At 40.8% G+C, this 250,894-nt stretch overlaps 3 protein-coding genes across 43 annotated transcripts in view; all 3 read right to left on the reverse strand.

The window, feature by feature from the left end:
• The window catches only part of AKAIN1 (A-kinase anchor inhibitor 1), a 17,370-nt gene extending 10,557 nt beyond the window's left edge, over nt 1-6,813 (reverse strand). Inside the window, exon 1 of the mRNA XM_040071312.2 lies at nt 6,690-6,813. Within this exon, the coding sequence (XP_039927246.1) occupies nt 6,690-6,705 (16 nt within the window). The 5' untranslated portion in view covers nt 6,706-6,813. The remainder of the gene's footprint in view (nt 1-6,689) is intronic.
• A 10,170-nt stretch (nt 6,814-16,983) lies between these two features.
• ZBTB14 (zinc finger and BTB domain containing 14) lies at nt 16,984-23,519 on the reverse strand. Of its 2 annotated transcripts, none has more exons than XM_040085731.2 (3): nt 23,471-23,519; nt 21,273-21,341; nt 16,984-20,860 (listed from the first exon to the last, which is right to left on the reverse strand). In XM_040085731.2, the coding sequence occupies exons 2-3, from the start codon at nt 21,273-21,275 to the stop codon at nt 19,517-19,519; spliced, it is 1,347 nt and encodes a 448-aa protein (XP_039941665.1). In that variant the 5' UTR covers nt 21,276-21,341; nt 23,471-23,519; the 3' UTR covers nt 16,984-19,516. The 2 variants fall into 2 exon arrangements, with proteins under 2 accessions (XP_039941665.1, XP_039941673.1); XM_040085739.2 differs by lacking the exon at nt 23,471-23,519 and adding an exon at nt 22,688-22,806.
• Nucleotides 23,520-53,625: 30,106 nt separating this feature from the next.
• EPB41L3 (erythrocyte membrane protein band 4.1 like 3) lies at nt 53,626-198,132 on the reverse strand. Of its 40 annotated transcripts, none has more exons than XM_058422092.1 (27): nt 197,966-198,125; nt 119,952-120,154; nt 114,986-115,183; nt 95,448-95,552; nt 93,153-93,195; nt 90,349-90,424; nt 88,645-88,863; nt 88,258-88,345; nt 84,598-84,750; nt 82,460-82,557; nt 80,951-81,126; nt 78,619-78,839; nt 74,557-75,123; nt 70,444-70,497; nt 68,515-68,565; nt 68,297-68,362; nt 67,634-67,825; nt 64,316-64,390; nt 63,757-63,858; nt 62,269-62,847; nt 61,625-61,747; nt 60,708-61,100; nt 59,532-59,663; nt 58,997-59,095; nt 57,848-57,928; nt 57,465-57,581; nt 53,626-56,229 (listed from the first exon to the last, which is right to left on the reverse strand). In XM_058422092.1, exons 3-26 carry the CDS (start codon nt 115,037-115,039, stop codon nt 57,471-57,473), a joined length of 3,858 nt encoding a protein of 1,285 aa, XP_058278075.1. In that variant the 5' UTR covers nt 115,040-115,183; nt 119,952-120,154; nt 197,966-198,125; the 3' UTR covers nt 53,626-56,229; nt 57,465-57,470. The 40 variants fall into 40 exon arrangements, with proteins under 40 accessions (XP_058278075.1, XP_039927927.1, XP_039927936.1 ...); XM_040071993.1 differs by lacking the exon at nt 197,966-198,125 and adding an exon at nt 151,309-151,411 and having other exon boundaries at nt 62,269-62,997; nt 68,530-68,565; nt 119,952-120,175; XM_040072002.2 differs by lacking the exon at nt 197,966-198,125 and adding an exon at nt 150,407-150,529 and having other exon boundaries at nt 62,269-62,997; nt 68,530-68,565; nt 119,952-120,175.
• Nucleotides 198,133-250,894: the final 52,762 nt, after the last annotated feature.

Genomic DNA, 250,894 nt, shown 5'->3' on the forward strand with positions numbered 1-250,894 from the left:
CTTTTGAACTCTGTCAAGCTTGGTGCCATGACCACTTCCCTGGGGAGCTGTACCAGTGCCCAGACACCCCCTGGGTGAAAAACCTTTTTCTAATATCCAGCTTAAGCCTCCCTGGACACAGCTTCAAGCTGTGGCATATACATATACACTTAAACACACAAAGTCGTGATAGAAAGTAAATCAAAACTTATATAAATCTAAAAGGAACCTTGAAAGAGCAAAACTCTTTTTTTGTATTTTTTATTTCATAGCTGTAATCTTGACAGAAATTTTCTACAAGATGACATCACATGCTGTTTTCCACTTCTGAAACTGATTCTCTGTCTTCCCAGAGAAATATTTTCTGCTCTATTTAGAAAACTTACTTCAAGACAAAATGTAATGTCAATCTGCAAGTATTTAACAGAAGTGTTAATGGATATGCAACCCTCTGTAGTGATAAATCATGAGGGGATTCACTGCCCAAAGACAGAAAATGCATGGTTATTTTATCAAATACACATGCTGCAAAAGTGAAGAAAATGCAAGTAATCCACTGGAGGTTATGTCTGCCTCACCATTAGAGAAATACCTGAGTGGAATATGGCTCAATTTACTTCTTCATTAAAAAAAAAAAAAAAAAAAAAAAAAAAAAAAAAAAAAACCACAAACACAAAACCAACAACAACAACAAAACAAACAACCACCAAAAAAAAAAACAACAAACAAACCCACCACAACCCAAAGAAACCACACCTCTCTTGAAGAAGGAAGACAGCATCTCAGCATCTTCTGGATAAACAACTACAGGCTTTGCAAGGGCAGGGGCAGACAACAGTTACACAGGCATCACCTGTCCTGACTTCCCTGCCGAGGCACTCTGAAGGAACCTGAAGCATTTTAGGACTATTCAGGCCAGTTTTTTATTTCTGCTAACATCAGTAAAGACTCTGTTCCAACTGACATGCACTAAAGTTGTGTAGAATCTTTCAAGTTATTATGTAAAAACCACAATGCAGATGGCCAACTAGTAGTCCAAAATTTCACAAAGCTTATAAATAAATTTAAATGCATTGCTTGCAAATAAGTTTTGCTTAACCTATTATCTGTACAATGTATTATGTCCTTAACAAAATCTTTAATAGACAAGATTGGAGGCATAGAAATAAATCTACCTTTCACTATATTTTACAGTAAGGGCATTTATTTCCATTAGCACAATGAAACTTAAAAGATTGGAATCATACTATTTATGTCTATGACAAGTAAAAGAGATCAATTCACCTGCAAGACTGATGACTTGGAGGGACAAACTCTAGAGGTCAGTGTAAGTAATTCTTTTTATACATTCAGGATTTGACTTTCCTGCTCAATAAAGAGTTCCAGTAAGGATGTTAATAAAGACTGTATCACTTATTACCACTATCCCCCAACTCGGAACATTTCCTTCTATATAGGCCATACACAGCCATTGTGGCAACAGAATTATTCTCACATCTAACCTGAATAGGATTCAATCCAGTGACAGTGAAGTGAAAGGTGCCAGCCTCACTTATTCAAAGCTTCAGTTCTGTTAAAAATAATTTGAAAAGATAAATTCTGTGCCATTTTTAAACATTATATTGATTCGTACTTTAAAGAAAGATTGCACCTAGGACTGATGATTATTTTCTTAACTTGCTAATTTCATCACATTTCAGAATGTCTGTGAACTAAATTTCTTTCACCTAACTAATGAGGTCTGCTAGTGGAGTTTCACAGCAGGGGAAAGATCAATGTGTCACTGGGAAAAGGTCAGCACAAGAAACATTTTTCCTCAGCAAAAGTGAGTAAGGAATTTCCTCCTATATGATTTCTTCCCACCAGGTGGAAAACACTTTGAATACTGTTAAGAGCTGTAAATGTATTCAGACACTTTTGGGCAGCAAATGGCCTCCACACTCACTACCAGCCATAACAAATACTGAACAAAACCTCCATTATATCAGACTGCATGAGGTTGTCAAACAGTTTTGTTTTTCACTTTCAGATCATGTCTTACACATGGACTTTATCGACATTAACCTATCAAATAAGAATCCTACATGTATGTACTTCTACATTTTTTTATTTGAGATTTTTTTGGGGGGGAAGTGCAGAACTTAGAGAATTAGCAGAATGTAGCACAGCAGTTAATAAGGATAAGGACTGTTTCCTGCCTTGTTCTCATGGATGAAAGATGCTTCATAACTGAGTGCCAGAGTACCACAGTTGGCACAAACATGGGAGATATCCCACAAGATTCTTTCAAAGAAGTAAAGTTATTGATAGCAATTTTTGCATGCATGAACAAGCCTTTCATTACTGCCTTGATCTGGGCATTGTGGTCAGGAATCTGCAATAGTACTTGTAACATTATAATCAAAAGCAGAAAAATTATGGCAAGAAATGTCACGTCTTCACATTCTGTAACACAACAGGTTGTTGCTATCCCAGCTTTTCCACTGGAGAATATCAGGACTATTCAGACCAGGAAGCACATCTGTTTCAGTATGCAGCTGCTATGTCTTCAATTGCAGTGTAATGAGATTCCTAAAATGTTTGGTACAGGATGCGTTTCTGATCTTCAGTGTCATTATACATGTCTGCTATATTGCTCCCAGCTTAAAAATGTTAAGAACAGCTGTGCTGATGAAAAGCTCATTGAAAACCTACTGGTGTTGCTGTTGCATGAAAAAGGTGCTGAGCTGTGAATATTCCTTCTTCTCTAATGTCTATCTGTAAACCTTGTGTTCACACATTTTTTTAACACAAAAATATTGATACAAAAATTAATTCTATATTTTCCTCCTTCTTTTAGGATATAGGGAATGGAGTAGAGTATCTGAGTTTCTAGTTACAGGGAAACTGTCAGGTAAGAGGAATTCTTCAAATTACACTGACAAATAAAAAGATTCACCTGAAAGATGAAATCACACAATTCAAAGTAGGCACAAGATTAAGAAAGGGAGTGTTTGACCTGAAACAATTGTCAATGTAAATATTCCAACCTTTCTTGAGGTATTCAGTTCAAAATGGATTCCTTTCTAAAATAAACTATGCCAAAAACCAACCAACCAAACATACCAAAAAGCCCCCATAAAACAACCAAATCTTTGTACTGGATGAAACAATTATGGCCTACAATGATGAAACTCTATTATTTGGTTATTTTATTTACAGTTTTACAGAGTAAGAGTAGTGTAAAATTCTCAAAATATACTAAAATGATCACTGAAATTATAGTCTAGGGAGATTTGCTTAGAAAACCCCTTAGGCCTTTGCCCTTATATGTATGTACTGACATAGCACAGCCATGGCCTGCATTTTTAAAATTAGTTTGGGAATAAAGTTAGAAACTTACTAAGAATGTCTGAGCTGCCTAAGACATAAGTGTTTGAGTGATTTGTGCAAAAACGCATCATAAAAAAATTCTTGAAGCATGAAAACCACCTTTGCATTGTGTGTCTTCAGACATATCAGAAGTAAAGAGTTGTGGGGGGGTGTTTTTGGTTGGTTGGTTGTTATTGTTTTTTTTTAATCTTTGCACTAAGAAAATATTTTGGGACTGAAAATAAGCAAGGAATATGCCCAAGGTAATCTTCTTGGAAAAGTAAGTGAAAGTCTGCAAAAATGTTGTTTGATTAGTAACATTTAAAGTTACTGTTAAATCTTGTAAATGCTGATATTGGAGGTGATCACATATTTGTAAACTAATGATGTAAGTAAAAAACCTAATTTTTACTAATGTGTTAGAACAAATAAATGTTTTAATACCTCTTCATTTCCTACCTCACAGAAGCATATATTTAATCTGTGGAATTATTCATAGTTACCAATATTTTATAGGCTAATCTGGCATTGATATTTCTTAAAATTCTGTAATATACTACCTTCTAAAGAAAATTTAAGAAAAACTTTGTAAAAATATCTGCCAATTCAAAATTATGACTTTTCTCATTTTTTTGATCTAATCCTTGAAATTTTACACTATAACACATTTTTATCTACTTCTCAAACTGCCTAAAGTATTTCAGTTCAGGAAAAGTAGAGAAGCTAAACCTTGTAACACCTAGCTTTTATGAATTTCATGTATCATTCCCCCACCCCAAGGGCACCACAACATGTGTGAATTATCCAGGAAGAATGAGTGCCCAGACATCTCATAGAATTGGGACTGCATTTCCTATACATCAGCATATCACCCATCAATCAGCCCAAGACAGTGCAATGAAACCCTAGCCAAATTAAACCAAGTAAGGTAAAAATGTACTCTTAGTTGATTTTCTGGAAGTCTCAATGTTAATTTTAAGTGGGATGGAAGAATATGAATAAATGAAGAGAATGAAGAATACCTTTTTGCATACCTACAAATGTCTAAAATGAGCCAGGAGGTCAAATTTTGGCATGAAATACTGGCCATTTTATAATATCTATCTATCTATCTATCTATCTATCTATCTATCTATCTATCTATCTGTCTATCTGTCTATCTATCTATCTCAGTAATATCCAGGTTTCTTTGGAGGTTGTTTTTGTGCTGGTTTGTTGTGTTATTTTATTCAACATAGGAGATACAAGTTTTAGGGAGCCGAAGATTAACAGGAAAGTATGTATTCAGTAAACAGTCAGTAGGCTTCACCTCTTTAAAAGTTAAACTTGATAAGCTGGTTCTACTAAACAGTTTATAAAAATAGCTCATTAATTCAGAGTTCTGAAATAACACATCCAAGACCTTAATAAAAGGACCATCATCTTATTCCCGTGCAAAATCTTATCTTTGTTGTCAGGTAAACAACTTCCATAATTTTTGTTTCTGGAAAAGAATTTCCTCTTGATTGTTGTTTTGTTGGGTTTTTTGTTCTATCCCATCCTGGAAGTTTATCATTTTGACCATAACCATTTATAGTTAGATAAATCTTTTACTTCCTCTCCCCTCACACCCCAACAAATAAATGGGACAGAAAATGAGGTCATTCATCACAGTGAGATAAAATCAGAAAGTTGACTAAAGAAATTAAACTCATTTTTTTAGTAAACTTATAGTATTTTTATATCATATGGCCTTAAGTACTGTGAAGATGCTAAAGATGCATAATTTTTTTATTATTATTATTATTTTAAATATCTAGAGAAGAGATAATGCCAGGGCAGAGCTATCTGCAGGGAAGAAAAGCAATAAAAAAATTTGATCTGCTCAGGCTTGCTTTGTCAGAACACAATAGATTGTTTTATCATCTCTTTTACAAATTCCCATTTAATTTCTGTATTTATTTTATGGCAACATTTGCAAGGAGACCATGAGCTTTTCTTTGAGTAAAGGAAAACTGAAGAATGACTACATTAAACAGTTTTGGACAGGGGATCTTTTTTCTGTCTATGGATTAGAGTTGTGAAAAGAACAATTCATGCAGTTATTAATGAGCTTTGGGATCTGTTCTTTGTCAGCCTTTGGAGAAAAAATGTGCATATTTTCATTATTTTAGTGATAATCTCTTCCTGCAGTAGTCCAGTCCCACAGAGCATTTCAAAAACTTGTACAGTTAATGGCGACAGTCTGACAGACAAAAGGAGTTCAGGAAAGAGCCACTAATGTTGAAAGGTGTATTACAAAAAGCAGTGGATCATTCTATTAAGATAAATAACTTGGCCCCAATTTCAGAACCCGATATAAACATGAACATATGAAATTAGAAAGCAACCAGGCAGTTAAATAGACAAAACTAACAAGACTGTTGAAAAGAGGTAGTATTTTTTTTTTTTCCAAAAAATGAGACTCAATTTGGTTAGTAAAGTCAGTCAGCTTTTGGATTCTTACCCTTTCAGAGACTGGATATAGAATTTCAAGGAAGATAAAACTTCTGTTAGCTTTGCAAAGCAAACGTATTAATAGTTATTCATTGTCAAGCTGCAGCATTTACTTTCCCTTTTCTATTGACCCACTATTTTACTGAAAGTTATACATCTTTAATGAAGTTATTTTAAAGTCATGCCCCTACAGAAGGTATTACGCATGACTTACATTTACACCCAGGAGCTACTGGGCCTGTCATCCTTGTCATCCCTTTCTGAACAACCACCTGCCTATTTGCAAGGAGAATATACCACATCCAACAAAAATTTGCAGTAGTTTTGCCTCTTTTATGGGTTAATGCAAAAGTATGCACTAGAGATTCTGCACCCTTATACAGTGAGATCTCACTTTAGAAATGAACTGCTGAAATCTTCAATTTTGTTCCAGTAAAAAACTGGACTGAACAAACTTTCTGTTCCTTTTCATTCAAATATTTATTTTCTTTTGAGGGGGAGGAAAGAGAAAATTAAATCTGTAAATCATCTCCATGAGTTTCAGGGATGGTCATATTGGCAGCCACTGGTGTGGGTGCAGAAGGGGAGTCACTGCAAGGCCACATCCCCCTTCATGACCCTTTAGTTCAGTCTGACAGGCACAGCACCCTGCACACTTGTATAGGAGGCTCCAGTTACTGATGAGAACCACAGGAGTGACCCTCATAACCTTTGGATGCACAGCAAAAGAAATCCTAAGCTCAACCACCTTCTTTGAACCTACCTGCCTCTGTCTGCTGGCAGCTCTGCCTCACCCCTCACCCCCTCCCCGCAGCAGCTCTCCGGCACGGCCGGGGCCTTCCTGCGAGGCTACCCGGCTAGGATCGGGATGCAGCTGCCCTTACCTGGAGCGAACACCATGGTGCCGCCCGGGAGGCACGGCTCAGCACCTCGGACAGCTCCCGGCCCCGCGGGGATCAGCACCTCAGACAGCGCCCGGCCCCGCTGGATCAGCACCTCAGACAGCGCCCGGCCCCGCTGGATCAGCACATCGGACAGCGCCCGTCCCGCCGGGCTCAGCACCACGGACAGCGCCCGGCCCCGCACGGCGGCGGAGGCGGCCGCGGTCCCTCCCTCCACAATGCGGCGGGGCGGGGAGGGGGCCGGGGCGCCCGCACGGACACACACACACACACCCACATACACACACTCTCTCTCTCTACCACGGAACCATCATTGCCACAACTCCTTACCCTGCAGTCTCAGCAGGGGGAAGGGCAAAAAGAGAAACACCGATCTGTCTGGCAGGGAGACTGGCTAATTGTTCCTAATTACTTCTCGACAACAATCCCGCTGCCTGACATTTTGGGGTGTGCTTCTTTCACTGCAAACTGACAGCACTGGTAATAGGCTCCAGTGACACTGTACTTTGTCACAGCATTTTCACTTCCAAAAGCTCAAATGCTGAGGAATTTATACTCTGATTTCACAGGCCCGTTAGCCCAGCTGTACCCAACAGCAGCACTTTAAGAGGCAACATGAATCTTTCGGCATATAAAAGATGACATCAAGGTAAAACAGTCAAGAAAATAATAAATAGTAATAAAATAAAGATGATGAGGGTCAACAGCAGAAGACTATTCAAAATTTCCTACCACCTTTTATGTTTTAGATTTAATTTACTTTTGTTTGTACAACCCATAGTCAGATTTCCTGTGGACCCTGAACTTCTACAGCAGAAGTGAGAAACACACAGCCAGATGGGACAAGGTTTACAGAAACTAACTCTCCTCTTTAAGCATAACTTGCAAGAGGAATTTTGAAAAACATCATCAGTCCAAATTATAGAAAGTATATTTTTTTTTTAAAAAAAATACATAAATATTTGCATGTAAATGTTTGCAATATGCAATATGTTTTCAAATCACATTTTCATAACCTAAAATATTCTTACACGCTTATTTCATTCTTTTTATAGTCAAGCCTTTGACAAACATAGAATTCTCCAATTGACCTGGGATACTTGAAGTCTCAAAATAAGGCCTTATTCTTAAAGTATGGGTACAGAAAAGCACTGACCTCCTTAAATAATATTGCTTAGACACTTCAAGCAAGAACTCAAGAATGGCATCACTGTCAAAATCAAACTAATCATCTGGTAGTAGGGTGTGGTGTGGTTTTCGGTTTGTTTTCTCTTTTTTTTGGGTGGTATTTTGTTTTTTTTCTGGATATTCCTTTTATTCCCCTTAGCAATTTCAGCTTCTTTATTACTATTTGTTTCCCTCTCCTGTCTTCTATTTCAGGGATTCTGTTTGATTTCTCTGAGATGGCAACTGAATGAACACCCCTGGTTGCTCAGGAATGGTGTTTCCTTTAAGAATGTGACTTCAAAAGTCTCTATTCTAACCTTTCCTCACCTATCATTATTCTCATTCACCTTAACTATAGGAGCTATTGGGAAGAACTCAATTAAAAGTATTTTTAGTAAAAGTACCCCACACAAAATATAGAAATGAATGCAATCAGCAATATTCAGCATCCTTAAGAGAAAAGTGAAGGATACCCCATAATCTTTGGAAAATCATGACTGATCTATAATTTGGAAAGACTGCAAGAAAACTTACACTGGTATTTTTATGATATATCTGTTACATGGCCCTTAATGCTTGATTTGTGTGTTCAAGGGAGAGTTATTCATCATAAAAAACAGGTATTAAAGCACTTCTCAAAAAAAAAAAAAAAAATCTATTGGATGTATTTCTACTATACATTCTCAAAAGAAATTATATAGTTGTTTCTAAGGGATTGTGTCTTGAGATGGTGGAACAGCTTGCTAAAAGATTTTCAAAACAATAAATATGATTCAGTGATATCAAAGTAACTTGCAAAGTAACCTGCAAAATTCTAGGTAGGTATATGCAACTTGGTAACAGAACTAACATAATTTTGCAGAAAGAATACATAATAAGAAAGAAAGAAAGAAAGAAAGAAAGAAAGAAAGAAAGAAAGAAAGAAAGAAAGAAAGAAAGAAAGAAAGAAAGAAAGAAAGAAAGAAAGAAAGATGTTAATGAACATCCTTTGTTAAACTGCTATCTCTGTTTAATCTGATAAATAAATTAAACCCATCACATTTTATTCTAGAGTTTTCAGTTTTCTTGCTCAAATTAAAAGCTAACAGCAAGTAATGTTTTCTGCTAGAGGAAAAAATATTATCAAAAATCTTTTTGAGCTTCTTTTTGTCATAAAGTTAATTTCTGGATTTCGGACTAGGTCACAGCTTAAAAAAAAATCACTGAAATAACTATACAGGACAAAGGTTTATACTGAACTGTCATGCCTCAAAAAGAGTGTGTAGTTAATGCAGTACAACTGCCAAAACAAAGAGTTTTTCATTCATTCAAAAAGCAAAGCTTTTTCATTCAACTTCAGATAAGTGGAAAACAACACTAGTTATGCCTACTTATTAAAAAAAAAAAAAAAAAAAAAAAAAAAAAAAAAAAAACCAAAAAACCCACAAACAAACAAACAAACAAAAAAAACCCCTTGAGAATGAAGCATATTGGTAAAAGGGAGGTTATATCATTAAAACACAAGACATTTAAAGATGTTCCATCAATGTATGAAATAGGAAGCATGAAAACACTTACAAAAACATCTGTATATATTTTTATGAGTAATTATACAGTCAGTGCCTTGTGTATCATTTAAATTCTTAATGTTTCATTGAGGAATTACTGATTTCCATATAACATCAGTGGACATAAAAATTCTTTGGTATGTATCTTCAAATACCTTTTTGAAGAAGTCTTGGCTTACTTATAAACTACTTAGTTAAAAACTTGAACACTTTTTAAACAGACAACTAACATTTTTAGACAGTTACAAAAATCATGTGGATTGATGTCACTTTAAATCATCCATCCTATTCATAATTCTGTGGATTTAGATCTGAAGTAAGCCCTTTATTCTAATGGAGCTGAGATCAACTACTTGGTTACCTAAGTTCAGAATCTTAGTAAATATCTATTCAGGAAGGAGCCCTTTCCAAGGTTTCAATGTCTTGTTAACGAGAACATACAGCTAATATTTTACAGGTAGTAATTTAAACTCTTTTTTTGAAAGAATCATTCAAAACTAATCACCTAGATATAAATGAACACATTCTATAATAAAATTAATATAAAGAGATAATCAAGATTTCATACGTTTTACATCAAATGCCAGTATTATATTTTGTAAATTTTTTCCCCCAACTTTGAGAACTAATTATCTCTGACCCTTTTTCTTTATTTCCTACCGCACTTGCACATTAAAAATAAAATCTACTTTTTTTTGGGACGGAAAAGCAATATGATTAGGAAGCTGCTTGAACTAGTTGATGTCTTTTGCTAAATTGGCTAAAGATCATAATGGTTTTCAAAAAGTGATTACTGCCACTGTAATCTTATGGTTAAGCTTAATATTAAAATTCTTTACTAGCCAAGATGCAATATATTATATCTGAAACTGGAAGGAAGCTGTTTAGTGGAAATTGTGATTGGGTGTCATCAAGAAATATCTAAACATTAGATAAGTATCTGAAATGTCAAACTGCAATCTGTACAGCAGGAATCATAATAGTCAGGATCCTAGATTCAGAAATCTAACATTAAATACCTCTCAGATTAATATACCTCTAACAGAAAGAAGGAGAGAATAAACAGAGAAGACAGAAAAGAAAAATAAAAATAGACACAACTGCCATTCTTCTGAAAAGAATAATTAAATGAAAAGCCAGTTCCCTTTCTGTGAGTGTGTCAGAGGAATAGCGGTGTACAGATTTCCAGCAGCTCAAGAGATGACACCATGAAAGCCAGAAGCAAGAACATGCAAAATTTCCCAAGACCGTAAAAAGTGAATACTATTAAAGTGTGGCCAATAGTATTTTAATTCATTATTCTATTCATTTTTCTTAATTAATGTGATAAACTACATAGTAGTGCAGGGGTGTGATTGAATAAATTTTAGACAGTCTAGGAGAAATGGCTGTACAATTTTGTGGTGGTTTTTTGTTTTGTTTTTTGGGGTTCTTCAAAGTATCACAAAGCATCCACTCCAGGACTTCTCTCAGCCTGTAAAGATATCCAAAACCACCCACGTCCACCTAAGCAATATTTCTAAATGATTATACTGCCACCCGCACAACATCTGAATGCCTTGCACGCACTAATGATTATCTTCCAATAGTCCCACAAAAGTAAATTGGTATCTTTCTGTTATAGATATGAGTCTAAATTAGAAAAGTTGAAACCAAAACGTAATCAACAAGAAACAAAGACCTAGATAAACTTAGGAGGTTTAAATAAAAGATTCAATGACTCACCTAAAATATTGCTATATACACAACTGTGCAGTAGAGCCAAAGTAATCGCTGTTCCCACCTGCTACACCTCTGCTGGTTGTCAGTCCCTTCGCCAAGACAGATGAATGAGTCACAGTCGAAAATTTAGTCTTTCCATCACGCAGGAATTCTTTTATACAGCAAGTAATTCAGTCCAGTCAAGTCCTTGGCTAATGACTTTGGATCTAGCAGGGACACTCTGAAACACAGGCAGAGGTTTTAAAGGACCTCACAAACAACCACTGTCTCCCGACATGGACCAGGCCATATCTGGCCATTCTGCACCATACTGCATAGGATAAGCTGGAAGTCTCCTTCAAGGGTAATTCTCAACTTCAAACCTTTTCTGTTCCTATCAGCACAGCAATCATTACACTAAAAATGAATATTTTTGTATGTGTCTTTATCTTTTCTATAAAAACTCTTCTAAGACTCTGATTGTGCCACAGCTTATTGGTGTGTGTAACCTGACACACAAGTCATAAAATTCGGCCTTTTACTCAAGTTTTCAAGAAACTTAAATGGAGAGAAGCATTTATGAGCCATGGCAGAACAGCAAGCCTATGAGCTAAGGAGAAGAAAAGTCAGCTTTAGCATGAATGAGGAGTTCCAAACTTGGGGGAAAAAAACCACTGTTAGAGTCCTCAATCAATCAGTTATATATTTTGAGGAAAGTAAACTTAAATATTAAACCACATGCTTAATTTAATGCTCAAAGAAAAGAAAAAAGGACTGTAAAATGTAAACACCAAAGCCATAATTTGAATGTACTACTAAATGGCTTAGATTGTTCAAGAACCGAGAATGGAGAAATTATACTGAATTAGAGCAATATGAAATACAAATGCAGCTTCATAACTTGTCCTATAAAGTCAAAAAAATAGGGATTTCATCATGCATGGCTAAAAATTAAGCAATGTGGAGAAATAAGATAAAAATATGAATTTTAAACGAAGTTTGAAGACATCAATTTTGATACAAAAGAAAGGATTTAATACAGTAGAGTTCTAAAACTTTAGATTAGGTTAGCAAGATTCTCAGAGCATAATCCATGTCCATCTGGAAAGTATCTATAAAAGGACAATCCTATGCTGGTAGATTTTATCACATCCATCAAATCAGAGTTCCTGTCTGACTCCATTTAATGTATCCTTAAAACGATAGGAGATCTACAAGAAAGTCACACAACTGGATGAAAGTTAATAATTAAGTTGAAATATGAAACCTATACTTCATATTGAAAACATCAACTAAGACTCTTAAAATGGGTAATTATTCACTTCAATTAAAACATTTGTGTCTAACATACCTCTGTTTATGATGGCAGCAATGACAGTTTAAAGTAAGCATTTCTCATGTATTTCAGGGTTGGTTTTTTTGTGCAGACTGAACTGCAAAGCTCAAGCATAAGCAAACTTGTCAGGCTCTTTAAAAATTCTAAGTTTTAATTGTTACTATATGTAGAGTTGTAGATTACTGTCAGTCTAGTAACCAAACACAGTAATGCTCAGACCTTTAACTCCTCTGAAATACAAAAGGGTAGAGCTGCTCCTTCCTACTTTCCAAGTGGACAGTTGAATTCTTTGCCGTTATTTGATCTCAGATAAAAACATCCAGAAACACAAATAGAATACGCATACACAAAAGTTTTTAAAAATCAGCTCTTTCCAATACAAGCAGTCAAAGAGATCATACTGCTTTTTAGGAGTATAAGATTTCCTGTACAGTCCAGAAAAGTTAGAGATTGAAAGCTTACACCAGCATTACAAAGTTTATGTCTCCAAATCCTGGTATAAATTCTGTTTTATACTTAAAGAACAAGAATATAGGGGCCATGCTTGTTTTAAGAATTATTGAAGAATTTGGAAGAATTTGGATGAATTAGTAAAATTTCAAAATCAGTAATAGCTGTAAAAAGGCACCTTGTAAAATCACATGCGATTAGTTCAAATGGGAAAAAAAAAAAATCTTGTTAAAAGTATAGAGAACCATGAGAAATACCAACAAACATAACTCATTTCCAAGGAAGAATTTTTAACTGAAAGAAGGCAACTCTTAACAAGGAATGGCTTCTGGCATCTCAGCTACACAACACAAGAATTACATTTAAAACTCATTAATGTCAAGTAACAAGTGGAAATATAAGAAAACCTACAATTTTTATATCCAGGCCCTCAAACAGATTCATATTTATAGGTGGAAATAAATCAAAATCACTAATTTGAAAATTTTAGGTTTGCCACAGAACCCTAAACTCTAAAGGTAGAAAATGAAATTAAGATAAAAGCAGTCTAGCTGACATCACCTAATGAAATACAGAATCTGTCCCTATACTTTGAATATGTATTCTCTGCCTTAACTAAAAAGAGTGATTATTTTTCTTTACCCAGCACAGTATCTAGAACAGATCAAAAATAGAAGTAATAACTATGAAGTGAATATTGTTTACTTCTAATACTCGCAAAAATTAACATATGTTGAAAAAAATTTTTTTCATCCTTTTGGGATTCCAGTTCTGTCCTTCAGTGAACTAAATACCTATTGTCTTTTATTAAGAACCCTTTTCCCTTAACTTGAGCAATTTCCACCATTCAAGACTGTGTAGAACTGTTGGATAAGAGGCAAACAGGAGCTGATTTATTTAACAACAAAAAACAAAGAGAAAAATAGCCCCCACAACTTCAACTCCCAAATTTCATTCTCCTGAAAAAGCAGAAATGACAAAGACCGATCACCCTCTTCAAACTTCCACAAGTCTACCAGCAGTGGATATTGCAAAGAAATGGTGTCTGATCCCTTCTGTTGCCTGGCTGCATCTCACAAACACTGTGCAACATGTGCTGTGCTTCATCACCTTGTATTTAATGTGGTGCCAAAGTTCCTTCTCCTAACTCCTGCTACTGCTCCTGCCATGTACTTTGGATCAAACCTAATGAAATGGTTCAATAAGGCAGGTCAATTTAAAACTAACTCAAGTCTTAAGCACTGAATTGCTTTCTTATGTAAAATCACTCCACTGGCTTCCTCTAAAGCTACAAAAGCCACTAAATCTGAGGCAAATAAGAGGAAGGAAATGGGTGCAAAAGGCAGCATGAAGAAAGGAAAAGGGAAAATGAGATCACCCCTTTTAGCAATAATTTGCAGTTTCACTATGGCAGTCAAAACACAAAGCTGCTGTCTCAGGAGGCTGTTCCACAATAGCTTAAGTTGCTCCAAACTGAGGCTGTTCTTCCACTGACCCTAGTGGAAGTCCCACCAGTGGAGTTAGTGGAGCTCCACTATACTCCATTCTCCTGTCTGAGCAATTTGCAGTGCCACTACAGTGCTTTGTTCCTGTAAGCACTACTTGTGGTCCCCTCTACCTTGGGAAAAAAATTGATTTTTTACTAGTGAAGAATGAAAACTTAGAAGCTTGGTCTTTAGAATATTTTAAAAGATAAAAATACTTTGTGTTGCTTGCATATACAGATTACTTAAATGCATAGAAGGCCATTGGGAGGAGGTCAGAAAACTGCCAATGTAGGGTACACGTGGTTTTGGTTATTGTTTTTAACAGAATGGGTTTATATCAGAAAATACATTTTTCTAAACATAAAAATTGTCATGCCTTGGTGGAAAAAGTGAAGAAGAGCTCTCATGTTTTCATGATTTCATAAAGATGATCTATATTAAATGCATGATCTTTATGGATTTATTTTACTTCTGAATGAAAATACAACTTTAAATCTATTTATTGCATAATGTGTTTCATGTATTTACTGTCTTTTATACTTCTTTAAAATCAAAAAGAAAATACTTTCAAAATTCCGATTCAGTAAGAATTCTAATTTCTTGGTAGTACCATTTGTTTTACAAACTCATGCTCTCAAACTATAGACTTACCAAAAAAAAAAAAAAAAAAAAAGGTCATGGAAGGAATCTGAGATACAGGTATCCAGAAATTCTGCTTTAGACATTGTTTTTGATACCCCTATACCAAACAGATCAGATGTAGTACATCTTTATTCAAATGGTCCACATGTTTTTCAGGTTTACCTATAAAAAATTAGATGCTTAGCTACTAAACAGTAGAAGTACCAGTAAATTTTTAAAAAATGTTTTAACCAGATTCAAAAATATTATTTCTATTTTAAAGAGTTGCAGCGCTGTTCATATTTGAAACTGAAGCTCACCAAGTTTCAGAGTTCTATAAATATCTAAATGAGCAAGGCATGCAAATAAAAATAACATAGAAGGACAGTGGAGAGAAAAACACTGGAAAACATATCAATACTGCATAAATCACTATTTTTAACTATTCTATTATTTCTTGCGTTACATTTAAAAATACTTCCTGAGAATAAGTGTCTCAACTCTTATGACACATATTTAACAAATCTATTCATGGAAATCCTCCATCTGCTCTGAAGTGAATAAGAATGTTACTATAATTGTTTTAGATCTATATGAAGACAAATGACAGACCAACTGCTGTAATGGAATTTTTAATGAAGTGTTCACATTTCTGGCTGACTGGGCGCACTAGTGTGATCTACGAACAAACTGAAAAAGATGAAAATTCCTTAGATCTGTCTACCTTTCAGGCAGAATTATTCTGTTCTGCACCTATCTGTAAATGTTTACATTCAGGAAAGTCATCAGTCACAAGCTGTAGATGATGTAGTCTCTTTCATAAATGCTCTGTCTCCTCTATAAAACTACAGATGTCTGTATTAATACTTAATAAAAGATAACCTGCCACTAAAAGTATACTCTAACCTTAGGGTAGATTTTCTGATATAATCTGATCTTTTATTCTGTATTTCACACAACTCTATTAATTAAAAAGAATCCTTACTTAATGGAATCATGAAAACAATCTCTGTTTCAAAAAACTGAGGCTGGATCTTCAAAGGGACTCCAGTTTGCCTACCTAAATGACAAGATTTTGAGGAGTATTTAGCATTCTGTAGCTTACTGGAACAAATAGAAGCTGACCTCAAACTTTTGCTACTGAAGTGAGCATAAGGAATTTCTTTTCACAAAACAACCTTTAAAACTGATAGCCAGGTCTAAACCTCTCTAAAAGATTAAAGCAGAAAAACAAAACTACAAGTACTCACCAATTGTGAGTTGCTTCATTTTCTAATATTTTTAAAAATATAGATAAGAATAGTATGTAAAAGAAGGGCTGGGGAGTGGAGAAAGGCTGAAAGGTATCCTTTCCTGAACTTCTAGTTTCCAAACAGAGTTATGCAAATAATCAGCAGCATACCCACGATTAGGATGAGAAATTAAGCAGATGTCATAGTTCCAAATTTGTTTTGTTCCTTTTTTTCTTAAAAAAAATCCAAACAAAAAAATCTTCTAAGAAATGTTAGACTAGTCTGGCCCCAATAGAACCAACAGCAAAATTTCCATTAATTGGACAGAAATCTGTCTCCGACTCTAAGAAGTTGCCATTCTTGTCCAAGCAAAAATAAAAAATGCGCCCATTCCTCAATCAACACAGCTCATAGATTACAGTTTATCACTCTGGAAAAACCTTGTGGGCTTGGAGTTGATGCATGCCTTCTTTTGTGCATGGTTTCTTTTGGCACAGACAGGAGACATGGGAGCAGTAGTGTTGTAAGATGCAGACAAATTTACCTGAACTTCACAGACACACCCCCACAATATGCAGGCTAACACTCCTTCAGAATATAGATGTTTGGAAAACATTAACAAGGACATGTATACAGCTAAGGATACTGCCATGCCTCCACACTTGTAAACTTTACAGTTATAAGCTGTAACAAAAGTAGAACTTACTCTGATGTAACACACAATGTTCTCACACTTACAGCTGCGAGTCTTCTAATGTAAACCTGCTTTTCTATAACAATTTCCAATTCACAGCCTGACTACTTGTGCTCAAAAGTCAGGAGCAACTTTCTTTAACTGTAATACCTGAGTTCGATCTTTCCACTCCAGTGTCTGCTGTCCCAGTGAACTCCATTTTAACTTATTATTTTCCAAACAAAAATCTCAATGAGGCTGTTCTTGAGAGGTTATTGAGTTTATCCCTCAGCTTCAAGACAGAATTAACCATATTTAAACCACTCCTAATAGATGTTTGTCTAACCCGTTCTTGAATGTCACCACTACTGGAGATTGCAGTACCTCTCCAGGTATTCTCTTAGTGATTCATTATTAAAATACTTTATTTTTTTTTTTTTTCTAACATAATTGTTTACTGCTGTAATTTAAGCTCATGGCTTCTTGCATTCTTCATAGCAAACTTTGAGAAAATTTACTTTCTTCACATTTTACACTTTTGAACTCTTATCACAACAGATCTGTTTTGTATAGTCTTATCAACCCAAATTTACCTAGGAAGAAGTGCACACAATTTCAGATAAGAAAACATAGCAAGACTAATATATTTAGAAAAAAAAAAGTAGATCCTATTTTGGACCTACTATCTTTATATCTATGATCATATACAGTAAAACATTATAACAATGGTCATTTATCATGTTCCTCAAGAGAACCAATAAAATGCAATGAATACACATCCTCTGATGTTGCACAGGTACAAAATGTATAGTTTGTTTACAAACTAATATTACTGAATGTAAAATGAAGCAACATTTTAAAAAAATATATTGGTAAGGGTCCAAAGTTTACATTTTCTAAAATATTAAAGTCACGTTTTATTTACAGACCAGCGTTTGAACAATTACTGGCATTATAAGATAACTGCTTAATCTGATGAATACATGAATAAAATGATGCTGTAAAAAAAATGTAAACCGAATAAAAAACCCTCAATAATTGAAGTTCCATATAACAGTTCCAAAAACACTATTTTAAATTTCTATTTATAAAAGCAAGATGTGATCTACCACACAGTAACTTATCAGAAACTGGTCTAACACTTTGATATGCTATAGGTATCGCAAGTGACCAATGTCATCAACCATGTGCCCAAGAGTGTGTTTTTTGCCCATTCCAACTTCAAATGAAGTTTTCACAACAGTTGTAGTATTTACAAATTTAAAATAAAGGCTCAATATATCTTTGGATTATATTGCCACTGTAATTGTATCTTCTCTTGATGACTAGAAGTAGCAGACTGCAATCCAAAGACTACTTATTTTGTTGACTCTGTGAGTTAACTATTGTTATCAGCATGTACCCCAACTGGTCTTGGAGAAAAAAAACCCAACAGACCAAGCACTCAATAGACAACAGTCACCCAGGATCAATTATGACAGAACTCACTCACTGAAGTCTCCCTCTTGATGAGGGGTGGTGTGCCAAAAGGTGGAAGCTTTTAAGCTGGAACAGGACCTATGAGCTGTATGACCAGCCATGACACAAACCCCAGCTGAGCGGGCAGGTATGTGGCACCCATGGCTGCAGCCTCGGGAGTCTGACAGTGACACCTGGTCACCTGCTGGTGCAGATACTCCTCTGCCTTCCCTGTGCTGGGTTAGCTGACCTGAAAGCTGCATAATAAAAAAACATCTCAGGCTGTATTAGCTTTTACTGATTTTTACTGGGTTTGAGTAAGGAGCATGTCTCTCTATGCTGCACCCTTTTTTCTTTGTGGCCCAGTCCCACCTCTGGGGCCCTGCATAAAAGTGAACATAAAAACAAACAGGGCAGACATTTTTGCCCACAGAAGGGACTGGTGAATGCCATGACACTTCTGCTCTGCCAGGCAGAATCCCCGTGAATAATGCAGTTTTTTCAAGAATGCAAATATTTCATTAAAACTTGCCATTTTTATAAAAATAGGAAGCTATCTGAGGGAATGGAATAAGAAGCAATTTCATTTTGATTATCATCCTCCTTTACACGCTGTTGTACCAACCTACATTAGGTGAAAAAAGGAAGAACTAAAAAGCTTAGGGACTCAATGTATGCTTCTCAAAAAACTGTAGGTGTAACACCTCAGAATTATGAAAACCAAATCCTTTCTTTCCATGTTTGTGATTTTTGAGATCTCAGCATTTTCAAACATAACTTACGGATTCTCACTGATTGCAATGTTTACATTGTATTCTGTATTCCATACTGGATGAAGCAAAGTATCAGCCAGTGATGATCCCTGTTTTACAGAGAACTTGATCACATTCTTGAATTAAAGCAGTTATTAGTGCATTATACTGCTAATGACAACAAAACTGTTTCACATTCTAAGAATACCAATCTCTGAAGTGTTTTAAAATACCTAACCAAGCGATGCTATATATTCCTATGTAACATTCAAGTCCTCTAAAAATATGCTTTCTTGAAAAGATCCTCAGTCTAAATGTATATCAATGACAATTTTGTTCCATTCCATTTCTTATATTATTTCTGATAAAGTTCCTGCTTTATTTTTCAACTACAGGCTATAGTTTCTAATTGCTGCTCTGCTTCAGCAGCCATGGCTGCTGCCTGCAACTGCTCTGTTTCACTCTGGATGGAATTGGCTGCTGTAACTTGCTTTCTTTCACTGTGCATATTGTTCTCATGCCTTTTTAGGTCAGATGCCTTAGCAAATGCTTTAGTGCAGGAACTACAGACAAAAGGTTTCTCTCCTCGGTGCCTTCTTTCGTGGTCTTTGAGGTGGGACTTGTGCTTGAAAGCTTTATCACACATATGGCATGCAAATGGCCTCTCATTACTGTGAACTCTTTCATGCTTTTTTAGGTCTGGTGCACGAATAAAAGACTTCCCACACACCTCACAACTGTAAGGCTTGTAACCTGTGTGTATTTTTAAGTGTTCTTTCAAATGAGCTTGTGTGGTGAAGCCCTTTGTACACATTTCACAAACAAATGGTCTGTCTGCAGTGTGTAGTTTTTCATGTTTTCTCAAACGTGCTTCATCAGAAAAGGTCTTGCCACAAGCCTGACATACAATGTGTTCTCTGTGACCATAAAGCAAGTACTCAAACTTCATATCCCCAGCTGCTGTCGTCCATCCTGGTGTCTGTTCATCTTTCACTTCACTTATGCCATCATTAAATGTGAGTGCCTGAGGGGTCTGAGATCCTAAGTCTTTAGATTCCGTTGTTTCCATAGGCTCTACTTCTTGGCCGTAGCAGTTTACCTTTCGAACTTCTTCACTTCCCAACTCTTTCAGAATTGCCTCTTGTACTCTCAGGGTAGTGGTTGGTGATTTACCATCTTCCTGACTTGGCGGGGTGCCTTCCACTGTCACATCTGATGGACTGTCATCATGATCTCCAATCTCTTCCACCTCATCATCTTGGGTATCATTGGGTTCCCCCATAGAACGGTTCATTTTTAGACAGTACTTGCTCTTGGACTGTGTGTTTTCTTCAGGACTAGATACATCACGTTTTTGAGAGCAGAGTTTATCAAGAAACCGAATACCAAGGATCTGGCCCGAAGACATCATCAAGTTTACATCCTCTTTTTTAACAGAAATCTTTGCAGTATACATGTAATTGAGAACTTCCTCAAAAATATCAGAACGAAGAAAATCTATTTCTATTACTGATGAACTATCAACTTCAAGTTTTTTGAAAAGCTTTTTGAAGTAGGTACTGCAGGCAGCAAGCACGCACCTATGGGCTCTGAACTTAACATCTTCAACCACAATAGCGATGTCACAAAATTCTCCTTCCAAACGTTGCTCATTCAGTGTTTTCAGGAACACAGTTTTGTGATCGTCGTCATTATATTTAATGGTTTCAGACATACTGATGAAAAACTCCTGTAAATTAACAGGAAAAGTTTGTAGCTTTTATAAAGCAGTCTAAATCACAAAATCCTAAGAGATGAAGTAATTTCCATCATTTAAAAAAACCCCAACTTATTTTTGCATAAAATGAGAACAAAAAGCCTGATAGACTGTAAAAGCACTAATCTGAAACTTATTTTAAATTTGTGAATACATAAAGGACTTTCCTTAGGTTAAACAATTTACAATTATTCAAATCTTTATTGATTCAGTGAGAAAAAATTGAATACTTTCTCTTTAAAACTTCAATTCTCAGTCACTGTATAATCCAACTCAAAATCATTATTATAGCTACAGGAAATGTTAACACTAAAAATTGTGTAAGAAATACTCTAAATTAGTCAGCACAACAAACTAAATTTGAAATATCGAATGTAAGCCTTACCATGAACAATGCAGGAAGTTTTCAAAGCAAATGACTATTAAATTAATCTCAGAACGGGCCACCTTCAGCCTGAAAGATGGGAAAACAATAAAATTTCAAGAAATTGTAAGATCTATTCCAAAAATTATTTTCAAATTGAGTGTAAAAAACCACAGCATTTTCTATTATTTAAAGTTTGATAAAATACACTGTTAAAATACCCAGTTATTTTTTAAGAGCTACTACAGACAACTGTAGAGGACAACTCCACATTTTTACTTTCCTATGGCTACTGCACTTCCCTGGTTCCACTTCCACGATACTTAACTTTGCACTAAATCTAAAGGTCTGAAAAACCTCCCCAGGAATCACCACAATTAATACATAAGCAACTCATGAAGAAGGTGATCAGTCTTCTGCTGAACCAGAGAGCTGAGTAAGCCTAGCAGAGGCAAGCAGACCAAGCAACCCAAAGCACAGCAGACAAGGAACAGGGATGGCTGCGCATCCAGGACCAGGGAAAGAGACAAGTATACTGACTTTCCAAACTATGGAGATACCAGAAAACAGAAGGATAATGCAAGACACATAATTTCAAATTATTCAGTCCTGACAGGCATTTAATTGTGCTGAAGCAGGAAGCACAGCAGAGAGGAGGGAAATTTAATATTTGGCTTGGAACAAATTTTGTGCCACCTGGCACAGATCTCCTGGGAGTTTCTTCCCTAAATTCTAATTTGTCCTTAACCACATATAAAACAGAAGCAGATGACAGGTATGATGACAGCTTTGCAAGTCTTGGTGCTGTGTATTTTGCATGGCATGGGAACACCTGGCTCCCTACAAATACCTCTGCATCTCTGGAACCTCTGCTAAAGTGTCCCCGGCAAAAAACAAAATAACAAAACAAAACAAACAAACAAACACAGAAAGAGACACGCAAAATTCTCTTCTTAGTCCAAAATAATCAAATTTTAAAGTGGCCAGATAGTTTGTTTGTAAATATTTGAAATACACAAAAGGAAACAAAACCGGAAAGCAATACTGTATGTATTTATGGGCTGTCTGAGTCTCCTGGCCCGGGAAAATGTATCGGTCCAGCATTAAAGATGGTAGGACAACTATCTCCACGGGACCTTTTAAGAGTTCTTTGCAAGATGTGAAAAATACTTGCTTTTTAAGCAAGCAGCAAAATGTTACCGCTAATAATCTAGCAGCAATTGCACCGTCCTGTTAAACACCATGCAATTTTACTGAGATTCCGTCGACACTAAGAGAGAACTAATGATAGAAGTAGTCGGCTGAAAACAGGGCTTGCGGAGTACACAGGGGAGTGTAACCGGCAAAGAATAAAGTTAGTCCTTTGCGAATGGAGCAGGGCAGGCACTGGCCCAGAGCGCTTCCAGCTCTGATTTAAGAAAGCTCTGGTTACTTACTCCACTAGGGAGTTCAGCACACTTTTTACACGGCCGCTACCACCGCAATGGCCGTAGGGAGCTGTGTTCGCGACTGTGACTGCTCGGGACGCGCTCCGCGCCTCCCCGCGCCGGCTCTCGCGGCCGCCGTGCCCGTGACCGCGGAGGCGCACGCCCGCTCCACGCACCCGCGGGCGCGGCGCGGGCGGGTTCCCGGCGGGGACCGGCCCGGCCCCTGCCGCGCCGCCCGCGCTCCCGGCCCGGCGTCGGGGGCGCCCGCGAGCGCCAGGCGGCGGCTCTCCGGAGCGAGCCCGGCGCTCTCGCCGCGCCGCCTCACGGGGCCGCGCGGGGACGGCGCCCCGCTCCCTGCTTCCGTCCGTGCCCTCCTTCTCTCCCTCCCCCGCTCCAACGGTCCTCGCGCGGCTCCCGCCGCCTGGACGCGGCCGCGCGCCCCTTTGTTGCACGCCCCGGCGTGCGCATCCGCCGCTGGACGCGTCTTCCTCCTCCTCCTCCTCCTCCTCCCCCTCCCGCTGGCCCTCCCCTCGCCCGCGGGAGGCAGGCGCGCGGCGGCGCCGGGGCTGCTGGCGGCGGGCGCGCCCGCGGCAGCGCCATCTCACCCAGCGCGCGCTGCCGGGGCTGTAACGGCGGCGGCGAGCGGGGGCGGGATGGCACGGGCAGGGGGAGGGGGAGGAGGGGAGGAGGGAGGAGGCGTGCGCGGGAGGGCGCGCGCGCGCAGCGCAGCGGCGGCCCGGCCGCGGCGCGGGAGGGGTGCGGGGCGGGAAGGGGGAAAGGGCTCGCGCTTACCTGCCGCCCGCGCGCGCGGAGCCGCGCTTCCCGGGGGAGCGCGGGGGGGCCGCCGCTGCCGCCGCGCGGGAGGGGGACGGGGGAAGGGAGGGGAAGGAGGGAGGGAGTGGGGGGGAATTTGGGGAGGGGGTCTTGGGGGGGGGGGACCCAGCGCGCGTCTCTCCGGCCGTCACCGCCGCCTCCTGCACGAGCACTCCAGTGCGCGCGCGCGCGCGCTCGGGGTGGAGGGGGGGGGGCGCGGGGGGTGCGTGCATGCGCGGTGCGAGCAGAGGGCGCGCCTGTGCCCGGGGAGCGCGGCGGAGGAGGAGGAGGAGGAGGCCGGGGCGGCGGGGAGGGGGGGAGCGAGGCCCGCGGCGAGCCAGTTCCCGTCGCCCTTCCCCCGTCTCGGGGGACGCGCTGCGCGGCGGGCCGCTCGGGCGGCTCGGGCCGCGGGGACGCGCGGGCCGCAGCCGTTCCCGCCGCGCCGCGGGCACCCGCTCCGCCCCGCCGCGCCTGCGCCCGGCGCGTGTGCGAGCCCGGCGCGCGGGCACCGCCTCCCCCCGCCAGGCGGCGCACGGCGGCGAGCGCGGCGCGGGCTCGGCCCCGAGCCGGGTGCGGCGGGACCGGCGCGGCCGTTGGGCGGCGCTCGGGGGCGCGCCCGCGCGTGTCCGCGGAGGGGCGGCGGTGGCGGGAGGTGCGGGAGCCGTCCCTGATGCGTCCCTTGCCTGCCGGCGAGAGCGGAACAGCTCTACCCACCCGGATACTCCTGCTCTCCCTTGTGCAAATGCTTGGGGGGCTTGAGTTTTGTAAGGCATAACGCGATCGCTAGGAAGGAATAAAGGCTTTTATTGCAGTGCTCGTCTCCCACCTCCGAGTTCTTTTCCAAAAAACTTCTCACGAAGTGCTACCCTGATGGCACAGCTTTCACTGGAATAGTTTGTATATAAATAAAGCTTTAAAGTGTTTCTGCTAGTGTGAAATGCGGCGGGTCTGCCTGGGAAAAAAAAAAAAAAAAAAAAAGAAAAATCTCGGTAAGTTCTGGTGTTCGAAAGTACAGTGAATTAAAGAAGTCATTGGAATAGTGAAGTCATCTCCTGGGTGTAACAAACTGATCTTTTTCATTGGGTTGATGACTTCTTCCCCTTCCTGGGCTATTTTCTGAGAGGTTTCTGTGCAATGCTCTGACATACGCAGTGAATTTTGGTCTAGCTGGATCACTTTGTTTTGCTATCTTTTATTTTTTTTTTTCCCAACCCCTATTAGATATAATTAAATTAATTCCCTGTTTTGCCTGGGCAGTCAAAACTTCCAGGCTTGTTTTTGTAGTAACATCCGTGATTCACATTCAGAAGGCAGGATTAACTGTCTGAAATAGGACAAGAAGTGATGGGTTCAGACTGAGAAGGGGGGATTTGGGTTGAATATAGGGAGGACATTCTTCCTTGTGAGAGTGGTGAGGCACTGGAACAGGTTGCCCAGAGAAGCTGCGGATGCCCCAGTCCTGGAAGTGTTCAAGGCCAAGTTGGATGGGGCTCTAAGCAGCCTGGTCTAGTGAAAGGTATCCCTCCTCATGGCAGGGGAGGTTGGAACTAGGAGATCTTTAAGTTCCCTTCCAACCCAAACCATTCAATGATTGTGTGAAGTCTTTGAAGTACTCCTGAATCCTGTACAAGAATTCTCTCCACTGTGGAAGGAGCCTCCCTTTTATAATTTCACAATGTGCTATTTCTTTCTTTGGCAGTGTCCCAAACGCTCCTGCAATAGCCTTATTGCTCCTGATAAACACGTAGCTGCTGGTTTTTCACACTGACCAGCAAATGATGCCTCTTCATTTTGTTAATACTCTCTCTTCCTTCTCTACTTGTACCTGACAGAGTGTGGATATGCCTAACTTTTAAGACCAGGTTCTGCTGTGAGTAATCAGAATTAAACTAGTAATGGAAAAAAGAACCTGTGCCTTACAAAAGGTATGGATATCCATTTTTTCTCTCTGCTTTTCTGTGTCTTAGGCTACTGCTGCATGTGTGTTTCTGCATGTTTCAAATTGTATCATTAGTTGCTCCCACTGAGTTACTAAAATAGAGGAAGCATATGTTCAATATCCAGACTCGGTGCCTATGGATTATGGAGAATTAAAAATAAATAAATAAATAACTATATCACTGTTACTATCTAACTGTGTGTGGTGGATGCCTGGTGCCCACCAAAGTCAGGGTCAGCTGGACAGAGAAGAGAAGGTATATTAAAAGGCACATGTGCTGGGATATAAGGGCAGGGGGAGATCACTCACAAATTACGGTTATGGGCAAAACAATATCAACTTGAGGAAATTATTTTAATTTATTACCAGTCAAATCAAAGTCCCCCACCTCTCCTTTCTTCCAGGCTTAACTTCACTCCCAATTTCTCTCTTCTCTTCCTCCTCCTCCCTGCCAACTGCATAGGGGAGTGGGAAATAGAGAATGGGGTCAGTGATCCATTCATCACACATTGTCTCTGCTGCTCCTTCCTTCTCAGGAAGAGAACTCCTCCAACTTCCCCTGTTTCAGCATGGGATCCCTTCCACAGGTGACAGCCCTCGATAAACTTCTTCAACATGAGTGCTTCCCATGAGCTGCAGTTCTTTACAAACTGCTCCAGTGTGGGACTCTTCTTATGGAATGCAGTCATTTATGTACAGACAGATCACATGTGGGTCTCTTAGAGGGTCACAAGTCCTATGAGCAAACCTACTTCAGTGCGGGCTCCTCTCTCCATGTCTCTACAACTGCCAAAAGACTGCTCCAGTGCAGGTTTCCCACATGGTCACAGCTTCATTTGGGCTTCTTCCAGCTCCGGTTTTGGGTTCTTCATGGGCTGCCGGTGAATATTTGCTGCACCATGAGCTTCCATGGGCTGCAGGGCAACCAACTGTGTCATCATGGGCTGCCCCATGGGCTACAGGGGAATCTCTGCTCCAGTGCTGAGCACCTCCTTCCCCTTCATCTACCTTGGTGTCTGCATGACTGCTTCCTTCATGTATCTCCCTCATATCTCTCTGTTGCACAGTTTTTGCCCCTGCTTCTGAAGTATGTTATCCCAGAGGCACTACCACCTTCAGTGACGGGCTGAGCCTCGGCCAGCAGTGGATCTGTCTTGGATTCTTCTGACATTGGTTCTGTCAGACACAGGGGAAGCTTCTAGTGCTTTTCACAGAAGTCACCTCTGTTTTCACCTACACTACTAAAACTTGTCACACAAACCCAGTAGAGTATGTAATATTTTTCATTACAAATGAATGTTGCACTAGGTTTTGAAAATAAGAGATGAAAGGTAAATGTCACAAAAATTCTGGATGAAAAGACCTGAGATTAAAAACATGAATAATTGAAGGTCAAGAATAAGAATAAAACCCTTCACATCTCCACTTGCATGTCTGTCGGCTAATATGTGTAGTCATGTCAGTTGCCAAAATCAAGTGCTTTTTCAATTTACTGGAGAATACCCTTCTGCAGAAAAAGTATTTGAATCATGTATCTGACTGAAACACTCTTCCTATTAAATTATCCTGTACCCAGGTAGAACAGATTAACATTTAGGCTTTGAAGTAGTTTTGCCATTTTCCTATCTGATAAATTAGACTGTAGATGCTGTGGATATGTTGAATCAACAGGCTGTTTCCAGAGTGTTTGGATTGCAGGGATATCTGTAAGGGAAAAGAGGCTTTTGTAGGATGTGCTAGTTTTGTTTAGAAAATTGTGTAGCAGGAGTAAAGAATGACAAGTGCCACTTCATGTAACCGTGCATGAGGCATTGGAGATGGCACACAAGGAAGAATTAAGTTTTGCATCTAAGACTTTATAAGTGATGACTGGTGTAAAATATGTATTAAGTGCCAGAGGATTCCTGCATGTTTGAAATGATTAGGTTTATAAAGTCTGTGAGTTCCAAATGACAATAGAAGCATTGTGATATTATGGCCAGTTTTCATGTGTTGAGATTGCTTCTTGGCCTTGCACAATTGACCATTGTACAAAGACACCAATTTTCCCTGTGTCAGATTTCTTGTCAAGCGTGCACAAAAGAAGGTGAAGATACAAACTATCTAATATTTGTGAAAGGGAATCGCAGACCTTGTTAGCATATTCCCGTGTGTCAGCAAGGACAGCAAAGCCTCCTGAGAGCGTAAGTGAATGTGCTAGGACAGAGCAGGGAAGTCAGGGAGCAGATGCTCCTTGCAGTGTGTGTTTCCCATAGCAACCTGGCAAATTTCCCGGCAGAAATTTGCGTGTGAGTTAGTCATGGTTTTGCATCACTTGCTCGTGCCTGTGTTTTCAAGTATCCCCACGAAAGAGGAAATGGTAGAGACAGCTGGGGAGGAGGGGAGCATAGATGATGGAGGTTGGTGGCACAGCTCCTGGCTAAGCTGTACAAACGGATGGTGAGAGGCCACAGCACCCTCCAAATGACTGAGCAGCACTTGGAGTTTGCAGTTTGCACCAATGCCTGAAGGGACACAAGTCCTCTTGAGAGAACCTGATCTGTAAAACCTTTCTTAATACTGTTGCATTCTAAGTAGAAGAGCATTTCTATGATAGAATTTTCTTACCAATTCATTCTACCACTACTACTATGTGTGTTTATCTACAGTCATGTATAGTAATATCTGGAGACAGATGATGGCCAAGAATTGTGGTGGGTAAAAAGATGTGGCTGTACGAAGATGGCAGTTCACACTCTGTGCATGCACAAGACATCCCATAGCCTAGTCAGGTCTAGCTGTAATTTGCATAATTAAACATTCCCCATTAGTGTCCCTGTTAATATCCTCTCTGTCTCTGTGTCCCATCCCTATTCCCCCTTCCCCTTTTATGGGGTACTTATTTTTTCATGTTTTGGGGTTTGGACTATATTTCTTTACTGTTTTTATCTATTTCTCCCCTCTATCTCACTCATCCTCCTAATTTTCCATTTTTTTTTTCTTTTTCTTTCTTTTTCTTTTTCTTTCTTTCTCATTGTCAATTACCTTACTCTTAACAATTCTTGACTTTGCTGACACCCTTATTTGATTAGGACCATATGAACAGTGAGTAAAAAAAGGATGGATGCCATTTCTCAATGCCAAGTGCCAGAAGCATGTCACAAAGTTTCACTTTCTCTTCTTTCCCCATGGCATTCTCTCTGTGTTTCCTTGCTTTTTTGTCCTTGTCTTCTTGCCTGATTCAGTTGTGAATCTATATTGTAGTGCTGAATCTAAGAAAGGCTACAGGTAGAGACTTCAGGGAGTAGCAGCGTCTACTGTTATTCATAGCACCCAACAGAAAGAGAACACTGAACAGATGTGAGAGGTCCCAGAGAAGAAAGGAGGGGGATATATATTTATATATATATTATCATCCTAGTTAAAGATGGTATAAAATGGACAAAAGCCTAAAATTGCACATTCATTCTTAACCTGGGTCTTTCTTGACTTTTAAGGGTGTAATACATAGGAGGAATGGAAAGCTTTTTGGTGAATTAATTAATACTCACTTGGCAAGAGCTGTATCTGTGCTTGATTCTTGCTTGCATTACAGACCTGCCAGCAGTATAGCATACTACTAAGAAACAGCCAGTCCACAAGTGTATAACAGCTTCCTCGTGCCTGATCTATCAAAAAAGAACAATTTTCTCATTCACAAGTCAGGTACCATTTTTATTTACAGAGTACATATACAACCTGGTTCTATATGGTGTTTTCAGCCATGTTTCATGTTTGTCAGAGTCTGTCAGTATGCAGTTAATAGGAGATGCTACCATTCTGTGAATTATTTCTGTGTTGTCCAGTTTGTTTGTGTAAATAGGGCACACAAAGTTTTTTGGATGAATTATCTGCTGGCATGAGAATGGGCAGAGCAGAGCAATTTAACTCTTTTTGAGCTGGAGTTGTGGTTGCCAAGATATCTTGTAGCTCATCATGGCTATGCAAAAATGATTTTCATTCACATTTGAATTTTAATGATAGAAAAATTTAGGGTGGAAGAAGCCTCTAAGATCACTGAGTCCCATTGTTAAGCCAGCATGGCCAAGTCCACCACTAAACCATGTCTCTAATGTAATACCTACATGTCTTTTAAATACCTTCAGGATGGTGATTCAACCAGCTCCCTGGGCAGCCTGTTCCAGTACTTGACGACCCTTTTACTGAAGACATTTTTCCTAATGATAGAATCATTTGGACATGGCATAGTCTGCATTTTCTGAAAGGAGCTAAGCTTGCCAAATGCAAACAAGTACTATTTACTGTGATTTATTTATTTTGTAAAAAACCCAAGCCTTTATCTTGTGTTTGAATATTGGAAACAGTTCCTCATAATTATGGATAGACTATAATTGAAAAATCAGTCATCTCACAGCTACAGCCCTCAGTCCTCTCCAACCTTATTCTTTGTCAACCACATGGTTTTTTTAAACAGTTAGATGTTTATTGTTTAGAGCAAGAACAACCCCTTTAATTCCCCATTGCTATGTTTGTTAGTCAACGCTCTGTAAAAAAAGTAAAATCAGTATCTAATGTGATAGTTTCACATCACTGAATGACCAATATTCCTGCATTCATAAGCCTCACCCAAAATGCCATCAGCAGAAAGGAATCAGGCTCCTCCTAGGAGACAGCTTGCCTGCTTCTAGGTGGTACAACTGCTTGCTTCACTAGTTCATTGCAGGCACTTATCTGCTGACATTTTCCCGAGCAGTAGAACATAGTTTGGCATTCAGATCCTTAAAGAGAGGTGGAAAGTTTCATTACAGTGAGCATGCTGTGTGGCTTTATGTGTGACGTTTTATGTGAGGGCTATTGGGTTTACTGCGCATTTGCTAATGCCCACAGACTTTCACACTTTAAAAGCGTGAATTTTAGAATGGAGAGAACTTCTAATATTTTAGTTGGTACATGTCAAGCCTTCATCAGCCCCTTCCTCCAAGGAGATCAGAAAGATTTTATACTATTAACGGCTGCATTTTCAATTTCACTATTGAATCTGAATATTTGCAGAAAGCATGGAAACTATTTTATGATAATGAAAGTAGAATTCAGAAGTTGTCTCATCTAACAGATAAGTCATTAAAGATCACTGGAATAACACATCATCAAAAACCCCCAAATGCACCATAACCACAGAAAACCATGTGAACTGAACTGTACTCTGGCTAGAAGCAAAAAACCCCCAACCTTTCTGTGCACTGTTGAACAAATTAAATTTAATTAATTGTAACCTATTCAAGAATAAAAAATATTTAGGTAATGGAAGAAGTGTTTGATTAATTTTAAGGGAATAAATCAACCCAGAAAGCTAAAATAGTTATCCTGTTGTCATACAACCTTAAGGAATTAAGGCTTTTCAGTTCCATGGACAAACACACTTCCTTCATTACCACATTACCAACTACTAAAAGTGCAGAATATGACATAGAATATTTGGTGTCCACTTCTCTTCCCTGAACCGACTTTTTTATATTGAAGTTTGCAATAGCTGTCTAGGAGAAAGAATTAATTTTTTCTGTAATATCAGTTCTTTGAACTAGCTTCCTTCTAATGGCAGGAATACATACAGTAATAGCAAGCACAGAGAGAGAAACTGAAGTTCTTCTGCTGCTTACTCTTGGTTATAACCTTTTCCTTTACAAAGAACAAGCCTTACACATCGCCTTCAGCAACTCTGAGATGTGACTCATTTGTAGTAGCAATAAGACTGTTTTAGATATCACTTTTTGCTGATGTTTTTTGCCACATGGTTGTAGGAATGCTGCAGAAGGTGGAATCTTGTTTAGCAGCCTTAAATGCAGAGAATAAAGCAGAAGTAGGAGGATGAAATCTAAGGTTGGACTGGCACAGATCTAGTGAAGGCAACAGCACTAGCAGGGTCCCCCTGGCTTAGGGTGGTCTGAACATCCTTGGGTGAAGCATCAGTGTTCCTACAATGGACCCTACCTTAGAACAGTGGCAGGTGGCAAAGCGTTCTCCTTGCTATCAGCTCAACTTCTACTACTAGTGGCAGCAAGCCTTGTTGTTGTGTAATTTTTTTTCCTGTATTTATTGTTTTGCAGAATGTAACAGATATCATAAAATAGAATTAGTCTCATAAATCTAGTAGGTCTGTATCTGTCCCAAAAAGGCTTAATAGCTTTTGCCCAAGAAAAAGAATAGATATAGATAAATTAGACATAGATGATATAGATATAGATATAGATATAGATATAGATATAGATATAGATATAGATATAGATATAGATATAGATAGATATAGATATAGATAGATATAGATATAGATATAAATATCTGGGTAAGCTGAGGCAGGTGTGTATGGTTTTGGTTTGGACTTGTGATGGGTATGAGTCTCTCATTTCCTGTTGAAATACAACATATTTCTGGTTCCCATGTTCTGAAGAGAATGGGGAGGGAAAAAAAAAGAAGCTTCAAAATTGTTTGGAGGGCTGCAGGAAGTGTTTTAGAATAAGAGACTTCAGAACCATAAGTTGTTTAGCTTCCTCAATGAGTATGCATTAGGATGACTTGATTACAGAAACTAAGATACTTAAAGGAGGGAAAATACTGAGTGAATAAAGGGGTCTTTAGTCCAGAGACTTGAAACTACATTGTCTGTGTTTGGAAGCTGTGACCATGAAACCATTCAGATAAGCATTTATTTTTAAACAGAAGTAACGATTAACTGTTGGAATAAAAGAAAGAAAGAAAGAAAGAAAGAAAGAAAGAAAGAAAGAAAGAAAGAAAGAAAGAAAGAAAGAAAGAAAGAAAGAAAGAAAGAAAGAAAGAAAGAAAGAAAGAAAGAAAGAAAGAAAGAAAGAAAGAAAACTAATGGATTCTTCATCTCTCAAAATCCTCAAGTGAAAAAATGGATGCCTTTCAAAGTTATGCTTAGTCACACGCTAGTTAATTGGCTCAAAGTAACATTTTCAGCAAGTCACATTGTGTCCTGCTTTATATAGGAGGTCAAATTAGATGGTTATAGTAGTTCCTTTTGGCTTGCCAGAAATACTGCAACTGCCACAAGCCTGCATTAAAAGAAAACCAGTGCTTTGAAGTTAAGCACTCCACAGATAAAGAAGGAAGAATTAAGGTTACTTTAGTAATCTTCACTATGATCCTCTGTGTATTTGCATTATGATGCAGTCTTAACTGCTCAGATTACCAAAGTTCTAATCCTAAATTTCTAGAAACCAGATTATTCTTTTGCTTGATCTATAGAAACAACTCCTTCCTCTTTTATGTGGGTCAGCCCTTAGAAGGGGTGCAATGAACAAATAATTGTATAAAGGTCTGGTGGAATGAAAAGCACTTTGAACCAATGTCAAGTTAATGAGAATACGTGGTCTTCAAGGAGAGAGGATACCCCATTAGGCCATCAAAAAGCCTGTTCTGAAAGGCAGCACAGTTATGGAGAGGGCATGATCTTGAATATTAAGAACAATTATTCTGTTCATAAACCCAGATACAGGACATTGGTTGCTGCCCAGTTGCAGAACACAGGGAGGATTTTATTTCGTATATTTATGCGTGTTACCTGAGGTGCATCCAAACATCTTGAGACTACCACAGTCCTGTTAGGAAAAGGAATGAAGCTGGGAAAATTGCTGCCTAGCAATTTGTTTGAGCTCATTCTTCTCATAGTCAGTAGGAATATTGCCCCTCACTAGGGAAGCAGATGTGGGCCCATAATTTGTAATGCAATGCATAGATAAAACTGGCTTATCGAATAACATTGATTTTTGAACACATCACATACAGAAAAAAATTATAAAATTTAAGTTGATGAAAATGCATAGAGCTACAAAATTATCTTTTAAACACATTGAAAAATATCCCTCTCTGTGGCTCTGTACGTTATAAGGGATTTAGGAAACAAATTTACCAAATTAAAGTAGAAGTGTAAGTACATTTTTAGGGGAGAAGTGAAAGGGGTTTTTAAATTATAACGTTGCCTGCCTTTCTCTTATAGTAGTCTCAAGAATATTAAAAACTTGTACATTAGAGTATAAGAGAAAAATATAAGCCTACATTTTGGGATATTTTTTTAAGTGTACTCTTCTATTTTTCAGGAGCTTTTCAAATGCCATAGTGTTCGGGGATCACATCCAACACCCACTATAGTACCTAGAATGGCTCCCATTGATTCCCATGGGAGACACTGTCAAGCAGTGTTAAAGATAGGACTGAACACATCCTAGGACTCTTCAGATGTAATGGAATTGTATCATGATAAATCCAAAGCTATTACTGTAAATCACCAGTCTCATTTCTTAGGAGATGAAAAAAAACCTCTAGCTCTCCATTTAGTTTCATGAGAGTTTGGAAAAATGAAAATCCTGTATTTGAATCAGTATAAGTATTATTACTGTCTTGTCTGCTTTATTAGGACTTGATTTTGCAAAAGCAGAATTTAATTTATTGCCTCAATGTATTGAGGCTACTTGTATCCTCATGTGCTACACAGTGTGATCAATGGGGAATAAAGACAATTATTTTACTGAATCCTATTAGTTTTACTGTTTAAAACAAAAGCAATCCCCTGTCAGCTAGTCTGGATCTCCTTCCATGTTCCTTATTAGTGTAAGCTTCTTCTCTATATCATGTAGCTAATTGTTTGCCCAAAAGAATAGATATCCTGTTATCTTTTTGGACCTCATGATACTTCAATATGAAGGGATGTTAACTGTTGGTTATGTGATATGGTGGCTACAGAGAAACCTTTGCTGGTATGCAGGTATATGAACTGTAGATAAGAATGATTTTCATCATCTCAGAAACACCAGCTTTACTTAAGGTCAGAAATGAGTGTCAAATTAACTGAAAACTGTAGGTAGGATAGCTAAGGGGAAATAGTTGCCAATCACTTTCTTTGTATATACCAGCCATTTCCCTTTAAATAATCTCCTGAAAACATACAAATTAAAGGCTGTGACTTTGAATTGAAAAAATATCCAGAAGAAAAAGAGGCGTCTGTTAAAAATAATAAATTTCAACCATTATCAATACATCAGTTTTGCAATCTTCAACAAATTGCCTTGCCACAGTTTTATAAATTGCTAAGAGATCCAAAGGTAAGTATATCAAAGCAATGATGTGCTGGAAGTACTAACCTAACACAATTTAAACAGCATTTCCCTTTTCTCCTTGGCTACTCAGCATCTTCCAGAGGCTTGGAAGAGTCCACAGTATTTGCTGAACTACAAAAAAAATCATATGTAGCTATGAGAAAATAATTTGTAGTGGCCAACAAAACACTTTCTTCCACAGTCAGTATGGACTATGGTGACAGATATGACAGGTGCCCACAAGCAATGACGTGCAATAGTTTAAGTTCTCTCCTCTTTGTGGAGACCTATTCATTTTGCCTTTAGGACTGCATCCTTTGTGTCAATTCAGACATGGAATTACCAGAACAGGAGTATTCCAAGCAAAGGGACAAGGGTTTGGAGCTTTGTTGTTGTTATGTTTGCTGGTTTAGTTTTTGTTATGGTTTGGGATTTTTTTGTTGTTACCGTTGTCATTGGCCTTTTTGTTTTGTTTAATAGTCTGGTATTACCAGAGCATACTCTATCAATTCCTTTTTTTTCATCTAGTTTCCTATGAGCTCTAGTGTCAAAATCCCTAATAATTTGGCTGTCTGAAGCTCAGATCTGCCTGTGTTTCTATATTGACTCTAAGCACAGCACTCTTCAGTGGCATTTCAGAGCACCATACATAGCTGTAGGTTGACTTTGCTACTGTTACAGAAGCTTGAAAATAACCCAATACACTGTAGTTTATAATGTTTAATCTATGGCAAAATAATCTGCCCTTGACTTCTGAGATAATAGCTTAGATGCCTTCAACTAAGGGACAAGATCCCCAGGGACAACATATGTCCTTAGGAACATGGGTAAACACAGTTAACAAAATAAAAACTGTAAGGACTAGAACATAAAAAAATATAGTGCAACAGGTGTGGCTAACAATTTCATTTGCAGCTTGCCTGCTGCAGCAAGAAGTTATAGCACTGATGAGTGCTTCTGGCTGAGGCAGGAAACCTATGGATCTTCCAGTCTGAAGGGTTTGTATAAAAGTGGTTGGAAAACTGGAAAAAAATCCATGGGATGTAGCTACTGCACTCTAGAATGGTAACTGGCTGTGACGTGCTGCTGCTCCTAGTGCAATGATGTACAGCTGAACTTGGTCTGAGAGCAACACTCATTGTTCAGCCACAGGATTATTAAAATTTCTGCCAAAACAAGCTATTCTTATCAGCTTCTTTTATCAAGATTCTTTCAACTGCTTGAGTACCTAGTGCTGTGCATGTGTGTGTTTTTCAAACTGAATTCAACTGCACATGGATTTTGCAGCTACATTCAGGTCTGTGCTTCAGTACCATACAAGTTGCAGGAGGTACAGGAAGCATAACCTGCAATAAATTACAGGTTTGTGTGAATTATTAGTCCCATGGAAATAAGTAGAAGTTACATTTGCCTAGTTTGAACAATTTATGTTTTATAACTGCAGTCTGTTAGAGTCTTTTTCACAGAGCACATATAAATATTTCCCGCAGCTGTGCCTGCCAAATTACTTGGAGCAAGTGAACATTGCTCAGTCTCAGTATGAAGAGATTAATAACAATCATACCTTATGCTCATCCCAAATATTACTCATTCTGCTTTACCTCATACATACTTGGGACTTAAATGCCCAGTGACATCTCAGCCAAAACTGTGAGTGATACAACTACAGCCTGTGGTGGTAATACAAGAAGTCTTTCTGTTTGAAATGTGCTATGACTTTAAAATAAAGTAGGGTTACATTAATCCCTTATAGTATATTTTCAGCAGAATTTAGAAGCTTACACTCTGATTACCTTATGAATTGGCAACTTCAATAACCTGCATTTACTATTCTGTCTGCATTTATTCACAGAATTCAAGGTGGATGGCAAAGCATCCATTTCTGCTTTCTATCTTCTGCAGTCTTCCTTCATGTTTTATTTTTATATGAAAGCAGTCAGATGGTCTCATAAATGTGTAAGAGAAACATATCTAAAATAAGAACCTCTTCTTAGAAAACCCTAGAAGAGTTTCACAACTAAGTCACCAACCATCCAACTATGATACCAATGAAGATACAGCAACTTCTCAAATACTTTGCATAAATACCATAATAGGCACGCACAGTTCAGGAACAATTCTTACAGCCCCTTCTTGGTGCCAGTATCTGTATGTAATGTAGGACAAATGGGGAAGGGATGGAGAGGATAGAGAACAATTTTGACCATATTAATATGGTGGCTTTGCCTACTGTCTGACAAAAAATCCGAGATAGTCCAATTTACAGAAAGTAATGTTGCCAGGCTGGATCATCCTTTAATGATAGATGCCAGGTAGGTGAGGTCAATGGAAAGGCTAGAGTGCTTTAAAATAGAATCTGTCCCTTCATAGACTTTTCCTTCTCAATTATCATCACTCCTTAAATCAAAGGCAATTAGCCATTGTGGATGTTCCTACGTGTTGGGGGGAGATATGTGCAAATAAAGCAGGTGTGTGGCACACTGCTGTTGCATATTGACTCTCATTCTCTGAATTTACCATAGTAAAAACATAATTTTCCACATGCTGTCCATCATGGCACCACTCACTGAAATTATAATTGGGGTTATTTGAGCACGTTTTAAGCTGGAGGTGTTTCATAACTGCAGCATTTTCCAGACTTTCTCTTGTGTTAATAAGGTGTATTGTTATCAACAGAAGTAAACCTTAGTTCTTTTTGTTGGCCTTAAGTGCATACACTTACAAGTTTTCCCAGCTGTTATAATGACAACAAGCTAGTTTCCATACACATTGACACAAAACAAAGTGCTAGAATAACTCTTGCCTCAAATACAGCTATATGAGAGAAAATAGCTGGGTTTTTTACTTAAACCATGACACCATTCTGTGATTTTCTCCCATCAGTGCCTATGAAACCAGTCCTAGCATGCACTAGAAGTTTCTTAGGCTGTACAATTGGTACTTTAACAGTACAAGCCCTGATTTCAGAGGTGTCTTTCAAACAGATTGAAACACAGCAGGAGTGAGAGTGAAATGACAGCAGCTATAAACTTTGCCTCTTATATTGACATAGATTCTGTAGATGTCATTCATTTCAGTGGCAGAAGACCCTCTATTTAGACATGACATCCACATATATATGAGATCCACAAAAGATTCCAGAAATCATCATTTCACTTTTAACCCACTTTCACCCTTGGGATGGCAAATGCGTTTCAGGAGATATTGTAACACACATAATCTGCACTCAGCTGTGTTGTAACTCTGTCCAAATCCAAATTAAGAAAAAAATAGTAGCAAATTCTTTTGTTTGTTTTAAGATCACCAAATATAAGTGCTATACAATTCTCAGAGATTCTCTTTTGCTAACATAGTTACTATCATGTTTCAGAAGAGCTGAAATAGCCTTTGTTAGCCCTCTAGCTTGAAAAGCTCATGTGTAGCTGTGTATTAAAAAGAAAAGAAAAAGTAAATTTATTAGCTTAAGAGCATACAGCTTGGTATAGAGCAGGTTAATCTCAGAATATTAGAATCACAGAGTATCTTGCATTGAAAGGGACCCAGAGATATCACCAAAGTCCTGCTTCTGGCCCTGCACAGGACCACCCCAAAAATCAAAAATCACACCCTGTTCCTGAGAGCATTGTCCAAATGGTTTCTGAACTCTGTCAGGCTTAGTGCTATGACCACTTCCCTGACAAACTGCTCCAGTGCTCAACCACCCTCTGGGTGAAGATCCTGTCCCTCTGCTTCCCCTTGTGAGATGTTGTAGACTGCAATGAGATCTCACCTCAGTGTCTTCTTCTCCAGACTGAACAGAACAAGTGACTTCATAAGGCTTCCCCTGGAGACCCTTCACCCACTTCACGGCCCTTCTTTGGATGCTCTGAGATAGCTTTATGTCTTCTTCATATTGTGGTGCCCAAGACTGCCTGTGATACTCAGGAAAAGGCTGCTAATGATCACAATATTTAAGTGTTTCATGCACTGCATAAGTCAGAGCATCTGTTAGAGTTTTGGGTCGGTATGTTGTCTATTAGCTTTCTACACCAAGTGTTAACTATATATGTTCACAAGTTTTGCTGTGACAGTTAAAAGAGCCACAGGATTATGTATTCTCAATACAGAGGCTAAATATATCATAACAGCCTTAGGCATTGCAGGGTGCTTTGATTCAGCAATATTCTGTTGCTGTCCTCTAACACACTGTTAAAACTTTTTGCTTGCTCATTTTGCAGGAGCAATTTAACCATGAACCCTGCTCAGCTGATTACTTTGCTTTTCCTGAACATACAATATGTTTCTCATAGGAGTTTCATGTAAGCAGTAAATCAAGTAAGATTTGGGTGCCTTTTTTCCCTCTCATAAGATCAGAAAGACAAGAGAGAGGATGCAACAGCTTTTATTTCCAGTCTTCTTATTTTCAGATACTCTCATCTTCTCTGACTTTAAGAGCACTTGATCTCACCTGACCCTTCTCTTGTCTCCTGGGTACCTGATATGCGGACCCTACAGAGCATTGACTTTAATTTTGACTTACTCTTCTCTGTTGAATATCTCCTCCTCTTCTCAAGGCCCCTCATGCTCAGATGTCAGTGACCTCCTTGTTGATGGATGATTATAATCGCCCATTTCCTCATGCTTATAAGCTTATCTAAAAACTCCCCACAAGGATGATTACTGATTTTGTGTCTTCCTTGAATAAAACTCTGTGGTCTTTGGCTCCATTCCACCTTGGTACAGTTTAGTTTCTTGCTTCATTGACACCCACAATCATGTCCTGCCACTAGTCCAGCCATCAAAACTTGCATCTTAATTTCTTAGTTTACCTTAGGTTTTCTCTCAGTCTTTGTGGGACTATTTTGAGTTTGTTTTGGAAATTCACTGTAAACATGAATAAAGTGTTTCTCTTGTCTTTTTAAAAAGTTCCCCTTTTAAAACTCTTTATAGTAGACAGGTGTCATGGGTTAGTACTGTTTGGTTTTTTAGTTATAAAAGAATGTAAAATAATTCTCCAGGTCAGGACCTGGGAATTGCTTTGGAAGAGATAGGGAGCTATCAGAGAGTTAGTTGGAATATTGGCATCTGTTTTAACCACTGAGAATTACTAGCTGCGGCTTTGGGAAGTACCATATAAACCCCCTCGATTTCCTGTAGGTGGGCTTTTGTCTTCTTCCTTTGGCCCGAGAGAGACAGGTAACATCGAGCTGGGCCTGCTGCTCCCCCCTTTTTGGAGGAGCTGGCCTGAGGCCTGGCCGGATTCCATCGGCTCCCGGGTGAGGGGGGAAGGAGAGGTTGATGTTTTACAACAACTACTTCCTCCAAAATTCCCTGGAGCAGGGAGAGATCTCTGCCGGGCCCCTGATAAGAGCTATGGGCACCATTTGGGCCAAGGCCACCCCAATTTACACTGAGGGGTGGGCCGAGGAGGCATTTATGATACTGCCTGGTTTTTTTTTTTGAGATTCCGGACTGCCTGAGTGCTCCGATCTCTGACGTTTCTGTGAGTTCTTCCTCCCTCATCAGCGTGGCCTTGAATATCTAACACCACGAACTACAGAGACAAAGACTCTGGGCAGATTTAACTCTTTCCTGGCAACATGAAGCTTCCAGAGCTCAGCCCTTCTATGAGAGAGTAAGAAAGGACAGAGTGAATATTAAAAAACAGCATGAAGTCAGTAGAGCAAGGGTGAAAAGACTATTGGGACAGAGGGTTGAAGAGTTGGTTGTTCTATTCTTACTTGAGCCATGGAAATGAACTCTGTTTTTAGATAATTCCTTTAAATCATGGGAAAGATATGCATTTGGGGATATGATTGTTTTAATTTGTGTGTAGATTTGAGCAAAAGTGTTTGTGATGAACTAAGTAATATCTTATAAGATGCTTGGATAGAGATAAGGATGAGAAGCCCCCTGCACCAGTGAAGAAGCAAGAAGATATCTCTGTACCTTGAAGTGAAAAATCCTTTGCTTTGGAGTTATTCATCTTTAAAAGGTGGCACCCCAGTATGCAAAAGTCTAAGACCCATGACCCATAAGCAGCTTGGGAAACTGCTCCTGGGAGGGTCACAAAGGCAGGTTTCTCCGGGCAATTGTTTTTGTGACCGTTTAAAACCCACAAGAGAACTGTTCTAAGCTGTCAGTGGGATCCATGACACTAGAAGATACCCTTCTCCTAATGAACTGATGAAAAACTATTGTCAGATAGTGAAACTGACTGAAAATTACAAGTTTTTCTCTTTATGTTGTTTTGTAAGAAAGTGAACAGTTTGTAAGGGGAGGGAAAAGGGTTTTTGAAGTTTCATTCCATTTTAGAGTTTTTTTCCAACTTCTTTTTTTCTATTCTTTTAGTGTATGTTAATAAACTACTTGTTAATTTTAAGGTTGAGCCTGCTTTGTTTTTCTCCTAGTCTCTCTCTCACAAAGAGAGTAAGTACCAAGACCAAAATGTAGTGAACGTGAAACCACTACAACAGGCCATGTGCACTGGGATCCTTTATCCCTCACATCCCTTTCTATTCACCTAGCAGTCTTTACCCAGTCCTCTCTTGCACTGACTAAAAGGTGTTTAGTGGAAGAATCCACATTCCCGTTCTGTATGTGTTCTGTATCTTGCAAGATGAAGCTGTGGACCGTGAATGGGGATTCAAGACAGTATAGTAAAACAAACTACATATATACTGTACTGATGATGAACTTAGTTGTTATTAGTTCCTCTCTTTTTGCAGAGTGTCAGTGTGAAATAAGTCAGCAAACATCATGCCAGATATACAACCTGTGTTCAATACACTGGCTTAAACCTAGAGGTGTAGTCAGGAGCTTCTAGATTGTATATTTACAGTTTCCCATGGAAGAAAAAAATATTAATAAAGTTAAGGCATATTTGCCTCATGACTTACCTTCATATGGTAAAATAAACCTCACCAGTTTGGGTCCTGAAAGATCTGTGGTTCATAGGTGTCTATTTTCATTGCTGTAATTATGAGGCTGATCTGATATTGTAGTTCTAGTGATTTACTTTGATTTCTAGTGATTTTACTGCCAGATATTGGATGGAAAAATCCTGTTTGAAGGAATATCAATCATCTGAAGTAAAATTCTGAGGGAAGATTATACTTCAGAAAGATACTATACAGTTTCCTGCAACATTTAAAGATATATGGTTTTAAAAGGCAAGAGGAGTCTAAGAGATAGTTTGAGTTCCTGCTAACAGTGGAATGTATATATTCTGTATAAAGTTTACTAAAATCCCAAAAGGTTGTATCTAGAAATGGGGAGACCTTGCAGAGTTCTATTTGTTGTCCCAACAAAACTTGTCACAGGAGAATTCCTTCCTCTTTTCTCATCTGGCTTCAAATCAGACTCCAAATCTTGTAGTAACAAAAGCAGCGTATCTAGCAAATGCTGTTCACAAATTTGGTTGCTAGAGTGCAAACATACAGTAAATGTTCTGTCCCAGATTACTCCTCCTGCTTTCAGTACAACCTGGTAAATTGGTAAATCTGCTATACATCTGTTGTTTGCTCTAGCCTTCTTTTAGGGTTACATCCTTCAGACCCAACTGTTGGGGTTATTTTGACTCCTAGATCCTGGGGTATACAGACCTTCTTTTCCACATTAAATCTCTTTCAAGAGACAAATATTTTTGTTTACCTGTGTGATATAGGCAGATGCTTTATTTCCTTCCAGGTCTGTCACAACTCTTTCCCTGTCTGGCACTGTATAAAGGAATATACACTGTAAAAAAGAATATGCACTGTAGAAAAGAATATGCATACTTTAATTCTCATATTACACATTTCCCTATCTTGAGACAACATCTCCCAGTGAGATATCCTCTCATATGTTGGAGGCTGTGCCTTCCCATTGCCATTGCCATGCTTAATTCACTTGCACTTGCATTGGAACAAAGATATGGAAACTAATATCAAGTCAAAATGACAGGCTTCCCTGTCATTTGCTAAGGCTGATCTGAGAAGTACCTGATAATATTATTTCAAACGTAAAGAGAAAGAAGTAAAGGAATTGCTGTTAAAGTTTTGGTTGTACTGTCATCTACAAAAGAAAGATCTTGACAAGCCATGCTGATGACCAGCCTAATATACAAAATGGACATGTGGAGGGAGGGATCTGTCCCTGAATGACAGCAGATTGTTGTTGAGAAGTGGATGGGTGTGTCTTTCCCAGTGAAGCAAAAGTACAAACTGAGGAAAGGTACTGACCTTCTTTTCACCTTTGCTGTGTTGGAGCTAAGCACAGGTTTCTCACTGTTGAAGTCACTTTCATGTGAATTTGAGAGGGATGTCTGTTTCTGCACATCAAGTGACTGACCTCAGTCTGAAAGAAGTTCCTATTTCAGATGTTGAAGGAAATATTCAACTTATTCTGCATCAGCCATGAGATTAATTTTACCATAATATTTGAAATAGGATATATTAAATACAGATTGACAATTGTTTTCTGATGGCAATGATACTAATACGCACTGCATTTGTGAACTTCTGCTCATCAGTCACAGCAGCAGGGTACAGAGAACTATGAATTTGTAAGGAATTTGGAAGTAATAGTTGTTGAAAAATTGATATAGACATATTGCAGCTATCATTTGGTAAAAATAAAAATAGAAATTAGTAGAGGAGGGTGTTATATTTTATAGGTTTCAACTTCTTTTTAGGTAGCTATTTTATGCATTTCTGTTCTACTAACAGAAAGATTAGTGCTCAGTCATATCCACAAAAGGGACTGGGACCCAGTACACGGGTGTTTATAATGTAGACAGATCCTAGCCCTGACTGCCATCATAGCAGGCTCTCAGCAGGCCATGGGGATTGGCTGACAAGTAAGTGGGCGTGAGGGAAGTTTCTCTGCCACCTTGCATGGATATGGATGTCTATGAAAATTTCTGTCATCAAGGTAATAGGGATATTGTATTTGTTGAATCCAAAAGACTTGCTAAGGTCAGATCTTCAGGTCTTGTGAGGGTCTTGTGTCACTTTTTTGTACCAGGAAGACGACAGTAAAGCTCAACAGGAAGTGTGGCTGTGACTTCATCCCAGAGAAAATGACCAAGATGAAGCTGAAAGCTTTGTTAGAAGAAGGATGAGAGCTAAGGGGCCCATAATGCATAGCAGTGAGAAACGCTGCAGAACACCTGGGGATGATATAGGAAGCAGAAGGAGAACCAGAAGAGGCAGGTTTCTCCCCTGTGTAGTTCTAGATTAGTTCCAGTGTAACAGGGCAGGAAAGGCTGGCAAGGAGACTGCTGAAAATCAGCTAGAAAAGGCACCACCAGGTCCAAAAGACACCATCAGTTCCACTGCTCTCAAATACCACATCTTCTGAGGACAATGGCTTGCTCCTGTCAGAATCAAAGCCTGAATGGGATTGTGACTTCTATATATCAGTGTATTCTCAAGAAAATCAAGAGGGAAATTCTGCTGTCTTTGTTTATTTATTCTTCCTCTGGGAGAGAAATGGGTGCAGAGACATCTATATTAGCAGGTCTTAGATATTACTGTTGACTGAAAAGATAATTATTTCTCTCTCCAATAGCAGAACAGTGCCAGAGGTGGGTGAGTTTTAATTGTTGGTGCTAACACAGTTGGTGTTAGCTAACACAGTTTTAATTGTTGGTGCTAACACATCAATTTTGACAAAAGCTTTACCAATTGACTCATAACACATCTATTTGCCAGAGTAGCTGAGCACACAAGACTTCTTAGACCAAGCAGAAATTTTGAGGTGAACATCATTATCAAATTATGTACAACTGAAATCAGCTCACTTGGGAGTCTGTCTCAGCAATAGCTGCTTTGCATAATTTCATGTAGGTACAGAGATATTACTGGTTTAGTGTTGAAATACTTCAGTTTTGTTCACAAAATTTGCAGTTACCTGCCTGTTTTTGAAGGAGAAAATACAAATGCAAATATTACTGCATAATGAAATCCCTTCAAATTTTTTGTTTATGACAGAGCCATCAGCACTATCTTTGCAGCAACTGTGATACAGACTCTTTTCCCTAGTTTCTCCCTGCACATGTTAAAAATATCATCAAATAACAACACTTGTTGGTATCTAAAGACATGACTAGAGATATGTTTCAATATTATATAACCTGAGGATATGCTGTGGAATTTAGCAACATTATGGAGATAGCCTTTTCTGTTCTTATCTCTGTTCATCAAGATCTTAAAGTAAAGGTGAAATATGCCTGTTTCAGATGGTGGATGGATATTAGTCCATCACTATTTCTACTCCTTTTGGAGACAGTAATGTTAGTAATTTATGACTGCAAGGAACACTAATGGTGCATTTTACAGGATACATGCTAACAGAAGAGATATGTTGTCTTGCATATCTGAACTTTTTGCTACACCTGTGGTACATTTTGTCTATTTTTTTACCAAGCATCACTTAGACAAATAGGTTGTGTTACCTTCACAGAAATTCTGCTTTAGCACTGTCTGCCCTACCACATTTTCCTAAAAAAAACAAACAAGTTTTTTACAAAACCCACATAGCAATATGGTTGTTCCGTATCACCATCTGCTGCAACACTACTCACTTATTTTACTTGCACATACCTGGAAGTTTTCTTTATTCCACACGATCATTCTCTTATGAGTAGCCATAAGATTTTTCTTCCCCTTTGCTACCATTGTTTTTGCCTTGAAGAAGTAAAAAATTAATGCTGTAAACACAGCATAGAGTTTGACATGACAGCAAAGTTTTTTACTGAGATTCAGGCATAAGATGCAGCTTTCTTGATCCTGAGCTATTACCAATTACCTTGTCTTTTAGTCACATCATCTTCCCCAGGCTCAAAAATAAGTTCCATCATACATAGAGAAGGAATTGATTTTTCCACCATACCATGTCAACAATACTGATGTTTTGATGGAATTTTGGTAAGGCTTTTGGTGGGATCTTTTCACATCACTGTGAAAGGCAGGTTTTTAGTTTTGGCCAGATTAGTTTTGACAAAAAAACCCAAACTTGTTCCAAATCACTAGAGCAATGGAATTTGGCCTGCCACAGCACCAGGTGGCTTCCTTAACTTTACTGCAGGGTCAGTTGTTGCTGAGATGATCATGACAAAGAATGACACTGTAAAAGTTTAGAAGGCTTCTTTATTATGGCCACATGTTGTCTTTTTTACAGGTTTTACAAACTTCAAGGGTAACTTCTAATTGGTTAATATTTGTTAATCATTCTATTGGTTAGTAAAAGGCATTTGACTTATTTATTAAATCTATCTATTCTTGGATTGTTTACGTATTTTGTTTACTGATTCTCATGAGATAAATCCCTTGTTATTACAGGTGCACTAATGTCCTAGGGTAACTTTATGATGCTTGTATCCCCAATCGTCTGTTCTGTTTGTGCTGTATATTGAGTCCTGTGCCTTTAAGACTGGTTCTAAGAGCAAGGAGAAGTGCGGAGTTTGTTTTGAGAAAACTGCCCGACTCCTCCACATTCTTCTGCGGACGGGGTGTTCCGCGGAGGCTTGGAGAGACTGCAGGACAGAGATTTTTTTGTTGTTGTTTTTAGTTAGTTTCAGCTAGCCAGGGCAGAGAAGTTCCTTGGACTGTTTTTTTTCCTTTTTCTTGGAACCGTTTAAACCTGCTCTGGACTGAAAACCCAGGGGAGCACTGGGGGCTGCACCTGCGGCCCACCGGGGCCTGGACCTCGGCATTTTCCAGCAGCGCCGGAGGGACTGGGACTGAGGAGAGACTGAGAGAGAGCCGAGCTGCACCCATGGCAAGGACTTTCTCAATTTGCCATCTCACTTCAGAAGGAGAGGTTTTATTGTTTCATATTATTCATTCTTTATACTTGTATGCACTTCATGTGTTTAGTAAAATAGTGTTTTCCACTTTTCTCCAAAGAGGGTTTTTTTTCCGGACCGGTTGGAGGGAGGGGCCACTTGGGTTTGTGTGGTGGTGCAGAACTGTTTTATTAGATTTTTGTAAGAAGTTTATGTTATGGTTCGTTTCACTGTATCCTCAATTCTGTATCCCTTTTGTGTTGTCTGTATAATAAGGTGTTTTGTGTCAATCATCCCATACCTCTCATGACATGTAACATCCCCTCTGCCCCAACCCCCCTCTCTGGGGCAGCTTGTCTATCACTCCCGGGGTCCCTCCCAGATTGTGAAATCTCTGGAAAAGGGCTTCAGGTGATAGGTAGCCTGGGGGAAAATCCTTTGGCTCTGGATTTTAGTGGTCTGAAGCTTGGGGGTGGGCACACCTTGTTACCCCCTGAATCCCCTGATTTGTTGTCTTGTTGTATCCTCCCTGGGACCCTCCCCCGCTTATAGGGGGTAGGAGGGAGGAAGAGGCTCTCTCAGCCGCTGGGTTCTCAGCCTGGAAGCTCTCAGCCGCTGGGTTCTCAGCCTGGAAGCTCTCAGCCGCTCGCCTCGGAGCTTGGAGATCTCTGCTAATAAACATCTTTTAACCTGCTAAGCTGAGAGCCAGCCTTTTCTGCTGCTGTTGACTGTCACCTTTGGGTCCAGCTGCTAAGCCGAGAAGCCAAAACAAACTGGAAACTTTGTGTCTGTGTTGACCCGAGCTAGCTGGGGGTCAGCTCCCACCTGGAGCGGGGACGCAACCGGACACAGGTTTGCTTCCTTAGAGGGATCCTATACAGGGGTTTTCTCCCAAATTTGTCCCAAACCAGGACATACTTCTAACTGGTGCCCAACGTGGGGCTGTGTTTCCACCCCTGGGGCAATCGGTTCCAGGTGTACTGCACTCCCCTCCATGTGAAGGCAAACTGAGGCCTGCATTCTGCAGCCAGAGGAATGGAGAAAAATGCATTAGCAATGTCAATTGTGGCGTACCACTTTGCTGCCTTGGACTCCAGCTCGTACTGGAGTTCCAGCATGTCCGGCACAGCAGCACTCAATGGTGGAGTCACTTCGTTCAAGGCACGGTAGTCCACAGTCAATCTCCATTCTCCGTCAGGCTTGCGCACAGGCCAGATGGGGCTGTTGAAGGGTGAGTGGGTTTTGCTGACCACCCCTTGGCTCTCCAGCTCACGGATCATCTTGCGGATGGGGATCACAGCATCTTGAGTTGTTCTGTACTGTCGGCGATGCACTATTGAAGTGGCAATTGGCACTTGTTGCTCTTCCACCCTCAGAAGACCTACAGCAGATGGGTTTTACTCTTAGAATAGATTGTTGTGTTAATGGAACTTCTCATTCTCAAAACAGCTTTATGTAGGGACTTACAGATTACTTGTTAGCTACACTTAGAAGAAATGACAGGCTAGCTTTTTATCCTATTCCTACAAATTGTCAATAGGAGATTAACATACTTCACTGGAGAAACTGGAATCAGCTTCTCACATTATACATATATTTCAGGAAAAACAAGAATGTATAATGACAAAATTTGGGTAGGTAGCCAGTTGAACCTACTGTTGTCACAGCATCCATTAACTTTAGCTGCTGGGGTGATTGATGTACTTGACAACACAGATGGAACATGCAGGTTGCCAGCCAAGGTTTCTGTCACCCACAAGGCTATGGCAGAGCCTGTGCTTTGCCTGCCTCTGTTCTGCTATGCCATCTTCCTCCTGCAGCATTAAATGCACTGAAGGAGAGCTTAGTAACATGGCTGAATAAATGCTGTTGATGCACCATTTCAGTACAAATGCGCTGATGCATGTAATCAGTGAGTTGATACCTGACTTGCTCAGCCTGTGCCACAGCAGCCTGGCTCACATGGATCAGAACATTTCACTGTATTCCTAAGATTTATATAAGGATCATGTGTACTAGAATTGGAGGAAAGAGTCCTGTTCCTCAGCCCTTGCTCTGAGCAGATCAGGTAGAATCCAGCTGCAGTTCAGAGACTACGAGGCTGGGCTCCTGTGAAGATTCCCATTTGGTCATGGGCATTTTTATCAGTGGAAATAAAACAGGGGGTTTATTCCAGATGAGTTTAGGTGTCAACATAGCAATGATGTTACCTCTTTATTCTTATACACTAACAAATATCAAATTTCCTGGGGGTGTCTCCATTTTGCCTTCACACATGTTTTAATATGGTAGTACACATTAGACAGAGCTGTTTCTACTGAAAAGTGCTGCAGCTGTAAATATCCACAAATTGCTTGAAGAGAAGCAATACTAACCTTACTTTCAATAAGTTAGACAGAAGTATGATGTCTTGGGTTGCAATGCAAGATGTAACCAAAATATGTATTCTACTGCCATCTGTTGAAACTGGTTGGGGAGGTGTATTCTTCATCTCTTCCACAACCCACCCTCCCTCCAGGGGATATCTTCTGTTAATGGGCCATTGAGGCTCAGTGCATGACTGAGAAAATGACATCATCCCATTACAAGATGCTCCACCCAGTGGGAAGACCCAAACATTCCTACCTGGATAAAAACTGAGAGTCAGAACACCAAGGCAGCCTGTTTCCACCGGATTCCTAGAGGAAGACCAGACCCATCTCACCGCCACTGGACCTTCAGAAGAAAACTACACCCTTCTACAAGATCATCTCTGCTTCAACAGAACCACGTCTGTCACTCCAGGAGGACTTAATTGGACTGCTACCAACACCCTGACCAACAGGGTGTCAGGTTGTATTCTGAATCTGTCAGTGTTTTCTTTTTCTTCTTGTTTGTCTTTTTTTTTTTTTTTTTTTTTTTTTTTTTTTTTTTTTTTCTTCTACATTTTTATTTTTAATATTCCTAGTAAAGGACTGTTATTCCTATTCGTATATCTTTGCCTGAAAACCCCTTAATTTCAAAATTATAATAATTCGGAGGGAGGGGGTTTACATTCTCCATTCCAAGGGAAGCTCCAGCACCTGTCTTCCTGAACCAAGGCATATGGGCTGGCTGAATCCATGTTCCTGGGGAAGATCACAGCAAGGCAATGTAAATAAAGACTATATACATACTAGGAGCTCCAAAGATTTCCACAGAAAAGTGGAGTGAAACAAGGAGTGAAACTCTTTGCTAAAAGAGTGGATGGAGAGTCAGAAGGACCTAAGTGAGCACAGAGAGGAGAACAGGATTGAGACAGAAAACTGGGGAATGTGTCTACAGAGAGGGCAAGTCATGGAGGACAACAGAAAAGTACTGGTCCTGAGTCTGGAGAAGAGCTGCTGTACTGTGGTGGGAGAAAACCAGGCTGGCCTCCAGAGTGGGAGAGAGCTGTTTCAGATAATGTCAACAATAGATGTGAAATTAAGATTTGGTGGCGACCAGAGCAGATATTTTTACCACAAGAGGAACTAAAAATTTAGGAAATAAAACTGATACTGTGAGGAGAAAGATCCCTTGGGATGCAATCATGAGGATGTGTTGAGGCTGTCAGGAGTTGAAGTAGAGAAAAATACTTCCATGGCTGTGAAAAGGGCAAGTTGAGAATAAAGGGGAAGTAGAGCGGCTGGTAATAGTCATTCTCCTTGTTAATTCTGCATGTTAATCATGCTCTCCTTGGAAGGTATGGGCAGGAGCCCATGGAGAAAGAAGCAGAAGAAACAGGCAGCACATGGATTGTCTTCTTGGGGGGTGGGATTTATTTTAATAGAAGAGTGTAGTTTAATACTGTTAGAGAAAAGAATGTTTATTGTAAGGAAGGCAAACAATCTATAGCATTTCCATCATGCATGCTTTTCAGTGACGGGTCAGAAAGATGAGCAGAGAAAGCAGGGATGGGGTTTGAAAGGTCTGAAAGCAGATGATAACTCGTCAAAGCTAATGGACCAGAAAACATGAAAGGTCCAAATGTCAATGTGAGGGAAAATGAGCAAATGTTGAAAGAGATCTGATGAAGGTTGAAGAGGGAGAAAGTGGCTATAAAATAATATCAGAGACTGCTGCTTGATAAAATCACTTATGGGAAAAACACCAGTGATGAGAAGAATGAACCAAGACTGAAATTTGTAGAGAGATATGAAAGCAAAGAAATACACACTTAAGGGTTGGATGTATCATCATTGTAGGAGTTGAAGTGATTATGGATGAGCAGGGAAGACTTCAGGACACAGACTTAACAAGACTTTAAAGAAGGTTGATAGGCGTGATAAGATGTAACAGCAAAATGAATAGAAAGAGAAGCATCAGATGCAGTTTGCTCAAAAGCTGGGAGAAAATTTGGAAGAAGAAAAGATGCAGAGAGAAGCCTGACAGATCAAACACAGATGGGTTAAGGTCGAGAATATGAAAGTAAGCAAGAAGGAAAAAAAAAAAGAATTTTAAATAACTGGGAAGTAGTGGGATAACTATTACGGGCTGTCTTCCCAGAGTAGGCAGAAGGGTCCTCATCACAAGAACCATATCACACAGGTATTCAAGTCAGTTGTTTATTTCTATGATATCAGGCCACATGTTGCAGTGTTTTATTGTTGTTCCATTTTATAGAATGATACGACAAAAGGACCTGTACTGATATCTCATCTAATTGCAGGAAAAAAAATCTTGTTACCTGTCAGTCACCAGATGGCATTTTGAATGGAAAGAAAGAAACCAAAACAAAAATCTATTGTTTAATGTATATTAAAGGATGATTTAATCAAAATACTCTTAGAACAAATAATGTTCTGTGGAAATGTGTGTGTTTTTCAGTCTGGTAGCTTAGAATTTAGGAGCTCTAAAGATGAGTGGTTAAACTGTCACCACCTCTATGACTATATAAAATGATTCACATCTATTTAAATGGTATATTGATTAGAGATTGGACTATAGGAATATAAATGCCTTTAGAAGCCCTCATATGCCAAATGTTTGACCAGAAAATCAATATGTCTGAGAAATAGCCTCCTAAATCCACTGAGAAAGGACATCTGGGCTAGCAACACTCTTAAGAAAACATCATATTAGCTGGATTCCTCCTACTGGAAAAGGCTTTGAAAGTTCTTAATTATTTGCTTTGTATACTCAGACATATTGCTTTGTTTCTTTGCATTTTTGTACAATATATGATAACACCTTTCTCTTTAATGTGCTTTCTCTAATCTTGTATCTTTTACACTATAGCCACCCAGGATTACCCACCAAATAACACATACCTGGAACTTTACATGTGTACTGTAAGGCAAGGCTTGTCAAATGCCCTCTGGGATGTAATTCAGGCAGCTCCAAAGCTGCACATATTCTGGATCTGCTTTTTTGCAGTTCCTGTTAGTTGACATTGCCCAAGCTTTTGTTATGCACAGAAGTTAAAAATCATGGTACACCTCACCACAGCAGACAGCAAAGATACTTCTAGAAAATGGAAAAGAAATTCCTAGTCAATTCTGGACCAAAAAAACCCTCACCCCACCCAAGAATAAAAAGTTTGTAATTTAAGTTTTGTAGTAGAGAAAGTAGAGCTGTTTGACTGTAGAGATAGAAATCTAATGTATTTAAAAATGAAAACAATTTCCAGTGTCAGAACTCTTCCTCATTTTTCTTTTCCCTTTTATGTCACTGTAGTCATGCTCAAAGACAGGCCATTAATACTACTTTTACAGTGAGTGATGGTCATTTCAGCTGCGAGGGTGAAGTCACTGATTTATGGAGGTTATAGCTGAATTTGGGAACATGAGATGATGGAAGAAAGTTGACTGACTTTTTTTGGTCTAATTTGAGCCTATTGGTTTCCCTTTAAACAAGGATTTTTGAAATTCTGTTCCAGGAGCCTTTACAGAAACAATTAGTTCCAGCTGAGGAGCAGGACTGATGTTGGAGTCAGAAAAAAGGGTGGAGGTGGAAACAAATGGCATAAACTAGACTAATGTACAGTCTGAACAGGGGCTAATAGTATTCCAAGGTAATAGATTAATCTGGACATAGTTAATGAATACAGAGACTTATGGAAAATATTTTTATGGAAAAACTAACAACAATATGCCCCATTGTTTATCTATATGTAAATCCTTGAGATGGAACTAAAAAAAGATGCATAAGTAATTATAGTCACTTTAAGTATGACTGAGTTTTAATTAGGAAGGCTGGTATTTTTTGTTGCTCTGAGGCACTGGAGCAACCACGGGCAGACTTTGCTGATGCGGCATAACAGTAGTGACAAAAGACACAGCAACCCAGTACATGCAGTGTAAGATTGATATAGCCTTTGGAATCCATAGATTTAAGAAAAGTGCTTAATTTTCTTTCCTTAAAAATAATATAAGCAGTGGAGTTAGTGTTTCTCATAGCCGTCCACTTGTCTACCCATTGTCCATCATAGCACCTCAAACCACTACTGTACCTTGGGATCTATATAGGACTGCAGGAGATCTCAGCATTGCCTCAGGCATGTCACAAACCTTTCATAACTAGGAAACATTATTAAACATAATGATTTGATTCCTGGTTCTGAAGAACCTCGACCATTATTGTTACGGTATAAAAAAGGGGAATGTATTTCTTTATCTCATTCTTACAACCTCTGAAGAGGGAAGATGTAGAGGTGAAGTTTGTAAATGGGTTTTCTGATCTTAACTGACAGAACTATTTTGGTGTCAGGAAACAAACCTGCAGCAAGACTCGCCAGTGTGATTGCCAAACTGAAGCCTGGACTCAATGTTGAATTTATATGCCATGAAGAACTATTTATGAGGAACTATGATTTTAGCAGATACAAATTGTTGTGCAGATGAAGCACATCATCTCACCAGCTGCCTAAATCTGCTCTGGGAAGAAATAAGGCTAAGCTGTTAAACCCTTACTTTGATCTATTACATGGATTTAGAAGCTCATTAAATGTTTTTTTATATTTTCTTCAGCACAGAAACACCATTACTTGCCATTTGTGATGAGACCGCCTCAAAAAACTTCAGGGGCATAAATGTTAAGGGATTCCAAGCAGCCTTAAAAAATGTCAGTGTGATGTATTCACTCTTTCTGTATGTGTAACGGTCACAATTGCTGTAGTCACTTGCTATGCCCATTCTTGGCTGATGTGCAAAGCCCTTACCACAATGGCGCAGCATACTCAGGATTGAAGCTGGGATTCCAGCTGTAGCAAGTAAGGCTGTCTCCTGTGTTGGTGGTGTCTATGTTGGCAATGCTGCCCACAAGTAATACATTACCTGGTGGTTTGTTTTCCAGGCTGGTTTATGTCAAGAAGCCAGACAAGGACCAACAATAAATGAGAAGAGACAGAGACAAAAGATCGTTGGTAGAAACAGGCAGGTGCTCTTTATTTCATGTGGCACAGCATTAGGCAGACAACCCAAGAAACAGTTTCTAACAAAAGCCAAAGCTATCACTTCCAGGAACCATCCCCCAAACAAGGGTCTACTACCAACAGCAGCACTGAGATGTCCTTGCCTATCCACTCTCATCTCCTCATAGCTTATATGCGCTTAGGCGGTATCTTAGTGGCGAGTGTCCTTTCCAAGGAGACTAACTTTTTACAATGCAATATCTTTAGACAGGATACATACTGTGCAGGATCACCAGAGTACAATCTCCTCAAGCCATGCTAAAATATAATGCTAACTCTGGAGGGAAGGCTGTGCGATCGTGTCTCTCTGAGGTAATACGATGCTGTTTCTCAGCTGACAACATGAGGGGCACCTGAGGGAGGGTCAATATGGCTTCAGAGTCTAGTTTTAAACTCCTGATGCGGTAGTGAGGACCTGGTGTGCCATCGGCCGAGACAGGGCGAGGATCTCCTCCACCCATGACCACCTCTGGGCACCAGCAGCACCAGAGAGCTGAGCCTACTGTCACTCAGGGGGATGAGAATAGCGATGGTCTTGGACTAGGACGAGGAGGAGAGGGCCATCAAACATCACAACAGACCGTCAGCTTTGCATCGGTCATTAGGAGAGAGGTAACAATGATGGCAGTGTGGGGAGGGGTTACATCATTAGCACTCTGGATTTAAAGGCATGAAGAATGGCTGGTGGAAGGAAGATGTTTTGGAGACTAAGGGCAAAGCTTTAGAAGCCTTGGGATATTACTTTTAATTGTTATCTACAGGTTATTCTCTCTATATATACTATTTTTTTTTTCTAAATTATGAAAATAAACATTTATTAACAAGTCACTGGGTCAAATCCTGCTCCCCACTGAAGGCAAATCTGTTGACTTCAATGGGAAGGAGCCCCGTGTAAACAATGAAGGGCAAATTTGGCCCTTTATGTCCTGAAAAGTCTGCTTGTACCCATTGTCTTTCAATCTTGCAAGGAAATACAGATTGAAGGGTGAACTAATCGTTACAAATTTCTCTTAAACTACCAGGGGAGTGTGAATGAGATGTGGCAAAGGAGAAAAAAAAGAAAAAAAAAAAAAAAAAGGAACCAATAAATAATACTGCTTTAACAAGAATTTTATCCGTGTTTCAGAGCCAAAGTACAAAAAGAGAGTGGATCTGGATCAAGCGCTACTGGCCGTTACTTCCAAAACAACAACAAAATTCTTCATTTAGCTTCGGTGAAATGTTACACAACCAGAGAAAACAGAAGGAACCAAACAGTCCTTTTCCTTTGCAAACATCATGTGCCCAAAGGTGAACACTCATCCCTTTGGATTCTCTGCTAATTCCCACTGTCTGCACAGTGCAGTGTCAGCCACTGAAGACAAAACACATCTAGTGTGCACATGAGTAAAACCTGTGGCATCTTACAAACATAACATTTTGACGTTTTGAATACTAAAAACCACTAGGTGCTTTTAGACACAGAACAATACGATTTCAGATGCATTTACCACTTTTATTTCACTATGCAGAAACATACATTCACCATGTGTTGTGATGCAGCTGACAGTGTAATGGACGCTATCCCTTCCGTGGGTATTAGAGCTGGACACTAGCGAGTTTTCAGTGGACGTTCTGTACAGGTTAAGGCTTGACGCAGAACTAGATAGTAAATGCTGACCAGATTCTCAAACAGATTTTTTTTTTTCCTCTGAGAACAAAAGGGAAATCAATAGAAAACCATCACGGTTATTTCAGATTAATAATTTTCTAAAGCTGCAAACTAAGTAAAATACAGATTTTTTTTTTTTTTTCTCCAAAATAACTACATATAATTTACAAGGTTAGGATCTGTGAAGGGTGACTGGAAGCTGACTCTGAACAATGCTGACAAAAATCATTAAAGTTAATATACTAAAATCATTACTACCTCATAAGGTATTCAGTCAGGTATACAAAGCACACTTTGTAAGCATTTAAATGTTTTGATAAGAGTAAAGGTTCATCATTGTTTATCGGGCAGTAATAAAATCAGATGAAACAAATATAAGATTCAAGTTGTTTACTGAATAAACTGTGTTATTGGCACATCTAATGTGTGATAAAACATTATACACAGTACCTATACAGCTTCTAGCATTTTGGGGGTAATCTTCATTTACAATATCTGTAAACAAAAGGCTTGCCACCTAACAAATTTTAATTTGTTTAGACTTTCAGAAACTGTGAAAGGCATGAACTGTTTATGTGTTACATGAGATCACTGTTTATATTGTTTATGAACGTGCAGGTAAAGCTGAAAACTTAGACATTTTAAGAAAATTAAAAATGCTGCTTTTCTGTAATTTTATTGTTGCTTCATGCAATATTGTTTAACTGCTGCTGATTCAGATTGCTTTCTATGGGAAGGTATCTCTGCCAGTTTCTTTATTAACGGTCAAGATCAATTCTTCTGTACTGAAATTTTCCATAGACAGATACAAGTCAGTCAGGTTGGAACTGAGACTCCGTGTAGGCTCTTGTATTCCTACTGGTATGCATGTCTGGATTCATATTCATTCTAGGTTATTCCTGCAGGAAAGAGAACTGAGTTCATTATTCAAAGCAACTACTCTCTTGCAAAAGAGATTTTGTCAATTTGTTCGTATGAGAAAAGCTGTTTGAAAATGGCATCATCCCAGTATAAGCAACTTGGACCAAATCCAAAGTCCACTGACACCAATGGAAAGAGTTAGTGATATCAATAGACTTTTAAGCAAGCCACATTGAGCTGTCTCTGAAACAATTAGCAGAATACCACAATAATCACAGCTACTCACTCCTTAGTGACTGGTTCCATCTTCCAAATAAATAACTGACACTGAAATTCAGTTTTCTTTAGGGTCTGTATATCCAAAAGCAGGAGAGCCAAAGAGCTTCAAAAGGTGTTGTGCATTATACTCTGTTACTTACACCAAGTGCTAGGGAATACACATTGTTTCAAGAATAAAATGCTGCTATCGATTCAACAAATCCGACAAGCAGCTTTTTCTTCCCCTTCTGCATACAGCATTCAAAGCAATTTATGCAATGGTGCTGGCGTTAAGAGCTTTTGCATAGCAGGTTAGTATGCGTGACATGTTTCTGCACACAGAATAAATATAGGAATATTGAGACCTCTGTTTAGCCAGCCACTATTGGAGAGCATGCCTTAGCTGAGAAAAAGCTCGACGCAAGGAAAGCTGCATTATCATCTCATCCTGATAAACAATGCTGCTTTAAAACATTGAGTGTTCTTTCAAGTACAAGAAAGCCAAGACACCCAAATACTGACAAACTAATTCACTGCGTTCAAAAGCAAGTTGGACAATATCTTTGCAAGTTGGGAATTGAAGCATAACTTTTAACATATCTGCACAAGACATTTAAAAAGCAGCTGTAGGTTTTTCCCTTGGCATTTTTAAACCAAAATGCACACCTTTAAGAACAAATTGTTTTTGTTCTTAAATGACACAAAAGCAGACAACAGATTTTTTTATGACTTCAGAAGTAGAAAATTAGACTATAACAAAGCATGGACAATGAGGACTTTTCAGAGAGACAACAAAAGCAAATGAGTAGTTTCTCTTTCTCCAGCTGGCACTGTTTAATGAAGGCAGATATCTAGAGCTGAATATGGTTTACTTTCAAATATCAGAACTGATAACCAGCAGCTTGAAAGGGCCAGTGAGAGAAAGTGAAGAGTTAAAGGTGAAATATGGTAGGAAAACAACATCTGCAACATGCCAGCCCAGTAAATGCCTAGGAAAATCATCTGGTCCTCTTACCTGTGGTCAATCCTCCCCATCTTCTGGTGTGATTTCTGTCTCTTTATGTACCACTACTTTGGTCACTGACATGTCAGGGTGCTGCTCTTTGGCTTCTTTAATTGCCTGAGCCAGCGCCTATCCCAAGGAAACCACAGAAGGGCAAAAACAAAAAGGAGGTGGAACATGCATGATCAGTAGCAAGGTGGAGAGATTCATGACATATTACACAATTTACAAATGAAGAAAATGATTAAAATATGAAATATACCATCACTGAATTAACTACTATTCCAGCTTAATTTAAGGCATGCCAGTATGAATAATATCTGTCAAAGCAATTTTTAGCAATGTTCTATTTGGCAGTCTTCAGGGTATGCTTTTTAGCCGTTTGTAGACTTTACCTGATCATGATCAATATCGGCATCTCCTGTGATGACTATTCGTTTTTCAATTCTTGTCTCTGAGATGCCTCCTTTCACAGTCTAGATGAGAGGGACAAAAACGCGTGTCAGCAATTTAGCTCAGAGTGCTACTACTCATCCCCAGAATGATCAGGGCAGGAACCCTCTCATGACTGGACCAGAATGGCTCAAGCAGCTTGGACAGAGGGGACAGCCCTAGACTGCAAGTGAGCAGCTCTGGAGTTGGCCTGATTGCTCTGAATGGACTAATGACCTCCAGATGTCCTTCCAACACAGGGAATTTTATAACTCTAGTTAATCTGCACATGCATCAAGAGAGATGCTTGTATGTCAAAAATGGCAAACTTGGCCCATGAAAAACAGAATGGGAATACAGACAGCCCATATTCAGACCTATTTAAGTCCAATTGCTTGCTTCAGAATGGCATACGGGGTGGTGTGGCCTTTGTATGGCTCATCTACTAACGGGGGACTTCACTGAAGAAAGACGGAATCCTGTTCCCAGTGAATATTGGTAGAAGAGCTGTCACAGCACTTAAGAGGGTTTCTACTCGGGGAGGAACTGTTATTTAAGTGCTACCTCAGAACCTGGAAGACACAGCATGGTTTGTCTGTGCAGGTGAGCTTTAGGTCTGGCTGTGGGCAAGCTGGGTACCACCCAGGAATACAGCCAAGGTGTTGGAGCTGACTGAATTACCTGTTACAGCTACAGGATATAGATCCACTATGTGCTTTCAACACCATGTAGTGCTAATTATCTCAGGGCTGAAAGGCACAGTCATGTCAATGGAGCCTCATGTTCAGACAAGCTACCATGTGGTACCAATGTGGATAAACTCCTTCCAGTTCTAAGGTAGTATTTGCAGCTAAATCAAGTGTCTCTGTACAGCAAGGTTCTGTGCTTGCATAGACATAGGTTTAGGATTCATGTCAAGTCATTGGATGATGCATTAATCAACTCAGCATAGCCAAAGACAGGTGAATAAAGACAAGTATTTATGGTAAATTTATAAAATTTTGTCAAGAGAGTATCAGAATGTGTTCCCTTTTTAAAATAAATCATAGAAGCAAAGCTAAGATAGCATACACCTTGGTGAAAAAGGAGCTCCCTGTTTTCTGAGGACTCACTTTGGTGATATGTGTAGTAGTTGTAGTGCTGGTGGTTTCAGATGTGATAGTTTGTGCACTCATCAATACACCTGGTTCAGAGTCAGCACCGCAATCCACCTAGAAACCAGAAGAGAAAACTAGTCACTGAAAAAATGCTCCTGAGCACAGAGAGGCAAGAACTGGACTGTTAAACTTCCCTATTTCTACAGTTCTTCATAAACTGAGTATCTTACGTTAGGGACAAATGCTATTTGGGTGACCATGTGTTCGGTATTTCTCTGTGCATCTGGAAGCTGTCCTTCCCCTCTGGAAGCACAGGAGAGAAGATGGCGCTTTTAAATTGCAGTTTCATCAATGTTATTGAAAAGCCCTACACCAGGATGTGAGAGTGACCCTCAGGTAAGTTATTCTTATGTACATGCTCTTCATGCTAATATTAATACTTGAACAACTTAGAAAAGTTTACACTAAAGCACACACTTTAAGATGGGTGAAGAAATGGGTTCCTTAAAGGCACATTAAATTAGACCAGGTCTTTTGCAGAATTTCTTACCTGAGAAGACTCATATGTAATGGTTTTTGTTTCTGTATGGACTACTGGCACTTCCTTTGTTGAAATTTCAAGGGTTTCACCACCAGCAGGTACACTGCTGAAACTTATAGTCTCAGTCTTCACAACTGGTGACTGTGTGAACAAAAAAGAAGGATTTGGAACATTTAGCAAAGCTTATGGATTTCTCAGAATAATTTTTTTTTTTTTTTTTTTTTTTTTTTTTTTTTTTGCATGGGGCAAAGAAAGAATAACTAAAAAGTGCTCTGCATTTAACAAAAGAAAAAAAAAAGAGAGAGAGAGAGAAAATTCTCTTAATTATAGTGGCACATTCATGTATATAATGATGGTGACATTCAGCACTTCCCTGGATTTTACGAAAACAAAAGCCAAAATGTTCTAAATACTACAAGAGGTTCCCTGTGAACATCAGGAAACATTTTTTCACTGTGAGAGTGACTGAACACTGGCTGCCCAAGGATATAGTGGAGTGTCCTTCCCTGAAGATACTCAGAAGAAGGTCTCTGGACATGATCCTGGGCAGCAACTCACTCTGGATGTCTCTGCCTGATCAGGGATCAGAGCAGATGACCTCCAGAGGGCCCTTCCAGCCACAGTTATTCTGAGAATCTGTGATTCTACATTTTGTTAAAATGGCAAGAAAATAAATTCTGTACAGGTTTAGTCTTTTCATCTCTTGGGAAACAACCCTGCACAAAACAGCTCTTGAAATTCTACTAATGGGACTAAGATAAGGAACCTGGTCTGTTTAAGACACAGTACAATTATTTATAATTGCACCAAGCATGGAAAAAGCAATCTGTTTTCTGTCTTTGAGGACATGTGAACTTTGCCAACCTCGATGGACTTTCCCAAATAGAATGCCAGCTGATCCTGTTATCTGTTGGGTAAAATGCCATGAAATTTGGTATTTCTCTGTTGCATGAAAAGCAGTTTCAAGTAAAACATACATGGCATTTTTCTAATGATGGAAACCAGCAGAAAGCCTTGCAGGTGACATGCAAGGAGGAAACAAGAGGAGAAAAAAACCCCACTAATTGTAAAAGTACAATCATACAAGCTGGGCACGGCTTACTTTCAATGAAAGGAATTAACTTAGCCCACTATCGCTTACATTCACAATTCAGCACAGACATGACCAATTTAACAACAAGTTACCTCAAAATGAGGTTTTCTTTCCAAAGACTCTGAAAGTTGGACTGTTGTTCTGTGCTCCTCCGCCTGCTCACACGAAGCAGCGGCAGCGACTCCTTCCTGTTTGGTTAGGGCTTTCCCAGCCTCCTCCCTTTTTTCCTCCTTCGCCCCCTCAGTCCCAGCAGAGCCCTCCTTCCCTTTCACGGCAGCAGCCGCCGCCGCCGCTGCCTCAGCCTGGGCATCCAGTGTAAGTCCGGCCACTTTAGCAGGATCCCCGCCTGCATGCACCTCCATCCCATGTCTCTCCTTGACAACTACTGTCTCCTGTACAACCTTCTGCACTGTATCCTGATCCAGCTGAACTGCTTGCTTCATGTCACTGGAACTTGTCTCCTGAGATGTCGTTGTGTCTATTCTCTGCAGGGAAGGAAGAAAAAAAAAAACCCTCAGCATGAGAAGCAGACAACACTATTCGCAGTAGCTCCCAAGCTTAATGTACTGTGAACACAAATTTTAAAAAATGGGCATTATATTTTGCCAAGTTCTCTCTCCCACACTGCATGGATTTTCGTTCTCAGGATGTTACCAGTATAGCAGAAATGGAAAACAAAGCAAGAATCAAAAATTTTAAAAGTGAAGAGAAATTTCAGTGTCGGTGTCCTTCTCATTGGTATTTTTGTGTGAGCTTTAAAAAGGCAAAATACAGCACCCTGCAAAATGACCAAAATAAAATGAGATGAAAGAAAACCTGGTTGTTGCTTGCCCCCCACTTTTTGGTAAAGGTTCTGTTGTGGTCCATTGCCGTTGTAACAAAGGAAAACACACATGAATACATGCCTTAGTTATACAGTTCCATATTGTGCAAAACCCCACAAAACAATGCAAAAGCAAAAGTAATTGGTGTGTGGTTATGACATCGATGGAGGGAATCAAGCAGCCACCTGAGCCCAGCTATGGGAAGTAGAAGTAACCCCTCCTATGAACTCAGTCGGTTTTCTGGCGGATTCTATTAAAGTGAAGATATCTGAACCATCCAAGGTTTTTTCACTGGTGGACTGTTTAGTCTAAATAGACAAAGAAATGTAGAGTCATGCAGAGAAAAAAGGCAGACCCATATGCACAGACATATTAATTGCCAAAACCAGAGGCAGAGACAGAGGAAAAGGAGAGAGGGTTGCAGGGGCAGGGAGAGGCTGGAAACAGGAAAAGAATGGGAAAATAAATCAGAGCGAATTCATAATGGCTGTAGTAAGCAACAGTTACAAAGCGTAGTTGTTAGCATTGGCATTTTGCTGGTTCAAGCAAACCTTTTCTTTTTTTTTTTTTTTCCTTTTATTAACAAGCCACAGCAGCAATACTGAATTTCAGTACATAAACCAGAAAGGTTGAAAGCCTTATATAATGTCTGCTTCAGACTGTGAGACGGATTCAAAGTATGAGAGAAAAAAAATAAGCTGGGTTGGCTGCTGTCAACATAAAGCCAAGCAGCAAGAGAACCGAAAGCTAGGGTGGTGTGAAGGGATTGCCTAAAAGAGGTCATGCTTTTATCTTTAAATCGTGGCATGAAGTCAAAGCCACTTGTTACCACTACTTTTGATGCAGACGACTCAGTAACATAGTGAGCAGTAGCAATGGTAAATGGCTGTTCTCTGGAATATCTCCACTCAGACAGGCTCTTATCTGTCCGGGCAAACGCCCCTGCTTTTACAGCTTCTCCGCCAAGATGCTTTTCTGCTTTGCCAAGCTGTAAGCTTTCCAGTGTACCAAGTAACTGCAAATCCTGGTCCATCCTTAGTGTCTTTTTCAAACTCTCCTCTTCAGGACTTTGCAACTGAGATTCTGCTTCCTTTATGGGTGTCAGAGAGTCAGACAGCTTTCTTCTGGAGCTCTGCACGTCGGATCCTCGCCTGGCATTCTCATCAGTGGCAGGCTTGAGGATTTCATACTTGGCTACTATTGGAACGATTTTCACAGATTCTTGCTCTTTCCTTCCCATTTTTTGCAAAGTTTCTACTGAAGGCTGTACTGCTTTCTCGCCTTCTTTAGCTTTACTTGTCATGGTTACAATTTTCCCAGATATGGTATCATAGGACTTTCCTAGGGTGAACATTTTCTGCTTATTCTCCTCATTGGATTGTATTTCACTTTCCAAGTCCTCAAAGCTCTGCATTAGAACGGTACTGGATTTTAATATCTGAGGTGGAAATGCACTTTTACTGCTCACAGTCACTATTTTGTATGCCAGATTTTTTTCCGATTCACCATCATCTACCTCAGAGGGTATTTTGTCTATAATAACCCAATCCTCAGTGCCCTATATTTGAGATATAAAAGCTAAATTAGAATATCTGCAGGTTTATCTGTACTTCAGGAGCACTAAATTATGAAGACTTTTAAGAAATCCTGTTGCTTCTTTTGAAGGCATATAGTAACTTTTAGCATTGTACCTCTTAGAGCAGTTATCAAGCAAATAAATAGAATCACCTTAGGCAAAATATGATTTCTTTGCATATTCTCTCTCTTCAGAGGTCCATATAACATGGACCCCAAAATATTACTTTTGCCACACTATTTCTGTATTTGTTTGAAGCAAAATAGCGTGTCAGTGCATAATTATAATGGTGATTGGAATCAAGCTGGGGTTAAAAATCACATACTGCAGTGGTTTACAAAGCTACAGTCAAAAACAGATTACAAAAATAGGGCAAATAAACCCATTCAACCGTACCCCAGTTGTTACAAACATTCTGTTAATGATATTTTAGAATAGTACGCTTCTGTATGTAGCCTGCCCTGAATTTCCTTGTTTTGTTAGAAGAACATGAAAAATATCAACGCCCTTCAGGATTGTTTAAATGGAGAAACACAACACAGCAAACTGTATAAACTAAGCATACTACTAAAAATTCTGAATGAAACTTAATTGCAGCATCTTTTTTCCTCCTCATGCAAATGTGATATGTGATTTGCTTTGACTATGCAATCAGCATCCAGTTATTCGACTTTAAGACCATAACTTGTGTATTTAACTAAGCAAATGATGCAGTTTAAAATTGAATGAATTAAAAATAACCTCTAGGGATGATGGGATACTTTTCTGGATAATGATTTGATGAGAAGTAACCAAAGTGCCAGCAGATTCTCCTTCCTGCAGCTTCTTCTCTATCACACTTGGCTAATAGAAAAACCAATAAAAATATAAAGTTCACCATCACTCAGCATAATCTAAATTCACTTGACAATATAAAGGAAACTCATTCTCGTGACAGAAGTGCCCCATTCACCGTAACGTTCTCAGTGAGGTTTATGCTGGAAATGCATGCAAACAACATTCAAAGAGCACCGTGCAAGTAAATGTCTAACTGGCAGAGAAATCAGTTTCCATTAGGAAGCCATAAGCTCTGGAGAGGGCTCATTCCTCAGAATTTGATCTCCAGATTATAGCTCTGTCTGAAACTTATGAAATAATAATAATAATAATAATAATAATAATAATAATAATAATAATAATTAAAAAAAAAAAAGAAGAAGAAGAAGAAAAGGGAGGGCTTGGAAAGGAAAAAAGATAATAAAATAATAAATAATTGCCATCCTTTCTGACTGCATTTCAGTGAAGTATTGTTTGTTTTTACCTGCATTTCAAGGAGTGTAGTACCTCCCTTCTGCAAAAATATGAGTTTTTCTGATTTTTCTGTTTCTTCTTTGGTCTAATGTTGGGGAATAAATGGTTTTAGTAAATGGAGGGTATAAAGCCCACTATACAGTAGCTCATATTTCTCTACTCTACATCACATGGAAAATTAGGAAACAGAACTAAAGAGAATAATTTCACAGCACAGAGGTTTCCAATAAGAAGTGAAATCAGTGTCTCTCTATGGTGAATGCAAAGGATACATGAGTGTAGAAACTGTATGCACAAGTGCAGCACAAACCCCACTAAACTGAGTAACACCCACGTGTGGATGAGAGCTGCGTTTGTTTCATTTCAGCTGGGACTGATGCCAGCTTACACAGCTTCCACCAATAGCCCAGCACAAGCCCCTCCACCTTCTCTCTGGGCAAGGCTCGCTCCTGAGTCTGCAGCCCTCTCTGCTGAAGCAGGCAGAAGGTGTGCTCAGCTAAGATTTCAGCTCTCCCTCTTTCCCTGGGAGAAGTTGGTATTAGAAGTCTTACGAGCACTTTTCCTACAGAAGGAGCTAACTGTTGTTCTATTATGCTATTCTATGTTCTATTATGTAGTGTGACACCAAAATCTCCTCACTTCTATCCCATCAAGCATTTTCCCAATGCTATGAGAATAGTAAGTACTATGTATCTTGGACAACTGGGGAAATTTTAAATGTTGGTAAGACTCAGTTTCCCAAGGCTTTTGAGTCCACCTTCTGGGCTGGCCACTGATGTCATTTGGCCAGAGAAAGTAAGCCCCTACAGAACAAAATGTGTTTCTTGCCAATCCTTTCTAGTGATTTCAGTAACTACTATACTCAATAGATATGCCAATGGAAGTCCTATGACTGGCATGATAAAATGGTACATATAATCAAGAGGAAAGATAGAAATTTAAAGAGAAATATGAAACTAGAAAGGGATAAATATCTCAAGTCTCTGACTGCAATGAGATGCACAACACCTTTATTCCTAAAGTGTTGGTTTCATCCAGTCCAGGTCAGATTAAACATTATCAAAGACTTTGTCAATATGATGGCTTTCATGTCCCACAGCTATCTGGCCACCATCATGGAAGATACTTAAAACTGTATTCTTTATCACTAAGGAAAATCAAAACATTTCCCCATCTGTTCTAAGAAACCAAGTGGTGACTAGACAGCCTTAAAATCACACTGGCCAAACACTCAGGTGAAACATGCTCGAAGATCATGTTTTGAAGATATACTTTCTCTTCTGTTCTTGTTTTATTATAAGAAGGGGCTACAGGCAACAGCATTGAACATATTTTTAAAGTGGATATGCCAAAAGAAATGTGTAACTTCTTTGACTAGCAGAAGGCACTACACAATCTTGACTGCGCTGCATTTCTTAGTAGACATCAAGGTGCTGATTTTGACCTATGGATGGCTTCAGCTTTTTCCTGAAAAAATTCCCCTCTCATCCGGACATGTGAACTGAAACCATCTCACTTACTGGGAGCAAAGGAATGGCAAGGTGTTATCTACAGCAGAAGTCACCTCAGAGTAAGGATCTGATATCTCAAGCCTGCTCTTAATTTTCCACAGAAATGCCTTCATTTGGATGAGGTTCTGTGAAACAGATGTAGATTACTTAGATGCATGTAAGGTATACATGCATCTAAGTAACTGGACATTGCTTTTGAGCAAGTCGTCTTCTACTAGCAAGAGAAGAGATACCAGATAATTCTTGCCCTTTTCTTACTTTGCTACCTCTTGTGTGTTTTAATTAAAACTTTTTCTCTAAATTCCTAAAGTAATAAAGATATTAAGCAAACAGGGTAGTGCTAAGTTTGCTTCCCCTGCAATCCTCTAATTCAGGCACAGATAGCCATCCTTTCCAACAGTTCCTCACATCTTTATTAAGATAAATGCATCCTATTCATTGTACTTACATTTTTTAGAAGGATAAACCTTTATTTTCAACTACAATCAAACCAACCTGTTTGTAGGGTCTGTTATGATTCCTGAAAAAGGCAGTAGGAACAACGCTAAAACTTCTTTGTGTTTCCTTCAAAAGGGAAGCTTTGAGCACTGAACCTGCTTTTTTAGGTATTTTAATCCAACGTGAAGGCCACACTAATACACATTTGGTGCTTGCATCAGCCACTGGGTATAATGTGGGAGAGGAGGAGGTGAGAGCCCTCTCCTTGGCAATATCCCTTTCTCTATGAGGAGAAGCTGACATTACTACCTGCATGCCTCCAGGGGTGCCCTTCCCCAGAGCTGTGGGTCTGCAACACCAACCTCTGAGGTGAGAAAGCAGAAAACTCTTTCAATTTACACTTTCCAGACAATTTTTACAGAGTTCCTTACAACATTACATCAGTGCTGTGGGCACTGAAAAAAAAAAAAAAAATCTCATGATCATTTATTGTTCTTTAATACTAAAACCAAGAGGTATCCATAAAGATAATTCCTGTGAGACAGAAACCAGATATCCATTCATAACAGAATAAAAAAAATCAACTTCCAAGCAGACCACACAAGCTTATTTCTTTTTGCTCCATTGGACTTAAGCCAAGATACTGCACTATGTATTTTATTGCAACGCAAATGTTGTCTTGCTACCCCTACATCTTCTTATTTACCTACAGATGAAGTAAACACCAGCCTTTAAACTGGCAAGTTTCTTACAAGCACTTCAAGACTGCACAGTGAGCAAGATTTTTCACACATGCACACTGCATGAAAAAGCAGATACTTAGTAATCTGCATTGGGTCTCCAATGACAGTATCCAGCAACCATGAAGCCACCAGCAGGTCCCTTATGGAACTGGTCAAGAAGGTCTAATTATCATAATTATTTCTTCCCTGTCTTCTAAGACTGAGAGTTCTGGCCCTTGTTCTGTATTTTCGTTTCAAACTTGGCACCACAGCCCCCACCCATCTCACTACACCACTGCTCCCAACCAGTCACCATTGTTTAAATTTTCTCTCCATCACTTTCATGGTCTCTTTCATGCATGGCTGGACTTCCTAAAGCTCACCGAACCTGCCTGTATTTTGTACCCTCAAAGAGACCCAGTTCTGCCACATGGCTTCCAGGGAATTTAATTCTCTATATACACATATATTTATATATGTATATATTTATGGTATCTGCTCTTGCCTCCATCTTTGCTGCTAGAGCCTGACTCCTGAGAAAAGGGAGTGCCTGCAAGCAGGGACTGGCCTCTAACTATGGCCTCTAATCTACTGAGAGCTGCTATAAGTAAAAATACATAGACATATACACAAGGAAGCCTTTCAGCTCACGCTGACCTCTTCAGGCACTAGTGGTTCAATCATAGGAGCATCCTCCTGCCTTGCTGCAAGCCGAACGGGAGATGTGGAAAGCCTCTTCTCCCACTCATTAGACACAGTCGTTTCTGTGGAGGTTTCCAAGAAGGTGCGTTTCAACTCGCTTATATTGGTCTGATGTTTCATCAGATCTTCCTGGGTTTTGTCTAGATCCTAGACAGTTTTAAAAGAATAGAGCAGTTTGTGATACATCCTAAGCCAACCAAACTTTAGAGCCAAAACACACAACTTGGTTAGTTTAGAGGGAAGTAACAGCTCAGGGAGCCGGGGAGCACAGCACTAACACAACACTCTGTGAAAATGTGGCATTTTGAAAGAGAACAGCATAGCATATCTCGTACAAGTGAGTCTAAATACACTCTTAAAGAGCCTATCCATATTGCTGTAATTTGCACCTGATAAAGAGGCTCCAAACAAACATACATATGCGCGTGGAGGCACACACATATAGGCACACGCATATATCGATATTGATAGTACAAGTTAGAGGAATCACCATAATCTGAGAGAAAAAATAATCTATTAGCAGGTGGGAGTACACAGTTCATGCATCATAGTGCAGATCCACAGTTTACCACTAAAACTAACACACATGTACATGCACTGGTATATACCAATACCAACCTCTAACATAAGATTACTATGTTTGACATACACATTTTCACCCTGTATTCGCTTAATCAGACTATTCTGAAAAAAGTGAAAAAGAAAGGGAAAAGTAAGGGACACAGTATTGAAAGGATACAAAATGCTGTTTCTACACATTTCTTCACAGAGAACCGACAGTAACATGCTGAAAGAGGCAAACACCTCCAACATTGATACCTGAGCAACTTCTAGACCTTTTGTTTCTGTACCTGTGCCTTTAGATCTCCGTCCTCCTCTTGGTCCGACTGCCAGCATGAGAAAGATTGGAAAACAACACCTTACCCACTTGTATGAATGAAGGCTTTATGAACGTTGGTGAGAGGTACACACTAGGTTAAAATCCCATTTTCTCTACATTAAGGGTTTAAGAAGAAGGAGTAGAGACACTGGCTTTGCACCATTTTCCTAACTCAGAGCAAATTTCCTCTTCTCAAATTTGATTTTTGTTATCAAGGGGTATTAAACAGATGTTTATAAATATTATAAATATTCTTTTATAAATATTGCTACACTTCACATTCATAGATCTCTATTTATGGAGCAGCAGTTGCACCTTCTCACCAAGGTCACGTCTAGTCTAGGACTGAACAGCAACAGCAAATGCTTTGGAATTCTATAATTCCAGAATTTACACATAGGACATAATCTGGGCCACATGCAAAGCTTTGCGTAAACTCGCCATGGGCAAACAACCTGCAACACTTTCTACAGAGAGAACCACATTTAACTTGCTTCAAATGCTATTTCCCTAACCATAGTCCGTTTCTGTATTCCTATAATTTTATTTCATATTTAGCCCGTATATATGCTTTCAGGACCTATCATCTGGAATGGCACACACATCCCGTCCACTTCAGTGCACATTTTCAAAAGCAACACCACAAGGACTCTCCCAGCAGCCCTGTTTCCAAGGGTGCAATGTGTGACAGATATACCACACATTTTGAAAATCAGGTATCTGTAAGAAAAGCTGAAATGTGCTATATCATCTCTAAATAAATATGGCAAGTAGGGATATTAACACGCATTTTTGAGTAATAAACCGAACATTTAAAATGTCACAATTTTATGATTATGTTTTACTTTCTGCAGGGCTCAAGGCCTGAAGCTATGGAATGGAAGAAGCACTTGAAAGCATTTTGTACTTCTGACTCATCTCAACAGACTTTATGTTGTTGCACCGTTTGAATTCTTTTAATGCCCATGCTGCTATTTTATTGTTAATTTTTCATACAGTCCTAATTAGACAAATGGCTCATGGGAAAATCTGTTGATTCCTTTAAAACTCAGTTCAAATTTATTCTATTTACAGCCAAGGCCAAATTGTCCTGACGTGTCATACAGAAAATTTTTCCCTGACGATAATTTTAACAGTCTCAAATATTAATGAGATCCTTCTGAAAACCTAGAGCAGTGTTTCTGGTAAGACTCTGTCTTCTAGCAGATGTCAGACAAAATTCATTTCATGTTTGCAGCTGCAACCATATTAATGATGAAAGCATTATATGCACTTCAGTGAAGTCACATAGGGTTGAATTTGCCTGCACAGTCTATGTACCATGTTGTGGATATTAGGCTTCTCAGTGCAAGGAAAATATAAACATTTTATATTTCTCCTCTGAAAAGAATACCTGGACTCGTACTGGCAATATGTGAAACTGCCATGTGAAACTCCATCAAAGAAAAAAACCTTAGATATTTAAAATATGAGAATACCTCTATTCAGTAAATTTGAAAACTGATTTTTATTGTCTTTTCCCCACTCTCCCACTCCGGCTTCAGAGCAAACAAGCAAACAAAAAACCCCAGGGCACGATCTGGCCAGCACAAACCTCCGGGTGGGCAGCACTGGCGCGGGTGACGCCGCCACTGCCCCACTAACCGCACAACGCAGAGGCCTCGCAGCTTCCAAACCAAACTCAGAGGAACCCGTAGGGAGCACTGGAAACTCAACTCTCCTAGCAAAGCTGTCCCGCTTGCAGGCACGCACATGCACACACGCGCAGGGAGGGATCCTGAACTGCCGTAGCGGACATGCGGTTTAGCCCCGTGGCACAGGGTTGGGAAGAGACAAGGGAAAACGCTCTCCCCTGCCATAGCTGGGTGTCGGTGACTGTACAAACCTCGGTGGCAGTGGTCTCACCATCAGCCGCAGTATCCGTCTGCTCACTGTCAGTCTATGGGGTTAGACAAGTACCCGGGTCCCGAGAGGAAGGCAGGAATAAAGAATAAACCCAGCTCATCAGTACACGCAGCTCACACGGGGAACTCTTAAACTCAACATCCCTGTGAGCTGCATTAGCTTTGGTTTTCAAACAACGCACATGTCAAAGAAGCAAAATAAAAATGCTGTATTAGTAAACAGAACAGACTCAGAGGAAGACTCGAGGCGTACTGTACACAGTATATGGCTTTACTGGAACAAATTTATAAGCCAAATGCTTACTGGAAAAGTGTTATTTGAATAGCAGATTTTTATTTTTTTTTCCTTAAGAAAGCCAGGTAGCTTAAAAAAAAAAAAAAAGGGTGCGGGGGGAATTGACTAATATTTTCTAAACAAACTTTCCCTCCCATAATTATCTTTTACAGAAAATTATTGAACTAATTTTTGTTCTAGCCAATATAAAGTGGTGGTTAAATTTTTTATCTGGAGGGGAAGAAGATAATTAAGGAAAACAACAACAACAAAAAAGCTACTTTAACAGTCATCTGACTTTCAGCCCCTCATTTGTACAGAGGTTGTTCTTGTCTCCACATTTATACACCATGAGGCTGTCTGAATTACCAAGGAGTTCAAATAACCAAACCCCCAGCCCATCTACTGTCTGTGGAGTAATAGTAAAGCTCAGATCCCACTTGGTTCCAATAAAGAGCAGCTGATAATTGTTAATGATAGTAAAAAGAAAAAAAACTGCCATTAAAAGAAGAAAAAAAAAAAACAACTTCTCATTCCATTTAAGAATATGGATGAAAGCAGGAGGAAAACGGAAGTAACTCCCCCCACCCCCCCAACACTTACTAGGTATGAGTGATAAAAATGAAACAAAGCACAGCATTGCACAGACTGATCTATCCCTGCTTTGCATGAAGAACATTTTAGTGGAGAACACAAGTGTCAAGATTAATAGAGAGTGGAGTGGAGGCTGCTACAGACTGAGAAGAGATTCAAAAAACTACCCTGATGTCAGGGAAGCATATAGACAACTAGTAAGTAAAGTGCACCCTACTGCCCCAGACTGGCACATCCAAGTTGCTTCGATAGCAGTGAAAGCTCTGGTTTCTGTTAGTGACTTTCTGTGGTCCTCAGAAAATCTAAAGTAACCCAGGAAGGCAAATTAAGGCCAGGACAACAAATCACATCCTCCAATAACATCAATATGAACAAGAGCAAAAGAACAATCTATTGGTGGATGGAGTATCAGTCTTAGCTTTGAATTTCCTCCAATCTTTTGTCATTTTTCTGACAACTCAAGTGTTTCATAAAGCAATGTTTTGATTTTTTTCATTGCTTTGGTTTTTATTCTTTGAAGAGCTTGTATTGTTTGTATTATTTGTATGAGAGACAGAAGAATAAACAAGCATTTTGCACTACTTGCTAAGTGCATGAATGCAAGTTACATGAAGTTTTTCAAGCCATGACCACTTTTGAGACACACTACATTTATTTTTAAACTGAAGTGTAATGTCAAAGTAGTCTATTAGGCTGGTCCAATTGCTTTCACTAAAGTCCTAGAAAATTGTTTCTTTATTAACAAATGATCTTATGTCTTTATAACATTATAGGCAATTGTAAAGGCATGGCAATAGGAAAAAAGTATGTATTGTCACTCCTATTTTAAAAAAAAAAAAAAAAAAAAAAAAAAAAAAAGAAGGGGTAACAAAGAGGAATTAATGAATCTAGGCATTTAAAAAGAATTAAAAATTGTGTCAAGGCACTGTAACACAAGACTGGCACATACGGTTCATTTAAGAACTTGAAGTCAATAGAAAACTAGCTGCTAAGGTACAAACACAGAAGCCAATGAACTCCAAGGGGTGAGATTCTGTCTTTGCACAGACTGACTCCTGATTCACAGCTCAAGGGAGAACAAGCTCAACACTGGTTCAGGATACTGGCTGTAGTCTTCTGCATCCCTGTGTACAATCTTTTGTGAACTGTGGGGGTGGGAAAGGTTCCTATTTCTTTTGCCATAAATAGAATGAAGTCCTAAATAAAGCATAAAACCTGCTTTATTGCAATATATGTGTCTGCTAATAAGCCAATTAACAGCCGTGGAGTCAAAGTCAGCATTACTGATTTACTTGAAATAAAGATCTGGGGTTATCACAGAGCAGGGAATGGTGAGTTAAGGCTGAGCAAGGCAGGTTTCCCCTGGAGTGGAGGGTAAGAAAGGCCAGGCTCAGCCCCAAGATGGGCTGAAGTACAGCTGAGGTGAAGCCGGCGGCCAGGCGAGGGCTGGAGCAGGACAGAAGGCAGCTTCTCCTGACGTGCTGTGGCTGCACCTCTCCCACCTTGCAATTGTAGTTGCTGTGATTTGTTTTGCCAATGTAATGCAGACATGCCCAAGTTCAAAACATATTCACTTTTCATGCAATATTTTGAACAAGAAATACCCCTGGATTAGGCACAAGTCTGTGTTGTCTGCCAGGAACCACTGCCAGAGTAATCACCCTCATAAAAGAGCGATACTAAAAAGCCCATTTTAGATGTTTTTATGCTCAATACTTCCTAACTTTACTAACAAAAAGAAGTGCTCATTTCTGAAAGAGGAACAGACTAATGTATTACATAAACACCGCCTCATTATTGCCTCTAGACCTGGAACTATATTAATGTTGTTATTGCTATTAGATTAATCCAAGTGCAGAGCTAATGCAAATTGAGACCTAAATGCTGTCTCAAAATGAGGACAAGAAATGAGGCAGCAGCATTTTGGATGCCTTTTATCAGAAACTGCACATTTTTTTTCAGTTGCAAGGCATCACAGAGCCAAAAGCATCTCTAAACAATGTTTTTACAAGACAAATTGATGTGACTTTTGGCTTTCCATAAAAAGGAAATGACATCCTGCACCGAGTCTTACAAAACCAATAACAACAGATGAAAATGTTCAAGCTGGTTTATTGAAGAAAGCTACTGCAATAGACTATCGCCAAGTGGCCAAGGTGGCTTTTTACACAGCCAACTGGTCTGCCATTATCTGATCTGGGTTTTTTTTTCTTCATACACAAAGCGAAACCGTACTTTTGTATCTGAAGTTGAAGAAGAAAATGGAAAATCAAGGAAAACCTGAACTCATTATTTTATCCTCTCAACAAAGAATAATCAGGCTCCAGCAAAAACTGAGATGCCAGTTACTCTGTTACTTAAGCAGATTCCTTTCCTACCTCTGGATGCACCATCACATCCACAGTACCCAGAACCACTGCAGCTGGTTCAGTTGCCTGTGATGACCCTCGTGGCTTGAGGCATCAGTTTTGGCAGTGCTAATCTAACACTGCAAATGTCAAGACAGCCCACATGGCAAGTTCCCACAACAGCTGCAGAACAGCTGTCCCAGCGTGACCCCTCACTGATACATTGGATTTAACCATGGGAAAACAATTTAGTCTGCAGCAGAGATGGGATCAAGGCTGAAAATCGAGGTCCAAGTTTTGCTGGACCAGAAAGCCTTTTCTGGGGTTCAGCTACAGCTGATAGCCTTTTGCAAAAAGCTGAGTTCATCTGGACTTTGAACATACTGAAGTTGGTGAGGGTGCTCATCATTGTTGGGTAGGTAGTCATATAAATAAACGTAGATTCATATGCATATATTTGCATGCTTCAGTAATTATGCGGAAAATTATACTTAATACCCACTATTTAGATAACTATTCTAATCCTAGTATAAACTCATAGAGGGAAGAAAAAGGTCTTATCATCCTAGTCCAAGTCACTTTGCACCAGTTGACACAGCTCAAACCAAGCCTCTTCCACACAGTGTTGTGCCTAACCCTGGGATCCAAGCTGTACTCCCAGCATGAGAAAAAAAATACAAAAGAAGAAAAAAAAAAAGAAACCAAAACCAAACCAAAAAACAACAACCCCCAAACAAACAAAAAAAAATCCCTTCTAACATATCAGCACAGACAGAAATGAGGCTCTGAAAGTAGGACCACTATTGCAGCAATCTAACACTGGTTAGGACTGAAGCACTGAACACGAAAAAGAGTGTGTTCGATGCCGAGGTACACACCTCTTCCTCTGAACTGTCACTCAGGTCATTGGCAAGTGAGGCACTCAAGGAGGCCGCCTTGGGCTCCAGGTAGCAGAGGCACATAGCCAGAGGAAAGGAGAGAGTGAGGGCGTATGGCACTGAGAAAGAGGCAGAGAGCAGAAAGAAAAAAATGAAGAGGAAGCAAGGCACGAGGGAGGGGGAGCGGATGGGGAGGTAGTGCTGCACACTGGCAGGAAGGAGGTTGGTTTCGGAGAGGTTAGGGAGCGACAGGTAGCCATCGTCATCCAGGAGGGAAGGAAATGACTCTGGAAGTTGCAAGGAGAAGGAAAACAGTGTTCCGCCTTTGCCAGCTTTTTGCTTATAGCCAAAAGCCAAGTCTTGCTCGGCGGAGCAAACTCGCCCCTTTCTCTCAGAGTCTGGCTCCGACTCGCTGTGCTTTGGAGTGCTCTCTTTGGGGGCCTCACAGCCTAAGGACTTTGTCCGAGTGCTCTCCTTGCATCTCCTGCGAAGCTTTGCTGAAGATACATGGGGGCCAGGCTGAGAGGATGGCGAGGAGTGGTGGGAGTCAGTGCCAAGCAAAGATGGCTGGTGACAGAGAAAGAGCAGCAAACGAGGCGCAAAAGCAAAAGGACAAAAAGAAAACTGTAATTAGTTAATTTTCTTCCGTGACGATAAATAATATATATTATATATATAAAATTATAAACAGTATTTTAACACCACAGCTTTCCACTAAATTGAACGGTGCATGTTCCCACGCCACGCACCACAGGTATTAGTGAATCACGCTTTCAGCTTACAAAAGACAACTTCTCGATTCAACATTTGTCTAGTCCTCTGCAGCACAGGATTTACATAAAAGCTTCCATGACCACATGGGGAGTTTCAGATGCTGCCAATTTCCACTTACTGCAAGATTGGTTTCCAGTCATAAAGAGTTTTCAAACATGACATGGAGAGCAACAAAGAAGAAACATATTTCTAATACCAGCACTACTTGTAACAGCATTCTTGCAGTCAGGAGACATGGTGGGGGCCAGATGCTTCCCATCTATGCCTTGGACAACCTCAGCAGTAATAAATAAAACTCCAAGGACTTTAAATTCCTCCATTGCAATATTAAAAAAAAAAATCTAGTCCCTAAACCAAATTAGAACACATTGTGGTTTGGTGGGGGGAACAGAAATCCATTCATCAGCCGCTCCTGATGAAAAAAGAAAAAACAACAGCTTGACAGCTATCTCAGCAGCCAGTTCCTCAGCACAGGTCCCTCCACTGGCCCCTGCTGGACATCCCCACAGCCCTGTCCTCACCTCTGCTCACTGTGAGCCCAGTGCTGGGGACTCAGCCCCTCCCAGCCACGCACCTTGCCAGCCCCTCCATGCTGCCACCTCTTTGGCTGTACACTGAAAGAAGGGAGCTGAGATTTGTGGCTCAGCAGACCCCATCATCTCTCACTGGGAATCTGAAGGGGGCTGGCTAAAGAAAGGTCCTTGCCCCAAACAGACACATCCCCTCATAATTAAAATGTGACCCTTTAACCATAGTGAAGAGGCAAAAATACTCCCGATGCTCTTGCTACAAGTTTTACCACAATGCCAAGAATACGGGCTACCAACAAGCAGGACTCGCTTTGATATGCCACTTGTAGGGCATTCAACTGGCCTTTCAGGTCATTTGAGGACAAAAAATTGGTAGGAGGAGGAAGGTGATTCAGCAGAAATGGTGACTGTCATTTTACGTGCTCCCTGCAAGCAGACACCGCTGCTCTTTAGGAGGACAAAACCCACTGTCATCACCAAAATGCATACCCCAGTATAACACATCTGCCACAATATTGATGAATTGGAGATGTTTTTGCCAAAACCCACCAGGTGCACGTAGCTGAAGTGGCCCACTGCATCCATGACCCAACCCTAAGTGATTGTGCTGCTCCATCCATAGTGCATCTCCCCAAGGAGCTATAATAACTATTTCACTTTCACCCCAGGCTCCCAAAAGCGAAATTACTTTAAAGAAACAACAGCATTTGCCTCCATATCAAGCTGATGTTGAACTGGAGACAAAAAGCAGATCCAAGTTTTAGACACAGGTTGCTACTAAGCCAGAATTTTACCAGGTACATTAATGGTAGGAATGGGATGTAAGCCAAGTAATTACATGGAAGAACTGCTTTCCTTCCTTTTTAATATTTCCCTTTCCCTCTTCTCGAACAATCTATCAGTTCAAAGAATCTGTATTCCCAAACTAAGCAAACAGAACCAAGCCTAGCTTCAAACCACTTACAAATGTCTTTATGATTTTAATGCAGTAAGCTCAAGTCAAAATTTAATGATGACGGAGTCAGAGGTTTTTGTGTGAGCTAAATAAACACACAAATACAACTTCTCTTTATATTGTAAAGATAAAAATCCAAAGTAAATGAATTCTTTTCAAATACAAATTATTCATTTACTGACATCTTTACAGTGTTAATATTTAGAATAACTTGTGGTACTTCAATACACATGGATAAAACAGATGCAAAATGTCTTAATGAAAAAGCTGAAAACATATCTAAAACATTTATATGCTCTTAAAAAGGGATTTGATTTCAAGCTTGTCTTGTGTTTCTTGAGACAATCTCTTTATGATGACAGACAAATCTGTTAGCAGGTCCATGTGGAAGCAGGACTGAGATCTCTGTAGGATTACAGAACTGAAACTCTATTTATGATGGTTTAAACAGAACTCATTTCTTGAGTGGGGGTAAAAATCAATCATTTGTAAATATTTAAGTTCCATCAAAATAGTTTCCTAAAATATCTTTAAGTATTTCTAGCCATACATAAGGAATAGCTAGATGATCTTCAAAATGCAACTGATCTCTCCATTGACTTAAATTAAAAAACGGAACAGAATTGGATGTTTTCTACACATTTGATTTTCACCATTTTTTCTCTGTGTGGAAACTAATGGAGTCTCATGAAGAACTCAGTTAAATTTTGCAGAGATTATCTTTTAAATGCTACAATTACAGCACACACTTTCAAAAGAAAACTGTTTCTCATTCACAATTTTCAGTAACTCAATTTGTTTCTTGTTTTCAGTACCTTAACTGCAACCCTTTTTGAGGACTTGATCCTTTCACTATGTAGCTCACCATGGCCTTATATGACAAAACTAGAAGTTCAGGTTCTAACATTTGCATGCTTGACAGTTCTGTGGATGTAAATATACATACCAAGGTTTTTCTTCCTAAAAGATGAGGGTAAACCTTACTTGTTTAGCAAGTGCATTCTACAGTACACTTTCTGAATGTTATTCTACTGTATTTCTCCTCACTGTCAATCTCTATTCATTATGTTCCTCATCCTCCTGTTTGTTTTACTCTGTATTAATATCTCAGTAGATATTATGCACAACCTTGTGTCTATGTGTGTGTGATGGTGGTGAGATTGAAAATGATGAGGGATGACTCAGATTTAACAACTGAGAAGAGAACCATCAATAAAAACTGCTTTCTACAACGCAAACTAGAAATAAGTGAAGCAAATGCTTTTGTAAGCCAGAAAAAAAAACCAAAAAAAAGTTTATGACAGCAGATTAATACCCAGAAGTTAATAGAGAAAAAATGCCCACTGAAATTCATTCAAAAAAACAGTGTTATGAGATGTGTAAGAGCAATAGTTTAAAGCACAGAGCTACATACAAGTATATAGAAATATTTTGTTGCCTTGTCAAAACAAACAAAAAAAACCACCAGGATGGCCAGACTAAAGTCAGAATATGACCGAAAACCAGAAGAACGAACATGCATCGCCAGGCCACTTTTGGGCATTTCCTAAATGGTTGTTGAATACTGTATGAAGAACATCATTCTGACTCTTAAATATATTTCAAAAAACAGCTCAAGGCAGGAAACTAACTGTTATGAAAACTCAAAGGAAACACTGATTCAAGACATGTATATAAACACCATATATTTCCTTTCACAGAACTAGTTTTATTTCCTCTTTCTCCCCCCTCCCTGAAAATTCTGTGTTTCTCCAAGCACTTTCCAAGCAGCTGTGTTTAATATATAAACCCTAAAAATTCTACCTTGGTGTCATGCCGTATTGCTGAAATCGGGGTGACTTCCTCTGCTCTCTTCTTTTTGCTTTCTTCATCATCTTTGTCCTCTTCTGTCTTTTTCTCTGGAGTCACAGTGGTTATCAAGTTGGTCTGAGAGATGCCCTTTGTTGTGGCGTACTGGCCAGTACCAACCTCTGCAGCAGACACAGAATCCTTCATGTACATTTCATGGTTTTCATTCACTGATGCTAAAAGCAAATATTTAAAGAGGGAAAATCTGAAATAGCTTTTGCTGAGAAGCTGCATAAAATTTAAAAAGCTGGTTTAGAAAAAACATTTGAGATAATTCTGAAAACACAACTATGTCATGTTTCAGGAAACCAGAAGCATGTGCATACATTTAAATAAACTGTTTACTTGAAATGAAGCTCATAGCTTTTATATGCATACACATATATTATGGATGTGTATACACACATTACTGTAGCTAATGTGTGCATTACACAGTTGTTAAGTGTTAGCAAGCCGTTAAAATTACTACTGTAGTAAAACACCAGACAAAAAAAAAAACAACGCATTGCCACAGTTATCAGGCAGGAAACATAAGGAGAACCAGCTATGACATCAGCCATGGGGGTGGAAGAGGTGTTTTTTTAAATCTGTCAGATATAAAAATGCAAATCAAATCCAGATTTAGCAACGTGCTGCATTACAGAAAATGACAATATTGATATAACACAGGCATAATACTTGAATAAAAAGAAATGTGATCCTTGTATTACTGAGTGCTAAAGTCTGCCTGTTAGGTGAGCTATTCATCCTAAAAAATTCTGCATAGTGATGACATTCAGTTCAGTGGACCCAACCAGAATATTTTAGGATGCAAGTGCTCAATAATTAATCAGACTTAAAGATATAAAAGTTATTTTGAAAGAAATAGCACGTTTACAGATAGAACGTAATCAAAACTTTAATATATGCCCAGACCCTGCTCTTGACTGCTGGGGAACTAATTTCTAAACCAATAGGATTATTCAAATTTATAAACTCACTTGCATCTGTAACAAACGACAGTCTTAGTCACAATGTAAGCACAATGCAGAACGTTACAGACACATCTGCATTATAGTAACAACGCCAGTGAAGAGATCATAAGGATTGATTTAAAAAACCTCTTTCCCCCATTTGCACTTAGGCAAATTAACATCATAAAAACATTGCAGAGTCTAACAAATGCTGTGTAAAGCGTTTCAGGTATCTTGTCTCTTGGGATTAAGTTTAGGAGGCAGGAGAAAGCAAAAGGAGTAGAGGGAGACATCTTGTTTAGATGTAACAAACAAAATAATGCAGAAGGATAATTTCTGCTTTGAAACACATGCACAGCAATCAGGTCACCAGTTGCTTGGTAACGAGAAAGAAGCACATCAGAATTAGAAGATTCCAAAATAATTAATGACAAGCAGCACCTTTAGAGGGAGAGAAAAAGGCTTGTCACTTGTACTTTTAAATCAAAGCTTCTCCCCATCCCCACCACAACTATATTCACTGTGATATTCTGCAAGAGAATTCACCTTTTTTTTCAATCTGTAATGAATGTGAGTTTAGTCTCAGTCTTTTTTTTTTTTTATTACAAAAATGAACTACAAAACCACAACCTCTTTTTACTCAACAGCTGACAATAATAATAGCTGATGGAAGTAGCTGATACTATGAACTACACTTTGATTTAACCAGAGTAAGCAGCAGAACCATGACCTCTGTGAACCAAGGATAAAGAGAGGAAGGATGTACTCTTAACCCATGTATGCTACTCTCCATTTCATACCTTCAAAACAAAGTACGAAAAAAGTCTCTTAGTGCTCACTGAAGCAGGATATGAGGTAATTGGAATCAAGTGTTATTACTCAAGGGAAATAATTAATAATATCTGGACTGTAACAAATTCAAAGTGAAAAACCTACACAGGAAAATATATCAGATTCAACCAAAACCCAAATAGTCACTCATGCAAACCTGAAAAAGTGTTGAAGTCTGACTTTCTTGGGCAGGCAGGTCCATCCCCATACTTCCCCAAAGCAGGGAAGCAGATATGAAGCCAAAGACAGAAGCTCTGTGAAAAGTGGGTTCCAAAGGACATCCTCCAGCCAAACATTTTGTAAGGATCACAGCAGCACACTTAGCATGGCAAATGAGAATCAATCTCTCTGCATCCTCCTCTACCCTTTCAGCGAATGTGCAGGTACTCACAGCTTCCGCTCAGCCAAATTTCAAGGAGAGGAGATGATGAGGTTTATATCTAACCTAAAGCAGCAACCACTGCGATGATAATTTTTGACAAGGTGAGTTGAGAGGACCTTACCCCCATCTAAGCTGCGAGACATGGTGTAACGTTTACTGGAGGACCGCTCAAAGTAAGGTGCAGGACGGTCTATGAGGGCACTGGCTCTTCTCGTCTGGGCCTGCGTCCGGCCGCTGTAGCGAAACTTGGAGCCCAACGTGAGGAACTTCTTTGGAGGTGCTTCTGGCAGCAGGAGCCTAAAACACACCAAGCAGAGGGCCTGTCATTCCCCTTCCTCCAAAATCAGTCTGCTGTTTCTGCTGAGGAGAGAAGATGACTGCTGGGTATCACTCTCCATCGTAACCTGTGCCTCACCGGTCTGTGGCTAAAACGGAATCAAAGGATGCCCCTCATACAGCATGACAAAACCACTCAGCTAAAGCATTTGAAGGTCTGAGTTCTTCCAAATGGGCAAGGATCACTTAGCTCCTTCATGCTTGAAAATCTGATCTACTATTTTCTGATCAGCAAAATTAAAAATAAGGAGTTCCTGGTACCAGACCCCTGACTGGGCTGAAATGCAGATGTACCTCTTCAAATTTAACATGGTGAAGTTATGCTGAGGACAGGGCCAGAACTGATTTCCAGTGAATGACAGGCAGTATTCATTCACAGGGGTGTAGATGTTTTTCAGGTTAGAGCTCTCCCACCCTCTGTATAGTATGCATGGTAGCTGGCTGAACAAGTAATTTTCCTGTAATGGAGTCTGTGCTTTTTTCATTAAAAATCAGAAAATACCCCTAAAATGCATACTCCATTTCTCTTTAGATCTTATGCTGCTAAGACTGCATTTCATATGAATCTACAGACAGCTGGAACCAATAGTTTTAAGAAAGGAGGGAAATTCTTGAGTGCTCGCAAACATTCCCCAGAGGGGGCTCTTAAGCGCTGGACACCCTTTCCAGCTGTTGAAAATCCCACACTTTTGTGTTTCCCTTGTTAAGTAGCTCTTTAATGACTATCTTAGTGCAAAATAATTACAGCATTTATTTCACCGTCCCAAACTTTTCTCAGTTCTTCTTAGAAGTCAAAAAATTATCTGCAAAATTCCTTAGTAATCCAAAAATTACAGGTATGGGTTGGGTATTCTGGGTGACCATAAAAAACACGACCTGCTACTGTTGCACTTTCATATATAATTAAATAAAAATACTCCTCTTTTTTAAACTCTTACCCACATCCCCCAGCAATCTTCCATATAAGTTGCTCTCCCTATGCAAGCTTATATGAAGTAGTGCAGCAGAGTCCTTCATCTCTTTAATTATAGCAGCTGATAATATTGTGGCACAGATAAAGCAAAATGATTAATTAGGACCATATGGTGATTTTAAGCTGTATCTATCTGAAATAGTATGAATAATTTGGGTGCAATATCTCAAATTTTGAAAAAACAATAGCCTTCCTTTATCTGCTCAGAGGTACCTCATGATCAAAAAGACAATTTGATTTGAAGGGTTTTTTCTCTGCTGACAGAATTGTCATTTTCTGTTGTGTTTTATATCACATCTTTAGGAAAAGAAATCCACATACCTGAAAAATGTATGGTGTTCAACACACACTTTCCATAAGCGCTTTGCAGCACGATGATTTGGCAACTTAAACCCAATAGTGCTTTCAAACTGCTCAAACTAGGTAGGAAAAAAGAATAAGTATGTTTTTGGTGCTGTGCATCTGTTTTCAGACAGTGTACACAGGTTCATCTTCATTTCCTCCGTCTGTATCACCTCATTGCAAGAGCGAATGCATACGCTCATGTATATAACCACACATATAAATATTCTACAGAAAGCATTCTGGGAAAGAGGCTGTGAATGATAATCCATGGAAGCCTTCGGGGATCATTTCTGAGGGGAAACACTGGTAATGAGCAAGAGATTTCTAATGGTGATAGTGATGTTTTGTACCCTATAGTAACAAAGAGATCAGTTAAGACTTGGGAAACTTCTGAGCCACAACATCATTCAAGTGTTTTAACCCTGCTGATTTATTTTCACCAGTTTAAAATACAGTGGGAAGCCTGGCAATACCTGGAGGTGAGCAGCAGTCCTCAGGGACTGATTTGGTCTCACAGAGCCTTAGATTAAGGATATTTACAGAGAAAGTACTACTGTTAGTAAATCACAGTGGTTAGAGCTAATTCACCTGAGGAGTATGAGGCAAGACGAGTAATTGAAAAGAGTTGTCCAGAGACGGAAAGAGACCTCTTTAGATTGTGCTGCAAATTTATATATTTCAGATGCAGAAGCTGTGCCAGCTATATCTGCTCTAACATGTTGATGGCTACATTTAGATAGCTGAGTAGATAAAAGAGAGTTGCTGTGATGGGGGAAAGGTAGACAGAGGGGCACTTGTAAGGAAGTCTGGATCCCTACAGAAGCTGACAGGGAAATAAGGCAGGAAAAAGCAAAATAATAAAGATGATGTGGGATAGTGAATCACATTATCATCAAATGTAATTTGGACAGAGGCTGCATTGATTATTCTACACACAGAACTATGACCTGGTCACAGGATACTGCATACCAAGACCAGCAGAGCTCAACAGGGCAGCAGTGGTGGAGAGCTTCAGTGCAGGCACTGGGAATGCCAGTGAATATTTGTTTGGATTTTTAAAATCAAAATCAAGGCAGGAAAACTGTGTCTTCTGAGGGGCAGGAGATGTAGGTTTGTGGATTTTGGTTTAGGGATCTAAAAAAGGCTTAGGCTCAGGGGTGGGGAGCCCCAGCAAGTTTCCCAGGTCAATTATGAACAGTCCCAGAGACACTGGCTGCATTAAGGGAGAAATGCCGGTCATCATCTAAGTGATTTCTGTCCTGCTATACAGCTCCACACTCTAAATAGATATGAGGTTTTCATCTCTCACAGGCCATTTATTGTACCAGCATTCGAAATGGAAATCCTCCTTCACCTGTGATGATCCTGAACTTCTTAAGAGTTATCATCTTATAGGCCAGGTTGGATGAAGCTTTGAACAACCTGATCTAGTGGATGGCGTCCCTGCCCAGGGCGGAGGGGTTGGAACGAGGTGATCATTAAGGTCCTTTCCAACTCAAACCATCCCATGCTATCCATGATTCCTGGGCGAGCGCATGCTCAGCCCTTGAGGTCGGTATTTGCTTCGCATCCGGCTGAGCCACGAGAGGGCACTCACTGTACGAGGTTCCACATCCCCTTCTCCAGAGCCAGAACAGGAGCTCCTGCGGGCCTGGCGGGGCCAGTGCGCGTAGTTACCCCAAATGCTGCCCATATACTGGTCTGATGTGTTTATAAAGTTTGGCATGGCCTCTCTACATCTCTTTGTGGGTGAGATGTTTCCAGTTTCATGTACAACATGAGGGAGGATAACAAGCTTTCCGTGAATAAGCAATATGCTACTTAAATGCCCAAAGAATTCGTAATATCAATGAGCTTTTTATGTGCAGATGGCCATATTTATTCCTTACATTAGTTCATGGATGTAAACAGAAAAATATCAAAGTTGCTTTTTAACTGTATTTTAAAGAAAGTATACAACTAACCTTTCCTAAGAAAATCAGCATGAATTAGGAAATGTAAATGGAGAGGAATGTTAAAAGCTTATAAGACAAGACAAATCAACAAATCAGTAAAAACTCATGGTTTTTTTTTTCAAGAGGTTCATTCACTTAAGAGAATCAGGATGCCCTTACCTCCCCTGGTCGGATTTTGATGTAGAAGTTGTTTCTCTTGTAGGAAATTTTCAAAACCTTTGGCCAGGCAAATCTATTTATTCTGAGTCTGTCTCGATATATTAAGAGTCCACTTGCACAGACTCCTAGCATGATTTCCACTCCTTCAGAATCCTGGAATAGCAAGCAATGCACATTGTTGAGTATTTCTCTCCTTGCATCCTACAGTACTACAGATTCCTGTATCCTGTGTTTCTATCTGAGCTATGTCTTTTTAATGCATCAGCTGTAGTGACCTGATTTCTGAGTGCTACCCTACTCACTGAATGCATTCATGCAAATAATAGTAAGGTTGGGCAGGGTGAAGGGAATTGAGGTTTTCCAATGTTTTCTTATATTTTACAAAGACTCCAAAAGGAGGAGGGAAATTTTAGATGTCATTAAAGGAATTATATTCATACAGCAAAGTTTTATTAGCATAATAAAAAAGGGCTATTAGCATAAGTACCAGATTGAAAGTAAGTATGACAGCGTACAAATTTACTTCTCCTGGTATCACTCATCTCCATGACTAAGCCTTGTGAATCCTGAGACAGATTTTTCTTCTGTAGTTTGCTCATCTTGGCTTTAGTAGGTTTGTTAGTTTCTTTAATGCTCTTAAGCTTTTGCCCATTATTTTCACTTTGTAATGCCCAGTGGGCATAAAGTTGGGCATTTGGACCAGAAGCTATTCTTTTTAAGTGTGTGACTGTGCCTGTGCTATAACCTACGTTGGACAGGAGGCTGTAGCTCAGACATATTAGCACTACAAAAGATTTGTCCACAATCTTATCAGAACATACCCATAAATATGTGGTTTTTAAAGTAAGACATACAGATTTGTCTTTCCTTTAGAAGTCTTCAAATAGTTTTAAACCAATCTTCTATCACTGTTTCTTTGTTTAGCTAAGTACTAGTACTGATAGAGAAAAGTAGAATCCACTTTAAAGCAACTGAGTTCTTCACAAATTGTTTTTAAATAACCTAAAGTCAAAAAATCTGATTGCAGAAGCTACAAAGATGTCACCCTATGATAATGATGAAATTAATTCATCATTTTCCTCTGGTTTTCCCAGCCAGCTATCTTTTAGTCACTCAGTGAAAAATCTAACTACATTTCAAGACCAACACAATGGTATGCATGGTCAGTCACGATGAAACAGCTGTGGCACAGCCTGAAATGAAAACAAGTTTTAAAATCACAACATAGAAATAGTGCCACAAAGTCACTCCAGTATTACAAAACACACCAATAGAGGACATGTGTTCCAACAACAATGGTACCACCACTTAAAGGCAGATTTTTTCCTAAGTACAGTCTTGTGTGGTATCACTGTCAGGCACCATAGAAAAGACAAAGCTAATGTTTTTCAGTGTACTTCTGTTTCTCTTTCCTATGCAAAGAGCAATGTCCAAATACAGGGAATACATTCTAAAAAACCAAGTCTCATTGCAGTAATCACACTGCCTGGTGAATGAATGGTGAAATGCAAGTTTGCTCATATATGGCGCATTTCTGCAGGTTCTGCAGCCCCTGCAAGGGTCTTCTATTTTTGATACACTTTCTCAAAAACTTGTTGAGAAATGCCTTCTTCCCTTACCTCTACCTTAGCTGCACATATAAGTCTATTCAAGACTTGTGTTACTTGTTGGTGTCAGAGACTGTTTTCCAATGTGATACTACTAGTATAAAATGAAACCTGAGTAAAAGAATTTGGATTTTTTTCAGGAGCCATGTGGTTGCATGGGGCAGAAACCTGTTAGCTTTAATGTTTGATGCACATCCCTCTAGCTCAGCATATGGATCAGGGGGGACTTCCTCAGAATGATGACAGCCCAGAGGAAAAATCTATCTATTTGAACATATTTTTCATCACAGCCTTGCATTGGGTAAGTGAGAACTAGTTTTAATGCGAGCTGGTGAGTCCAACATCTGTCCGACACCGAAGACGTGGGCACAGCCTTAATGAATTGACATTTACATTGAGACATTTGCCATGGCACGACTTCCAAAAGGCATGCACAGAGATACTTGTCCCCTAGCCTGACACCATCAAATCTCACTGGCAGACCTAATTAAAACTAAACATGACATCTCACGTAGAGTCTATTTTTCCCACCTTCAGCTCAGTTTTCAAGATGACTGTCGGGTTTCTTAACCCACAGACAGACACAACTTGGTTATCATTGCAGCTTTTTAAAATAAGGAGCATCAGTTTGGAGAGATATAAGATTTTCTACTAACTTCTTTTGCTCTGAGATTTTGTTTGATTTAAAAAAAAAAATAAAAAGAGCAAACCAGGATACCAATACTTTTCCAGGAAAGAATAAATAAAATTGTTAACTTAGAATATCCCATCCTAAACTTCACAGCTTTTCTCCAATATTCTGAGAAAATACTTAGGCCTTAATTCTATGTTATGTAAAATTTTCAGTAACAAAGCCTGTAACATATTTAAAACAGTAATCCACTTAGTTGCTGTTTTTTGGATTTCTTTGCATCTGAGAAAAAGCTATCAAGTGACTTCTGCCAATCCCTTTCTTTCTGCTCCAAATGTGCCTCAAGACAGTGTGTATATCTGCAGAATACAGGGAAGGCAGTGGCATCCCTCCTGGTAGATGTTGCCCATTGAGCTGTACACAGATTTTTCATTTCCAGTGAAGGCAATTAACAGAACACAAAAGACTGCCTTGAATTCTGTAACACACATGCACAGCTCCTACAAAATGCCCCAGGGACATGGTTGCAGGCTCTTTCAAGATCCGAGCTGCAAATTTATCTCAATTCTTGAAAGGAACTGCTGCAGCAAAAAAAAACCAGCTCACAATAATTTGACCTTTACAGAAAATGCAGTTCTCTCCACAGGGCAGAATTCTTTGGTTCCATATTCATTTTCCAAGGATGCTTGCTAACCTCAAAAATGTTAAAATCCATTAGTCCTACTCTGAAGAGTGAAGAAAACAATAGCAATTATTTATTCAGAAAAAAAAGAACCCTAAAAATCAGACAACCAACACAAGGCTAATAAGTGACTCTCCCAAGTCACAGTAAGAATGACCATGTTTTATTCATAACTTAGCCTTCTGATGATTAGAGGAACTACTTGATCATGGGAGAATGTTTCCAGAAGAATTGCTGTCCTCCCTGTCAACTGCAACAACCACACTTCAGGAAAGAGACAAGCTGCTGTCTCCCCATTATCATCAACCTGATTAGGTTTCCAATGCAGCTAAATAATTGCTTGAAAGTCCTTTTCAGCATAGAAATTAGTTAAGATAGCATGGTTGGCCTTATTAAACTGGAAAAAGTAGCTGAATCACATGAAACTTGACCACTCTGTGGACAGCTTCTAAAATCCTCCCACATCACCTATCCATTCAGAACTTTCCTCAAGGATAGCATTATTTAGTCAACATGGAAGTTGATGTCCAACTTCTTCAAATCTATAGGATAAATTATGGTATGGTTACAAGATATATTTACACTTATTTCATGAGTCACCTTCCCTCATGTTGACACATGATTCATCCCACAAAATTCCTGTCTCAAAAACACAAGAAAAAATAAATCAGGGATTCCATGCAGATCCAAGTACTATGCCACAGGAGAGATATGGCCAGCGAAACAACTAAAGCACATACCTTGGCATGATGGAGATCTACTCCATACATTGATAGTTTTTTGGCATTCTCCAGGAAATGCATCTCAGCCTCTGCAGGTGTCATTCCCCTGTGGAAAAGTAACCAGTTCAAGCATAAACATTAAGGAAACAGAATCCAAAAGAAAATCCAGCAGCTGGAAAACATTTTCAGCCTGTCAGAACTATAGCCATACCTCTTAGGAAGCTGGGTACCTACCAGAGCCACAGCTCGAGTGCAGACCCTGTTAACCCACAGGCTGCAACAAAGACACACGGAGGACTCTTGCCCGAAAAATATTAAGTACATCACTGCAGAATTTAACATCTCCTGATGCACCAAGATGGTACCTGAGGCAGGCTAGAGCTCACACCGACACCCTCTGCTTACCTGTGGCTCTTGTGCAGCTCGATCACTTTGTCCTCCAGCTCTTTAGTGTGGTTTGGCGCAAAGCGGAATTCGCTGATGTAGTCGCTGCCGTACTCATCCGGGTCGTAGTCGCCAAGCTCCGACTGCACGGTGTAGGAGCCCAGCAGGGCCAGCGTGACGAACGAGCAGGGCAGCCGACCCGAAACGATGTCATCTCGCAGCTGCAAGCAGAGGTAGTACCTGCAAGGGAGCCCCAAAGCAGTTCAGACAGGGCTCCTCCACCGCTGTCCCCAGGGAAACACCGCCCGAGCACTGGAAAGAGGCCTCGGCTCCAATAGGAACAAGGACAATAATAATTTTGTAAAAAAAAAAAAAAAAATACAAAACCCAAACCCCCAAAACACCAAGCTCTCGCCTAATTTATCAGTAGGAACACCTAATTTATCTTTACACAGCAGCATGGAGATCTCTTAATAAAATAGGTTATTACTTTGTTTAGTGACCTAAATGAAGAAATACCCATTAAACATACTAGGTTTCTATCATAAATCACTAACATATAAAATTACCTGATAATTCTATAAGGAGAAAACAATAATAAAAACCCTCATATACTGTTCATTTAAGTATAGCTGAACTCCAAGTCGTTCAAAAAGCATAAGCTGTCTCTTGAGCAACATGTTCTTCCTCAAAAATACATTTAAACAATAAATGCTGTTAAAACCACAGCAATGTGCAGTGCAAGGTTTCACCAGATAGGGGAAAACAGAGAAAAAAAAAAAGTAAAAAGTATTGGTTTGGTGGCAAAGGCAGAGTTCCCAGGGGAAATTTAAGAGTCTGAAGAGGAATAAAGCAATCCTTTCCTTTGGAAGTTCTCTGTTCAATTGTGAACTCTTGGCACACTGTCTTTCTGCAAAGTACCTACCACAGGGGACCCTGATCTAGGCCAAAGGCTTCATGCTACCTTAAAAGCAACAAGTAGTCCATAAAGTGTTGAAGGTTAAAAATATTCAAAGGTTGAAAAATTTTGCAACAGGCTGGGGAACAGTTTGATGATGGCACAAAAATTCATCATGGCTTAAAGTCTCTGTGCCTCCTTCCAAGGAGAAAATCAGGTGAGGTTTTGCTTTGTTGTTGTTGTGGTTGCAATATGAATACAAAACCAGAGAGGAGAGGTGTGGAGTGCAGAGCTGAGTGACTTGAAGAGCAGGGAGCAGCTATTCATTACCACCATATTCATGATTCCATGTACATCAATTGCTTATTTTGTCAAATGCATGTTTATTCTCATCTATCCTGGTTTCAGCAGGGAAAGAGCTCATTTTTTCCTAAGTAGCTGGTACAGTGCTCTGTTTTGCATTCAGTATGGTCATGAAACCACAACATTATCTCACTTCTTTCCTTTCATAGTCATGATTTTACTGACAGTAATAACTTGGTACCACTGGCAAAAATGGGCATCAGGCATCTTTGTGAAAATTAAAATCAACCCTAAGGAATATATTCTAAGGAATATACATACTGAAAAAAATAGTTCATAACACAGGGGTTAGACACTGTTCCACTGTCTCTTCGCTCAAAGCATTGCATATTTTCCATAAACTCATATGAAAAAGAAAGACAGTGGAAATATAAAGCATTTCTTTTCTTGGATAATTATAGTATAAGTTCTACCAGGAACAGCATTTAAGTCACTTCTAAAAAGGTATTTAATGTTTCAAACACCTGGTAATATCTTCAGATAGCTGGGCAGGGTCTGGAGGGTAGAATTTCACGTTAAATGCAAACTGCCAAGCACCACCTGGAAAAGAACACAGACTGATTGAAAGTATACTGCAAGTACAGAGATGCTCATGCCGTTCAACCACCAGCAAACTAAAAAAATATCCCGGACAAGCAATTAATAAGAACACATTTTAGAATATTTTTCCCACGTCATACTGAAGATACTGTATTAGATCAGATTTTACAGCTCTTTTCTTATTTAGTAGGATTACCACTGAAGTGAGGACTCTGAGTGTGCAGTAATTTATTACTAACACTAAAAAACCTCTTCAGTCTGAGAACAAGGTTTATTGAAAGTAAGCACCACACAGTCTGTACAAGCTTTAAAAACCAATAACCCAAAACACAGAGGCACTGGAAATACCACAAGCCAGAGTACGAATGGGCTCTGGAGCAGTGCTGAGGTCTTGCTGCCCAAAGCAGCTCACAGCATCCTCGCAGAGTGCTGCCTCAGCACATAGCTCCTTTCTGCAGCAGACATAAATTATTGTGCAGACAAAACTGCAAGGACAAACAGAGAGTATGACTGCAAAAGTACATAACACCAGGGAATTCTTATTTAATTATTTCACTAAATTTAGTTGACCCATGGGGTGGATACTGGTTTCTCTCTCCAGAGTTGGCAAAATTATTTCTGGAGTGTTAGCTTTAAATGTTGTAAAAAAAAAATAGTATCAAGATTTAAAAAAAAAAAAAAAGAGTTGAACCTGGTGTATAAATATAGAAGTTATTCTGAAAAAAAGGGTTAGCTTGCACTAGCATGTGACTTGAACACAAATGAAAAGCAATAATAAAACCCCAAAACACACTGTTCTTAAAAACAACAAGGAAATTTTATCCCATAGGGAGGCCCCATCCGCTTTGGTCTTCCACACGTCTAATCTCACATGTTCAAGGTCAGGCTGGATGGGGCTTGGAGCAACCTGGTTTAGTGGGAGTTTCCCTGCCTAGGGAACAGGGGTTGAAATTAGGTTATCTTTAAGGTCCCATCCAATCCAAATAATTCAATGATTCTAAGAATGTGCAAGAAGTTTGATGTTCACGATCAGGACTTCAGCTCTTAGCAAGACTTGTGGAGTCCTTCATTCTAGGGAGTTTTTCATTTTCTTGGGCCATAAAAGGCGGTGAGAGGAAGACTTGGCTGGCAGCAAGGATGGGGCATGGTCCCACCAGAGAGCAGACCAGCCCCAAGGTGGGAGTGCAGCCAGAGGTGACACCTGGTTTCACAACAGAAGAAAAGGACGATAGCCTGTAAACCTATTCCTTGTCACACACACAAAAAAATCAAAACTCAGACCTATGATAAAGCCTATCATAATAGCACAGATGGTTAAGATAGAGGAGTAAGCAGTCTTCACCCCATATTTACAGGGTTGGAATAAAACCTAACATTGTGCAAGTTAGGGGGTTACAACTAACGGGGTGAGAAGCAAGGGCCTTTCTCAACCACTGGGATGAAGTCCCAGCAGTGTGGTCTGTGTGTTGTACAACTCAACCAGCATTTAGCAGGACTATATATATATTTGTTTTGGAAAGCATGGGTAACAGCACTACTTTTCCACTGTTGGCCTGTTCCACTTCTGGGATGAACTGTACAGAGAAAGCAAATTATTACGGTCACTTTCTGCAAATACAACTATCCACTGCCTCAAGTTCAGGATGAGACTCTTCTGCCCTGATTAATTTCCTGCTGTCACAACCCTTCATTGTCTATTTAATGGCTTGGGTACATATTAAATGCATTTCAAATACGAGTTGGGGAGCTGAGCTGCTTTACTTGCATTGACCATCTGTGTAACCTAACTCATCGTGGCCTAAAGCACCTTCCCCTCCAGATCCATTCCTTCATGAGATTTTAAAAGGGCAAATGTTCATTACTTTGTACCGCAGATCACCTACTTGCAATGAAAATAATACTGGAGGAAAAGGGAAGTTGCTCATAATACGTGGGGAAATTTTCTCACCGGTGTAAATTAACCCTTTTAATTCTGGAGAGGGAAGGGATTTATCTGCCAGGCCTGACCCAACAAACGTGAACTACCAGATACATTTGTCTGTGTAAGCACAAGTGCTAGAAGAGGTCAATTACAAAATGTGCAAAGAAAAAAATACTGAGGCTTTTCTGCCCACAGAAGTCATACACATAAACATTTTGTCAATTTTTAAAAGTGAGAGGAAGTAAAAGAACACAAGTCAAGTTTTGAGCCCAGCAGTCTCAAAAACATTTTCCTTTGAGAGGTTTTTGAATTTCTAATGTAGAAGGAGCCTAGTTGTAACAACTGAGCTTTTAAAAATATGCACGTGAATCAGAAAATTGACTGAATGGTCATTTTAGGAGCAAAGATTAATCTTTTGAAATGAAGAAAGGAAAGGTATTTTAGATAGAGTACTATTTTGTATCAGTGAATTATTTCATTATGGGGCATGAGCAGTGTTTCTGGATATGATATAAACATCAGTAATGCAAGAAATAATTCATATACATGGCCTAGTCCCTAAGATTACATTGCTTAATGTCAAACTTCAGGATTTTGCATCTCTTCAAATGTCAAGTTGTTTTCAGCAATGCAAGTTCATGGTTTGCAAGCATCAGTAATGCCTCACCATCATCATGGGGTAAAAAATCTAAAGGATGTATATAATTCCTTTGCTAAAGACTTGGGACAGGATACAAAAGATGAGTGTGAAATATGCTTTGTCCCCATGGGGGCACATGTAGAAGGGGACAATGATAACAAACTTACTTCGGATCTGCTTCTTGATTTCCTTGGCAGGGTCCAACCAATTCTGCAAAGAAAATGTTTCCTTTTTTCAATTTGAATTAGAAAACACAATAAACATTATTTTTAAAACAGTGTTATGAGTCAAAGCTATAATATGTGAAGCTCTGCCATCCCTTTCTCCTTGGAGTAGCAGTAGGCAGGGCTAACACTAATTTTCAAGATGTGGCCATGGGAAGAAACAGGATTTTTTTTAACCTTCAAAGACTCTGAGGGCCTCAGTGATTTGAAATAAAAGAATCAAAAACAGGAATTGGTAAAATGAACCCACAGAGATCTTTTTGCAGAGTATCTTCTGGGAAAACTAACTTTCTACAAGCTTATTATAAAGAGGTGGTTTTGATATTTTTTTTTTCTCCAGTCCTGGAAAGGCTGAAAAGACTTGCTAGAGTGATAAACAAGTGCAGAGTACAGCACTACCCTGTTTGTAATGCAGCATGGGCACAAAGGGCTCTCCAGGGAAAACCAGAGGTAGAACCACAACACCTCTGCCCCCATCCACCCTGCAGAGCCCAGTGACTATGCAAGACAAAACCCCTGCTGAGGAGGTGGACAATTATCCCAGTGATGTGTTAGTACTCCATGGATGCCAGGGAGCAGGTGAAATTCCTCTGGAGGAGGCACACAGCAGCTTGGGGTCTCAGTGCCTCTGCTGTCTTGGCCTCTAAGAGAATCAAATTAATATTTAAAATGCGTCACAGACCAGAACAAAAAGTTCCCTTTCCCCAGGAAAGTTCCACTCTCTCCAAAGAAAGATCAACAAATGTATTAGCGAGACAATAAAACACTAAAGAGATATCAAACAAGCAGAACACAACAATCCCTCTCCAACAAAAACAACCAGTTTGCAGCTGTCCAAACCTGCCCTGTGGTGCAAAACAAGAGCCTGAAGATCTCCAGCTATTGCTGAGCACAAAAGCACACTATGCACCACGAAATTAAAGACACATTAGGATTTCTGTTTACAAAGATGACACGGGATGTGGGCACTTATGTTGTCTGGCTGGAAGTTATGTGCCAGAGGATGGAAGTGAATTTCTAAGTAATTGACATTAAAAATATGCATGTTATTGATAAATAAAAGTGACAGCAGGCAGTTTTTCTTTTAACTGTTAAGCTCTGTAAAGTAACTGGTGACCTATAATTGTTTAGTGCTTCCAAACCACATGTTAATAATGAATCCATGATTCTCTTTCCTGCTGGAAAGCATACCTATCTGAAAATGCACTAAGACTTCTGCCTAGCTTTTCTCAAAACTCAAAACTGAGCACATGCTAAGGCATTATCTTGCACTGGCATGGACCAAGTATCTCCTTAAGTGATTTTCTGAATTAGAAACAGAGAAGTCTGTAAAGAAAGGGGGAAAAAGAAACAAAAAGACTGTTTTCTTTCATATCATATATATTTGAAACAAAAGGAAACCTAGAAAACACAACTGTCATTCCCACAAGACATAAACAGCTAAAAAAGTAGTTGTAGCTCCAGCTCCAACAAGGGAGACCTTTCAGGCCATGCACAGTACAAAATATCTGGTGAGCTCTGCTGAGCTACTGTGCATATTGTTAAGAAGTTTTGTATTGGTTTCTGTCAAAATATTTATATTAAAATGCCAAAATAATGTAATTTAAATTATTCTTTGATACTCTCTCTTTCACTGTACCATGTCCCAAATAATGTAGGTACACATCACCTGCACATTAGATCATCTTTGGCACTTGTAATGTACAGCTTGTTTCATACTGATGTTGGGAGGCAGGATAGCAGAATCTGATCCACTATTGCTACCAGCTGCTTCTGAAGACTAATGTCTTTAGTCAAATCAACAATAATGCTAAGATAAAGTCAAGGCTTAGACCCTTTCCCTTATCTTAACAGTTAGCAGAGCAGTCAGTCATCTCCTGCCTGTGTCCCAACCACTATTATTAAGCTATATTTTAGCATTATGTGTTTTGCAGTGTATCTATGAGTATAAATCTGACTTTCATCTATGACAATAAAGGAATAAATCATACTAGAAAGAGCAACAGCTATATGATTAATATCCTTCATGTCATAAATAGCTGAAAGAAAGGGAACCCAGGGAAACACAGGAGATGCTCTTGAGAAGTAGAGTCACAAAAAACAATTGCTCAAACTGTGTCTATGAGACTTGGCAAGGAAGATAAGACCAACTCCTGGATTGTTTGCAGCTGTCTGGGCAGTGTCTCAGGGAGTTCTGATGTTCACATGCCAAAGACCACTCGCAGTTTTGTGGGTTACCTTTTGGTTTTCTGTGTCTCTGTATGTTAATCCAAAGTAGTCTTTTTCCAAAAGGTTCAGATGTTCGCACACTTTGTCGAATAGCACTTGACCTCTAGAACGTTTCTGTGGGAAATGGACAGGGAAAAAAAAAAAAAAAAAAAAGACGCTTAAGTTTGCAATATAAAGTAATATAAGCATTAAAATTACTCCTTTTCTGTCAAACCAGTAACCTCAAAATTATTCAAATCAATGCATCCATCTTTCCAACCTATTGACCTGGAGCTTTAGAGAAATCTGCTGAATGGGGCAAATCCTCTTTTCCTAAAACCTCAAGCCTTCTTGCAGAGTTAAGTAAGTCATACATATCATGTTTCAACTTCCAGTAGGTAAATCTATTCTGTCTTTCAGAAACTGCAACTTCAAGAGCATGATGAGGTCATACCTCTGCAAACTGAAGCAATTCTTTGTGAGCAAGTAGCAAAAAATAGCAGTACAAAATATTCATGGTCATGGGCTATCAGAGTTGTGACTGTGGGTGCAATCCACTGGAGGAAAAACCAAACATGGACATACTTTTTGCTTTGGTAACAGTGTGGACTGATTTCAGGATTTCATTTTTGTCTAATACACAGGGAAATGTGTTTGTGTCATCTATGGAAATCCTGGAAAGAGTGTAGTATCTGACTGGGAATGCAGCTGGATAAAAAACCCCAGCTTTTCAGTGCCCCACTAACCTTTTTCACTGCTGGCATGTCAGATGAGAAGACTTCTCACTGTCAACACCCAGAGCCCTTAGCAGAAGCTTCGTAGTATCTATCATATTGGACAGTAAAAATTCTGGTTATCCTGGTTCCCAGTGTTGTATGTGAAATTGAGAAAAAGATTCTCCAGAAAGCCAAACAGACAGAAACATACTCTTTATAACCTACACATGCCAACTTTGATATGCATTAACGACGATAAACAATTCAAAATCATTTGGGCCATATTCATCACTGTGTTTCATCGCTGCCTGCTTCCCAAAGTGCAACTCAGCTAAAGGAAAAAAATCTCCCCACTTTATTCTGACCACATGCATACATAAATATTTTAGTTGATGTCAGTGCAGCATTTTCATCTGTAGCATACACATGACTAGAGGCAGACTGAAAAGACACTACTTGCTTCAAAGGCAATGCAGGCAGTTGACACAGAGGAGGAGAGAATGCCACCTCCAAATTTACGTGCCTTTGCCAATGGAGTTGCACCCAGACCGCGTTGCCAGCCCAGCAGTCTTGGCTGGGAGAGGGCAGTTCAAAATCCAAGCTGACACAGCGATGCCAACAAACCCATAGAGCCCAACGATGGCCTCGAACTGTTTTAGAAGTTGTAAGCAAGCCAAGAGAAAAAAGAGGAAAGAACCAAGGGTTGCTGCCTAATACCCAGTGAAAACATCACAAGAAATGATGGAGGGAGTTGTGAAGCGTAATCTGTGTTACATTTGGTATTTTTACTGGCATTCAAATGGTATATTGGAAAGGACGCTGGAAAACATCCTTTACATTTTTATCAATGGAGAAAGCATGGCCTAAAAAATATTAACCAGCGGAGGAAAATAAACCAGGCCCAGAAGTGCATTACAAGTGTATTCCTGTAACTTCATTTACTGTGCCTTCCAGCATTATTTGAGCAAACAGCCCTAGAGCCTTGTTCTGCATGTCACATGCTTTCCACCCTGTAAGTAGGAAGCATAAATATGCCCCAGCCCCTTTTTCATGTCAAACAAATGTTTAGTTAATTCTTCACGCCCTGAACTTGAAAGTAGGTAACAAGAGGTTGGTGGTTTTATACTTGGTGTTCTCTGCAGAGAAAGAGGCAGATAAAAAAGATCTTAATGCTGCTGCATGGAGAGGAACCAACTCAGAAACTTCAAGCCAAAATGGTCACACTTCTGCTACAAGCAAGCAATGCTGCATTTTTCCTGCTCTTCTACTTGATAACAAACTAAGTAGTCATACCAAATAGAGAAAAACAAGCAGGTTAGCTCTAGAGGACACCAGCTTTGAAAAACATTATGTCTGTGCCAGTGCACCATTTACATGTATTTGGATTGTGGCACTTCAGTGCTCTCTTGATTTTAAGAGTCACTCAAGGCCAACACAGAAGCTGTTTTATGTGGCCAATCCACAATCTACACAGATGTCTGTTTTGAGAAAGAGTAGCTAGCAGCTGCAAGGTATGGTGTTTTAACAGGGAATTACAGGAAACCGTTGTGCAGGACTGTGCTCTAATAAAAACCAAATGCCCAGAAAACCCCCAGTGCTCAGTATTTCTTGTTTGGCTACACACTGCAAGCGAGCAATCTGGAACAATTTTCATGACAATATAACCTCCTCTTCCTCCTGTGTGAAGCTGCCCAGGTTGTACTTAGCAATTTTCCACAAAATTCCTGCTGCATCAGGATATGGGAAAACCCTGCTGGTGGTGCAAAAGGACATGAGAAACACAAAATGTACCTGACAGCCCTTCCTGGCCAGGGTCTTCTCTTCATCATCACAAGGCAAGAAGTGGTGATGGCTGGGGGAAGGCCTTACCAAGGCCACTTCTCTTCCTACAGAAATGGCCATTGATGCCTTAAGTTTTAGCTTTCATGTTTTCAGATTCTGTGCTGCCTAGGGGTGTAGTTCTGAGCCTCACATGAAGTGCTAGTAAGCTTGCTTCACGGAGCAGGTAGACAAAACAAATCCTTTTCCTGCTGAGGACCAAGGACAACCATTACAAGTTTTCAGACACAAAAGCGTAAGCAATGGTGGACTGAAGAGAGAAAACAAGGAGGATGGGACTTCATAATCTGAAGCTGTAATTGGACAATTAAACCCCAATATGCTAATGGACCAAAACTTATAAAAGTGTGAGACCTCATGACTGGCAATCCATTTTTTGTGACCATTATTTGTCCACCTCGAGTGTAGCCCTGGCCAGGCTCTTGTACTGTGTGAGGTGTATTCTAGAGGCCTTTCAATAAATACCTACTTTACTCTCTAGCTCTGTCCAGTCTCTGTTCCAAGTCAGCCTTCCCAAGGCATCACTAATACAAGAGAAATCCTCATGCACCTGCACATAGGCAGCAGTGCCACTTTGTACCTGTGTGTTGTGAGCAGGCACGCTGTTTCTAAAGCATGATCGCACAGAAACACAGTGAAGGGAAGCTACTGCGTAAATTCATGGGAAATTAAGAGGTTCAATTAGAAATATATAATTACAGCAATTAAACAGACCTCTTTTTCCCTTGTTAATCGTTTTTATTTTACTGCATGCCCAAATAACCATGCCATGAAAGGCAAGGATATCATTGCTTTGGCAGGGAGAGAATGGGAGGAGGAAAGAAAGGTCAGCTTTCAAGTTCATATAGCCTTAATCCATCCTAAAACCTTTGCTTTCCATTATTTTGGAATGACAAGTCTAAGACGATGAAAGACTGACAGTCTGCTGGTTACTGTGGATCACAGGTTAATGCTAAAAATGCCAATTCTCAGCAGTCCAAAAAATATGGATCAAAAAATAAATTAAAAAAGAAGACTTGGTGCTACAAAATACTGACTCTGTAAACAAAAAAGAAAAATTTTGAAAGGTAAATCTGGCAAGAGTATCCACTAGAAATATTCTTAGATATTTTTCAGGCAGGAGTGGGATGAAACTAAATGTGCAGATGTGAAAAAAGACGCTTTGCTCAAGCTCTGGGAAATCAAGTAAACAGAAGGAATACAACTCACAGATTAAACAGCATAAATGAACACAAAGGTCTGGCAGCAAAAAACATTACATTTTTTTTCACAGCCTCATCCCTGCAGGTCTACAAAGGCCAGGGCTCTCTCTTGAAGCTGGAATGGGAATAAACAGCCTCCTGGTGAAGTTCCCGGTGAAAGGAGCCAGCAGCAGAAAACTTGGCAAGCCAGTGCCTGCCAGCAATTCTCACACACAAGGAGAAACAGCCTCTCTTCTCACCAGCTTCTCCTCAGTTTTGAAGCTGAGTTTCTCCCTCCTTGGGATGCTGAAGGTCACAAAATTGTCCCCTAATTGGCTTCTGCACCATTCTCAAATCTTTCCACATCATCTTCTTCAGGCCATATCCCTCCATCATACCCCCATCGCCTTACAAGATGACCAGACCAAGATTGTGTGAACACAGAGTGAAGAGCTCAAAAATTCAAGTACTTCCACCTTTGCTCTGCCTGGATAACAAGATTATTATCAAGTCAATTATAGCAAACATTTGGGTACAACATTTGGTATTTCTTAATGCAGAACAATAATAAGAATGTTTTCCTTTATTATGATTAAACCCATAAGCTGTAAAGCACTTCTAATAAGCAAACATTATCAAAGTGAAAAATTGCAAGCCTTCGTTTTCACTTGAGCCACAAAATATGTGCTGTATGGTAATCACAGAACCACTGATTGGCTGAGGCTGGAGGGCACCTTTGGAGATTGCCTAGTCCACCCTCCCTTCTCCAGAAGCACTACCTAAAGCAGATTGGTCAGGATCACGCCCACTTGGGTTTTGAATATGTCCATGGATGGAGACTCCGCAGGCTGTGTGGGCCACCCCCATAGTGAATTATTTTTTTCTACTGTTTAAATGGAAATTCACTCTCTTTCACTTTGTGCCCCTTGTCCCTTGTTGCGGCAAATGTGTGCCTCTGACCACATTCTGGCTCTGTCTTCTTCACCCCTCCCATCAGATGTTTATACACATTGCTAAGACCCCCCTGCACCTTCTTTTCTCCAGGCTGAACAGCTCCAGCTCTCAGCCTTTCCTCAAAAAAGACACACTCCAGGGCTTTCATCATATCTGTGGCCCGTTGCTGAACTCCTGTGTGTTCATGTTTCCCTTGTACCGGGGAACCCAAGATCAGACTCGGCACTTCAAGACTGAGTAAAGGATAAGGATAACCTCCCGCAACCTGCTGGTAACATTGCCTGGAACATCACTGACTTCTGTTCACCTTTTTGCCCATCAGGACCCCCGAGTAATAAAAATCCTGTATTGCACCAACCGAGCAACCAAAGCCATATGTTATTGTACTGTGCTAAGCAACGAGGGAAATGACACAGAAGATGAGCGGCCAACAATGTAATACAAATATATGATACAAACATCCTTGTCCTTCAGGTGCTACTAAGACTCCAGAAAATTCCTTTGGGATCAGTAAAATATAGGGAAGAGATCAAGAAGATTTCAAATGTTGCATGCCGGATGGTGCTTCCTAGGCTGGAAGCCAGTTGTGTCAGAGGAAAATTTATCAGATTCAGATCTGCCACCTCCAAGGGACAAATTTTATTTCTCTGAAAGGCTGTAGGCTTGGCTGCCCCATGCCAAGAAGCACCACCTCTCCAAAAGGTGTTCAAGCTGCTGTGGCTCCTGGTTTGGTAAACCTGCCCTGTCCCTGAAACACGGTCATTTGCAGTCTTCCTGCAGGCCATTTTGGCACCCACCCTGATAAAGCAGCCTGAGCCTCTTCAGATGCACCTCACCCTGAATGACCCACTTTCCCTTGTTGGGTAACCTCCAGCCTACAGGACCAGCCATCTTTCCTTGCTCTGTGCCAGCTAGAGCCATCCATGCTGAGGACCTGTCAGTACTCAGGCTTCTTTCAGACAGAATTCAACCCTCTGTCTGACAGATTTCTCACTGGAGCGGCAATGCCATTCTGGGACTGGTAGCTCAACACAGCTGAGGAGCCCCTGTTCTCAGAGGGTTTCAAGGCATTGGCCAGGCAATGCCACAGCTGGCATGACTGCATCTGCTCACTGCCCTGGCCACTGCCCTGCTCATGTCAGGGGCCTCTCCAGTCGCTTTGAACCAGCACAGCCGTGATACTGGGATCCCTGTGCACCTCCCCAGGGGCTAAGGGGTTCAGTGTCTGATTACAGGGTAGTGTTGGTCTACTCTCAAGGCTCGATTTTTGTTCACCAGCAGTTTACCCTCCTCTCACTGAGAGGGAAACAGGATAAGGAGCTGATGAGCAGCAAGCAGCCCTTTCTGCTTCCTAGAAATTAAAACTATTGAAGCCTCCAAAGTGATGCACTTTGGGGTGGTTCTACTTTGGCATTCAACATTGCAGTCTCCTGTGGGCGCAGAATGCTGAGCAAGGGCTGCTTGCAGCATGGAATTAATTACAAGAGATCACATTCAGACCAAATTTTGCAGTGCTAGGGAAAACACAAAGTGAGAACAGAGTTCCACAGCCAAACATCTATAACAGGATTCACTTTTGCCACCAATAACCGTCAACTCCACTGCACAGTAACTGCAAGGTCAGGACAGCCCGACGAACTGATACTTCACTTCCCTTTCTGATCAGTCAAGGAGCACAGCAAGATGAAAATATATCGAAGCTACGGACCTGGATTTTGAAAGGGCAGAGTTTGCATGTAACTTTCTGCACAAATACATATGCAAATGACCTTTCTGCTTTCCTGGGAAAATGTGTCAAGCTGCTAGTGAGCAATGTCACACTAGCGCTAGCCTGGCATCCAACTCTATACAATTACTGTAATAACTCTGGTTAGGCAGGATCACTGGAATAAGCACAAACAGATCAGTGTCATGAAATCCCAGCATGAATAACTGGACTCGAACTGATGTTGAGGTTATCTGGTTCACATTCCTAATCAGCATTTGCACTTTCCAATGGATTTCAACAATGCACTGTGCAAATGTGTGGGCTGGCTCTAGCCTTGCATGCTGTAATGTATTTTGGCATGTGGCTGTACTAACCTCTTCATTTCCCCCTCTTCCTTCTGGCGGGGAAGAATTAGCTAATATTTATTTATTTATTTATTTATTTATTTATTTTTAAAGTCCAGTGTTTCAAATTTCTTTGATAAAAAATATTTCAATTATGTGCAGACCACTGATTTTATTTCATTTTACTGTTTCAATTTAAATTACTTTTTGCAATTTAATTTGGTTGATACTTTCATTTTCTACACCGCATGGGCTGTGTGGTAGTTTCCTATGTGCAAACACAAGCAAAACACCTGCAAAAGTTAAAATGTACATGGCAACAAATAAGTAGCATACACAAGGGGAAGCTTCTTCATCCCCACATTGCAGCTACTGCAATTATTCTTGCAACACAAACAAGTGAAAATGATTAAATGGTTGTTGGGAATACTTTGTACTCACCACAGAGAGAACTCTCTTAACAAAATTTCCCCAGCTGAGTCTCTGAGTCGCTGAATTCCAGCCTCCTGACAAACAATTTCTCATTTGTTCCTCATGAACTACCCAATTTACACAAAATATATGCCGAATCCCAGAAAAAAAACAAAAACAATATTTCTGCAAATATTCACTACTTGCAAGCTAAAGTGACCAAGCCTGCAAGATCAGTTTTGTATCGAGAACCCCATTTCTGGGGGAGGGATATGAACATCACGCATATGTCATAAATTAATATGCATAGGCAAGTATGCATATAATTCAGTGCATACAATAAATGCATACAAACAGATGTGAATTTGTAAGTGGATGTTCACTGCCGTTCCAAATGTAGAGAAGCTTGTGGCCACATCGTGTGTTTCTCCATCTACAGAAAGTCAATCAGAGATTCTAAACTCACACTGTTGTTCTGGTAAGGAGCACATTTTTATCTGTGAATGAAATAATAATATGAAATAATGATATGTTTATCATGACATTTCCCATGTTTTTCCTGAAAAGATTTTGAGCTGTTCAAGAACCAAAGAGCTGAACTGAGAAATTCTAGAAGCTGATCACTGTACTTTAGGCCAGAAAATTTCCAAACACGGAGAACATGTTTTTTGAACATCTTGATTGAAGCCAACAGAAAGAAATAGCAATTTTTTTTTCTCAAGGAAGATAAATGGAAAAAATCATTCCAAAGAAGTTTAACCTCGTTTCACTTCTACTCGTTTGTAATTTGCATTTTCAGATTATTTACTCTTTCCCTGTTTATACTTCTCCACAGCTTCTCTCCACAGGCAAAAGAAGATGAAGCAGAAAGGTGACAAGAGAGAAAACAAAATCACTGAATTTCTTCAAACCTATAGTTTCTCAACTGAATTTCCCAGCAAGAAGCTAAGTGAGGAGAGACCAGAAAACAGAAAAACAGGACAGAGAATCTTTCCTGGAGTCTTAACTGGCTGAAAATCAGCAAGTTTTCCTCTGGTTTACTGAAGTAAGTATCACATGTGCAATGTGTAGGATAAAAACATCTGTGAGCATAACATGACTTAACCACTGGAATTTAGGCCTCTAAATCCCCTGCTGTGCTTGCTGAAAATGGCACTGGCAGTTCCAGAAGCATCATCAACAGTTAATTCATCTGAAAGCTTGGTGTGTTGCAAGTCATGTTCTAGACATTCCACAAAACATTTTCAAGTAATTTCTGCTATGGAAAAAAACCTTCGCTGAAGTTAGCAGTGTAACACTGTACGCTTAAGAAAAAAGGTAGGATATACAGTGACAAAGCAAACAACAAATACCCTACTCCCTTCTTCCACACAGACCAACAAAAAAGAAAAGCTTAAAAATAAAGGAATTTCACTCATATGGTCTTTTTATTCCAACTCCTTCGTTTATTGCAGAAAAAGAATCTGCAGATGCAAAGTATTATAAACCAATGACTTGAGTTGGAAGTATCCTTAAAGATCATCTAGTTCCACACCCCACTGCCATAAGGAGGGGCACCTTTCACTAAACAAGGTTGCTCAAAGTCCCATCCAGCCTGGTCTTGAACACTTCCAGAGATGGGGCATCCACAACTAGTCTGGGCAACCAGTGTCTCAGCACCTTCACAGTAAAGGATTTCCTCCTAACATCCAATCTAAATATTCCCTCTTTTAGTTTAAAACAGTTTCCCTTTGTTCTATCACTATTTGTCTGAGTAAAACATCTCTTTTCCTCTTTTCTGTAAGCCCCCTTTAACTATTGGAAGTCCACAATAAGGTGTCTCTGGATCCTTCTCCAGGCTGAACAACCACAACCCTCTCAGGCCTGTCTTTACAAGAGAGGTGCTCCAGCCCTCTGAGAAACTTTTGTCACCCTCCCCTGGATGAGGAGGAGACATAAATGTTCAAAATATAACATGTAATCATTATTAATAAACATTCATAAATGTATCCCTAGGATGGACAGATGGACAGCTCTCATCCAGTTTGTAAGCAGCTGGCCAGCAAGCGTAGGAGATATTGAACATGACATTTTTCCAGCCTTTCAGGATGCAAAGGGTAAAAAAGACACACTCCAAGAGAAGAAAATGTTCAAAGCAAAATACACTCATTTTTTGGTTCTCAAAAATTTTCCATACTTCAGTGGTAAACTGTATTTGGATATGTGCCAAGTCAAAATTCTAGATAATATCTACTGAATAAAATATTTCGCCAAAAGTGGGAAGAACTAAGAATTAGGCAATTTCAGAAAGATTTTGCTAAATAAAAGCTACATTTTAAAAGATTTTTTTTTCCATTACGAAGGTACTTCATGTACAGAAACGCTTTTCCTGAAAACTGCGTATCAGTATAAGCTCTCCAACTGTTCTATTTCTTTATTAACTTCTTTATGTGTGAACCTTCATAAAACATCCCAGTAGGTGACTGATACAGACTAATAGTTTGAAATAAAACCTGCAATAATATTTTGCATATCTGTCTCTGCCTTTTAATTTAGAACACTATCTTATACTGCTCTGCACATATGAATGAACGCCACATAAGGAAAAAAGGTAGATGAGAAAGTATTTTAACATACAGGCATGACTGATCATTTTCTTTATTTGCCCCTTTATGGTAGTACTATAATTCAGCATTTTATTGATATTTATTGCAACACACCATATTGAAATGTATTACCATTCCTGAAAATAACCCTTTCTGTCAACCGCTAACCAGGCATTTAGATAAACAGATGAATACGTAACACCGCCTATGCAACAGTTACATACCTGCAGCAAATGTCAATGACATTGTATAATATGACATAGTTTTTATCAGGGGCAACCTTCTTTAATGCCATTTGAGCTTGCAATCCTAAACAGACAGCGCTAAGCTGAAAAAACCCAGAGGACCGCTAAATCCCAGTAAGAAGATTGGTGACCTAGTCCCGATTCTGGCATCAAACCAAATTAGGGTTTTTGCCTTCTACATCAGCAGCAGAGATCACACCAGCACTGGCACCACACAAGCTCTAAGACTATCGATGGGTGCTCCACGCAGTTTGCAACCTAGGGAAAAGAGTGAACACTCCGTTCATGACAATGCAACCGTGCTGGGGGCACTCAAGAAAAAATAAACACTCTGGAACATGTTTTTGTATGTGGAAGTGTGAGAGCCATGTCTGCCTGGGCACAATGGCTACAGAAACACCTGTCAAGTGTGATGATTATCAAATGCATCCCAAGCGCACCAACAGAATGCATAGCGTATAAACTGATGTCTGCTACCAGCTTACGAGCACTACTCTCCGATAAATGAATATAAAAACAGTGGACACAATTTCTCAATTAGAAATTCTGTTCTCAGCACATTTATTAGCATCACATATTTGCTAAATCATGACATAAAATAATAAACAATATTCCATTTATGAAGGCTTTTCAGCAGAGAAAGCAACCCCCTCACGCAGCTTTCTTGAGAGCACAGATTGTTTGGGCTTGGATTTTAGCTAGACACGCAGCTGATCCATTGGCTTAATGCCTCCTGATTGCCCTACAGCCTCCTGCAAGACACTCTGAAGTAACTCAGGCGGGTCTCTTGGGATTCACTACAGCAGCTGAAGCTTTCCAGTGGCGGCTATAAATATTTTCCTTAGTCTACCTATACTTGGACAAGCACAGCAAATACACATCTCTCCTCATCTCACGTGCTAACTATCGGTGCACAAGCCTAGTACCAACACAGCAAGGGGAACCAATCACTACCTGAAATATAAATAGTATTGGCATATATCAACAAAAACAACCATAAATAGTTTGTTTATTTTCAGCTGAAAAAAGCTCTACTGTCAACATAGTCCGATTTAGAGAGTAATCTTGCCATATGAATTTAAAAGCTACAGAGCTCTCTCTGACCTACATTGCCGGCCCAGAGAGGAAAAAAAAAAAAAAAAAAAAAAAATGCACTGCAGAGAAAGATGCTCTTGAGGCAGAAGAGGGAGCAAGCTGATCATGCCTTTAGATTTGGGGTACTTTAGATGGTATTGCACCATCAGAGCTGGGGTTTTCATGAAAACTATCATATCCTGTTCTCAAGCTACATCCAAGCTTTATCCACTTCAGATCAAAACCATTTCTGCCAGAGTGAGATAAACCATGAGAGACAGACCTTGACGCTTATCAACACTTTGCTTTGCAAGCAGATATTTCACCACCCAGTCCTGTCTATGATATTCTGTTCACTGTATCAACAAACAAGGATAAGAAAACACAAAAGCAGCCCAGTGCTGCACAGGGCTCAGCTGGGAAAAAGAAAAAAAAATCACCCATATGAGGCATTAAGATGTTCTTTGACATGCTAATATATTAGCGGGATGATAATAAGGATTTACTCAGTTTGGGTCTGGAAATGGCAATTTTGAGTGTAAATATGGGGACAGCACCTATAAATTGGAGAAATTAAAAAAAAATAAATAGAAAGAGAGCTGATGAATTTACAGCTCGGTTGGGACTGGAACAAGCAGCAGGCACTTCAGTGACACAGAAACAGAGCAGAAAACACAACAAAATGCAGGGAGGTTTGGAAGGAGCGTGACTGGGCAGCGCCATGAAAATCATCAACTTCTGTGTTGGTTGGGCATGAGGTAGAGGGGGGAATGTACCCATTGTACAGAAACACCAGAAGGCTTTGAGTGTCCATTTGGAAAAGGGAAAAGACAAAGCCTTTCATCCACACTTCTTGGTTTATATTCCAAGAGTCATTAAAAATACATGCAGAGGTTGGGTGCTGGCTGCACAAGGCACACTGGTAAGAAGGTGAAGGCTCTCTGGGGCAAAGACCATCCCAGACAATAAGCCTGAAGAAGACAAACGAGGGGACTGATGCAGTCTTACCCTGGTGAGGCCATCAGCAAGGATGGTGACAAAGACAAGACTCCTGGAGCCAACAGACCTCTATCAGTCTGGGGTGAAAGGCAGGTGGAAGATCATCCTCTCCTGGGCTCTTGCAAACAGATTAACCAGCAATGAACCGTGCAGCACCTCAGTTTGAGTGTGCATGACCAAACAGAGTTTTTTTAAAAACTTTGCCAGATGGAGAACAAGCTCCCGCTGCCTGGCTCGTGTCCAACTGGTGCCCCAAGGGGTGGGAACTGGAGGCAGTATTTCAGTAGAAAGTTTTCAGCTAACCATTTATTCCCAAAAATATGCAGTTTCAGAGCAGCTGAAAGTATTTGTCAATGTAGGTGGACCCCTCACAATAGTTTTAAATATTATGAAAAATGGCTGGCACCTCCAAGGTATCAAAATAAGTGTTTTTGCCTGATAAACTCAACTTTTCACCACACAAATAACTTTCAGAAACTATTAACAAAAGGCAATAGTTAAGAGGATCAGATGTAGATAATGTAGATGTGGAGAAAATGTGTACTTTTTTTTTTTTTAAAGCTTCTGGCATTTGATTGTGACCATGTCTTCTGCTGTGCAAAAATATTCACTTGGTACCTCTAAAGGAGTGACTTAGTTTTAATTCTTGGTTCCTCATTCAGTCTCTAAAATACTTGCATATTAACTGGAGAAAACATCTGTCTAATAATTTAGGTGACTCCCTACCAAGGTTATAAGAGACCTTCTCCCGGAATACCACACAGCCCAGATGTTCCCAGCCACAAGAAGCTATGGAGGACCTGAGCCTCCCCTGGCAAGGCAGAAATGCTCTAACCCCACTCCCTCAGCATTATGGTGTTTCCAAAAGGCTTAGCTCAACCTGACTTGTTTCAATTTAGATTTCTTTAGCTTCAGTGAAATAAGAATAAGAATCATAATTACTGAAAGGGAGACCATACATTTTTATTTTTGTTTTAATTACCAAACTGAAGAAAAAAACCCTTTCTCTGCTCAGCCTCACAGTTGATCATTATGAGCTGGATAACATTGGTGCTGATTTCCAGATCACTGCTCTTCTTGAATTAACAAGTATTTTAACTCATAAAAAGCTGCCCATGGTATTTGAAAAAAGCAAGTCAGAAGAATTGTATATTAACTTTATTCAGCTGAAACATATTCAGACAATACTCATACTCCTACTGACATGTGTCAGGTAACATAGATCTTAAGTGAATCCCCTGGCTAATCCAAGTCAGCCCTAATTAGAGGGTCTGGGGACAAAAAAGATGCTGTGTAACAGCGATGATGCCTTTCAACCCAGTCACTTTTACTGAAATATATCCTGGGGAAGGAACAAAACCCAAAACAAAGGTCTTCATATTAAATTAAATGAAATGTAAGCAATGAGTAGGTCAAAAGGAAAAGACTTATTTAAAAAAGTCCCTCTTGCATTCAGTAATCAGTTTGGCATGTAAAGCCATTTGCAAGAGACTGTGTGGAATTCATTAAACAATTAAAATGTGCAGGGGGTAACCGAAACTGTATCCTTTAGAATGCAGAGCGCATCTTATTACAGGGTTTCCTTCCTGACCTTAAAACCTACCTCAAAACCGATGAGAAATTTGATGTTATTAAACTCTCCATGCAAAAGCGGCATGCAGGTCCACACAGGGAAACTCCCAGGGAAGAGTTAGCTTGGGCGCTCTGTGGGGAGGGGGACCACAGGGCCATGCATTCCCCCTCTATCATACAGAAACACAGGAGGAATTTTCCTCCAGAGGGAATCCTGCAGGTCAGGAAAAGCAGTGCAGGCAGCCACCCCTCTCATTTCTGGCAGAGGTGGCAGTGCAGAAATAATTCCGCTTGTTCTGAACTCTTTAAGTCTTTCCTAAGACAATCTTCAATGACTTATTTTTAAGGAAGCATCCTGTATTCTCACTTTTTTAACAAGAAAAGAAGAAATTAATGCAAAATGAGATACTTCAACTATCAGAGAATCCATTTATTTCACATCCATTTCATCTTCAAAAAGTGTTATGAGCCCATACTTGTGTAGGGCAGAAAGGGACCAGTTCACTCCAGTCTGCTTTGGTCCATGTTACAAATCCCGGCTTCAAATGCATGAAAAGAAAACTTCTTGCTATTTCAACTCAAGCATGCTACTCTGATGTCACCTGATGTAGGGAAACCCATCAAGAAAGTGGGGTCTCCACCAGAGAGAAAGTCACCAGAGGTTCATTACAAAGGCATAAGCACGGGACACTGAACTACTGCCCAGATTGCAGTGGCAGCATAACTGAAAAAAATGGAGATAAAGAACACCCATACACAGTGTATTTTTACCAGTCCCTTCCCACCTCAGCTGACCCCCACTGACACAGAAGTGGGGTTAACAGTAATGCTTTGCGAGATGTTGTTTCTCCATGTGCTGTGCAGCTTATCTGGATCCTACGTCAAGTTGCTGTTTGATGTAGGGCTGCAGAGATGCCACAGACAGGCTGCCATGGAAACATTTATTTTCATTCACTGGTGGCCTGCATGATAAGAAAGTCTGAGTGGTACAGGAATGACGAAAGAGTATAAATTACCAATGGCCTCAGACAGCTGCGCTTTTCAAAATTAAATCTAATTATTTTACCATTTATCTAGATAGATTATGTTACAGTTTTCTGCCCTCACATTGTGAGGGACAGCGTGTACATGTTTAGAGCAGAAACAAAGACAGATTCAAACTTGTTTTAGGAAGACACTTAAAATCAGGCTATGTGTAATGGAGAGCATGACAGCTTGTTCCACTTGCATCTTTTAATTAAAATGCAGTGGTCTAGGTAACAAAAAATTGAGATGGGGCAGATAAGGACAAGATGGGAAAGAAATCCTAGAAAAAAATATATAATTGTACTACAGCATTTGAAAACTCCTAATTAGAGCTGAAGAAACCCAGAAATAAGTTATTTTTGCTTGTTTTATTGAATCTTAGGAAAAACTTGAACTAGCGTGCTCATTGCCTTTTTTAAGGTTATCTGAAATTAATTTGCAGTCTTGTATCTTGCTTTTTCCTTAGCTCTTCAAACTAATAAATGCAAAGCATAGGTTAGCTTGCTTGAAAGAGAAATCTTTAGCTACCGCTTTGAAGTGCAGTTCTGGCCACAGCTCTGGCCTTGGACGCTTTGACAATCGACATTTCTGAGCCTGATGCTAGCTGAGGGACCACAGTGAACAACCCAAGGAGAACCACAGCCAGCAGGGGTGGACATCTAGGTGCAAACCACCGCCCTGTGTCCCTCTGGATGGACTGCATTGACTCCTGTGATCCAGCGCCCCCCAGAAATCTCCAGGTTCTTCGTGAGAGGGGAGAAACACACAGCCACCCTGAGGCTGTTTGTCTTGGCAGAGTACCGGGACAATATCAATGTACAAAGGCCTCTACTCCACAAGCCAACATCTTTCCCTGGGAAGGGGAAGCACCATTAGGTGGCCATCCCACTTTGAAAGGAATCCCCCTGCTGAAATTAGGCTTCCACTATCACCTGCAGGCTTCTGGACAAGAGCAGCATCGGGGGTACAGATGGTAACACTGGTGGTTTATGGTTTTGGAGAGGGATGAATGAACAGGTTGGGTTACCTCCTTAACCTGGTTTTGGCTTGTAATGTGTTACTGCATGAAAGACTTTCTGGGTCAGGACAGATAGAGCACACAGGCAGGGCCTCAAGGGAAAGCTTTTACCTGGTATTTGCTTAAGATCCTTTCACTGAATGGAGACTACATTAGATGACCCCCTGTTAACCTCAGCTTTGAAGTTAGCTCCGCTACACTTTCCCTCATACATCTCATACAACATGAAAAACCCCCAAATAAAAAGCACCGAATGTGAGAGAGATTGAAAGATGCAACAGCAGACAGTGAAGAGGCTCAGCATTAAATTTGGAATAAGAAAGAGGGGCTCCTGAAACAAAGGACAGCAAGGGCACAATGGATTAACCAAACTTGCTTCAGAAGTGTCTCCATCTGTGAGTATGTGCCCCATTGGCTGCCAGGTCATTAACGGGATGAACACATAATTGATAAGCTGCAGGTTGCGCTCTACTGGAGAGCAATAAGCTCCTTTAAATTACATTAATATTTAACATATATAAAAGGCATTTGTCATTTGCAAAGCACTTTATAGAGTAACTGATGGATTCTATAATGATCCCTGACTCCCAGACTAGGGAATGCAGTTGTGGAGAGATAAATACCTGGCCTGCATCCAAATCAAGGTTCACTGACAGAGCCATTATTCTACCTCAAAATTAGGTTTCCAAGTTTCTGGTCCTTATAGATTACACTGCTTTGTAGCCTTCAGTAAGCAGAAGCATGATACACAGGGAGCAGAAATAAAGCGGCTGACAACACAGGATGGCATTTCTGTCTCACATCTAAAAACAGTCACATCCCTACCTTGGGTCACTGTCCACTCTGAAAGATGCAGTTATGTGGGTTGAACACAAGGAACCGAAGTATCAAATGCCTGATTACCTGATTGCCATTCTGTCTGTCCCTCTCCCTTTTCTTGTAAGGAATTAGTCTTGGGGAATTTACTCACCTCCATAATTTGCTGGGTGCCTTAGTATACTTTATGTTATATATATATATATATGAAAGAACTGAGATTAACTCACGTACAGCATGGTGATAATAACACCAAAGGAGTGGGTTCAGTCTTTGAATTGGCCATTCAGTTAAGAGTTGGGCTTAATGATCCTTGTGGGTCCCTTCCAACTCATATTATGTGATTCTGTGAAAACTGCATGGCTTTGTGTGCTCTTGACAGAGAAGAATATATAAATATAAATATAAATAAATATAAATATAAATATAAATATAAATATAAATATAAATATAAATACACACACACACACATCTGTATGTATGGATCTATGCTTGTGCATATACATATTTTCCCCCCCATTTGATACAGTGAGTTCACTTGAAGGTGATCCTTAAAATATGATAGCATTTTTCTGAAATATGATTGTTTCTTATGCTGCAGCATTGAGTTTCTGTGCAACTGACACAGGAATTTATTACCCAAAACTTCTGTACAATTTCACCTTCAGCCTCCAACATGATTTCCTGAGATGTCTCCTGAGACAGACCCTCAGTTTCCCTGCCCTACTAACTCCCTTTGTGAATATTTCTTTACTCCTCTGGAGAAAAAGCACAGTGAAAGTCACATCATTTGTCTTGGCTGGACTCAGCATACTTTTGCTGTAGCTAAACTTTATGCACATAGGAGGTAGACCTCCTTTGGCTCTACCAAGAATTCCCATGGGCTAGAGTGGGCTATGCCAGCGAGGCATCTGCAGTTGTATCATCAACACATACAACATACTGACAATACTACCTAGGAAGGATGCAAAGTCTGATTCACACTGCAAATTTATGCACCACTTCAGCGGCACTCGTTGCCTGAAATATTTGTTCCTCCTAACTAACTTTGTTTCAATGCACCCCATGTCTGCTCATCATCACAGCCTTACATCTTTGTCATTTGAAAATTCATCCTTTTAGGAGCTCTAGTCTCATCAATATTACATTCTGCCTGGGAAGCCTGATATCTTAGAAGGAGATAAAATGATTACTGATGACAGTCAATACAACTTGAAAACATTTCAGCAATGTAAGTAGAAAAAATTCATACAAAACTTATATTGGACATTATTCGAGAGCTATTCAGAACTTGCAAAGCAGAGAAATCTGAAAAGCAATAAAACATGATGGCTTCCATATGCCAGCATTTTGACACTTCAAGAGAACTCAAGTTTCATGAAAGAGTGAAACTTCCTATAAAAAGTATTATTCGCTGCATTTTTTTGCAGAAGTGGAAATCTAACATAACAAATATCCCTTCCTGCTCCATCTTAGATTCTGATAAAGCTCAGCCTGCTAGACAAGATTTCCATAGAAATCTTATTTGGTAAGATTTGCTTGATTGTATTCCAAAAAGTGACTCACATTTTACAAGTAAGTCACAAAAGCTGGAATGAGTTGACTCTTTCCATCAAAGCCAGTATGAGTCATTCCTCCAGCTTAATGGCTCCCACACTGTCCCTCAGACCATCCTCACAACTGAGACTGCAGGTCAAGAAATGACCATCCAATACTCACAAAGGATGTGCCCAGATAGCTAGTCCTAGACTGAAGGAAACAACATGGGACATGGGCAGTGAAATTAAAAGATACTCAACTGCATGGATGGCTAATTTGCTCTGAGAGTAGTAAAATACCAGCTTCTGTTTGCAGCTCACTCCTAGCATCACATTTGACCCAAACTGTAATTCCAGGGTTAAATAAAAATCAATAAGGTTTTTCCTCACCTGCCACTCTCCAAAGCACTGAAAATGAGAGTGGCAGAAGGACAAATGTGCTGAGTGCAACACGATTGAAAAGGTGCCATGATTTGGCTCCCATTTCTTTTCTCTGCCCTTTCTCCTCCTCCATGTTCCTGTGGATTCCCCTTTCAAGCCTGCAGACTATTTCATCTCTGCCTTTATACTCTCCTGCTCTCCCCAGGTGGCTTTTCTTCTCTGTGGAGGAGTTACCCCCAGTTTCCCAAAGGATGGTTGGCTTAGCCAGGCCCTCCAAGACACATCCTTCCTCTGCAGCCACTGCTTGGTCAGGCTCAGCTTGTCTTGTGTGCATGACCTTCTGACCTAAAACAGAACAAGCTGGTCCACTGCCCAAGAATCACCTCGATGACAATGACTGAATGGACAAAGGGTCCACCCTGAGGTGCTGAATTTTCTCACACTTACTCTGAGATGTTAAATGTGTTCACTTGCTTTTCTAGGGCCTTCTGGAGTTGAAGGCATCCTCTTAGCATGGGTCTGCCCACAGGCACAGACAGGATTTAAGTGACAGCGAAGATCATCCCTCCCAAAAGTAGGCTCCTGTCAGAATCCCAGCAGGGAAGGCAAGCTTCCTTACAGAAAAATCACAGCATCTTTTTGCCAGTAACATTCAGACACAGTTATGATTCACAGACATCATGGAAAAGCACACAAAACTCTCCATTCTCACTCCAATTTGTGCCTGACATTTCCCTGCTTGCCCAGGGTGTCTCTCATGCCCGCAGTAATCTCACAATAATCAGAATTACTGTATGGACAACGACTCCATGGAAGACTCAACTCAGTAAAGTACCAAGGAAAAGAAAAGCCCAGTGAGATCAAAATCCTTCTTTGTTTATGGGGTTTGTTGCCCATACTTTGTTTTCTGCATTTGGCTGTGTCATTTGCCAACAGAAAATTAATCCAGAGTCTCTGGCTGTTTCATGGAGTGCTCAGAATCCCTCACCTAAGCTCAAATCTGTGCACCATCTTCAACAACCTCCAGAGAAAACAAGGAACGTGTCTCTGTGCTTGGCACTGGTGATGTATCATGCTATTCATCCTTTTTCTTACATTAGAAATACAAGTTTCACCATTCACCTCCTGACAGGATGAAAAAAATGACAAAAAGCCATTTACCTCTACTTCACATGCATATTCCGATCCATCCAGGAGCGTCACTTTGCATTGCATATTTTTCGGTTTCTTGACGATCTTCAGAGGAGACTTGGAAAGTTTGCTAGATGAAGATTTTTGAGAGAGCTTGTCGTCCTCTAGCTGCTGATATTCCAGCTGTTTTGCACTGGCAGCAGCAAACTCCTGTTCCTTCTCAGTGGCCTATAGAGAGAAAGAAAGATACTTTTTGAAGTAAGATAAATCAATCATGCCCTGCAGTTCACTCTACCTGCTGCCCCCAAGCATTTAAGCGAGCCTTTTTTGGGGCTTGGACAAGAAAGCCCCTGATGCAGGACAGAGTCTTTACTGAAAAGATTTCCCATATTCCTTCCAGCCCTCCCCTCTCCCTCCAAAATGTACAGAATACCCATGAAGGAGGGGCATTCATAAAAATATTTTAAGGCTTCTACTTTTTCCACAGGTACAAAATCCACTCGGGCGTCCTGTACTTGGGTTTTTTTGGTGTTTTGGAAATACCGCGTAATCAGTGAATTTTGCTGATGAACAGATAGTTCTACACTTTCTTGATACTATTTGAAGTCCCATACCCTTTAAATGATACAATGTCTCCATGGTGTCATATGGAATAGAAATACACCATCAAGTTTGCACTAATTTTGCTGTCAGTAGGAAAACAGTCCCTGAATGAGGGCACGGATTCCCCCCTGGGCAGTGTGAATTCGTAAGAGGAGGCTGACGGCCCCAGGAGAGTGAAAGGCTCCCCAAGCACCCAAGCAAAGGGTTAAGAAAACATGACAGAAGTGAGGGGCCAAACAACTTTAATGTGCAGCCAGCTGGCTAAATGGACAGGATGAGAGGATGAATTTTGCTCTCTGCTGATGCATAGTAAGTCTCTCAAGCTGGAGAGAAGTAGGTGCTATGAGAAAGACAAATATACAGCTGGGAAGAGGGGCAAGAAGTAAACGACCATGGCTGCTTTTGCTCAGGTTTATCTGAGGGTCAGGTTTTTTGAAGTTACCGTCATGCAACACAGCCCACAGTCCTCTCCACAGCACTAGGTGAAAGCCAGAACAGCTCTACAGCATTGCACCCTTCCTAGCAACAGCGCTGCGCTGCAGTCATTACCCTTCTCATCAGTTATATCCCTGACAGACTCCAAACAAAACCTCGACAGGAGTGCAGTAATACCTCAGCTAAAGCTTGTGTTAAATAAAAACATCTTTCTGTTATCTCACTAAAAGGCAAAAAAACCCCCAACCTGCTCTGCCTCTAAATTATTTTAGTGTAATAAGCAACAAGCATTAGTGGAAATATATTGTAAATTAATCCTGCAAGTCTGTTTCCATTGCTTGTATATAATAAACCTCCATGAGAATGGAGCAAATCCATCCAAAGGCCTTAAGCTGCTTTGAGACCAGAACAATGTTGCATCATACAACCTGAAACCACAGCGTACTTCTAAATCCCAGGGTACTGTCCCTGAGGGATTTCATAAACACAAGTTTAAGTTTCTCCTCTGCCTTCTGACAATGGGGGAAAAGGACAATTTGTAACTGGCTGTGATCCCTACAGTGTCAGCTCCCGCCAAAGCCCAGCAAATTACAGAGGTGTGGCAAGACCTAACAGTCCTCCTTTCCCTGCAAGGAGGACGCAGTAATGGCCTCCTGGGCTTTCCTGGATGGGGAAACTGGAAGAAAGTGGCGCTTAAAAGATAAAATGGTAAGAGCTGCTTTCAAAATCTATTGCACACCCTGGGCCATGAATGTTCTTCCTCAGGAGCAGCCTAGCACCAGCCATCCCTTCCCCCATGTAGCTCCAGAACAGGAGGAATTCCTCCTTCCAGCAGTTGGACACCAGCTCTGTGCCTGGATGTCAAGGTCCTCCCATACCTTGAAAACTGGCGGGAGAGGAAGGCACAATGTATGTAAATGGATCAGCTGTTTCCTGAGCATTTAACACTCACAGCAGCTGTGATGAAGAGGGAGAGTCCACCTGGGCTCACAGCAAGGCTTGAGGCCAGCTAGCCTTCTACCACATCTGCAGCCAGCTGGCAAGTGCTCCAGCCTTGTGCAATGAGAAATATACTACACTGAAGAGGCCTCTTGCTTGGGCCTCTGCACGGAGCTGCACTGCCACTGGTGGGAAGAGGGGCTGTGATGATTTCTGTATGTTTTGTCAAAAGAAATCTGCCAGGAAAGGTGCACGTGCACATATGTGGGTAAAAAATGTAATTCCAGTGATGGGGAAAAAATGCAATGTCTTACTCAATGGCTCATTGCATTTCTCAGGTGAGAGCTAGCACTATGCTCCAACAAAAACCAGCCAACAAAAATACCCCAGCATGGAATTTACCTCTTTCAAGAAAACAGAAAATCTGCTTGAGAAAAAAATCCACAACAAAAATCCACATCATCCATTTAAACCTTAGAACCATACTCAGCCTGCAAGCAATTTATGTGAATCCATTCGGACTAGTCATTATTTTCGTTCATAAAGACACTACTGCAGAGTTTTGTTTATTTATAAATATTAAAAAATATTACTGAGGTTATTTTGTTTGTTAAGGTTCCCATCTACCCATTAAGATCAGAGGAATGTGTCTAGGTTAAAATCCTACAAAAGGTTTTCCTCTCATTTGTCTGGAGAATAAAACATGCCAAGAACTATTAGAGAAGATTCCCCCAAACTGTACTGACATGTTCAGGCATTGAGGTACTTTCAGCCTGTATTAAGTCTCTTCTTCCTAAAGAAACCTGACATTCTGGAATCTAGTGAAAAAAAAAAAAAAAAAAAAAAAGGCCAGTGAAAGACCCATGTATACACAGTGAATTATTTCGTACTCTGCAAGCATACCTTCATTTTCTCACAAATTCTTCTTCGAGATATTTCTGGACTGGTTTTTTTGTACTTTCCGTGCTCTGTTTTTGCAGTATTTTTTAAGTGCCATGGACTAAATTCTAATGCAGCAGAAGTTGCTTCAGGGTTTGCATTTTTTGAGCAGAATCTCTCTCATATATGACACAGTATGTTCAAGTCCTTCTAAAGCTGGACGTCCTCTCAAAGGATGCCTCTGGAGTCATGGGATTCAGCAGTAATGATCTTGGATGCTTTGCAGCTTCTCACTAGGGTATAAAGTAATATTGCCACCCTTGCAAAACACATTAATCCCATCTACTTACAGTAGTTGGTCGGAAATTTTGGTGCCCAGCCTTGAGTGACGCTGCTTTTCTTTTTCAAAGAGACAGAAAGGCAGGCAGAAAGTAAGGTTGTATTACACGTGATAGGAAGGATTCAGTTCTCTAATACCTGTTAATCTCAATACGAAATGGCTCTTCAGCTCCATTAAAATGTTGGGGGCTTTTATGTGCACAGGATGACAGAGAAAAGTTACTGTCATGGATTGGTAACTTAAATCTGCCTTCCCAAGGTTCTCTCATACAAGCAAGAGTGAAAAATCCACTCCCTCACAGCAGTTATGACAGCAAGAGAAAGAGTAAAATCCTTCCGTTTTTCGCTTTTTAATGACACTATTGCAAACAGCTTTGTCTCTGAGTGTGCATTTAAATGTTCCCTTCCTAAGATACAGACACTAAAGCCACTACAAAATACACTGGGCCTATCTGTGCAGTTGGAGTTCACAGTCTGCTTACAGTATGGCTTTTTGGATTCAGTCTGGCAATCTCAGCAGGAAGGTGTCTCACACCCCTTCCAGTAACCCAGTTCTTCTATCTTGACTTCTACAGAAACCAGCTCACTGGTGATCTTCGGGAAAGAAAGGGATCATGCAGCACATGAGAGCACCTCACACCTCAAAACACGCAGTGGACAGGCTTGGTGTCTAAATCGGGTTTTGTGTGTGTGTGGTTATTTTGGGGCTGGGATTATTTTGTAGTTCGAGGTTTTTTGTTGTTGTTGTTGTTTATTTGTTTTACATTTTTGACATGAAAAGAAACTTGAAGTGGAAAGATTACTGAAGATGTCTCGAAAAACATCTATATAAATAGGAATATTTATGCCTAAGACTGATAAAATTACACTTTTAATCAATGACCAGTTTATTCAACCTCTATCTCTTTTGGACAAGCAGCTTTGCTTCTTTTCCTCAAACTAATTACAGGAAACTTCTAAACTATTTGAGAGATCAAAATTGCTTTGCCAGCACTGTCTACCCCAACCAAGAAAAAGAATAGGAGCCCACTTCAAACAGCCATTTTTTAAAAGGGTGGAGAAGAGGAGGAGCTAGACTGGTTTATTCCACTCTCCAAAGGTAAATGTGATCAGATGAAGGTCATAACCTTATGGAGCTAAGGGAAGCGACTTGCAGGTACCTCATTAATTGTGTGTCACTTACCCATGAAGAAAAATGCCTGTTAATCCTATTGACTGGAAATTATTAACGGAAAGAAGAAAGCGGCTTCCGCAAATTTAATAAGTACAACAATGAACTAAATGGAAAAGCACGCAATAGCTCTTCTGAAACCTATTACATGAATAGCTCAAATAACTATAATGCAGTCATTTCAGACCCACAAGAAACTTAAAGGACCACAGATTCTTCATGGCTCACACATCAAACAAGCAAGCATGAAATCAGTGTTCAGCAGGTGTCAAAAGAAATGAACTCTGAAAACATTTCCAGCCTCATAAAAACTGACACTGTTTGCTATATAATGCAAACGCAAGGTCAAAGATGTTTCCTGCTTAGTTAATGAGACCGCCCTCCTATTTAAGCACTGGGGGCAGAAATACCTGCCATGAATTTAAAAACATTCTGCATGAGAACTATTTTTCTTCAAACGTGAACAACCGACCAGTCCAGATCTACAGCATCGCATCGAACACCCTTCCATGCGTACCTCATGCGTATATATTTGCACTCCTAAGGTGCCAGGCCGGTTATTTCCCGGGAGCAGTAGGTGAGCGCACAGCCAGTTGCGTGCAGCGAGCGTGTGTACACGGGCTGCCTTACCTGCTCCTTTCTCACTGGCGTGCTGTGCGCTGCCACAGCCGAGAACTGCTCGAGCGCTGTTTGGTGTTCCTCACTGGGCGGCTGCTGCGGCTGCTGCGGCTGCTGCGGCTGGTCCTGCGGCTGGGTCTCTGCAGCCCCTTCCTGAGCAGGGCTCTCCTCCTGATCCTGCTCTTTATCCTTGGACTCAGAGTCTGATCCCGATTCTGTAGTCATGGTTGGTTATTCTGCAAGACAGGGTGAGCACACATACTGAGTACAATCTCTTGGATGTCAATTTGTAAGCTAGGCATACAAAATGAAGAAAGATCAGAAAGTTTTGGTCTTAATATCCTCAGTCAACTTAAGTGCCTATCACACTGGCCCAACCAGGATCCCTAGGAAAGCTTCCCCGGTGAAAACTCTACGGAAAAAAGTGTTGCCAAAAAATCTTATTCTACATAGTAATACACAGACATACTAGGACTTATATGCAAGTTAAATACAGAATACATAGTTCATAATTCATAAAGGGAGAGTAACACGTTGGGCCTTAAATCTAACAAAACCCAGAGGAGTGTGGGTTTCTAAACCGTGTGGAAACTTGAAACATTAAATCTTTTGTCCTTTACGCTGAAGTCAACAGGACTTGAGCCTCTCAACATCTGCACTTCCATTTGGAAATGTACTCAAGTACTTTTGATGCTTCCAAGCAATAGCTGAACTGGATGATCTTAGAGGTCTTTTCCAACCTAAAAGATTTTATGATTCAATGCATACTAGAAACATCTGAAATGAGTCTACCAACAGCAGTGCAAACATACGTTTGCCTCTAAACCCAATTCTGTCCTTCCCACTTGAATTTATCTACACTTCTGTCATTTCTTTCTAAGTGCAAGAGCATCTAAAAGAAAACATAAAGACTTCCATGAAGTCATTCCAAGTGTTAGATTTAAAATGATGGGAATACAACTTTCACTGAATGTGCAAAGTCTGTTTGTACTTAACTTCGTCCAGTACTAAATCAAAATGAAAATAGTAGCAACATTCATTCAAAATTTTAACTACTTCAATTAAATAGTTTTGTTGCAAATACGTGGCTGGCACCCAGTTCTCAAACTCACAGACCCCAACTTAAAAAAAAAAATATACTGTGCTTTTTTTTCAAAACAAGGATTTGAAAAACAGACTCTCTGTCAGTTCAGAAAAGGGACTGCGCTTTTATGTTTGTTACTCATATGTTCTCAGACCTCACAAACTTATTCTTGAATAGTTTGCTACTAAGCAACTTGAAGGCAAACCAGTCTGCTACAATCTATTTCTGTTAGTCATCAGGACATGATTTCTTGAACCTGGTAACCATGGCTACTGTGTAATTAAAGGTGATGCCATAAAACATACATCTGCTAATTCACCTGCTAGGAAGTCACTATGAAATCCTAGCATATACTACAATGCTCACTAGTAGAAACAAGTTTATTATAGAACATAAGAAAACTACAAACCTTTCAATTTTTTTTCACTTAAATGTTTGATAAGCTAAATTGCTTGACAGAAAATGTTTTAAATGAGGCCAATTACTATTTTCAAACTCACTTGTGTATTCTGCACTCTCAAGGCTAAGCTCTCCAGGGAATACATGTCTCTGCAGAACAAAGCAAGTCACAGCATTCAGCCTGTGCTTAGCTCCTGTGTGCGAGGAGGGGGTTGCACGTTCCCACCCCTGCCAGCCAAAACAGCACCAGAGAGAGGCAGAACTAGAAAGCATACATGGCAGATTTATGCTTCAGGCCACATTTTCAAGGTACTAACATGTGACACACTTGTTTAAAAACACATCATAAATTCCTACACTCAAACTGTCACAATTGTATAAAAAAACACTTTTCGAAATATGTTATATATATAAAAAAAAAAATCTTTAGCATTTACAAACAGCAATAATTAACTTGGGTCTTAAAATGCAACAGTGAGAAAGGCATTCATTTCATCAAACTTCAGCTGTCCATATCTGAGATGGTCACTTTAAATGCAGAGCAGAAAAACAGACGTTTCAGAGAGGGATTCATCTGACCTATTTTAAATTCCTGCTTTAAGCTGAGATAAATCACATACTAGAGCGACTTCAACTTGCTATGAAGGAAGCCTAAACAAGTTCCTCCAATGTAGATCATGCAAACCCATCCTCCATGTTCAATTCTCCTAAGCCACTCTTCTTTGTATGTTTTAAACATTAAATTGAACAACAATGTTAATCTCTCAGAGTTTTGCTTTACCCATCTGTCAAATCAATGTGGAATAAACTATTCTTCATCGGACACTTGTTATATTTTCCTTGCTTTAGAAGCACCCAGGTCTCCATAAATGTCTCAAGTTTGCCCCTGCCCACCCCCACTCCACCCTGTTTTGTACAAGTGTTTGAGGACATGAAATGCAAATTAATCCAATAATTATTTCAATAAACTCAAACTAGGTGTTCAGCTTTCTTTTCCAGAAACTATGCATTAGGAAGTTACCAAAACCTAACGTCAACTACAAAAATCATTGCTCAAACAATAAGAAAGAGCACCTATGAATAATAAAAAGAGTAATGCAAGTAGTAAGTTGTAATATTTTCCCCCCCTCTCGATATTAGTTAGAGCAGTGTAAATAAAAAGTAACTATCATACTTGCTGTTTAGAAAGAAGTATTCTTTATAGGATCAGACTGCCAGTCAATACTAACCAAAGGTCTGTTTTCTTCAGCTGCCATCACCATGCCTCTGAAAGCTCATTTTTGCACCCTGTGTAGCTTCTTTCCTAATGAACATTTGTATCCTGTCTGTTTGCAAGCATGGAAACAGACATTTAAATTAGGCCCATAAACCACAATTTCATGTAGCATGAAATGTAAACAGGTTTCGCTTTTCCTGCCAGTTAAAATTTTGAATCTCAGGGAACAACAAATGTGGTTCTTAAATTCTTCTGGGACATTCCTGCATGAAGTGTAGCCTTACAATACACTGAGTTACTCTCTAGGAGTAACTGGTTTTCTCTCCAGTTCCATGAGCTCTTGCTGGCTTTAAGAGTGCTCCAACAGAATACTTTGTGTGTTTTATCAAATCTTTCAGGGTAGGAGATTCCCTGGATACAATATCACTATCATTAGTCAGAGAGCAGATGGATTTAATTAACCCAAGGCTGCCCATTTCCAAATGTCTTTATTTCCCCACGCATGCAACATGTTTAATAACAAACACTGAAAACAAAATATTCTTCTTCTCACACTGTTCTCTTACAGGTGTAAATAGAAGCAAAGCAAACACATTGCAAATCCCATTCCTTACAAAGTCCTCAGATGAGAGAATTGTTAAGATTTATCTCCTTCCATCTAGCACAGGTTGAAAATACCTAAATTACAGGGCAGAAAACAACATTCCTCTCTCAGTGCAAGCCAATAAGTTGTTTTGCCTTCCTCAGCAAACAGCTGCTTATCCGCATGAACTCTGACAGCATTTCATTTGTTATAAGTAGCACAACAATCCTCCTAGGAAGAGGTAATTTCACTTATTGAAAGAAATAACAGTAATCTTGAGAAATTTACCAACATAAATATTGCTGTACTTTTTTTTGTATGCAGCAAACCTGACAGAATAGCTGGTAGTGCCCAAACATTTATCAAGCAGGCAGCTGGCTGAGAATTTCTTATTCTCATTTGATTAGTTTATTTACTATAACTGGCTATGTACCAAAACCATGACTTTTAATGGGAACTTCAGCACAGGAAGAAAGAAAGCACTTAAGTTCCTTAAACTTTTTCTGTTGCCAGCACAGCCTCTGTATCAAATTCCCCTTTCCAGAAAACAGAAAACAAAGCAATGAAGAGAAACTGGGAGCACTACCTTATACAAATGAGGTAATACTATGCAAACCAGATGTGCTCTTGGATAGCTATGCTTTGGCTTACAACCCGGTATTCAAAGATTCCAAAAGATTAGCTGAGTCCAAACTTAACGCAGATGCTGCTATCACTGGATAGTCGGAGGCGAAAGTACATTTGGCTGCAGAATGAAAATCAGAATGAAAATTAAGCCTGTTGATTAAAGGGAAGGGTGGCAGGGAGAGGGGAAGCCCCAAACTAGCTTATTTTAATCTGTGACTAAAAATTTAAGGTAAAACTTACGTACTTTCAGCAGTGTGAAATAAAAATATCACCAAAATATTAAAATGTCAGTGTTTTAGTGCTGCTGACAACAGGTAAGGGAGTACAGCCATTAATATACTACCAAAGTATTAAAACACAACTTCAAAAAATCAACATGGCATTCTTTAATAATTTTATACACAACGTGGTCAAATCACAGCAAAAAATATTTTCCAACCGTCCCATTACATGAAACATTACATAAGGACTACAAAACCGCTTCTGCAAAACCCCCGCATCCTAAAACCTGACACAACCCCTATACCTTCTTTCCTTCAGCTATCAACCTATGGCAGCTTCCCATTTCCATTACCAATTACTCGCTATAGACTTAGAGAACATAATTTAATTTTCTCCATAAGGGAACCAAAACCATGTTGTCCTCTGTGTCACCTGGTCCCCTGCAGCAAGTGACAGCCCCAATCTACTGTATAACCACATACATTCAAAAACTCGACACTTTACCTCACATTTTCAGGGCCCAGGCCTTCTGGGCTGCATCTACAGAGCAACAAAATTCACCGCTAATTGACAGCAGAGCCCACAGCTTAATTAATGCTGCAGTCATTAATAAACCTTTATTTATATATAAATACATGCTAGTGAAAATATCTTCTATATTAAGCAAACAGAAGTCACATTAGACAAGAAATTGCAAATTAATTCCAAATAAATTGTGATGTAATGAGAAAACAAAATTGAACCAAGTATAATTAAATGAACTATACATAGCCACTAACTATTTCCTGCAATGCACGGATTAATGATTTACATTTAAATGCTTCTTTGATCTAATTAATTCTCTTTGTAGAAAGTTCTCCTTCAATTACAGTAATTCTTGAAGATTGTTACAAATCTTTGCAAAGGTCCAAATTTGGAAATTATGTAACAAAATAATGATTCCATACTTCAAAAATAATGTCCTGCATAATGAGAGACATATTTATCCAATAACGATGAGATGCTGATGAGAAGAGCATATGGAGAACAATATTGCTGCAATGAGGAGTGACAGAAATGCCAATATATGTCTCAAGAAAAGAATACAAACCAGAACGCCGACTTCTAAGCTTGAAATATAAACTGTTTCCATCAAACTGCCTGAACCTCAGCTCACTTCATTCCAGTTGGGTTCCTTTTTAGGAAAACGATCATTTTCTGTTGATCCTCTTTAATGTGGATGAGTTTCACCCTCACAAGCAGGAGGCACCCAAGCCACAAACACCTGGCACAGGGTCCCCAAGAGTTAAAACCAGCTCGCTCTTGACCCATCACCAGTGCCAGCAGCAACTGGAAGCCTTGAAGCAGAGGCACCTCCCTGGCATTGTAGTTACTTCAGTGAACATCAACAAGCCAAAGTGACTGCAGAGATGTGTCCTGAATGGACACGGGTGGGAACAACCCCAAAATGAGCCTCTGGATGCCTCCTCCTAACCACATGCTCCTGTCACTTTTCTCATGCTGGCACCAGTGTGACTTTGGGAGCCTGGTGGCTCAGCTGGGAGGGCTGAACCATCCCCAGGATGGGGAGGGGGAAGCAACAGCTCTCCTTTGGGCACTGATGGGTACCCATCTGTTTGACATGGCTGTGAGGCTCCAGCCCAGCAAGTACAACCCTTATGCTTCAATGCACACACACTGGCTGTGCTGAGCTGAGCTCACTACTGAATCTTAAATGTACTAATATAACAACAAACCCACTAAAGTCAGCACATTAAAAAACAAGCAAACAAACAAAACCCCCATGAAAATAAAGTCAAAAAAGTGATAATAAAAGAGACAAGAGGAAAACCAATGGAAAAAGATGCTAAGCATCTGGATGATGCTATCTTGTCAGCGGAGTGCTCCAGGCTAAATGACTTAACAGATGTGGTGGCAGAGGACATGGGCCCAAGCACAGATGCAGGAGAGAGACTGCAGGGAAGGCAGGGAGGTGTTAATCAATAATAAAAAAAAAGCTGGTTGGAGGTGTTGCAAGATATAGCATCATTTAAAATATTTGTTTGGCCTTCTAGGAAGGTGCATGATACAGATTTCTTTAAAGGTTGTTGATGAAGATGAAAGGAAAACCAGAGGAAAGCAGAAGGAGTAATGTAATCTGGAGGAGATGAAGAGGGCACCTTAAAACCACCAGACACACCTTTTAAAGGGGACAAAAAGGGAACTGCAGACATGGGTTACCTGTCAGGACCCAAAACTCCCTCATCCCAGGCACACAAGCACCCCTTGGCACCATCAGCACAAAATGAAAATGCAGCTGAGTGTTTCTGGAGAAACTTCACCTAGCAAGCCTGGGGACAGAAACTGTCAGAAGCTTTGAAAGGACCTGGGAAGGGGAGGAATGTATCAAAAAGGGATTGTACACCAAAGCAAAGCCAGAGACGCATGACTCAGGGATGAACATAAAAGGAGAAATGAAGACTAGGATGCCCAGTGACTTAGAATTAACCAAGAGATGTGGCAAACAATAAGAAGCAAGTCTATAAATACATTAGAAAGAAAACCTGGCCTGTTACAAAACATGAGAAAGGCTGAATTCTCCAGTGCCTCATTTCCCAGCAGCTATCTGGGACCAGATAATGGGGGCATATTTCACTTGACACACAGGATGTACAAATTCAGGTTGGTTGGAGTAAGGGAAGAATAGAGCAAACACATCAGTCAGCCAAGTGGTTTCAAGTCAGCAGGAGCACTGAAAGTGTCCCTACAGCACTTGGGGAACCAGCATCAATCATCTTTAAACCATTAACCACTGCTATGCAGATGCCAGAGAGTCCAGGTAAGGTCTAAAATGAAAAGACCAAACACAGCACCCAGTCTTACAAAGGAAAGTGGGAGCATAAAAACCAGAGTACTTCTAAAACCAAAGTTACTGGAGCACACTGCTAAATGATTTCTAATCCTGTAAAAATAATGAGATTAGGAACAAAACACAACAAATGGCCAACATGAATGTATCAAGAAGTCATGTCAAACTAGAGTAATGCCTCTCCTGCTCTCTCTGACAGGCCATCTGTCCCAGCTGATAAAAAGGAAGTAGAGTAGTACAGATGACAGAACCTATTTTTAGAAAGGCTTTTAAAACAGCCCCATGTGACTTTTTCATGAGTGAACCACAGAAATAACTTACATTATCACAAAAGGAAGGGTGGGGGGTGGAAAGGTGTACCAGTGATTAAAAAAAAATCATAGCCTATCTAGCCTACAATGTTATCAGCATCACGATGACAACCCGTGAAAACTTATTGATTTCAGGAATCACAGCTATTTGAGGATCAGTGGAAGATGGGAGTGTACCTGATCCATGCTCAGCATCACACTGATGATGTTGGGATACACCACTGGCACCCTCTCCTGAATTTAAGAAGAGCAAAGCAAATGTGGTTTTTCTGAAAAAAACCCCACATATGAGCTGAATCTGACTACATTCCTGTAAGGGTAAAGGCAACAGCAGTGGAGACCTCAGAAGTGAGAAGTGATGAGGAAGATGTAGGCTAGGCACCAGGAATGAAGCAGCATGAAGGTCTGATGGATTTCTGTGGGACATAATGCTGGAGGTGTTCTGCCTTCTGCAGCACCAGGGAGAGCTATACAGCATATTATATTTAAGTTTAGGATTAATATTTCTTTGAAAAATATGCATTAAAGAGTGTCAAGCAGGGAGTAGGAAGAACTCAGCTTTAGAAAATCTGACCAGTGGAAAAACATTTAAGGAGCTTTGTTTCCTCTGGGAAAGGGAATAGAAAGAGGGGCTGATAAGAGCCTTGCAATACATTCAAGTTTCCTGCAGACAGAAAGTAATCACGCATTTGCTAACAGTGAAGCAAGAACTTGATTGGCATCAAGTGGGACTAAGAGTAGACAGCATATCAACTATAATGACAGTCAAGAAGAGGTTATCTATAGCTGTGTGGAGTCACCATGGGACACTTACATACCAATAAAAAAAGCAGCAACAAAATTCTCTGTTTGCAACCTTGTAAAGCATAAGATATTAAGCTTTGTCTATTTTGCTACCCCTTCCACTTGCTTTGACAACCCTAAATTCACAAAATGCATATATTTAGTTCTGTTTCAGAACACCTAGATGCACAGGGTGACATTTTTATCTCCTGTTTACCTTTAATTTCTATGAGTCAATGAAATTACCTGGGTCTGTTTTGCTCTCTGAATGGGGGAATAAAGAAATAAAGCCCAGAATCATTGCCATTTCTGCTGCCCCATTTGCACGCAAAGTTCATAAAGAGTCTGACTGACTGGGATCCCTGAAAACACCAGATCACTTTTTGGAGGTCGTAACACTTAGAGCACACCAAGGCTACCCTAATTTCTGAAGAGAAGAAGAATCAGGCCATCATAACATGTTTTGGATCATTTTTTCCTATCCTGCTGATCCAAGCATTTTTCCCCAGGGGCAAACATAGATTCAGCAGTGGAAGAAGGGAACTGCATTTTCCCACTAATTTCTCTGTTCAGGTCTCCAAGCATGGAGAGTGCATGGTCTCTCCTTGCATCCAGAGTGAGGACTGGCTCTGCCCCCCTCATCCCACACTGCCAGGGTTCATCCACCTCCAAAAGCAGGATTGATTACAACTACTGCCCACAACTCACGCCAGTTCCTGCAGATGACTCCTGTCTGGAAGAGCTCATGTACATAAGCTGGCAAGCACACACCTCTCTGAGAGTGCTGGGTGTAACTATAGAAATGCACAATTTAACCCAAACCTGACAGTTGTTTCATTCATTAAAAAAACCACCCAAACTTCAACACAAAGAAAACCCAACAGGTGAAATCAGAACTCCTGAGAAACACAAAGAATTGATGTTTATAACAGAGTTCAGCAAACTGTCTGCTCATGAAAAAGCTTTAATCCTCACAAATACTGCATTGCAGGAAGGTAAAAATAATACACAAATAACTTTTTAAATCTGTATAGTGAGAAACAACAGGGAATTACAGGAAGAAGGCAGATGTGAGGAGGAGGAGGAGAAGGAAATTAAGAAACCCATAACGGAGAATACAGCAACATCCCGCAGATGTTGGCCATGAGAGAATTGCATAGAAACACACCCAACTTCATCCCCATTTCCATATTTCACTGAAAAAACCTTGGCAAAAAACAAAACCCACACCAAAACTGCTTGTAGTTCGATTACAACCGATTGATAAATATTTAATTCAGAAACTAAAAAGGCAAGAAAGAGCCCTCAATGGCACAAGTTGATTTTCTGCAAACAAGTGACTTTGATTACTTGGGTTACATTTACATGAGGTTTTGACCTTTCTAAATTGCTCTGGAGCCAAATGTTCATGTGGGGCTCCCTGTGCACCATTCACTATTTAAAAGTTGTATTTAATGTCACAGAAACTGAGTGTGCTTCAGGCGTCACATCATTAAAGTTCATATTCTCTTATACTGAGCATGAAAATAGAACCAATTCAAACTAAAAAAAAAAAAAAAAAAAAGAGTTGCACAGGGTTGCTGACACGTGGCAGGTGTGTGCTACATTATCACACTACCCTCAGGCCAAAATACCGTAGCACCTGTGAACAATATTTTTTGTTTCATACAGTACCTAAAGAGACTGTGCTCCAGTGCTCCCAAGCCAGTGACCTGCCTAACCTCACAGAAACAAGAGAATCAGACAGACAAGGTACAAATCAGAGCACCAAGCCCATCTCCTCCAAGGGCTTCTGACTCCTGACCAGACATTTATCATTCCAGCTCAGGTGATGGAAGAGCCTATGAAGCAAAAGAAAATTTGAATTGCAATTTAAAAATATCACCTCAACTTTTCTGACTTATCTTATTAATTAGAATCCAGCAAGGAAACTACTTGGTTTTATGCTTTATTTAACTGAATAGTGGTTGAAAAAGTCCCAAAGGACTACTCACTGATAAATTAAACCTTCCCTAGCTTATTACTTGCAAAGGCAATGTCACGGTATAATTTTTTTTGTTTGGGTTTGTTTGGACTTTTTTTCAGTGACTGGATATTTTTCCCCCCATTTTTATGGTTTGGAGGGAATTCACTGTTACATTTTTGTAGCCTTTTTTCCAATCCAGTGTGGTTCAGAGATGGAGGAAAGAGGGACATTTTGCAGCCAGTTGCCTGATGCCTCTTTCAGCTGGCCACAGCCATTTTCAGTGCCCACCACTGCTCCTTCCCAGCAAGACTCAAACCAGCACTGTGGCTGCCAGCTCTGCTCCCAGCTCCCAGCCCTGGCACAGGATCACAGGCACAGCTGCCCTGCAGCATGCTCAGCTTCAGCAGGTTTTCCATAAACCTGCCCAGAACTGAGGATTTTAAAACCAATTTTTTAAGGGGGTCACGTATCATTTCTTCTCGATGGCAGATCTGACTTGGGTCACGCAAGGCAGGACGCTTGAGCAATGGCTTCCCCCACAACATCCCAGAGCAGCGCTTGCTCTCCATCACTTGGAGCTCCAAGTGTTCCTCAATGCTGGATTAAAATAACTGAGAAAAAACTTCAAAAATTCAGGCAGATGCAAAAGGAAGGAAGAAGTCACAAGCAGTGAAAAAAATGCAGAGGAACCACCCTGAATTCATGCTGGGTCCTAGTTAAATAAAGGCAGCTCTGTGTGATGAGAGCCATCATGCCGAGGCCTGAGGGCAAAAGCGCTCCTACTTCATCTTCCTCTTTTCCTTTTGTTTCTTCCTGTACTAACACTAATTTTACACACCATGTTTCAACTTTTAAGGTGCTAAATGGGTCTGATGCAGTAAGACTACCTGATGGTGAGGCATCACAGTGTTTTTAGCCATAATAGGTTTTGTTTTTCTGAAATGGATTATTCATTTCATATTTACATTTTAATCTCCTGGGCATTCATGTCAGTTTTGAATATAAAACACATCCCGCAATATCAAGTAAAAGATTTTCCACTATGGAACAGTGTAGCAGGAAACCACTGGCTCCCCAAACAAATTAAAATCTTGTGAGCCTGAACAACCAAGCCCACGGCATCAGAGAGCTAGGTTTTTATACCTAAACTCTTCTGGGATCTCCACGCTCCCCAGAGCTTTAATTACCTGCTACAGATCAAAAAATACTTGTTCAATTGGCACTGGCAGCTAGCCTGTGACAGGTGCGCTCCAGGTTACACTGTCACTGCAAAAACATCCTCCCAGCACCCTCTGAAAATGCAGTTCAACATTTCCACCCCAAAATGCAAATGCACATACTAGCAGTGAGCCCTAACCTTTCATAGACACCAGCTGTAAAATCATGTGTTGGATGCAAACCAAGATCTGAGGATGGTGTGGGAGCAGGGACTTCTAGGAACAAATTGGTCAGAGTGGAAACGCACGAACAACAAGTATATTTATGGTGGGTCCAGACATCTGTGGAGTGATCTCGCTTAAAATCAGCCAGAAAGCGGGATTCTCTTCCAGAGCCAGTCACACTTTGATTACGTGTTTTAGAACAATTTTAGTTATATGTTTCCAAAGCATGGGAAGCTCCTTCACACCTCCCAACGCACACTAGTCAAGTCCCAAGGGTCCTTTGCACGATCAGCTCTGTAAGAAATTAAGAGCAAGCCCTCACTGTCTTCACGTAACATCCCAGTAAAGCCAAAATCTTTCACCATCTGTGCAGCTACACCAAACTACAAGGATTTGCAGACCAGCATCCAATACAGCCTGACAAAGAAAATAGCTATCTTTAAAGAAGCTTTAACCCTTTTTACCTAGTAAACCCTGAAATGCTCCACATACAGCTCCATAGTAATTACATTATATACTCTTGACCCAGTGTTATACTGGATTATGCTGTCTCTGAAGATGGATGTCACCAGATCTGGCAATTCCTCTGCAATGTGTATGACCTTTTTGGAGTTCAGACACATAGAAACGAAAGCAGCTCAGAGAGGACAGAAGGGGTTGAGGCAATTGGGACAGACAGGTGGCCTAAAGTGTCCCCACAAGACAGCAGCCAGAAAAACAACAAAAAAAAAAGAGGAGGGAAAAATAAGAAAGTAGAAAGTTGCAGAAATGCAGCTTAACAAAACAAAACAAAAAGTAAGAGGGAATGGACAAACTTCTGCAGCAGAAAGAGCAGAAAGAGGAAGGGAAAAGCTCTTTGCAGCTTTTAAATCACTAGGGTTTCAAGAAAGTAAGTCACATAAATCTAGGTTAGTCAACAGAAAGTTAGCATTTACGAGGATAATAAAAAAATATATTCTGTATCAAGTTGATAATTTAAGAGGAGAAGTAAAGGGAATTAAGCTGGTTGCTACAGTTTCCAAACTCTGTAACAAATGACTTTAAAACCTAAATTATTTTCTTCCCCACATACTTTACTTTAAAGATACCTTTGCTAAATATTTGATGGTATGCTTTTAAGGCTACAAAGCACTAATTCCATCATTACAATCTACCTAAATTTAAGGGAGAATGCTACAATTCAGAAACAATGTGAGAGACTTTGATACCGGACCCTATTTAGCGTGCTGAGTTTCAAACTTGTTGCATGTGCTAACGAGGCAAACGCCCAAATCAGTGAAACAAGTCCATGAACAGTGGCTTTTGCCATCTTTCCTCCTGACGTTATGCAGGACCCTATGCAGGACTCTCTTGGCCAAGTGACAAAGGACTGCTGAGCATTGTAACGAATTATTATTTTTTATGCCAATCCATTTTCTTCAGTACTCTTCAGGTCACAGCATGTAAAATTCATTTACATTCCACACTATACGCTGGTTTGGGCAGGGGAAAAAAACGGTAACTGGGTAACTGTCTAAGTCCTTACTGGAAAGATTTGCTCAAGAAGGCATTTAAAATTTCAAAGTTTAACATATCAAACAACTTTGACACCTTAGTGCACAATTCAACCTTCTCAGGACCTAATAACCATGTAGGAAACACAGTTGCTCCCTAGAGCATCATAAACAGTGACTCAACAACCACGAGCTTCTTCTCCTAGAGCTATGTCTGAAGCCAGATTAACAGTCACATTTCACCTCTCCTTCCCCTCTTCTGCTCACTCGGCAGTCTGTTTTCTGTGGGGACGCAAAACTCCATGCCAGTATTCACAGGGCCATTACATCTCAACTAAAAAATGAATGAGGTAATCCACCCCCACCCTGGAAGTCATGAATGCTCCAGGGAAGTGGTACCCTGCAGCTGGGCTCCAACCCGTTCTGCTCTCTGTCGCCTTCACTCTATGCATACTACAGCTGGGGCCACAGACAATTCACCCTCAAGGAATCACTGCTTTAAAGGCTAGCAAGGAAGCAAGAAACCAACTAACTCTTCCCCCAGCTCCAGAATGGCATTAATTATCCCTACAGCAGCAGCCACCACATTTTCTTTGAGAGATACAGACATTGCAAACATGCCAAAAGCACCACCACAAAACAAGCACTTCAGTTACACGTTGGATCTTAACTAGGGGAGCTCGTCTTGCACACCGACTTCAACGCTCCACGGTCCCCTTCCCAGCCCCCTTGCCTAAACTCTACCTGACATATATTTATGTCACCTGCTACTAAAATCCCACAATGCTGAAGTTTACATGCTCCCCAAAGGCCATTTATTGCAACGGTTCCCTAGCCTTGATGTTTACGAAAATTTCCCCAAATGTCTGACCTAATTCTTCCCAGTTTAAAGGTACTGAGTTCTCTTCATCCTGACAACAGTGGATGCACAGCGTGGCTCTGCAGCTCACAGACAGCTGCTGTTTGCCCCTCAGACCACTCTCTCCTCTGCCTCTTCTGGCAAGTCCTATTTTTAGTCCTCTCTCAGGCTCTTTCTTCTCTCCTCTGTTCTCATAGCCATCAGTTCTTTCCAGAGCAATAGCATCCAAATCCTATTTTCAGCTGAAGATCAACTGTCCTTGCCGATGCTGAACAGCTTGCAAGGATGGCTTTATGTCTGAAAACAATACTTCTCTTCATACCTCCAGCTAGCAAAGAGTTCAATATTTTCACCATATTATGACAATTATCAAGTTAGTTTTAACCTTTGATCCATTCATAATCCCACACTGTTTTCTCCACACTCCTGTCTAAGGATCTCCCTAGTGAATAAAAACCACCTTAGCTACATTTTAGTCAACAAAAAGTGAGGGAAAAGCCTCACTTACTAGTTAGATATTATTAGATTTAAAAAAATATATACTTACAAAGTCCCTTCTCTTTTGTAGGGTTTCATCCAAAAATTAAGGCATTTATTTCCATACAAGATCTAGTTTCCGTGACAAGAGTGCACATGATTTATGTTAGAACAGCTGCAGCTCCCTGTATCCAAAGCACATTCATGCCACGATACTCTGGTATTTACTAAAATATTAGGGAGTACCAATTGGAAACATTTCTGATTTCACCTACAGTTTCCATTTACTGACATATGCACTCCATTTCCTTGACAGGTCTTGGGGGCATTAGAAATTTGGCCAGGCTGACCCCCAGCATGTTTGCTGTAATGGTTTCACAGGAGCTGAGAACACCTTCCTAAAAAGGCAGGAACTCAAAGTTCCTGTCCACTTTCAAGATCCACAGGGCCATTAAGGCGACCTGAGTGGCATTGCTGGCAGTGTCACAACTTATTAATAAATTCAGAGCAAGCTAGGAAAGGAAAGTCTAGTCTACCTCATTTTATGGTCTCTAGCTGAGTCAAGCACATTAAAATATGTATTACCTCTGTCTACCTGTCACTTCGTGTAACATGCTTAGGTGAACCTATGGCTTCAAGCCAGAGCCCAAACTGTTCCAATGCAAGCAGTGCTTTTGGGGAAAAGTTATTTTCAACAGAAGTGTCAAGTTCCTCTCAGTATGCTGGCAAATGTTTGCCTCAACCCTTAGTGAACCAAAAGCTAAATGGTGAGGAAAGACTGCAATTTCAGGTTAATCTGGGCATCACAATATGCTCATGAAATGAACTACAAGCTCTGCCTCACCAATGAAAAAATGGTAAAATTGAGAGAGAGGTTGAGACTGATTCCTGTAAACATGTATTTGAAGAACAATTTTGATACTGGTTTCTCAAGAGGGAACAGAACCTCAGCCTACATTACACTTCCAAGGAGACCTCCTCTTCCTACCTTTGGTACTGACAGCAAACGTGCCTTGGGGATGTGAAGCCAAGAAAGGGCTGACACGCCAATATTAGGATACTGCTTCGTTCCAAACAAGTGGTAGACAATGGCTGGCACTCAGACAACTGAAAACTTGCAGAGAAGCTAGTTCAAGCTGGCTTAAGTGGATACAAGTGTGGGCTTGGATGTTTAGGAGTTCTTAAGAAGAAAAGCAGCTTGCAATATTTCAGGGTGGGGTTCTGAGACTTTCTTTTTTGTCTAATCCATTAGTAGTAAATAAGACCAGGAACACAGCAGGGTCATGTGTGCCCAGAACTGCATCTAAGCCTCAGAATTACAGCTGCAATTAATGGGTTTTCCAAGGTGGGGTGGGAGAAGGAGGGGAGAAGAATCAACTAGAGAAAAAACAAACAAACAAACAAACAAACAAAAACCTAAACTGAAACTACCCAGAAAACCATAGCAGCCTACGGACTGAGTGAGTTAGATTTCTTCTCTCGCTCACATGCAGGCATGCAATCAAGGGCACAACTTCCAAAGCACACACATTTGAGGTTCTCCTGTTTCACCCTATTTATAATCTTTTACAGTCTTGTAAAAGTGTGCTGCCTTCAAAAAAACAGGGATTCTTTTTATTTCTTATTATTTCATCTGCAGTTCAGCGTATCATTTGACCTACACTGACATAACCTCAAGTGACACAGGTTCAAGTAAGCAGCTTGATCATCCCTAAAGTGAGATGCATTTTATTAGGATTTCTTCCTTTTTTCTCTTCCTCTGCTCACACTTCAGACAACAGGAAATGCCTGCTGTGAATTCTTGTCCAGCATTTTAAACAGCACATGAAGTGCTTTCTGTCCAATGCCAGACAGCTTCCCACGGATTGTAAGCTCTCCAGAAAAAGAGGTGTAAATACCTTTGTCCCTCCTCAGTGAGTGGGAAGCAGCTGGGCCAAAGAGGGAACCCACAACCCCTATGTGCCACTGCACCCACCCAGCACCCACTCGAGCCAGCAAGGACAGAAGAGACCATCAGCCCCTTCACTGGACCACCCAGCTCAAGCTGTAACCAAAACTGGCAAGCACCCAAAAGCTTCCAATTTTTTAATGAAGATTGTTTTGTTATTTTTCAAGTGCTTGACTGTACCACCCTATACACCACAGCCATACATTCATTCTGGTTGGACACATGCAAGTAAGCGCAGACAGGCTGAATTATTTCCACAACAACCTCAGTGTTCTAACACCCAGAAGTCCCACAGGGCACAGTTTTGCAGCTTATGAAACGAAATACATTTTTGTGCACTGCAAGTTTTAATTGTGAAGGAAGATCATGTACAGCTATAAACCTATGAAATGTGCTATAAATAATGCACATATTCAAATTAGTTAGATTTTAATGGAGAAAATGATTCACTGAGTTTATTCCTCTAATACTGTGGCCATAGCAGTCTGTAAGGTACAGCAGGTCTACTACTATGGCTGAATAGAAGGCAATTTTAAAACTCATATACAAGAAGGATAAATCCAAACTTCTGCGAGAGTAGAAACATGAAGAAGCCATGAGTGTACATCTGTTTCAAACAGTCTTCACAACAAAAAGGCTGTATTTTTGGGCTGGGTTTTGTGGGCTGGTTGGGATTTTTGCGTTGCCTTTGGGAGTTTGTTTCTTGTGTTTGGAGGGGGGGAGCTGATAATTTTTTGGTGGGTTTTTGTTTTTTTCAAAAGATGGCTTAAGTTATCATTCTCTGTCCTCTCAGAGGATGACATCTGGTTACTGCAGAAAACAGTTTTTTGTTAGAAAGCAGACTTGTTAAGTCATGTATGCAGCTGGCAAGCTTCAGTATAGTACACATCTCTTCCAACTCCTCTTCATTCAAATAAAATTTATACAGTGAAAAACCTGTGCCATAGAAGAAGAAGGGGAAAAAAAAAAAAAAAAAAGGCAAGGGAAAAAAAAAAAAAAAAAGCTATTTACCTATTTTCAGAACAGACTGAATGTACTTGAATTACAAAACCTAAACTGAGCACCTAGAAAAATGACAGAACAGGAAGACTGATTCAGCCTTAACACTGTGTTGGCTGTAACCATCCTTGCCCTTTGCACTGTTTCTAACCTCAGCAGTGGTGCCTGACCTGTACACCAGGATTTATGGGTACCCTGAGCAGATGCAGAACTATTTCCCAATGTATTGCTTTCAGATGCAAAAAGATTTGGAGTTTCTTTCAAACTGCAGGTGTGCAGGGTCTGCAACACAAGGTACACTCTGTGCCATGGGTTTTGTACCTTGTTTTAGTTCACAGGCCTTTGCAGGCACAGGCAGTGCGCTGTCTGGGACAAGAGCAAAGCCAGTGCAAGGCATGGGGGTGTCAGGACCCCAGCCCGAACATTTCATTGTATGGATCCCCTTCTCTCAGGCCAATTCCACTCTCCTAATGAGGTTATCAGTACATGCTTGTCTTGCAGTTTATATTTATCCTTGGCCCAGGTGCTGTTTTCCAGCTGTGAACACAAACTCCCCTGTGCCGAGGACTCTGAAATGGAAAGAAAGAATTTTTCCCCCCTCCACATGTGCGAGACAGTAAAATGAATTCACACAAACTGGTGCCACGTGCCAAGGCACAAAGGCCTGGAGTTTTTTCAAAGCCAGCATATGTTTGTCCCTACACTTATGTTGTATATGTTCTTTGCCTCACTGAAGCCTAGAGAAAACAGCTGTTATTAACATTCACCCCTTCTGCTAACACTTTCCTTAATCCCTAACTGACTTCCCAGCCTATAATTAAATTTTCCAGCTGCCACACTAAGAGATGGCACCAATATCCATCATTTATTTCTAAGTAGTCCTTAAAAAGCTCTTTTTCCAATTTTCAAGACCATGGACTAGAACCAAAGCCTCTTACCCTTACCGGTTTTTGGCTAAAAACCTTCCATTCACTTACAAAACTGTCTCATCTTTTACCAGGGAAATTAAATGGCCAAGTAGTATTATATTAACAATTAAATGAATGCATTTTTATAGTGCCAATAGCTGGAATGCAAAGAGCTTGAAAACTGATGCATAAGCACTGCATGTGTTTACACATTTTGTATGGAAAATATACTAGAAAGAGCTGTATAACCAGCAGCATTTACAAAACTGTTTGATTCAAGCCCAAAGTTTAAACAGGAATCTGAATTAAAATAACAAAAGGCCTAATATCTTACTTTAGTTTGCAACAGTAAATTGGGGTTAGCACTTCAATCTTGAAAATGTGTTTTTCACATCCATGTAAGAGATTACTTGAACAGCAGAGCTGGTTGACAACATTTCCGTCTGGTACTATTCTTGCAGTGTTCAAGAGGACTTGATATTTTATAAGAAAATTACTGGCTTTACAGTTGAAAAAGGGAGAAGATGTCTGAAGCAAATGCTGTATTTTTTGGTAACATGACATAACAAGACCCCGAGGAAGCAGAACAAAGCAGGTGAAGGCAGTGTAACTAACACCCAGTGGACAGACAGTGTGGGGATCAGAAGACCCATCATCCACAAGCCCTTCAGATGCCCTACAAGAAACCACCTCAAACAGCCACAAAAAGCTGTTATTTTTGTGAACCCCAAATATCTGGGACACCTGCTGAGCCTCTGAGCCCCCAAAGTTCCCTCAGCCCAAACCTGAAGGCTGGAGAGACAGGTACATCATCCGCAATCCCAGAGCTCTGCAACTCTGCACACCAAAACCCAGGAGCCTATATCTCCAAATACTATTACAGAGTAGGGCAACATCTGCTTGACTGCTGAAGCACCATCACTGAAAACAGCAAGCAGGCTCCATTCATAGTACGACTGGCAAGTGCCAGCTGGCAATCCTGACAGCCCACAGCTTGCAGCCTGCTGATGAAGACTCAGGGATATTCGGAATCAGCCACCTTGGCATCCCCTTCAACATGTTTAGGATTCACAGCATGCTTGGGGTTTGCCTTTTGCCTCACATGGCAGAGTAAATTTGAGTGTCAAGATGCAGCCTCCATGTTCAGGAAACTGCAGGATGGTTTCAGAGGGGATGAGGCCACAACCTCGCTGGAAGTTACCAGCCATTTAAACAAAGTGGGGCACCATCAGGAAAGGAATGCATTGGTTTTCCATGTTATACTGCTGCTTGAGGTTAACAATTTAAAATTAAGGTTTAAATGGATTTCAGTAACTGCGCAGGATTTATCAGCTACTGTAAGGCTACTTTGGCAGGCTACCAGATCAATCATTCAGGTTTTGTCAAGCCTAAAAGGATCACTTCTCAGCAAAGAGATCATGCCAGACAGGTGCAGAAATCCAAAGCCTGAACAGCTATGGCTTGTTCCTAGCAGCAAGACAAGAAAGATCAACAGTTTAAATGAAAATGGATACACATTCAGTTCTGCCTAAACTATACGTGAAACTTTTCTCCCTCCTTACATTAAACATATAATTTTAAAGACAGATTTTGAAGAGTGTGTGTGAGACACTCTCAAGCTTCAAACACGTACGTGTTGAGAGGTTAGGAGAACATGAAAACAGTGTTTCATTGAAACCCATTTGTCATTTTTAATCACAGGATAACTCTAGAAGAGGTGTGACTGATGCAATTTAAATTTTCACCTGACAAACTGAATTATTCATCTTGGCAGCACCTACGACAAAAGACCAAGCAGAGCAGTCAGTCAGTCAGCCCCCAGCCCCAGGAGCTACTACAGAACACCCTTGAGAAAGGTAAGCAATGTCTTGCAGCACCACGAGGTGAAATCCTGCTCCTTGCAAGCACAACAGCCAGGAGGGCCCAGGACCTCGTCCTTGTCCTCACTGCTACCTCCTACCTTTTGTTTTCCAAAGCAGGGGAGGACCCTGGGCAGGCCCACTGATAAGAAATACCGTGGCATGCAAGGAAGGCGACAGAAATGAAGCTGAGGCCTTTACCGGCACCTGGAAAGAGCTGTGTGTTCTGTACTTGTGGCTCTGACAGGGAGGACTAAGAAGTCTGAGGAGCTTTTTATCTGACACTGAATGAAAACTTTACCTGTTGCCAGTCACTACTTCATTTGCCAGCGTTGGGACCCAAGGGAATGGCCTGAAGTCGTGTCAGGGGAGGTTTGGATCAGATATTAGAAAAAGGTTCACCCAGAGGATGGTTGGGCACAGAGGATGGAATAGGCTCACCAGGGAAGTGGCCACAGCACTAAGCCTGGCAGAGTTCAGGGAGTGTTTGGACAATAATCTCAGACACATGGTGTGATGATTGGGGTGTCCTATGCAGGGCCAGGAATTGGACTTGAAAATCCTTGAAGGTCCCCTCCAATTCAGCTTACTTGGTGAGTCTGAAATACTCCAAGCCCACACTAAGTTTTCAAGGAATTGCCCTTTTCTAACAGAATGCACTTGTCATCCTGCCTCATCACCCCAGTTCTGGAAGATACCATGCATTTTGCAGAATCGTTATCTTAAGCAATGCTATATATATATCACTCTTATGTCCCAGTTTTGCACCTCTCTAGTATTAGTGATCAATAGTTTCCTCATTGCGTGTCCTACCAGAGTTGAGAAAGAAATAAAGTTCTAAAAATTTCCAGAATTAAAAAAATGGGGTTTCCATACATCACAACTTCAGAATAGTAGGTTAAGAGTAGGCTATGCAAAGTCTTCAAATGAAGACTAAATGCCATCAGAATGCAGGATTCCTTGTCTGGAAATGTAAAGATGTTGGCTTAAACATGAGATTAATCAAAGAGTGAATTCTGCTCTGCCCACATCTCCAGTATGTTTTCAAGTAGGAAATAATTCCGTTCATTTTGTAAACTCTTATTCAGACTCTTGTTAATGTTTGTGCTATCCCTTCTGAATTTCTGGACAGTTTCTTTCAGGCTCAGCAGCCAACGTTTAATTAAGAAATATTTAACAACTAGTGTTTTTTAAACAACGTCACGTTTGCAGAAATAACTGCATATCACATCTACTTTACAAAATCAAAATACAGCCAGTGGAAACCAGATACAAAACACATGCCTTGAGCTGAGCCAATTTTGTTTAGAAAATTAACAGACAATGTACTTCCTTGGCTGAGACCTTGATCTGTTTGCCAAATACTATCCTGCAGAGCTTTTTCTTCTTACAACAACATTCCAGGCACAGAGGACACTATCAAGGAAGCACACTCACAGTTCTGCAGGTTAGAAACAATGATAATCTTGGCATGCCTTCAAAGAAAGGTGGCAAAGCATTTTCAGTTAAGTACATAATGCAGTATGTAGTTAATGTATCTGTTTTATCCCTTTATAACTGCTGGGAAGCCAGAGAGTGATGGGTATATTCTTATGCAATTAGAAGGTTTTTAAGATGATTTTTTGTTGCCACATCTCCTAGTACACTTGTTTTACTTAGACGAAAAAAAAACCCAAAACAAACAAAAAACAAACAAACAAACAAACAAAAAAACCCAAAACCAAAAACAAAACAAAACAAAAAACCCCACAAGATTTCTTACAAATGTATGGAAATATCAAACAGTCCTATTGATTTCCACAGACTGATTAAAAGAAGGTGGCATAACACACTGACGGTGTTCTTCAAAGCAACATCATAGGATCAGAAGGTCACGGGGGGCATCTTTTTTCATACCAGCTATTTTGCTTTTAAATAGAAGAAACACTGGCTAGAGTTAGAAAGGGGTGCTTCATATGATAGAAAATGCAGGACACAGGGAAACAGGAAAATAAATTGCAATAACCAAACTTCTACTGGGGTGAAGCAAGGTGATTGAGAACAATAAGAGATGGGGAAAATACATGTGATCACATCTTCAAAGCAGATAGGTAAAAACAGCATTGGAGCTTGAGAGGGAGGGAGTCCAAAGCCAAGTAAAGAGTTTGCTTTAATACAGACGTTCCTGTTACAGAAGCTGCTGGTGTCCTTCTGGTCAGTGTAACCATTCTGCCGCCGTGGGTAACCCCAAAACCATGGAGATTGCCTTGTACTGATGTCTGTTCCTACAGCACAGCAATGGGAAGCTGGTAAAAATTTAAAAAGAAGGAACTTGTTTTTATTCTTCAGCTCTGCATCCTTAATTCAATCACTGTCCCCCAGGACTGAGAAAAGGACTGGCTTTACTGATCTGCATTATCATGTTGGCAGAGAAGCTACACAGAAAAATATTCCTAGTTTATATATGATGCAAGTGTAAAAAAAAAAATAGTTTCAGGTTCACACAATGAAGAGTAAGTCAAGAAATCTAAGTCACAGAAGTAGCAGATGAGGGTAGAATACTTTCAAACCTTAAGTATGAAATTTTGTGTGGTTGAGCTTCAGAAGAACTGTGGTCAACGGGTAACAGATCAGAAATAACACCAATGCTTAGAAGCTTAAGGTCAGCTTTTCAAGTACCTTTAGTTTAGCTTTCATGAAATTTAGTTATATCAACATTTCACCATCACAATAATTGTGCGGCACATTTAGTTTGTGCAAACAAAAGTAGGTACATTGTCTATGCAGACAGAAATGCTGCCTGAATATATTTAAATATATTGATGAAGGAATTGGGCACTCTTTTCTCCCTATCTTGGAAAACCAGTGAGGGCAGAAGCATTGTCTGCTGGCTCTGCTTCTCCAAGCCAGGCAAGAAGGGATTCCCGAGATCAGGACAGTGAGACAAAACAGCTGTTCTCTATTTCTTGAGAGTGTCATTAAATAGGGTGGCATGAGAAGTGGCTGTGGGTGGTGGTTTTGGGGTTTTTTTTTCTGAAATATCTACTGTAGCCGATGAATAGATGATTATAATCCACAAATACAAGTAGTGGCACTGAGAGCAGGACTGAACAGAGAAAACAAACCAGGGTCAATACCAGATCTAAGCTGGCACAGAGCCTGTCTCCAACCTCTGTTTGCTGCACTTAGCACACTACCCCTGCAAGTAACTGACAAAATCCCGACAAGTGTGCTGGCACACTATTAAAGGATCCTCCTAATTGCCATGCTTCAAATTCCAGCTCTAAGCCTGCTAAGAGAAAGTCTGCAAAACTCTTTAATAAATCATAGAAATCAGAGATGAAAATTAGGTCATGTCACCCACGCCTCCTATCTGCACCGTGAGTTTGTTACCCATACCGTGCTGCTGAGTGCTCTGTCTCGACAACTCCTGAATGATTCAAATGCTGAGGTTTCTCCCAATTCCCCAGGCAGCCTGTTACACAGACCAGTGAACATCACCATCCATAGGCCTTTCACTGACCAGACTCATCCTCTTAGCACCAATTTTGCCTCTGTTCCATTTTTTCTGTTCCTATTTATATCTTCCTCCAACTTCCCCCAAATCTGCTCTTGATGCTACCTCAACCACTATCCGGCAAAAATTGTTGCTCAGGAAACGTTCTTCTGCCTCTCCTGTAATACTGCTGTAGTGTGCTGCTATTTTTAGGAGAAAAAAGGAGGTGGTAAGAGAATGAAATGCTGCCAGCTCCAGCTGTACAAGAATAATGCTCCAGTACAGTGGAAACTATATTACAGTGTTTCTCTTTAAGCACATATAATTGACCAAAACCTTAGTTTTCTGGAAGGATCTAAATGGGAAAGACAGAAGAAATGAAAAAGACAAATTCCAAGGTGAAAAAAACCCCTTGTAATCTCACTTCACCTTTCAACCCCACCGCTGGGCTCCTCCTTCTGGGGCTGCTCTTGAGATTTTATAACAGCACTAGCCTAGTGAGACACATTGGTAAAGTAACCACATACTGTCATTATCCTAGAATAGTTCAGGTTGGAAGGGACCTTAAAACTCACCAACATCCCTGCCATGGACATGGACACCTTCCACTAGACCAGGTTACTTAAAACCCCGTGCAACCTGGCCCTGAACACCTGGCCTTTGGCAATGCTTTCAGGTACATGGTGTGAATATTGGGGTGTTCTGCACAGGTCCAGAAGTTGGACTTCATGATTCTTGATGAGGTCCTTCCAACTCAGTATATTCTACGACTTTCAGCGATGGGGCAGCCACAACTTCTCTAGAAAACCTGGCTATATCACCTTGTCCTATTACTACATGCTGATGTAAAAGGTCTCTCCATCTTTTCTGTAAGCCCCCTTTAATTGAAATTTCCCAGTGCAGTCTCCCCAGGGTCTTCTCTGCTCCACTCTGAACAACCCCAACTCTTTTAGTCTGTCTTCATAGCAGAGGTGCTCCAGCCCTCTGATCACATTCATAGCCCTCCTCTGTATCTGCTCCAACAGGTCTACCCTTTTCCTGTGCTGCGACCCACAGGTGGAAGCAATATTCCAGGTAAGGTCTCATGAGAGCAGAGAACCATATCCCTCAGCTGGCTGGCCACATTGCTTTTGATGGAGCCCAGGATGCTGTTGGCTTTCTGGGCTGTGAGCATGCCTTGCTGAGTCATGTTGGGCTTCTCCTCCACAAACACCAAGTACTTCTCCCCAGGGCTGCTCTCAATCCATCCCTCAGCCTGTACTTGAGCTTGGGTTTGTCCTGACCTCTGTGCAGGGCTTTGCACTTGACCTTGTTGAACTTCAAGAGGTTCACATGGGCCCACCTCTCAAGCCTCTCAAGGGGGTCAAGGTCCCTCTGAATGCCATCCCTTCCCTTCAGTGTGTCAGCCACACCAAACCTCCTCATGGAGTCAGCAAACTGTGCAATCATTAAAAAAGGATCAGTTAAGAAACCTGCTTGCAAGAAGACACTGTGCCTTGGGCCAGCCCCTAAAGTAGAAGTGCAACCTGTGTTTTACCCCTGCTTCAAGACAAAGTGACATGCTGACCTCCAAAAAGGCAGCTGCACATCACTCCCCAACCTCCCTGGCCCATGCCTGTGCCAGATGCCCCACACAAAGGGCTCTGTGAAACTAGTGCCTGGACTATCAAAGCTATCTGGCCAAACTAAAAGACCCTGCTTTCCTGAGCACACACCACTGTACACCACCCACCGCCTTTACCTTTATCAAACCTCGTATTTACTGATGTGCAAGGTTAGGAACCGCTACTAGGAACAAAGCAGAGGTGCTAGATTTCTCGCCACAAATAATTCTCATAGGCAAGCAGCGATGCTTCTCTTTGTATATCTGCATATGTCCACGTATGGATTCAAGTGCATCTGTGGGTGACCTTCAGCAATTATACCATGCTGGGAGCAGAGGGGCTAAGCTCTGTCTGCCCCAACACTTGCTCTGCAACAGCATTAATTTAATTGAAAGAAAGAAGCAATAAATACAGAACACCTGGTGAAGTAATCATGTCCAGGGTCCTTAGAAAGATTACAGCTTCCTGACCTAAGCTACAATTTGGCTGGGTCAGATTTTGATACATCCATCTAAACCAAACCGAGCCTTACTTCACAGCCAGGCTTACCGATTTCGGTGGGAAGACTGGCAGATTAAGATACTCCCTGACATGAGTCAAGGGTGCAAGAACAGGTCTCTCAGTTAGTATAAACATATGTTTCCTAGGTCTGGAAAAGCTGGGTTGTGTTTTTTGTTTTTGGGGTTTTTTTGGTGTTTTTTTTTTTTTTTCCCAAGTGGGTTGGGTTTTTGGTGGTTTTTTTTGTTTGTTTTTTTTGGGTTTTTTTGTTTTTTTTTCTTCTGTTCTCTGCAGCCTGTTTACATTTTCTGGCTTATTAAACAAGATTTTATTTACAGCCAGTACATCCTAGGAAACTGGAGGTGTTACACATAATTGCCCTCAAATTTATAAGGACTAAACAAAGTAACCTTCACCACCAGGGAGTCCTCCTGCTCCATTGCTGCCAGCAGTGTCAGGTTCCCTGGCTGCCACGAGCGAGCGGGGTCACCTCCTGCCACCAGGGAAAGGGCTGCTGGTGCACCCCAGCATGTGGCTGTCTCCCAGGATTTACTCACCTCTTCCAGGGAGGTGGAGAGTGCTGTGACTGAGCCACTGCAAGGGATGGAGCTCTGAGGAGGAGGAGGAGAAGCAGGGCAGGTACTTGGCAACTTTCTGGGGTGATGGGAAGAATGGAGAGTGCCAGAGAATTGGGTTCCAGCAGGGATTCCACCAAGGAGCCCAAAGACAAAGGGATCCAGCCAGTGACTGCAGCCAGGGAAAGGGGACATGCAAGGGGGACAACAGGCAAGAGGCTGACTGGAGGAGCAGGACACAGCTACAGAGCAGAAGAAAACCACAGGCATAACTGTGCAGCTTGCCCTGGTCTGACATGGGCCAGGGCCAGGTGTTTTCCCTACCTCTCTCCCATGAACATCCCACCGTTCATCAACAGGGCTCCAAACAAAAGCCCACCATGGTCACTTCTTGCTACCTCAAATTATTCCCACTTGCTACCTGCAGCCCATCTGGGAACAGAATCCAACCCCTGTTTTGGGAAAAGGGCTGCAGTAAAAGCCAGGCAACGGGCACATGCTACACCTTGGTAGTCCTGATTTTAACATAGACCAAAACCAGAATCATCAATCACTCTCTATTCTGCACAGGAGCTTTCCTCTCCCAAGTCTCACCTAACAGAGCAAAGCTGTGACTGCTTCCTCCTGTCCCATTTGCCAACAGACATCTGTTTCATACAAATACATGCACATGAGCAGGTATCCAAAATTGTATCCTGCTTTTTTCCCTTCACATTCCCTTCCCCTTCCTGAAAATATTTTTTTATATTCACATATGCTTTTCATTTTTTCTAGCCCTTTACCCCTGACACATGCTCAGAGTCCCCAGTTTCCACATTCTTCTTTAACCCTCTAAACTGAACAACGTTTCTCAGTGGGATCAAACATCTGGTGGGTGATTCTCATGCAGATTTCAGTACTTCTTTTGTTTCTCAGCTTGCCAACAGATCAGTTTTGATAGACAGTGAAGCCACTGAAAAGGATTCTGTCTGTAGCACACAAAGTATTTCCAAGATCTATAAAGAAAAAAGTAGAAATTGAAGAGGAGTTTCCCCTCTCAGGTGTTTTGTTGTTGTTGTTTGTTTTTTGGGGGGTTTTGGGTGGTTTTTTTGTTTGTTTGGGTTTTTTGTTTGGTTGGTTTTTTTTGGGGGGGTTGTGGGTTTCTTTTTTTTTTTGTCTGTGTACTTTTTAAGCTTTCATTTATGCAATAGTCTTTCATGCACTGCATCCCATAGGATGCAAATAGATTCATAATTTAATAGATTATAATTTCCTTTTTGCTTTTATCCACTTTATACAAGAACAGCCAACTCTGCTGATGCACAGACCAAGTAAAATTTAAAGATTTCATTTTCCTCCAGAGACAAAAAGCTGACAATTACTCAAATTGCATTATATCAATCACTCAGGAAGACTGCAGGAGATACTGATTTTGCTGTCTGTACAGCACACTGTCTCAGATTTACTCAGTTGTCCCAAATACTGACCCATTTCTGCTTTTCCAGAGGTACTCAGTCCTCAGCAATCCTCCCGAGCTTCCTCTGCACTGATGGTGATGGTGACAACGATTGAGAGTGGCAGGGGAGGGAGCAAAGGGCCTGTAGGTTTTCTCTTACCGAAGCCAAGAAAAGTGCTTATGCTCCTCTTCTCCACTATGCAGGCTGTTCCATTTAAGAAATGGAGATCTTCCCAAAGAAAACAAGCCTTTCCCTTTGGGTGTTCCAAGCCAGCTATTGAAAGAGGCAGTGCTATGTGTCCATATACTCATTTAGACTTGGACCATTCCCCAGCCATTATACATGGCTAACACTGGAGATTGAAAATTTAGAGAAACATGCTATAAAAGCTAGCTAATCTATCATTCTTCCAGTGGTTCATCTGTTTTAAAGACTTCATTTATGCTACTGACTCAAACTGCTTAGTGATGCTTATTTAAATCTAGTTCTGGGTAAGGCTCTTATACTCTACAACTTTTGTACCAAATAAAAACAATCCATCATCCAGAATAAACACTTTTTCAGTCTAATTTTCAGCTCAGTTGACAGCAATCATATTTTTCAGTTATATGCATTTATACCCACTTGATTAGAGAGAAATTTTGTTTGAACAAAACACTTTGAACATTCAAACACTGCAGTCATAATATATTTCCTGTAAAAAAGTGATAAGTAAGATGCTAAACCACAAAATCCCAGGGCCATGCTATGCACATCTAAAAACCACAATCCTGCAGATTCACAACAGCCTTCCCTGCACAGACCGACCTTTCGTTTCCAAAGCGCAACATATATTGAGCATGCACCGAACACACGCAGGTTCTCACCCAAGGATGTATTCTGATGTGACAAAGTCACATAGTTTCACACTTTTGTGTTGAAAATGCCGTAGCTCAAGAGATAAAGCTGATGCTTCATCTCATGAGAGACAAGAAGGCTTTTATAACCACTTATAAATGGTTTGACGTTTTCTCTCAGACAACAAGCAGTCATTTACTGGTACATGAGACTTCCATGAAACAAGTCTGAATGTCACCCACCGTGAATAACACATTTAACACATTTCAAGAACTTTCTGTTAACTCAAGATCATGCCTGAAATACAAAGAAGTGACATTTTACATATTTTAAGAAAACAGCCACGCATAACCCCTATGGAACCCACAACCATGCATCAAACAATAAATATAACAAACATAGGTGCAACCACATTGCCGTGGGACAAATCTACTATCACCTACCCTTTCCTGGATTTCAAAGAAAAATCTCTCACTAACAATTCTTTCTCATCAAAGACTAAATATTCAGCAGGTTTCCACCACAGAAATGAACGGCCTTCACCCTGATTAGACGAAAAATTACATAAGTTGCAGCTTCACCTTCACTTGCTCCTTCTCGGAAGAGAGAACAAAACCCCAACCCAAACCAGCCCTCTCCAGTTTTGGTGCAGCTCTCCAGCAGTCAGGCACAGCCCTGCCCAGCGCGGAGCGCCGAGGCTGAGGAGCAGAGGGAGGCTGGGGATGGGTGCCACACCCTGCGCCCCTCCTCCTCCTCAAGGCAAAACCTGCCCACCGCAGCAGCGGGCTCCCATGGGATGAGCTCCTGATGCGCATCCCACCAGCTCCTCGTCCTATGGGGAAGCCTTTGGGGAGAAAAGGCCATCAGCTGCACCACTGACAGAGGGATGCGACTGCAGGCAAATAGTGAGGGGAGAGGCCAGGGCTGTACTGGTCTGATTAAATAGAACCAGTGCATTTTTAATGTTTCCCGATGTGTTTCGTGTTCTCTGCTGCAGCAAGGAGGTCTGCAGCATGCCAGCAGCTCGAGGAGCCTTCCTGTTCATGCAGTGCCGTAAGGAATAAACTTCCAGGAGCTCTTACCCCAATGCAGTGCTCTCAGGCTTTCCTCTCCTCCTCTGATTGCCATGCAGGTCTCATCCTCACACTAGAGCTGAAACTTTCCAACCCGAGGAGACCGGCACAGCAGTATTTGCCTATACTCTATTATGCATGTACACACTCGGAGGTGCAGCAAGACCAGTGAATTTAACACCATCAGTGATGCAGCATGATGATCTTGACCTTTTAATACTCTATGAAAGGACTCTTCTCCATAGATTTAGAGAAAAAGCATACATTCAATCGCATCTGACCTTTACTGGTCCAAGCCTTATGTAGTTTGCTTATATTCTTATTTTTTATGGGATTTAATTATACTTTCTTTCTTTACACAAACCTTTGGGCTTTCTATGGACAGAGACAATTGCTGACAACACTGAAAGTGAAACAAAAAGGTATCACTCTGCTCACTGGGTTGTAAAAGAACAGATGTGCATGGGACACACCTATCTCAGAGGGGTTTTTTGGTGGGTTTTTTTGTTTGTTTGTTTGTTTTTGGCAAGCGGGCATCTGACTTGCAATCATTTTGACAGAAAAGACCTCGAACATTGCAAGTAGTTTCCCTTCAACTTCGAAACAACGTGCGTGTTCAGTGGAGGAAATGCTTTCCATCTCTGCCGCAAAGAGGGGCACACGCCGGAGAACAGCGGTGAGAGTAACAACCGCCTCGACCCAGCGCTTTCCTCCTCCAGCACAGCCCCAAGAGAAATTAAATCAAGGCAGCGCAGGGCCAGATGGGGATGCTTTGCTACTTCGATCACCATAGGAGTGCGAGTTTTTAAGCTTCACGCTATATGTGATGAAGTTTCACCTTTGAATGAAAAATGGGACAACCGAAAAAGACAAAATCCTATTCCACCCACCCGCCCCGGTCCCTCTCTGGCAGCCCAAGGGCGCGGGGCCGCACCCAGGATGCGGGAGCACCGACGGACCCGCTCAGCCCGCACGCTGCTCGATTCCCCTTTGCCCAACACAGACCTGGCCGAGCACCGACACTTCCACGCCGCGCTCCGCGGGGCCAGGAGTAGGAATTGGGGAGAGTGAGGGGTTCCAGCGTCCGGGCCGCACTCCCGAGCGCCTGGGAGCCCGCGCCGGGTCCGGCAGGCAGGGACGCGGGATCCCTCCAGCGGGGCGGAACAGAGCGGAGCGGAGCGGAGCGGGGCAGCCCGGCCCGGCCCGGCCCGGCGGGGCCCCTCGCTGCCGGCCAGGAGGGGGCCGCCGCGGTGCTGCCACTGCAGCGGTCCGGGGCTGCGATGTGCTCCGTGCATAACCACACCCACCGCATTGCAGAAGCCACGGCCCGGGGCGGGGGGGGTAGGGGGTAACCCCCGCACGGCGAGTAGCGCAGCCCCGGCCGAGCCCCTGCAGCGCCCAGGTGTCGTGTCCCCCAGGTGAGCGGGGCGCCGGGGAAGCACGGCCCGAGGGGGGCTCGGGGTGCGCCCCACCACGCCGCACGCCTCCCCCGCCCCCCTCCGCCGCGCCTCTGCCGCCTACAGAAGTTTCCCACAGAAATGCGTATCGTCCTAAAAAAAATTTAAACTGCGGTCGCCCTCCCACCCTCCGTCCCCCGGCAGAGCCGCGGCGGGAGCAGCCGAGCCCGTGTGCGTCCCCGCAGAGCCCCCGCCGCCCTCCCCGCTCTGCGGGGGACACCGCTCGCTGCGTGCCCCGGCTCCCCCAGGCAGCCTGGCCGCACGCACACGCCCCCCCCCCCCCCCCCCGCTTGAAAACGGCTCCTAAGAATGACGTAAATATATCTATATCTATATAAATACACACATATATATTTATATATGTCTACAGACAAGCATATCTAAAAATAAGTAGGTATATATATTATAAAAAGGGGGAGATGCAATCTGCCCCCGCCCCCCCGGGCATACCCTCAGCTCCCCGCTGCGGGGAGGGCAGCGCAGGCAGCGGGGCCGGAGCGGCGCGGAGGTTCCTCGGCCGCGGCGCGGAGCGGCGGGGGCGGCGGTGGCGGGCGCGGGGCTGCTCCCGGCGCGGCGGCGGCCACGCGTCAGCAGCGGCAGCGCAGCCCGGCTCTGCCCAGAGCGAGCCTCCGCCGCTCCCCAGCAAATCAGGGCTGCCGAGGCTCCTCCGGAGAGAGGGAGGGAAAAAGGAAAGGGGAAAAAAAAAAAAAGAAAAAAAAAAAAAAAAAAAAAAAAAAAAAAACCCAAGCCGTACGCCGGGGAGAGCGGCAAAAGCTGGATGCCAGCAGGTTTGAAGAGGAAGCCCTCCCGCCTTGCCCTCCTCCCTGGGCCACCGAGGGCTGCTCCCCGGACAAGGCATAGAGCCCCCCGCCACCTCCGCCTAGCACAGGGATCCCCACCTATGTCCGGAGGGATCTGGCCGGTTTTTGGCTCAACTAAATGAATCCACCTATTTAGGGAGATGAGTTTAGCTGCTGTAGTTGCAGGCAAACCCCCGCGATGGAGAAGCTCTCCGTCAACTTAAAACCAGCAAGCTGTGAACTGGCAAGGTCTGGCTTTGAATTACACACGAGGGGGTTTTGATTGGATGGGGGGTGTGTTTCCAGCCTTTTCAACCACATGTTTTTAAAATATGAATCGTAGTTCCCTCAAGAAGATCGCCAAAATGTAAAAAAAAAAAAAATTAAAATATAGGTTCTGTTGCACATCAGCTCCTAGTCCGAAAGGGATAATGTAAAACCGAAGATGACTTTCAAGTTTGTACTCCAGTACAGGCCTCAACATGCCAGATGACAAAAAGCCTCAAAAATTTGTAGTGCATACAACATACAAAAGCAGTTTGGGAGGGGATTAATCCTACTTGCACCGTTCCAATGTGGTAAATACATAGCTCCTCTCAGAGCACAAAACTGACTTCTCCCTTCTACACACACAGGAGTGACTGTTGGGCTTGAGACTCTGCTGCTTCACCATGCTCAGAGGCACTGCTCATTTGCTTCTCTGGGAGACCAGAACCAGCTGAACCTGCTCTTTTGCAGAGGAGGGATTGACCACTGGAAAGGCAGTGTTAGCTTGGATACAGAAGAGATCAACACGGCCTGATGCTGCACCTTCAATCCTAGTATGGCAAAGTGGGTAAATGAGGCTTATTCTCTCTTTAGGTAGGGCACTTCGAGAGCTCCCAAAACTTACGACATCCAAATTATACTCGGGGCTCTGACATGAATCAAGAGGGGTGGGAGGGGCAGGGAATAGATCTTTTAATTAGCAGCATCTCTGGGGGATTTAAGAAGAGGAGGAGGTTTTGACAGTAGGCAAAAAGCATACCATTTCTCAGATCTGTAAAACGGTGCTGTTCTGTATTCCACGTGGAATTACAGCCAGACACACACCGCCCTCTTCACCTGCTATGCAAGAGTGCCGTTGAGCAGATCTGGCACGCTGTAATGCGCCTGAGAAGGAAGGAGAGTTCAAAAGGAAAATGCATGCCATCAACTACGAGAGAGCATACCTGTGGTCACACAGTTGAAATAACAAGGCTTGTATACTCTTTTCCACCAGGAGCTCTGGAAACCATCACAAATCACAAGGGAATGGACTTGACAGCTAAGACCCACATTAGAGTTAACAAGATTTGATTTGGAGGAAAAAAAAAAAAAAAAGAAAAAGGAAAAGAAAAAACCAAAACAAAAGACAAAAGAGGAAAGTAAGAAAAAGACTGAGCTGCTCTGAATCAAACTGAGTCTCAAAAGCAAGCTGGGAGACTTGAGAAATATTCGTGAAAAAGCCAGCAAGAATTTACCAGCTCGACCTTTGGCAGCTCTTGCACTGCCCATTACAGAGGAAGGTGTTGACATCACTTTTAAGCAGACACATCGCAGGAGTATCAGTGCTCTCCAGCCACCCATGTTGTCCTTGAGCAGCACTGCAGGGAGATTTGCCCCACAGTTACACTATTCTCTCTGATCCCTTTTGTGGATATTCTGCATACGTAATGGCATCTTTCATCTGAGGCTCCAGAAGGCTTCCAGCACATTGATTTAACCTCAAAGCATCAAGTGGAATTAACAGGCTGCTCCTACAAACAGGAAATCTTTGCAACAGACTAAAGGCAGCTGGTACCTCTGGGCTACAAATATGAATATGGGTCCAAGTTTCAGAGCTCTCAACACCCACAGTATTATTTTTTTTTTTAATTTTCAAATGTTAATTTCTAATTCCATAGTGGGTTTTTTTCCCAGTCTGCCAAGACTTTTGTCAGAAGGAAGCTCCAAGTTCAGGTTTCCATGAATCAGCAGGGTTGTGTTGTGTGGTGTTTTGTTTTGTTTTGTTTTGTTTTTGTTTTGTTTTGTTTTTTGTTTTTTGTTTTTGTTTTTTCTATTTTTTCAGTAATTTATAGCAAGCCTGAATCCATACTCTTCTTACACAGGTGGGAAATGTGAATTATCCCCCTGCACTTCACTGGAATTAATGCAGTGCCCGTTTACACAAAAGGATGACACTGGATGACAAGTTCAGGTAGCACAAGAAGAGACTGATCTCCTGCCTTGCTATGGGACAATAACTTGTCTTTTGCTATTTTCATTCTGGTGCTTCAGACCTAGATGTCAGGAGCAACTGGTTCCATCTGAAGTCCATTCATCTCAACTCCCAACACATCAGGCTTGGTGCAGCCCAAGGCAGTTCCCTCTTACCTCCACATAAGGCCCTGCTGGCAACAAGTCACGCGGCCCCTGCCGCCTGCCATGGAGGAGTTTAACTCCCACATTTTGCTTATTTAAAAACAGCACCAGCTTGGGCAGGATGCAGGATGCCACACACTGGCAGTCACTCTGAAAGCACAGCCTTTGAACCCCCCGCACCCTGCTGCTCTAGACACGAGCTCCCTGTGCGCCACTACCCACACAACAACCCCTCTCCATTTCAGTGGCTGCAGTACACCTCTCTCAGCCTGCTCCTGCCACATCACCCCCATTTCCTCTCCTCATGTCCAGTTTGGCCCACTCTTCCCGTCCCTCCATTTACACCATACCTCTTGGCTAGGGATTTCCCAACCATCTATTCCTCCTCAGGCCGTAGGAGAGGTAGCTCTTCATCTTCCCTCCAAAGCAGTTTCCTTGCCCTTGTACCATATACCTTCCCTGTATTTTCTCCATTTTCTGTATTGAGATGGCAGGACCCAACTATATGAGCAAGAGTCAGAGAATGACACGTAGCTGGGGAAGGGAGTGAAATAGGTGGAAATCTTTGCCTTCTGTTCTCTTCTTTATCCATTCACCCTTTCTGCTGTTCCAGTTTCTCCCCTTTAGTGAGCACTTGCAACTTCCTTGGGAAAGCACCTCAAAAGGAGGAAGATAAAGCCAGGGAAGAATAATAGCAAACACAGTCTCTGACATGAAGCAGGTAAATTAGAGGTGGGGAAGGAAGAGGTGCCAACACACACACACACTCACACACACACTCACACACACCCCGTCCCCATGGGGTTCCACTCAGATGAAAACAGTCGTAAGGAAAACAGGCCTGTGCAAAGCATTTGGCCACTACAAGGACTTTTTTTATAGGGGAGAGGAATGGGGAGACACATGGTCTCTGCCAGGAAAAGATGAATAGGCAACCCTGGAAGAACAGGGACAAGGATTATTGCCCGGCTCTGGGAACTGATGCCTAAAACATTCTTGTGACTCCCTAATTGATTGGACATGGCATTCAAAATAGCGCATAACAGAAAAGCAAGACACAAAAATGCTATCAAACTCAGCAAAAAGCCATCTCAAGTCCAGCCAACAACGAATTAGCTGGGCACAGCACTTTGAAAAATGGCAAGTACTATAAAAGTACTAGCATTAATACAGCATTATTAAGAAGATACTTCTTAGCAGACAGGAGCTTGGCACTATCTGTCTAGACGGGCAGATGGGTTTGGAGTCAAACTGATTTTTTTTTTTTCTTTTTTTTTTATTATTACCGTATCCACTTTCATTTATTAAAAGCAAACCATTCTATCCATGACTCATGCAGCTTAACTTTCTGCATGGCAATGAAACAAAATTCTCATCATTACGAATGATCACTGTGAACAGATGAAGGTAAGATGTAGAAATCAAACCAAATCTTCTATTTCTGTCTTCACTCACTACAAACACAATGCCAACTAATTGGCTGATATTAACCATCACCATCAAATATGTAAGTAGTAAACTTTTAAATGAGAAATCATTTAGTAGAACTCAGTGACACAACAGGTCAGATTCATTCTTGACACTGGTTTACTGATCTCAGTGAAGAGATTTATTTGTTCTGCAGTCTATAATTCTCACTCTGCCAGTCATTGCCAAATGCACCCCATTTTAAGACTACTGAAGGAACTAGCAATTTAAGACTACTGAAGGAATAAGTTAATTTGGCCCCAGTGCTTTGCAACTGAAATCCTGCCTATAGGAAGATTTACTGCAATTAATTCAGCACTGCCCTTTGCCACTTTCATACCTGTGGTTACTTTCTGACTGAGAGCATTAACTGGATTATCAAGGACTACCTCCTGCTGCCATTCTCCATCCCCCATTATAAACCAAAGGTAGCCACATTTTATGGATACATGATGCTTTGGGATGTACTTGAGGCCATGAACAAAACATACAAGAGTTAGCTTTCAGAGAGAATAATAAACTGAAGCTTTTAATCTCAGTTAAGGTTTTAATTTTTGATGTATTTTTTTTATTTGTAGTCATTAATAAGGTTTAACTGTACGCTGATTTAATATACACTGACTACAGGAAACCAACAATGCAATATGCAGTTAGTACAAATTTATTTTCATTTCAGTAGGGTTCCTGAACAGCCTAACAATAAGGGAGGCAAGGACAACTCTCATTTTCCATTACCAACTCTAGGACCACAAGCTTCCCAGATGGCAGCTGTCTCTACGGAGGTCAACAGAGACTATTCCCCTTAACTGGGTTGCTTCCTTCATTCTTTTCCATACCATTAAACTGAGTCTTGCATTTTAGTTATAAAACTATTTTTAGCTCTTCTATGTCTTTTCCTCTAATTCAGAGAAGGATTTAAGCCGAAGTTTGCCTTAAACATAAGCTAGAGTCTCGCTAAGTCAAAGAAGAATCAATGCTCATATTTATGGACTACTATCACAAATAGAGATGCCATCCTGAATCATAACTGCCTTCTACAAATCCCAATTAAGATGCCTCTTCCTCATGACACCCATAACTAAATTACCACTACAGTGGCCAGGTTAATAGGCATAGCCCCCAACTGCTTTTATACCATTTGTCTTCGTTAGCTGCAAGATTTACCAGGGAGGGAAGGCACTTATTTAATGAGTGTTTGCATAGCACCCAACGCAGTTCAACTCTCGTCTTAATAAAGGTTGATAGCAATTAAGGGAAGCAGTAGCGGGTTTTTGTTTAAAGTACAATGAATGTTTACCATCATACTAAAATGTTATTGGGAAAAGGTAAGAAGGCTTGCTCAAAACAGAACACATTTATCCTTTATCTATATTGTCTTATATGTTAAGATGTCCCAGGGTGCTTTTGTCAATGGTTGAAATATTACTTTAGGCTCAAGGATTCCTTACAATTAAAACATTTCTGGCCTGTCATGTCTAAGCAAGAAGTTTAGGTTCGCTATCTTCACTGTCAAGCTATCCCTCTCCATTTTTATTCTCTCAGAGTGACAGAAGAGCAGAAAAACACAGATTGAACAACAATAAGTAAACTCACAGAAAGAGGAAGGGCTGGTGTTTTTAATCTATCAAATATACTTCTTGAAGAAAACAACAAAGCAAACCCCCAATTTATGCACTGTAATTTTTCTGTCTCTACTTAGAAAAGTGCATAGTTGCTCCCAGTACGCTGCCTCATCTTGCTCTTAAATCTTTCCTTGAACAAAACTTTACAGCAGAAGTGGCTGCTCTTCACAAAACAAGGACCTAGGGCTGTGCCTGGTGGCTCCAAGCCCACCAAACCAGATATCACCCTTGCTCCTCGCAGCTTGTCCCTGGCTCATTTTTGCCACATTGTCCCAGGTAGACATCTGCAATACTGACAGGAGGAGCATCTCCATCAATCCCACAATTTCCCAGCTGCTCCTTCCCACCTCCATACTAGTACTCCTGCCCCTTTCACTAAGCCAGTACGAACATTTATTAAGGCCGTGGGAAGAAGCAGGCAAACCCTTTCAAGTTAGAACTGAAAATGGAGGGGAAACAATAAATCTGATCAATTCCTCACTATGATTCCCTGTGAGATCTCATCAATACAAGACTGAGGAGTGGGTGGGGTGGCGTGACATGAGCAGTGAGAATGACAGCAATATCACACCACTGCCTCTGTCGGGGGCTATGCCAGCCTGTGCTGGCATCAGATGATGATGTTGGGCATCAGCCTCTATTTCTGTGAGCAACTGGTCAAAATTATGCCCCTGTCCTTCAGCCCCCACCTGAGCAGAGTTCACGAGGACTGGCCCACCTCCAGCAAACAGCCTCTGCACACAGCCAGGAGCTCCTCCACCTGATGTTTATAGCTGCTCAGACGCTTTCAAAATGCACTAAAACATGATCTGATTCAGATTACAGTTTAAGTCTCACATTCAATTCATGGGACACCGCCAGTAGAAATGAAAGTAAGTGAAGAGAGATTCATCCCTTCCTTCTGCTTCAACAGCTTACTCCCTCTGCAACTCGCTCTCACTATCAGTACTCACAGGGAAAAATCAGAAGTTACTTACCAATCCAGGTTTTCTGTGTTTTTTCCTCAGCAAATATAGTGGCATACCTTGAAGTTGGATGCCTTGTGTGCACCCAACAAATTTTATATCAGGATAGAAAGTAGCAGAGGGTCATACTCCACTGTTTTCCTTCTGACTGAAATGCAGTCAATAGCTAACTGGACACAGACCTGTGAAACAACCCTGTGATATCTGCCTTGGGATCTCTGAAGGGTAAATCCTCTTAATAGCATGAAAATGACACTGGTACAGTTGTGGGGTGGGGAAAGTCAATACCAAAACAAACCATCATCTTCAACTCACAGCTTTAAATGAAACAAATTTCACTCAGCCAAATGACAAATGGTATTTGTCTGTCCCCCAGGCACTGAAAAATAGCCAGAAAGGCATCTCAGCCTCCCACCTTTTGAAAAGCTTTCTACACTTTGCAAATAACGAGTATCATGAACAGCCTCTCACAGTGCAAATGTTTAATTTATCACACATCCTTTGAAACAATAATTTTAGGACTGGGTTTACTTGTCCACCACCAGGCGCTGCTCCCAGTCAGCCTGTGTGCAAACATCTGTCCAGCTGCTCCCACAGAAACGCATGCACGGCCCAAAGTTGCCAAGCAACATCCTCGATGCATTAAGCATCAGGCCAGCTCGCCTGCCTTAAAAAAGTTACTCGGAAAAATAGGCTGATAGGAATGCACAAGCTTACGTAAGGATCCTGCATTTAAAACAAGACATACTCTGCTACCTTCCCAGAAAATTTTCGGGTGCACAATTTGTTATCGATAGGAAAGTAAATGTAGTAATTCCTGTCATCACCTTAAAAAAAAAAAAAAAAAAAAAAAAGGCAGACTATTTGTATGCTGAAGTTTCAAAGGTTTCTAAACTAAAATCTGGACAAATATTCAGGCTGAAGAATCGATTTCCAGGGTAAAACCAGAAAAAGCACACACTGCCTTTCCATTCCTCACCCAAATCCAGGAATAAGGAAGCATCCCTTAAATGTACCTGAGGGCTGGCACAGCACCACTGGTGACAGCTAAAGTCAAGCACATGTCAGTGGTTTCAAATCCATAATTAAAATAATGTATTTACAAAGAGCCAGAGCCTGTGAACCAAAGAGTTCCAGGCTACAGTCTCCTCCACATTTGAACTAATTTTGCTAAATTTCAGACAAATTATTTCCAAGGCCCTCTTTAACACACCAGAGTAGCCAAGCACCTGCATTTTTCAGGGTTTTAATGTACTTCTCTCTCAAAACAGAGTAACAAGCAGAAAAAAATGGGACTGGAATCTCTGTTTCAAGACAAAATCCTGCCAATAGTATCGGAGCTGACAAACGGGGCTGGTCCTCAGTTCCCCAAACTTGTCTGCTCTACTCTGATGAAGCCACGGTGATGGATTGCATCAGTCTGTGCTTCGGCATCTTGACCCATCTGCTTAGGACAAATTTGCAATTGCCATTGCACCTGTTAACGCGCACCGTGAACAGTCCTATCTCAACCAAAGTCACTAGACCTGGCTGACGCTTGAGGTGCCAGACAAGGACAATAAGGCTGGAAAAAGATCATTTTCAGTTTAAGACACTGTTTTCTCCTGGCAAGACATGCAGTGTAAGACATAATGAAACCTACAAAAAATTTCTCAAAGGAAAAATACAGTGGCATTGATACAAAGCATTACATTCACACGATATACAACACACAGTTGTTGCCTTTGCAATTGCTAGAAAATTCTGTAATTCAATTAGTTTGGAATAAAATGTCCCAAACCTCTCCAGTTCTGACTTTGTTATTAAGTCTGTTCCTGGAGGTTTGGGCCATTTTACTGCTATTTGTACAGCAGCTAATCCATAGTCTAAGAGTTATTTTTGGCAGAAGAAAGAAGTAACAAAGAAACACAGGCAAGCCAGATAAATGATCTCATAAAACAGCCTTCAGAGGGTTCAGATGACTTCAATGAGTTGCTCTCCTATCTTCCTTACACATTTTGGGGAGAAAAATTGGAAAGATGAAAATGAAGCATGGGAAAGGTTGCATTCATAAGGTTTTATTACTGCTCCTTGTCCTCTACACTCCATCATTACCCCACCAAGCTCAGTGCTCCAAGTGCCCCTCTGGATCTTTCTGCAAGGCAGGAAGGAGCATATGCCCTGGCTGTGTGCATGCTGACAGGCAGCACTGCTCACGCTGACCGTCTATCACAACAAATGCTGTGATTAATCACACAGGACACCTGTCTGCTAGGGCCACACAGAGCTGAGCTCACGCCAAAACACAACACACCCCTTAGAGAGAGAGGCAAGACCTCTAGACCATCCATTCTAGATGCCCCTTTAGACCATCCATCCTAGACCACCACGGCTTCACCACCACCACTGGTCTTTATTTGTCGTACCACAACACAGGGTGGATTTGAATGCTTAGCATCAAAGATGCTGTGGCAGTGTCTTGTGGTGCAGAGTCTCCGTGTCGCTCCCTGCGCCAGCCAGCCTCTGCTTTGCATTAAGCAATACAAAGTCTTACTTTATTTGCCTTTGTGGGGGATTCCGCCACGTTTTGAAAGAGCCTGAAAGTGATTATACAGACAAATGAGCAAATATGAGCCTTTGTTCTCATGTTCCACTCAAGCAAAAAGGCAGGAGATAGTGTGACTTATTCTTGGAGAGCTCAGCCTTGAGTATCCACCACAATTGAGGTGATTCATTTCTTGGGGTGCAAGAGTGTCAAACCTTCAGAGAGCAAGATCGTTTTCGTGTAGTATGCTGAAATGATCTTCAAAAAGAAATTGCTCTCATGTTATCAGTGAATTCCTCACTGGTAGGTTTTAATTTTGCTTTCCTTTCTCCTATTTTTAATGAGCAGCAAATAATAATGATAATAACAACAAAAATAATTTTAAACCCTTTTAATGGATTGTTCTTGGAATAACATGGCAGAAGGTCTAGCCTTTGAGAGAAATAAATTTTCTGTACTCTACAACACCCATGAAATCTAATACTCTGACATATGTCCACTATGATGACTAAAGTAAGGACTTCTGAAGTTAAAATCACCAGTGATGAATTTACGAAGTAAAGTAAAGCAAAATTTTGTTTTTCTGTAACTGGCTGTGATCTTGAAATGCATGTGAATTATAAGATCTCTTGCAAAAGCTGCATCATCAATGTGGATATTTTATTCGCTTGCACTCTTTACCCTCTTCAAAGCCTCTTTAAAGCTACAATTATGTCCCCTAATATTTATCAATTTTATTTAGGCTAATCAAATAAAATTTTCACATTGCAGCTTCCCAGACATCCCATTATGCTATGTGTCTAAAGTTTGTATAGAATTCATCTGTCAATGAACGTAGCAAAGCAATGTTCACCGGGCAATTACAGCATCTGAAAAACTCACTATAAAACAGCAGTTACAATGCATTATGTACATGCAAACAGAGCTATTAAGATAATGTAGCATGTTACATCTTACTTTCTTATCTTTGAAGTCCTTAATACCCCTCAGCTTCTCTCCCATGAGTACAGCAACTACCCTCAACCACTTCTTATTACCTCTTTCAGTGCCTGAAACCTATAAAACACTTAGATTGTGTAAGGAAAAGTTCAGCTATTTTTTGCTCACTTACAAAAGAAAAAGAAAGCTATGAAAAATAGAAACATTTTGGAAATGTCTACAGCAATGTAAGACTTACTGAGTTAAAGAATAAGGAATATTCTTGGTACAATTTACCTAGCCCACAGAAAGAAGTTATAGCTATATACTTAGGCATTGACAAATATTTGAGAGCTTTACATGTGGGAAATAACTGTGCACAAAGATGTCACATTTGAAGCAGAGTGAGAGAGAAACAACAGCTACTTGTAACCATGCAGCCAGAGCTGAACTTGCACAAGCCCAGGGAGAACCTCCACCTTCTGGAGACCTGTAGTGGGAATTCATCTCCACGACCTCTGCACTCAAGATCAAGGGAGCTGGAGAGGTGAAGAACACAGCCAGTGTCCTGGGCACCTGAGCAAATACATGCCTGAGCATGATTCCAGAGGATACCAGGATCACATGGCAGGAAGGCTCCACCTTAAGTACCGAGATGTGATCAACCTGGTTTGCTATGAACAACTAGCAATGAATCTGACCTGAGACATCTAGGTTCTGTGGAACAGATGAGATGAAAATACTAACAAGCGGAGCACACTAAAACCAGCCTAAATTTTTTAACAGAGAAAGCATTTTAAAAGCATTGTGCTGTAGTAATAACATAATTTCCAACTGTATTGTATATTCTCTTTCACAAATTTCCAATGTTACTATAGTTGTTTCTACACCTGGTTCTCTTTATATACATATATTTGGGGAAATAAAAATATACCAGTTTTTTTTGATAATTTCAATTCCCTCTTCTTCCTCCCACCCACATCTCCACTAAGCTTAAGCCTTATGGCTCCAAAGAGCAGTAAGGAAACTCCTGGAAGGGAAGCTGAGTGTTGTAACAGCTATGCAAATGAGAAAATTAAACATGGAAAGGAGAGGTGGTATGAATTATGCTGAGTCATGTGACATTTTTTAAATCACAACAAAGAAAAGTTTTAAAATTTTTTTAGTTAATAATAGCATTGCGTATCTCAGACTCTTTAGTGGACAGCCAATATTTGGACTTGCTCTTATACTTCTATAGACTATAATCTTTCTTACCTTTTGTAGTCTTCATTGTACTCCAATAAAATTTACTTTCTAGCATAGAAGAAATCTCATGGTTATGAGAATTTAAAAAAAAAAAAAAAAATCAAGACATTTTGTCCAAGTCTTCATTATTACACTGAGAATGCATCCACCTGTTCTAACACCTATTACATTTTCTAGTAAGTGATTTTATGAAGTACTACCTTCAAACTATTCTAAGCAATAGAAGGATATTAGGAAAAATTTCTTAACTGAAAAAGATGGCAAGCATTGGAACAGGCTGTCCAGTGAAGTTGTAGAATCACCATCCCTGTAAGTGTTAAAAACACATGTAGATGGGGGACTTAGGGACATGGTGTAGTGGTGGATCTGGCAGAGCTGGGTTCTTGGTTGGACCTGCCAGTCATAGAGGTATTTTCCAATCTTAATGATTCTATGATTTTCAAGACCAGAATCAGAGCAAGCAGTTTGCTTAAACAAACAGGTTTCAAATCTGATTTGAAAGCTGTGCTGACTCCGAGCACGTTGGCGAGAGGAAAGGAGGGGTCAGACAGAAGCAGCCCCGCTTCCTCCATACCATTTCCTAATGCACACTCTGCTCTCTGGCAGCAGCCAATAATTGTATCGGGCATCACAAGAGGGTTTCTCTGCCTGAACAGTTGGGTTGTTTATAAAACTAAGAATTAAAGCAGCATTATAAACCACACAAATAAGCCGCCTCTCTGCTTGTTTGCACGTGGGTTACCCATCGGCGGTACTGACAGGCCTTATCTCAATGCATTCTTATCCAACCAAGCCACTGAGGAACAACAGAGACTTTCTAAACCTCTGTTTGAAAATCTTATCACTCGCTCAACAAGAGCCTTAAACAGGCTATCAGGAGTCCTACAAGTACAGCTCAGGTGGAAAAAAAAAAAAAAAAAATCTGTTCTATCCATACTATCTGCCACAGTAGCTTTGCATAAGCAAACATGACACTCCTCCCTGCAAGAAAGAGGTCTAATCTCAGTGGTTCAGTGAGTGAAGCCCTCACTCACGTTGAAAAGGACAGGAAAACTCATCAGTTTAATGATGCAAGGGTGTCCCTGCAGTCTGATATTCCTGGTGTCCGAGCCCAACAAAACCAACAGAAATACAGTGTCAGAGGGAATCACTGCATTCTCTGGTTGCTCCCTTTCACAAATTAGACACAGACAATTTTAATAGCTGCACAGTTCTGACTCAATTCCTTTATTTTCATTTTATCCAAGAGTAGCAATGCTGTATTTGTGGAGAATTTTTTAAAATACTTTTTTTTTCTAAATAAATGAAAAGAGTACATTAGAGAGAAACAGCTACATTATGCTTAGCAATGAACTAATTATTACAAAACATACACTCATCCCAAAAGAATCCTAGCCTACTATTTCAGCCCATTTGATAATTCAATTCAAATGCAGACAATATTGAAAATTACACGAACACACTTGCATGTAAAAAGACAGCAACTGTGTTTAATATGGACAGTTAGTGCGATTACAATAATTTCTCATCCACGTTATGCGTGCAGTTGATTCTGCGTGAATCTTTCAGCATCAGACCTGCTCAACTCCCCCTGCTCCTCCCACAGCACAAGAAGGTCAGCTGCTTTTAATGCCGGAAATTTAGTGAAACAGCTTGGTTTGTTATTGCATTGGAACTGGTTTTAGTCAGGGCAGCTCGCAGCTAAATGGCAGGCAGAACAAGCAAATTCAATTAAAATAGCTCTGAGGCAAAAAGGAGATGAGTGTATTAGGAAAATATAAATGGGAATTTAAATGGGTGCTACAAGAGCACGACCAGCCCACATCACAATCCTGTCCTTCCCCCTTTCATACCCATGTTCTTCTCTAACAATGAAGAATATTTTTAAATAGGTCGCTCCATTTCACAACTTTATCTTATCTTGGCTTGCAGCGAGCAGACACAGAAGAGCTGGGTTTTCATCAATCCTGCCAAACCAATCCTTCCCTGTGGAGAAGAACTTTCAAAACACATGTTCTGGAGTATCCTTCTTTCCCAAGCTTATTTTTTGTCCCCCATCACAGAGAGAAGGCACACAGAGCATCCTTTCTGCATGATGTCAGGCTGAGTGCGGGCATGAGCTGCCACCAGCCTTTGAGTGAAGAGGAGGGGAAGAGTAGGGCACAACACTCACAGCTCCAGGGCTGCTCTGCCAGGAACTTCAGAAATTAGCCTGAAAGCTATTCAGGCCAGCAGAAACATTGCCAATAGTCACAAATTCACAGGAATGACCACAGAATTTTTTTTTCTTTTTTTCTTTCATTTGCTGTAAATCATTGCAAGACGCTGCTCCATGTGTGGTCAGGGGTAGTATAACATTTTCTTGGGCTCACAACTCAGGATGGGAGTAATCGGAGCCTATTCTCTAGAGCTCGTTTTAATCTAGAGAATCTTAGAAAACTTCACCCATGAGCTGTGCAGCCTCCCTAAGGGCCTTGTCTTCTGTATTAGGGCTTATCCATGCCTTGCTTTGCAATTACTTAATGCAATTCCTTCCCTTCATCATTGCTTGTGGCACCATTTTTATTTCCCAGCTGCAGAAAACTATCTGGATAAGGGAGAATCAAACCCTTTTTTAGTCTCACCAGATATCAGACAGTCCTACATCATACAGAACAGCAGAAGGAAGAAAATTAACATTTTATATTCAACTACTTCTGTGTCTCTCAATGAGAGTCTCTCTAACTTTCTACTTTTTAAATCAACTGCATATGTGTTTGCATAATATCTCCCCTAGATCTTAACAAATTTTTTTTTTTTTTCAATGGGTCTCTGTTGCTATAATAGCTGTGATGTGCAGCTACATCCTTCTGCAGCAGCCCTGGTTTTGATACCAGGACTCACCTAAATCACCAATTCAGTTCTGTTTCTGTGACTCGGGGAAAAAAAAAAAAAAAATCATCAAAGCAATATTCAAATAATGCACATACACAACTTCAACCTCAAAGTTTTACTGTTCAGAGCTAACTAAAACCAAGCATTTTCTGAAAGAATGCAAGTCAATGTTGTTTGTGGGGTTTTTCCCCCCTTTTTAAATTTTCTAAGCATCAAAGTAATGTGTCTTCAAGCACAAATATTTTATTTTCTCAAAATACGGCCAAATTTTCCTTGTGGATTATGATAGCCCTAATAATGAGAAAACTAATGAACTTGGGATGGAGACAGACCTCAGCGTACAACGAATAAAATCTTTCCTATCCTTAGTACCATCTAGGTACTAACATGGCACTACTAGGGCCACCTTCTTTTTAAGAAAGATAAAATCTTTTTCTCCTGTATTTTCTTTTTTTTTCCCCTCACACCCTATTTATTTCACAGTTTTAGTGATCCCTTTCAGATGACAGTATGAAAACAATTTTTTTCCCATACACATAATGCCACTTTATTAATTCATCTTTTGCGGCATCTCAACTCCAGGCAGTAAAAAGAGCTATAGCACACTAGCACACTATAATACTTACACATCAACAACAGGTAACCCTTGCTTTAGATGGCCAGGATTAAGACTAGAAACAGCACTAAAGTGACATTGTTTTGAAACTAAACCCCCTTTTCACAGTGAATCCCAGCAATTTCAAATCTCTTACATGTAATTCTGTTTATGTTGTGTCTAGAGCAAGTGTAACTTGGCAGGAGTGCAACACTCAGCAGACAGATATGGCAGCGGGGAAGAAAGATAGCAACTCTAAAAATAAAGGCTCCAACAGTATCACAAGCAGAAGCCAAAATTCAGAAGAAATATGTATTCACTATCAGTGAGGTTAAAGAATTGTTGGAAACCCAAGTAGCAGAACAGTCCACTCAGCCTCTGAAAGACAATTTTACCTTTTCTTTAAGCAAACTGGATAGGACAACCTGGACTTCTCTTTTCATATTAATGCTGAGTAATGCAAGCAGACTGAGAGGCTTCAGAGGAGTCATTAGGGCCAATGCTTACGGGGAGAAAAAAAAAAAAAAAAAAAAAAACAAAAAAAAAAAAAAAAAAAAACTAAACTGATAGGAACACTATTCTATAGGTAAAATTACCCACCAGAGTACATTACCATTAAACAAGCCAATGCTTAGAAATGCCAGAATTAAGTTGCCTTCTACTGTTGCGCTACGTTCAACCTTCCTCTCTCTTCTTTTTTTTTTTTTTTGGCCAGGAACAAACTGCTGCCTTATCCAGTGGAAAAGGTAAAGAGCATCTAAGGAACTGAGTCATTAATAAAGAGTTATCAATTTCCTCACTTGCTTTCCTGTGGTACTTAACACTGATAAACGAGCACTGCAAGAACAGCCATCAATACTGATAATTGCCATCTTTCCAGCCACATTTTCTGCACCGGGGACTGAGCCACACACATTAATGTCAAATGCATCCATCAATTTGGGATGCCCAACCTGTGCCACCCAGGCAAGATCATTTACACCACATGGTATCTTCCAGCACAATCCCAATACTTTTCAGCTGCAGCTCGTCATTTTTGTTCTGAGATTCTCAAATCACTGCTCAAACCTCAGAAAAGGGAAAATTCGGATAATTGACATATCCTCACTAGGTACCTTCCGGGTAATGGGCAGGACTGAATGGATCAGTCCAGCCTGCTACTTCATCACCCCCATGGCCTTGTCCTATTTATCACAACCCTTCTGCAAAATATAAACAGAAGGCCGGCCAGCTTCTAAGCACACCACTGAACAAGTCCTACTGAGGACAAAGCAAGGGTATCACTCTCTAGTCCCTTCCCCTGGCTTGTTTCCATCCTGCTTTCTTCTTTTCCTCCACTTTCTGATCCTCATCACACTCTCTGCTCTGAGGCTTCCCTTCCATCCATCCCTAGTCTTACCAGTTTGAAGTCAAATCCTCACTGAACATAAACTTTTTGTTCAGTATTTCACTCAGTAAGGCCTTGCCAAAAGCAGCCTGCCAAGCTAATGGGCTTTGCCTGAAAGCACGAGTACGACAGAACTTTTGAGAAAGAACAGAAAAAAGTCCCAATACAGGTAAAACAGTAGATTACCCTTTCATTCCTGAAAGCAAGGTTAAGATAATTTTGGCTTGGGGAAAAAAACCAAATCCTTTCTCTTCCCCTTCAGGTGAAGCATACACTCCTGGATAAAACAGTTAGCTGAAGTATTTCAAATCAGGAGTAATTATGAGTTGAAAAACACTTTCCGTGAGAAACACATGACTAGCAGTCTGATAAAAATCAAGAGAGTTCAAAAAGCATAGGATTTTAATTGAATCATTGAATAATTATGATTGGAAGAGGCCTCAAAATCATTAAGTCCTATGTCCTTGCTGAAAGCAAGGTTAACTTCAAAGTTAGATCAGACTGCTCAAGCATTTGTTCTGTCAAGGTCTGAGTATCTTCAAGGATGGAGACTGAATACTCTCTGGGCAACATGTGCTGATATTTGATCATCTTTACCATGAAATTTGGGGTTTTACACTTAGCAGGAAATCCTTCTGCTGCCATACACTTTCAGGATGAGGCTGATCCACCTTATTTATAAACCATTCATAAGATTCCTCTTTGATTAATTTTTTTCTCTGGGATACATAAAGTCACAATTTCCACCTCTCTTGGTCCTTCATTTCATTCTTCAGTCTCCTTACTATCTAGATAAGCTTCATTCTGAAAATGAAAGCCTTTCTCCCATGGGAGCAGAACCCAAAACTGGGCATGGGACTCCAGATATAACCTGTCTTTTGCTGACTAGGGGGACTTCTCTTGACATTCCATCTGTGCTTGTTTTTAACCACAGACATGGTTTAGTGGAAGACTTAGCAGAGTTACATTTATGGCTGGACTTAATAATCTGAAGGGTCTTTTCCAACCAAAATGGTGTTATGGTCTGGGATTCTGTCGTTGCCCTTCACTGCTGACTTACATTCTGCTTGACACCTAAAGGACTCATAGGTGCTTTCCTGCAGCCCTGTCACTGAAGCAGCCATTCTCCAGCCACTGCTTATTCCCTCCTAGGTGCAGTTCTCTGCATTTTTCTTTGCTGAACTGCACAGAGTTCCCTCTTTGTCCACTAGTGCAGATTTTTGTGGCTAAAAACTCCAGTCCTTTGCACGGCACTGTAACAGTGAATGGGAATCACTCACACTCCCTGAGGAAAAGGTCTCTGGAGCATAAAGTCACCTGGCAGGGCTGCCCATCCAGACCGGGATCTTAGCACACCTCTTAACAGCTCGTGTCCAAGCCTAGGATTGAGAGCCTGCTGCTCTGTCAGGGACCCCCTCAGTACTCACTGCTTGCAAAAGCAGCCCCATTAATGCAGGGCAAACTCTGCAGGTTCATGAAGCCTGCATTAGAAAAGGTCCCCAAAACCACTTCCCACAGAAGGAATAGGATATGTTTCTTACGTAATCACTTCTGGAAACATTAACTACCCTCATCTGAAGGCAGACAAAAAAATCAACACAAAGTAAGAAGTACTAAACCAGATGCGCAACAAGAAGAAATGATGGATCTTTGGTGGAACAAGATGAAGGATATAGAACTGACAGGTTTGTTTTTCCCCTCTCTGAGAAGAGCATGAAGCTGATGGATGATTTTTTTAAAGGAATATATTGTTAAAAACATTGGCAACATATTATCAACCTCTAGGGTCTACTTAATCAATTAAAATGTCTGTCTCGGAACGAATCAAATTAATATTAGACACAAGTTTTGAAGAAAAAGCAGGAAGCTGGAGAAAGGAATAGGTTTAGCTGATTCATCCCTCTGGGATCCTGTTTAATTATACTTTGCCCACAATGGAGAACAAATTGTTTCTCAAGTATTTAAGTTCACAGAAGGTAAATCCATCCATTGCCACTGCAGCAATGGTAGGATGCTGCGTTCCTGCAATATTTAATTGACCCAGCCAGTGATGTGACTGGCTTCTCCCAAGGTCTAGTGTATGGCCCCACACCAAACAGTTGATGGTGATCTCAGCTGGGATGTAATCACCTCCCACACCAAGGGCATTGCAGTTGTGCTGCTGGTCTGACAAAATACTTTAACAGTGTCCCTGCTGTGTCCAGCTTTGCTTCCTTGTCATCCCCTGCCTCTTCCCAAACTATTAAAGCACCATGTGCTACATTCCTAGGGGGTTTCTGGTGTGATTGCATTTGGCATCTCACCCTCTGCTAGAATGGTGTGAGGAGGGCTGCTACAACAGCACACGAACTTCACTATTTGTACTTGACACATGTTTCTACTGTGGAACAAAAATTATAAGAAAAGTTGCTGTTTGGCTAGCAGTTCAGCTCCTCTGGTGATTACCAGATTGGATGTCAGGGTCAAAAACTAGATGTGAAAAACACAGATCTGGTGCTCTCCGTAGGGAGCCAGTTTCTCATCTGTCCCAAGCTGGCACGGCTCCACGTTGGCAGTCTGGCTCCCAGGGTAAACGGGCTACAAACATGGTCTCTGCTTTATCTGTGAGGCTTGGGGTATCTTAAATTTGACAGTCACTGAATGAAACAATACTCTGAAGTTTAGAGCCAAATTATTGAACTGACTTGTTAAATTACATTTCATTAGCAGTTTCAGCCTTTGTTATTTGAGCCTTCAATCTGATTTTGTCAAGACTCTTTCACTGCACAATTTTCTAAAGCAAATTATTCTGAAAGGTTGTGCAACTGGCATAAAGAGCAGCAATAGAGTAATGACTTTCTAAGCAATAGTGAGGGGTGATGGGAATTCATTTTTTTTAAATAGCAAACCAAAAATTTTCTAAGGCTTCTCAGGTCAACAGTTCTCAAAGGCTTCATATTCTCCGCCCAAAGGTATCCCAAGGAGTATGGCAATGTGAGAGCTTTGCTCTCCTGTTTGTGAGGAGCCTCAGTGAGCTGTGATTTGATATGCAACACAGCAAAAGAATTGCCAGCTGCCAGCAGAAAAAGAAAAGGACTGGAAAACAAAGTTTGAATTACTTTTGTAATTCATCAGCTAGATATTAAGGAAAAGAAAAGAAGAATGATTGATTCAAAGCCAGTAAGGAATTACTAGGTTTAAATTTACCTCTGGAGAGAATGAAATCACATCTGGAGTTTATTAACTTTTTCCACAGAAGCAGAGGATATTCATTTGTGAAATCTTAAACAGCATGAAATGACAGACACGTAAAATAAAATTCAAAAAACCAGACTCCAATAAAAGATTTTGAAAATAACAGCTTTAGGCATCATATACACTGTGGTCCTACAAAAGTTATTAAAAAATTTTAACTTAGTTTATTCACTTCCTAATATTATTCTGCATATTCTCATACAAGGTCAGGTTTTGTTTTCTGATGTACTTGAGAAGAGCATGACAGTTTTAAGCTGTAGGTACTAAAACTGGATGATAAACTTTGAGACCATGCTCTGAGCACAGCCTTGTCTTTGGAAGTTCACAGAAACAAGAAGAAATGCAGCCACGGAATTAACACTTGATATTTTGGATCACCTTACTTACTACCAAACATCAGAAAGGTTTGCATTTGCTTTTGAGTGGCTTCAGAGAATAACAGAAAGGAACAGGCTCAGGTTTCGAAAGCACTATGCTTAGGGAGCCTTATCCAAGAGCTCTTTGCCGCCACAATCATACGTGACATCAGAGGAGGTACTGAAGCTCCATCCCTGTGAACAGCACTCAGAGAGCATGCCGCACAAGATCCCTTCAGCACCCCAAATCCTTCCTGCTTCGGGCTGCTGTCACTGCTGTGCTTGGGCACTACAGGCGCACAATGCCAAGGACGCGGGCGTACCGGGATGCTGGCTCACAATAGTTACAAATATCCTACAGAACTTGAGACGAGTTTTTCCATTCCTGGACCTGCAAGTGAATGAAGTCTGTGTTGAGGTGAAGCATACTCTCAAAAAAGTCAACCCAAATCTGAAAAACCTACCAAGGGCTTATTTGTCCTGGAGGATCTGCATTTACTCCTCCCATCACTATCACCAGCAGCAAAATGAGGCATTTAGGTAGAATAAAAAATAATAATAAAAATGAAAGCCGAGTCTGAAAATATTTGCTGTCACTTCTTGGGGAGGGAGTCGAGCATGGGGAATCCCTAAACCTTAATTTCCCACTCTGGTTTGAAATTGGTACAAAATGCAGCAAAATAAAGCTCTGCCCAGTGAAGGAAATTTTTGGTGTAAACAAAAAAATCTCTGCAAGCTCCAGACAGCCCACAAAGCTCCCACCTACTTCAGGATGCCCTGGAGCAACCTACAGCTGGATTTGACCTCAGCTTGGTTTGACCTCATCAAACAAGGACCTCTTGCATTTTTGCAAGCATATGTTTCTCTCAAGTACCGTGGCTGAACACCAGAGGAAGGTTTTGGTGACAGCAGACAAGAGGCATCAGATGAAGCCATGAAATCATTGAAAGTCCAGTACATTTAAGGAAGATAATGTTTGTGATTGGCAGAGGCATCACTGCTGGATTTGGAGCACAGGAGGTTTGCACAGCCACAGCCCAGGCACCTGCTCTCTGCACAGACCCCAGAGCTGCTATGCCCCATTCCGAAGCAGCTGCTGGATAAACAAAACGAAGCATTCACAGCGTGCAGCCCCAAGGGCTGCCATGCCCTCAAAGATATTTCATCTGTGGTTCCTGCCACCAGAGAATGTCTCTGGTTCACAGCAGGGAGGCCTCACTGAGCAGCAAAAAACTCCTGTCAGGACATCAGCACTGACAGGAGGAAAAGAGTAATTTTAAAGTAGCATAGCCTAGAAATTTAACCTGAGCCTCCTGAGCAGGGTTAAATTCTCCAGGAGGCTGGAGAATTATTTCACCTTGCCAAAACCATCTTTGTTTTCCTGAATGCTCCCTAACCCACAAAGTGTGTAAAATATTCTAGACTTATAAGCATGTCAGAGTTCTCTATTAAAAATAAAACCATAGCCCATGCCTTCCTCCCCCTCAAAAAAACCCACAAAAAAAAAAAAAAAAACCCCAAAAAAACCACCCACAACCCAACAAAACAAAAAATCCCAAAACAAATCAAAAACAAACCTAAACCCAACCTAGTAAAGTATTCTGCCTTTACTGAAAACAGAGAAAACCCAACCCTACTCATCAGTGGCACCCACATTGTGAAAAATTCAAAGCACTCTGTATTTTTATGCTTTAAGGATAACGGTTGTAAGCTCAAGGTGATGCCTTTAGACATTTTATTCCCATTATTCTTAGTGTGTTTAGTAAAAATGCCATGTGTATCTTAAAGGGTAAAAAGCCAGTCCAGAAAACTCTACAGGCAAGTCATGAATAAACCAGATCATCATCTAAGTCATTATAGTGTTATATAGAGGGGAGAAACATTTGCATATAAGGAAACAAAGTATTTTTACAAAGTACTTGGAAAAGAACTTGCAGTAACCAGCTGCCCAGCAGCAGAGCTGCTTCAAATTTACTTTAGATTTTCAGCAATACTCACATTCCTACGTTGTGGATTTGAGAGATGCAGAAACTTGAGAAGCAAAAATTATTCACCTCTTAAAACAAACCACAGAAAAGGACCTGCATATAATCCACATTAGTGCATTAGTTCTTTTAAAGCACATTCCTCACACCTCACAATCAATTTTATCTTATACTCTCACTTCCTTTTCCAAAATTCCCAATACCAGGGATGGAACACGTATCAGTATCACAGAAAATACCATTGCAACACACTTTCTTTGGAGAAAAAGTGAAATTAAGAAAGCATGTTTAACTTCTTCCCAAAGGATCGAGAGTGCCAGGCAGCAAAAACCACTCGCCAGAGCTGTCACAGGGGTAGAGGTTTTTGAGAATCTGCACCAAACCTGCAGGAATGCGAGACCCTTTCCTGTAGCCAGCTGGCTGTCAGAGTGATGGATTACTTACTCAGCCAAATTACAGGAACAACCAATTTTCAAGTGACTTGTTGGATTTCAAATCCTGATTGTGACTCAAAACAATCACCCTTAACATCATCCTGGTATCACTGTAAGAGACTTCGTTAGGATTTTTGTTTCCATTAGGCAAAAAAACATAATCAAATCCTCCAGTTGTGCCTGTGTAAAGAGCAGCTGCACTTTGCTAGGACATATTCTGAACCCAAGATTAAACCAGAGCCTCTATCCACTCTGACTGACAAAACAGTTTCACAACAGAAGTAAGAAGCAAAGAAATCTCACCATCTGGGCTGACCCAAAGGATACTTTTCCTCCACTCATCTATAATAATATATCCATCCGTGTATACACAGCCAGACCACAGTATTGGAGAATATGACATTTTTTATTAGTTCTTAATGTTTTACTATCTGTCCATGCCAAGATAACCACAGATCGTCTCTCATCAAATGCGTAACGAGCCAAATCATTCTTTACTACTGTAAATTGGTGAAGGTCCATTGATCTCATTACAGGAGAGCAATTTACACTTGCAAAGAGGGTGGGGGAATACTTCTAAATGAGGAAAAAGGACAAATCCCATCATCATGGGGAGCCTAATTCAGGAACAAAATGCACACACATCCCTGCCTTTTTTTTTTTTTTTTTTCCCTTCCCAGCTGAACAGCTATATTTATACCAAGTATTCACACTCAAGAGTTAAATAGGTTTAGAACAACTTACTGAGCTTCAAAAACTTCAAGGACTCTCTGCAGTGTTTGCAGAGTTGAATAAAAGCAGTTTCCTTCCCCTGCAAAGCCATCAACGCCTGGGACTCACTTGGCATTCCTAAAGCATTCCTCCCTCCAGCCCTTAGCAATGATAGCCAGGGCCACTGACCACCAGGCACCCTATTCACCCTCTCCTCTGCAGCCACCACGGGTGACACCGCCAAATGCAATGCAGAAACCTGAGCAGCACCTCTGCTAATGTAATTGCCAAAGTGTCTGGTGAACTCCGTGCACGTGATTTATAAATTTGCGGCAGGGGGAAGGATTCAGGAGCAAATGAGATACCCTGATTTATCTGCCACACATTGCCTTATAAAAACTGCTAAAAAAAAAAAGAAAGGAGGAACACTTTAAAAATCAAAATATCAGTGGACTTTTACTCCATGAATGGATGATTTGTTTACATTTTCTCTTCGTATGCGACAATATATGTACAATTGCTACAATGTAGGCTAGTTAGGAAAACACAATTCAACATGAACTTATAGAAAGTGCTTGTAAGTGAACAAATTGATATATCAGAAAATTACTTATTTTTGCATTGTGTATTGATAGTTTTCAAGCATATTAATCTAAAGGTATCATTTTAAAATAGTATAATTAAGAACTATTCCTATTAAACTTGATTATTTAGTATACACAGCCTTACGTGAAAAACTTCCAAACCAGCTTGACAGAAGTTACTTAATTCTACTACACAGCATCAAGTTGAAGGACAAAAGAACAAACCAAAATGGTTTCAACAGGTATAAGGCAGTTAATTTATATTATATGTGACAGCTCACATATAATATAAAAAAAACCCAAAACAAAACAAAACAAAACAAACTTATATAGCTGTTTGTGATCCCATATACAGCTCAGAAAAAGGCTGAGAAGATGCTGAAGGAAGATAATTAACTAGGGGGAATCTCTTCCAATGGTCCACCCAGACAGTTGTCATTAAGAGAGATCATTTATCTCTGTTGGGCAAGAGACATGACTCAGGAACATATGGATCTCTGAGGATGGGATACTTGTAAAACCAACAGTACATATTGGGGGATTTCTTGGTTTGTTGGGGTTTTTTTGTTGTTTTGTTTTGGGTTTTTTGTTTGTTTGCTTGTTTGTTTGGTTTTTTTGCTTGTTTGTTTTTTTTTTTAATGATATGTGCTGCTATAGTGTTTTTCCATCAACTGCTGCTACTCTGACCAATGGGTTCTGGTGAACTGTTACCTTCTGGGACCCACAAGCGAAGACAGGATGTCTCTCAGTTCCATACAAGGTAGAACTTTCCCAAAGGGAGAGAAAATTACCTCTCACAAAGCTCTAGCAAAAATAAATAATAATGCTAAAATAATAGTAATCATCATCACTGGACTTGAAGAACACCATCCCATGTGGGGAAAGCATATGGAAGAAGCTGCAAAGTCTGTGTAGAAAAGACCTCTCTCTGCTGTATAGAAGAAAGGATAATAGATCTCTCCATATAAAAGCCCAGCCTCCTGCTGGTGGAAGTAAGGATGTTCGGATTTGATTAATAACTGAAAAATGCTTTTCTCTCCTTTACAAGAGCCTGTTAATGGTATATTTTGTTCATTATCAGGAGGAGGTATGTCACTGTAGGAAGGAACAGCAGTTGCATCCCTCCCAAATGCTGCTTCAAGGCAGAGATTGCAACTGAGGCATAGGACCAGAGCCAGAGCTGGTTCCTGGGACACAGCAGGGCAGGCAGGAGAAGCCCATGGATGCCCAGCAAGCCCGTAATTAGCTGTCACTGCTTTTCTCTTAGTGTCACCACAAAAGGGAGCTTTAGGAAAGATAAAAAGCTCACAAGAGCCATTTATTTATGAATTTGAGGTACTGGTCTGAAAACTTGACAGCTAAAAAAAAGTCCTTTTCTGGCTATATTTCATACAGGAACCAGGGGTAAAGGAGAATCTAGAGAATGCAGCAGGCAATTGTTTAATAGGTAAAAAGAAGACTAATGCATAGAAGATAAGAGGGCTACTCTGTGTTTTATCAGTTGACGATCTGGAAGAAATGTCCAAGTGAAAGCTGAGATATTGCAGAGAGAGGGAGAAAAGGAACTGGACCATGACCATGAGATAGTGATGGTAGGAAAGAGCTGAGAGAAGGATGCTCTTCTGCTGGACTGGCAGGGCTCCAAGCCAAAACCATGACACCAGAGGAGGTGAGAATTAATTTATCCTGAAGAGTCAAAGTGGTTGTGCACTATCTGCCACACACACATACTCTGCAGCACATTTGTGTTATTCCGCTCAGTGGTGACATTAAAACCTGGGCTATCTCCAGACTGCCATTTAACCATGGTTAGAAAGAAAATCTCCAGAATGTAAAATCCCCTTGCGTAGGAGCAAGCAGCAGCACATCCTGGGAAACTGCAAAGGGAGAATATTTTCACCAGCAGTAGTGATATATATTCATTCAATCCAGAAGGAGATCTTTATATTGCTGGCCGAAACACAATTCCTAGTTCAAAACAGTATCCCATGATGGATGAAAGAAGTGTTTATCTAACATGTTGTATGTGCAAAATGAAAATAAAAATAGTTAAGCTACTGGAATTCAGTGTATTCCTATTCAAAAGTTCAGAAGATTTGATATAATAAAAATATATATTAACAGAATAAATGTGATGAGCCAGAAAAATACGGATTCATTTGCATATGACATAACAAATCAAACTGCATTAAAATGAAATAAAGTTTATTCTGGTAAATATGATCATTTGGAAAGTACACTTCAGTAGCTAAAACGTTAACTTTATTGCAACAATTTTCCTCTCCCCGTGAGACATTGTGTGCATATCTAAGGTTGGCATCAGACATTAATTATGGGCAAGGAACATTTTGTAGAGGTTAAAAACAAAAGCTGTCTTTGGTGACCCTCTAGATAGCAACAGCAAGCCAAGTGGCTCCACTTCTGGGACACTTCCAAATCAGTTCTCAGCCTATAACTATAAGAAAATGCAAGGCTTTTAAAAGGAAACTCATTTTTCAAAACTTTAATGCAGTCCAAAAGATTTGTTCTGGTAAGTGATCCAAACAGAAACAAGATTTCCAATCCTGCTCCTGGGAACCCTGGGCCTTGTGTTTCCATTCTGATCCCAGTCAGAAAGCTTCAGTGGGTCTGCAAGCACTCTGCTTCAGCTTTAGGAGAGCCACAAAAACCAGAGCAGGAGGGAAATGAAAAGAGCTGGTAAATGCTAACATAGCATTTAAATTAGGAAAAGTGGGATACAAGGGAAGAACGGGAAACCATCCAGCCACTTGTGAGTCTGTGCAAAGAGAGTCACCGGCCTCGGCAGCACAGCATCCCATGCAGCTGCCCACGGCCAGCAAAGGGGTGGTACAGTGGGATGATGTTGGCAGTGAGGTGGGATCCAAGTGGCACAGGGCTGAGACGATGGGCAGAGTCCTGCCAGAGTCAGGAGAGCTTGGTAAGGGGGCTTCCTGCAGCATGGCAGGAGGGCATGGAAGGACAGCAAGAGCTGGACACAGTGGGGAGGCACCAGGCACATCAGCAAGTGGAGCTCACAAGCACTTAATCATAAAGCAAAGGGAAAATCCAAAGGAGACATCTGTATGCACTGGGGAGGGAAAAGTGCACCTGAGTGTTGTAACAGAACGACAGGTCAGGAAAAACCACAGCAAGACTTTAAGGGGAAACCCCAACAAGGACTTGTAAGTGTGCTTTGGGAAGAGGGATTGCATTTGTCAAAAAAAGACTTTCAATTTCTGTCTCATTATTTCCTTTTTCTAATAGTAGAATACCTGGTTTAAAATTCTTCTTTCCTATTTCAAGCAACAAGCATTTATTAGCAGCAATATTCTTCCAAGAGAACTTCAGACATAATCAGAGAATCACAGAATGGTTTAGGTTGGAAGGGGCCTTAAAGATCATCTGCTTCCTACCCTGCCTGCCATGGGCAGCAGCACCTTCCATTAGACCAGGTTGCTCAAAATTTTATCCAGCCTGGGCTTGAACACTTCCAGAAATGGGCCATCAACAGCTTCTCTGGACAACATGTTCCAGTGCTTCAACTTCTTCATAGTAAAGAATTTCTTTCTAATAAACCAACAATTATAAATTCACTTCAGCATGTAAGAGGTCCTTTTGATACTGAGACCACTCACATATTCTGTCTTAAGCAAATGTAGGCATGAACACTGCCTAATTTAATAGCGTGATGGCCTCTGCACCTTCTGCTTCACTTTCAGACTGCAACCCCTCTTAATGCACACAGCTTTCTCTCACCTAACTTCTTGCCATCAGGCTTTGAGCAACAGGGTTTTTCCAATTTTTATATTTTTTAAAGCTGGAAATGTTGCAGCAAGCCATTTTAATAATATACAGAGGAGTACCACTGTAACATCAGCAACACTAAATTTTATATGCAAAGCAATCGAATTCCTACTACCAAATACGTGTGAAGTTATCAACCAGGCTGATCTGAGATGCAGGACATTTTTCAAGGCACATTTCCCTTGTAAAAAAATTAAAGGACTATTTTCTCTCAACAACAAAACGACAGATATTAGGCCTCAATAGAGGTCAGGAAGAAATGAAGTGATTCCCTCACACAAGAAGGCTTTTTGTTAGATAGCCATCAGATGATTTAAACCAATCAAAGTTTTCTTATCCTTTTTTTCCCCCTCATCTTCATCCAGAAAAAAGAAATAGTAGTGTATTTCATAATGGGTATCTAAGTTCTTATCTCCAAATATCCCAGAAGTGATGGTTTATTCTCTATTCAAAAATAAACACACTGAAATACAGCAGGTAAAATAAACTCAACTAGGAAAGCTATCACTCCGATGCAGTCTAGCATTGATTAGCTCCTGGGAGTTCTATAAATACATTTTGGTAACAATACCACCTGAAATATCTCACTTGGTGGCATCATCATTTATCAATACTGCATTTTTCCTGCCCTGATTGAGCCATTTTGATGTAACAACAAAATTGTTCTTCAAATATTCAAAACTCTGATTATTGCACTTTTCTGAGAAGCGTACTTTTTCTTTAAATTATATCCCCCAGAACTGATAACATTTACATTTTCCTTTGGAAGAAAAAGATTTGTCTTTAGAGCTTCTCTTTGTATTTTCCTTTATTTTATCTTTTTCAACACTGAGCACAGCAAGGAAGAAATATTTGCATGCTAATGAAAATCAAAGTGTAAAAGCCATTAAATCAAACAAAAAGTAAATTCATCTCTGGAATTAATGAAACTCCTCCTTTACAACATTATTTTAACACTTTCTTTTACACACCAGTTGACTAGTTGTCAACTCTTCCTTTAACCAAAGTTATCGAGAGAAACAAGCTTTCATGAATTTGACATTGTATTGTGCATTCTAAAAAAAACTAAAAAGGAAAAAAAAGTTATACTTTTTTTTATATATGCTAGGACATGTATGCTTTAATTGATAAATTCAGTTCGCATACCACTTTTTCTAGAATCAAAAAACTTTTAGGTACGTGTTGCACCATTATAACTTCAGAGCAAAGAAGAAATTTGAGAAGAAGGATAAAACCATTACAAATGCTACTGCATATTCCAGTTCAATCTAGTTTTATATTGCTATTTACACAGCAATAAGTTCCGAAATAACTCCAATTAACCTCATGCCTATTTTTAAATAGAGAATATCTGCAAACCTGCTTGGGCTTTGAGCAAAAGGGCCTTAGTGCAAGGGCAAGCAGTCTGGCATAGCAAACTAATAAAACCTGGATTACTTGTAAACTGCAAACTGCACTGCTGGCAGAGCAGCAACTTTTGGCCATTGCAAAGTATCATTTTAGAAGGCACTCTGTTTGGGTTTTGTAGCAAAATAAACCTTGAATGATTTCAATGGTGTGTATTCAGCTTTAATAATGCTATTTAAGACTATATATTATGTTGTGTAACTTTTACCTTTAGACCAGACAATTTCATTACTTTCCCCTATAAAAAGTGGCTTTAATAACTAAGCTTTTAAATTGTTTTCCCCATAATAAATAAATGACGTTAAAAGGCACTTGTCAGCACTGAAGATCTGGATCCAGTCCCAGAGCAGACATTAGGGACATAGATTAGATCAAGCCAAAAAAACACTTAGAGCAAAGATTTTCCCTATTAGCTGTAGAAATTTTTAAACGAGATACGGTAATATGATTTTAATGCCAGGTGAATGAGGTTAGACAAAGAAGAAATGATGTCAGCAATAACAGGCAAATTTGTACCAATTTCATGTCTACAAATTAAACCAAGCTTTCCTTCAGGAACGATTTGCGTCTCTCTCAGCATAGAAGAAACAAAAAGCAAGACACTTCACAGCATAAAACTTGTGAGGACAGAGCTACAACACAATGATGTTTGCTACTATTTCTTATAGGCACATTAAGAAGGAGGATGATAGCATCTCTTTCCCAACTAAAAAGAAAATTTAATGATAAAAGCAATGGTTTAGGTCATGAAACCAATCCTCTCAATCTCAGGACAGTAAAGTTGCCTTCCCTATTTCTCTTCCTTCAGTTTAAATCAATGTCCTTTTAGCAGTACATTTCTGGCTCATAAATTTCCAATGTCACATGCTACCATGGCACAGACCCAAGAGGTTGTGCAGCAACCAAAGACATCAATCCCCAGCACAGCAAGAAAGGAGTTCAAGTCAGGTAACCAAAGCCAATGCAAAACTGCAGGCGCTAGCTGGGTCCAGCTCCCAGGCCAGCAGGCTCAAGTTTGTGTGGAGAAAAGGTACAAAAGTTCTAGAGAGGTGAACATACATCTCCTGTGACACAGGTGCTGTGCCACCATGCTGAGGAACATTAACAGCAAGGACCTGATCACACCACAGTCCGAAATGCTGATTGCAGAATGGTTTATGTTGGAAAAGATATCCAAGAAAATTGAGTCCACCTGTTAACCTACCACTGCCAAATCCACTGCTAAACCATATCCCAAAGTGCCACATTTACACACCTTAAAAATACCTCTGCTCTAAATAAAGGATCTTAGCACTCTTAATCTAGTTAATTGATATATTAGTGTATTTTCTCTCTCTCTCTCAAGATGCGCTACCCAACACATCGATTAGTTGATGCCAACTCTCTGCCCTTACTATTTACTTCCACAGTGCACTGAGTATTTGCTACCTCTACCTTAAAGAAAACAGGTAGATGATGGAGGATTTTATTATTTAATTTTATTTGGAGATACCAAGTTTAAAATATTTAAATCATCCTAATAGTCAAACGCTTTCTCCTCCTCCTCCCAACCCTTTTATTTAAGCTTTCTTTTTCTTTCAGTTTAAATAGGTTAGGACTAATTACATCATCTTCATGACCTGCAGTACTTCAGACCATGAATTATTTCTGCTCTTTTCCACTCCACCTCTGTTTTAACACTTCTGTAACAACGCAACAGGAAAGATCAGAAAGCTCCATACCCAATTTTCATGTACCAGAACCACCTTTCCAACCTCACTTTCTCAAGACTTTGCTTTCATTTTCAATTCCTGTCATAAATTCTGCAACAACTCTCCGAGTACAGCAGAGCATCTCTCTTCTAGATCACCCTCAGTTTTGCCATTGTGCAGAGCAGAGGGACTGTCTGGCATTTGCTTTGTTCCTTTAGTCTCCTTTATGCTCAGCAGAGGGACTTGGTGGATGCAGCAACACTTAAAAGCTTCCCCCGGTGCCACCACCATGTTGCCTGCTGCTCAGCATCATGCCTCAATCCAGCCTTTCTGAGGTTTTTCCCTCCTCTGTAGACCTTTACCATATACTATCTTGGACTCAACCAGGAACTACTGGTGCAGTTGTGCCATGAGACCATGCTGGGGAACAATGACAATTATTTTGGGATCTTCTCTCCCCTGCCAGCAGCAAACCGTGTTCCCTGACATGGTTTGGTCGTGTGTTGAGACATGACAAGCTCAACTCTCACAGATTCCAAGCAACAGTGTGAGTGAAGTGTCCCATCCAGTTACCTGGTGGGCGACAGCAAAAGCCATCTGTAGAACCTTTGTGGTCAATTTTACCCTCAGCTCTAAGTGAGTGTTGGTTACCATGCAAAGGGCATTTCTGTGTGGTGCAGTGTTTTAGTTGATGACAGACCAAAAAAATATAATACTGCCTTGCCCTTTTGGCCTGCAATCTTACAAATACATTTTAAAGCTACACTGGCAGTTTAGATTTGGCCCAGATTTCATTCTGTTTTAAGTGACAAAAGGATTCAAGGGAAACACATGTATTTCCAACATTTGTTTTGAAAATTGAAGAATAATCCCAGCTTCTACATAGGTAACTAATAAACACAAAAACCACAAAATATGTAGCCATCTACTAGATCATTGTAAGACCCAGAAGCCTCAAGTGACACAAACATGTTTGCTTTCATTGTCCTTCACTTTTAGAGGAAGCATGAAATTAAGTAACATGGAAAAGGAAACTGGATTTAACAATGTGGTATTTCAAAGTTTTAAAAAATTTGACAGATAAAGAAATGTTGGTTTGGTTTTCTTCTTTTCCTACAGAAGACAGCATTTAATAGTAAAAGAAATCCAGGTGTCTATTCTGCAATGCTGTCATCTCCTGTGAGGTTGAGGGATCAAGTTGACACCTATGGGGAAGTTTAGAAGTTGAAAAGCACACCAGCATCTCAAATGCTAAAAAAAAAAAAAAAAAAAAAAAAAAAAAAAAAAAAAAAAAAAAAGGCGCAACAAATTCAACAAATTGGGAGGTGCCAAGAAAGCGTGTGCATGTTTAGGTATTTAAGCCCCACCCCAAATTCCAGCTGTCTTCCTTAGCCATGTGAAACCAGCACAGCCCAACACTGGGAGGTTCCAGGGCTTGGCAGTGGTGCCCCATGCCCAGGGGGTTTCTCCACCTATATCCCACTTCCATGGGTGCCATCTTCAGCCATCGCTCCTAATCCTTTCCCCAACACTGCAGACACGTGGGCAGCCTGGCACCCCACCACAAAATCTCCCCATTTGACATGGCCAAGGCACCATCACACCGCTCCCTCCTGGCACCAGATGCTTCCCATTAACTTTGTCCGTACTCGGCTCACAAGTGTCAGCTGGAAAGCCCAGACCCCAAATATTTTACAGATGAAACAACAGGCTCTTTGCCAATGACTCAGGCCTGGATCCCAGCCCCTGCTCCACACTTCTCAGGCAACTGGCAGAAAATAAGCCAAGAGCTGTCTGGGGATTTGCGTGGGGGATCTCCTCCACCTCGCAAGGGCAGGCAGCCCCGCAGCTCTCAATGAAAGCAACGCAAGGGCAGCACTCACAACCCCACCGTGTCTTTGAGTAATGGCAGAGGTCTGCGACACCCCCAGGCAGGCAGGGAGGGAGGGAGGGGCTGGTGGCTCAGACCTGCAGTCACACTCTGCACAGCCATGGTGCCCGCCTGCCTCTTCCCTCAGCAGTCTCAAAGTGCTGCAAAGTGCCAGACTGCTCAGGGTAAAAGCCTGTTTAAGTGTCCCCAAATGTCCCTTTAAGGAGAGGTTGAAAAATTACAGCTGGACAAAATCCCAACGTACTAATAATTAAACAGTCCTCAGACAGCCCAGTTTTCCTCTCTGCAGGTTTGCTGTTGTGCCCTCCTGACCAAAATTCCGAGTTCCTGCTTCTTCAGTATGGAGTGCAGTAAGTAAATCTGCCTTCAGTCTTAAGTATTTAAAATTTTCTCAAGTTCTTCCAGTTTCAAGAAACTTCTTATTGGTGCTTCTTGTCTCTATTTCATAGAACTTGTTATCAGGGCACTGGAGATACGGTAGATTAACTATCAAATAATATTCTATTTTAGTCAAAAATAGTTCAGAATGTCAACTTTTTAATAAAAAAAAATTAAGTGGCATTTGAGAGAGAGTTAAATATTATAAAATCTGAAATACTGATAAAATGATAAAAATAAAGGTTGGAATCCCACATGCTTCTTTATAGAAGCATTACATATTGGAAGATGTTCTGTTGACTGGATATTAATACCCAATACACATTTCAAAATTCATTACTTAGTAAAAGAACCCCACAATTAGTTTTCTAATTTTGATTTTATAGATGAACGTGCTGGTTTCAAACGTGCCACATCAAATACAGTGAGAGGAACTAGCCACAAAATATTCCAGGATCACATCGTTGCCATGCTGGTTTAATTTCTTTTTATCTGTGTGCTGTTTCATAAAAGAATCATTTTAGCTTCATGTGCATGTGTAAAACAGATGCAGTGTTTCAGGTTGCCATTCCCACACTAACTGTGCTGGATAAAGTCTCACTAGATAATCACCAGCGAAAGCAATGCCTACCACAATTCCTCCTCTGTGTCCTTTATCCACACTGCAAGGGCGTTTAAGAAAAGGAACTGGAGTCTAAGCTTTAAATTAAACACTAGATGGAGCCCACTTCCCAAGACTGAGAAATGAAAGCTCCCCTTGCAGCAAACTCTTACTGCCTGTTGCAATATCTGCTCATCCATAAACATGACAGGACTCAAACAGCTGCAGTGACTGTCCTTAATGCAAAAGATATACTGTCCAGCAATCACACCTCTGCATAAAGGAACAGTCTTCAATACCAGGTAACTGCAAAGGAATTTTTGTTCCTCTACAGATGTTAGTTTGGTGTAAAAGACCAACAATACCTAAAATAAATTAGGCACATGTGGATTTTTGTAATACTATATGACAAACATAATGGACAAACATAATGCTGGGTTGAGAGAACTATGGCCAGGTCTGACATCTCTTTAATTTTGACAATAAACTCTACTGCTTCCAACTGTATGAATATTTTGCACATGTAAATTAAAATGAAACAGGAAGAACCCCTTTTCAGCTGGTTTGAAATAGCTCTAGCAAGAAGGCTCATTTGTGACATTTGATAAAGTGCCGCCTCTCTCAAATGAAACATACCACACATTCAATGAGAGATAAGTGAGCTTTGGTGTTAAAAATAGGATGCAACAACACCAAATCTCAGCACAACTATTCTGGTGAGAAAGAAAAAGGAAAAAAAAACCAGCCAAGTTGCCAAGATCCAGACTGAGCAGCCTCACGGATACTGGATAAACCCATTTATCTCAGTCTCCACCACAAACAACTGCCATTTCTGCAGTATTTTGGCCCCACTCTGGACTGGCCTCACAACGCAAAGGGCAGGCAGAAATTGCAGGCACACAACCCTTGGCCTTTCCTCAGCTTGTTGAAGGACACGTTTGCAGGAACAGCTGGAAGACAAGCAGACAATAAAGTTGTGCAAAGCCTCAGACCCGATCCCCAGCAATGCAATTCTGCTGACAGCCAAGCTATCACTGATTGCTTTAACCTTTGCTCAGTCCAGGCCACTGCCCTCACCTCGTTCTTTTCCTAACAAACCTATGGTAATAGTTTCATCGAGGTTAAGATAAGCACAAAGGTAGTTATCTTTACCACTGAAAACTACCTTCTGCTCATAGTGATCCATCCTGTTCAAACAGAATTACCCACAGTAACCCAGCTTGCCTTAGGGCATTTTATAAACTGGCTGGGAGGAGAGACAAAGGGAAGTTATAGTCTACCACCTACATAGATCCTAATGACTATTTCCAGAAGGGAAAATAGAGTATCTGTGATGATCAGTGGAAGTTTTCTTTTTCCCTAAAGGTCCCTACTCACTCCTTATGAAAAGCCTACGTAGAACATTTCCTTGGTCCCCCATCCTTGTGGGTGAAAGATTGTCTTTGGGTCTTGCAGGTTACTGCTGGGATGCTCTAAAACCAAGCAAAGCTCTTCAAACATGAGATCTGCTGCTAGGAGATCGTGGCTTGTACTCATCATCACGCCGACAAGTGACCGCTCGACCCCACAAAGAGCATACACAGGATGAAGATCACATCTGTTTGTCGGAGCTGGGGCTTGTGAGCAAACATACTGCAGCCATAAAAGCTATGGGCTTTGCAGCTGCAGCAAGCACACAGCCACCTCAAACACTGATACTTCAGTCTTTGAACACCCAGGTTCAGTCCTATTACATTATGTTTGCCTTCCAGTGTATCTAAACCGGACACAGATCCACTCCCAGATGGGAAGATTGATATGTATGTTGGTTTTGTTTATTTATTTTTTTAACAGTGGGTAAGCACCTAATAGCAAGCACCTAACATTTCCTTTACAAGTAAATCTGAAAATAATTACCAATTGTTTCACACCTGACCTAAAACCATCTGGGAGAACACACCCATGTACTTCCACAAGCTTCTGGTTCAATAAAAAAAGGGACTTTATTAGCAGGAAGAATATCTCACCAACCACAGAAATTGAATGTCAGCAAAAGGAGGAGACAATCAAAGTACCAGCCACAGTTGTAGGTTTGACTAAATAGCAATGTTTAACTTCTTCCTTATCACAATCTTTCTATACAACTATAATTTAGGAACCTTTGCCACTGTAATTTTCCCTGCTTCACTTTCTTTACGGCTTATGCTTTTATGTGTCAGACTAAATACTTGTTCATCAGCACTATTATCCATGTAACAGCTGAAAATAACCAGCTATGGGAAAAACATTGAGAAGAACAAATACAAAGGCTTTGCATATGTATAAAAGAAATTAAAAGAAAAGGCAAATCACCCAGTGTAGTATCTGATGCTGTGGGTAGAGTGGACACAGAGCCACTACAATTACACAAGCGTAACTCTGAAAACACTGTGCAGACACACAGAAGAGAGTGGTTACGGACCCGGTGAAGTTAAGCCTGAAATCTAAAGCTTTCAGTTTCTCCCAGCAATGGCTTTCAGTCTCAGAACATGAAATGAATGAAACTCTGGCCTTGCTGGGATCTCACCCACTGACCACATCACATCACAGCTGGAGCATGACTGGCAAGAGTGACAGTTCACTAAGTATGTGGGTGGGAGCAGATGGAACAGTGGTTTAAAAAGTCCAAAAATCAGCAAAAACTTTTTACATCCCATTTGGAACTACTAACTGTTGCTTTCCACATTCACCTGTATTGCCTCCAAATGCAAAGGAGGAGAGTCAATCTGTAAGTTAAACTAATGCCCTTCCAGGAGAAAGAAAAATCACGCAAAAAACCCATAACCAGACATTTTTTGTTTGCTTTCAAGTGTTTGTCAGGCTTACTCCTAAGTTGCAGGCCATCTTCCTGAAAACACAGAGGAAGACACACTTGGAGGGTTGTGTAAACCATTAGCAGTGCTTTGGCCCTCCAAAGGCGCTGTGACCATCTCTGAGACATCCACACTCCTCTTTACAGGTTCACCTATTTCATCCTGCAAGGTTGTGTCAGTACCTTGACCACTTTTGTTCCCCTGTACAGAAGCACAATTTGGCTTCACATAACCATCCATAAGCACCTTCATCACTTTGGGGAGCTGGCTCACATTCAGTCTGATCAACCCACAGATTTTCATCTGTCTCCTATTTGCACTCCCACACTATTTTTGAAGGAATGCAAATAGCCATATATCAATCTCTAAAAAAAAACCCAAAACCAAATACAACTGACTAAACAAAAAAATCCCTGTAAGATTGCAAGTCTTCTACATGAAGAATTTACTTCTCCTGAAATCTCTTCCCACAAGGTTAGTGGTGTGTTAACTAATAAAAACAAAAGTCAACTGATAATTTTCAAAATTTTAGAGGTTAGTTATACAGCTACCATTGGCATAAAACAAAGAGCATAGAGCTTCTTCAGAAGCAGCAAGGGTCAGGTTTTAAATGCTTTGCTCAATTAAACCAAAAGCAACAAACCTTCACAGACAGCCCCAGACAGCGCTTCAGAACAAGTCTGGCCAGATGCAACACCCCTTTTCATCTCACAGTAGCCACCAGTAGATCTTGCTGTTATCACAACGCCTTCTGGGAGCATGCTGGCTCAATTCTTCCAGCTTTACTCTTTCTTCCCAGCATAAAGATCCCTCTAAATTCAAGTGGTTTTTAATGGATCACAAGTTAATTCAGGCTATGAGGAACCTCATGAGGTCTCTGGTTCAGGCTTTTGCTCCAAGTAGGGCCAGCTGTGAGATCCAGCTCAGGGCTTTGTTCAGTCAGGTCGTGAAAACTCCCAACGATGGAGACTGCACAGCCTCCCCAGGCAACCTGTGCTCCTATCCAGCCGTCTGTCCTCAGAGTGAAAACACTTTATCCTCACAACCAGCGTGAACTCCTCTCATTTCAGCTGGTATCCACTGCCTCTTGGCCTTCCACCACTGAGAAGAGCTTGCAATGATGTCACTCTTTCAGTGAAAAGGAGGCCCTTCTTATATTTTAGGTCTGCTATTTATCTGTTTATGCAAAGTACACTTTGCTCTGTGATTTAGATTGCTGTTTCAGATTTAAACTTTGCTAACAGCATTTGCCAAAAATTCAAATATAACCAAATCAGACTGAAAGTGAAAAACAAATCTAAGAATAAAACTTGGGTGGAAAGCTCACCCATGTGATCACATCAAAACTTTCCCTGATGTGCCATGGTGATGGCAGCACTTCAGCACTCATTACTGCATTTCCAGATATCGAAGAAGCATCTCTTTATATAGGTGCAACATGGGAGTCAATTATTCATGCAGATTACAAAATAGGCCAAAAAAGCAAGACACATGCCGGAGCAAAGCTATGAGGAATGCAGTCTGCTGGCTTTCAGACTCAAGAGTTTTGAGCAGTGTGTCCATCACGGTAAATATGCATTGCCTCCTGGACCCAGAAGCTATTGCTCTCTTGGGCTCCTTAAGGCTGCTTAGCACATCAAAGGCCAGCAATCCAAAGCAGCAGTCGCCTTACAGACCTTACTGCTACTCAGTCACCAAATTACCGTGTACCAGTCACGCAAAAGGCATCTTAACTGCGCTCTGAAGCCACGCGGTTGAGGAGTAAAAGACATAACCAGAACTTAGAGTGAAGGTAAACGCAGCAGTGCAACAAATGTTCATCCTGCCTGAAAGGTCACATGATAGGTGATTAATGCCATTATCCTCCAGGACTCTGGAAATTGCCCTGAGACAACAGCTTTCCGGCATAAGCTATGGATCAATAAAAAGGATTAAGCACCAATACTTCAGAAATGCTCAAAAGTAAACAATCAGGCTTTATCAGAATTTTTCTCTAAATCTGTCCCTGATAAGAAATTCCTAAGTTTGATGTCCACCTTTTGGTCTCAGGCTCTTTGCACCAGCGCAAGAATGCAGGTGACGCAGACTGTGCACACTCAAGAGACTGGAAAAGAAGGAGGAGAGGGAGGGAGAGCCAATGTCAACCTTTCCCCCTCCCCCCCGAAGGGGTGTGTACCGGCTAAACTCAGCCACAATCTGTCAGCAAGGGGCCAGTGCCAGCCCTACGCTCACTCCCACGCCTTGCCCAGGACAGGGCCACCGCCGCACCAGGAACACTCGCCTCCTTCTGGGATAGGACAGGCAGCCAACCCCACTCCCAAAGCACATTTGTCTTGTCCCTCAAAACTTGAGGCTGTGCATAAGCGAGGTTGTCACCACACGAGTGAGAGGTGAAGCAAGTCGTTTTCCCTAATTAAACCTATTAGTAGTAACGAGTCACTCCTGCTAGGTCTAAATAGCTCAGAGATAAATCCCAAGGCTGCTAAGCTGCCAACCGCCTCATCTCAGCGCTCAGAGGAAGCTTTTTTACTCCTACAGACAGCACTGGGTAAATACTACCACCTCCAACCATGCTCCTGGAGCAGATCTCCAGGTTGATATATTCAAAGCAAATGTTTCCCCTGCAGCTGTCAAGTCACCTTTATTCAAAGCTCAAAGTACCAAAATCACTTCCTCAGGGAGCAACAGCAGACACCTGCAGAAGAATATTGTGCAGGTCAGGCATCTGCACACAAGAAAAGAGTATGACCCTGACAGAGCTTTGTGCTTTTTTTAATTTAAAAAAAAGAAACCTCACCAGAGACTACTTGGGACACAAAACCTTTTCATGGAAAATTCTTCTACAATATTTAATGCAAACACGTCATCAACACATCATCTCTTAAAAGTTCACACTACAGGGAACACCAATATTAGCAACAGTAAAGAGAACTACACAGTGCTTCTCTAAAAAGCCATCCAATGAATTTATCATCTTCTGTCTGAACTATTTGCCAAAACAACTGAATAATCCAGAAAAGAAAAATTAAAATGTTCTAAGCTGTTGCTTCACAGCATGTCTTACAGGAAAGTAATTTAAAAGTTATTACAAAGGCAATAACACTCAATCTCATAACATGACACTATTTCAAATTAATCCCGAGCACGTTAATTCCTTCACCTCTGCCAGTGATAAAACAGAATAAGAAAAAAAAAGAAAAAAAAAAGGCAAGCCCCACACTCCATCAAAATAATTTGAAATTTAGTATGTTTTCCCTTTTACATTGACAAAACCAACACTGCAAAAACAGCCTTAGCTTTCATCAAACACAACTTCCAATACATAAAATTATTCCTCTCTCCCAAGCAAACAGAAGTAATTTTGCAGACTCACCAAAATTATCCATATTCCAGGGGGCAGCCGTTCATCCAGTTTGTGAAATCCATGGTTTCAGCACAGTCATAACCGTCAGCAGGAAAATGAAGGGAAAAAGAAGGAAAAAAAAAAAACGACTCTTGAGATTCAATGAACAATACAACACTATTGCTTTCTGCTAAGTCTGCATTACAAAATAGTTTCAGGTAACTCATTAAATACACTGACCATAAACAACTCCCCACTCTCCAATTTACTCTAAAAAGAAATAAAAGACCCCACAATATCAATGTTAATAAGAGAATAATAATTACAGTCTAATAAAGATCTGTCAAGGCTGACCTCAGAAGGAACATTTTGTGAGGAGGGGAAAATGTATTTCTAAGAAAAAATAAACCTTCTACTGTACTTCCCCCATCAGGCCGTACCAGGTGTCCAATATCACAAATAAAAAAAAAGGTATATTATTTTCTCTTGTACTGCTGACATTTTGAAATCCTTGATGAGGAGATGTAACATTCGGCAAGGAAGCAAGGCAAAGTCACCACAGCGACTGCTCAGTTTCAGAATCTTCAGTCAAGGATGAGGGATTGGTAATTTATTCTTTGCAATTAAGGGGGCCTTCAGCCTACCCCACAGCTGAGTATCTATGCACTGTTCCACATCTGCAAACCATCAAGAACACCCAAGCTGAAACAACTTTTTTTTTGAAATTTGGACTTTGAACAGTGTCTGAGTGACCAAACTCAGTGTGTGTCACTTCTCTCCTACTAATAAAAACCCAAGAAAGAATTTTACAGCTTTCCCAGGCTCAGCATTGATTTCTTTTGGCAACTGTTCCAAAACAGTCGACCAATATAGTGTTCAGGATTTTTTTGCTTTTCTGTTTGGTTGGAGGGGTTTTTTTTATTATTATTCCTTTGGAGAGGAAATGCTTCAAAGAGATCGGTACAAAATGCCAATTGCTATGGGTTAACCTAAACAAACTGCATGTGTCTGTATGTAAGGGCAGACAAAGGCATGCTCTTCTTTTGGCTAGAGAAATCAATTGCATGTGCAAGTTCAGCACCAGGAAGTGCACAAGGTCCTGAGCACAGACAAGCAGGAGAGGAGAGCGCTGAAGCCTGCGGTGGAAGGAAAGGAGGCAGTGAAGGAAATGCTGACATCATCTCCCAGCAGCTCTGTGACCATCAGACTGATCACCAGGCCAAGGCTGACACGATGCCAAAAAGCCAAAGGCCATTGCAAAGTCTCTTCTAACAGATTGGGATATATCATCTCAGTTCATATGTTTCAACCATCCAAATTCTCCAAACCAACTGTTCTCAGGAACAGTCATCCTCAGAACTCAGTGCTCTTCTGCCAGGTCCCAGAAAAGGGGCCTGAGGCCAGAGCAGCATTTTCACCTCCATAAATCTCAAGGCAGCTCAGGAGGACAGTGAGCCCCCAGAACAGCCCCTGATGTGGTTTCTATTTGATCTCTGCAGAAACTGTGCCATATGAAGCCAAGTTTATCTGTTTGTGTCAAAAAAGAAAATGGCACAACTAACTGATTTGCAGCTCCCCCCTACTCGATAGATAATGGCTGTTTAGTTACCTCCTCCTCAGCCTTCATGGCCCATTAATAAGACAGCACGAAAGGCTGCAGAAAAAGGAAGCTGATTGCTCACATATTTACCACTTTGCTAGCAAACAACTTTTTTTTTTTTTTTTTTTTTTTTTTTTTTTTTTTCTGCTGCTGCTGCTGTTTTTTTGTAGGAGTTCTTTTACAGTGGGAGCCTTTTCAGCGCCTCCATGTGAAGAATATTGGAAGAGGAAAGGGCAAAGACATTGCAAAAGATTTGCCTTCATTTCTGGTTTCTCTAGTCAGTCTTGTGTACCCGAGTCCTTCCCCAGAGCTGCAACCATGCACCATTAATGTCAGTGTGACTGTAGTTGCAGATTGTCCTCAAGATGCTCCCTGTCTTTTACCTCTGCAAGGGAAGCTGAGATTACTGGGAGAACAGTTTTACTGGAGCAGACATAACTCCAAGGTACTCCCAAGGACTGTAAAAGCCACAGTCACCAGACTGGACACAGGACATCATATTAAGGAAAGTGAGATTTTGATGGTGGCATGGAGAAAGAGTAACATTAATGAATTTATCAGGATATGAGAGGTCACATGAAAGCAGATGTTGAGTAGGTGGGAATGGTGTGAAACACAGCGTGCGAAAAAAAATAAGGAAGGAACAAAACAAAAATGTATGGATGACTCAGAGCTAGCAGAATTCGTGCAGGGGAGCTGCTGAACTGGTTTATTTAGAATGGGGAGGGGACAGGAGAGCAGCATGCCCGTTGGCAATACTGCAGATACACTTCTGACTGAAAACAAGGGGTGGTTGTTGAAGTTTGACACATTATAAGGGGCAGATTTCCACTATCAGCTCAGGAGGTTTGTGGGGGTAGGGGAAGAAGTCACAATATGCCTTAATGGGATGGATGAATGAATGAGATGTAAATTGCCTTGAGTGTTGCAGCAGCATCCACTGACTACACTACATGCCAGTTGCTTGGGTCAGGGGGAGGAGAGGTACATAAGAGCAAGACCACAGGGACATTCTGCATTTCCCCTATTCCTCTTCACATACTATTTTTGCATGACACTGGTTATAAAGCTGAAAACGTTGGTTCAGCTTCAGGCAGCAATTTTAGGGTCAATTGCTTCTTCACCAGACACTGAAATCACAATTTGTCAAGCATCAAATTAACTGTGAACGTTTTAGGGGACAGTGAACTTGAGTTATGCATTGTTATTGGGTTCCCTTCCTCAAAATCCTGTCTTGTAATCCCTCTTGATATGGCAGATGCCTTTTTTTTTTTTTTTTTGCTAGAATCACACTTTAAGATGAACTCTGAAATTACACTCCTTGCTTTTTGCTCCATCAACTCATTCCTGACTGTTATGCACTCTCGAAAGTACAGATCTCAAGTGGTGGAATACACTTTCTAAACCATGTGAAGCATTTTATCCATTTATCACGAGAGTACATCAATATAGGTTTTCCAGCTGAAAGCATTTGAAAGTTTCTTGAAAACTTTTATAGTTCAGCTTGGACCCACTCTTAATCCACAGGCAGGGTAAAAGACTCATCTGGCACCAGCACACCACAAAATAAGTAAGCAATAAAGCCTTAATGAGGCTAGCTGTCCAAAAAAACCCCAATACCCAGGGCTGCATCTTTCCCTAATTCTGTCAGTACAACACAGAACAATTACAAGCCTTGGTTCTGCAACTGATATCACTTTGTATCCAGCTGAATCAAACTGGTGTTTAAACATCATTCCAGCAGGCTAGGAGAGATGGAAGCTAGTGGAAATTGGAAAGTCGTTGTTGGGAACGATGTTAGATTTGGATTTATTGTGTCACCTTCGGTAGCAATTCTTGGTCAGAATCAAACTTTTATATTTTACTCTTCTATGCAAACATTAGAGAGTGAATATGAAAAATGTTTTCTTTAAAATGGAAAGAAAAAAAAAAAAAAGTCCAGATATACTCTGCAAGTTCTGTAGGTCTTCAGTTAATTTAAATGAGAAGTGATATTTCATACCCAGGTGGGATGCTCATAAATCTTTTGGACATATGTGAGTCAAAATTTAAAAAAAAAAAAAAAAAAAAAAGATGAAATCAGCAGTGCTGTGAAGATTTTACATTTAAGTGATACATGACAAAGCTGAGTTTGGTTTGTTGGACCTCCGTTCAAGTCTACCTTGTCAGCCTGCTATCTGGCCATTGAGGTGCTTGTGAAAGCTTACCACACCACAGGCCATGAGCTACACAGCTGAAAATTACCCCTTGCCTTCAGTAAATCAAAGGCAGCATTAAATGTCAGCAGTATCAAAAATTCCCCTTTCCCCCTGAAATACAAAGCCCAAGTGCTATTTGCGTGTCACCAAACACAAGCTGGGCTAAGTCCTCGGAAGGTGAGGCACTTCAGGTCTTATCAAGGTTTCCTAGTTTCACCCAAGAACAAGTCTCTGGAAAAGCTGTGCACCTGCATGCAAACAAGCACATACATAAACATAGCATGCGTATGTATGTAAACACAAACGCATACACGCATATGTATAAACGGTGTATAATTGATATGAAGGGGCTCATCACCCAGCAGGTGGCACTCATACCCTGAGCTCCCGAGGCTGGGACTCAGCTCTGCCCTACAGGAGGCACCATCTTCCTGAGAGGTAAAAACACCATGGGCACCAAAGCACTCACCACCCTTTTGCAAGGCCTGATGTGTCAAGTCCAGTATCCGGGCCAAAACCCCACTCAGCTTACTGGCCAGGCACCCCCTCCGTTAATTCCCCCGACAGCTGCGAGACTCGCCCTTGACTGCTGCTGATTCTCAAGTGCTCTTGCAGCCTTTCCAAGAGGAGCAGCATTTTGGGGACTGAAAGTGTCCTGGAATATTTTCTATATAGAAGCATCACATTATGATATCAAGAACAATACAACTAAATGTAAAGCTTCCTTCAGACTTCATCACTCCTTTTCTCCATTTGACACACCCAAGTAGCTTTCAATTAGTCCCACTAATAATTTAGGCTTCTGAAGATCTTATGAATGAGCAAATCAGAACTGGCAGAGGAAATGCTGTTTTCCTTTGATTAAAATTAAAGACTTGTTTTCACCCTAGACTTAAGTGTCACCGTCATATGTACATTCCTAATACACCTCCTTCCAAAGCTGAGTGGTGCTTCAACTTCAGCTGAGTGGGTTTGTTTTTAAAAAAATATTTCCCTTCCCAATTCAATATTCCACGCATCTCCCTTCTCTCTTTAAAAAAAAAACAATAAAATCAGTTTAGAAGCATCACTTTGAAAATATCAGCTCTTCCTGGAGCAGTGCTGCTCCCCGTTAAGAGAATGCTTTGTGTGAGATTGAAAGATACCTTTCCAAGGTCGTTTCATGTTCCAATGGGTTTGTTATGAAGTGGTGGAACGGCAGATAAGGTTGCATGAGATAGTAAAGTGCCTTCCTAAGCTAGTTCTGAGCAGTAATGTGCAACCAATATTTGAGCAAGGGACTTCAAGAAACTTCATATGCTGAAATAAACGCTGCTGCAGGAAGGACAGAAGTAGTACTGAGAGAGTGATAATCCGTTTCTCAATTAAAAAAAAAAAAATTTAAAAAAAGGCCATTTTCTTGACAAGTTTGCACAAACTGTGCACGTTTATGGCACTTGGCAAAGGTTGGGTGTTTCTAGGAATATTAGGGAGTATCTCTTCAGCAAGTTAAAATGCCCAACCCCATGTAATAATGAGGATTTGATGCTAAAAACTGCTTAATTCAGAATCAACAGTGATGCCTTCAAGTTACAAGAACAAGGATACAAGAGTAGCTCCCTATTAAGTACCAGGACTGATAATTCTCAAGGTTAAAAAAGTGGGGGGAAAAATAAAAGATGCGTATCTAAGAACAGTTCTTTGAAAGTCTTGTTGTTATAAGCGTGAGGAATGATGATCCAGTATTTTTAGATTGCTTCTAACAGATCCCAAAAATGGAGGAAACCATACAACAGTATCCTCTTAGCAAGCTTTTAATACTGCCTGAGCCTATCCCAAACTCTGAAAGAAGGTAAGCATCTGGCAGCACACTGAAGTGCGTGCCACCATTTCAGCCGTCATACTAGGGACTAAATCCTTCACTGGAAGTAACAGAGGAACATGAAAACTCTAGAGAGAAGGGGGGGGGGGGGGGCGGGGGGAAGATCCTCCTCTCAAATGGTTAGCTGCATCTTAATGTGGATTAAAGCTTGATGAAGGCTCACCCGTTTGGAATACAAAAATACAAATATCTAGCATCGAAACAGCCCTAATAAAAGGGTAGGGGAGCCTGAAGGGGTGTTTTCTCAAGTCCCAAAAGAGCATTTTGGGGCTCCAACAGCCTGACAGGAAAAAGATTAGAAAAATGGCCACCCCTCACAGAACTATGCACAAAATGCAGAGTTTCGGCGCTTCCAGTTCTGCATTGCACCCTGCGCTCCCAGTCCCCCGCATTCCCACAGGCTCCCAAAAGCCCCCGGCTCCTCCACGCCGCTGTCCACTGCCAGGAGCGGGGAGGGGGCTACGGTCCCTCGGAGCTATCTGCAATCACCCCCGGGGCTCCATTACTACTACTTTCAATTTTCCTGCTACTATCACTTTTCTAATGAATTGCTGTTACTACAGAAATGTAAATGTCGCCGGCTGAATAGTTTCGGGTTCATTTAAACATCCGAAAAGGTAGGGAAAAGGGAGGAGGGAGGTGGGGAACACCTCATTAATATTCACTGTTAAACATTTTTAACGCCAAAGCAGCACCGACTCCGCCGCCCGCAAAACCTTGCGGCTTCATCAGGACTGGCCCCAAGCCCCAAAAAGGGGTTTCAGCGCCCCATCGGCACCGATCGGGCTCACCAGCGGATGCTCCCCCGACCGCGCTCCCGCTTGCGCAGCGCGGCCGCTCCGCGCCCCCGCAGCCCACCCCCGCCGCGCACCGCCCGTAACTTTGCGGGCGCCGCCAAGACCTTCCGCGGGAGATGCCGCGCTGCGCGGAGGGCAGAAAAGCGGGAAGGGCGGCTGAGGGACAGGGTCCGGCAGGAGCCGGACCCCGCCTGCGGCGCTCCCGCACCGCACCGCCCGGTGCCGCGCAACCCGCGCCGCACCGCGGGCGGCAAGTCCGCCCCGCCACCGGAGCGGGGGGCAAACCCTGCCCGGGGATCCCCGAAACGACCCACGGCGGGGACGAGCGGGGGCACGGGACGGCCGACAGGAAAAACGCGGAGACGGGAACGGAAACAGGCGAAGAGATGCCCCCGCGCCGCAGCCCCAGCCCCAGCTCTCCCTCCCCGCGCAGCGGCGCGGAGCGATGCGCAGCGGCAGCGCGCCCCGCGGGGGCAGCGCACGCCCCTCGGCCCTCCCCGCTGACCTCAAGCCAAGGACAGCTCGGCGGTCCCGCTGCGCATCGCGACCCGCGGGCCCCGCGGAACGGAGCCAGGCCAGGGCGGCAGCAAGGGCGGCGAGGGGAACGGGGACTCCTCACCTGAGCCCGTCCCGGGAGGCGTTCGCCACCGCCGCTGCGGGAGGGACGCGGTTCCTGCCTCTCTCCACAAAAAAGGCTGGCGCGGACAGCCCCGGCCCGGCGAAGTTAGGCGCCGTCGCGGAGCCGGGCTCCCACCTGCAGCGCCCGTCAGACTCCGGCAGCCGGCACGGCTCGGCTCGGCACCGCACGGCTCGGCCCGCCCCCCTCCTCCCCATTGGAGCCGCCGCCGCCCCGCCTCCGCCCGCCCGGAGCGCCCGCGGGGGCGGCGGTGGGCAGCGCGCTGCGGGACCCTCCTGCCCGCGGAGACCGCGGCAGCTGAGGAGTCGTGCGAGGCATCAGCCCCTCTTGCCACCTCACCACGGCCCCCGGTTTGGTTGTTTTTTGGGTTTGTGGGTTTTTTTTTTCCTTTTCTGGGGGAAGCAGGAAAATGCTAAAAGCGGGTCCGTGAGGTTACTCTATGCCAATGTTTCGTGCTGTTAGGCTTACGCGGAGCTCGTTGGCGCAGCAGGCGCTGAGAGGCTTTGATGCAGGCGCTGCCGCCCGGTCCGAACCATCTGAATATGTTCGCTATTGCTCCGAGCAGGCAGCGGCGGCTCAGGCGGGATGTCACAGGGTGAGTAGTCCTGACAGATCCAGGGAAACCACAAACTTCTGTGGGCCGGTTGGGCTTCCCGAGCAATGCTGCCCGCAAAAAACCTGAGCACCTCATCCTTTCAGTCTGCTTCCCTCAACAGCTCGCAGCAATTTCTGGCTTTTTTGTGTTGTTTTCTGTTTAAATTATAGGTAGCCCCTTCACAACTGCACTCTAGGCACATAGAAGGACAGGATTTGGGAGCTGTGGGACAGAAACGAGGAACAAAAGTGCAGCTGCATTGGTGGGAGTTTAAAAAAAGCGGTTTCCAAATAGCGGGATTTCCCCCATTAGATTTGGGAGCAACCAGCCTGAAATTCTGGGGAAATGATGTCGCAGTTCCTGGGAATACAGCTGTCTCAGGATGGGAATTTTTCAGCCACATTTGAAGGTGATGGGAATAGCTATACAGAAGTGAGAATTTTCTGGACCAAAGCATACTGTGGAAGAACCAGAACCACCCTCAGCTGACTTGGCTTCGGCAAAATGATAGCGAGATGTCCTCCCAGACAAGCGGAAGTCTGTTCCCAGACCAGGAGCTTTGGGTGTCATGCCTAAGTCATTAACTCCAAGATTATACCTGACCCTGCCAAGGTTTGTAAGTCACGCCGAGGCTGACTTATCCCCCGTGGGAGGCAGCCAGAATTGCTGCATTTAGAAAGTCTGCTGGCTACGCAGTGCCCAGCAAATCCATCCACTCGGCAGCAGGGAAGGGAGGCAAGCAACAGGGCAGGGAGGGCTGTGTCCCAAAGGCCACGGTGAAAGGCCCAGGTAGGAGGGGCTGTGGCATCCCTTGGCAAGCGGCCAGCAGCCCCTGCTGGCACCTCTGCCTGAAGTTTGCCCACAGTGCAAATAATTGCTGAGATCCATCACACGTGGTCTTAAGAGTTCAAAGGATACCCGCGGGGCAGAGCTCCTTGGGAGGCAGAGCACGGTGTGCCAGCTGCCAGTGGCAAAGGTTGAAGTTCCAATGGGGAAAGTTTTGTTCAGCACATGAGATAATTTTCTGCGATAAGTTATGCTTAGGTCGGCTCAGCGAGAACATCCTGCTATTGAAGGGAGTTGTGTGGCAAGCAAATTTCCTGGGCGCCTGCATTTTTGGTGTGTTTTTTTGTTTGGTTGGGTTTTTTTAATTGTTATTGTGGATCTATGCACCACTATTGACTTTTACAGCTTTGCAAATTGATAGGCAAGAGGTGTACAGGAGGAGGTGAGTGAGCTGGGACATGACCCTGGCCGATGCATCAGCAGGAATCCAGTGATGTCAGCAGAGACAAGGCTCCAGCTGGGAATGGTGAGGCCAGGATGCCCAGCAGGAGCACAGCTGCGAGGCAAGCAATGAAGCTGTGAGCAGGAAAGTGGCTTTGTGATGCTGCACAGACCTCCACTGGTTATTGTGGAATGGACTGACAATGCACCCCACAGTGTAAGGGGTTTCTTATCTCTGCTAAGATCGAGGGAAGGAGCGCTGGGAAGGAGCCACATGTGTAGAACAAGTGCTATAAAGCGAGCGCTATGTTTGGGAAGGCTCCTGGGGGAAGCTGGTTCATTGCCAGGGTGGCAGCAGGTACCTGGGGCTTTAGGGGACCTGGCTTCAGGTAATTTGTAAGAGAGCGCCCAGCCCTGGGACAAAATGGCTGAAGCGTATTTTGTTCCGCTGATGTGGGAAAAGGCCGCGCCTGTCCCTGTCGGAGAGGCATTAATTAAAGGAACTAATGGCAAGTTCCTAAAATATCTATCGGAGTGATCAGGATGTCTGCTGAGAGAAATCTGACTTGCTGGGCTTCAAGTTGTGCCAAGTCATTGTGTTCATCAGGAAATGAGGGTGTTCTGGGGCAGGTAAAACAGAAATAAATCATGCTGACCCTCCGCGGGTGCTTTCTGCTCCTGTTTCCAAAGCCACGTTTCAGGAGGTGGCTTACATACATTTGTTACATTATAACTTAATGGGATGTAGCAGTTCTAAGGCTTTTTTTTCCCATTTTTTTCCCCTTTTTTTCCCTTTTTTTTTTTTTTCCTTTTTTTTTTTTTTTTTTTTTTTTTCCTTTTCCTCATATTGTGGTTAATGCTTTTAGCACATTTTATGGGAGACCCTCCTTATTAAAATTACCATCCTAAGCACCCCTTTCTGAAACTCCTCTGCCAAGTATTCCCTGCGAAGTCTGCATTAGAAAAATGTTAATCTGATTTACAGTAACCTGGCGTGACAACTTATGGTAATAGGTGATAAAAAGTTGAAACCTTGCGACAGAGAGGACGTTCACCTCTGACCGCGATAGGAATGTGGGATGTCCCAGGGGGCTGGCTCAGGAGAACACAGAGCCTGCGAGCACAGGGTGATGAATGAAGGAAGAATTTGCAGCATCACTCCAAAGAGCCATTTACAGCAGAGATCCTCGTTATTTCCACACGTTTCAGCAGCTCCTAGTGTGGGCTGGCCTCATATATCCAAACTTTTGTGGGCCCTCTGTATTATTTGTGTGGCAGTGGTGGGTTTTTTACTTTAAATGAACCAAATTAATAATGCTTCCTCTGCCACTGCTTATTAACACACTTCCAGGAGATTAAGTGGTGGGAGAGGGGCTGGTGTCAACTGAACTTCATACACTGCAGGAGAAGTCCAACATTTTCCTGAGATCTGAGCTCCGAGGGTGAGGCTGGAGGTGCAGACTTGCAATTAAGTTTAGGTTCACATGAAAATGAATGCTATAGCAGTATACCATGCAGGTGGTGTTTTCTTTGCAGAAAGACCTTCCGGCATCCCCACCATCACTGGCACATCAGCCAGCAGCACTGGCTGTTGGCATCCTCCGGCCCCAGGGGCATCCTGCAGACCTTCCACCATGGCACAGATCCTCACTGCCGCGCCATGGCAATATGTTCCTGAGAAGTATCCTGGTGTAACAACTCACCTGCTTACAGCAAAATCCAAGAGCCCTAGTTCAAATTCTCCATTTCCAGTAAAGGAAACTCTACACCACACAAGCAGCTTTGTCCCTGCCTGGTCCCTGTCCCTGGTCATTTTAAATTGGGGTTTATTAGAGGAACCAGGGCCGTGTTTGTTATAATTTGCCAGTCCCTGAGGATTGCTTTCGAATTGGACACCATTATTACCTGAGATTAGAGCTATCCCCAGCTTTATTTTTATACCATCATCAGTGCCCAAGATGTTTAAAGACAAAAAGACAGGAAGAGGCAGCATCCCTTCCCCAGCTAATATACAGATTGGTGACTGAAAGAGATTTATTGAAATCAATGTGCACTTTACCATCGATTTCTTTGTGCAGCGAGGCCTCCTTTAAAGCTTGTCAGCTTTTTCTTGTAAAGCTGAAATGAGACTAACCTGATGTATCAACAGTGAGTAGTTTGAAATGATACTTCTCTTTCTCTCTCTCTTTTTCTCTCTCTTCAGGCTTCTGAGACACCACGAAATAACTTTTATTTAAAAATGTATTTATCGCATTTACTGAAGGTGTCCGAACTGCCTAAAGAAATAAAAACTGCATACAAAATTCAATTTAGCATTGGCAGGGGACTTGACCAGATGAACTAACTGGTCGTTTATAGCTAGCAATGACTATAATTGCGTGTCCACATCAATTTAAAATTTTAAATTCAACCCACACCATATTTTCATTCAGTGAAAAGAATTTACTTTAGCATCATTCTTTGCCCATGTCAGGAGAGCAATTTTTCACTGCTGATAAGAAAACATCATTTTTTGGTTTAAAATTACAAATGAAAAAGCCATTTCTATGTCTCCTGAGCTTTTATTTATTGATTGTCTCATTATTTAGTGAATAATTTCAATTAATTTTATAATAATAACAATCTGTAATGCATATATATCAAATTGTACAGAAAAGACTTTAAATAAACTATTGTGAATTATGGTCCTGTCATAATGTCACAAAATGCTGCTTTTTCAGCCTCCATAGCTTGACCCCTAAAAGGAATAGCAAGAAATACATTATTTGACATTTTAAGTGGACTGACAGGCTTCTGCAATGAGGTGACCTGCTCAGTGGGTGAAGGGAGAGCAGTGGACATGGTTTACCCTGAAACATCTCAAGGTAAGAAAGTTATTTGATACCATTTCCTTCAAGACCCTCATAAATAAGTGTCAATATATACATTATATAAAAGGATAGTGAGGTGGGCTGAAAACTGTCTGAATGACCAGGCCCAGAGTGTTGTGGTCAATGGCAGTAGGTCCAGTTGAAGACAACTCCCTAGGGCACAAGGGCTCAGTGTTGGGGGTTAGTACCTTGTAACCTCTTCATTAATGATTGGGATCATGGGGCAGAATACAAATTTTCGGATGGGACAAAATTGGGAGGAGTGGCAGATACAAGAGAAGGTTGTGTGTGGTCATCCAGAGGGACCTTGACTGGCTGGAGAAATGGGCAGGTAAGAAGCTCATGCACTTCAATAAATACAAATTGCAAAGCGTTGTAACTAGAGAGGATCAACCCCAAGCATCAATACAGGCTGGGGGTTGATCAGCTGGATCAGCCTGGAGGTTCTGATGGGCCTGGAGGTTCTGCTGTGTGAGCCGCTTATCACCAGCCAGCAGTGTGACCTTCATTGCAGCAGCTGGCCCTTGCTGCAAAGATGGTCAGTGGCACCTTGGGCTGCATGATGAGGAGTGCAACCAGCAGGTCAAGGGATCCTTCCCCTCTGGTCAGCACTGGTGAGGTCACAGCTGGAGTGCTGGGTCCAGCTCTGGGCTCCCCAGTACAGGAAAGATACAGATGTACTGCAGAGAGGTCCAGCTAATGGCCCTGAAGATCATTAATGCATCTGAGCTTCTGAAGTGGCAGGAGAGGCTCAGAGAGCTGGGACTCCTCAGTCTGGTAAAGAGAAAGGGCATCTTACATATGTATGTCAATACCTGATGGGAAGGAACAAAGATGAGACAGACAGGCTCTCTTCAAGTGATTCTCAGTGCCAGGACAAGAGGCAGTTGGCACAAATTAAATCACAAAAAATTCTGTCTGAACACGAAAACCACCGCATTGTTTACAGCGATGGCATTCAAACACTAGCGCAGGTTGCCCAGAGAAGATGTGGGGTCTCCCTCCTTGAAAATACTTAAAAGCCATCTGGTCAGAGCCTTGGGCAATCTGCTGTAGGTGTTCCTGCTTGAGCAGGGGGGTTGGACAAGGTGACCTCCAGAGGTCCTTTCCAACCTCAGCCCTTCTGTGATTCTGTGAGTAATTCAGATACCGCGCAGAGCGCATTCTTCCTATTTCTCAAAGAGAAAACAGCAAATGGCTCCACTGCAATTCCATTTTCTGACTTTGATGAACGGAAATATGTTACGCATCATTAACAACATGCCAGCATATTAAAACCATATTATGCTTGTAAAGTAAAGGGCTTTTTTTTTTCATCCATTGCCATCAAATTTATTTCTGAGTTAATCTGAAAAATTAAATAAGTCCACATGGATCTCCCAGTTAGTGCTGCCAAGTATGTATACTCTTTAGTCTGAAATGAAAATACTTTTGTTCAAAGTTTGGAATTGAACACGTACAGTCCCGTGTTTCAAATTAAAACAAACTAGATGATTTTCAGTCGGAAAGCTGTGTCAAAGCGAAGGAGACGGCACTGTTGCAGATTGGCCATTCTGCCTTATAATGGCTCATCAGTCTAGGCCAAAAGTGCAGTAAAACCAGAGAAACATCTGTCCTTGGTCTGGTTGACGTAAATATGCAGGAGGCATATTGTGTTTTTGGACAGAACTGGTGGCTGCCTGCAAGTGTGAAGTCTGGACAATCCCAGACCACACTGAAATGCGAGGGCATGCTGATCGTCTTTCTTTTAGATGAAATGAAAGAGGAATTAAAGCCTCATTTATTTAGTGGTAATTGAAACAAGCCACCGCCCAAGGTGCAACACAATATAGGAAGGCTGAATTGGAAGCTCAGCCATGTGGCTAGAGGGATTTCACTGGAAATTGGTTGCAAAACCAGGAAATGGGGCATTGATTTGGTTGAAGCTTTGCATTAGCTTGTGGTTGGAAAGAAGCAGGCAACAAGACAGGCAGAGTATGTGTGTGGCCCCAGAAAGGTAGCCAAGAACAAATGACTTTTTTTTCTTTCCAACCCTGGAAAGCCCAGAAAAAAAATCTCAAAAACAGAAAGACAGCTTCTAACTATCTAGTCTTTCTGTGTTTCAGTGGAAAAAATATTTCCATTTTAACAAACACATTTTCCCCATTTTGTGAAAACAATGTCGACTTGAAGCAACCCTTGAACTCTGTGAACTTTGGCTTCCTGTAAGGAGCAACCTTATCTAACTGCAACACCATATAACCTACAGCACTTAAATCAGTCTTCCATAAAGCAGGCTGTACTCCCATCCCACTGTCAATTAGACCTTCTCTCACAAAACAGACTGAAAAAGCTGTGTATTGCAGCCTTGGAGCGATTCAGATTCTCCCACAAAGTTATGAAACCTTTCTTCCTTTAGGGATAAACAGTAAAGCAACATCTAATTTGTATGAATAACCCTTTCAGCTGCTTAAATACTTCCAGTCTGATGAATTTTTAAGCTGTTCTGATTTCTCTGAATGTATTTATCTTCCACACCTATTATTTTAGTGCAAACAGTGGATTATGCCATGCTATTATGTTTCACATTTCCTACTGTGCTTTTTTGAAGGTTTGTGATTTGACATCTTTTTCAAAGTGGTAAAATACCAGCCAACTGTCCTGTAGATGGTTCTCCAGGTAAGTTTCTTTTTGTCTGATGGTCTGTGGCATGGAAATATATTCACTTCCGTACAAAGCTGTTCAGTCTACTTATGGTTCTTGTTGAACTGAGAATTTGCAGAAATGCGTAATGGTGCATGGACTACAGTTTTTTCTGTGCCAGCTCCACCTCTAAATGCAATGCCATTTGTGTACAGAGCTATCCAGATGTGTGTCACAGCTTGATTTCCTGAGGCTGTCTAGGGAAATGCTTCAAGAGAAGCACTGCTCTCTACCCCAGTGACATGAAAAATCCCTTCAGGATGCTATACAATACCAGAGCAGCAAAGCCTCATTACATTTGCTTTTAATGTGTCCCTTTTCAGTTTGTTGAAAATCCATCCTTTCTTCTGATATGTTCATGAAGCTCACATAAAATGCTTTTTGTCATGTCTGACTAAACCTTTTTTAATTTGATGGTGGAAATTACGCCTCTGTACTCTTAGCTGGCTGTTTGTAATTTGGGCTTTTCTGATACAACAAAAATAGCTCCAATCTGAAGGTGAAAATTCTAGCCTGCATTTCTGTGCCAACACTCACAGAAGAAGTCTAGCAACACAGGGGGATACAAACATATGCCTTAATCCTCTGAACGAACAGGTGCCTCATAGTTAAAGGCAGATGAATACTTATTTGGAATATTATTTGGCATACCCACTATAGGCTAATGCCTCTTACCACCCCATAGCAATGTTAAGGACTCACATTCAAAGCACAGCATGGCAGCTCCCCCATTTTTGTCTGCTTGTGCATCTGGTTTGTGCCAAGGGCTGAATTGGGAAGGATACATGGCTCTCAGAAGTGGAAGGTAAGGTTTCACATGTAGGGAGAGGGGAGGAGAGGTAGAAGGATTCAGATCCTCAGGAGTGTGGGATGAGCTTACAGACTGAAATCCTACAAACATTTGCAAGCTTCAGATTCCCTTGGATTTTTTTTTTTTTTTTTTTTTTTTTTTTTTGGTGTGTGTGTCGTTTATGTTGTTGGGTTTCTTTCTTTCTTTCTTTTTTATTTTTTTTCTCTCTTGCTTTTCTTTCTTTCTTTTTTGTTTTTATTGACAATGTGCAGTAGTAGTAGGGGCTTGTAATTACACCTTGCTATAGCTGGGAAGCCGAGCTAGTTCCGAGGCAGGTCCTGCAATTTGTGGGGCTTGTCCTGCTCTGCCGAGCCTGTGCTCTCCCTCTCGCAGTTTCTGGCCACATCTCCGGCTGGGTGGCCCTCAGAGGGCAGCCTCCAGCCACATGGGCACTGCATCTGCTGACATAGGTGGGCTAGGATTGATGTGGAGAGCCAGGTCCCACTGTCTGGTTTTGTTTTGATGTGAGCTGCCAGAAGCCGAAGACATTAAGCAGAGCACGCTTGTGTAGCTGCCTTTTCACTAGTTTCTTTTAAAGCTTTGGCTTTTATAGTTGAACAAGTAAAGATGACAAGTGAATTCAAAACATTCTGAGGATCAGAAAATTTGTAAAGGTGCTTCCTGACAGCCTTTATATTATGGCTATGTCATTCCTCAATGACACTTAGAGTTACTGTGAGAGTTACTATTGAAACCATTTAGATTATTGTATGTGATTTAGCAGCATGGATCATGGATTGATTGCAAAAGAATCATTGTGCATACTTAAGATTCATGATCTGCATGGCATGTTATATGCAAAAATAAAAAATGCTTCAAGCAGAACTCTTTAATTAACTTAGGTGTGTTTTCAGACCATACTATTATCTCTCATTAGACCACAGATTTCAAATTCTGGAGAGGAAGGGTTAAACTTCCTGACAGCTGCAAGTTATTGCAAGACAAGTGGTACATATATCACTAAAAAAATACAGAAAATCACTTCAGCCCTTTCACAGTAGTGACTGAAAGAGAGAAGATGGTAAGCCCTTAGTGAGAGAACATTTATCTTGGGTGAGTATCAACATGAAATCTGGTTTTAATCTCATTTTCAATTTTAACTAAAGGATCAAAACTAATGATTAAAATAGGACCTCAAATAGACTTCTTACTTATTACAGTAAAAAAAAAAAAAAAAAAAGAAAAAAGATTATTAACATTCATGAGGGTCCTACTTAAAAAACAAAAGACTTCAAATGAGCTGAAAGATGAAATAGATACTGCAAACAATAGGCAGTGCATTAAGAAATACAGAATAGCATCAATTAGACTCAATAGCTACAAATATATTGACATATTTAACTGCTTTTATACACTTTATTAACTCCACACACTAAAATCAAATGCACACAACTGTAAAGCAGCAGAATGGATATGTCGAAGTTCAGTTATTCTTTAACACCCATATCAGCGTTCTTAGTCATATGAGTGGAGGAAAATAGCTTTTCATAACTGAGGGCCTAATTTTTCAAGTGTTGCTGGAAAGACAATGAAGCTGTAAGCAAAGGATACAGCTTGTCCTCTTTGGAGTCTTGGCCCAACAGAAGACAGCAATTAGCTTTAATTATGACTTCTAGCACGGATATTAATATGGAGACTAGGCATAAAAATATTTATAACTACACAGCCAAACCCTTCCTGTAGATAGTGTGGGGCTTATGGGTGAGACTGAACGGTTATTTCTTGTGGTCATCACTCCAGTGAGACAACTGAAAAGAGCATATAAAGAGCAGAAAGCCTGTATTCTGGGATATTAGCAATGCAGGAAGGGTCATATGTTTAATGACTTCTGAGCGTTACTTGTATGCAGACTAGAGAATATATAAAATCCTTAAAGAATAAAAATGAATATATGTTTTTGTATATGTATTATTTTAGCAAAAGCTATAACTTTTTCTATGAATTATTTATGGCATTCAGTCCCACTACATTACACTACACCTTACACATGTAATCTAGCAGGCTGTCTTGCTTGCAGCAGTTAAGGCCTGTTTCGTCAGTCTGTTATTCACAAATGAATTTATATTCCAAAAATCTTTCCAAACTGCTTGCACCCACACCTGCCATCCCGTGTCATAGATGCTATATTCTGGAGCCATGGGTAGAGTAAAGGGGTGTTTGGTGCTGATTTTGGTGGAGGCCCCATGATCTGCCCAGGCAGGCAGCAGAGCCTGACTCCTGTACAGGAAATCAGAAACCCACTGAAAAGTGTGAGCAGCAGTTTGGGAAGAAGTTCAGTCACGTGGTTTATGTGTCACCATTTCTCTGATAAGCCCGTGACTGTGCCACTTCAGAGGATGTATCGTACCTTCAAAAGGCACAATACTGATGTCAATAAGTAATAGTTGTTAATTAATTATTAACTAATTATTAACTAATATTAATTAATGTTAATATTAGTGTCAAACTTGTCAGTTCACATTTACTCCATGATCTTTTATCTTGATAACAGAAATGTGTGCATTTTTATGTTGTTTATGACACTTTTTTAATATGTTTTGCGTTCTTTTGATAACATTATGGGCCATTTTAATCCTCAAGCTCCTTGCTGACTAAAGCATCTAAAGGAATGGAATTATTTTTATATACAACCATTAAGTGCTCCCCTCTATTAGAACAATATGGACTAGATTTCATGCCTACAATAAAGGTAATAAAGCAGGTTATTGGAACAGGATTTGAGATTTTAATTCAGATTTATAATAAACAGAAGGAAAACAGCTAATTATACCAACTACCAAAGATTACTGTGATGTAAGATAAGGACTAAGAGAGAGTTCAAGCAGCTGAGGGGCTTTCCATCACAACGAAGATGAATTTGTGATGCTATGGACTGTTGCAGCCTAAACAGGATAATTTTTTCAAAGTCTTACACAGAAGCTTTGCATTTATATTTCATTAAAGCATTCTACATTTATGTCAGAGATTTTTAAGAATTGCATGATTTTTCTGTCCATAATCCTTTTTAAAGTAAGTCACTACAGAGAGAAAATCCTATGGAATTGCATTATCATGAAGTAAGAAGGATGTTGCAGTAAAAGTAAGTAGAAGCTCCACTCTCCAACAAAGTTTGTTGTTGCAGAAAATTTCTTTTTCTAAAAAATGAAAGTGGTCATGAATGAAATGCAAAATTTTTTTAAAAAATCAATGACATTCCTTGGCAAAATCATTCCATTTATTATCAGGGGAGAAACCTCTCAGAATTAAAGGTTTGACGGCATAGACTTAATATTCTTAACTTCAGAATTCTGTAGTTAAAACTGTAGATTTACAACCCCAGTCCTACAAACATATCTCCAGAAAATGCTATCAAAAGACAAGACCATAAACTAGGATAATTTATTATCCATTTTTATCTGTCCCTCAGTTTAACTTTATTTTGGTCTAGAAGACATTACCATTTCAGAATTAAAAGAGAGCCTCAGAATTGTAGATATAATCCATTTTATCTTGCTTCTAGGCAGAAAACCATCAGCAATTGCACCTAAAGTATTTCAAATTTTGTTCCAGTTTGTGACTGGCTGATGCAGCTGATGCAGACACTGATGGCTGAGTTCAGACTCGAGAGAGGTGAATATTGTGCTGTCAGACTCAAATGCAATTTCCCTCGCTGTACTCCAGACCCAAACTAGGTCCCAGTAAATAATTAATCCCATGGAAAACTCTAAAACCTCCAGGATGTGAGACATGGGTTTGGATGTCTCCAGTTTCTTTTGAACAATAATCCTTCAGGATTTAAGAGTAGCGGGAACTGCTTGGCACAACCAAATGCATCCTGTAGGCTGCACATCATCTCCTATATGGGTGTGATAGGAGGGGCCATTTCTCAATTTCCACATCGGTATTTAGGACATGGAGAGATAAGGAATGTTTCCAAACACAGTGCATGCTTCCTGTAAAATGGAAAACTTTATCTTCTCTGGTTATTAAGCAAACAGTACATCTGAGTAACTCTTACCAGGATGATGATGACTCTTTTGGTGGTGTTGTTTTTTGGGTTTTTTTTGTTTTGTTTTTTTGGGTTTTTTTTTTGGTTTTTTTTTTTTTGGGGGGGGGGGGGGGGGCGGGTTTTTTGGGGTTTTTTTGGTTTTTTTTTTTTTGGTGTGTGTGTGTGTGTGTTTGTGTTTTTTGTTTTTTTTTCCTGAATAGCAATAAGGCTATTCTCACTAGTCTTGATTAATTCAACCATGTAAAAATGATCATAAACCAGCACTTGTTAAGAAAGAAAAGTGAATTAGTAAAATTCATCTGAATCCTCTTTACTATCAGTTTAGGTGAATACTGTGAGGTACCTAAGAGGTTTCTGTTCCTTAGCTATTACAAATGCTACTGTTCATTTTTTCAAAACGGCTTTCTTTGAAAAAAAAAAAAATCAATATTTATTTAAGAACTATGTTTTCATTAAAAAATCCATGAATGAATTTTGGTACTGCCGGTAAACACAAACATGAGCTTTTGGGGATTTTTTATTTTTTTTCAGAGTCCAACAAATAGCCATTGCAATCCCTCATCTGTCCAGACATGATGTGCTTTTCCTTTTACTAAAGTCGACCTCATCCAGTTCTGCACTGCAGTTACCTGGGGTAGCTTTAGAGCTGCCTGCAATAACCTCTGAGTGTCTCCAGCTTTCAGGCTGGCAGAGGTTAATATGACTCAGCTACTTCCTGGCCAGCATTTTTTGCTCCTTGCAAAATAAATAATGCAGTAATTCCATACTAATTCCTCTAATTTCTACATTTAAGCAATTTTTTTTTCCAGAATCTGTTTTGTATTACATATTTTATTTATATATTTATTCAAATGGAAAGAAAGAAAATTGAGAAAAAAAGAAGTCCCTTTTATAGTAGGTGAACAAAGCAGACATGGGTAGGATAAAAGAGTGGATTCATTTTTTATTTTGATTAGTAGACCATTTGCAGGAAGACATAATTTATTAGAGCAAAGCTATATCAGGTAAAATATATTTTCTTGGTTAAAATTTTCTCCTATTTTCTGTGAAAATAGTTTTCAAAGTAGAAACCTCCTCATGTTGCTTTATACAAACTATCTGAGCCAAGGGAAGGACTTTTCAAAGAGTCTCCAAATACTTTTTCACTTTAGCAAAGACCTCTACCATTGATTTGTTACTCTCTTTATGGATGAAAACCTTATTCAAGAATGAGAAATGTTTCCACTGAAATCACTTATCAAATAATAAGCCATTAGTGTTTTTTTTCTGGAAGGGATGATGCCGAGTAAATTACTTTCATTATAGGTCAAATATCACCAGTACTAAGAGCCTTCAACAAAGTTTTTAAATGCTTTGATGGATCTATATCAATGCACTTTCTACCACTGAGGACTTCTGAGATCTCAACTCATCAAAATGTATTTATTCAGCTCAGCTTGCCAGTTCAGCTCCAATTCAGGCCTCTTCTTCACAGAACTTCACTGAACAGTCAGAGGACACGGGAACAAAGAGAAGGGTTTTTGTTTGTTTGTTTATAATTTTCCTTTGTGGGAACCCCCAGGAGCAGGAAAGAATATAGTTCACAGTCTGGTAAGATCAGAACACAAAAGTATTTGCAGTATGGCACACAATAAAGCACTGCTTGCTTGGAAATACTGCACTTCCAGCCAGCACCATCCTGTGAGATTCACAGATGAGCTCCAGATCCTGCCGCAGACTTGCTCTGGGAGCTAAGATTCCACTCACCTCTGGAGACTGTTTTTCCCTAGAGAGGCTTAAGATCTGATCCACTACAGAATATCTGGTTATTTTTCTAATTTTTCCCTCTATGAATGGGTAGCTTTTTAAATAGTACTTTAAAATTTGGGTTGTTTTTCAGTCCCACTGACAATGCTCAAATCCAACTAAACTTTTATTTATTTTACAAGTCTGTTTTCTTTAATCTTGTCATGGAGCAGACCACTAATTCTCTCCTTCTGGATGGCTGCAACAAGACCACACACTCTCCAGTCTGAGCATCAGCAGACTGGAAAGAGATGAAAAGACATAACAAGAACAAAATACCATTAGAAATCCAACACTGTTTCCATCTGAATTGTTCTCTTATGGTTCCTCACCAAGTTCCACACCAGAGATATTTGGTCTCTGTGTACTGTGTATAAATCTTTTTTTTCCATTGGTGTATCATTCCAAAAGTGATGGCAAAGCTGCTTCCAAAGAACTATCAATTAGCTCTTGGAGGTAGCCTAAAACAAGCAGTAGCCCACACGGTACTTTTTGGTTGAGACTCCAAGTTCAGAAGAGGAGGTATTGAGCTGATCGACCTGAGTGAATAGAGGACCTCTCTGGAGTACTAAACAAGGGAATTTTTGAAGTTATATGCCATCTTTATGGGAGATAAAGTCCCTATGCTAATGTGCTCATTGATTAGTTGTTTCCAAAACCATAATTAGCATCTATTTGAAGTCTACAGTGGGTACCAGTGAAAACTGTGCCTTCCCTTTTTCAAGCATATTGTTGAGTTGGAAAACTTTGGAACAACTACACAGACTGCGGTGGTCTACATTTTAAAGGGAACTGCAATTTGAATCTCACCTAGAGATTATTCTGAGAGAACATTTGTGTTTCCTGATTTGAAACTACGAAGTATTCAATTTGATTTTGACAGCGGTGATACTATCTAAAGGACAGAGAGAATGTGGTTAGTGCAGCTGCCTTGACATATGAAGCTCTCTTTTATCTTCCTGTCCAAGATGACATCATCAGGGAGACATTTTTTGTAACCCGCATCTCACCTGCACATCTGGAAAGAAAGCTATAGTTCAGAGACCCAGTTGTTCATTTTGCTCCATTTGCACAGTTCTTGGGGCAGTTGTTTATTCATCTATTGATGAAAGAGACATTGGAGAATCAGTCAGAAGTTTCGTTGACTGCTGCCATCTCTGAAGTCCAGTGTAATTCTCATTAAATATGTTTTGCCGTCAGGAATGCAGATACAGCCTTTCTTGTCAGGACTACAACCCTATCTCTTACCTCAAACCCGTGATGTCAAGAGATAAGTTCTATAATATATTTTGTTATTGTAAGGACACTGCCATCACTCAGAGAAGCAGTAGCAACCACTCAGAAGTAATGGCTTGCAGTGCAAGATACCTATGATGACCAGTGGAGGACCCATGAGGATGTGCGCTCTGTTTGCAGATCCTTCAGGTTGCAATTCTTACTTTGGACACATTCCTCTGCCTGCAGCAAAGTTAGGTGTCTGTGCCTGTCCTCAAGCAGCCTTGGCTGCTGCTTCTGGATCCGTCTCTCCTATTGACCAATGTTATATTTGGGATCAGATCTGCCTGGAACAGATGTCAGCTTGTGTCATGGGCACAACCATTCACTTACTGGCTACAGACATGTTCAGGAGCTGCATGGGAGCTCAGCCTGCTGCAGCCACAGGACTTGCTTTGGCACATGAGCTGCCGTGCATGGGTACCCCTTGGGCAAGGCAGCGGACAGAAAGGCCAGAATTGAGCACGCCCATCCACAGGGTTTTCAAGGGAATCCAACTCATCAGCAGCTCAGAGCCATACTAGGGCAGTTTTACATCCACCCATCTTTTCAGCTCTTGATTTTTTAATGCATATAATGTTCTTTTCATGTTAATAATTTTTGTCCACATTTTGAGCACACAAACTCCAAGTCATGACAGGCTTGTTATGTTAGAGGCTTGTCAATCTGTCAGTCTAATTCGGGTGCTGTAGAAGCTCATGGAGCAGACCATCTTGAATGCCATGACACATGCAGGACCACCAGGGGATCAGGCCCAGCCAGCAGGGGTTTGTGAGGCACAGGTCCTGGTTGCCTAACCCAGTCTCCTTCTATGAAGAGATGACCTGCTTAGTGGATGAGGGGAAGGCTGTGGATGTTGTCTACCTAGACTTTTGTGAAGCCTTGGACACTGTTTCCTACAACATTCTTGCTGAGCAACCGATTTCTCATGGATTAAGATGAGTGCTCACACCTTCATCAGCTTAATTGCCCTTCTATCAAGACCAAGGGCTGGGTCTTGCACTCCCTGCAGAACTACAGGCTGGGGACAAAGTGGCTGGAAAGCTGCCTGGAGGAAAAGGACCTTGGGGAGCTGGTCAACAGCAGCTGAACATGAGCCAGCTGTGCCCAGGTGGCCAAGAAGGCCAATGGCATCCTGGCCTGTCAGCATTAGTGAGGCCAGCAGGGCCGGGGCAGGGATTGTCCTCCCCCTGTACTCAGTACTGGTGAGGCTGCACCTTGAATCCGGTGTCAGTTCTGGGCCCCTCAGCTCAGGAGGGTCAGTGAGGTGCTGGAGCATGTCCAGAGGAGGGCATTGAAGCTGGTGAAGGGTCTGGAGCAAGCACAAGTCCTGTGAGAAACAGCTGAGGGAGCTGGGGATGTTTAGCCTGGCGAAAAGGAGCCTCATGAGAGACCTCATTTTTCTCTACATCTAACAGAAAGGAAGATGTAAAGAGGTGGTGGTGGAGCCTCTTCTCCCAGTCAAAAGGAAAAGGATAAATGGCCTCAAGTTGTGCCAGGGGAGGTTTAGAAAAACTTCTTCATGAAAAGGGTTGTCAGGCTGCCCAGGGAAGTGGTGGTCACCTCCCTGGAGATGTTTAAAAGGTGTTTAAATGTGGCACTCAGAGACGTGGTTTAGTGGTGGCACTCGGAGACATGGTTCAGTGGTGGGCTTGGAAGTGCTGTATTAACAGTTTGACTCAATGATCTTGAAGGTCTTTTGCAACCTTAATGATTCTATGATTCTGTCATGAGTAAGTCTGAAAGTTCAATTTTTATTTCAAACAACCATTTGATTCAAGTGTTTCAAAAAAGGGTTCTTATCTTCATCAGGGAAAAAGAAACAAAAAAACAACTTTGGGTGAATAGTGAAATAAATCATGAGTATTTGCAACTTTTTAACAGCCATTTGCTCAATATGGCCTCTGGCACAGCATATGCAACAACCAGTGAAAAGTGCTCGTACTGAGGAACCAGCAGCAACTATTCTTCTGACAAATATTTACCCTTATGTGTTGCTTCATCCTTCTAGCTAACATCTTTGTTACCAGCTCCTCAACAAGCTGGAATGAAACTGTCTGAAATGCCATCAGATCCAGATGAATGCAATCATGAACATCTTACTCTGTCAAACTGAATGTAAAAAAGAATACTAAAATCAGTTTTATATTCAATTAAATTAGTATTACTGCATGCAAAGGATTCCTTGCTGCCTTCATTTCAACACCAAATTTTATTTACCTTCTAACAAGCTTTTCAAAGGTATCCCAGATACCTTAGTTGTCAGATAGACAACTCTAAATAACGTTGTAGTAAAAATTGTAAGGAGGGATCTGGAAGTTTTGGTGACTAGGCAGAGGACAGGTGGTACATCTGGCACGTGGTGAAAAATATGGGAGGTGGTTTCGGAATGCAATAAGAGCATATTAGCTGCATGTTTCTGTTAGAGTATTCAGTAGCAAAATATTTAATGATGCTGACATTTAAATTGTGATAATTAGATTTCCTAGTCAGCACCACATTGAGAAGCATGGGAACAGTTTATATACTGCTCACAGCTATTATTTCAGACTGTCTACAAACTTGGATTGGCAAGAATGACCTGGTTCGCATTCTATTTATATATGAGTTTTATTCTGGCATTAATGAAAGCTTAGCTTTTGGATCACAGTCCTCTTCTATTATGTGGCTCTGTGATGATAGGAATCACAAAAGGCTTGCTTCCAGCCAAGCTTGGATTTCCTCTAGTGAGATAGCTGCACAAGGCATTACCTCTGCAAATACTAGTCTGCAAATATGGCCAGGACACCTCCCTTTCAAGGGAAGGGAGTTTATCTAGGTGTCTTAGAAGGTACACTGGGCATTTGAATAGAGAACATTTTCTTCGCAAAAGGACTGTGGGAACAGCAGAGTAAACGCTTGCCGATATTTCCTCTCCAAGAGTTTTGTCCCCTTGCTGGCAGAGGTTTGTCACACCAGGCAGAATGGAGAGCCACCCCCACCATGACACAGACTGACAGTTTCCATCTGACAGCCAGTTTTGCTGCCTTGCACAGTAACTGTGGGGCAGCAACCCATGTAAAAAACCACCTTCTGCCAGCTGACTTTTCCCCCCTCCAGAGTTTTTGCAACAGAACATCTTTCGTGGATGAGATGAGGAAAGAATCTAGTTTTCTGTTCATTTAAAGAAACATTATGATCATCCTCTTCTTTTTCTCCAATGGGCAGGAGACTGGCCCCACCCTTAACTGTTCTTCTGACTCACTTGACAAGTGAATTATTTCAGTTTAGATGTCCTTGTCACAGCTTTGGGGGAGCCAGCTTGTCTTCTGAAATGCCACCTGCAGCCAGCTTACTCAACAGCCAGGTGAGGCTGTGTTCAAGTCAAAACCCTGTGAGCAGGAAGCTCATCACCTTGCTGTGGGGACCCCTGCCAGCTGAAGAGTCAGAAACCCCTGTCTGGGATTGAAAGTAAGAAGGTGCATTAAGGGAGGTGCCTCTAAGCAAATGTCAAGGCTGGGGGAGGATGGAATTTGTGGGAAAGGAGGGTTAAAGTAGGATTGGAGAGGCAGAAAAAGTGCACATGGGATAAATGTTGGGACACTGGGGTGTGTGGTAAGGATGGATGGATAAAAGACCAAATTATGAGGGTAAGAGCAAATTGAAGAGAGAGCTTTGTGGAGGCAGTGTGTAGCTACTGGGGTATTCTGCCCTCCAGGAAGCCAGGTTGATCCCAGGAGCACCTCCACCCTCCTGTTGCTGGTCAATATCTAAGAAATCCAATAACAACATGTGAATCTCACCTTCCCTCGTTTCCAAATGGCTGGCTTGTGGTCTAGCACAACCCCCCACTATTCCAGAAGCAAAAGTGATCAGGAAGCCAAGATTTATGTTGTACTTGTGGATATAAACAATGTTGCTGCTAAAGTTCAAATGATGCATTCCTTTTTTTTGAAGAAATCATTAAGCCCTCCAGAACAATTCCAAATGAGCCTTTTTTTAAAGGGGGGGGAGGGGGAAAGAAAAAATACTTCAGAGCAAAGCACTCAAAATTTAAGAAAAGCATACAAAGTTAACAGAGAATCAGAACACTCTCCATGTGTGTGCTCTCTGTGAGACAGAGTTTAATTAGGTGATCATGTTATATTTCATCCACAGGACCTTTGCCTGATCCCACACACAGGGCAATAAGTCTTTAAATTTTTTTTGCTGCTCTTGTAAAGCACATTTCTGTAGCAGATATTTTATTTTGCTCTACAGTAATTAAATGTATTTATAGAGCTGTAGTAGGTTAACAGGGAAACTATCTGAGGAAAAGCAGAAGGGAGGAATTACGTGATGAGTAACTAATCACTCATAAAATTCTTGTAGTGACAGTTCCTACAGGGATTTCTGAATTTGTGAACTACCTCATCTTCACTTTTTTTTTTTTTTTTTTTTTTTTTTTTTTAAGTGAGCAACCCAGTCATTCATTATTTATTTAATGTGGTATATATGTATATAAGGGATATAGTTACACAGCAGCCTTCCCCTTGGAGGAAGCACTAAGATGGCCTTTGGACCTGTATTACAGTTTCTTTTCATGAAACTTTCAGGATGCGGAGATTGCATAACTTCGGACCTGCCGTCAGATCTGGCCAGTGGTAAGTATGTGAGCAGAGACAGACTCCCCCAGCCCACATTCACTCTCATCCCCACAGTTACTCAATCCGTCACATGTGCACCCAAGTCCAGTTTCTCCAGACCAAATTATTCATTCTCCATATGGCAGCTTGAAGAAGTTTTTTTCCATTGTATACAGCAATAGATTTGCTCAGAAAGGTTTGAGTCCCGCATTTGTGAAGCCTTATCCTGGGTTTCTGGACAGGGAATGCCTGGTTACATAAAGAGCACTGGTGCTGCCAAGCCAAGTTTGCAAGTGAGGGGGCCCCAAAATGCAGCCTGTGAATCCCTGCTGGGTGAGGATCACCAGCTGCACGGCCTTTAAAACCAAGTGCACTGTTTCATCAGAAAGAATACCTCCGACCTTACACATTCCCTTGAGCTTGGAGTGTCTGCAAACAGGCAATTTGCTCACAGTGTGGAAGCTTATCATCAGGCAACTAATTCAGCTTTCCTCCACTGGGATAATAAATTCTATTTACTTACCTGTTATCAGCAACAATTGTTGTTTAGAAAGAACGAAACAGAACATGATTGATTAGTTCTTCCTCCAGCTCCTTGTGGATCCAAGGTTATTTTTTTCATCCATCATGCCACATTAACACAAGCATGATTTCCTTCAAGGTAGCGGTGTGGCTATCATGGTAACGGAGCGGATTATTCAGTGACGTGTTCAGCGAGAGTAGCTGTTTTTCTCCCATCTTCACTGCAACATACATATAAGATTTCTAAGGCTACCGTATGCTTACAGCTTTTTCTCCCATGCTTTATTTAGACAGGAAAACCTGTTGGTTTCTGTCTAAATTTCAGTGTCTAGAAATAAACTGCAATCCTCTGGACTAAAACAGGAGTTCAGATATATCTCTTTTAGGAGATTAAAGGAGAGCTATTATATTTATTTATTTACTTCCTTATCCTTTATCTGTATGGGCAAACAGTGAATTTTCTTTTCTGTTTTTACTGAAAAGTCTCTTACCAGGGCTTAGGTCCTCTCTTCTCCCCTGGGTATTCTCTTCATGGAGCTACAGCTGGTCAAAATAGACCCAGCAGAGCTACAGCCATGCACTTGCTTACTCGCTTGCAATTAAAGTCTGTCAAGTCTGTCGTTGGTTCTACAATAGACAATACGATTTCCCACTGGCAACAGGTGGTGGAGCAAATGCAATCCAGACAGGCACTCACCCAGCACAGCAGCTGTGGCTCTATCTCCCCTGGGACATGCCATGAAAAAGTCAATAAGCACACAAAGCAGGGTTGGTGGGGTTTTTTGTTGTTGTTGTTGTTTTTGTTTTTTTGTTTTGTTTTGTTTTTGTTTTTGTTTTTGTTTTCTTACTTTCTTTTTCCTGAAAACTGTGTGCTTGGATAGGGACAACCTACACCTCCCTTGCTTTGGCTTCACCTGTTGTCCTCCACCTGAAATGTTCAGACTCTACCATGAGTCTCTAAGCCACGGCTCCCTCTGCCACTCAGCATGGATCAGCACATCAGTGCTGAAGATGGAGGTAAACCCTCCTTCAGCAAGGTGGAAAGACTTGGTGGAAAAACCAACAAGTCTTAAGGAATGGAACTATGCTTTCTGGGCCATTACTTTTGGCAGTCAGATTCTGAAGGGGTAGCACCATCCTCCAAGTCTTCTGTCTTTCTTTCCTGCCTTTGCTGCCCCAAAAACTCATTGCTCATTCATCTGTCTCATGGACTAGGAAAATTGGGTAGATAAGGGAGGAAGGCAGGGGGGATAGGAAGACATGCAGATGATCACAGGACAGATAGTCTAAGCAGTGCAGTCATATTCTCTCTTTTTAGAAACACCAAATGTATGTTGTCTCTTTCTTTCTGGCGCTCATGAAGATCTCATCTTGCCATTCCTGATCAGTAACAGGCATTGTGGAAGATTACTGACATTTAAACTTTCAAAGCATGTCCATAGTGTGTGGGGTTTCACATGAAGAAAGAAGACCTATGAGGGTAGCTCTTGCCTTGAGTGTTGGAGGATTATTGCTCTGTGAGTATATTACACAAAAGCTCCATTTAAAAAAAAAAAAAAAAAAAAAAAAAAAAAAAAAAAAAAAAAGATAAATGACTGTGAATGAGCGTGACTAAAGCACTCTAAGGCCCCAGCTCAGTTTTTGGGTGAACTAACAGTAAAAACATTCTTTAGCAGATTTCATTTTAATAAAGTGAAAGGAGTGACAGGAGTCTGAGGGGAAAATTTAAGATATACAGCTGAGGAGGAAACCTGCTGTTGCACTGGCTCCATCACACTTTGCACTAATCCATTCCTCCCTGCACTATTGAGGAGGGAGAGGAAGAGCCTTTGAGACCAGGGAATCAGCACCTGTACACACGAAGACCAGCGCTACCCAAAGTCATATAATGAATGTTGGACAACAAGCATGGAACTGTCCAGGCTGTCCCTTCAATACGAGGTGCCAGAGCAAGCAGGCAGTCACACAGACATGGGCTGTCAACTTCAACCCCTTCAGCTGAATCCAAAGCACCAAGCTGGAGTGTTGCTGTGTCCCTCACGCCTGGCAGGCGCACAGGCTAGCTCAGTTCTGCCCTGCGACAGCGTGGATCGGTCGGGGTTACAGGCAGGGCGAGTAACCTCCTCCCGGTGGGTTTTTGGTTCCCCACACTGGCGAGTGGACCTGGTGGAGTTTCGACTGCAGCGACGGAAAAAGGGTCGACTCTCTTGAGCAGGGCAGAAGGTAGTTTATTAAGGAGAGTCCGGCAAGGAGCTCTGCCTCAGACCGCTGCTGCCCAGAGAGAGCAGAGATCAAAGCTTGACAGCCGCTTATAAACGGGGGAGGGCTGACAATGGGTCAGCCAACCAGGGAACACAGGGGTGGTAACAGGGGTGTCAACTTCTGAACCATTAACAAATCACAAGAGGGGAAGAGGGGATTCCCCGGGCACCAGCCTATCACTCGACGCCTCTCCTGGATCTTTCCAGAATCCAGGGAAGGGTCTCGAAGTGACAGATAGGGTGACCACGAGGAGAGAGGGGATTGACAGGGACAGGTGCAGGGGAGAAATGATTGGCATAAAACATCTGTTTATATAACCAACTCATAAGGGGGAAAATTATTACAGAACACAGGGGGGTACAGTGGACAGAACCATTACAAAAATAACTTATAAATCTTACAAAAATAACTTAATAACTCAATAAAACTATTCTTGCACCACTACACTGGAGTGTGGAGGAAGTCATGCACTCCCTGGCAGAAAACCAGGTGTTGGGGTTTTCTTTGGGATTGCCACAGCAAGCAACAGCAAGACTGCATTGGGTTTTCAGGACTGAGTCCTTAGTCTGTCCTGCTCAATGAAATCAGCTGCTTGCAGCAAGAACAGTATCCAAACCCAGGGAGATCTCCATGTTAAAGGAATTCCAGGGTATTACTCTGACATACAAAAATAATTGGCTTATATAGATTCTGAACAATGACCAGGGATTGGAGAACAAGGTTACCACCTCTCTATCCCACTAGCCAGGCTAGAAGTCAATCAGATGACTTTCATCAGAAAGGAATGTAAAAACGATTGTTTATGGTAAGAACGTGAGAACTCATCTACAGAGCTGTAAACATTTCACAAAACTCACAGAATGTAGCAACAATTTATAATGACATTTCTAGTTCCAAGTTCTCATGCTGAGCAATGTGAATGAAATCAACTCTGGTTTTGTTGCTGTTTTCTGCAAAGAGATGTGACCTGGGACCTCTGGGTACTAATGGTGTTCCACATGTTTCTGAATCTGTGAGATTCAGAAAAGTCCAGACATATCCTGATGATTAAAAGTAGCTACAAAAATAAGGTTATGTCTACAAAATAATGACTTTTCCCAAATTACCCTCACAGATTTTAAATATTCATTCTGGAAAAAATGCCTTAGCAGTACCTTCGTTAAGTCAATTGACAGTATAAGCCAGACTAAATCTAGACACAAACAGATATTAAATACTAATATGTCTACTAATATTAAGTAGAAGAGACCCTCCACCTATATCTGCATTTGGCCCCCAGTTACTAATGTAATTGTGCATATTAAAAGATTAAGCCTTTTGGAAGCTGCAATAATTTTCTGCCAATTTATTCTATACTGCTATATTTTTAATGAGGTCATTTACTGGAGGGTTTCGGGACAAAATCCAGAGTATTTACAGATTGGCATGGATTGCAAGAACAATTGTAGATAAAAATAAAGTGTATGACTTTTTCATACAGGGAAAACTGAAATCTGTAAACTCATTTCTAATTAAAAGGTCCTTGGTCTGGGAGATGTGTGATATATTCCAAATCTAACTAACGATTACCTTTATTTTATTAGATTGTTTCATTCTTGAACAATTTTCAAATACTATCTTGTGCTGCTAAATCCAGTGGACTTGATTCTCATGAACAATAAGTTTCTGTCCCCTTCTGGCAGCTCAAGATTCCCTGAAAGTGAGCGAAACTGGAAAGAGGATTTTGCAATTCTTTTTCATGCTTCATGTTCATTTCAGAACAAGTCCATTATAAGTGAGAATAAAGGTAGCTTTGCTTCTTAGAACAGTCATAGTCTTTGCACAGGAGCCTTATATGTCTCTAGCAAAGCTTTGGCTTTTGCACTGGTTTATCTGGGCAGATAAACACTCTCTACAAAGAGGAGCACTTGAAGGTTATGTTTGCTATTCTAGCTTAGTTAACATCTGCCATCAGCAAAAGTATCCTAAAACATTTCTAAGTCATCGAAGAGATGAGCTGTATCCTTGTTCCAATATTTTATTTCTGTGCTAGTAGCAATGGTCTGAAATACAACTCTCCAAAAAATTCACAGTTTAGTGTGACTATTCATGTTATGCCTGTTCAAGTCTATATCCACCACCTCATAAATGAGGGTCAATCTTGAGATGAAAGTAGACCCTCTTGACTACTTCTATCTGACTCTCCAGTTTCTCATTTAGTTTATATAGAGTGAGATTAAGCTCGGGCTTAAAGGTTAATGGCAGAATCTTGACTAGAATAAGTTTAGTCCATACACTCTCAGTGTCATCCTTATTATAACAACAGAATTCAAATCTTTTTATTTTTCAAGATCTGTCTGTACATCCTAAGATTTTCTTGAAGGGGTGTTTGAGATCAGCTAGCAGGTTTAAATTGACATCTAGTTTGATGCTGGTAATATGTGTCTCCACCTATGCACAAGTTTGGATGTTAATCAGTGATTTCAGTACCTAAAAATTCCTTTCAAATTGATTAACATGTTTCCAAACTTATTTTATGCCTTGCTTATTAACCAGATATGTTCAAATCTTCAGTAAGGAAAGCTAAACTGAAGGATAAAGAAAACTGGGAACAAAAGTAATGATGAGAGCTGTGTGCTGTTCTCAGTTAGCACAGGGGGGGTTGATGAACCATCCATAGCTGTTTAAGCAGGCAGTGTCAATAGAAGGATTGGCTCTGCTGCCCGTGCAGCATTGACTGGTAGAAAGTAAATCTTTGCTATTGCTTGCAGTGCAATGCCTAAGGCACAGTGCTGTATCATAATGGGAAATTAGAGCCAGACTATGAAAAGCCTTGTTGCCTGCAACTAATCTGCAGGATGACAACATTTTAAAAAATGGATAAATGCTACCTGAGCAAAGGGGGGATGGAAATTGCAATATCAGAGAAGACACAGCATATTTCCCCGTCAGCAACAGAGGGTATATCTCACAGCGCTCAACACATTGGCTGTTGTAATCATACTCAGTACAGCATACGATTGTTTTATGTGGTTGATTTGCTGTTATCTTTAATTAGAACACAATTCTGTCTTTTTGAACATTAAATGAGTTTAGTTTAAGAATTCTAATTGAAAAAGTCTCTCAAATTAACAGAATGGAAAAAAAAATATGTTCATAATGAACTGAATTTTAGATTACAATAAGCTATTATAGGGAACAGAACAAATGTGTGCAGGAAAATGATTAAACTGCACGGAGTTCTCCATGCTGTACTGCATTTCCCTGCCGTCCCCATTTTGGTTACTCTTCTAGCTTTCCTCATCCTCATCCACAGTCAGTTTGTTTTAGTGGTGACAATTCCAGAGCTTCAGCCGCCCAGTCAGGGGAAGGATATAAGCAGACGCAGAATTTAGATCATAACTTTCAAAAGCTAGAGTGACTGGAAGATTTTCCGCCACTTAATATAGAAATGGGTGCAATCTTCCAGAAGAAATTTCACTCTCCCACAGCCTTGTCTTGAATCTTCTGTCAAAGGAAATGGGCTTATATATTGCTAAAATATCTTGAGCAGCTTTTGACACTTCAAAGCATCAATGTGCTCAGCACAACGTGCACTAGCTAACACTTCCAAAGTGACTGTACACTGAGGATCACACTGCTTTAGAGACAGACAAAATTCTTCCAAAACAGATGTCAAAACTGACACAGCAACCATTCTGCTGTGTACTCTGGCTGCCGCCTTTCTTAAACCTGCCACAGGGCAACTATCAGCGTACTTGCTATTCAATACATGTATCTGCAGCTCTTTCATGATACATTAGAAAACTACCTCTGCGAAGCCAAGAGGACACGTGAATGTAATTTCTTTTTCCACAAAGCACTTGCTATGTTGTTCGAAAGGTTAACCCACCTTACTATACTGTACAAACATTATTTCACTTTTATTGACACTCTTTTCAGGCCATGAAATGACCTGAGTTTTAATCTACTTTTTTTTTTAAATACTGAAGGGAACAGACTAATTTAATAAGCTTCACACACAGCACTATTTCAAAAACATGTTTTCCAAAGCTCATGAAGTTGCAAAGGGGAAAGGAAAATGGTGTATCACAAAGAAGGTGTTATTGGTGAGATAGATACAGTTCTGTTTACTGGGCTGGTATTAGTTTGTTGGGGTTTATTTTTTATTCCAAGATATGAGTAGAGACCAGGGCACAGCTTTCATACAGGGAAGGCTCCACACTACTTGCACTACAAATAGTAAGGTAATATGGTCTGATTATCTTTTCCTAGGGGGGGAAATTTGTTATTAAAATAAAACTCTGAAAGGATGATTTCATTCTCAGCATAATATTCTTTCCCAAAATATGATGCGTTGCCCACTTCACTTCTCATGGTAGGAAAGCAGAAGGTGGAGCACCTAACAGGGCTGGCTGCTCACTGGGGCACTAACAAACGTTGTAACATCCAGTCTGGTGCTACGTAAAAGGAAAGTGTAGGCAGCAATTTGGTCAGGTCACTTTGCCACTTAATTTACAGAACAAATTTTCCATACTGTGCCTCGGGGGAAATTAAATGTCCCAACACTCCTGAACATCTCTGTGGGCCTAACTGAAGAAGCTGATTAAATACCATTATCATTGTGAGCAGCTGCTCAGCTGAATGAGCTGGCTGGTGGAGTGGGTTTGGGGACTAGGTGCACAGCAGCCTCTGCTTTCAGCAGCTACGGGTCCTGTGAGATGGCTCCCCCACAGCTGTGTCCTCTCAGGGGAATGGGATGTCCATCCAACACAACCTCAGAGTGCCACTTCTGTGGAAAAACAGAGTAGTGAGAGGAGCTCCTGATTTCACAGGAGACCATGAAAGAGTAGTGGGGCACCACTCTTGATCTGGATACTCCCATTAAATGCTTCAAACTCTGGAAAAAAAAATAATTCAGAACTGTGGGACATGATGATCCTGCTTCTAGAAACTTGTCTTAACTGATAATTCCACCCTGGATTTTTCTGGTGAGAGGTTAACTCAGGAACAACATGCCACACTGGTCCTTTCAAATTCAGTAATGTATTTGAACATGTGTTTGAGTAACACAGCTCTGCTCTGAGGAATTGCATTTGACTGTCTGCAGACTCTTGGGTTTCATGGTTCATGAAATTGGTTCACATAGCAAAATATTAAGGATCTCATACAAATTATACAGTCTATATTGATTAGGAAAATGGCACACAGCATTAGCCAGAGGTTGCTTCATACTTAAAAGGAAATAAAACCCTCAGCAGTTCAGACAGCTCTATGGTAAGCCTACAAGGAATCCAACCTCTTGAAGACCAGGTTGGTCAGATTGACCAGAATTATAACTTGTCTATGTTAAAAGAATTCCAAGTCCAATTGAGGAAATGAGGATTTTGTTATTGACAAAACAGTCCTATCAATGCTGAAATCTGCAGCCCCTTTGTGTTTGCCTCCCACCCTTTGGGCTGAGCATTTGACATCACTAATCCTCAAACTGCAGCAAGTGATCTTTATAAGAAGAAAGACTGACCCAGATTAGCTGCCTATCGAAGGTTTTTGCTAAAGAATCTGTGCCAAAGTGATCAGCACCGGTGAGGTCACAGTAGGAATGTTGGATCCAGTCCTGGACTCCCCAGTATAAGACAGAAATAAACCTACAGGAGACTCCAGCAAAGTGCCACAAAGTTTAAGGGACTGGAGCATCTCTCCTTTGAGGAAAAGCTAAGAGAGCTGGGGCTCCTCAGCCTGGAGAAGGCTCAGCTGAGAGGAATCTCATCAATGTCTATAAACACCTGTGGGGATGGTGCCAGGAAGATGGAGCTGGGCTCTTTCCAGTGATGCCCAGTGACAGGACCAAAGGTAATGAACACAATGTGAAACACAGGAGGTTCCCTCTGAACAACAAGAAACACTTTTCTACCGTGAAAAGTAGCACTGACCAGGCTGTCCAGGGAGATTGTGGGTTTTCCAACCATTTGTGGAATTTCTCAGGTCATTGGGACATAGCACTGGGCAACTGGCTCTGAGCATCCTTGCTTAAGCAGGGAGGTCAGATCACAAGACTTCCAGAGGTCATACCCAAGATTTCCAGAATAGTCTTGGTTTTTCAGTCCTGTGAAATTTTTTACATATTACTAAAATTTGGTGGTAAATTTCAGCCAGTGACTACTGAAGTACCAGTTGTGAGAATCACAGCCCAGACCAGCACTCCGTTTGGGTGTAAAAACAGGGAATTTTTTGTTTTTCAGTCATCAAAACTTTAATTGACTCATATTGTACTGAAAATTTAAAAAAAAAAAAAAAAAAAAAAGGAAAAAAAGACAAAAGCCAATTCTTTTACTTCTATGTACTCTGTTGATTTGCAGTGTTCCATTAACATCCATAGCTTCAGGTGTCATGGCAGAAGATTAAATAAAATATATATCTAACAATGTTACATTTGTATTTTACCTGAAAAATTCCTTGCCAATGTCTAGCCAAGGCACTATATACCATTGACAAGACCTGTCTTGATGGATAGTAGAAAACACCACATGTTCTAGAAAAGAAATGGAGTCCTATCTGTAGTGCATGCATCAAACCGAATCCTGTGTTAAATATGAAGATAATCATATTTTCTAAGAAGTACTTTACTGGCTTGTTACATTTTTAGGGCCAGACTCTCTTAAAAAAATGCTATAACTAAAACCATCCTATAAATTTGAGATATTTCTGCAACTGTAAACAAAGCTAAAACTTTCCCACTTTTTCATAAAAAGGAAGTAGGTTTTTTTGGTTTTTTTTTACATAATAGCTTAAAGTTTATTCTGCAGCCTGGAAAATGTATTTTAAATACTCATCCTTCCTTCAATAAATTAAGAATTCCATTTTAAATTTGCTGCATATATTTTCTTTTATCACATTGTCACTCTTTCTTTTCCTTGTCTGAAATCTCTCATATTCCCTAGTACAGACATTAGACCATACAGTCATCTTTTCCTCCTTCATTGGTTTAGATCTGTTGTGGATAGCTCAGGGTCCATTTTTGCCCAGGAGTATGTTCTTAATAGTTTTTAAAAGCCAGACCTGTGTGTGAAATGTGAAAACTCCAACACACTTGGACATCTTGGGCTCTCTCACCAAATATTAATGTTCATAGAAGCAGAAAATGTTGTATTTCTTAACAAGTGGGACATCACCAGAAATACACAGAAAAATTACACAAATAGGAGAGTATAATGTACTCAAACACAAAAGCATAATGACAGCTTTAACTCTTTAGCTAATAAGTATTGCTAACACTTGGTTATAAGCACATAACCTGGGAGATTTGTATCATATTGTTGCAATGATTCCTGTTATCTTCACAATTAATTTGAGTATTTGCAGTAGTTGGACCAACCAAGAGTGGGAGAAGTGTAGAGCTACCAGGCTGTATCAGGTGAAGAGCAAAAAGGGGTAGAAAACAGAAGGTAACATATAAACTGATTTACAGAATTTCTTAAAAGTTTTGGATAACTGAATACTTCAAAACATTATTTATATTGAATTCTGGGATAAAAATCAAGATAGACCTGTCTGACACTAAAACTTAAGCCCTTTTTATATTGTGCTGCTTAGTGGAAAAAAATAACAGAATTTGTATAAGATACCAAATACATTTGATGTAGAGATTGATTTTTTTGAGGTAGTGACTAGAACAATTTTTAAAACCTGACTTTTGAAACTATTATTTTTTTAAAGTTCTGAGAGAAATAAACATTTACAATTGCTGTAAAAAGTATTTATTTTTTTAAATATACTATTTCATTTTCTACAAAGTCAAAAGTTACCGTATTGTACAAGCTCTGCACATCAGATTAGTTCTACTTTTGCAAAATCTGCTGATTCTAAGCCTTCTTTCATTCATTCCTGGGGCTCAAAGACTAAGCAAAGATTTTTTTAGTAGCAAATAAAACAATTTAGAGGTTTAATGTCCTGTCACTTGGAAGGAAAATTATCTAAATTCAGGCAGCAGGTTTCACTATAACCATTCCACTTTCAGCTCTTCCCATTACCCTAACCTTCTGAGCTGCAGTTAAAACAAATTAACAAGAATGTGAACACAGCTAAAGTGAGAATTTAACCTGGCAAGGTTTGTGTCTGTGTAAAGTAGATTTTATTAAAAAGTCCTGTTAAGACAGACAGAAGTAATTTGGTTCCATCCTCCTCTGTTGTATTCAGCTGGGTCTGAACAGCAGCCATTCCATCTGCATAGGAGCTTACATTACCAATAAATAGAACAAAAACATGGCACTAACTGCAGTTGGAAACTTGACTTCCTTGCCTGCAAAGGGAATGGGCATTTTTTTCTCTACTTAAAATACATGGTAGTAATATAGGAAATATTCCTCTTTTATTCTTGCAAGCAGTGCATGAGAGCTAGTGAAGAAAATTTCCGTGTTTACCTTTTCTTTTCAGAAGTCAAATCAGATGTGTGAAATTTAGCAAGAGAATGTTAAAGCTTCATTGTAAATTCAGTATATTTTTAGAGATGTGCTATCTGCTTTAAATACTTTCTAATTTGGATCTGAGCAAACAAAATCTGCTGGCTGAGATAAATACCTATGTAGGATGGAGAAGATTTTGGCTGGGGGATATGCAATCAAGCATATTAAAAACCTTTAATAAAGCATTGAAAGTCTTTGCAGTGCTTTATCAACACATAATAAAATATGATTTTAGGATTCAATTTTCACTTAGGTTTCACAGATCAGAATAAAAAGAAATATTTCTCCCTTGAAAAACAGTGTATTTCGACACGGATACCGTTTGTATTCATGTTACCACTGTAATGGTCTTTCCCCACAAAATGCAGTGGGCTATGGAACACCCCAGCAAGGGCTGAACAGATAGAGCCCACATGGGCATCTCTGTGTCCACAACAAACACTGCCTCAAAAACTGACAAGGTGCCTTGTCATGGATGCTCAGAGTTCACTGGATTTCCAATAGGGTGTCCTCCTCAGAGGCCTTCCAGCAGAGTATGGGATTCCTGCATGTCAGGACCATGTCATGTCTGCCTGCCCAATGCAGATTATTGGGTACATCAGGCACCTGAAAGGACTCCGTCCATCTGAGCTTGGGCTGCTGAATCTCATCCCAAACCCCCCCTACATTAATAGGACTGAGTATCTAAATTTCTTCAAAAAACTAGGCCTCCGTATCTAAAATTTGGTGGTGGCACCAAATTCATTATGCTGCACCATACCACGAATTGTAAGGACATTCTGACAGCTATTTCTAAACCCACTGCAAAAAACCTCACCAAATTCGCATATATTAAAGCTGGTTTTGTTGAACTCCAAAGCTCTTGCCTTGGCTTTATTGTAATCATTGTAGCTGATGTTAAAAGCTGTATGTTTGGCTACAGAAAAAAATTTAAAGACTTACCAGAGCACATAAAACACTGTGCTCTAACAGTGCTTCCTTTCTCTTGGGCTAGGTGTTTTTAGCAATCTTATCAGGTCACTGCAGGAGCATGGCTTCTGTAAGGCTTAAAGGTTTGTGTTACAGGTAGGAGAGAGAAAGAGTAGCAGTATTATGTACTCCCATCCATTCAGCCAAATCAATCTCCTGTGTCAAGGGGCAATAAGTAACCCTCTTTTCTCTTCCTCCCAACAGAGCCCACTCTCCTGGGCAGTACCTCACTTTCTAAATCCCCTGTTGGGATGGGGATCCCCACATATCTCTGGTCTCTGGTCTCAGGGTCATTCCAACCCTTCTGTGCTTGCCTAGGGCAAAACAGCCCTCCAAAAGCAGAACTTGCCTGCTCTCAGCTACATACCACAGAGCAAAGAAGAGTGGAGTCAGCTTCCTTAAGGCCTCCCTTCTGGTTCAATGAATCTTGCCCTGCTGTGAATCACCTCACATGCTTCCCTCAGGCACCTAGCCTCGAAAGAGGTCAGAGTCCAGCCTTCACTCCTGTATTAATCCTTTCCTTGGGCTGGCTTGAAGCAGCTCTTTTCTCAGTGAGCGGCTTTAAATCATCTCCCTTGGTCCTTGGATTTCATTGCGGTCAGCATGTGTCTAGAATGAAGAATTGCAGCATCCTAGTTATAAGCACCCCAGGCATTTATTAGCTATAGTCCTAACAGCCTAATTCCATGGTTTAATCATTAGATAGGTCTTCCTGTTAGAGATCAAACTTCAGTCTTAGGTCAAGTTAATGTTGTTTATTTAATAAATGTTCCCCCATACCAAACCATGCACTGTCAGAACATTAGTAATCACCCCCCACACTGCTTGCCTTTTGCACCTCTTGAGTAAATTGGCTTCAGAAAATACCATAGCCAAGAAATGTTTTGGTTTTTTTTTCCATCAGCTAAGATAAAAACTCACATACTAGAAGTTACAAGTCATCAGTAGGATGCAACAAATACCTGAATGAAATTTGTCTCTCTTGTGAATGAAACTCATCTCATTCATGTCAGAAGTAGTGTTGTGGTAGTAACACTACGAGCCTTGCAAAACATTTTACATAATTATGATAGTCTTCCACTACGTTTTAGGAAAGAATACCGGAGATTGGTGGTGGCAACATTTAATGCATTGATTTTGAGTGCTGTGTGAGTTTGGGGCATATGGAGGTTCTGTTTTGGGTACAAGAGCCACATAGAAACCAAGCATTCTTCTGAATTGTCAAAATGACAAAAATAAATATCAACATTTATCCCAATGTTAGGGATAAAGGAATGTTACTGTAGGACAGTACAGATAGCAATGCTTCAGCCACCTGATATACAAAGACCAGATTTTCAAAAGATACTTGAAGTGACCCAGGTGTGTTGGAAAAACTCTGACCTTACAGAGTTCAGTCTTGGACTCTTGGCAGCCAATATTCCTCACAATAGGAGGGAGATTTGCCAAGGAATTTTGGATCAGGTCTCTTCAGCTATTTGAGACTTTGAAATGTGTTTTGCAGCCCATGGAGGAAAAAATAGGGAGAAATTAAAACTGTGACTCAGAACCATCCCTAGAAGGTGTAAATTAAAGGGTTAGAAGACATCTCACTTTTAAATGGTGTTCACATTCAATAGAGAAAAGCACCCCTTGATGTTGCACTGACTTTTTGATTTAGAGCTCAGTAATTAAAAGCAGCTATTTTTAAAATGGCTGTTTGTTAATCCAAGATGCTGTTACTTTGCATTTCATTACAGGCCACACTTTTACAAGTTTGCTCATAAAAAGCACCCCAAAAGGACTAGTTTTAAACCAAAAATCCTGTGAATATTTATCTTGTGGATTTAAGACGTGATGAATTTAAGAAGCTTAGGAAAATGCCAGCAAAAGTCCACCAGTGCTTTCTAGCACTGCAACTGGTGCAATTTAAATTGGAAATGAATTTCTTTCAGAAGAGACGGCTTGTATTGGAAATAGTACTCTCTCATTACAGGTCCAAAGGAAGAGGGGAAAAAGTTGTGATTCTGCCATGTTGGATCCCTCATGGCTGATCATCCCAAGGGCGGGAACTGGGTACTCCACATCCTCTGGAAGAAGAAAATCCCTAGCCCTTAATTTTTTATCCAATTGGATCAATATGAATGATTATTAGGGTTAGATTTTAGACTTGATGATGGTTTTTTGTTACCCAAAGAATGCAGTGACAGCTTGGTATCTCACATAATCTGTGGAAAAGCATCATGAAGAGAACTAGTGTGGATTAGCTGCCTTTAACTTTTAGATTCCAGAGCCAATTCTGTGCAGCTAAACTTGGGTATGTGAGATTATGAGTGTCTGATTATGAGATTTTAAAAGAAGACTTGATCCCTGTCTTCTGAGAATACTTTGTCTGTTTAGTCTTAATTCCACCTTTTTTCTTACTTTACTCCACTTATTTGTAAGTTGAGTTTTCCAGTATTCTCATTCCTGTTTAATTGAGCTCTACTATATTTAAGCCTTCCTATCTTAGAAAGAAGCTTGAAAATGAGAATATGTCTTTATTTCTAGTAAAATGCAAGTTACCAGGCACCTAGCTAGTGTGTCTTGCTCGAAAGTTTATGGTTACAGCTACCTCTAAATCTCAAGTCTGAAGAAAATTTCTGCCTTCTCTGAACACATCACCAAAGGGGGGCTAGAGATCTGTTTTCACTGAATGTGAAGCACAGAATAATTTCTGACCAAAGGTCTTCAGACAGTAAGAAGTTTTCTTTCATGGAACAAGTCTGGAAACACACATGACCCTGGAGTTTCTTGGTCTCCTAGCTGTATTTGCAGGGGGTTTAGCTGAGTTTGCAGACTGCTGAGGAGTTACAGAGTGTGAGACACCAAAGGCTGCATTGTCCTCTCTGTCTGAACCTAAAGACCGTGCTAAAGATGGCACAGGACAGAGCCCCCGAGCAGGTCCCTCAGCAGTTTTTGATTTGCCAGTGAAGAATCCAAACTTGTTGCTCTTGCAAATTCAAAGTTATCCAGGGAGAAACATCTGTGACCAGAGGATGCCAGGCTGGAAATTAAGTGATATTACTCTGCAAGCATGTTTGCCAAAGACAACATGAATGTAGAAGCATCATTACAAATGGTCTGAGAACTTCAGTAAGCAAGCAGGACTTCATCCAGAAAAATTGTTTTTGTTTGAATATTTCCCTTCTTGTGAGTCTATATTTTTTTGATCTTTGACAAATATCTTAAATTATTTGTCAATAAAAATGAGAAAAATGTAAGTTCAGAAGGATGTCAACACCTTCTGTTTTGTCATCAACTGTGATAAGGTTAACCTTGAATATTTTTGAATTTATTCAGTAAAGAAGAAAAATGACATCTGTTTTGTAACCTCACATCTTCCTACACTTTCTGACAGCATGCAGCATTTTCACTGAACTGTAAGGTTTGCTCATGAAAGCTGAGCTAATCAGGGGTGGCTATCCAAAGTTCAGTCAATAAATAGCTTGACTTTCTAGATTGTAATAATGTAAAGGGATCAATAAGAACTATGAAGATTATTTCTCCATTTCCTTCTGCTCCATGTAAATCTAGCCATGAAGGACAGACTACTTCCCTTCTACCAGTTTTTTGTCCTTAGCTATTGTGCTGCACCTGTTCAGGGGATAGAAAGAAGTGTAATGTAAATACTAGCATCTGAACATTTGCATTTAGGTAATACATTCTTAAAAAATACCTGTTTATAACCTTTGCATATTTACTATCAAATCAGAATGTTTGATTAAAAAAATATGTAATTTTGGTCTTTAGGATGCACATGATTTTTTTGTCACTCTTCTGACAGAACTGGCTCCGTTATAAATATTTATACCAAATCTCTGTCCTGAAAAATTAAGATCACTACTGAGAGCAAGCTCTTGTTTTGAAAACAAGTACATAATTTCTACCTTAACAACATATAGTACAACTTCAGTACTGTCAGCCCACATGAAGCTTGTGAAACATCCATCATATCAGATTACTTTCTGGAAAAGGCTTTAGTAAATAACGGTACTGGAACAGTGAAGAAGTGTCCAGTCTGAAAGGAATATCAACGTGGAGATTAAGCATTGACCAATGTGAAGTGAAGGGTATTTCTGAGACGAAACAGAAAAAGCAAAGGTCAGTAAAAAGAAAAACAGTTACACACAATATAGATTGTATGGAGAAAAAAGGTAAAGAGAAGGATCCAGGAGAACCAAGGCAGTTTTAGGTGTTTACATAAACAATACTTATCTACAAAACAAGTGGCTTTTGTGTTGGAATATTTTTTTAAGGGTTAGTGAAAGTGAGTGCATATTTTGGATCCATATCTCACCTGCAATTAGGGACATTTAATGCAGTTTTAAACAGAAGAGTAAGACACAGGCTATAATCTGGAAGAACATATTTAATACTCATAAAGAGTTAAAAATATTTTAATTGTCAGGATAGCTGAAATTCCAGGAAGGAGTCTAGGGAAATAAGCCAAAGTAATCTTGGAACAATTCTCTTTGAATATTCATTGAGGACAAAGAAGGTCTAAGAACAGGAAAAGTCCAGGATGCATCTCAGAAAAAGAAATCTGTGGAACAAACCAGAAAGCTTAACTTTAAGACTTAGGAAGAACAAGTTAAAAGTATCAAGAAATGCTGGGGCTTTTTTGGTCTTGGCAATCTGACCTCAGTGCTGAAGAGGTCTGTTATTGCAACTGAACATGATGTTAGCCACAAATTTGGTGTAGTGGGCAATATAGTGCCACAATCCAATACTTCTGTTAATAAATTCCATCTCAGAAAAGGAACAAATGCCAATTCAAGGAACTCTGAAAAGGGTATCTCAAACTCTACATCTTTGAAAACAAGAGATAACTGACTGAAATTTGTAAAAATAATTCCAATGCATGAAACTGCAGGGGAGTGAGAGGGGAAATGAAAAAAAGAGAATATGAACCTTGCAGCCAAATACTACCACTACAGAGGCTGAGCTCATACAGTTGATCCCTAACTACATCCATGCTGATGTTGTGATGTTACTTTAACAAAAACCAAACTTTTTGCATCCTGTAACCTAAAAATCATACCTAAGTTGTAAGAAGAAGGTTGGTATTTTTTTTCCACATGTGGTGCCTAGGATCAGTAATTAGGAGCCAGTGTCCTGTTCTGGAAGCCACCAAGTACAGACAGAATTTCAAGAAGAGAAAATATACCCAGGGAAAGCCAGTTCAAAACATCTGGTGTTGAAAGGAAGAGAGGATTAGACATAGCTGAGAAAGACAAGAGAGAAGAAACTATCATAACACGTAAGGGTTTTGCTATATAGATGTTCATCAGCAAATGTTCTGCATGCTTTTTTGGACTATGACAGGAAAGAATAAGCCCTGATGTTTAGCATTTTCCAAGGATGGAGTCTGCTCAGACCTCCTGGGCAGCTTGCTCCAGGGGTTTGGGGTTTACAAAGGCTGGAGCACATTCTGTTGCCCTGTCACTACGTACTGCTAAATCTACTCCCATTCCCACTGTAACCACCCTCATGGGTGGTTGTAGACAGCAATTTAATCTCTTTGCCCTTTGCTTTTTGGGGCTGAAAAATCCAGTTCCTTCTCCTCTCCTATGTCTCGTGCTCCAGACATCTTCGTGATATTCTCCAGCACATCCATATATTTCTTTGTACGGGGGAGACCGAAACTGGTCACAGCTCTCCAGATGTGGTCTCACAAGTGCCAAGAGGAAAGGAAGAAGCACATGCTCTCTCAATGTACGTGTGTAGATAGTTCCCTTTGCCATAACAGCACGTGTCTTACTCACGTTAAGCTTGTCTGTCAGGATTTCCAGGTCCCTTCCAGCAAAGCTGCTCCACAGCCAGTCAGCCCCAATGCATGTGATGGATTATCCCAGATACAAGACTCCATGCATCATGAGTATTGAGCATCATGAGGTTCCTGTCAATCCACTGCTATAACTTGCAGAAGGTCCTCAGCTTAAGAGCCCTGCCTTTCTGTTCTTCAGCTACTTCACCCCAAATTTTATTCCACTCACCAATTTGCTAAAAGCACAGTCTATCCTCTCCAGTTATCCAAGATAACTGTTGCCTTTCTTTTAACCTGGAAATGAAACCTGAGATAATTTTGGTAAGAAGGTAATATAAAAGGGGATCTTTATTTGAAATCCTCCAGAGGCAGTTATGGAAAGATGTCCACAAAAGCCCACACCCCCCAGGGGTGGGTACATTTTTATAGGTTTTAGGAAATTAGAATAATTGATAAAAAGCACCAGTTAGGAGGACAAGTGGTGATGCAATTCCCCCCCTGGTCAACAGTCCCTTCTCTGGAGCCCCCCCTTCACCACTAGCAGTACTTTGCCCATGAGAATGTATCTCAAAGAGCTGTGGTTCCCAGGAAGAACCAAGATAGGATAAGGGCCTTGCACTTCTACTTTCCAGAGCTTGTTTTGTCTTTCTGCTTAGGGAAAGGCCATGAAAAAGTATTGGGAACACTAGCTACAAATACAATAATTGAGAGTTACAAATGTATGTGTGAAGAATACAGGGAATATATAAAAGAAAAAAAAAAAAAAAAAAAGGCAAAACCCAAACAGCACCATAACCAACAGAGATACAGTGTGATACCTCAGAAATACTACTTATACATGGCTGCCCAGCCTTTCAACGACTGACTCTTACTGTGTTAGTCAAGAATGCCCAGCCAATTTTCTGTCTACCTTGGAGTGTACTTGCTTCTCTGAGCACCTGCTTTGTAACGTTCCTACTTATTGATGTGAGGCTGACCAGGCTGTAGTTGTTTCTTCATTTGTTTGGGGTTTTTTTGTTTGTTTGTTTGTTTGCTTCTAATGGAAATAAGATTCCTCTTTTCCCAGTAATGAGAAATCTCTCCTGAACACCAAGAGCAATTTTGCATGACATGGATCACCTTCTTCAGCTCCATCCTTGAATTCAATTCTCTCTTATCACAGTGGGGACACGTATGTTCATTTCCCCTCCCTCAATTTTCTAAGTGCTGCTACTAAGAGCAGAAACAGTGAGGTCTGAGATCAAACCTTGCTAATAAAGAGCAACAAGAAGAGGACCTGGATAATCAAACCCTTATCAATGCCCTTTGCCAGTAGTTTGTCTCCTCCTAGACAACAGCAAGTACCATACTCCTTGGTATTCCTTTTGCTGCTGAAGTACTTAGAGAAGGTTGTCTTCTAAGTCTTCGTATCTATGCAGCGTCAAAGGCAGTTGTGTTTGGCTTTCCAAACTTTCTCCCTGAAATAATTCTGGGTGGTAACTCTCTGTTGTCTGTGGATCATCTGTCCCTGCCTCCAATTCTCACGGCTAGAACTCTTTGGGAGTTACACACTCAGCCAAGCTGGCATCCTGACACACTTATTTTCTTGACAACAGAAACTGAGCTTTCCCTTTAAGAAGGTTGCTTAAGATGGTCAACCAGCTCTTTTAAATTCCTCCACCCTTCAGGACAGTATCCCTTGTGGCTGCGAGGCTTCTTTTAGGCACTCAGCTTTGCTCAGTTGCTGTACTTGATCAAATCCAGCAGCAATGGGGAGATCCATACCCAGTTTGGGTGACAGTTACCAGGTTGGATGGAAACCACATTTACTTGGTACTACTTTAAAAAAACCCATAAAGTTACACAGGGTTGTATTTGGCCATGCCAAGACAGGAAAACAATTCGAGCTTTAGCAGGAAACATGGAAGGGGTACTCCAGGAAATCCATAACAAATATCCAGTGAAGCCAGAAAAACATTTTCTAAGATGCACCCTGATGATTTTTGTCTTAAAGGAAGGTCCCCAGATAAATGCTTCCCAAACTAGTTTGACATCTACTTGCCATTAATGAGTTTGATTTGCTCCTGTCTGCAGCAGAAAGACGTGCTAGCTGCACTATATGGTGCACAGTATGATGAGCAATATTAAGTGTACCCTTTTGTATGGTGTAGTGAACCTGATAAAAATAGAAGCAGACCAAAGTCTAAGGAAGGATTTCTTATTCTCCTACCATCAGATGAAGCTCTTCAGACCCATAATTTAAATGTTTGTCTCATTGTAGAGGTGCTAAAATATGTGTCAAAAGACTTCAGCTAGTTAGTCTGCAATTTAGCTTGAAAAGTTTGTTTCTTCCCATTCTTCCTAGTTTTTGAATAAAGAGATAAGGGAAAACGCCTGCTTGCCATGGTAGGTACATGAGCTATAATTTGCAATGAAATATCATGAACTGTGCCATACTACAGAAGCTTTAATTAGAGTAATTAAAACACATTGTAACTTACCAGTGATTTTGCATTCAGTATATTTTAAACAGCTGAGCCCTGAAAAAACTGCAGTGATTTGCTCACTGCCACACATCAATGGGTTTCTGCAGCTGTGGAATCACACTCAAATTGAGCTTGCACAGGCAGCCAAATTATTCTTTAGGAACTGGAGAAAATCAGGGACTGATATTCCTAGAGACAGACCATTAAAGAAAAAATTAACTATTAGATCTCCTGTGTGATTTTTGGCTTTTTGTACCCAGATGGCAGACTTCAAGGATCTTTTATATTTCATATATGAATATATGAAGGTTTCCCTCCAGTTAGCCAAAGCAAAGAAATATGCTCCAAGAGGATATGCTGTTAAGAGTACTCCGAGCAAGGACTCCCAGTAGAAAAGAAAAGATACCAGGTATTACTTGCTGGCAGTTTCAAACCATTCTTTGTTAAAGAATAATCTCACAACACTGTCATTAGGAAATGAATATGCTTTTGAATGAAGGAATGAGGGATAGGAAATCTTTTCCTATCTGTTTCTTGGCAAATATATTAGCTTTGTATATATCCCCAATGTGTTTTATTGTGTAGGCCTTTACCACTTCCAGAAGCTAGAAAATATATTAAAAAAAAAAAAAAAAAAAAAAAAAAAAAAAAAAAAAAAAAATCCTGTCATTCCTTGCACAGATGCTTAAATCAAGACCAACTACAGGTAGGAGACATTGAATTCAATTGTGCTTTTACACATCCTGCACAAGTGCTTGTGGTGGGAAAATATGTAGGAGATTCAGCATCAACATCCCCATCCCTGCAACATGCTCCATTGGGCACATTGCAACAGCTGGTTGGTGCTGTGCACTTGGTGCAGCCCAAAGTCCAGGCTTGTGCCCAAAAACACATGTTCTACACACAGAAATCCCTGAGATTTGAGCACCAAGCATGTGTCTGCTGGTGGAGAAGCAATCAAGCCTCTCCCCAGTAGAGAGCAGTAAGAGAGACTGGTGAGTCACAGCTCATGCCCATCTGCCATTAGTTGTTTCTGCAGGCCCAGTGTGAGGACTGAGATGAGTAGTTGGGGATCACCTAAGTAAAAGTGTTGACATCATCCTGGCCAGAACCCATCAGAGACTGATTTGGACAGAAAAACGCCAGCTCAGATGCCAGATGAACAAAAACCTAAAGATTTCCCTTGAGGAGAGACCAGTCTGTAAACAGAGGATTCTTACACTTCAAAGTTTAGTAGGGTTAACATCCCTGAGATTAAATGTACACCACAGCATCTGTAAATGGTAGAGAAGGGTATCAAACCTTTAAAGGTCATGCAATCTCCACACAAAAGCAAGGGATTCCTATAAAAACAGTCTCTCTAGCCAAGGATTGTTCTCATATTTCAAGACAACACAACAAAACAGCTAATCATTATAGTTTTCTGGAGGACACCCTGCAAAATTAATTTAAATTAAACCACAGCAAAATAGAATTTCACTTTATTCCAACACTGTTCCTTTTTTAAAAACTACCTTTCTGAAAATGTAGTTGAATCAGCTGTTCAAGTGACAGCATTAACAACAGGGAAAGGATGGGTCTTCAGTGAGTGTTTAAAATTATCACCACTTTAGATAACCATAAAAATATTGTATTGCAGATTTAGTCCAAAATGAGGATTATGTTTGTCATAGGACAGAAGAGGAATAAAATAAAAAGAACAATTAATACAAGCCTTTGGAAAATGTGTTTTTCTTTCTTGAGAGCGTTTGAGAATTGTTGGCTATTTCTGATACAGAAACTTGTCACAGGACATCCCTGCCTCTCACTGCCCACCAGGCTGTCCCTTCTTGCCTCTCGATACTGTGAGTGCCTTCTGCCCATGCAGCAGGCACTAAACTTCATTAGTGTGCTCCTACAGGAGACCAATTAACAGGACTGTGGCTGAGCCAGGGGCACATGTGAACCTTTGCTTGCTTCAAATACTCATTTGTCTACAAAGCCAATAAAAAAAAATAATAATCAGACTTCACAGAGCAACAATACTAAAGAAAACACCTACCTGAATAACCCTTGATAGCACTCACAAAAAGTGATGCTTCTCACTTGCACAATAAGCCATTACTGGGCTTGTAATGTATGGCCCATGTATGGCCCCAGGGTGGTCAGAGTCCCCCCACTCTGCCCCAACAAGCAACCAGGGCAGGATGCCCTGGCTTAAGAGAGTGGTAGGGGTAAGGTCATGCAGCTGCACTCCAAACAGCAGGAGCTTCACCTCAGGTCCAGCAATGAGGGTCCAGTGTTTCCTCCCATGAGGATTTACTCCTATGTGAAGTGTGAATAGATTTACTCTGCCATGTAGGGTTTATACCACCAGTCCCTGTGCTGAACATTACGTGGGTCATCCAGTCCTTATCCCTTGTCTCTGGAAAGGAATAAGGTGCTGAGGGATGTTGGTGCAGACTCCCCCACAGCCAGAGAGAAAGACAGTGGAGGGATCAGGATAAAAAGGCAACAGCTCAATTGTGACCTGCATAAATCAGCTGGGCCCAGAACTACAGATAAATTCTGTCAGTAACTGGACTTCCCTAGGAAAAGAAAATAGCCTAATTTTCTGGACATATTGTGTAAGAAGATTTGAGGATCTTCCTGTTTTACTGTTCAATCCATCTTTCAGTTCATAGCAAACCTCAAATTAAATGTTTTTCATAAAATACTTGTCAGCACTGTGTAAATACATCAGTTACTGTGACCTAATGACATGCAACGTAATTTTTTATGATTAAAAAAATGCAGAGGCCGTAACATACTCAGGAGTAAGTTATCCACAGAGATTTTAGTGCAGGACTCAGTAGTGTTTGCAATGTAATCTTCATTCTCCCTTTGAAGCATGATTTGAGAAAAGGACATTTGGTAGTATCAGCAAGTTGTGCAGTACTTGCTTAAGATTTCTTGCCCTCTCAAATGTCAGACTATTCGTCTAAGATTTTTTTATCTAAATACTCACTGTTCATCTAATCATACCACTTGTTTAGGGGCACATATTTAAGAGTAGTCAATTTATTAATTTAAAAATGTTGGAACTGCCTTAATCAGCTCAAATCAGTTGAATCCTTGGCTTTAAAAACAACATGCTAGAGAAACCACATTGCCTATGAAATTTTATCACACACACCTTAACTTCATCTCTAAATGCCACCAAGAGTGTCTTCTCAGCCCATTTCAAAGCAAGTGCAGAGCAACAATAAAAAAAGAAAGAAAGCACAGTGAAGGAGAACCTTTTATGCAAGTAGGTCACAACCAGCCCTAGTCACTTATTCATTAACAATTACCTGAGAGTGTCCAAGATCCTCAGGCATTCTGTGTAAGGAAACAGGCCAAAGCAGTAAACCTATTGAGGAAATATTTGGTACTTCTGCAGTACCAATGTTTGCCCTGCTGCCTTCCCAATTCTATCTGATAAGCAGTAACTTGTAGTAAGTAGTTTAGCTTCAGCTTAAATCACTTTACTCATCACAGGTGCAGATGAGTCACACTCATGAGAAAGCCTCCGTCATGTGAATTGGATTTGGTATAAAAATCCATCCCAGAAGTGCTTGTGTTCTGTGTACAAGCAGTGGAAGTTTTAGTTAAAAGTTTTGTTTAGTGTCATAGTTGCTGCTGACTAAAGCACTTTAAAGGACTTCTACGTACCGTTGGTATTGTTACTAGCAGGTAAGAAAATTAATAGATGGTGAAGTTTTACTTCTTAACTCTTTTTATGGTTGTAGAGTTGCAGTTTGAAGAGCTGTGTTTGGTTAACCAAATGTGCTGTGCGCTGAGAAGTGGTGAGTTATAGGTTCTGCTGATGTGCTTGAAAATAGCTAAGGTTAATAGAGCTTTGTGGTTTAGGAGAGAGGACAGGGGATGGTGTGGTCTGAGCTAATTTGATATTATTGAGGGTAAAAATGCAGTTATTATAGGCAGAAAAATCTAATTGCTCAGCATGTTTGTATTGTGGCTTTTTATGATGGTTCTGTATTCCATCTTTTGACTCTATTTTTATTTCTAAGGGGATCTCCCTTGGAAATGTGCTCCTTGAGGTATAAAATTATTGTAGTCCTGTCCATTAGTGCTGGCTTATGTAGCAGAAGGTAGCAATCTGCTATGAATTTGAGTTATGAATTGTTTATACCTATCTTATTTTAAGTCTCTTTTCTTAGTTTTTTGTGGGGTGGTGTTTTTGTGTTGTGTGGTTTTTTTTTGTTTTTTTTTTTTTTGGCTGTGTCTATTTGTGATGTTACTGATTAGAAAACTAAGGAGACACAAAGCCCAAGTCTGTTTGAACTGAATCTTTATCCTGTCCTTTAGGAGGGGGGATGATCATAACAATTATTTCTTTTCCCTTTATTTATTTATTTTATTTTTTACATTTTATTTTACCAATATCTGTCCTTGGAGAAAACTGATCCAAGGCATCAAATTGTCAGTTAATGCATGTTTTTAGAAACCTGATGCTCTAAGATAGAGATATTCAGTGTGCTGAGAGATTCTGTCGTTGCCTTTAACAGGCCTTCAAAAACACGTAGCTTGAATAATAACCTAAATCTAAGGTGCCTATCAAGTGTCTATAGCCCTAATCAGCTACCACCACTGGGAATAATTAATGACAAAAAGTGTCCCACTTCTTTGTGACTTGTGTATCTTATTTTTGATTATGCTTTTAGTATTTGCTGTCTTGATGCTCTTCAGAGGAGCAGGACAGTAAAGTTTCTCTCAGCCTTAAGGTTGTCCTTTGGGTCTGGCATGTGATTTTCATAACAGCTTGAATAGGAACTCGGTGTTTATTGGAACAATGCCAGGTCAGTAGCTTTGAAGTGCAAATCTCCTGGTTTGTTTGCCCGAGAAGTGCAGATGAGCCCCGGTAATGCAGGTCTACCTTGCCCTGGGAGAACTGTGCAGTGCGCCTGAGGGATGGCAGCCTGAGCTGAGAGCGTTTCCTCACCTCTGGAGGGATGTCTCGTGGCTCTGCAACGTTGCTGGGGGGCTCTGCTTGGGTTAGATGCAATGAAAAAGGGGTGATCACTTTGCCCTTGTCCTCTGCTGACCACTGGCTGCCTGTTGTCTTGCTGCCCCGAGATCCTGTCTGTGGCTGTTGTTCCTTTTCACCGATGGAGTAACTGTCTTAAATCCAATTTGCCTCTCTTCCACTTAGCTGTGCAGGAAGTCTGCTGCGACTCTCTTTAGGCTTTCAAACTGCTTTAATGAGAGCACGGCCTTGAGAGATATCTTAATCTGGGAAGCCAAAAGGGGAATGTTGTGAGGGGAGAATTGTTTCCATAAGTTGCTTGCTCTGATCTGCAGAGTGGGTTTGTGGGTCCTCTGCAGACTCTAACAGGGATAAGGCCTTGCTGTTCTCTGTTAGATAATCTTTCCTGGCTTTTGGGATCCTTTTAGTGCTGAAAGAAACTTACGGATATGCAGTGTAAAGGGTATCCACAGTTAAGGAGAGAGAGTGATCTGATTTATAGTCTTATGCTGACACATATCAGCAGCCTGTATCAGTAAAATGCATGTTGAGGTTACAAAAATGTACGTGTATATATACACGCACACAGTGTGCGTATATATATGTGTACAAGCTGTAACTAAAGAGTCTTGTTGCCATAGTGTTTAATTCTAAAAAAACAGCCCTCTCCCAACCCAGAGTAGGGTGTTTTTTTTTTTAGAGCTCCTTTATTAATCATTAGTCTTTGTGTTCTTTATTCCTTTTATTGATGTTGCATCTAATGGTGTCAGTCTGCCTTGAGATGTTAAGACAGACTATCAAAAGATAAATTTTCTGCAGGAGTTAATTCAAAGAGCTGTATTATTCCTGCAGCTCTCTTCCATGTTTCCAAATATGATCTCATGAATTTAAATAGATCAACTACAGTTGATGTCTCTTCTTGATCTATTTGAATTGCTTCTGAAGCTACTGATCATATGCTTTTGTCTCCTTCATGCTGGTGGCACAGCTGTCTGCTCATTCAAGGCCCAACTTCTGAGGTTCTGGGATTATTCTATGCCTCTAAAACTGCTAGCTCTTATAAGTAATCAATGCTAGCTCATTTTTGGCAAGGGTTTGATCCACATCAGGGTTTTGATGGAATGGTTCAATTACTCTTTCTCTTAAACTGGATAGTCAGATGCAAAAGGAATAAAGGAGATGGGACAGTTTCCATAACTCTTAATGATATTGTGCCTTACTCTGCAATTAATGGTATTTATAGCTTTATGTACTCCCTCTTCTGCCTCCTTCTTGATACAGAAAGGTGAATTACTGCTTCCTAAAATCCATAATAAAGACAAAATAACTCCCGCAAATATGTTCTTTATAGAACGTTTGAGCAGTTAATTAAGTAAAGCATGGTTTCTCTTTTCAGTGACTGAACAAAACTCCAAGCAGTTTCTAGAGAAAGTGTGAGCCTATATATGTGCTGAAGGTGCGTTCCACAAATGCATTACAATTACTTGTCTTGTAGCATTAGGTAATATTTTCTTTTCCTGTGAATGCTTCTGAGTAATAGCCTTGTTAGAACTTCTACAGAAACAAGCTTGACATTTCAAAAATCCCCATTTATTTGTTCCCTAGAGTATCTCATCTAGCAAGTGCTCTGCATTTCCTTTTCTGCCTTTTCTGCTTCTGCTGTTCTCTTGTGTGTTGGCATCACATTTGAAGCACAGATAACTGACCTGCAATAAAGCTGCCTCTTCTTTGAGCATCTCTGACCTGCCTGAAAGTGCACAAGAGCATTTCAGCTGCAGAAAAATATGATATCTCTATGATGTTTGTGCTGTGTTAATTTGGTTTGAATGTGAAGGTAGTAATTGTTTACAATAATTCTGACGTGAGACACAAGCCATAGCATGTAAGTAATGTTTGCATAATACATACCTAGAGTTGTTGTTCCTCACCGAGAGGATACTAGCAAGTTAAGATGGAAAAGTTATCTTTCAGGATTGCCATTTCTTTGAAGACTCAACAACAACCACAATTTATCAAAGCAGTTAATTTGTTCCTGCTGTACTCAAGTGCCTGTGTGTGTCTTAATAGCTTCTTAATGGATGCTTAAGAAATTTCGTGTCCAACAAACAGAGCTCTCAACACTTCATGGCTGATAATTGTCTGAGTTTAGTTAATAGGGTTAATAGGCTGCAGGGAGAAGTTGGCACATTTGGGAATTCATTGTCAAAGACTTGTTACCTGGGATGTCCCAGTACGTTGCTTTAAAAAAACTTTTTTGAGGGATAGAAAGGAGGAAAGCTCTGTGTTTACTGACCTTCAGCAGCAGCAAATCACATTAAGTTGGATAACTAAACACAGAATTGAGCTCTGTGCAAAATAATGTTTGTTCCTATAACTTGTAAATCTTGGGTAGATTGTGTAGTTTAATAAAATTTTATTTTATTAAATTTGTGCAGCAAACTTTCATTCCGTTGTGGCAGCTTGTTGGGGGGCAGTCAGAGGTAACATTCTGCCCTGTCCTGCTGCAAGCTCTAACCCATCCCAAGAGTACTGGTGCATATGCTATGGGTAGTCACTTCCTGGTATACATGGAAGGATCACTCCAGCCCAATATATCCTGCTGAAAGAGAAACCAGGACAAAATAGGTTTGTTTGGTTGGTTTGTTTTGGTTTTTTTTTTAAGATTACTGGTCTAAGTACAGCTTTCACAGTGATAGTGCATAAGCACCACAAAGAGGGTTTGATACAAGCATGTTACAGCATGTGTTTGGTGGCATGGAGGCAGTGGTTCTTAACTCTCTTCATTTGGGCATATTGTAGTAATGCAAGTGAAAATGTCCTGTTACACTACGCTGCACACACCTTTTCTACCCCACCAAAAAACCCTTAAGTAAACAAAAAACATCCTCAAATCCCTCTCAAAAACAACAACAAACCAAACCAAAAATGACAAAACAAATCCCCAAACAACCAAAAAAACCTCCCCTACCCCCTAAACCAAGCCAGACTAAAACACAGGGAAAACTTTGAGGACTTCATTAGTATCATCTTACTAGAGTGAATACAGGAAGATGTATTCACTTTTGGCTCTACTCATTTCCTAGGACACAAGGGCAACGTATAAATATAAGTTGACAATTCATACTTGCATGATGATGTAATTGTAATGTGTTGTGTGATTTCACTACAGTCCAGTGTGTTGTCACTATGACTGGCTTAAGTACAAAATTCGGATGAGCAATGTAGGATTATCGAGTTGCACAGGGCTGTGTCTATAAAGGAATGTGCTTCTTTGGAGAATGCTGGAAACAGCTTCTCTTCTGGTGCTGGTGTATTAGATGCTGTCTTTGTGTCTAAATGTGGTGAGCATATGAATGTGAAATGTAAGAGGAGATTTGCCAACTGCTGATATCTTTCTGATTTCTCTGCCTCCATATGTCTTTCCACTGGCTGCCTCTTACGTCACAGTTTCCATCCCCCTGCTCAGATGCTTTTATATCGTTTTTGGAAGAGGGATCTGTGTTCATCTGACAGAAGGCATGCATAATGTGAGTTACTTATTGAAATAGAAGCAGTTTTTTGGACCGTACATATACACTGATTTTCCTGAGCCCTCCTTTGAGGGTACAGATAAGGAGGCTGGGAAATGAAAAACCCCAAACACATTACCTTTTCATGTCTGACTAGATCTGCAGTCCCTCAGTGCAGGGTGAACTGCAAGAAGAGCATGACTCTGCAGAAGTGTGTTTACATGGCAGAAGAAATCATTCCAGTTGTAGCTCAATGGTTCATTCTGTTGAATGACATACATTGTTTACATACACCAATACACAAGATCACTTTTATTTAGCATGCTTAAAAATTTCCTAAGGTGTGTGAGTAATACAGATTCTTATTAAAAAAAAAAAAAAATCAGGTTTGCAGTTAGGTACGTATTAAGTTTCTTGAACAGAAGAGTGGAAAGTGCAGTTTGAAACATTTCAATAAAGAAGTGAAAGAGAATTCTTTGCAAATCAACTATATAAGCTGCCAACTTAAAACTCTTTAAATACCAAAAAAGTAATTTTCACAATAATGAGAGTTCTGCATAACTGAAATAGAAACATATTAGCTGGAAATTTATTTGTTTCTATAATAGGTAAAAAACCTCTTTCTAATATAGTATAATATGCTTACTACGTATTGTGTCAAAACCAATGACTTAGTAGTTCCTTTGGGCAATTTTATGTCTAGTAGTTGAGTTCAAGATTAAAATAATTTCTTATTCTTTATTACAAGGGCAGATGTTTTTTTAAAGGATATTTGAAGTTTTCTTTCCCTAAAATGATCTCCAGTCTCCAAGCGAGTAAAAAGAAATAAGTTGGTTTTGTTTGGTTGGTTTTTTTTTTCCCTTAAATGGTCTTGAGAGATGCCTTCTCTGGTCCTTCAGGTGCGCTCCGTGTGCTCCTCTGAAGAGGAACATGCTAACCTTTAGCAGCTCTGTGCCTGCCTCTAGCCCTGCTTGCAGCCCAGGCTGGTGTTGGTGAGGGAGGACTGGATGCTCTGTGCTGGTCAGATATTTTCTTGCAGCACTTTCTACACAGCTGGCAGACTCCCAGGCTATACAGTTTTTTTGCCTGTATCCTTTGATCTTAAATAATGTCTGTCTCTGAGTCCTTTCACTCTTCTTGTCTGAACAGTGTTTCTGTAATTGTCTGATTAGCAAGGCTTCAGGCAGGTGTGAACTAAAGATCTGACAATGAGTGGCTTGTATGCTCAGGCAGGGCTTGGAAATATACATATCATTTAAAACTTGTGAGGGCTTAGCTGTACAGATACAGTATTCTCTCTCTCCAAGGTTGGATACTCAGTCACTTAAGATGGAGACTTCCTGTGTGCTTGTAGAATAATTTTTTTAATGGAACAAATAATCCATATTTGCTTTTCTAAGTGGATATGAGATACTCAAGGAGAGCCATTAATTCACTGAGTAAATCCTTTAGACTGCAGACAGTCACTGGCTGGATACTGCAGGAGACCATCATAAGCAGAAGCTGAGGTGATGGAATGCACTGTATTTCAGACTAAAGATTATCTCCTTAACTGATAGCTGGAAAGCAGACACTTAAACTATTCTGACTTGTGAAATATTGCTGGGATTATGGAATCTGTGTAAGTGCAATGAGAAATTGTGATAGAGTAAGGGGGCAGTACCTGGACTATGCTGTCACAAACCCACAGCTGTTGGCTTTGTAAATCTGATAGCATTAAACCCTGCCTTTGCATGCACAAAGTGCTTTCCAATAAAGACAGAAGCACTTGTGCAAGAGATGTCCCTCCTGTGTAGTGTTCACTTGGTCCATGGGAGCCTCAGAAGTGCTGGTGCCATAGGGTGATGGGAGTGCTAGGTCTGGTTGAACTGGTGGCAGCTCAGGGTGTCCAGATGTTGAGGATGTGACCTGAAGATTCTGCCTGAGTTAGGGGTGCCCAGAGCAGGTTTTTTTAAAATCAGTCTCGAGTTTAGCCCTTCCACCTGTCCGTTTAATGGCGGCTTTGGTAATTCCTTTGTGAAGGAGTAATAAAGTGAGGACATCCCTGCAACGTGTGCTGGAGAGCAGCTAATTGTTTGTAACATCATCCTTTTTAATTATAACTTCAGTCTCGGTATTTTAGTTCCTCGTGTATCAGAAGTGATGAATCTTACCTTTTTAAAGAATGATGTTTGCTTGCATAAATGATACGCCTACCAAAAATCAAGGTAATCTCAAGTGTGTGCTGATTATCTTATGCAAATCATTTTAAGCTTATCTTGGGTAACACACTTTTTTCATTTTAGGGAGCATAAAGATGCACTTTGAAATGCAGGCTAATGTGGGCAGGTGAATTATACCTTACCTGAGTTCTGCTTCACCTGGGGCTAAGGGGAAGAGGGGCAGCAGGGATTACAATTTAACCAGCCGACAACGTACAGAATATTTGCCTCTGTTACACCTAAAAGATTAGTACAACATCCAAGATAATTGCTGTTTAATAGCTGCTCAGAGATCCTCATAAAGAAAAGCAACGACTGGGGCACATTTTATGGATGTATTGGTTTTTTGCTGCAATGTGAAAGTGGCACAATGATTGTACGGCTCTAGTCAGAGTAAAGAAACTTCCACAAAACCTCTTTAACACAATGTATAATGATTATAACTCGCAGGGGAGCATGTATTGTTCAAGGGAGGATGGTTTATCTTGCATATCTAACACTTTTTCTAATTATAGTGCTTTAAACAATGGCTAATAAAGCAAGCTACACACCATCATTGAAAAGCTAATAACTGCATTCCTCTTCAGAGGAATGGTGCTGTCAGCTTTCCTTCTCCACCAGGTAGTGGTAGTCTCTGAGACAACATAGTCACTATTATGTGCATACTGCAGCTTAAATGCTGAAACTCTATCCACGTACAGATACGGTAATGGTGGATCATTAAATATAAGTCAAGCCTTTTTTATCTTTCATCTGTACTCTGGGAACAATTCATTCAGTGTGGTCTGACAAAGTGTGGAATCCTAATGAGCCACTAAGGAGAAAGCAGCCTTGTAAAGTATGTGTTGCTCCTATGAAGGGTGCTGGTTCTGCCTCTAATGTCCTTCCACCAAACATAAATATTGTTCATTTCAGAACTCCCATTTCTCCTATTTTCACCCTCCACCCATTTTCCTTGTCTTCCCCTCTAGAAGTGAACAAACCCTTTAAATTTAGCCTTGGTAAGGAATTACTGGCCTCCTATCACCAAATACAGTATCAGTTTTGAGAGATGTGAGGTGCCTGATTTTACCACTTTTATCCTGGGAAAATGGAACTAATAAATGGACTCGTCAAGAAGCCTGGTGACTTATGTGCCTCTTCAATAACAGTTAATGTTACACACAAGTAAGACAATGGAAGGATTTACTTCAGTCTAAAGGGTTTGGGCTTAGACTAAAGAAACACGTAGGTACAGACCATGGAACACTGTTTTTTTTGTTTGTTTGTTTTTTTTTTTTTTTTTTTTTTTTTTTTTTTTTTTTTGGTCCCTCATTTGCTGTTTTGGGTTAATTAACTGTGGCTCTGTTAGGAGGAAGGGCGAAGTTCACCCTTCCTCCTAGCCCTGTATTAAATCTCTAGCAAAAGGTACAATGAGACAAGGCCAAATATATCTCAGTAAAACAGTTCTCTAGCTGAAACCATATTTTACAGGTGACTGCTAATTGCACTTAAACTTCCTCTCTTCTTGCTACCATTTCTCATCAAAGGCAACAAAATTTCCTGCTTATGAAGGTGCAATAAGCTGGCAAGAGGGAGAAACTCAGCCCCACTAATTTCTATGTGCTTTCTCTTGGTCTGACTTAATTTAGTTTTAATTGATAGGGAATAAAATGAACAGAGAATGTGGCATACTGTGATGACTTAAAAGATGCAACTTCATATAGAAGTGAAGAAACAATTCTAAGAGTATTTATGGCAGGTTCCTTGACCTGCTTTTTCCTCTTCTCCTCTTAACATTGTGGTAGCTGAATGCTGAAAAGGCATCTTGGCAGGAAAAACAGGTATCTGAGATGTCCAGTCTGCAAAGCATGCAATTATTTTGGGGGAACAGGAGAGGGAAGAATAAGGC

This window comes from Hirundo rustica, chromosome 1, assembly GCF_015227805.2.
Source record: "Hirundo rustica isolate bHirRus1 chromosome 1, bHirRus1.pri.v3, whole genome shotgun sequence".
Lineage (NCBI taxonomy): Eukaryota > Metazoa > Chordata > Aves > Passeriformes > Hirundinidae > Hirundo > Hirundo rustica.

Coding starts and splice junctions, on each gene's coding strand:
- EPB41L3 (XM_040071993.1), bottom strand. CDS start 120,164: ATGACTACAGAATCGGGATCAGACTCTGAGTCCAAGGATAAAGAGCAG. Junction 84,751..88,257: donor TAGATCTCCATCATGCCAAG/GTATGTGCTTTA, acceptor TTGCTATTCCAG/GATTCTGAAGGAGTGGAAAT. Junction 64,391..67,633: donor AACCACTAGTGCCTGAAGAG/GTCAGCGTGAGC, acceptor CCCCAACATTAG/ACCAAAGAAGAAACAGAAAA.